Here is a 288358-nt window from a genome sequence, read left to right as displayed (position 1 = left end):
AGTGTGTTGCTGTCCCAATTCATAAGAATCTATACTTGTTCTAGGATCTTACAAGCGAACAGTAAAGGCATTCTTGTGTATTGCCACAATGAAATACAGTCACAAGCAACTACTGTAACTTCATCTATTGTAAAATCGGAGCTTGGACTCCTCCAACTTTTTTGAATATATCAAGCAACTGATTTTGTAAAAAAAAAAACATGATTCTACCCACGTGGTCAAATGGTTAATTAGGGGGCTTAGAAGTTTCAAAAAGGCTGGACCATTTTCTAGTATTGGAAAGTTTGATGCAAGTAAGTTTCTCTTTCAAATTGACATTCAAGATAGGAGGGATATTATTTCATACTCCTATTCTCCCACACTTCTATTTTAGTGACAAACCCAAAAGAATTACATTTTGGTTCAATCCCTCCCAGTTAGAAGTGGAAGTTTGTTGGGAAATGGTGGAAAACCTCTGGAGTCATTTGACACAATATGTGTCCCTTTCTTACATGAGCAGTTCATAAAAAAAATGAATTTAATAAAAAAAAAGCTCCATGTTCATGGGAAAAGAACTATTACACACAACAACAAGCAAGACTCTTAGACATTTAAGGAAGGATAAGAGATATGGTGACAATTATGGGTTTCAATATAGTCACGCCATAATAGAGGAAATATTTAAAATGCTTGGATACATAGCGCCATGCAATGCTATTGGAGGAAGAAGAGTGATGGTAGCTAAAGAGTAGAGCCATATGGATATCAGTTGGTGACAACAATACAAAATTATTTCACCAATTTTCCAATGGGAGGAAACAAGAAAACACTATGTGGAGCATCAACGACCTAGAGGAAAATTCACTATCTTCTTTTGAGGAGAATATGAAGGAAGGTTTCTCATTTAAGAGCCTCTTTTTAGTCCCTCTTGGGTGCCCTATTCGGGATTTTGCAAGAAGTAACTAAATTTCCATAGGTGATATCAAATGAAATGAACAAAATGCTCCTAGAATAAATCACTAAAATGGAACTTATGGAGGCTTTACACTCCATGTAAAAGTTGAAGAGTCTATGATCAGATGGGTTTTTGGTTGAATTTTATCTTGGTTTAATTGACACCATTAAAGATGATTGGCTTAAAGTTATTAGGGAATCTTAATCCTACAGTAATGTTATTGGCTCTTTCAAGTGTACTTTTGTATGTCTCACTCCAAAATCCCCAGATGGCTCTTCTTTTGTGGAATACATGGCCATCACATGTTGTAATCTAATCTATAAATTAATCTAAAAAATTGTTGCTATGAGAATCAAACCCATTCTAAGCTCCATCATATTGGAAGAAAATTTTGGTTTACTTATAAGGAAAAATATTCATGATGCAATGGTGGTTTCCCATGAATCCTTCCACTCATTAAAAGCCTCATCTTTGAAAGTGACGATCTTAAATATTGACCTTTCAAAGGCATATGATTGAGTAGATTGGACTTTTCTATGATTGATGCTTATTCAAATCGGTTTCACGCTTCCTTTTGTAAGCTATATTATGGGATACATGCAACATCATGTTTTGTGGTGTTAATAAATGGAAAACCTTCTTCTTTCTTTCAGTATTATAAAGGGATTCATCAAGGATTCCCCCTCTCTCCTCTCCTCTTCTTAATCATGGTGAATGTTTTTAATCAAAGATGCCGCCAATGTAACACCCTAATCCCACACTTACCCAAGCTCACCATTCCACTAGGGTAAATATGGGATGAAGAGTTACTATAATATGACTCAACCCCCTAGGTATAGTTAAGGAAGTGGAATTATCCAACCAAAACTTTATTGACCTTCCTCAGGAACTACAGGACCCCTGGAAGCTAAACTACCAATCTAGGTTCCCAGACCTTGAGCTAGATTGCTTTTTCACTGACCTAGACTCTCGGTCGGTTTCATAACAAGACAAGCCTACAGTTGCATGGTAACCTTACCTCCCATCGACTACAATCTAAATTACTCAGTTCTGTGCATGCGACCCTGAGATCTTAGCCACTTTTCAAGGCTAAGATCCAGACTTCTGCCCAGAACTTGATAGAAATTTACAAAATGATAAAATACATCAAGATAAAGATAGAATGCAAAATCAAGAACTTGACCTAACCAGGCCTAACCATGGTCGACATTTCATAAAGCAAATTTTGAACATGTAATCTACAGGTTATAAATGCAAATCTAAACATAGGGGTCTCATGCTTATCTGAAAATCGTCAGGAAGGTCTGATGCCTTCTCTCAATATTTGCATCATCTTCTATTATGTCATACATTCATTAACCATCCATTAACTAATTAGAACATGATGAGAGCCATAACTAAAGTCTTTCATAAAACCATGCTTATAACCAACATATAAACATAATAATAACAATGATAGAACAACCATCAAAGCGACATAATACGAAGTATATATACTCATGAAATACAAGGGGAAAAGAGATTTTTTTTTTTTTTTCACGACAAAGACTAATTCTATTGACTGAAAAGTAAAGTAATATTACAAGGAGTTGAGGCCTCAGAGAACATCACTCGAGAACACTCAACATAGCAAAACTGCCCTAGTATGGGGAGAACCTGGGAGAACCAGTTATAGAAAGCTAGAGAACAGATGTAGAAACCAGATATAGACCATCATGACATAAGGAGAGACCCAAAAGCAAGACAGACACTTTCCCTAGCTACCCAGAAGATCTTTATACTACCACTGCATGAGCGGAATAACAAAACCATCTGGCTGTAGATGTTAAACCAGAACTGCAGTCAAAACTGCCTGAATTTGACCATATGAGACATCAACAAAACCAAAAAAAGTTTGGGCAGGCCCAGGTGGCCTTATACAGCCATGTCCTCACTCGGAGGCTCCTCCACCACCGGAAACACAATGCCAATCCACATATCTTTGTTTCCTGCCTTCTCGCCCTCTGGGTTCGCCGTGGGGTGATGAGTGGCAATGGAATTACCATCCCCGTCCACCAGGACAAAGGCTTCAGGAGGCAGAGTAACGATGGGAGCATCGCCCCTATCGAGCATCTTTCCCTTCCGATTCTTCGGGCTTCCCTCTGTCGTGAACTGCTCACTACTCTGAGAAGGCTCAGATGCCACACGCACCATAGGATGAAGCAGGTTTTCTTCCTTAGAGAGGATAATAGTGATATGAGCGATGATCATTGGCCTATTGAGATTGCTCTGAAACTTGAAATGAGTGGTCTGAAACGCTCTGTTCGGAATTGTCCTGTGAGCAAGGTTAAGAGGAGGCAAATCCATCGGAGAGGAGGGGATATTAACAGGAGCCACGGCAGGATCCACAGAACAGTTAGCCTTTGAATGCCTTCGTCCACCTCGGCGTCCCCCGGAGCAACTCCTCATACGCTGGCGTACCATGTTGAGGTGATGAGGGGGAGGCACAATAAGACTAGGGGCGATGTCAGGAGGGCTATAAAACAGCACAGGGAACCACTTAGATCGCACAAGACAAGTCTGAGAGTATGATGAGGGCGCACAATTCTAACCTCAAGGGCAATTGAAAGCTTACCACTAATAACAGAGACTAACCTGCCATCAAGACCCTTAGCAGAACAAAACCACAGACAGGAGGGTGGGGTGCAGACAGGAAGCTTGTCTCTGTTAGCAAAGACCAGCTTTCCACCAAGACCCGCAGCTAGCCAGAGCCTGAAGCATGGAGGCTGAACACTAATAGTGGGAAGGATAGCCCAGAGCACCATGATTATAATAGTCATAGCTTCACCTTGGATGGAGCGAGCCATTAATATAGAAATCCTACCAAATCTGCCTCGCTTAATATTATCCATCTTGCGCTGGATGAATTCCTGGGATGCCACGCTGATCTGCAGCTGGCAGTACCATGCTTGTCCGTCCATCATTAAGAGCTTTAGATTTCATTAATTTCACCCGCATCTGGGTGTTCTCCTTCTTCCTGATGCATTTCATTCTTCACTAGGTTGTTGTAATCCGAGAGTTGAGATTCAGAGGCTAGACTTGAAATTGATCCAGCATGAAGATCCAACCTACAATCAACCCCCATATTAGCAAGTAAGTCTGCGACTTTATTCCCTTCTCTGCGTATGTGCTTCAGAGTGACCGCCCTGTGAGAGGAAAGCCAACATTCAATAAGTTCAAGCCTTTTTTCCATTCTCCAGCTATTACTCACTTTGCAAGAGGGGGATCCCTGCAAGATTTTTGAGACCATATTTATGATGATCTGGGAATCGCCCTCTATTATGAGCGGAAAGAAACCTTTACCTTGCGCAAGAATAAGACCCTGCCAGAGACCTTCCAATTCTGCCGAGTTATTGGTATCCCATCCCTTTGAACCTAAAAAGGTTAAAAGAGGAGCCCCCTTATGATCTCTGAAAATCCCTCCAAAGCCTGAATTTCCTGGGTTGCCTTTCGAGGCGCCATCAAAATTTAGCTGGTACATATGCATAGGGGGAGGTAACCATTTCTCAGGTGAATGGCTCCTTGGAGGCTTTGTTCCTTTGATAAGTTGTTCTTGCTTCCATTGGAGGTTCCAATTAGCCCATATGGATTGTTCTTGGGGGGTAGTTGGGAGATCCTCCTGGTACCAGGTTTTGAGAGACATGGTTTCCTCAATATTTTGGCAAATTATTTTCCAGATATCTTCCAGCGGCATAGAGTGATCCTTGAATATTCTACTGTTTCTCTCCTTCCATATGGTCCACATGAGAAAGCTCGGAATGAGCTTCCAAAGGAAATTTAAAATCTTGCTTTGATAAGGGGTTTGATCCCAATTGCGCACAATGGCGATGATGTCTCCATGAGTTCTTCCTTCCTTTTGGCAGCGGAAGCTGAACTTTTCCTAGAGCTTGCGTGCAATCTGATAGGAATGCATTAGATGCTTTATGGTTTCCTCCTCTTGTCTGCAGTTAGGGCATATTGAGGGCCCATGAAAGTTCCTCTTTCTAAGATTGTCCCATGTGAGAATCTTGTTATGACATAGGAGCCAGAGAAAGGTGGAAATTTTTGGCCATATGGAAGGGTCCCAGACTTTGCTCCAGAGAGGATCTTTCACCATATGTGCCTTGATAAGGATATTATAGGCCTCTCTCGTAGTAAAGGTGCCTCTTTCTTCATATCCCCATCGAAGAATATCCTTTTCATCAGAATGTTGAATTCTTCTTTTCATTAATTCTGTGTCTAGAATTTGTTGGACTTGTGTCGATCCCTATCTTAAGATCTGATCCGCCTTGAGCCATTCCCGGTACTCTTGGGTCGATGAATTTCTCCAGAAGTTTTTAACCCTATCATGAGATTGCATAACCTGCTCCAGGGGTTGAATATGAGGGATTTGGTCCTTTAGTTTGGGCATCTGCTGCCATGAATCTTCCCAAAACCTTGCAATGTTACCATTCTTCACTTCCCAAAAGCTGTGTTGCTGAATGAGATTCTTGTGCTGCTTGGCCGAGTTCCATATAAGGGAGCCCATGCTGACCTCTGATATTCTTATTAGTTCCTCCGCTGGGCAATTCCTTGCATACTTAGCTGTCCACAGAGAAGCCCAAGGGGTGAGAGGCGCAGTTAGCCACTTCCACCAAATTCGAGCTCCCATGACCTCCTTAACCCAATACCGCCCCCTTTCTTTGGTAGACAGGTAGTATCCCATTTGACAAGAGCCCACTTGCGCTTGTGACCATTGCTGCCCCAAAGAAAGGATCTTTGGAGAAGCTTAATTTCTTTGAGAACCCATTTGGGTGCTGCAAGGATGGAGAAGAGGTATAACGGCATAGCCTGAAGAACTGCTTTTATGAGGACTAGCCGACTCGCCATATTTAGAGATCTGTGAGTCCATGAGGAGAGCCGAGCCTCCAGATTTTCTAAGAGGATTTTCCATGAGGAGTGCTTTAGGGCCGAGGCAGTCAGAGGAGCACCTAAATATTTGGATGGAAGGTTAGCAATGGAGAATCCTAGAATACGGGCTATAGCTGCTTGAGTTATAGAAGGAGTATGGAAAAAGAAGATCTGAGATTTGGATTTATTGATAGATGCTCCTGAGGCTTCTGAGAAGTCCGACAGAAGGGATTTGAGCTGGCGAGCTTCCTGGACCGAGGGATGCCCAAAAATCATGTTGTCGTCAACAAATTGCTGGTGAGTGAAGGCTGGAGAGTTATGAAAGGATAGGCCTCTGAGACAATGGGATTGCTGAGCTGACTTAATACTTCGGCCTAATCCTTCTGCCATAATGACAAACAGGAAAGGGGAGAGAGGGTCTCCCTGCCTAATTCCCCGGGAAGGATGAAAAGGAGATGAGGGTATGCCATTGACCAAAACAGAAAAGAAGGAGGAGGAGATGAGACTCATAACCCATCTAACCCAGGGAGGAGCAAATCCAAAAGCAATTAGAACTTTTTTAATATACATCCAGCTTAGGCTATCAAAAGCCTTTGAAAGATCTAGTTTGAGGAGCATACCTGGCTTCTTGGAGATCTTCAGGGAATGAATTATTTCATGAGTTAGGATGATACCATCGGTGATCTACCTACCTTCGACGTATCCAGATTGCTCAGGCGAGATGATGAGAGGAAGCAACAATTTGAGCCTGGAGGCAATGATTTTGGAGACTATCTTGTAGATTATGTTGCACAGTGCTATAGGTCTATACTTGTCAGGTGTGCTTGGCATATCCACCTTGGGAACCAGGGCTATGAATGTGGCATTCACCCCGGAAACATCCATCTTAAGGATCACGACTCCTCAACCACTTGCCAGACTTCCATCTTGATCAAATCCCAAAAATTGTGGAAAAAGTTTGAGGTAAATCCATCCGGGCCTGGAGCCTTACCTGCTTTCAGTTGTCGTACTGCTAGTTCCACCTCTTGTAAGTCAACAGGCTTGAGAAGCAGTTGGTTATGCTCTTCTGAGATAAGTTTAGGAATGTTTCGAGTAATTTTTTCTATAGCCTGTGATCTATCTGCATTTGGCTCGCGATGCATTTGCTTGAAGTAATTTAGGAGTTCGCTTTCAATTTCTTCGTGCGTTTCCACTTTGACTCCCTGCTCATTCTGAATATGAGTTATGTTATTATTCATTCTGCGTTGGATTGTGGTACTATGAAAAAAATTTGTGTTTTTCTCTCCATCTTTAAGCCATCTGACTCTTGATTTTTGCCTCCATAACGTTTCTTCCTGCTTAGCCCTTTCTGTGAGTTGCGCTTCAAGAACTTTTTCCTGTTTTGACAGATCATCTGAACGACCATCAGTAATAATCCTCTGCTGCAGTTGCTTCATTTCTAGCTCGAGGGCTCCCTGAGCCTGGAAGATATTACCAAAAGAAGTGTGATTCCAGCGTTTGATCTTGCTTTTAAGATGCTTGAGCTTTTGCTGGAATTGGAACATTTTTGAACCTGATGGAGGGGAAAAATTGTTCCATTCTGAACTGATTAAGCCGTGGAAATCCGGATGAGACATCCAGAAAGCCTCAAAGCGGAACGGTCTACGAATCAAGTTGCCAGGACGCGACCATTGAAGGGAGATGGGCCAGTGATCAGATCCTGAAAGAGGCAGGATGGAAGCTGCAAAGTCTCCACCAAGATGAATAGCATTGTCTGAGAGCAAGAACCTGTCCAGACGAGAAGCGATCTGCTGCTTCCCTGCTCTCCTATTGTTCCATGTAAATATACCATTATTGAAGGGTAGGTCGATGAGCCAGTTATTCTGAATGAAGTCCTTTAGGGGTTTCCCTTCCTGACTTCCTCTGCATCTGCCTCCCCTTTTTTCTTCCAGCCTAGTAATCATGTTAAAGTCTCCTCCATAAATCCATAAAGGGCGCAACCTGTCATGGCTGATTGCACATAGAGTGTTAAGGATTCTAGCTTTAAGTAATGCCTCCTGTGGAAAATATACATTGGTTAAGAGCCCATGTATATTTGTCCCTATGATGTGAAAGATTGCTTGGAGGAAATTCCTATTTGCGTGGATATTGTCGAGTCTGATAGCTCGGGAGTCCCAGACAATTGCCAGGCCTCCAGAAGCCCCATCAGCATCCACTGCAACATTGAGACTCCCTGGCCATACTTTTGCTACAAATCTATCTAATGCAATTGAATTGCATTTGGTTTCTTGCAAGAAAAGGATTTGAGGTTTTTCTCGCATTATCATGTTTTTAAGAATTCAATTTTTCCTTGGGCCATTGAGCCCTCTTATATTCCAAGAGATTAACTTCATTGGGAAGGATTATGATCAGAGTTGTAGTACTTGGTTAGCTTGGAGTACCTGCTTGACTCCACTAGCATTTCTCCTATTCTGATTGTTCGTTGGAGGTCTATTTTCCTTCCTCACTTTTTGATATCTTTGGTTATGAATCTTCCGTCCCAGGGGCCGCCAGTCTGAATACCTAAAGATTTTTGTCGTTGCGCCCGAGATAGGACTTCCTCCAGATTCTCAAGTTGTCCATCTGGAATGTTGTCAAAATTGTTTGTAGTGCATGCCTGCTCTAGGCCTGGAATGTCCAGTTCCCCAATATCTATTGCTTCTGTTTCTTCCTCCATGATCTGTGAATCATTTAACTCCTCATTTGGTTCTTCTTCTAAACTGGCATTAGATTGTAGGACTTCCACCTCCATAACTTGAGTATTCCATGCTGGTACCTTTTGCTTATCTGAGGAAGAGGCTCCCTTGAATCGAGGATCTGCATGAGGCACTGTGGGATCTGCCTGCTTCGAATGTTTGTCTTTCATCAACTCCGTCTCTGGTGGAGTGGGAGAATCCGAGCTTGGATCAGTTTGGCGAGCTAAAACTTCAAAGCTGTTGCTTGTAGAGGGCTTGGAGGGGTTGGTTTGCAGCATTTTGGAATTTGAGGCTTGTTTCTTGTGGGATTTCCTGCGATTTGCTACTTTGGTAAAGCCATCTGCCTCAGATGAATCCGGTCCGGAGGCAGGAGAAGGTTTTTGAGTTAAAGGACAGTCCCTGAATAAATGTCCCAGGGCATGACATCTTCGGCATCTAAATGGCACATGTTCATAGTCAATCAGCTGAACCCATTCAATGTCATCATGAAAAACACTTACCGCATCTGGGAGAGCCTGGTTGAGGTTCATATAGACGCATATACGAGCAAAGGAGGTGTATCTGCGGATTTTTGTTTCCTCTGCAACCTTTATAAATTCGCCCAGAACATTTCCAATCGCTTGAAGGGAGTCTTCCTCCCAATATTCCACTGGAAGTGAGTATAGGCGGATCCAGACAGGAGCCCAGCTGAGATCCTCCTTGTCCGGGTTGAAGCGTTCTACCCATCCTCTGAGATACAGTCCAGCCGCGTTAAAGAAGTAAGGCCCTCCATCCAGAACTCTGTTCCGATCCTCCAGGGAGTTGAAAATGGCAGTGAAGAACCCTTTTGGTCCCAACTGCAGGGTTATATGTCCCTTTGGGTGCCATTTCGCAGCTATCCAGCCCCTTAGTGCCTTCTCAGTCAGCCACAGTCCGATGAACTTTCCTATCAAAGCATGGTCTCTCATATACTGTATCTGCACGTTGATTCTATGGCCTGGAAGTTCTACCTTCGGATGCTCAGAGGCTACAGGTTTGCATGTTGCCGAGCTGACCTTGGGTTGCTTTTTGTCCTGTTTTTTCTGTTGTGAGTTCAGATCCACATTATCCTCGCCCTGGTTTGTTGGCTTATTGCTTTCCTTATGCTGTTGCCGCCCATTGTCGTTTTGTGGGGGAGGCGCATCGCCCTCCCCCTGAGGGGGTTCCATGGAGTACTGTACGCTTTGGCAGGTGTTAAAATTTCATGATCCGTCAGTGGTTGTAGGTCTTCTGCTGTCTAAAGCGGCCTGCCATTGCAGAGAATGTCAAAACCCTAGAGCGCAGAGCTATTCCTGTTTTTCCAAAAATGTTGACGTGGAATCCTTTTTTGCATTGATACCAAGAGATATTATTAACATATACAAATCTAACAAATTTAGGGACTTCCATGTACCACCCAACCATAGATTGGGTTGAACCAAATCTTTCTTTCATCTAATCAGCCCTATGCCATATTCCAAGCATGAATGTGGGACTCACAACAAAACAACTAGGGCTTTCTCAAGCTTTACCACATATCCTGCCATTATCGATCAAGGGATCTCTAGGCCCGAAACCCTCATCTATACAACCAGGCTTTACCACAATCCTGCCATTACCGGTCTAGGGATTCCTAAGCCCAAACAAAGAAACAGACACTGCCAGGCTTTACCGCAATCCCGCCAAAACCAGTCAAGCGATCACTAGGCCCAAAAAATCTTGGATGCCTCCATATTTCTTCACCAATACCTTGAGGAAATTTTCTTGTTTCTGCCCTTAGGATTTACTGCGTATCCCTCCATTATCGGTCAAGGGATTTCTAGGCCCTTGGGAATTTTCTTGAGACCACCTCACCCTGTTCTAAAAGCATCCGGTAATCCAAAGATAAACCAAATGAAAGAACCACATCACGCCATGGCTATCCAAAAATTCCAAGGCAAAACTGAAACCACTATCACACCTGGAAAAACCCATGCCAATGACAATAAGAACCAAATACACACATGCATGTACCATGCATGCCAAACCTAGCAAGGAAATCATACATGCAACTTGACACCTGCAAGTAATCTCGTTGTAGCCACTTGATCCAACTCTTCCTTACTTTATATTTTCTTACCTTTCCTTCATTGTTCTCCCTTTGCCTTCCTTTTTTCAATGCTAGAATGATCTAAGTTTGCAAGAGTATGAGAGAGAGAATAGAGAGAGAGCTCCAAAATTGAACTGAAAAAAGGTTAAACTGACAAAAGCCATGAACTGATCCTCATAGTCCTTTTTATCAATGAGGCCTCTGTTTTCTTCAATTTCCACTAATTTCCTCCTCACATGCAACCTGTGACCTTTAAAATTCATTTTCTCCTATTTTCCATTATTTTCATAAATATATGCCAATTAATGCCTCTTTGCCTTTACCATTTCCTTTACCAATTTCCTTAGCCATAATAAACCAAATGAACATCCATTAGGATGTTTTTCCCAGCATTAAGCTTGGAATAAGTATCCCAAGACCTTGGTCTTATTTTTCCTTTATTAACTTTGTTACATGAACTTTTAACCGAGGGTTCTTACATCCAATAGGGGAGCTCTTTGCGGTGTCCAAATTTCAATGGATGTCTTGGTTTCACATATTCTCTTCGTGGATGACTTTTTAGCGTCCATATAATATGAAGCAAGATATATAAATTCTCTTAAGAAATCTCTAAATATGTTCTGTCGAGTGACAGGGATGGTGATCAATGACCAAAAGTGCTATATCGTACAACATGGATGTGAAAATGGGTCGGATGAGCAACTTTGAGCTCTACTTACTTTCCCCATAAAATTAATGGATGAAGGCCTCAAGTACTAAAGTTTTTATATCAAACCCAACAAATATTATAAATTCAATTGGTTATGGTTGGTGCGCAAAGTGGAAGCTTGTATCTCACACTGTTCAAATTGCTTCCTCTCTCATGGAGGACGTCTGATTCTTTTCATGTTTGTGATCGAGAGCATCCCTGTATACTGGAACTTTATATTCCTAAAGCGATCTTAAATACGACCAGGAAGATCAATCTTTGGTTTCTATGGATTGGTCATAGTGATCGCAAAGGCTTTCCTCTGGTAAGTTGGACTCACATTGCTCCTCCTAAAGAATTAGCTGGATGGGGTTAAAAAGAGCTACACCTGTTCACAAATGAATTGGTGGTAAATAGCCTATGGATTCTTACACTACGGCCATCCCTGTGGTACAGGGTCCTTCAAGCTAAATATTTTATTGGTTCTTTTATTGTCTATTAGTTCAGGAAGCCTAAATAAATCAACCATCGGATCGACTATGTGGAAAGCAATGGTCAAAGCTTTCCCTCTAGTGGGATAATAGATTTCATGGAAGGTCGATAATAGGCTTCGAGTACTCATTGGTACTGATTTGTGATATGGATCTGGTAATGAGTATACCTTCTCATCTCCTTCACAAAATTCCCTTGCTCAATAATTATTTTTTTTCTTCGTTGATTTTGGTTCTCAATAGTCACAGATCAGGGGTCAGCTTAGCTAGCGATCTGCAATGGATTTAGGCCTAAGGGACGGGATTGCCCTGGAATGGGATCATTTCATTAATTTTTTGTTAGATAATCATATTCTTCTCTAATATACGCCCGATACTATTATCTAGTCAAAGAATCCCCTCATAGGGACATATACTGCCAAGCCGGGATACAAATCATGGTTTGAAGATAGACACTCCAACCACAAAATTTAGTGGTGGAAGTACCTATGGACTACCAAAGCACCCTTAAATTCAATTTCATGCATCTGGATAACCCTCAATAGTAAGCTACTTTCATGGGACAAACTTCACAAATGTGGCTGACATGTCCCAACCCAACATGCCCTTTGTGTCTTCAACAAGAGGAATCCATATCACACTTATTCACAGGTTTCTCCTACATCTCTAAAGTATGCAAAATTCTTTAGAGATACTTCAAGTCAAATTCTCAATGGTGCAGTGGAATTATTTTGGACGCATGTCGATTCTGGTGGTCTAATAAGGGTGTTTCCTCTTTTAAGGCCCCCTATATTCTAATCTCAAGCATATATCATTTTAAGAAACAGACAAATTTTCATGATAAATACATACCCACAAAGGTATGTGCAGGAAAGTTGGATGCCATATCTATGGAATGAAAAGTCAATCCCCTTCCAAAAATAACTCATATTTTGGTGATGCCTAAAATGGATTTTGGCTTTCTCTAGGGCTATTGTGATGCTGCGAGTCAGGGCCATCATCTTTGTGGTATCAAGGTTTGTTATATTTCAGTCACCCTCATTTCATTTATGTGTGCTACGCAGTAGGGTAGGGATCAAATGACAAAGCAAAACTTGTTGCTCTATAGGTCCTATTGGAAATATTGCAAAATAAAGGGGTAATAAGCTTACAGGTGGTGGGATAATCAAATCTCATTATGGATTGGGAAAACCACAAAATAAATGTCAACATTATTGGCCTTAACTCTCTCCTATAAGATAACATAAACACTCAGAACTCCTTTACACACATTAGTTTCTGTCATATCCTTCGAGAACTAAGTGTTGAAGCATATGGTCTCTGAAAGTAAGCGTTAAAACTCCCTCTAGGATCGATAGGCCTCTCTGAATTTGTAGATGGCATGGAGACATAATCTATGGAAACTAATTTAAATTTCTAATGCTTTTTATGTTTAGAAAACAGTCTTTCAGATTAATCACATCATAAAGATTGGGTTAACGTTTCAACCCAACTAATGTGATTCATCCTCGGTACAAGGTATTAGATCCAATCCTTATGATGTGATTAATCCGAAAGACTGTTTTCTAAACTATGGATCACAAAAGTCTTAGACCTAGCTTTTTATGTTGTTTTATGTTTTTGCTTCTTTTTTTTAGAAACTCGTGGTCATAAGGCAATTTTGTTTTTGAAGGGTATGGGCAGTCCTCTTAAACATTTATCATTTAAGATACTGTTATTTTTCCTGAAGGATGAAGATAATCATGAACATTTTTGACTTAGACATTTTCAGTCCAAAAAGGTCTGAAATCAAGGACAAATTATGTATATATTTCCTCAATAATATATACATTTGTTTTTCTCTTGAAAAAGCAATATAATTAATATATGTAATGACTTGTCACTAAGGTGAAGGGTTGTGTCCCTTAGTTAGGTCATGTCTTTTAGTTTACTATCATTGCTTTTGTTATATTTATATTCATTATAATGGCCATCCCTTCAAGATATCTTGTCCTCAAATCATAAAAGGGTTATATCATTGTTTTTATTTGTAATGATTTCACATGATATTATGTTTTTGACATTCTCATATCCGAAGAAATATGATGGGATGATATTTGAAGAATTGAATAAAACTATCAAATTATTGAAAGGTTACTCCACCTTAGTTTAACATTTTGTGAAATTGTGTGTTATAGGGTTATTGGATATAACTTTTTGTATTATGTACTCCAAGAATGACTGTTATTTTGAGGTGAAATTGTATTAGAATCGGTCTTCTCCTAATCATAGGACAAATATTTCCTTTGTTTAGAGTGATGCTAATAATTTGATTGGTTAAAGCATCAACTCTTATGATTATGATGTCAATAAGATATCATTGCATCTTGTGTTTTTTTTTTGGAACATTTCTATGTTGATACTTCATGTTATTTATTGGTTGATAACATTATAACACAAGTGTTGTTCTGATTTATGATATCCATTGGACCTATATTGGCTCTTTTCTCCAAAGTTTGGATTTTTGCATCCAATGACTTATCTATTTCAGTAAGGTTGGTCATTGTTCCTTTATTGTTCATCGTTTCCTTAATTGTATACTGTTTTAACTTTTCTTATTGTCGCCTTTTCTCATTCTTCAACTTCTTGATTTGTGTAACCTAGCTTTGATTATGGTTTTCTAAACTAGAACATTCTTCATCTTTCTTTAATGATTTCTTGTTACTTTTCCTCTTAATATTTTTAATTTGTTGTTGTAATACTTAATCATTTTATCTATTGATTGGATTTATCTTGGATAATTGGAAGGAATTATTGTATCATCTCCCCTTAAATTTAATTATTGCAAGTGACATGATGTTGTAGCTGCTTTGAACCGTATTATTGAGTCACCATAAAATATATTCCCATAATTTTCTCATTAAAAAATTGATACTCAATCATTTTATTCATTGCGCCAAGATGCACTTTCCAGCCCAGTATGGAAGATATGTTGTAATGTCCTGTTATGTTATGTTATGTTATGACATTTTGACTCAGTCAAATTGTTTGGTCAATTTAGTGTCCTAAATTGCTTTACATAAATTATCAATCCGGGTATTGTAAACTGATGAAGTGTAGTGCACTATATGTGCTAGATGGCCCTTCCTACTTCAGTGTTTTTGAGTTTTCTGTTGTTTTGGGGGTTTGATCTTTTTAATTCCTAGTGTTCTGCAATGTACTTAACAAAATCTTTAAATCTATTGCTGCTAAGAATCTAAAGAAATGAAATGAGAGCTAAAAGTGCTTCAAGCCAGCTTTGGAAGTAAAGTTTTAAGTAAGAAACAGAGTTTCTCTTCTTGCTATTATGATTGTTTCCAAAACATGAACTAAAAGGAATTATGAGTGAAATTGCAACTATTATTTAATCAAATACAAAATCAAAGCTTAAATGAGATATTAAAACTGAAAATGAGATCGCAACTATTGAAAATGAGATTACAACTATTGCCTAATTTATTGCAGAATCAAAACTTAATGAACAATTGAAAATGGAATTGCTACTATATGAAAAACTATGATTGAAAATGAAATTGCAACTAATCTATCATAAAAACTAAATGAAGTGTTTTGTCACAATGCTATACAATTTTGAGAGAACGACCTCCTTGTGATAGCATTTGAGGGATTCAATACTTCATTGTTCTAACACTGAAAATTAAATTGAAACAAAATTAAATGAAAAATTAAGACTGAAAGTAAAATTCCAACTAATTTACTATAACAGCTAAATGAAGTGCTTTATCACTCTGCTACACAATTTTGGGAGAACTACCTTCTCGTGATAGCATTTTGAGGGACTCCATACTTCATTGTTCTAAGAAAAAGTAAACATAAAAATGCAAAGAAAGACTCATTCATAAATGAATTATTTCACCACTTAGTTTTAAGATTAACCATAAACTGAAAGGGCTTCCGGAAACATTCACTTACAACATGAGTTATTGAACTAACAACAAAATGGCATTGATCAGTTAAATTCAAAATCTAAAGACTGATGAACAGCAAATGAAAGAAACTAGAATAATGATCAGCAAATCTAAATTACTCTATGCTACTGACATCAACTTCAAGCTACTGATAAGAAACTAGAAAGTAGTGAAACAAAAGATCTATTATGTGCTAATAAGAAGATGACACAAGCTGCATTATGAACAGAGTTAGAAAATGGTTATAAACATCATGGAAAAAACACAGTGAATTTTTAGTTAACTGTGAAAGACAAAACAAAAATAAAATGTAACCTTGACCAATGCAGGGGCCCTCTGCAAAGGTCTCAGATTATCAGCACTTAATCAAAACTCCAACAATGCTTCAGGTATCCCTTGAAACGGAGTCTTTATATTAAAATAGAGAATGAGTTCTTCAAACTACAGAGCGAAAATCTGAACTTAATACATAAGAAAAAAACTAAACTTCTTCTGCGTTCTTCACACAGGTATTTATAGGGAAATTATACAACTGTTTTAAAGAGAGAAATAAGCTACAACAAAACACGTAGACAGGCAAGTATGTGGAATTCTTGTCCTTGGTTGCTTGGAAACATAAATCTTATGCTAATGGTTGTTGGATTCTGTTTGCGCATATGGCAGATGAAGTCCATGGCCTCAGGAAACTGCTTCGGATCCCATCACTGGGAAACGTGTGCAAAACAGAGCCCTGTTTGCCATAGCTATCTATGTTTTACTTCCCTCTGATCGGAGTCTTCCTCGTCGATCTAGGCCAGATGAATAGGATACGATCCATGCCTTGATGTTTTCCAAGCTACCCATGTAGTCCTTTTCCCTTCTTGACACGTGGAACTTGCAAAAGTGTGGAAGTAGCTGCGGAACAGCTGATTAACTGCAGAATGTGGCTGCGTTCCGTAGCTAAAAGACAAAAACTTATTCAAATAGAAAACATAAAAGTATAACTTGTAAATCACTGAAATATACTCCTTGAGGCAATGTGTAATGGTTTTTGATGATAAGGATGCATTTTTCATGGAAAAACAGAGAAGGAAAGATGAGAAAAGTAGCTAAGGGAAAGGCAATTTTGGAATTCAACACAAATATATATATATATATATATATATATATGCATTTTAACTTTGATCTATTAAGCACCGAGAGGGATCAAATCTCTTGAGGTGCAAACCTTTCCTCAAATTTCACACTCAAAAAATCAATTTAAACCTTGAGAGATTTGATCCCTCTCAATACTTAATACATTTGGAATTAAGATAGATATAAACTAATATATAAACACCTTGTATTTTAAATAATAAAATTAATTATTAAAATACATTTTCCTTCTTTACAATTATTTTTGCATATTTATTAAATCTTCAATTTGGTTTCAAAAGTGATTTTTTACAACTATAAAAGCGATTCCTTTTAAGTGTTTTTGTCATTAATACCACATTGAATTTGAGATGGGAGGTTGGTACAGGAGCTATGGTGGAGATAGCCCTCAATCCAATTAGAGGATTTGTGATGGACCATACGTTGCGAGTTAATCTCATTAGATATGTACCCAACCAAGGCATCTATTTCTTAAATCAAATCCAAAAGGAACCAAATCCCATTATTTCATGCCCAACCTGGTGTTGTTCCAGGGATCTTGGTTTATTCAGTGAATTGCCATTTTATTGGGATAGATACATTCATAAATTATCTATGGTTGGGATTTCCTTAAATGACATGGAGGACAATTTCTTATGGGGTGAAAAAAAACAATGGTCAAATCAAGGTCCTGTTTGCCATAGGTATCTATTTCTTATAGTCTTGTTTGCCATAGGTATCTATGTTTGATTTCCCTTTGACCGGAGTCTTCCTCGTCGATCTAGGCTAGATGAATAGGATACGATCCATGCCCTGATGTTTTCTAAGCTACCCATGTAGTCCTTTTCCCTTCTTGACACGCCGAACCTCCAAAAGCGTGGAAGTAGCTACGGAACAACCGATTAGCTGTAGAATGTGGCTGCGTTCCGTAGCTAAAAGACAAAACTTATTCAAATAGAAAACATAAAAGTATAACCTGTAAATCCCTGAAATATACTCCTTGAGGCAATGTGTAATGGTTTTTTTATGATAAGGATGTATTTTTCATGGAAAAACAGAAAAAGGAAGGATGAGAAAAATAGCTAAGGGAAAAGCAGTTTTGGAACTCAACATACCCCCACTACTAGTCTATTTGTAGTGATATGTCCCCATGCAATCAAAATTGTAAAAATCCATCCTCCTACTACATTTGTTCTGAGACTTCAGCCAAAACATCCAACCTCTTCTTGCTTTTCTTTGCACCAACTGCCATCCTAGGCTTCCTCATGAAAAATCTGTACTTGAGGTTAATGAGTGCCCTGTTTAGCTTCTTATTCTTCCTTTTTAGTTTTTTGTTCTTCTTATGCCATAAACCCAAGCGAAGCATAGTGTTATCATGGACAATCTTATCCAACTTGTTCTATTCTTTTAAGGCTTCATTTTCTCTTCGAATACGCCTATTTAGAACTTCTAGCTCATAGATTTCCTATTTAAGTGAGCTAGTCAAAGTTTCTTGTATGTGGTAGGCTGCTCAGGATTACATGAAGTCCCTGGGTCCACTGATGTACTTTTCTTCGCCAATGACTCTATGTAGTCATAAATCTGTCGTTGGATCGGATCAATGCCTGGAGAGGCTCTCCTTGGGCTGCTTTCAAAGTTTTGTTGAGGAGAGTTCTATGGGATTTGCTCATATGGAATATTGTCATGGGATTGTGTTGGAGTTTCTTCCCCCAAATATATGAATTGGGTCTCTTTTGATTTTGCTTTCTTCACTTTGCCCTGAGTCTAGAACTTCTCCTCAAACTTTGGGAGCCTATGATTTCTTCCTCTATAACTTGTTTCCTTTTTCCCTTCTCCTTCTCTTTCTTGAGCTGATGCCTAATTTTGGCTAATCTCTCGGAAAGCAGTTGTTCATCCTCCTTAGATGATGAATGTTCAGGAATATTTTTGTGGGATTCCTCAACCTTTTATTTCAAATTTCTTTTCTGCTTTGTTTGCTTTCTGATCTCTATTAATGTTTCAGAGATGGGCTCTTTTTCATTGTTTTTTATGTGCTGAAGTTTCAAGAGTGTTTTGAATGGTGAGAATGGTCTTCCTTCTCCTACTTCTTTTTGCAGGACTTCCCTCAGGCAATTCTAGGGCATCTAGGAAGAATTTTCTGACCAAAAAGTCCTCCCATGTGTCCCCTACACTCTTTATGTGATATTCAACTAAAATTTTTACTAGTCCATGGTGATAAAGAGTGGTTTCTATTGCTTCAGTTTTCTTCTGAACATTAGTGGCCATTCTTCTCAATCTATTCAACAGGAAAAATGGGAGATTGAGGGTTCCATCTTTAAGAAAATTCATTAACGGTCTTATGTGATATACATACATGGAACCAAATCTTCCCTCGCATGTAATAAACTTTTGAAAAAATTAATAATATGCTACTCCATTTTCTCTTAAGTGCAGAGACTGGAATTCCTTTCCTAAAAACTGAAGTGTCCATGCCTGGATTTTTGAGAATGACCTTCCAGGTTTCATCATAAAATTATTTGTTCTTGAACCACCTCTATCCTATCCTTGGTAGCTCAGTTGCTTTAGCAATAAAATACTCGGTCATTGCAAATTTTATGTCACCTATTTCCACATCCATTCCATCAAATGATCTGGCAAAAGATTTGGTGATTGATTTATGATAACTATTGAATTTTTCAATGAAACTCAACCACTGGCCTTATGCAACATTCCTTTCAGTTGAGGATAACCTTCCATGTACTTCACTCCTATGGGTTCAGTTCTGACGATGAACCCCATCACCTTTGTTCTCTGCAATTCTTAAAAATTCCCTTCACTGTTTGAGAAATGGAGTGACTACGTAAAGAGGACTGTGTATACGGCACTGGAACAACTGGTATATAGGAACAAAAATAACTATGGATATGGGGATGGAATGAAAGAATATATGGAAGTAAAACGACTATGAATATGGGATAAAACGATTGTACATACAGGGTTTATGAAAACAGAGTAGATGTATGCATAAAATGTGTGGAAACAGAGTGTGCCCCAGGTATATGAAAACGGAGTGGCTGTACACATAAACTGTGTGAAAAACAGAGAGACTATTATACACAGAGGATACAAAAACAGAGTGATTGTTATACACAGAGGATACGAAAACAAAGTGACTATGTGTACAAGGTAACAAAGTGTTTGTATGCACGAAATATATGAAAAACAGAGTGATTGTATGCATAAAGCGGGAGTATAAGAGAAAAACTTGGTGTAATAAATGAGAAATCAAGGTTTTGAAGAGTCGTATTCAAATAGGTTATGTCATGAATTAACCGTTTAACATGTGTGCTAGAGAAGCTCGATTAAGTACGAGTCCTTGAGTTTAAAATGGAGATTACATCATTAGACCGTTAGTATTAAAGACAGAAGATGTGGCGGAATCATCATGGAAGTCGAATCTCATAATGATAAATCAAGGAGTCATGTGATTATACGAGTTATACCAACTCATGTTTTGTATTGCTCTTTGAAATAAGGTTTTGTTTTTACCTTTTAGAACCATACCTTCCACTTGCTAATTTCTTGTTGTTTGCTTCCATGGATGCTTATATGTGATTGGTCTCCAAAAGTTATTCTCTCCTCAATTACCTGCATGTGAAATTTTATTATGAACTCGCCTCTTTATGCTTGGATTGATGATCAAACTGTTGCTGCAGAATCAGATTTGCTATAGAACATGATTAGCTACGGAATGCAAACAACTACAGAACGTGGAAATAGCTGCAAATTGTAAAACAGAAAACAAAGTATGGCTTATGGATGAATGGAATGGAAATGACTGCATGAATGAAAATATGACAAGATGGTAAATGAAAAATGGAGATGGAAGAAATGCTGAAGAGGAAAATTTTATTGGTGGAATATGATAGTGGAGTGAAGTGAAACTTTGCAAAAGTAAAACAGAGTGAAAATGAGATAAAACAATGGATTTTGCAGAATGCAAAGTGAGTCATCAATTTATTTATTTATCTTCTTCTTCTTCTTCTTTTTTCTTTTTTCATTTTTTCTTTTTCTTTTCTTCTTCTTCTTCTTCTTCTTCTTCTTCTTTTCCTAGAAAAGGAAATGGAAAATATAGGGTGTCAGAAGCTTCTGATTTTCACCCTGTATTTTTTGTATAAGCATGCCGATCAATGATTGGTTTTCAACCTTATACTTTTTTTTTTAGATAGGAAAAACAAAGACTAAGTTGGCGGAGAAGAAAGATTCTTCTTCACCAACTTCATTTCAGAATTGTTCTGAAAGATCTTGATGAACTCCTCCTTTGAGATTGGTTTTTGATAAATTTTCAATCTATGACCATTCACAAGGAGAGGAGTTTCACTTTCATCTATTGTTCTGATCCTTACTACTCCATTACTGAAAACTTTTTCAATCTCATATGGCCCAAGCCAATGAGTTTGAAACTTCCCTTGAAAATCTTTAAACTTTGAATCAAATAACAGTGCGCAATCTCCCTCTTGAAACTTCTTGTCCTTGATGTACTTTTCATGCCATTTAGCCCTCTGTTGCTGAACTAAACCAGTCCTTTGAACAACCTCTTGTCTGATTTCATCAAGTTCATTCAATTGCTCCAGTCTATGTTTTTGAGCTTTTGATAAATCCATCCCCAACCGGACTGCCATCTTGAAAGTTTTGACTTGGAACTCTATGGGGAACATGACTTGTTTCCCATAAACAAGTTCATAGGGTGTATGTCCAGTTGTGTTCCTCCATGTAGTTCTATAGGCCCATAAGGCTTCACGAAGTCTTTCTGCCCAATGTCTTCCATGTAGATGCACAGTCTTGGTGAGGATTATTTCAATCACTTTATTTGTAGACTCCACTTGACCATTTGCTTGTGGATGATAAGGAGTGGATTTCCTATGCTTGATTTTGTACTGCTCCATAAGCTTCTCTATAATGTTGGATGTGAATTGAAGTCCCTGATCTGTCACAATTTCTCTTGGAACACCAAAGCGAGTAAAAATATTCTCAAAAAGAAAACTAACTACAGAATTTTTGTTAGCAAAAAGTAATGCTTTGGCTTCTACCCATTTTGTGACATAATCAGTGCATACCAATATATAATTTTTCTGCTTGGATGGAGGATTAATAGGTCCAATAAAGTCTAAAGCCCATTTTTCAAAGGGTATGATAAGTACCTAAAGTTGTAATGGCATTTCATTTGAGGGAGTAGGTTTTCCTACACTTTGGCAGTTGTCACACCTTCTGACATATTCTTTAGCATCTTTGAAGATGGATGGCCAAAAATATCCTAAAGAAAGGATTTTATAGGTTGTCCTCTTGTCAGCAAAGTGTCCACCACATGGCTCATCATGACATGCTTTGAGAATATCAGGCATTTCATCTTCCCTAACACACCTTCTAATCATAAGATTTTTCCCTGTTTTATACAATTCGTTAGTGATCCATGAATATCTTGCACTATCTTGAATAATCTTTTTTTTCTCTCTAGGAAATAAATGTGAAGGTAACTTCCCTGTAACCAAGTAGTTAGCAACATCTGCAAACCAAGGAGGTTGAGTAGTTACTGCAAAGAGATATTCATCAGGGAACTTATCTTCAACCGAGGAGTCTTCTTTGATATTCTGAATCCTGGACAAGAAATCAGCAATTGTGTTTTGTTTTCCAGGTCTATCTAGCACAGTGATGTTGAATTCTTGCAAAAGTAAAAACATCTTGTAACTCTGCCATTAGTAATAGGTTTATTCATCAAATATCTAATTGCAGAGTGATCTGTATGAACAAAGGTTTCATAGCCTATTATAAAATGTCTAAACTTGTTGATTGCATGAACAACAACTAAGAATTTTTTCAGTCACAGTATAGTTCAACTCAGTCGGAGTCAAATTTTTACTTGTATAGTAAATGGCATAAGGAATCAAATCTTTTTGTCCCAAAATAGCTCCTAGAATTGTATCTGAAGCATCTATAGAAATATGGAAAGGAAGTTTCCAATTTGGTCCTCTTAATATAGGTGCTTCAGATATTTTTTCTTTCAAGGTTTCAAATGCTAATTGGCAATCAGGATTCCACTTGAATTCACAATCTTTTGTAAGCAATTTGAAGAGTGCAGATGCTATTTTAGTGAAGTTTTTTATAAATCTTCTATAGTAACCTGTAAATCCTAGAAAACTTCTAACATCCCTTTGGGAATTTGGAATTGATAACTTAGAGATGACTTCAACTTTAGATTTGTCAACTTTAATCCCATCTCCTGAAATATGATGTCCTAAAACAATACCTTCTGTAAACATCATAAAGCATTTCTCATGGCTTAGTGAAAGGTTTGTTTCTTTACATCTTTTAAGGATTTTTTCCAAATTTTCCGAAGCTTCTTCAAATGTGTTACCATAGACTGTAAAATCATCAATATATACCTCTACACAATCATATATTAGATCAGAAAAAATTCCTAGTACTGCTCTTTGGAATGTTGCAGGTGCATTACATAACCCAAAAGGAAGCACTTGATAGGCAAAAGTTCCCCATGGACAAGTAAATGTAGTTTTATCCTGATCCTCAGGTGCTACCTGAATTTGATTATAACCACTAAAACCATCCAAGAATGAGAAATACTTTTTACTTGCTAATGTATCTAACACTTGATCTATGAAGGACAAAGGAAAGTGATCTTTCAAGGTTTCTTTATTCAATTCTCGGTAGTCAATGCACACCCTCCATTTACTATTATTTTTAGGCACAATTACCAAAGGAGAAACCCATTGGCTATCTGAAATTGGGTAAATGAAGTTTACGCTAAGTATTTTTTTCTTTCACAATTTTCCTAAGATTTGGATTCATTCTTCTTTGAGGTTGTCTGATTGGTCTACTGTTTTCCTCAATATAGATATGATGGATACAAGTCTTAGGATCAATACCTTTCATGTCGGTGTACTCCCATGCAAATGCAGCAAAATGTTTTTTAATATTTTGGTTAGCTTTTCTTGTTGTAGTTTCTCCAAGTTTTTGTTTATGTTCAATGTTCTACCTGGAAAAATTTCAATTGTAGAGCTACTAAACTCTTCCATAGAATAGAGATACATCTGCCTAGATGAAAAGTATTCAACATTAGATTTTTCTTGGAATTGTGCATGATCATATTCTGAAGATGTTTCAAAATTTTCTAATGTGTTCAAAATTTGACTATCTTCATTAAATTCTAACATCGTAAAGAGAGGTTGAATATCATCTTCTTCATTGATCCATTCCTTGTCATCTATTTCTCTGATTTCTTTTGTTGGAGGATACAAAGTAAATTTCTTTGTTGAATTACCATAAAAAAATATACATGTCACCAGATCTACAACTAATAAAAGCATCAGTTGTGGCCAGCCAAGGTCTTTCTAATATGAGTGGGTGTCCTCCTAGATTATTCTTGGGAGTTAAAATCATGAAATCAACAGAATATTCCCAAGAATCTAAGGAGACTAAAATGTCTTCTAGCACACCATCTGGTTTGATTACTGATCTATCTGCAAGTTGCAGCAAGGTAGGTGTGTAAAGAAGATTTGGAAGTTTAAGTTGCTCCATAGTTTGTCTACTCATAATGTTTATTGTTGCCCCGAAGTCAATCAACGTGTTTGGAATTTCAATCCCATTTATATGTGTCTTGACAATTGGACTTCCTAGATCCACATATTTCTGCATGGCAATCTTTCCCATCATGATATCTGCTATCTTTCCTACCAGGTGAATTCTTTTTGTTTCTCTTGGTTTTCTTCCTGGTCTTTTGATGCTCAACTCCTTTATTGTCTTGGCTAGAATAGGAATTTCTCTAATGGCTTGTAATAAAGTAATTTTGATACAAACATTCTTCAATTCAACTAGAAAATCATAATTGGGCAACAAGATCTGTTTTTCTACACCTCTATCAATTTCTAATCTCTCAGGAAAAGGATTTGTAGAAGTAGATGTTGGTTGCTCAATGATAGGAGTTGTGTTTATTGATTCTAATTTGTTTTTCTTTTTCAATGTTTTGGTTTTGGAGGGATGTTCCCTCAAAACTTTTATTGAATTTTAGAGAGTCTTCCTTAGAGTTATCTTGTTCTTGAATGACTATAGAAGGGTTTTCCTTTTCTAATATCCTACCAGATCTGAGCTGAACATCATTAAGATCTAGAGGAGTAATCATGTAAGTTGGAAATTGTTGTCCTTCTACCATGTAAGCATTCTGAAGGTTTTTATTAATGGGGTTTGGCAATGGTTGGGTAGGTAACTGATTTGGTTTTTGTTGAAATGGAAGTAAGAATTAAGGATTTTGACTTCATTGTGGAGGTTGTTGTGGAAATGGTAATGAAAGTTGAGGGTTTTGATTTGGAAGTTGTGGTTGCTGATTTTGCTGCTGATTTTGTGTGGGAGGATAGCTCTGATAAGATGGAGGATATTGATAATATTGAGCAAATCTCCCATAAGGATTTTGTACCCCTTGTGCCCACAGTTGAGATTGATACTAAGATTGAGGTTGAGGCCAAGGTTGCTGCCAAGAATTCCAGTTTGGTGGGAACTAAAAATACATTAGATTGTTAAATCCTTGATTTTGTGGCCCCTGCAAAGGTCTTCTTGCAACAAAACAAAGAGGCTCTGCAAGATTTGGGATTGTTTCTTCTTGAAAGACAACCTCAAGACCTGGGATTGAAGGACAACCCTTGGTCTCGTGACTTTCAAAACAAATCATACAAGTTTATACAATTTTTGCATCTAAAGGACATTCCCTTAGAGCATGTTTCTTTCTGCATTTTGGAAAAAAGATGGCTAAAACATCAACCTTTGTTTTCTACTTGTTTTGAATTTTAAGGGCGTCTAGTTGCTCACTAAGGCTCCCTAAAATGTCAGTTTTAAACTCATCAAGAATATTGCCAATTTCTGCCCTACTTACAGATCTGGTTGCAGATTTGTTTGCTCTAACGAGAGAAGGATCTCTTGGTCCTTTCCCGGCTTTAGATTTCCCTCTTGAGAGATGAACACATAGTTATGCTATGTCACTCAATGGAAGTTTAGAGATATCTCCCTTCCCCATCATGTTAAGGATATCTATCCATTCATCTCTAATGGCCTTTAACAAAAAAGCTTTCGAAGTTTCTTCATCTAGATTGTTCATTTTTGCTATTTTCAAATTATAGTTGAATATCTCAAGCAAATCCTCTAAGTTTTCATCTTCCTTTTGTATCATTTTCAACACCTCATCTTTATGATTGGTAGGCAAACAATAATACAAGTATCTATCCAAAAATGCATGTTTCATGTCATTCCAAATTCTAATGGATTGAGTGACTAACCCCATAAACTATTTCAAAGCATCTCCTTTTACTGTTGAAGGGAACAATTTGAGTTTTTGAGAATCTTCTAGATAGTCATAGGTTCTGCATAAGACTTCCAACTCAAACAAAAATGTTTTAGAATCCTCACTTCTCAACCCATAAAATTTTGGGAGGATAGGTGGTGAAATGTTTTTCATTGTGGTATATGTTTCCTCATCCACTATAGGGAAGCCAAATGAGTTATTTACTTCCCTATTTCCTCTGCCTCCTCCATTATTACCTCTACCTCCTCCATTGTTTCCTCTACCTCTCCCTCTACCCCCTCCTCCAAATAGTGAGAATTCTCCATCCTGCTCTTCTTCTGCCATTATAGTTTCCTTAGAGTCAGTATAGGGCTAAACCTGCAAGGTTATTCCCTCTTCCTCTGGTTCTTCTATCAATGGATATGAGAGGGAGTTCCTACTTTTTCTTTCTCACTAGGTATTCCTAATTCTTCAACTACATTAGGCTCCCCTGTAGAGGTGAAAAAGGTCTTCTCTCCCAGGACTATTTTGGTGGATGATGTAGGAGAATCTTCTAATTGAGTTTCTGCTCCTTGAATTTTGGGAATCCTATGGCTGGGAGTATGAGTCTGGGATGGAGGTGTGTCTTTTATAATTCTTGGTGGAGTAGGTGGAGTTTTGGAAATTGAACTTCTGCCCCTAGCTATAAATCTACCCCTATAATCTCTTTCTCTATGCATGTCATTGTTGTTGTTGTTGTTTTGTTTTGTTCTATTTTTTTATGAATGTAAGAGATAAGGCTACCTAGTTACACTTCCTCGAGAATGGCGCCAAAATGTTTGGTCAATTTAGTGTCCTAAATTGCTCTACATAAATTATCAATCCGGGTATCATAAACTGATGAAGTGTAGTGCACTATATGTGCTAGATGGCCCTTCCTACTTCAGTGTTTTTGAGTTTTCTGTTGTTTTGGGGGTTTGATCTTTTTAATTCCTAGTGTTCTGCAATGTACTTAACAAAATCTTTAAATCTACTACTGCTAAGAATCTAAAGAAATGAAATGAGAGCTAAAAGTGCTTCAAGCCAGCTTTGGAAGTAAAGTTTTAACCAAGAAATAGAGTTTCTCTTCTTGCTATTATGATTGTTTCCAAAACATGAACTAAAAGGACTTATGAGTGAAATTGCAACTATTATCTAATCAATTACAAAACCAAAGCTTAAATGAGATATTAAAACTGAAAATGAGATTGCAGCTATTGAAAATGAGATTACAACTATTGTCTAATTTATTGCAGAATCAAAACTTAATGAACAACTGAAAATGGAATTGCTACTATATGAAAAACTATGATTGAAAATGAAATTGCAACTAATCTATCATAAAAACTAAATGAAGTGTTTTGTCACTCTGCTATACAATTTTGGGAGAACGACCTCCTTGTGATAGCATTTGAGGGATTCAATACTTCATTGTTCTAAAACTGAAAATGAAATTGAAACAAAATTAAATGAAAGACTAAGACTAAAAGTAAAATTGCAACTAATCTACTATAACAGCTAAATGAAGTGCTTTATCACTCTGCTACACAATTTTGGGAGAACTACCTCCTCGTGATAGCATTTTGAGGGACTCCATACTTTATTGTTCTACGAAAAAGTACACATAAAAATGCAGAGAAAGACTCATTCATAAATGAAATATTTCGCCACTTAGTTTTAAGATGAACCATCAACTGAAAGGACTTTCTAAAACATTCACTTACAACATAAGTTATTGAACTAACAACAAAATGGCATTGATCAGTTAAATTCAAAATCTAAAGACTAATGAACAACAAATGAAAGAAACTAGACTAATGATCAGCAAATCTAAATTACTCTATGCTACTGACATCAACTTCAAGCTACTGATAAGAAACTAGAAAGTAGTGAAACAAAAGAGCTATTATGTGCTAATAAGAAGATGACACAAGCTACATTATGAACAGAGTTAGAAAATGGTTATAAACATCATGGAAAAAACACAGTGAATTTACAGTTAACTATGAAAGACAAAACATAAATAAAATGTAACCTTGACCAACGCAGGGGCCCTCTGCAAAGGTCTCAGATTATCAGCACTTAATCAACACTCCAACAATGCTTCAGGTATCCATTGAAACAGAGTCTTTATATTAAAACATAGAATGATTTCTTCAAACTACAGAGTGAAAATTTGAACTTAATACATAAACAAAAAACTAAACTTCTTATGCGTTCTTCACTCAAGTATTTATAGGGAAATTATACAAATGTTTTAAAGAGAGAAATAAGCTACAACAAAACACGTAGACAGGCAAGTATGTGGAATTCTTGTCCTTGGTTGCTTGGAAACATAAATCTTATGGTAATAGCTGTTGGATTCTATTTGCGCAGGTGGCAGATGAAGTTCGTGGCCTCAGGAAACTACTTCGGATCCCATCACTGAGAAATGTGTGCAAAACAGAGTCTGGTTTGCCATAAGTATCTATGTTTGACTTCCCTTTGACCGAGTCTTCCTCGTCAATCTAGGCTAGATGAATAGGATACGATCCATGCCCTGATGTTTTCCAAGCTACCCATGTATCCTTTTCCCTTATTGATACGTGGAACCTGCAAAAGCATGGAAGTAGCTGCGGAACAGCCGATTAGTTGCAGAATGTGACTGCATTCCGTAGCTAAAAGACAAAAACTTATTCAAATAGCAAACATAAAAGTATAACCTGTAAATCACTTAAATATACTCCTTGAGGCAATGTGTAATGGTTTTTGATAATAAAGATGCATTTTTCATGGAAAAACTGAGAAGGAAAGATGAGAAAAGTAGCTAAGGGAAAGGCAGTTTTGGAACTCAACACATATATATATATATATATATATATATATATATATATATATATATATGCATTTTAACTCCGGATATATTAAGCACCGAGAGGGATCGAATCTCTTGAAGTGCAAACCTTTCCTCAAATTTCACACTCAAAAAATCAATTTAAACCTTGAGAGATTTGATCCCTCTCAATACTTAATACATTTGGAATTAAGATAGATATAAACTAACATATAAACACCTTGTATTTTAAATAATAAAATTAATTATTAAAATACATTTTTCTTCTTTACAATTATTTTTGCATATTTATTAAATATTTAATTTGGTTTCAAAAGTGATTTTTTACAACTATAAAAGTGATTCCTTTTAAGTGTTTTTGTCATTAATACCACATTGAATTTGAGATGGGAGGTTGGTACAAAAGCTATGGTGGAGATAGCCCTCGATCCAATTAGAGGATTTGTGGTGGACCATACGTTGTGAGTTAATCTCACTAGATATATGCCCAACCTAGGCATATATTTCTTAAATCAAATCCAAAAGGAATCAAATCCCATTATTTCATGCCCCACTTGGTGTTGTTCCAGGGATCTTGGTTTATTCAGTGAATTGCCATTTTATTGGGATAGATACATTCATAATTTATCTATGGCTGGGATTTACTTAAATGATATGGAGGACAATTTCTTATGGGGTGAAAAAAAAACAATGGTGAGATCAAGGTCAAGGAGGCACATAATTTTATAACACTTGCGCAATAAGGCATTATAGTGTCGGGGTGGTTTTAACATATATGGAAGTGGAAGTTTCCACTCAAATTGAAATGTTTTGGCTAGTTAACATGGAGAAATAGGATCCCAACATGGGATAACCTCTACAGGAGGGGTTTCAATGGATGGGGTATATGTGTGATGTGTATGTCAGCTAATGAGGGCGTGAAACACCCATTTTTAAGATGCTCTTTCGCTACTTCCATCCGGATTGGTGTTATGGATGTATTAAAGTTAATAATCAACTGGAATTGCTCCTCTATGGATGATTTTATTCGGGACTAGTTCACGAGATTCAAGGTATGGTACACTCTTCCATTTTATATATTCTGGGGTATTTGGCGTAGTAGGAATGCTTGCATTTTTTAGGCAGCCCCCATGGATAAGAATGCTTATATTTTTTAGGCAGTGCCCATGGACATCCATCAGACATGAACACATATTGCAACATATTTCAATGAGATCAGTCCTATAGTGGATAGAAGGAGTGATAGACATATACACCACATTCAAATTTGGGATTGATTCCCTATGGGTTATTTTGATGGGTGACTTGCAATGGAAATTGTGGGAGCATAGCATATATTGTCTTTTAGTCAGGCACTTTCTATCACTTTAGCGGGAATAGTGGGGCAAACACAAATACATGAGTAGAGACAATTGCAATATGGGTGGTACTCTTTTGTGCAAATTGGCCCCATTTGAGTCTTTAAGGGTACTAGGAGACTCAAAAGCGGTTTTAGATTAGGTACAATTACAATATACTTTTAAACCATTTAGGCTCATTAACTGGATGAAGAGAATCAAAGTGATAATGGGAAGTTTCAAGGAATTAACATTTTCACATATATTCAGGGAGCAGAACTCAGTTGTTGACTCGTTACTAAAGGTGGGCCTACACAAACCACCAAGGGAGATTTATTACTTTGCCTTATGTAATGATTCATTACACAGCTTAGGGCATTTACACATGCCATAGTCATTACAGTCATAATTAGTACAAGTACAATATTAGTAAGTTTATTTTGATACTTGTTGGAATGGCTAATGCATAATATGTATAGCTGGTTAGAACACATGATGGAATAAATGTTTTGATTTCCTTTCAAAATTTGTTTTTGATTAATATTTAGATTTGTAATACACACAAGCTATACCGTTTGGATGTAATGTCTATAATAGTAGGACGGATTAATAAAACAAATATGGGGAATATCTGAAGCTAGTGCCCTATATATGCATAATGTAACATCCTTTTTTAATAGAAAGATGTGATTTTTCTTTCCTAGACTAAAAAAAAAAAAACTAAACTCCTTTTAATAATAACCTGGCCAGTTACTCTTTGTACGTAGGCCCTTTTGAATTTCCTTAATAAATAACTTTTACACTTTTAATGTTTGTCTTGTGTGCTTTTTGGTTTTTTTGTTGTTGTTTCCTTCATAATTGATATAAATGGAATTTGTAGTTTTTTTTTTAATGATTAATATAAATATTTTTGTATTATTTTTAATGTATATTATTTTTTAGTCTTCGGAGTGTATATGAGTTGGTGATAGGGTATTTTTGTTAAGGTACTTCTTGTGTAAAAGTTACGAGTTGAAGCCTTGACTTACTTGTGTCTATAGAAGGGGAATACATAGGCACCTAGATGTTATACTGATAGCGTAAGAATTGACTTCATGTCATGCAAATATAGAATCATTATAATTATTGATTCTTCTACACACACACAAGTGGAATGACGTTCAAGCTTGTGGTGTTAACCATAATTGTTGTGTTGTATATTCTTTGGTTCTTATAGTGCACGACAATCACCAGTTTCATTCCCACAACATATAAAAATGGATAAAAATTCAAAATTTGCATCCTTTCTATTGATACCAATGTAATCGATCCTTGAATTTGTATATGTGATTAGCAATTATTCCCATCATGGTGGCATGAAGATCACTTTTGGTTTGTATGTTTGGTCGTCAGTGTTAGAACATCTTCTTGCAATACGCGTGCACACACACACACATTAAATGCATGTTTCAATGTTCCTTTCATATATTTACATGACACTTATTACCTTTGCTCTAACGAAATGATGTTTGTGGTGCTTCTATTTTCTTAAAAAAAATCATGATATTTGGTTTGTTCTTCAAATTTGTAGAAGAGAGATTTTTTTGGTATAAAATTTGAATTATAAATGACCTAAGAATGATTAGTGGTTAAATATGAAGATCGAAGTAACATTGACAAAAGGAGTGGCTATAAGCCATGTTAGATCACTATCTACTAAATAATGATGAAAGAGCCAATGTAAAGAACAATGGTTTATATACAGGAAAAACAAAGCAAAAAGCAAAAAACAAAAAACAAAACAAACAAACAAACAAAACAAAAACAAACAAACAAAAAACAAAAACAAAAACAAAAAAACAAAAAAAAACATTTACATAATTTATAAATAAATAAGCGAGGTGATGCATATAATGAGCTTTATGAGGGTATACTTGTATGCATTGACTAGTCACAAAGGTGAAGGTTTGTGTCCCTTAGTTGAGCTATGGTTGCTAGTTTATCGTTGTTACTATTATTATTATTAAATGAGAATGCTTATAAATTTGTATTAAAGTAACATTGCAACCAAACTATCTAGCAACTAGTAATAGATCCAAAGTCATTGAATAGATTCTCAAAACATCAAGACTATAATCTACTATAGCCCCTAGAATAGAAGTTCCAAAACTATTATTATCTAACAAGTATTTTAGATGTATAAACTATCCTATCAAATAACAACTTTCCAAAACATTACATAATTCAAAAACTAATGATTAGACTATTGTCAACTTCTAAATTACTATTGGAATTGGTTGACTAGATTGTAGAGGATTTTTCATAGCTTGAGTTGATGTCTACAACACAATGGCATCCTCCTTATTCATCAATATGTTTTTTTTCCATATGAGCCAATTGAAGGTGGGAGGGTGAGCCTTTAACTAGTTCCTCTCACAATTTTTTCTCCATGTAAATCTTCTCAATCCTGGAGTACAACATGTCCACTCATTCTGTTAGCTACTTAATATTTTGAGTGTTATTTTTTGTACTGATTCCAATATGCCTCTACCAATATTTTATTTTTCCCAAGAAAAAAATCCTTATATTTGATATTTCCAAGAGGAAAACATAATATACAATGCCTAGCCAAAAGTGAGTGTTGAACACATCTTTCATGGTCCTTAATTAACATCATTGCCATCTTTTAGTGTTGGACACTTGAATAACAAAATAATGTTTTTCCTTCATTAGTCTTTTAACCTCACAAACCTACAGACATAAGATAGGTGTAAGATATATAACAAGCTTTTTTCAACCACATGGACAAAGCAAATACTTTAAACATAAAAAATAGAAGCAACTACAAGATAGTCTCTATAGATATAGACAATTGAAAATTTTCCTCGAACTCTTGTTCAAGTAGTTGACCCTCTTGTAGAGATAGAACTTCTTTTGTCGACTTATCAACATGGGAGTTATTTTTCCTAATATTAACAAATTGCCTCCTAACTTCTTTGACCATATCAATAAATATCGTCAAGGATTGTCAAAATCACCTTTTATCTCTCTTAACTAGATTTTAAATTCTACAAATATTAAAGCTCAATCCAATGGGTACTTCAAAGCCCTCATCACTTGAAGCTTATCTAAACCTTTTTCCACTATCAAGATTGCAAAATATGTAGCTTTATTGTTAAATCCAAGACCACCACTATATTTAGAATAAAAGTAGTGGCTAACTTTTAGATACAAGTTGGCTCTTGTTAGCACTCCTCAGTGTCCCAAGGCTGAGAAAGGAGACCGATGAAGGTAACCTCAAACCAACCTTTTGATTTGGTAGCTAGCCCTACCAAACCAGAGAGGGCTCTCCCTATGGTCAAAACCAAGGATTTGACTTGTGAAGGAAAATATTTTAGGCTAGGTATGTTCAACTCTAGGGTTTTGAAATTTAGGCTTTTGTTGGATCACGAGTAGAGGTCAGGGAACTAGGTCAGGTTTCAAAAGATTCAGTTGCAAGGGATATAAAGGAGCGGGGTAGGTACGTTTGAATGACACTTGAGGTTTGTCAATGTAGTGTAGGGTTGAAAAGGAAAAGGTTCAAAATGAGAATGAATATCATGAATTCATTTATGGGGAGATAAATAACATAAACATGAAATTCCTAACAAAGCAGAGCTTAAGCTTAAGAATTATGTTTAAAAACTCATAGGAAGATCACTGAAATCAAAGATATGGAAAGAAGGATAATTAATCATTAATTTAAGTGATTTATAGAATAAAAACAATGTTACAAAATCATACCACAAGAATTCCTAAATAATAGTTGCAACTGGCCTGTTAATTTCTGGTAAAAAGATGATGAATACAAGCTCCAAGCCTTTCACTTTCTGATGTCCAACCCTTCCCTTCAGTTTGATTTGGGTATATATACACCAAAACAACTCTTTCCCCCTCTCAGGGGTCAAATCCCTCATGATAGGAACAATTTACATGATTATCTCTAAACAAACCTAAACCTAGAGAAGTTAAAAACAAACTCCCTGATTAAACCAACTAATTCATTTTGACTTTATAAACATAAGTAAGCATGAATCTACATGAAATTTACATTATCTACCTCATTTACATTTAATAACATCACATGATTACCTCGAAGGAGTAATTTTACCAACATATTTGACTTTGATTGGAGAAAATCCGAATTCCTATCTTTCTCAGAAAAGCGCAGCAAATTTTGGGAAAAGCGCAACGTCATCTAGGAAAAGTGCAACGTCAACTTGAAGGATAGTTTTGAGTGACTTCTAGTGATCCAAATTCTGATCTGAATGCATCCTTGGAAATATTAGTATGTACAGTTGTCCATAGAGTCCTTAAGCATGCAAAATGACCTCTCCAAGGCTGAGAAAAATGGATTCTCCCAAGGTCACTCTAAAAGCGCAGCGCCAGGGTGAAAACAGTGGCAGAAAGTGGTTTTTTGGATTTTATTCCAACCAGAAGGCTGACATGGCACACAAACTACATGGCTGATACGTTCAAGTCACAATATGTCCATTTATATAAAAAATTTGTGATTTGGAGGCCTCAGGGAAAAGCGCAGTGCCAAGGCGTTGCACTTTTGACAGTGAGAAATTTCCAAAAATTCTGTGTGTTCTACAAACATAGGGCTCAAACATGGAGCAATATCTCACTAACCATAAAACGTTTCACAAAACCGAAAGAATTTTTTGTTCTTTGGTATGTTTATTTATTATTATTATTATTATTATTTTTTTTTTTTAACAAGGTTAGGTACTAATATATTATAAAACAACATCGAAGGAACAAGGTCCCATTACATATAGAGAGGGGAAGATCAGTGAGGGAGGTGCAAAAGGGGAGCGCAATCCCATACTCCAATTCACTGGTCTTGCTTCTTAGAAATTGAAATACAAAGTTACTATATTGACAGATGAATTGTCCTAACAGTAAACAAAATTTACAGAGCATAGAGAGATTGACAAAGAGGTCACCAAAACTGATTGACCGAATCCTCAGGTGGCTTCTCCTTCTTGTTGCTGAGCTTGGTCGAGGCTTCGCCTTGCTCACTTTGATTCAAAGTCTTTATGAAGCTCACCACTTCTTCCAAGTGCTGATATTTTTCCTTGAGCCCTTCAATCTTAGCTTTCTGCTTCTCAAACTTTTTCTTTTTGGATTTGTTTTCAATTTCCATTTCAGCCCTGAGCTCGTTAAGAGTCTTGATGAAACGCCGAATCATGAAGCAGTTTGCCCGATAGAGCACGCAACTATTTTTATTCTCAATATGTTCTAGGGGATTGCCTGACATGTTGGTGACAAAGGAGATTCTCTCCTTTTCCTTGTTACTGTTCTGAAGCTGAAGACTTCTGGAAGTGATTGGGTGGGAGGCAGCAATTCTCAAGTTCGTGACCAAATGTTCTCCCTGCTTTAAAAGTCTGAAGTTGTCTGAAGAATGATTGGAGTTCGAGCCGACACTAGAAATGTGTTGAGCCTGATGCTTGTGGATGAAGGAGCTTATGGAAGATGGGATGAGACAATGGAGAATAGCCTGCAAGAGGGAGCGATCACTGTGTCTTCCGAAGCCCAAAGAAATGATGGGCATAAAGGGAGGGGAGTGTCGGGGAGACTGAGAGAAATTCAGGAAGCAAGTAAAGAAACTGAGCACTATTAAGAAATGAGACACAACTGAAGAGACTTGAGACACCTTGTTCGCTATTCTAATTGGAAACACAAGATAAGACGGGAGGTTAGCTAAAAATTTGCAGAACCATAAGAAAAACAAAAACAGATTACCTCTGCCCGCGCACAGAAGAGAAGAGGGGGAACTGATGCTACTCCCCAGAAACCTCCTTAGGCAAACGCTGCGACCAAGAGAACTTCTGTTATCGTTGCTGAGATGTGTCTTCTTGTGAGGAAGCCTGATCCCGAGCTGGATTTTAAAAACCTTGATGAGGAGCTCCTCGTGAACCATCCTGGCAGTGATATCATGACATTTCGTGACTAGATGAGAGCCCCTGCGCTTGAAGAGACATTTACCAACTATTGTCATGTCTTGAGGGAAAAAATTATACGACAATAGAATACACGGCCTGCAGTTCTGAACAGAGGAGATTTTCCGCTCTGCTCTAGGTGGATTTTCTTTGTTTTTCCTAGCAGGCAAATGAGAGAGGATCACTTTCTGAATCTACCTTGTACTGATATCCCCTTTTTTAAAATGAGTGTTGAAAAATCCCAAGTCTTGTGTAATGGGACAAATTGCCATTGAGGGCTGGTTAAGGGATTGGTTTGTCATATACATCGTGGTTCTCTCTGGCTGTCCCAACCCCTCTATCTATCGCCTTGTTGGCTAAGGCATCTACAGCTTGGTTGTGAGCTCTTAACACATGTTTGTAAACAACCTTCCCAAGCAGGTTAACATTATCAATAATTCTTTGCTTTATTTTATTCAAGGCTTGATTTTTGAAATCTCTTCCAGCTTCCATTGCTGCTATTATAATAGCAGAATCTCCAATAATGATTGGATCTTTCACCTGAAGCTTTGTGAGGATGCTGGTGCCCATAAGCAAACCATAAGCCTCAGCCCTGTTGTTTGATAGAGTCCCCAACCCCCATTCAAACGTGGAAACTGTTTCACCTTGTTGATCCAGGATAAGCCCACCTGCCCCAGCTCTTCCGGGGTTGTTCTTCGAGGCTCCATCAAAGAAGAGGATGTAGCTTTTTTGGTTTTTGATCCACCCCTCTATTTCCCTTTCATTGCCCCGAAGCTTCCAATTTTCCTGGTTGCTTCCAACCGTCTTTGGTATATGGTTCCTAACTGGGCCATCCATGGGAATTTTATTGTACCAATCCTTTTCTACTTGTGTCCAGCTGGTTTGATCCATAGGCGACATACCTTTATAGTTGATCATTTCCACAATTTGGGCCCAAGTTTTGGATAGAATAGAACCTGAGCTAGGTTTTTTTTCCCTTGAAGATACACTTGTTTCTTGCCAACCAAATGTGCCAACAAAGGGCGGAGGGGAGACATTTCCAGACACTCATGATGGTGGCCTTATTTCTCTTGGCATACGGGTAGCTATGAGTCCAGTTCTTGTGTAGAGGAGACAACTACTCAATTGAATCAATATTTTAACTGGAGAGGGCTGATAACTTGCTTCCAGCACTGTCTAGCTATGGCACAATTCAAAAAGAGGTGCTGGGTGCTCTCTTCTTCTTCTTGGCAGAGAACACACATAGAAGGCTTGTATATGCTTTTTTTCCTCAAATTCTCAGCTGTAAGAATCCTCCCTTTTAGCAGGGTCCAGGCGAAAAACTTGATTTTAGGAAGGCAAGCATTCTTCCACACAGCTGGCCAAAGGCTCCAATTGTCATAGTTGTTAAGGTTTCGGAGGAAGTTGTAACCAGATTTGACAGTGTAGATTCCTCCGCTAGGATCCCAGATGTAACTGTCCTTACTCTTTTTGTTTATCAGGGCTGAGCCATAGAGCAGAGCCTTCAACTCTTCCCACTGATCAGAAAGGCGATTTGGTAGAGGGGGCTTTTTCCAAGCAGTCCATCTATTTTGATCCCACTCCGAGATGGAGGATAAGGAAGAAAGACCCTTCTCCTCCAACCAGTCATGGATATTTCTCAAATTGTGGTTTCCTTTTAGCGAAGTTGTCCCCATAATTCTATTATTCCAAATGGAAGTGTTTTCACCATTTCCAGGATTTCTTGAGAATTGATCTTTAATGTGAGGAATGGTTTTTTTAATAAGCCTCTAGATTTATGTACAAGAACATTTCAGAATCAGCTCATTAATCAGCGAGGACCTCTACCCGTTGAGATATTTCCTGGCCAAGGCTTCTCCCCACCACTGATCCTGCCCATTTAGCATACGCCAGACTAGCTTGATACCAAGAGCCTTGTTAGTTATGTTGGGGAGGCGGATGGAGATACCTCCATATTCGAAGGGAAGAGTCACTTGATCCCACCGAACCAAGATGAACTTTTTGGAGTCCTGTCTCCCACCCGCCAAAGGAAGCCTCTGATTATAATCTCCATTTGCTTATGAATGCTAGTTGGAGCCAAAATTAAAGCAAACTGATAAATTGGCAAAGCCAAAAGGATAGCTTTGATTAAGATGGTTCTGCCAGCCAAGTTTAACCACATCATCCCCCAGCTTTGAATTTTCCCTCTCACTCTCTCGATTTGTTTATTCCAGGTTTCTTTGTCCAGCGGTAAACCCAAATATATGAAATGACTCCATTTTTGCTGAACTGGGATTTCCAGGATTTGAGAGATCCTTTGCATGATATTGTTTCGCACATTCCAGGTGTATATTCTGCATTTTTTATTGTTCAAAGACCTCCAGAGGCAGCTAAGAAGTCATCTAACACCTTTTTAAACCTTCTAGCAATGGTACTTGAGGCGCCCCCAATCAAGAGAGTTTCATCAGTGAAGAGAGAGTGATTAATTTCTTTAACCCCTCGAGAAATTCTGATACCAATAATTTCCTTTCTAATTCTCTGATTCTCCAGCTGTATGCTAAGTGTTTCTGCCATAATTATGTAAAGAAAGGTGAGAGCGGGCAACCCTGTCTCAAACCTCTAGTGCTATGAAAGTATCTGCTGGGCCTTCCATTAATCAAAGTTGCAATCCATGGATTGGAGATGCATGCTTCAATGATCCTAATAAATTTGGGTGAGATGCCAAACTTTTGAAGAGCTGCAACAAGAAAGTGATGGCAAACACGATCAAAAGCATTAGCCATGTCCAACTTTATGACCATACCTCTTTCATTGTTTTGGATGCTACTGTGGATGGCTTCTTGAATGAGGATCACATTATCAGTTATTTGCCTTTTTGGGACGAAGCCCCCTTGATTTTCCGAAATGATACAAGGCAGGATTTTTTTTATTCGGTTTGCCAAAATCTTAGTGATGATTTTATAGGAGGAGTTACATAGAGAAATTGGCCTAAATCTATCAAAGGTGGTAGGATTTGGCTCTTTGGGGATGAGGGCCAAGTGAAAAGTTTTCATGTTTTCCCCCACTTTGTGTTTATTGAAGACATTCTTAATCATACGGACCAGATCTTTTTAATTGTCTCCCAATGGCTCTTGTAGAAAGCAATGGTGAATCCATCAGGGCTTGGAGCTTTTTCTGGGTGCATGCTCCAGATAGCCTCCCTTATTTCATCTGCTATTACCTCCTTCTCAAGCTCCCTGTTTTGTTGTTCACTAACCTTGCTGCTAATTTGTCGAAGAAAATCAACACTTTCCACTTGCTGCTCCCTAGCTGTGAGGATATTTTTAAAGTAGTTATATGCTGCCTCTTTTATTTCTTCTTTTCCCTTTATTTCCTGTCCTTCCACTTGGATTTTGTCTATTTGGTTGCCCACTCGTCGAATCTTGAGGTTGTTATGGAAAAAAGTAGTGTTCTTATCCCTTGCTTGGATCCAAAGACATCTGGACTTTTTCTTGAGTTCCTCCTCTTCATTCGTATTTTGCTTGTAGAGGGCCAAAAGCATTTCTGTTTCATGGGCTTTGTCTTGTTCAGTAGCTTGTTGACTCTCGTTTTCTTTCTTCCACTTTTCCAGCTTCTCTTACAACTCTGATTTTTTTCTTGTCCTTGATCGCTTCTTCTTTGGCCCATGTTTTTATTTTTTCTCTCACGTTTTTGAGCTTGGTTTCCCATACATACTATGGGGAGCCCAACACCTCTGCGTCCCAGCTTTCTTTTATTATATTCCTGAAGCTGGCTTTGTTGTCCCAAATATTGTTGTATTTGAATGGGATCGGGCCCTGATTTTCCCACTTGTCAAGGATGAACACAACCGGCTTATGGCCGGAAGCTGAGGCATGCATGATTCTGCACTTGATGGACGAGAAACTTGCTGCTATGTCCTCTTGAATCAAGATTCTGTCAAGCCTTTCCTTTATGTTGTGAACACCCATTCTTTTGTTGATCCATGTGAATTTTCCGTTGTTGGGATGGATATCTAGCAGCTTATGCTCAACAACAATATCCTCCAAGGCTGCTCTTGACAGATCTCCAAGGTATCTACCTCCCAGCTTTTCCTCTATATTCCGTATCAAATTCAGATCCCCTCCCATGACTAGATTATCTATCTGATCATCTTGTGCCTCTTCTTTTAATGACTCCCAGCATAAAGCTTTGTCTCTGTAATGGTTTGGTGAGTAGATCTTTATGACGTATATTTGACATCTGTGTTCTTCTTTGTTAAATCTGTCCTAACCCAACTGTTGTTGAGTTTTTGACTGATCATTTTCCAGTTCCATTTATTCCACAACGTACCAATGCCTCCTGAGGCTCCGTTGGAGTCTATGGCTATTCCTTCATAATTTGTGTTGCTATCAAGCTTTGAAACTCTTGTTTACTGATTTTGGTCTCTTGGATCATTAATATATCTGACTGTTCTTGCTTTATTAGGTCTCTTGTTGTGTTGAGTTTTAAAGCAAAACCCAACACCCTGATGTTCCAAGAGACCAAGATCATTATTTACTTGGTTTGTGGTGGTTCCCAACCTTGTCCTTCTGCTACATTTTCTCCCCACTTCCTTTCTGTTTGCCGAGGAAGGTGTCCATTGGCTGTTGGGTGCCAATAGCCATGTCCTTTGTTGCGACCTCATCTCTAAGTTCCTTGTTGGATTTCCTCCTACTTTTTTTGGTTGTTCTGATGCATTGTTTGTTTCTTTGACTTTATTTCTAGTGAGGATTCTACCAAGGGAAGGGGGAGGACGTGAGAAACTAAGGGGTGGGATGAGTTGCTGACAATAGCATTTGGCTAGGAGGGGAACGAGGGGATGGGGGATCTTCATCTAGGAGCTCGAAGGGATTAGATGACAGTTCTACGGAGGAGCAGGATTTATGAGGGGGTTAGAGGAAGTAGCAGCATTTCCCTGAGCTTGAGTGAGGTTCTGAGTGGCTTGTTTATTACTTGTTTTCTTCCTTTTCACTCCCAATTGTTTTCTTAGACTTCTTCATTCTCTACCGTCTCCACTTCCTTTAGTTTGCTACACCTATTTGCAAAATGACCATACTCATGACATACCTTACATTTGAAGGGAATTTGCTCGTAGTCCAGCTGTTGGATGTGTGTCCATTGGTCCACCTTGAGTTTGATTGTCTTCAGAAGCCCTTTTCCCAGATCTACTTCCACGCAGATCCTGACACAAGCATGCATGTTGTCTTTTGGTTCACATCTATCAATATACTTGCCAACCGCGTTCCCTATTGCTTTGATTGACTCATCACCCCAGCAGTGAAGAGGGAGATGCGACAACCTGACCCAGACTGGCACTGTGTTTGGGATGTCCATCTCAGGGTCAAAGTCTAGAGACCATCTATTCAGATATAGGCCTCTCGAGTCCATGAAGTATGGTCCATTCCTGAAAATAAGGTTCCTATCTTCTTTGGATTCAAATAAAAATGTATAGTATCCCCTTCCACAGAACCTGATGGTGATTTTCCCTTGTATGTTGGCGCTCCAGTTTCTCTCCACCCATTTTTGGATTGCTCTGGGGGAGGGCCACAGACCTGTAAACTGCCCAACCAGTCCCCGTTCAGCCAAAGATATAGTTGCTTTTCGAGGGAGAGTTGGGGGTAAGGATATCTGAGGAATGTCATCTAGCTTTTTGACGAATTTGCTTGCAGTTGGCTTGGCTTTTGGAGCTCCACGATCTGCTATTAGGGAGGCAAAAGCTGGTTCGTGATTAGATTCTTCATTCACAGAAGGCGAGCCTTCCCTAGACAGGAGAGGCATTGGATAGCGGGAAGCTCAGCAGCAGGAGGCTACCAAGCCTGGAGTGGAGAAGATCAGCTCGATAAGACGAGCCAAAGGGGAGGCCAGAAGGAAGGGGGGGAGCCCAGCAACGGCAGGTTGCTAGGCAGGGCAGCTGCAGGAGGCAACGTGAGAGGCAGAGGCTAGGTCACAGGCGCGCACAACCAGCGAAAACTTTGGTATGTTATGAACAAAAACCTCCTCCATTTTTCAAAAATACTTTCTCAGTTGTTCCGAATCCAAGTTTGAAGTTGGTCACTAAAAATGAAACGAAAAGTTGTAGAAGCACAATGTGTGGTTTGGAGAGTGATTTGGAGGCCTTCCTAGATGAATTAGATTCTGAAAAAGGTATGGTTGGAAATATTATGGTGTATACTACACAATAGATTCATCAAGAAGTTCAAGAACTTGCTCCAAGACACCTAAAAATTCAATCTCCCAATACTCCTCCAGAAGTGCAGTTATAACAATTGTATTTTTTGGGCATTTCTCCAAAATAATAACACTTGTGCATAAACTGAAGGAGGTTTTTTTTCCTTGGTCTATTATTGACAAAAACCTCTTTCACGTTTGTCAAATTCATCTTCCTTACTTCAGAAACTAATTTTGAAGTAGAATTGTCCCTGTGTGCAATGTAAACCCTAGCAAATGATCACAAAACTCTAAAAATGATGCCAATCACCTTTGTTGATACCATGAAGTCTATCCCTACTATGGTGGTTTTTTCCCTCCTGAAATTAGTGGCAAAGAGGCTTTCCAACTTGGCATGGCAGCCTACCTCTTGAATCTTTCCACAAAAACCTAGACAACCAATATCCTCAAAGGCTTTCCTGATGAAAGATGAAGCCTGATTTATTGGACTGGGCTCATACCTGATTATGTGCCCTCCTTTATACTTTTTATTTTTAATGTTTTTGGTCTCTGCTTCCATGGTAAAAGCCTAGCTTACTAGGAGGAAGAATTAAGGTTCAGTTTGGGAAAACAAGGGATTTGGGACAGTCTTGTAGATGGATGGAAATGAAGGAGTTAGGGTTGTCTAAATTCTTGGGGAAATTTTGAGGGCTAGGGATAGGTGTTAGGGAGTGTAGGGAAGTGAAATTTTTGGGAATGAGTTAGGGGAAGGGGTAGAAAGCTTCAAAATACAGTCTTAGCCTAGGAAATTGTCAAGAAGTGTATCATAAGCTAGGGTTTATGGGAAAATGAGGGAGATGAGGGGAATATGCATGGGAAAATATAAGAGGATGTATATGGAGTGTAAATGAGGGTGTTTGAGCATAAAATGCAGAGTTTTACCACAACAATGAAAGAAAATGACTAAGAGATCAAAAGTGTAGCTAAAACCTAGGAGAGGGTGATTCACTGAGCTATATGAGGAAACTGAAGAAAAGGAAGGATGAAGGAGGAGTGAATGAAGTCCACTTACTTATTGATGATGTGTTGGACTTGTAATTTGTTGAAGAAAACCTCTACAATGGGTGATTTGTCTCCTTTTCCAAAAGTGCAACAAGGCTGCCTAAAACGTAGCGAGGGAAAGCGAATAACACTTTGGTGGCAAGAAATCGATCCTCTGAGGGCGAAAATTCTCTTTGCTAGTGAAGAGATGTCTCATGAGGGTGAAATGAACAAATGACATGCTTTTTTGGTCTTTTTATAGGCTGGGGATAGATTTTTCTCTTTGATGGTGATGTGGCCCCACCTTGTCTTTTTGCAAAATTATTTAAAATGCTAGTGTACTACAACTTCAAACCTTATTATGCAAAATAAAATCTTAATAAGGATTGAAATGTACTTTAGGAATAATTTTATATCATTTTCCCTAATTACTACTCCCATAATAGTGACTTAAGTGATGACAAGACTCTTTATGACCCTTTTTTGATGACTTGACCTAATAATGACACCTAATGGATTTACAAATTGATGATTTGGACCTTTATCCATTGCAGTAAGAGTGACCATGAGATGATGATCAAAACACTTTATTGATGACTCATCAGAATGAGTGATGACATGACCATTTTGACCATGAAATGAAGGGAGTAGTAACATACCTAGACATATTAAGCAGTGACCAAATTTTCATTTGAATACTTATTGAAATTATAAAAATTTGACCTAAGACCCTAACAAAAAATTTGAAAGATTACATTTGATCGCTAGTGTCTGACAGGATTGACAGACACTAACAACTCCGACGCTACATATGTTTGGATATGCTTGGCTCACACCATCAAAGAAGCCCTAGGATGCCTCTTTTGATCTTTAACCAAGTCTATCTATTATTTGATTCCAATTATTTTCCTTTGAATTACCTAGGCTTCCAATACAATCCTTTTGCCCCAATCCTTTCTTTAGCCTTCCCACTTTTTTGAGTACAAAGAGAATAATCTTATGCTTCTTTGATATGCCTCTCATACCTCTAGATGTGTCTATACAACTCTAAGTTCTCATAGATAATACATTGATTTGAATGGCCACAAGGGTTTGTCGTGTTCTCTTGATAACCTTCATGGCCAATACTAGGACGTAGAATTGTCACAATATAATGCCTTCGTTTCCTTACATGCCACTCAAGATTCCAAATAATTTACCCCAATACTTGTACACCACTTTGAGGTTTCTCAATCCAAACAATATGTGATCTTAGAGCAACGAAAACAAAATAGACGTTAATTACAAACAACCCTAGGCATGTCACTATCCCATCCCTTCATGGAATAAATTATTTGCTTCCATCATTTCAAATAGAATGAGGGAAGAATAAAGACCCTTTAATAGTATGTTACCCACTGTTGGATATGCTTGCCACATTTTGATATTACTTATGTGTCCAAACGTAGGCTTCAAGGATGACAAATATTTCATGGTAGATGGTGTATTAAAGAACCCCCCCCCAGTTTATTCGAAGAACCCCCATAGGGAAATAAGAGTTTTCATTCTCATGCTTAATAGTTGTAAAGTTGAGATGCCTCAAAATGTGAAAATATTCACATTAAGAAAATTTATTTGCCAACTCATGAGATCTAGAGGCCATTTAGCTCAATAAGGCCTCTTAAGGAGTTGACTAGAAACGCATGTGCCTAATTATTATCGTCAAATCTGCTATCACCAAAGTTGGAAAATTCATTTATATTGTATGAGTGTTAATATTTGAAACAATGCTTATGCCTCCACTTGATTGCTTGCGGTCTCTCCTAACTCCCATGCATAAGTGGTTTCTTGTTGTCCCCTAAGATTGAGAATGACCCCCCCTTACTTGTCACCCCTATTATTATCATCATGACATTTTATATTCACTATATGGAACCATGAAGAAACAAACAATGAGATTAGTACAAAAGCGAAGGTCATCATATGAATGAATGCATTTAATCTATAGCTAATTATGTAATTGATAAGAACACATAGTTTAATATTTTTTGGGGTGACATCACTTTGGTTTAGATTGGGATGTTGATTTTGGGTGGGGGAAGCCTTTTTACATGACATTAGTTGGGAGTGACATGTATTCTCTTCTTGCACTTACAAGGACAACTTGATGTTGTGAGTGTGCTTCTAGTTATACCTCAAACCATTATTGAGAAACTAAAAATGTCGAATTATAATACACTATTAATTACACCAATTAATATTTCCCATCCCTATTTATAAGATTCAACTATTGAAAAAATATTAATTCAATAAAATGTTTATTTTCATCATTAATATGAACAAGACGTGTAAAATAGTCATTTTACACACGAAAAGGGTGTCACAATTGCAATCAACTCAAACACTAATAAGAACCAAAATTGGGTTGGTTACAAACCAAAATGCCCATGACACTAAACTTATCCCCTTGTGTATAACATAGTAGAGTAAGAAGTCCATAAGAGAAAACAACATTAGACAAGTCTTGGTAAAAAAACACATGTCATTAAACAATGAGGAAGTTAGCGTTGAGTGACAACTTACGACAATTATCAAGAGTTGGCCCACATCTATCAACATTAAGGTCACGATCAATCACTATAGGTTCCCAACCATCATTATGGGGATTGGGCCCCCATTCAATAATAGAAATAGTGGTCGTGTTGCCGCAAAATCTAGTAAGCCTTGGAGAGGGAGGCTAACACTAGACCAAGTGACAACAATGGGTTGATGTCCTAATGTCACCACAGCCAAAACCCCCTACTATTTATGGATTTTCACCGATGGGAGGAGTCCCGATATGTGAGAAGGTCATCTAATGGGTATTTTAAGGTTAGGGTACAAGGTGAGACAATGAGGCATTCTACAAGAAAATCACAATTGAGGCTCAAGGCTCCAATATGACACATTTTACTTTCTTGATAGAGGCCTATTAGATGAGGCACGAGACTTAGGGCTTGGTTAGTAGGTTGAGTGTTGGGATGGCCAAAGGTCAATGCAAGGAGAAAGGATTTCCAAAAATGTACATCAACAAGATCAAGGCACATTAAACCCTTAAACAAACCCCTAAGTTGAATCAAGACTAAACCATGGTTTACCCTAGGCCAAACAACTAAGGCAAAGGAATTTATGGACAAAATTGAAGTGAATGCCCACCAAAAGAATATATTTTATGGCAAATGTAATTCTCTTAATGTTTAGGCTCTTCAATTCCAAAAATACACCTTGCCTAGGGATTCACACCAAGGCCTAGTTAGTGTGCTTGGCCTTAAAGGGATCGAATTAAGGAAATACGATTTTATGGATAAGAATTGTGTGTTATCACCAACAAAGCAGACCGATTCCTTGTCCCTTGGGAATATGGAGTCTATGAATTGATAGGACAACTAAATAGTTTCAAAGGAGGTTGAATTCTTGATGCCCTAGCACCAAAACTCAAGCAATTATCTATGTAATGGATCACTGAATCTTCATGGGAGAGCTAGTAAAATTTCACCATTAGTATATTTATTCACTTGTTATTCACGAGTAATGCATGCAATAGTGACATCTATATAACATTCATCAAATTCCAAAAAATTAGGGCACAATAACAAATCTTAGATTCAACATATTCCATACATTAGACATGTAGAAAATAAATATTCAACAATAGGTGCACTTACAAGATAAAACGCAAAGAGATTCCATTCATTTGATCCAAATAATAGCTCCAAAGATAAACAAATCAGCTCCAAAGATAAACAAATCAGCTCCAAATTTCAAAATGCATTCTTAGATTCAAATTCTCCACAAGAAAAGAAGGCCAAATTAGCTTAAGAGGCTAAAATATCTAAGTTGTGATGATGATTTACAACAAATGATCTCTCCTCTACTTATATGAGGAGTCACAAAACTAATTTTAGCCTAATCCCCCATAAAACAATAAAATAATGATGTAACAAGTTAGGTCACAAGTTTACCTAATAGGTAATGACAAAACACAAATGATTACCCCCACATGTGAGTCATAAGGAAGAATGTGCTTACGTAATCCATGCACAAGCCCTTTCGTGTATGCATTAAGAGCTAAGGGTGTCAAGTGAAGTGTAGAAGCCCTCTAAAATCAGGATGTGAAGGTTGGCCTTCACATTTATGTCAATCTCTCTTAGTGGGATCCCAAATTGCATCTTAGGGCCCAAATATGGTCTCATGGGTCTCTAGGTGGCCAAAATTCCTTTCTTTGCTCCAACGTTATTTCAAGGTGGTGCTAGCCCTCCCATGTCTCAAGGTGTGATACCATCCTCCTTTAGGCCCCAGATCAACTATCATCCCTTTAATAATGCTAAGTTGGTTGGGGTCATGTTGTGTCCAGGTGCATCATCCCACAAATTTGACAATGTAGGGAAAAGTGCTAGAACATTGTGGGTGTTGGAAGTTCCCACAAGTATGTATGATGCTCTACGGATGCTTGGAGTCCCATAGCTCTCAACGCCTAACCTATGGCTGTCAATATGCTCACTTGTAAGACCTACGACCAAGTTACGTTACCCAAGCCATGGTTGTGGAACCACTTGACAATTACACACAATATATAGTGCTAGCCATTACACCATTAGGTACATTTAATCATTTTTGCATCTAAGTGGACAAAGCTTGAAAATAATGTGGAAATTGACATTTCAAATAAGGCTCCCCTTCCACAATTTAAGGATTTGAACTCACAATGGTGTTACCTCCCTAGGTATGAGTGACTAATAGACCATCCTATTAGTGTTTCTGGTCCTCAAGGAGAAGTGGCATGTCCTTGGTCCACCCTTCAATTGATAGGTGTCATGTGAATAATGATGGAACGAAGGGGAGAAGACTTCATGGTCAAGTGCCATGATCAAAGGGACCAACAATGGTGGGCTTCTAATCCTGAGTGTACAAATGTGGAGAGGGAGCAAATGTGGATGCATGAGTTACCAACTCGACCTTTGTTTTTCCATCCCTCTTGTGCACCTTTTATTTTTCTTTATTTTTCTTTGTATTACTGCTCGTAGCTCAAAGGGTTAGAGCTTGATTTGTATGATGTATATCAGTTATTACCTTGTTAATGACGAGGCAACTCATTTCCCTGTAGGAGTTAGGACATGCAAAGGTTCAATTCCTTCTCATAATATGAAGAGCAACATGTGCTTATGAACTAAGTGATGGGCATAATGAGTGAGGTAGAGCTCATACTAGGATTTTTCCCACGTGCAAATGTGTTTGTCTTAGTCATTTTATGCATTTTTATCTTCTTTTGTTTTTGCCTATCGTCATCATATGCTTTTTCTTATTCTTTTAGCTGCATCAACCTCCCAGGGCAAAGTTTCAGGCCCTACCCTAACATGAGGATGTATGGTGCTAAATCCCAAAGAACTAATGGTCAGTTGAACCCAAATAAGGGACATGGAATATAGGGTTTATAATGTAAGATGGAAAGTGACAAGTATGGAATAAGGAAAGATGGGGCTAGACTATCTCAATCGAGGTCTCCCAAGTAGTGCCCCTCTTATACCCATTGGGCCATTAGGGGAATCCCACTGGACGAGGATGAAAGATTAACCTCCCATTGAAGGTGAGGGAATAAGATCACAGTCAAAACCCCTCTTTCTTCCAGGTTACCCCATAATCCATGTCAAATACCCAAATACAAACAAGCATATGCACCCGATTGCAAAATGAATAAAGTACATTTTCATCGAAATCCCACCTTCCAACATGCCCTCTTGCCAAATGAGTGAGGAAACATATAACTGATGCATGTGGTAGAGATATGAATGATACATCGTCATCAACTAGTAGTGGTTGTCAGGATATGTTGGTTGGAAGAGATGATGGGAGAAAAAAATTCTCTTATGGGGTCACCCACTTTTGGTGGGCAACAAACCATAATTGTGCTAAACTTATTATTTGACCATGTAGGTAAAGGGGATTGGTTGTGTTAGTTTTCCCTTTGCTTTTCAATTGCATGACCACCTTTATGGCATGAGTGATTAACTAAATTATGTATAAATCCTATATTATTCCAATTATTTTGGTAAAAAAATTAGAAGGCGTAAGTACTGATAGATTGTTGTATCCAAGATAAGTGTCCTCTCAAAAGCAATGACTTTACACTTATACTCAAAACATTTTGTTTGTGGGTATGGATCCTTAAATAAAAACCCAAACTCGAGCATTGACAAGATATCCACATCATTGATCTTTAGTTATTGTATGAAGTCATTGGAGCCCGAGGGGTTAGCAACAGTTTGTTGCCAATGTCACTAATTATCTGGGCACTTTAGTGCCAATAAGTGCCTAGTTCTAATTCCTTTGGGTGAGGTGCACTAGTCTATGCTGTCAAAGTTACTAGGGATGCCATCAATGAATGTGGGAAAGCATCCCTTGAATTTTCCTACAATATTTTCTTTCGAAAAATAAAGTTGTTGTGATATGAAAAATCTACTTCAAAACATGGAACTATAGTAACAAACCCTAATGTTTATTTAAATTAAAGAGCAAGTTACAATGAAATCAATTGACATTTGACCACATGTTTGTATAAATAGGGTCTCACTTTGCTTTACGAGGCATGGGATAATAGACACACATTTCACCCCTCTCAAATGTGTAAATAATGCAAATCTCATTATGAAATTCCCTATGACTATAAACTTCAATCTTTGCATCATAAAATCATTGTTCTAAACTATAATAAGTGTTTTGAATCTATCCATGGAATTGAAATCACCATTTCAAAAATAGATTAAGCTATAAAAATAATTTTTAATTAATCAAATATTGGATGATGACTTGCAAAAAAAAAAATAAAACTATATAAATATCCCTATACAACATCTATTATTTATAAATATGTATTAATGAATTTCATTGTAAAATTTCATACGATAAAAACTCATAATATTACATCTTAAATCATAATGAATATCTTAAATCTATCCATACAATTAAAATCATAATTCCAACAATAAATTATATTATATCAACAATTTTTAATTTATTAAATTCTAAATATACTACTCAAAATAAAACTATATAATAACCTATATTAATAAAATTTTATGAAAATAATTATATACCATACTTTTTATGTGTGAATGTATGTTAAAAAATTATTTTGAAACATGTTTTGAGTTTTAAGACATGGACATATCATTAAAAATTACATTTATAACGAACTTATTTATATATATTAATAAATTTATAAATCTCATGTTAACATGATACAACACCCACTTTGTATAGATTCAATTCTGCACCTTTTCAAAATCAAAGGAAAAACCTTATCAATTAAAAATAAATACCATGATTTTTAATAAAATTTATTTTAAAAGATTTAATAAAATAATTCTTTATTATACCATGTTTGGTTTGACATATATGTTCTACCATGTTCTCTGGCAACTTATTTCTCCAATAACACGTCAGGGAAAAAATAGACCACTTAATGCTCCAAAATTTTGTTTATTTATGATGTGAATATTGTATAATGTATTGTCGGAAAAGAGTAAAGCAAAAGCCAATGGAATTCCTTTTACCCATTACTTTTCGTGGGTAAACCTTACTGGAATTGAAGGAAGAGCTACCATACATTTTTCTTTCCTTCGTATTTGCTAAATTGGCATGTCCGTGTTTGGACATTGACGCCCGTTTCGCAAAAAATATTGTTTATGTGTAAGAAAAACTTTTTTCAATCGATCGGGTACCATTCTCTTGACTACCAGTGACGTGGGCGTCTAAGAAAATGTTTTCTTGTGGTTATCTGGACCTGGCCACTTCTCAAAAATCAATGGGATCTGATCCACGATTTGGATAGTGCAATTCTGATGCAGATTGTGCTTTCCAAGTTCTATTGTGGATTGCCCATGTGGCTTATTTGCAGGATTGGGCAGTGGCAGTAGGCCTATTTGGATTCTCTGGCGAAGATCAATGAAGGGCTTGCACGTTTCATGCCAAAAAGTACAAGGTACTTGGTGAAGATCAGTGCTTGGAATATATGTTTTAAAAAAAACTTTTGAATTTCTTGCGTTGTGATTATAATATAAGTTCTAGGACTCGGCAAGGGTACAATTTCGTGTAAAAAAATCGAATGTATTGATGGGAAAGAAACAGCACTGAGTGTCCAATTGGTGGATTTATTATTGGGGGTTGATCTCCGAGAACAACACTGACACCATATAGCAGAGTTTGATACTGAATTAGCAACACTCAGGGCTTAATATATTGGATTGTTATTTGGTTATTGGTTCAGGGCTGATTTACGAGAGTGCTTCTGTACATGAAACAACGAATCTGGAACTCGATATAGCATTGGAGTGTTGCAATTGGTTGACGGATACAAACCCATGTCCCAGATGGGTGGGAAGTTAGCAGCAATTAGTATCCAATAATCGTATTTGTTGTTAAATAGGTTTGGGATATGGTGTTAGCAGCGATAAGTACTGAATAATCGGATTTATTAATTGGGTTTGCCGTTAGGTGGATCTATTAGAGCGCAATTCCACCTCATATTGTAAAATTTTTGGAATTTAATAACAGGATTGAGGTTTTACGATCAGGTCAAGCATGCAATCTCATGTTACAAATGTCATGGATTGATGTGAACTTAGCAGCATTGAATCCCCAATATTTTGTGATTTTGGTTTTTTCTGGGATTGATCTCCTAGAGTGCTGATCACGATAATTTGAGTATTGCAGCAAGAAACCGGGGAAACTTTTGATTGTCAGGTTGATGGGTCAGGTTTAGATGGCAGAATTTTTAGAAAATCCGAGCTCTTCCTCTGGCATGTCTTCTGATAATGTCACGGGATTGATTCTTGCACTCTCGTCGAGTATTTTCATTGGTGCTAGCTTCATTGTGAAGAAGAAAGGACTGAAGAAGGCAGGATCTGTTGGAGTTAGAGCAGGTATGTATCTTCCCAATGCTTTGAGATCTGCTCATCAAGGTAGTTCATTTTGGTATTTTTCATGTTCTAAATTAGCTTTATCTGTTCCAACAATAACATCTCCTTGCATCAGAGGTCGATATTCTGAAACCATATAATTTCTAGCTTTGCTCTAGTCAATTCTAGAACTATGTTAGCAAGACTACATGTGATGAATTATCATATTTACAGCCTAATTTATCTGTAAGGCAAACTAAAAACTGTGGCATTTTAATAACCTATATTGTTGTGTAATGCCGTGTACATATATCCCTCTGTCTAATTGATTTACTTGAGCCTGCTTTTGCTATAGGCCTGCAATCATTACATTCTGTGCACCTTGACTATGGTCCTAAAATGTTCCCATGGTTAGCAAACATAGGTAGCTTGCCCAATGTCTTCTATGCTTTTGTCGCATTTATTATGTACTATTGCCACTCACTGCCTTAATTGAGCTTGTGCCCTTCCTTTGACAGGCACAGCGACTTTATGAGTAAACCTAGGTTTGCAATATAGATTGACAATTTTGTTGCTTGTTTGGGTTCATCTCCTACTATTTATCTAAGGCCTTTTTTGATTTTGGGGATAGATTTTGAAATCATATGCTGTTGCTAACTAATCATGCAAAGACCATTTATAATGACCTACATTAACCTAAACTTCGGACATGTGCAGTTATTGTGTCATGCATTGCAACTTTTGAACTTGTTTAGAGCTGTGATTAGTTGGTGGCCTCTATTATGATAGTTTCATTCATCTGTTTTAAGTCTGATTTAATGGCTATTTAATTATCTTTCACTTTCATTGCATATTTCTGTAATTTGTCACATTTGCCTATCTGTAAATTATTTCCTCTTTAAATCAAGGCAAATGACTGTTTTGTTCATTTCATGATCGACATGCTAAGAAATCCTTGTCTCCAGGTCATGGCTTCTGCTATTGATAAGTGGTTTTCTATTTATAGTTAACTATTTGGCCAAACCATCTATGCTGAAGCATGCAAGCCCATAAATTTGGCTTTTCTGTTTATCAAGGTGCGATTCCCTGAATTTGTGGACGGAGAAAAGTTTTTCACAACTAAGCACTCAAATTCTTGTTCCTGGATATTCAAAATTACTGTCATCAAGGAGACCGCATTTAACATTGGCCTTGTGCCTTAAATGCTTGTTTGGATAGTAGCTTTAAGTTTTTCGTAAAAAAATTTCTCCTGCTGAACTTTGTTAATAGGATGCTCACTCTCAAGTTGCAAGATTAAAGCACATCTCTGGTTTGCTTAGTTAAAATGCCATGAATTGTTTTGTTTTTATTTTTGTTTTTAACTTTGCATTTCCTTTATTATGCTGCCATTTACAGTCCATATGTAATCAAGGTTGATGCTGCTTATAGTAAAGAAGTGGTTTAAGTGTTCTGTTTCTAACCTCAATTATGGCTCCAATTCTCCATTTGGAGTGTTGAATAATAGGAATTCAAATGCAAACCTTGGTCTTGTTAGATTCTCAAAGCTACATACATGGTCAACACAGCTTCTTTGGAACCTTTTCTCAGCATTATATTTATTTGTCCTAGTTTATAGTTTGTGGAACGTACTGATTTTAATGAAATGACAGTCCACATGGAAATGTCCTGCAGGAGTAGGCGGCTATACATACTTATATGAGCCACTTTGGTGGGCTGGCATGATTACTAGTAAGTGCATATTTTCTGCTTGATTCTTACACTTTTCCTATGCTTTCAGTTGTGTAACTGGAGACCGGGTATGAACAATTGCTTTATTGCATGCATAACATAGCGGTTTTGTGTTTCAGACATCGATTCTTGTTCCGTCTTTTAGTGAAGTAAAAAATGCTTATCTAATTATAAACTTCTCAACATGGTTTAGTCATATGATTTGAGAATATGTGTATTGTTTTTTGATTTATTGCACCAGTAGTGTAATGATCTTTCCTTGCAAAATTCAAACTATACTTCCTGCCAAATTTTGTTTTTACATGGCAAATCTCTGTTTTCTTCGTGCTCTATACATTTGGCTCCCATTTGGTGTTTGGCATTCTTCTCTCCTAGCAATATCTAGAGACAGGACACAATTGTTTGCCTCAAATCTAATTGCCTTATGGACCATATTGATATGCACTTGCTTATCAATATTTGTAGGTTCACTGTCTATCAAATATGTGTTCAAACATCTGCAGCTTTCTTCCAATGCACAGAAATCTATATATGGGGGTCTCAACTTTGCAAATGCTGAGATTACAACTCAACTGTACTGTTTCTGAAGTTAAAGAAAAAATATGAATGTTGAGAAACGACGAAGTAGAACTTGGAACCCTGTAGAATTAAATTTATAAGTTTAACTTCTGTTATAGGTATAAAGATTTCCTTCAATAAATAAGGAAAAGCATTTTATAAGTTTGAAAAATGTAAAAAACTTTGAAGAAACAGCAAGAACAGAACCTGGCACCCATGAGATCTCAAACCCAACCTAGTTTGTCAATTGCATGACTAAGTTTTTAGATCCTGTTACCCTTTTGAGTATATTTCCATCTTGGTATGGACACTTAAGATTTCTCCCATGCAGACAGGAATTTATGCTTGTCCAATCTGAACGGGATTTTATTGTATAGTATGTAAGCTGTTTGACTCCATATGCGGCAATTATTGTGGATGCTCTGACCTTATTTTTTCTTGTGTTGATGCACATAGTTCACTGACCACATTTTAATTTATGTTTTCAAGGACATTAAACATCATATGTACTTTCAGAAGTTTATTTATATTTGACAGAGAATAAGTAGACAAACTAATTGGCCTGTGTGGTCAATTATAACAGTGATTGTTGGAGAGGTTGCCAATTTTGCAGCTTATGCGTTTGCTCCAGCTATTCTTGTCACTCCCTTAGGCGCGCTCAGCATTATTGTTAGGTATGGAGGAATATTTATCATTGATATCTGTTTATTATTTTGGTCATAGGTAAAATAGTGGAGCGGGAAAAATTGAATCTGAAAGGATAGAACTTAGAATGACTAACTTTTTTCATACTTGTGCAGTGCAATACTTGCACATATTATACTGAAGGAGAAGCTACACATATTTGGTATTCTAGGTTGTGTTCTTTGTGTTGTTGGCTCGACCACAATTGTCCTGCATGCCCCTAAGGAACAAAATATTGAGTCTGTGAAGGAAGTGTGGCACCTTGCCACTGAGCCAGGTAACATATCTTCTTTTGGGATTATGCTTCTAGTTCTCCATTCTATAAGTTTATGTGACCCCATCTAAGAACACTGATTATTAATTTATTGTTTCTTGAAATTATGCACAGACTTTTTTTCCCCTCATTCTAGGACATGTGACATGACCTTGAATTTTTATTCTCTGTTCTGACATATGTTTTAAACTGTCATTTTATGCAAACAGCTTTCTTGTTATATGCGGCGTTGGTTGTATCAGCGACTATAGTTATCATTTTCCATTTTGTTCCATATTATGGTCCCACTCATATTATGGTATACATCGGTGTTTGTTCGCTTATGGGATCTCTCTCGGTATGTCTTGATAACTTTTTCTGAAAGTTGCAAATAGGTTGTTTGTAATTCCATTTTGTGTATGTCTTAGGAATTTCTAATCCATAATTTTCTTGCTTGTATCATAAGTCCTTTTTATTTGCTTGTTCTTATGCGCATTTTCTTTTGGCAGGTCATGAGTTGTAAGGCACTAGGAATTGCTTTGAAACTTACATTTTCAGGAATGAATCAGCTTATCTACCCACAAACATGGGCTTTTGCCCTGGTTGTCATTACTTGTGTTATCACACAAATGAATTATTTAAATAAGGTAGTTAATTTTCCATGAATGTTTTGATCCATGCAGTTTTATGTTTTACTTTCCTGAAATACATTTCATGAATTCAATTGCATAATGGACCAAACTTTTAATCCTTGACATGGTGCAGGTGGTCTTTAAGATAAAGTATTCTAAGAACAATGTGTTAAGGGTGATTGTTAATGTTTTTTGTTTTGGTTGGGGGGAGTGGGAAAAGCAGTTTTAAATATACAGTATTGCATGCATTTTACGCTTCTAATGTATTTATTTGGCATAAAAATCCTTTAGTGGTATTCATAATACTGGTTCTTTGTGCAACAGGTTATATTTATGGTGATCATGCACAGATTTCTGACTTACTGTATGAAATAAAGTGTGTGTTTTAGGTTATCTTTCGATCTAGAATCTAAATATGTGGTGTTTTATACCTGGTTGACTGAGGACTGGGGAGGCTTACTGAGGTAAAAGTTCTCAAGGTCAGTTCCATTGTATAGGAAGTGACACCTGTACAATGGAAATTTTGTTCTTAATGAAAACATGGACAATAAATTGAGTACTTGCACCCCTTGATTTGCCATCAATATTGGATTGAATTCTCTTCCCTTTTGTGGTTCTGTGGCTTAGGAGTAGAATTACAGCAGCATATTACTTTCACCATGCATCGAAGTTTATTGCACCTCTAGAGTCTATACAATGGATTTTATACTTCTGAAAAGTGGAAAATGTGACAGATCAGTTTTGCATCTCTTTGAACTCTTCAGATCTTTTTTTCTGCATCTTGTCAGGGATGAGAGTGACAAAAGTTGTTTGGTCTGATACTCATATTTAGTAATTTTAAAGACCTTTGCAACATCCAAGTTCCAATGTTCTATAAAATTTAGCATGGAATTGATAGTAAGCCTTAGACAGGCATTAGGGAACTGTATTACGACTTCATAGATTGTTCAACGTTGAATTTTCAAGCACATTTAAGCATACCTATCTATTGTGTAAAGTTTAGCCACGTCTTTATGTTAATTTTAGGCAACAATGGTATGTTCTATGCTTAAGAGAAATTTTACTTCAATTTTTTTATTAGCCCAATATCAATATCCAGTTTAGCAATCACATAACATGATAGTAAAATGCAGATAGAACATAAACATAAACAATGGAAGACAAGCCAAGACAAGAGGACACAAGATGTGGCACCAGCTAGGGACAAACCCCAATGTGGGGAACCCTTGATCAAATCTTCTTTTAGTCTTCAATAGTTTAGCAGAGAGAGATAGTACAATTTACAAATTCTGATAATTTATAACAGCAGCAAAAGAGCCCTAACCAGAAAAGTCAACGCTGGTCAACAGGGCAGATTTGACCCTCAAAGATTCGGTCAACTTTAGTCAACTTTGGCCTCCAAACAGCAAGATGAAACAACCCTCAAAACAGTCAAATTCAACCCAGTCAAAGTCTGGTCAAACAGTCAACCTGCGGTCAGCCCTAACCACAGTCAATGCTGGTCAAACAGCCTCAGATTTCGTGCCCAGAACTGCGGCATGCCCAAACAGAAATTCCTCACACAAAACCGCAGTCAAAGATGGTCAATGCTTGGTCAACACAGTCGAAACAGCCTCCTGAAGTTTTTGGTCAAATCTGGTCAACACAGGGACAGCAAGAAAACAGCCTTTCCTTCGCATGTGTGAAGAGAGAGAGAAGCCGAGAAATGCGTACCCAATCAGATGAGGAGAGAGAGATTTGTGAAGTGAGTGATGTCCAAATGAGGATGAGGCATCATGTATTTATAGGCTAATGTTGAGGATGAATAGACGTGATTGTTGGGCTTCTGAGCCTACATGAGTTTGCTGGCCGACCTTGACAATTTGTCCATAACATAAATAAATTCATATCTTCATTTGTACATGTCAGAATCAGATGCTCGTTAGATCAATCCTACACTTCTCGGAGAGAGGAATCCAAGAAAAATAACAGCTGTCATAAATAAGATGACCCATGTGGAGTTTGGCCCTAGTTGCCGATTTTAACACTCCCTCTCAACTAGGGAGGACTCCACCTACTAATCCATTTGCCAATCTGTACTATCTTTGCCATCCATGCATTGCTCTACATTGCCGTGCTCTGCTCTGCTGAACAGTGAAGAAGAAGAAGTGATCGAGAATGTATCATACCAAGTGATCGACAATGTATCATACCATTCTCTATTGACCCGAAGTTAGTCCCAATCAAAAGAGAGTGTCTCATACAACTCTTACTGACCCAAAGTCAATTCTAATCAAAAGATAGTGTCTCATACCACTCTTATTGACCCAAAGTCGGTTCCAATCAAAAGAGAGTGTCTCATACTACTCTTACTGACTCAAAGTCAATTCCCATTGGTCCCACATCAATATCGGACGTTCTAGCACAGGGAGTACGACAGTACACGATGCGTCCATCGGTAGTACTATGGTCCCTATCCTCATTTCCATACTCATTGGCCAGATGAGAGGTACTTCTCATGAGTCCTAGACTGCATGGATAGAATGTCTTGGCAGGAGAAGGATGAACCACTCGTCCTGCTCACATGTCACCAAGGGGTATCATAGGGGAAGGATGAACCACTCACCCTATACACAACAAACCACTAGGAGAAGGCTGAACCACTCACCCTTTGGTTGCTCACTGCTCCAAGAAGTACCCCAAGCCCCCTCGGAGCTCCCAGAGCTCAATGTCCATCTCATACAGGACCCTCATAAGAGGGTCTCTCCACGACTCCAAGTCATTCACGGAAGGTTAAGAATTTGACCTTCCTGAGGGGCTTCGTAAGAATATCGACGACCTGCTCATCGATCCCAATATGATGGAGCCTTATTGCTCGTCGTTGTACCATATCCTGGATAAAGTGGTACTTGATATCAATATGCTTGGAGCGATCATGAAACATGAGATTCTTTGATAATCGGATCCCACTTTGGTTGTTATAGAGGTATCCAACACATGTCCAAACAACGCACTAAAGAGCTTCCTTAACCAGACAGCGTCACAGGAGGCCATACTAGCAGCTATTTATTCGGCCTTGGCGGTGCTCAAGGCAATCGATTTCTGCTTTTTGCTCATCCAGGATATCGAAGCAGAACTTAGAGAGAAGCAACATCCTGATGTGCTTTTGCGATCCACCACATTGCCAGCCTAGTTAGCATCAGAATAACCATGCAGCCTCACATTTCCGGAAGTGTATCTCAGTCCATGAGTGATTGTGCCCTGAAGATATCTCAGAAGATTCTTGGCAGCAATCCAATGCATATGATGAGGCTCAACCATGTACTGGCTCAATGTGTTAACTGCAAAACATATGTCCAGGCAGGAGTTCACCAAGAACATCAATGCTACTATGAGTTGACGATACTCAGAAGCATTTCCAAATTCAGGTCCAGCAACACTACCACATAACTTCTTAAAGTTAAGTTCTATCAGAGTAGTCACAGGCTTGCAGTCCACCATCCCAAATCTTTCCAATACCTTCACAACATATTTTCCTTGAGAGGAAAATTTCACCTGGCTTTTGCCAGACCTCCAACCCTAGGAAATAGTGCATCGGTCCTAGGTCCTTCATCTCAAATTTAGAAGCTAACTCCCTTTTACATTTGTGAATGAGAGGGTCTGCACCTGTTAGAAAGAGGCCATCCACATACAGTACCAGAATGAGAGGTTTATCATTTTCAACCTTAAAGTAAAGGTTCGGATCAGCTTCACTTCTAGTGAATCCCAACTTCATCAGATAGCTATTGATCCTGTCATACCAAGCCCGTGGTGCTTGCTTCAATCCATAAAGAGCTTTCTTCAACCTGCATACATGAAATTCTCGATCATGTACTTCAAACCCCTCGGGTTGTTCCACCTAGACTTCCTCTTTGATTGAACCATGCAAGAAGGTGGTCTTGACAACCATCTGGTGTAGATTCCATCCTTGCGAGGCAACAAGGGATATAATCGAACAGATGGTGGTGTAACGAGCAACGGGTGCAAATATCTCATCATAATCTACACCTTCCTTTTGAGAGAAGCCTCGAGCAACAAAACTGGCCTTGAACTTCTCAACACTTCCATCAACACCATGCTTGATCTTGTAGATCCATTTAGAGGTGACAACATATTTGTCCTCGGGTCTAGGGACCACATCCCAGACGTCATTCTTCATAATCGACTCATACTCTTCGTTCATAGCATCTTTCCATACTTGTTGCTTCACAACTTCTTCGAATGATGAAGGCTCATTTTGAATGATAGTGCTCATGGCGGTAAAATATCCTTGGTACTTGTTCGATTTCTTGCCTTCACGAAATGTCCCCCTCAGTGCAACATGTCTCTCGGCATCTTCTAGAGTTTGCCTCAGCCATGAGGGTCTCCTTTTGGAGGAGGAGGGCTCATGAGGAGGAGGATTAATGGGATCCATCGGTTCTTCAACATCGGGCATCGGCTCATCCTGCAAATCTCCCTGATTCCCTATGTCAGCTTCTTTCTCCTTCTTCCTGAGGGCCATATCTTCGTCGAAGGTGACATCATGACTTATCTCAACTTCCTTTTGACCAGCGACATAAATTCTATATCCCTTAGAATTTTCACTATAGCCCACAAATATTCCTTTCTTTCTTGATGCACCCAATTTGCTTCTTTTCTCTTTCGGCACATGAAAATATACAGGGCTTCCATAAATTCTAAAGTGAGAGACATCGGGTTTCTTACCAGTGAACATTTCTTCGGGAGTCTAGGAGTCCAAATTTGTTGAGGGCATTGGTTTTGAACATGCACGATGGTATTTGCAGCTTCAGCCCATAGAAACTTTGGAAGGCCTTGATCATGAAGCATGGCACATACTGCTTCTACAATAGAGCGATTCTTCCTTTCAGCCACACCATTTTGCTCGGGAGTGTATGGTGTTGTAGTCTCCCTCTTAATGCCAACTTCTCTGCAATAATCTTCGAATCCATTGGATTCATACTCGGTTCCATTATCAGTCCTCAATATCTTGATTTTCTTCTCGAATTGGTTTTCGATCAAGGCTTTGAAGTGTCGGAACCAGGTGAACACTTCATCTTTCTTCTTCAAGAAGTAGATCCAAGTCTTGCGAGAATAATCATCCACAAAGGTGAGATAATATAAGTATCCTTCCAAGGAGTTTACCGACATCATACCAGATATGTCAGAGTGGATCAATTGCAATATGTTTGTGGTCTTGCTATTACTTGAGGGGAATGGTCCCCTTGTAAGTTTTCCTCTGGCACATCCTGGACATACACCTTCATACTCTCCTTTGAATTCGGGCATACCTGTCACCATCTGTCTCACATCAGGTAGGGCCTTATAATGAAGATGGGCGAACCTCTGGTGCCCATAGTTCAGATTGTAGAGATGTGTCGCAAGACATGGCTCCCAATGGACTGCCTCCAACTTGATATGAAGTGTCAACCCTGAACCCAAGAGTAAAAGCATCCTTGAAATTTCTTTTCAAAACACGTACCTTTTCATCGATAAAAACCACCTTGAATCCTTTATATTCCATTGCTGAAATGGACACCAGGTTCTTCTTGAGATCGGGTACATATAGTACTTCTTGCAAATGAATAATGTTACCTTGATTCAATTGAAGGGTAACATTCTCTACTACCTTCACATGATAGGTGGCACCGTCTCCAAGGATGATCTCCAAGTTTGTTTCCTTTTCTATCGTATTAGAGAGGGCTTCCTTGTATCTGGTGAAGTGCCTTGAGGCACCACTATCAATCAACCAATTTCCCAAAGTGTCCGGAGGAGAGGCAGTGGAGAGGGCCGATATGAGATAATACTCTTTTTGCTTATTGTTAACAAAATGGATTCATCATATCTAGAGTTCCTTGATTTCTTGGAGGGTCGACCATTTCCTTGATGTCTCACATTCCTTTTTCATTTGCCATTGGACCTGCCATTCCTTTGATCGTTGTTGTTGAAGTTGCCCCTGGAGTTGTTATGATAGTCATCATCTCGAGGTGTATCCCTTCTATTAGGACACTCCCTTGCATATTGGCCAAACGTATTGCAAACAAAGTATCTTCCCTTCCTTCCATTTTTGAATCCTAGTCTTCCTTGACTTTGCTTCTTTGAACCTACATTGTTCTTCCTCTTCGCATGAGCGAAGAATGCAATGGGGTTGCTTCTATTAGAAGGCATTTCTTGCTCCACCATTCTTGTTTCTTCTTGAATGCATCTCGACATCAATTCTTCAAACCCTGGAATTCAATCATTGTTGAGTATAGTGGTTCTAAATACATACCACTCAGGTGGGAATCCTCCAAGGGTGGTGAGAGTAAGTTCCTTGTTAGGAATGACTTCTCCAATCGAGAGTAGATCATTCTTGATCTCAGTGATCCTCAAGAAATAGGATTGAATGTCGTCGTCCTTGCCCTTCTTAATATCCTTCAACTTATTCTTGAGAAAGAGAATTTGATTAGCATTACTAACCTTGAACATACCGATCAACCTGTCGTATATCTCCTTGGAGGTCTTCCATTCAGAGATATAGGCCACCAGATGCTTGTTAATGGAATCCCCGATAATTTTCTTCGCTTTGAGTTCAACCTTATTGTACTTGGTCTTCGCAGCGACCGGTGCATTTGAAGGAGGCTCAGGGATTTTACCTTGCACATAATCCATCACTTCCTTCTCTTCCAAGGTCAAATCAAGAGACATCTTCCATCCATGATAGTCAGATTTATCATGGAACTTGTTGTCAGGTGGGAAGTAGGATGAGGAACCCATTGAGTCTTTTATCCTTGTCCAATTGTCTTTGGTGATTACTCTTTCACTCTTGCTTGGGCTTTTTCTTCACCTCAACTTTGATACCATGTTAATTTTAGGCAACAATGGTATGTTCTATGCTTAAGAGAAATTTTACTTCAATTTCTTTATTAGCCCAATATCAATATCCAGTTTAGCGATCACATCATCATGATAGTAAAATGCAGATAGAACATAAACATAAACAGTAGAAGAGAAGCCAAGACAAGAGGACACAAGATGTGGCACCAGCCAGGGACAAACCCCAATGTGGGGAAACCCTTGATCAAATCTTCTTTTAGTCTTCAATAGTTCAAGAGAGAGAGATAGTACAATTTACAAAATATGATAATTTATAACAGTAGCAAAAGAGCCCTAACCAGAAAAGTCAATGCTGGTCAACAGGGCAGCTTTGACCCTAAAAGATTCGGTCAACTTCAGTCAACTTCGGCCTCCAAAGAACAAGATGAAACAACCCTAAAAACAATCAAATTCAGCCCAATCAACTTGCGGTCAACCTAACCACAGTCAATGCTAGTCAAAGTTTCAAACAGAGGTCAAACAACCTCGAATTTTGCGCCCAGAACTGCGACTTGCCCAAACAAAAATTACTCACGTAAAACCGCTATCAAAGATGGTCAACGCAGTCAAAACAACCTCCTGAAGTTTTCGGTCAAATCTGGTCAACACAGGGACAACAAGAAAACAACCTTTCCTTCGCACTTATGGAGAGAGAGAGAAGGCCAAAAATGCGTATCCAATCAGATGAGGAGAGAGAGATGTGTGAAGTGAGTGATGTTCAGATGAGGATGAGGCATCATGTATTTATAGGTTAATGTTGAGGATGAATAGATGTGACTGTTGGGGTTTTGAGCCTACATGAGTTCGCTGGCCGACCTTGACAATTTGTCCATAACATAAATAAATTCATATCCTCATTTGTACATGTCAGAATCGGATGATCTTTTGATCAATCCTACACCTTTTGGAGAGAGGAATCCAAGAAAAATATCAACTGTCATAAATAAGATGACCCATGTGGAGTTTGCCCTAGTTGCCAATTTCAACACTTTAAATAGGGCTTTGAAGGTTTATAGGAGTTCTAAAGATGAATTATTGGGGATCATGTATATTGCTTGTGGGATCTTGAAATTCATGGTATTCATGAGTTTATGTGGTTGAAGTCTGTTTATGACTATCTCAGCACAAATACCACATGAAATATCTAAACCTTGACAAGAAAAGGTTCCAATGCAAACTGTAGTTGTTGAGAGTCACAGATAAAGGCATGGAATCAAGTGAAGAAAAAAAAAACCCAAATTCTCCACTGTATCTCATTGGCATTATTGAGAGATAACCCTAGTACACCAGAGAGAGAAATATCCCAAATACAAGTGTGCTACATAAGAAATGCATAACCACACATAGAAGAAAGAAATACCAAAGACAACAATGCCAAAGATATAGGTGCCTTTAGGCATAAAAGAGTTTTAAGATAGATCAGCAAGATCACAAGATGGGATGATACAAATGAGAGTTTGAGTTGCAAGAAGGTAGACATCCCTTCAAGAGGGCGTTATAGGCCTGTTAACATGTTATGTAGCATGAGGTGTTTGATCTAGTTGAAGACCCTACTATGCGAGTTGTGCTTGGAGTTTTATGGATTTGGCATATTTTGTTATCAGATGCATGGGTGTCAGTAACTATTAGTTGGCATTTCCCTTTACATGAGGCATTTAGATGAAGGATGATGGATATCTATTATCATGTGTATTAAGGGGGACTTATCTTGCACACACACTTTTTTTCGATACTTCCCTTGTGATTAGGTGTCTTGAGCAGGAGTTTTTAGTAAAGCACAATGGTTTTAGTAAGAATTTTTAATTCTCTATAGATCTAATCTGATCTACTCAAGGAATGATTAGGTTTATCAATCACTTACATCAAAGACTGATACACAAGTCAATTGAGGGGAAAACATGAAAATTTATATTAATAAGAGAATAGCAACACATCAATCAATGATTATACCTTGAGTCTTGATTAAGGCTTTTCCTATTTCCTTGGCTTTATACTCCTTGGCCCACACCTACAATCCAGACAAACTCAAGAATGTAAGCAAATTGCAAGAAGGCTCTCTCTGATATTTTGGCATCATGTAATCACATGTGTGCTCTCTCTCCCTCTCCCATAAGAATGGATTCATTATTTAAACTTGGTGAGGATTTGAGGGGATGAATTTAGATTGTTAGGTCTTCGTGGATTCAGAGTCCAATACAAGTTCCTAGGCCATTGGATGAGGTAATTCAACCCTTCTTGAATCGATCTCCTTGAAAAATACCAAATCTAGAAGTTTACCAGGGTCATCGCTTACTACTAAAGGGTATCAATTGCAATCATTGCTCCTTGCTTAAAGGGAAAAAGTGACGCATCACACCTTGTTAGGAGATATGGAGCAATGAACCTCCTTATCTTTGTTTCCTAGGGACATATGACAATGTCTCAACATGATGGATGAGTAGGTCTGTTAACCTGATTTTGGAGAGGGAAATAAGTTTATAATAGATGACCCCCAATGTGTGGGGTTAAAAGAGAAACTGATGGTCAAAACACATTATAATGTTGCAAAAATCATGGTAGCACAAGGAAGGGGCTAAAGCTGTGATATTCCCTATTTTATAAAATCGTAAGTGTAGCACAATTTTACAATTTTTGTGACTTAGGAAAAGGGTGGAGTAGGCACCACGTCATTTTTGGAGGCAAAGGGACGCAATGTGCACTAGGAGAGAGAAAAATCAAATCTTTAGTGGAGTGTGGGGGCCACCAAGGCAGACCATTTGAACCACCAAGGGAGAAGGGTCGAACTAGTGGATTGTGGGGTGTTGAATTTCCACGACCTTGGCTCTAGGTTAGAGTCTTAAAATCACTGACGCTCCCAAACCAAGAATCCCAACTAGAACTACTTTGCACAACGGAAAATATAAAGCAGTAAATCACATATGCCCAAGTATACACAATTTTTAACAAAATTGTACAATAATGTACAACCTAATCTTCGTTATATTAAACCAATTTGAATAATACAACAGTCTATGGAATACAAGATACAATGACAATCTTCGCTGCAACTTCTATGTCATATCTTGTCCTGCCGGTCCTTCACTTCTGTACTGCTCACTAGTTGCCCCATTGTCCTTCGAAGGACAACATATCAAGACTCTAGGAGGGCTGCCACCTAACAATGCTACAAGTCACTTCTGTAGCATGTACACAGGTTGATCCAATTGACTCTCTGGGTTGACCAATTCCCGAGCTCCAAACTGCCAGGCTAGCAGTCACCTTTGTCCATCAAGGTATTGCACTTCGACACCAATCTTCACCCGACCTTCAGCTCCTCTTCGTCACTTCAAGATAGCTCGTCTAGGGCTACTTTGGGTAGCCAACACACTACCCTCCACCAGGTCCATGGCACCCAATACTACAATGCAAGATTTGCACCAATGAATGCTTTCGATCACCTAGTCAAGCTTCCAAATTGGCTTCCACAGGTTGACCAACAATCTGATCCAAATCTGACCCAAAAACAAGGATCCAACACACATCACACTGTTGTTTCAAGTCTACAATATTGTTGTTGTGACTGTGACTGGTTAGGGCATCTTGGGCTGCTGCAACAACCCCTAAACAGTCACCCAAACAACCCTCCTTGATTGCGGCCCACCCTTGGAGAGGTCTTCACTTGGTTTGTTGTTGTTCTAGGCATGAACAACCCTCAATATACCCTACGCTGCCCTCAAACAGTGAGGTAGGGCCTGCGGCCTACCCACAACAACCTTTGCTGCCTCTCCCAAGGTTTCTCACCCAAGAACCACCTCAAACAGCCCTAAAACAACCTTCCTCTGCCTCGACCCTCTAGGGAGGTACCTCGGCCTCCCTTCCAGCAACTCAACCCTCTAAGATGACCCCTGAAGCAGACTTCCTTGCTCACGCTATTCAGTCCTCTCCTTGCTGCGGCTAAGACAGAGCTATGTCTCTCCTCCAATGAGCTCTTGTTGGCATGCGTGTTGCACAATGGATGCTCTTTCACCTTCATATCACCTTCTATTTATACTAAAGAGAAGGGCTCCAAAACATCATAATTTAGGGGTTGCCAACTGTCATGAGCCTAAAAACATCTTAGCTCGACCTTGACACTTATGGTGTTAACCCCAAAATTAACTTCAAAAATTTATATCTCCACTTCTACAACTCAGAATCGAACAATTCTCGTTGCGTTAATTTGTCTCGCTGAGACCTATTATCCTCATCCATCACATGTAGAAATGTGCTCATGGAAATGCCCAAGACACGATTTGGTACAAAACCCCATATTTGGGTTCCTAGCCCACAAGTGACTCTTATGGCACTTTGCCCTCCAATCCCCAAACCCTAGGGCTTGGAGTACCTCCTAAGCTCCTAAAAAATCAACACTCCCTCTTAGTGAGGGAGGTACTTCCAAGACTAGGAAGTAACTCATCATCATCATCACTACTCGCAATACTTGCCCAACTCTTGGCGCCCACAATTGCAACAATCACTGTTCTGTGAACTACGCCTCTCTCGGAAGTGTCACTATCACTGTTGGAAGTACCCTGCTTCTTCTTCTTTTCTTGTAACATCTTCCACTCTCTCCATGATTCCTTCTTGTCAACTATAGGAGCACCCTTGCTCCCCACTGACCACATACTCTTCTTGGATTGCAAAGTCTCCCTCTGAATCTGTAAGCTCCCTCTCGAACTCGAATCCCTCTTCGTCTCTGGAATCTAGACCTTGTCAGGAAGGTGAACCTGTACCTGCTCCTTTGAAGCTTGCACCTGCACCTGCTTCTCTAGAACCTGCACCTGCTCCACCTGCTTCTCATGATCTAGGCTTGCCCGTCAGCCTATATAGACCATGCTCTCTAACTCCAAGTACGATATCAACAGAGCTAGAGCCTCTAGGCCTAAGTCTTGCCTTCCCATCCTAGAACAAGACCTCAAACCCCTTCTTCTCAATCATCAATACAAAAATCATGCTATATCTGAGTCTTGGTACGAACAATACATCTTGGATCCGCACCACTTGTCATGTCTCCATACTGAATAGCACAACATCTGATCCTCAGATCTCCTTCTAACTCTTCTCGCCCAACACCATGTGTAACTTTGAATCCCATTCAGCTAGAGTCTCAAAATCCTCTTGTGACGCTGTCATATGTTTCGTCACACCACTGTGCACGTACCATCCATCCTCATCGACAGTACCCTGCGAGAAATGAGAGGTCATGGGAAAATCCTCCTCCTCCAATCTCCTTGTGAGATCATCTATCTTAGCAGAAGTGGCAACAAAGACGACCTGCTTTCCTTTCTTCTTCTCGTCATCTCCCTTCTTCTTCATCAGACATCTTGATGAAAAATGACCCATCTTGCCACAGTTGAAACACTTGACCTTACTCAAGTCCTTCTTATGCTTATCCTTCATTCGTGCTGCAAGTGCCACACCATCATCAAAAGTCTTCTTCTTTAGATGTAGATCCTTGTCTCGCAACTCTTCTTGAATGAAGTCGTCCCACAGCCTATTCCAGTCTGGCAACTTCTCTCTGGCAACGATTCCTTTGATGAAGGACTTCCATTCCTCAGTGAACCTTTTCAAGGCAATCCTCACCATATCTCCCTCGGAAATAGTCACACCGACAACAGCAAGCTCATCCTTGACCTGAGATAATCTCGTCAGAGAAGAAGTTACGCCTTCACCCTTTATCATCGTGGTGGACTTTAGCTTATCCTCCAATACCAATACCTAATTCTCATTCTTATTTTAGAACAAATTCTGAAGAGCCATCCACATCTCATGTGCGGTGTTCTTGCCGGACAAATGAGGTATTAAGGCATCCTTCACACCATCTAGGATGATCAATCTCACCCTCTTATCCAAATCTTCGTACACTTTTAGCTCCTTCGGGTCAGTTGGATTGTTGATGGCTTTCTCGGCGAACTCTGATACCCTGTTGACCTGCACAACCAACTTGATCCTGTCCTTCCATAGACTATAGTTGGAGAACACCTCCAACCTGTCCTCATACCAGATACCAGCCTGCAACTTCGACATTGTCACCTACAATTTGACCAACTCCCTCTTAAGTTGTCCTTCGCTGTGCACAACTTTGATTCACTGACTTCCAAAGTAGCTTAGACACGCTCTGATACCATGTTGAATTTCCACGACCTTGGGTCTAGGTTAGAGTCTTAAAATCACTGACGCTACCAAACCAAGACTCTCAACCAGAACTACTTTGCATAGCGGAAAATATAAATCTGTAAATCAAATATGCACAAGTATACACAATTTTTAACAAAATTGTACAATAATGTACAACCCAATCTTCATTATATTAAACCAATCTAAATAATACAACAGTCTATGGAATACAAGATACAATGGCAATCTTCGCTGCAGCTTCTATGTCGTAGCTTGTCGTGTCAGTCCTTCGCTTTCGTACTGCTCGCTAGTTGCCCCTTAGTCCTTCAAAGGGCAACACATCGAGACTCTAGGAGGGCTGCCACCTAACACTATTGCAAGTCACTTCTGTAGCATGTACACGGGCTGATCCAATCTGCTCTTTGGGTTGGCCAATTCCCGAGCTCCAAATTGCTAGGCTAGTAGTCATCTTTGTCCATCAAGGTATTGCACTTCGACACCAATCTTCACCCAACCTTCAGCTCCTCTTCGTCACTTCAAGATAGACACTGCCCTCCACTAGGTCAATGGCACCCAATACTACACTGTAATATTTGCACCGATGAAGGCTTTCGATCACCCAATCAAGCCTCCAAATTGGCTCCCACAGATTGCCCAACAATCTGATCCAAATCTAACCCAAAAACAAGGATCCAACACATATCACACTGCTATTTCAAGTATGCAATACTGTTGTTGTGACTGTGACTGGTTAGGGCATCTTGGACTATTGCAACAACCCCTAAACAGTGACCCAAACAACCCTCCTTGAATGCGGCCCACCCTTGGAGAGGTCTTCACTTGGTTTGCTATTGTTCTGGGCATGAATAGCCCTCAATATACCCTACGTCGCCCTCAAACAGTGAGGTAGGGCCTGCGGCCTACCCACAACAAACTTCGCTGTCTCTCCCAAGGCTTCTCCACCCAAGAACCACCTCAAACAACCTTAAGACAACCTTCCTCTTCCTCGATCCTCTAGGGAGGTACCTCGGCCTCCCTTCTAGCAACTTGACCCTCTAAGATGACCCCTGAAACAAACTTCCTTGCCCACGCTGTTCAGTCCTCTCCTTGCTGCGGCTAAGACAAAGCTATGTCTCTCCTCCAATGAGCTCTTGTTGGCTATGTGTGTTGCACAATGGATATTTTTTCACCTTCATATCACCTTCTATTTATACCAAAGAGAAGGGCTCCAAAACATCATAAATCTAGGGGCTGCTAACTGTCATGAGCCTAAGAACATCTTAGGCCGACCTTGACACTTATGGTGTCAACCCCAAAATTAACTTCAAAAATTCATATCTCCACTTCTACAACTCGGAATCGGACTATTCTCGTTGCGTTAGATTCGTCTCGTTGAGAGCTATCATCCTCATCCATCACATGTAGAAATGTGCTCATGGAAATGCCCAAAACACGATTTCGTGCAAAACCCCATACTTGGGTTCGAAGCCCACAAGTGACTCTTATGGTGCTTTGCCCTCCAATCCCCGAACCCTAGGGCTTGGAGTACCTCCCAAGCTACTCAAAAATCAACAGGGGCCACTAAGGGAGGCTAAGAGAGCTGGACTACTTAAGGCATCAAAGAAGAATTTCTCACTATCTTTTGACTATCTCACTTATACCATTCGACCTCTCTTGGAGTTGTTTAGCGCAAAAGTTGGAGTGCTGTTTTGTTGGAAAATTCAAAGTGGCAGCTTATATTTCAGTTTTCCTTAACCTTAATGCTTGCTTGTGAACTTAGTTATTCTTCTTGTGTTCTTTATTTAGATCTTTTCATCAATCAAATATTAAGAACAAAAATAGCAACAACGAAGGACATAAAATCTAGACTCTCAGCCAGGGCAAAACCCCTCCAAGGTGAAAACCCAGAAAACTCTTCTTTTGCTTCAAGTGAGGCACAAAGACCCAAGGTCCTAAACCTTAGACCAAGTCCTTCTCCAAGTACGAAGTTAACCCTTCCAACAAGTACTTTCTTGTTTTTGCATCAACCAACTTCAAATTGCGATTTCAACCTGCCAACTTCAATACTGCAACTTACCCTGCACATTTCCTCTTGCAATTTCGACCCTTGTTGCTGTCGCTGCAGAAACCTTAGTTCAACTTCCTCATGAGACCTTCCTAGAGCAAGACAACTCCTCCCAAGGTCAACGAGGTTAAGAGAGAGTATTCTTCCTCCCAAAAACAAGACATTGCACTTCATTTTACTACAACACAGTACTACAGTTTCAACGTTTCTTGGAAGCTGCAGGAACCCTAATCCTTCACACATGTGAGAGAGATTGAGCCCCAAAACAAGGTTTCTGTCCTTCCTTTCTTCTCTAAGACCTTCGTTCTCTTCTTCTTCTGCTTCCCAGCGACAGATCGAACTTTCTTCTTGAGATCGAACTTGTGAGTGAGTGGATGCTAAATGAGGTCGAACTGCTCCTTTATATAGCCTTTCCAAGGGGTTGAATTCCCTCCTTTAGGCCGACTTGTATTTTTGGAGTTTCCAGGACTTTCTAGACTCAAAATAAATTCTTTTCCAATTACATTTTGCTCGGAAGGGTCTTATAAACATGATGTTGACTCCTTTGACTCATGACAATAAATCCTAAGACCTAACAAATCCTAGAAGCATGAAGAACATGCTTTTACCTAGAAGACCATCAATAATGAGCATGAAACCCAACCATGAATCCCATGCTTAAATAATAATAACATTTTCTTTTCTTCTTTTGTTTGTTACATAGGATACATATTGAAATGAGTACAACAATTATGAAGATCGAAACTAGTTACATTTTCAACACTCCCTCTTAACTAGGGAGGTATTCATAATTGTACAACCAGTACAACATCATTCTCAAATTGAAGAGTTCTCATAAGAAGAGTCAGATTGATAAGCCAAACTGTAAGCATCATCATTATAACCAACACTGTCATTGAGGCCTAACTTGACAAGCTCAACTTCATTTGAGAGCATTATGTTGGGAGGCTTTATGTGTGATACTACACTACCTCTACAAGGCACATACCCCATCCAGATGTTCACAAGGCATGCCACTATTCTTATCTTGGATCTCCAATCCTGAGTCCTCAAAGAATATCGGTCCTCTTCGACCACTCTTTTCTTGGATACCTGTCCTATCCTTAAAGAGTGTCGATACCTTTCCTTTCTTGGATTCTAGATCTTCAAGGAAACCACAGATGCTTATCCAATCCTCTACCATTCTCTCTGCATTACTTGAAGATGAGAATGTACATGTGATTTCCAACATCACTTCCTCAATAAGAGAGGATAACCCTATTCCTCCTTTCCCAAGGAATAGATCCTTGCTCCTATATAAGGAGACTCCTTTGCTCCCTCTCAAATCTAAAGGAGATTCCAAACTTCCCTTTTATTTGGGAAGTCAACGCCACATGCCTTAAAGCTTGTCTTCATAAGTGAATCAACTACCAATTCTCCATAGTTGTCTGACTCCCTCTTTTCTCTGCATCTCATTGTATCAAGCTTGCTTCCTTTCGAGGTATCATGGAGCCATCTTCACTCTTCAATCTTGTGACAGGATCCAGGTCATTTTTCTTGCTCATCACTTTCATCTTGTCATCATCGATGAAGGCATTATATTGAGCCTTTCCAAACTTCAAGCTGATCATAACTTCTTCATGAAAGTGATCTTCTTTGACCTTCAGGTTATCTTCTCACACTGCTACCTTTTAATCCCAAGATGGACACATCTTGACTTCACAGTTGCCAGGTACCAGATGTTGAGCTTCTCTCAACATTCTTCATACATTTCCATCCATACAGTTGAACTTGCCTCAACTGTCATCATGTATTCCTGCAACATCCTTTCAGGTAGCAAAATAATATGTTAATAAGATAACCAACAATAATGAAAATCAAAGTAACCAACAATAATGAAAATCAAACTAACCTCATCATGATGACCTTCTCATTCCATCAACATCCCCATGGTCCATCTCCATATGAATCTTCCTTCATGCATCAAAGTGCCCAAGGATCGAACTTGATTACCAAGTTACAACTTTTTCTTCCGAAGATTATAATGGATATTAATCATTATATAATCTAGAGAAAAGTCTTAATTCTTAAGTAAGTCAAATTTTCCCTTTTAAACATCATACAATCATACAAAGCATGCTACTAGATTATATTCGCATGAATCTTATCCAAGAGTCACTTTCAATGAGCATTCCTATGCTTCTAATTCCATCATCTAGCTATATATATATATATATATATATCTCACAAAGAGCTTGCAACCTGACCCATTGCATTCCTTCATCCTTTAATAGTATTGTTTCCACATTACATGCAATATATACTACCTTGTCATAAAGCGTCTCCTAAGAACCTTCCATGATGATGGTTCTTCCAAGATCATAATGATCCATTTAAGCAATATCACTGACTCTAACATAATGTTAGATAATGCTTGGATGATTAATATGCAAAACGTGTAAAAATTAATTGTAGATTCAATACTGCTCATGTAATGTTCTAAAACAGAAGACTCAAATCTACTCTACTCACATGCGGAAAACAATTCATGTTTGAGAAGCAATATCAAAAACATGCAACATGAATCAATACACATACACAAGGATATATCTAGGGGAAATCAACTGCTCAAAACCCCTTCCTATTTGTACTGCATTAATCATAAAATAAAGAAGAAATACAATGCTTGCTCAAGCCTGAGCAATCTTTGCACAAGTATAATCTATCTCACTGCCTCACAAGCTGACTCTGACCAACACTTAGCCAATTTTGCTGCTTGCCAAGCTCCTATTTCCTTACGCTGTTTCTCAAGGAATTAGCCCCTTATTAATTAGGGAAATCCCCATCCAGAACTACGCAATCCCTATAGGTCTGTCTCTGACTCATGCACCACCTGTACAACTTGGATAATTATACAATTGATATTACACTGCCCTTGAACTCCAATCTCAACTGGGTAACTCGAATTTCATGCATGCATGAGTTAATTATGGCTGATTTATCAGTTAACTGGTTGAACACTAGAGTTGCATCTCATTGCTAGACCTCCTACTAGTTCCTCCAACAGTTGGAACTAATTTAACTGACAATAACTCAATTTAACTGAATTAAATTGTTACAACTGAATTTAATTCAACCTAGGCTCCTAAAATTTAGGAATCACTCTACATAACTCAAGTTAGGCCCTCAACTCGAATTAACTGAGCCAAGTAAGTGAAACTAATTTAGTTAACTCATTCAAGTTGTCTTGTAATGTGGAATTACAATTTTCTCCTCATTTAATTCAACGAAAAATTAAATCAGGATTTTCTTGTTGCATTTTCAACAAAATGGTGTATCTATCTATTCTTAAAGACTAGATGACTTCTGCAAATCAATCTTAAGCAAGTAGACTCTACATATGCTACTATCACATGCTTCTCTCTATGATGTTATGCAAAATCAAGACTCATCTAAAATAAACAACAATGCATGCTATCCTAAAGGAAGGACCAATTTTACCAAGAACCTAACAAGCAAGATGCTTTTCTTAATAGTAAAAATCTTTCACTTCTTCCTTTTTAGGCTTCATCTCAGGTTCTCCTACTTCTTAGCTATGTGAGCCTCACTTCTTTCCTTTTTTGTTATTGTTCTATTGGCTAGGACAATCCCTCTTATAATTTCCATACTCATTGCACTTAAAGCATTGAACCTTGGACATATCTTTCTTCTTGGATTTCTCGAACTTTCCTTTCTTCAACTTCTTGACTCGAGCTAGAAAGGCTTGAGACTGCTCATTTGATCCAATGTTGTCTTTTACCTTGATCCTTGATTCTTCCAAAATGCATTGTGCCCACAACTCATCAAAGGGAGTTGAATCTTTCTTAGAGTAGATGCTTGTGGCAAAGCTGCTCCTTTCTGATGCAATGCATTTAATACATATGGTCATTTCCGAATCAGAAATTCCTTCTCCAAGCCCTTGCCAGTGATCTCTTAATTGAGTTGTCTTCATTAGAAAGGATGCCATGTCCTCATCCTTTGATTCCTTCGTCTTGTATAGTGTATTCCGCAAAGACATCTTTTGTCCTGATGTACTTACAGAGTACAAGTTCACTAGCTTGTCATACATAGCCTTGGAAGTTTTCAAATTTGCAATAAATGGAACAAGAGGATCCTTGATTGATTCAACTATGATCCTTTGTGCCCTTACTTGCCCTTTCTTGTACTTTGCTAGATCTTGAGTCCTGTCTTTGCTAGGTTTAGTGATTTCACCAGTAACATACTCCATTACCTCATGTTCAATAAGTGCTAGGTCAATCCTTTTCTTCCATGCTAGGTAATTTGATGCTCCAACAAGTTTATTGCTCTCCTTGCAGAAAGAACCCATATGACCCGCAGATTCAAACATAGAGTAATAATATGAATTTACTTGATAGCTAAGATTCTCCTTTTCCCTTGATGATGCCTTCAACCTTTCTTGATGCCCTCAAGACCATTTGAAGAAACTTCAATAATGTCCTTGAAAGATTTTCCCTAGTATTATCCCAACAACAACTTCCAAGAGTGATGAATAATACCAAGATCCTTTGATGCTTCCTTCAAAGATGCCTTTTAAATAGATCTCCTTCTTTAGGAGACGACCTTTCTTGTAGTCTTCCTTTCAGGCCTTTCTTCAAGGATAGTTTAAACTTCTTCAATGTGGAAACCTTCCTTCTAGATCAATAGGTCTTCCACAAATGATTCCCCTTGACAAGTAATTCCTTCCTTGTGTCCTCACGATGATCCTTCCAGCGTCCTTGTTTGCCTTAGCTCTGATACCATGTTGGAAAATTCAAAGTGGTAGCTTATATTTCAATTTTCCTTAACCTTAATACTTGCTTGTGAACTTAGTTATTCTTCTTGTGTTCATTATTTAGATATTTTCATCAATCAAATATCACAAACATAAATAGCAACAACAGAGGACACAGAAATTAGGCTCTCAGCCAGGGAAAAACCCCTCTAAGGGGAAAACCTAAAAATTCTTCTCTTCTTATAGAATTTGCTTCAAGTGAGACACAAAGACCCAAACCCTAGACCAAGTCCGTCTATAAGTACCAAGTTAGCCCTTCCAACAAGTACTTCCTTGTTTCTGCATCAACGAACTTCAACTTGCAATTTTGACCTGCCAACTTCAATACTGCAACTCGTCTTGCACTATTCGTCTGCAATTTCGGCCCTGCAGTTTCGACCTTTCTTGGAAGCTGCAGAAACTCTAATCCTTCGCACGTGTGAGAGAGATTGAGCCCAAAAACAAGATTTTCATCCTTCCTTTCGTCTTCTAGACCTCTCTCTTCTTCTTTTGCTTCCCAACTACAAATCAAACTTTCTTTTTGAGATCGAACTTGTTAGTGAATGGATGCTAAATGAGGTCGAATTGCTCCTTTATATAGCCTTTCCAAAGGGTCAAATTCCCTCCTTTAGGCCAACTTGAAGCTGCCAAGGCCGACTTGTACTTTTGGAGTTTCCAGGACTTTCTAGACTCAAAATAAATTCTTTTTCCATTTACATTTTGCCCAGAAAGGTCTTCTAAACATGATGTTGACTCCTTTGACCCATGACAATAAATCCTAAGACCTAACAAACCCTAGAAGGATGAACAACATGCTTTTACCTGGAAGACCATCAATAATGTGCATGGAACCCATGCTTTAATAATAACAACTTTTTCTTTTCTTCTTTTGTTTGTTACATAGGATACATATTGAAATGAGTACAACAATTATGAAGACCGAAACTAGTTACATTTTCAACATGTTTAGCATAGGTATTTCAGGCGAAATTCCACCCATCCTTCGGAGAACTTCAAGTCTCTCCCTAGTTGGGACAAAGGGGAGTCTACTTTCGGGCTCTATAGGGCTACATTGCAGCAAGACATCCAATTCTGCGCAGTTCCTGGGTGCATAGGCAGTGGTGTGACACATTTTGGGTCAACTTCGGTGACTTGGTTGAGATGGGAACTTGCAGAGGAATTTCCTACCTTGAGACTGAAGTTTTGACACCATTTTGCAGGGTCGAAGTTGAGGCAATCTTGATGGCCAAATTTCACTAATTCTTGTAGTGTGCAAGGGTTTTTGGGCAAATCATGCGCAGGTGTGGGAGAGGAGCTGATTCAAGGGAGCCAAGCGCTGGAGAAAGTTGGGATTTCGGAGAGAATTTTGCATTGAAGCTTGGGGGCATTTCCAGTGGAGCATTTGGGGCATTTAGCAGGAGAGTTCCTCCAGCAATTCGCACAATCAGCCGGGCAAGCCACTCACACCTCTTGGAGGGCTTCCTAGTCATCCAGAACTAGCCCAAACCCTTTTTGGGTTTTTGTGGGTATTTGGAGGAGAGCCTGTAGCTGAAGTTTCAATTTTTTTTGTGCAGTGTTTAGGGAAAAATCTTTAGTTTCAGTTGGCAAGCAACAACATAATTTTTGGGCAGTGCGCATTCCCAGTTTGGAGCCATTTCAGCATTTGGGTCAGCGAGATTACACTTGGGTTTTGCATAGCTTACTTAGCAATTTAAACTTCCATTGTTCCTACCCAATTCTATGTACTCAGATTCCCATAATTAATAAAATGGCTCAACTGTTTTGCCCTATTTTATTGGCGTTTTGATTTATGTTCTTTGGTTTTAATTTTGCATTGTTCTGAGTTCATAGTTTTATTATTCACTATTAATTTCCTAGTAGGAATATTACAAAAGATCAAGGAACTAGACAAGACCTGCAATTAGTGGTCAACCAATCATTTATATTATCCTCGAGGCAGGGATACCCATGCTTGGTAAGAGATAACAAAGAATTGCCACCAACAGAATACACTGCGGATCCATGACATGAAATGCAAATACATGGCCATGAAGGAATACATTATGGATCCATGCTGTCAACAAAGAGATCATAACCATGAGCAATTACAATGTGGATCTATGTAATAATATACATTAGGAAGACATCAGACAAGAATGAGAGTTGCTTAAGTGGTCTTCAAAGTACATATCATTGTGAAATACTCCATTGCAACTTGGGAGGGGTAGCATAAATGAGTGAAGTATGCCCGCTTGCACAAGGTCTTCATTCTAACCTTGATGATACAAATCTACATCATGCGAATAGATGAGTTGACGTTGGTCATGGTAGAAAACATTTGATTACCAACCTATGAGGAAAACTTTTAATAGATGTGAGGGGACACACCAATGATGAAAACATACCCCAAGGTACCTAGTACAATCTAGTGTGTTAATGGATGCGCTGAAGTTGAGCACTCCTAGAATCATTTTGTCTAGGGTCAATGAGGTAAATCCATTGTCAATCACGAGAAACTTGCCATTGATATGTGAAAGCTCCAAGGTACTAGCTGGTTTCTATATCCCTCTTCTAGATAATGAGTTGATGCTAATGGGAAGAGATCCATCAAAGGAGGGTCTTTATGTATACCCCCTATCAATTGACACGAAACAAACACTGAGAGATGTTCTGAAGAAATAGAGTCATCAAGTACAAATGTCCTAGGGATGGCTAACATAGAAAGTCAACAAAATTGCTAGTGTCTGACTAAGGCTGAAAATTTCCCTTTAGTTGGTATGATATAGGAATGTCTTGGTAGCACTGACACAAGGGCACCACAAATACAATGCAACAACACATGAGGCGTCAAAGAATTCTCCATATTGACTAAAAGAGTAACCGGTTAGAGGAGCATATGACTCATACGAATGGTATGGCTCCTAGGAAAGCTATAACTCAACCATAAGATGATGATGCAAGGAGCTCTCATGTTCAAGTGTGACACAATTGACGATTGCTACTTGATACAAATCTCAATGAAAAATCCCCGCTCTATTTTTCTTTGTTGGCATCCCCTTCATAGATTAAGGAGCACGAAAGAGAATACAAGTAAGCTTGAGAATGTCTTTTTTGTTCAGTTTTAACGAGCTCAAAAAGAGTTAAGAATATACTTGATAGGGTATCTTTTTGTAGAGTTTAGCGAGCTTGAAAAAGAGTTAAGTTTGCTTGAAAGAGTATCCTTCTCAAAGTTTAATGAGCATGAGAAATGGAGAAGAGTGAGCTCGTTGTCTCTCATTGTTTAACGAGATTGAGGAGAACAAAAAGAAAGCTTGTCTTGGAGAAATGTGTGGCACAAGGGTATTTATCTAGTTCCATGCCATTGGAACAGACCTTAAGTAAATATAAGCAAAGAGCCCGAGAATACCACTCACTACAACGATCTCTGTAGGAAGGGTAAGGGCACAAAACATAGGCAAAATTGATGCAAATGGAAGAGGTCAAGTGTGATTGCAGTGGAAATAAGTTGGATTAAGGCAAATAGCAATGTAGCAGTGGGCCGAGACTTGAGTAGTGATATGCATATAATGGCATAGAAGTGTTCGGGAAACTCCTTGGGATATGGTTGGAAGCTAGATGAAGAGAGAAGAATGCTATTCAATTTTGTGTCATCGTAGGTCTACAGGAGGATTCTCGAACCTAAGAAATGTTACAACATGGGCACCAAAATGACAAGTGGATGCTACTTTAGGATGCCCATGAAGGGTAGGCACTAACACTCAAGTTATAATGTGCATGAAGGAAAGACTAATGTTGCAACTTGGTGGGGTTGAGCCTAACGCTCATTGATGGAAACATAGATGGTCAATAATGCAAAAGAATGCAGGGAAAGACGTACCCTTATATCCGAAGATTGAAAATACACACCTTAGATTTAGTGGACGTTTCCATAAAAATGCCACCCCATTCTGTAAAAACCATCCAAAAGGACTAGACCCACATTTAAATCTTAAAGTGAAAACCATAATAAAGCATGGATCATGTAAGAACGAGATTGTGTGTTTGTTTTTCTAAAATTCTATAATTTTTTTGTATATTTGAATATGATGTACTAGCAATGTATGGTTCAGCCTTACTCATGATTTCAAAAGATTGGATTTAAAATCCATATTTTATGTACATGCATATTTGTATTAATGCTCAATTATTGTGACAAATGCCAACATAGCTAGAGGACTAATGCATGTAACCTCTTGGTCTCATCATGGGTGTGCCTATGACGAGGGCCAAGTAGATCCTATTGACACAACAAATAAGCATTGTTGCCTCAAAATCTAGCAAGTCTTGTGAGGGGAGCTCACAAGACAAGAACTAGATCAAGTGACAACGCTATGAGGTATGGCTGATTGTAACCACAACCACTACCTCCTGCTCTTTAGTCGATTTTCACCACAACGGAGGATTCCCTGTATTAGGTGACCTAATGGATATATCAAGCCTAAGGCTTGGATGTGACAAAGATAGGCTTAGGATAAGTACTTAACTTAAGGACAGGGCTCAAACTAGCTTAGACAAGGCAAAGCATACCCTCCAAAGGCCTATCTAGGACACAATGTGACCTAGGGTTTGTGAATAGGCAAGGTTAATAGGCTCTAGGTACACAAGGCTAAAAAAAGACTTGAATAGATGAATATGATCAACTTTAGGAACAACAAGTCCTCAACAAGCCCCACGTTGAAACCTAGGGCTAGATTGGGTAGAAATTGCCTAGGGATTATGACATCAGCCCTAAAATGGAAGAAATAGCCGCGTGAAAAGGATGATTTTGAGGCAATGTCTTACCAATCACGTGTTGAATCCTCCCACAAGCCAACATATGCACCCTAGTTGAATTTCGGCCCTAACCCTAGCCTAGTGGCTTACATTAAAGGGTTGAAAATATGAAATAGGAGAGAGAAATTAATATTATAGATAATTAATTGGTAGATTGTTGGGGTAGCTCGAACATGTACTTCTGCATTGGTGGTGCCTAGCATGTGGGAGTGTCCGAGCGACACTCTGTAGATGGTGACTTTATTAAGTGCTTTTTATATTAATGACTTTATAAAGTGATTTTATAAAGTGATTTTTGTAGTAATGACTAGAAAGTGTTTTTTATAAAGTCAAGTGACTTAAGTGATTTAAGTCATCTCAACAAGAGATTAAATCACAATAGTTGATCTTGGGAGGGCAAGATCTAATCTTGACCATTGAAGATCTTAGGGTTAGTTACAACCGTTTTAATGAGACATAAAAAGAGATTTTGGAGAGTGAAGAGACACATTTTGAGAGAGAGAATTTGGAGAGCTGAAGGAGAAGAGGGGGCAACAAGAGGAAGGGCGCATTTCCCAAGGCAAGAAAGGGGCACACATTCCAAGGAGAGGACAACGTTAATGGAAGATTGGACAATGAGTTTTCCACAGGCCGTGCAACTATTTTGAAGGCTGCACAATACAATATGGTACCATACAACAGATTTGGGCACATTTTTTGAGGTGCTAGAACAACAAAGTACATGTTTGTGAAAATAATTCTGGCAAAATCACATAAAAAATCATTTGTCGACGCGTTTCGAACCAACCAGTGTGGTTCATTGTCAGGACAAGTTGAAGATCCAATCTGAGCGATAAGTTAAATAGGGACAGCAGGCCATTCCAACAGCGATATTTGACCGAGCAATGGATAAACAAGACCTCTAAAGTACATGGTTTTACATGCCATACATAGTGCCGGGCACGAAAAATGAGGAAAGTACAGTGCATTTATTGCTGTTGAATTTTTCCTGTGAGCTCATTAATAAAATTTCTCTCTTTTGATTGGTTTTCCCTTCGGGCTTTTTCCTGGGGCTTTGCCCAGAAATCTAATGTGTCAAATATGTATGATAAATGTGTGTCTATTGTTCATTTCCACTATGCATTTTCAGATTTGTTAGTTCAATGTATTTCTGCTCATAAATTTCAGATTTGAATGCTAGCTAGTTTACTTGCATTAATCTGTGTTAAGTAATTTATTGAGGGTTGAAATCAAGATTTGGGTTAAGTAGAAATTTCAACATGATATCAGAGCTAGGGCCCTGAGGTTCAGTGGACAGATTTTGGCATAGGGATATTGCAGGGATTGCAAGTGTTTTGTTTGAAAAAGAGAAGGGAAGTAACTGTTGATAGTGAGACAGGGACGACCACCAGTTTGAGGTTTGAGGATAGTTTGGATGGGGCAGCTAATTCTAGTCCTTGGAAAGAGAGGATAGTTTTGTCGCTGGAGGAACAAGAGTTGTGGGACATTGTTGAGAAGTCTATAGTACAAATTATTGAATTACTACGAATGGATGTGGATCTATTGTTTTAGTCTTGAATCTTGTATTTTTTTAATTTTTTTCTTTGCATTATAAAAAAAGAATCATGAGATCTAACTTTTGGAAAGAGGATCTGAACAAGGGTGTTGGACACAATGATGTATTGTATGCAAGGTACCCCAGAGGTGCAATTGCACCCAATATGATCAATAATAAGTATTAAATTGCCTTGAATAGATCATATATATTTTTTGACTGTTGTGCATTATGTTGATTTGAAATTGGATTTTTCTTAAAGTTTGCAAGCATAGACCTGCATGGTCAGCTCATGGTATCATTGACAACAATAACATCTGTATTCGTTTTTAGCCTGGTTTTCTTGTATCAATATACCAATAGTGAGTGTGGGCAAAGATTGAGGTGTTGTTTATCTAAATAAATAGAATCAAGAGAATGGTGTAGCACTATTATTTGTGCATGTAAACACTATCTATTGTAGCCCAACATTCCATTATCAAGGTTTGAGCAAAATTGCGTTGTCTCCACATCTATCTTGATAGCCAATAAAGGGGATGTTGAAGAATGTGTTTGAGTGGGTCTAATGGTTAAGAGCATGTGTTTCCTCTTAAGAGGTCACAGTGTCAAAACTAGAGGTGGTAGAGTATTTATGCCTTCATAAACTTAGCAGTCAAATCGCTGTGTGGAGGTGGGTCCCTTGTCCCACAAACAAAAGGGGTTTGATACACCAATTTGGTGTCTCGCTTTGTCGTGACCTTAAAATTAGATAATGTAACAAGTGTCGGTCTCCATAATTGTATTTGAGCTATAATGAAATGTATTTGTCAAAAGAAAGAAATGAAAATTTATTTATAAAAGAAAAAATATTTATTAGCATGGGTTTCATGCTTTATTATTTTATTTATAAGTCAAAGCCTCCATTATAGGCTTCTAAGGTTTATGTCAAGAGTCCTTGTCCATGTTGTCATGTAATAGACCTTTCTTGGGCTTTGTCTATCAAGAAAGAATTTTTTTGTTTGATGAAAAATGAGTCATTTAGGCCTCCTCCACCAAGTCGGTCTCAAGAAAGACAAGTCGGCCTAATTGGGAGCCAAAATCCACCATATAAAGGCAGCAATTCAACCTTATTTGGAGCACAACACAAGCATGTTCGATCTGTGGTAGCTAGAGACGAAAAAGGAGAGCAAAATACCTAAGGAGAAGGAGAAAACCCTAGCGAAGGAGACACTTGTCAAGCAAAAGGAAGCTGAATTTCTTCTCTTTTGCCACATGTGCGAGTTTTTGGGTTGTTGTTGGAGTGTCGAAATTTCAGATCCGTAGTATGGATGAAATTTTGGAAGTTGAGGGCCGAAATTCTGTGTTGTAGCTGGGTTGACGCTGGTTGACAAGAAGAGACCACTGAAGTTTGCATAATCATCTTGGAAGGCTGACTTGGTGGAGTGAGGAAGGTCTTTTGGTCTAGTTAAATGTCTTGGTTTGTCTCAATTTGATTTGAATCTACTAGTTCCAGAGTTTGACTAGGTTTTCCCCTTCATAGGGGTTTTAGCCCCAGCTGAGTGCCCACTTCTGGTGTCATTGACTTCATGCTTTTGATTTGATGATTGCTTGAGGAGAAGAAGATAGAGCAGACCATAAAGAAAACTTATAAGAATATAAGAATATCACAAGTAATTGTCAACATAAACAATCTTTTTGCCTTTTTGATTTTCTAACAGGGGATGAATGGTTTTCAATCATCTTTCTTTGGAGTTTCAACAATTCCACCTCCAGAGCAATCTATAGCCAAAGGCTAGTGTTTTTGGAGGTAGTGTTGATTATGTTTATGTGTAGTTTTAGATCGAAGATCACAATTCTTGATAGATTATGTGCCCTAACAACAACACCAATCATTTGTACCCATGCACATATGCATTTGATTCATGGCAGAGGAGAGGTTGTGGATAATGTTGCTAAGGTAGCTCATTTTGTAGCAGAGAATGAAATCTTTTGTTGTAGAGGGAGTTTTTTCTGTGAGTGGATAGTTCTACTAGAATATCCTAACCTTGTTGCCAAGAATCTATTTAGATCATGTTAAGCAGAAGTGTCACGATATGCATTTGCTCAAACAATAATCAGTTATGATGGCATCTCTCAAAATGAAAACTCAAAATGGAAGGAGAGAATGCCTCAAAGTTTATTTGTTTGCATATTCCTTTAATCTCTTAAGTGCAATTGCATTCTTCACACGTACTTAATGTAAAGTGATGGTTCAATGTAATAGGTTATTGTATGCTAAAAGAGGATCTTTTGAGAGCCATGGATTATAGAGCGATTCTTCTTCATTAGTCCACATGTGTGCAAGCCAACATTCCACATTTGAGCGAACAACTGCCCACACCCTTAGTCCACGTACAATTGGAAAGGAGCTAGAAAGAGAAAAGGAACTACATGTCTATGTTTTGCCTAGATCTCTTTATGTCCCACATGCAACTGTTGTTTTGGCAATTTGTGTTTTCTATTAGACCATGTGCACCATTTATTCGTAAGAGGAGTGGCCTATGATTGTGGGCAATGGTATATGTTTGTTGCTTGTGTAAAAGCTGCAATTAATGTAAGTGAACGAACGATGCAAGTATTAATTGGAAATAAGTGGTGTTTACAACTCTATTTTGGTGAAAATCCAATACATTTCTTTTTATCAATTGAGTTTGGGGAACTCAATTGCAAATATTATAATTTGTTAGAAGTGACTTGGAAACTTTTGGCAAAAGAGGAGAAATCCAATTTTTTTCATTTCAAAGTCAAGTGTGAAAATTGTCATAAAGACTTGCTTGAAGACATGTCCTAGATTTGTAAGATTTGACAAAGAAGGATAAGACATTGTGGAATTTCATGAAATCCTTTCAATAAGATTTTTTTCATTTCAAAGTCAAGTGTGAAAATTGTCATAAAGACTTGCTTGAAGTATTAATAAGGAGGTCATGTTTTTATCAAAATCAAATCATTGTAAAAGATTGCCTTGGGGTGCATGATCAATAGTGCCCAACACCTTAAGGTTGATAACTATCAAGTGAGCGTGATATAAAAGAAACAAATGCAAGTGAGTACAAGAGAGCATGACAAATATAAAATGGGTAAAGGAGGAAAGTATTTGCAAAGTGCCAATAGAGAAATCAAATAATTACACAGTTTCTTATATGAATTGGATAATTGGGTTGTTGATCTTCACAACCAAATTGATCTAAAGGATAGATTGATTGAAGCACTTCAACTAAAATTAATAAAAAATGAACAACGTGTTACCCACCAAAAGTGGGTACTCCTAGGAGAGCTTTTGCTAGCCAAAACTAGCAGCCCCTGACAGCCACCTTGTAGCCGATGTAATGCGCCACTTTATCTCCGCCACCTGCGTTAGTTGTATGTTCCCTTGCCCATGTGTAAAGAGCACATGTTAGAAGGTGGGAAATCCAACCCAAAAGGTATGCTATTCATTGTGCAATCAAGTGCTTATGCTTGTTTTTCATTTGGGCATTTGGCATGGATTATTGGGTGACTTGGAAAAAGGAAGGGTTTTGATCGTGGTTTTGTTCCCTCATCTTAAATGGGGGGTTAATCTTCAATCCTAGTTCAGTGGGATCTCCCTAACGGTCCACTTGGGAAACTCTGATTGAATAGCGTGGTCCTATTTTCTCGTTCCATATTTATCACTTCCCTCCGTATATAACAAGCCCTATTCTCCACCTTCCCTTTCTGTGTCCACATGACCCTAGGGCCATTGGGTTCTAGCACACACCCTCCCCTTGTCCACATATTTAGCCTGAGCTTGGAAACGTTTCCTTGGAGGTTGACGCAGCTAAAAGAAAGTTAAAAGCATATCATGGCCACAAGCAAGAAACAAAGGAAAAATAAAATCATAAAATGCAAAAGATGGCCGAGACATTAAAATTAGTTAGCACGTGGGAAAAAGCCAAGCATGAGCTCTACCCATTATCATTATGGCCATCACCCTGGTTCCTAAGGCCAATGATTGCCTCATCATATCATTAGAGGAACCTATGCATGTCCCAACCAATGTTTTAAAAAATGGCCGGCTCGGAACCAACTCGGTCGAGTTGGTCCGCTAGGCCTCAATTTTGTGACTCGGCCAAGTAACGGTCGGCTCGGTATTAACCCGACCGGCTCGACCGAGTTCGTATCAACTCAACCGGGTTACGTACAACGGTCCAGGCACCAAAAAAACTGCGTTTTTTAAATTTTTTTATTGATTGCTGATTGTGGGGGACTCCAAAGCACTTTAGTATTTGTTTTGTTGGTCTTTGGGGTCCATTCCCCTCTCCCAAACCCTATTTAACCCACTCAACCCCTCTCATTCTCTCACAGCCATCTCATGCATTTGAGTGAGAATTTCAGTGAGAGTTTGTGAGAAGTTGTTGAGTTTGTTTTTGGAGCAGCAGTGAGGAGTCTTGGGCAAGCATTGTAGCTGGAGTGAAGAGCTTCTTGGGCAGCCATTTGGAGCAGCATTGAGGAGTTGGTTTCTTGGAGCAAGTTTGAGGAGACAGTTTGTACCTGGAGGTATTTTTTTTCACTTGTACAAATATGTTTTTGCTTATTACATTTTATGTGCAAATCTAGAAATCCTAAAGAGTGTTTTTTGTGAAAGAAATGAACATTGAATCAATGTTTTTTTTCTTTCATTTTCAGATTGTTTGCTTTCATTTAAAAGTCAAAAAATGGCACCTAGAGTGAAAGATGTTGCTTGGGCATATGTTGAAATGGTTGAAAGTCAAATGCATTGCAAATTTTGCCATAGGAAAATTAAGGAAGGTCCTAAGGGCATTAATAGGCTGAAACAACATTTGGCGGGGATTAGAGGCCAAATTACTCCATGTACCTCACCAGAAATTGGGGAGATTTGGAAGGAATTGTTAGCCAACTTTGAGAAGTTTAAAGAAGATAAGGCTAGGCATGGCTACCAACCCCATTTTGATTTTGAGGGTTCTTCCTCTATCCCTTGTACTGATGCATCCAACCCCTTCCGATATGTTCCTCCCTCTTTTGAGTCTATTCAAGAAAAGGGAAAGGGTAGAATGAAAAAGGGTGATATGAATATCAAAAGTTATTTCACTCCCTCCTCTCCGTCAGATGCACATGGTCCTCAAGCTAGTAGAAGTCAAATGCAACCCACTTTAGATGACCATTGGAAGAAAGAATTGAGGGAGACTGCTTGTGATTACATAGCTAGACGGTGGTATGATGCTGTTATCCCCTTCAATGCTTCCCGTTCACCATATTATGAGCCTATGTTTGATGCCATTCATGCTGCTGGAAAAGGCTTCAAAGGCCCTACTATGCATGAGCTAAAGGGGTATCATTTGCAGAAAGAAATTTTATCCATTAATGACTATTTGAAAGATTTCAAGGACTCATGGGCAAGAATAGGATGTACCATCATGTCAGATGGATGGACTGATCAAAGAAACCGTGCCATCATAAACTTTTTTATCTTCTGCCCACAGGGAACCATGTTTCTAAAATCAGTTGATGCATCTGATAAGGTAAAAGATGGGCAATTGTTGTTTCAGCTATTGGATCAGGTTGTTGAGGAGGTGGGGGTGGCTAAAGTTGTTCAAGTCATCACATATAATGCCTCTAACTATGTTCTTACTGGTAAATTGTTAGAGGAAAAACACAAAACCATCTTTTGGACTCCATGTGCTGCACATTGCATAGACCTCATGCTTGAGGATATTGGAAAATTAGATTGGGTCAAAAACACTGTAGATCATGCTAAAAGCATAACAAAATTTATCTACAATCATTCATGGATTTTGAGCCTCATGAAGAAACACACTGGGGGCAGGGATATTATTAGGCCCGCCATCACTAGATTTGCTACTCATTTTGTGACATTGCAATCTATGCTTTCACAATATAGAAACTTGCAAAAGATGTTGTTCAGTGAAGAATGGAATATAAGCCAATGGTCTCACAAACTGGAAGGCAAAGAATTGAAAAAGAAAGTTAATGAAGAAATATTTTGGAGAAAGGCAACAGAGATTGTGAAGCTTGCTGAGCCACTGGTTAAGGTGTTGCGGTTGGTGGATGAGGAAAGATTGGCTATGGGCTTCATTTATGAGGCTATGGATCAAGCAAAGGAGCAAATAAAGAGGGCATACAAGCATAAAGTGGCTAAGTATGGGCCCATTTGGGCAATCATTGATGAAAGATGGAACAATCAACTCCATCGCCCTATACATGTAGCTGGGTATTTTTTGAACCCATGGTATCATTATAATGCTAAGGAGACAGGAGCTTTGAGGGGGGAGGTTAGAGATGGACTGATTGACTGCATTGATCGCATGATCCCATTGGAGTTTGATCAGCTGGAGATACACCGACACGTCAAGACCTTCACCAATGCCTTGGGTACCTTTGGGGAGAACCTACCAAAGATTGCAAGAGAAGCAGATGAGCCAGGTAAACAAAAATTTCAATTTTCAAATTCTTAATACTTTTTTTTGTTAAATCATTTATAATTTGAAAGTTGGATATAATTTGTAATTTTGTTGAGCTAACTCATTACACTCCTATATTTTTTGCAGTGCAATGGTGGGTGGCTTTTGGTAGCCATTGTCCTGAATTGCAGAGGTTTGCAATTCGTATTTTGAGTCAAACTTGCAGTGCTACTGGGTGTGAGCGCAATTGGTCCGTCTTTGAGAGGATTCACACAAAGAAGAGAAACCGTTTGGAATCTTGGATCAAAAACGGTGAAATGATCTAGTCTATGTCCAATACAACCTCTGGCTCAGACGCAACCAATTTCTGAACAAAAGACCTGATTCAGATCCCATTGTGTTGGAAGACATTGATCCAACATCAGATTGGGTAGTGGAGAGTCATCCAACAGAGTTTGCTTCTGATGAGGATATGGATTTTGAATTACAGACGATAGCATTGCAGATCCTGATCCACTTGTACCAGCCTCAGCCTCACAGCCAGCAAGTCCTCCAGTTGCAGGTGCTTCCTCTGCTCAGCCACGACAAAAGCGCATATCTCGTCTATCTTAGCTTGCATCTGCTGCACAACCTGCTAGTGCTACCACTTCTACAGTTGCAGTTGGAGATGATGATGAGGAGGAGCCATGGGGTCCCTTGTTTGACTCTGATGATGATCCAGAGATTGATCCACATGATCTTGGCTCCTCTGGCAGGAGCTACTAACCAGTAGTACTGGTCACAGTTTACTTTTGTTGTAGAGGCCATTTCTAGCCTTCTTGGTTATGTGTTTTTGTTTTGATCTCTATATCATGATTCATGATCATGTATGTGTTGGACAGTGCATTGGGTGCCATTTTGATATAATGGATATATTCATGAGCCTACTTTGATCATATGTTGTCTTCCATCTATATTCTAATGTTGTGTGTTTGGAAACATGAATGAAAATCTTTAAATTTATGTTTTTTTATAAAAATAAATAAATATTTAATGTATTTTTTACAACGGCTGAGTCACTGAAATCGAGCCGGCCGAGTCGATACCGAGTCGAAGTCGGAGTCGGAGTCGACCCTCGGTCGAGTCAGTGTCGGAGTTGGAGTTTTAAAACATTGGTCCCAACCCATGGTGGGTGATGAACTGCCATAGCTTTAAGGGGGTAAACCACTATTATACATCATTCACAACATGCTCTCATTTCCTAGAGCTTCGAGTAGTGATACAAAGAAATAGTGTTACTTGGGAGCGGGAGTGAAAGCAGGGAGAGACCGAAAACGGGAGCGGGAGCGACATTTTCAAAAGCTCCCAGTTTGGGAGTGAATCCCGGAGCGATTTATATATATATATATATATTTGTTTGTTTGTTTGTTTATATTTTGATACATATATGTCAACAAAAACATGTAGAATGATTAATTAGATATAAAAAACATAAAAATACATAGATTGATCATTGAACCATATAACATCAATCATCTAGAAGTTATAATCTTCATCAACCATGTCCACAATTGAGTCTTGTGAATCATGATTCATCAATCTTAAAGTTTCAACTTCAAGCTTTCAAAATTGAAAATTCAATATATAACATTTATCATCATTGCTCACCAAAGTTGTACTTGTAAGCTAAGTTTAACCATTACAGGAAATAATATCTAATTGTTAACAACTTTAACATGAAATGAAATGTTATAAAATGAATTATGAAATGAAATGAAACAACTTTCACGAAGCATCATGTTCATAATTCAGAATCATTACCAATGAGTTATAATTGCCAACTTCAAACTTCAAAATTTTATTGTCACAGTCATATATTGTTTACAAAAAATATCATTATGATATGAAAGAGTCAAGACTCAAGACTCAACGTTTATGAAAACTAATAGAAACTAGAAAAGACAAGTAAACTGTAAATCTATTATTTACTACTGCATGTGGCCCTTGCCACTTGAGTCTAATGTATGAGCAGGTCGTGGTGGTCTTCTAGGAGTCTCCCGCACAGATTGACGACCAGAACTAGAAGGCACATGCCCTCCACGTGAGGGTGTAGATGGAGGTGGCGAAAAAAAAGGAACAAGACTTGGAACTCGAGCACTGCTACTGGATGGTGGAGGTGGCATGGCTGCTGCTTCATCTTCTTCCCTTATAAGTTCCTCTTCCAGTTCTTCAAGATTTATAGTGCCATCCTCCAAATTGTCATCCTCTGGCTGGTTGTCCCAAATTTTATATGTTGGATCCTCATAAGCCTGATCACAGTAATGACTCAACAATCTCAATTTGTAGTGCACACAAACCAAGCTTTTTGCCCTATTTTCATTGAGTCTATTTCTTTTCACATTATGTATGAAGCTATAGGTGCTCCAACACGTCTCTGCAGAAGAAGTATTTACAACCTGTGATAGAACTTTTTTTGCCAATTTTGGCAAAAGTCCATGGCCGCCATATGATTCCCACCATGTGAGAGCATCAAATTTGTCTTTGTCTTCCATTGCATGGAAGGTACCAAACAAACCAGTGTAACTAAAATATCTGCCTATTTCAAGGCGCACATTAGCACATTCCTCCCTGTCAGGTATCAACTTTTCTAATGCTTCCAAATATCCTTTAGATACCTCTTCTTGTAGGTGGGGTTTGGTCCTAACCCCACCCCATGGTGCAGGTTTCCCAACCAAGATGTAGGGTAGTATTTTGGTGTAAGGATATACGCCAAGCAATGTAGTGGAAGATTAAGTTTATTCCACCGTACACACACAAAATTGTGAATCAGTTTGTACAAGTTGGGATCATTGTTATGAACAATATCTTTTATTTTCCCCAACATGGTATCCATCTGCTCATGCACCTCGCCAATCACTGGTTTATCTATATTTGCAAACTGAATCATGTGATAAATGGGCTTGGTGAAATCCAATACTTGCCTCACAAGTGCCCAAAACATACCATCAAGAGTGGCCTCCTCCACCAGTTGAAAACCTTGCCTGTCAGCTGCATTTGTAGCCCTTTCCTTTAATATTTGCTAGTGTGGACTTGATACCATGCTAGCCAATGACTCTCTTACCTTCAAAAGGAGCCTGAAGGTGAGGTAATAGCTACCAAATCTAGTCCTCGCAATCTTCAACAACTCCAATCTTGAGTGACTGCGGAAAAGGCCATGGGTATTGCTATGATTTGTAATAAATTTTATCATTTTTTTGCCTTCCTTGTACAAATCACCAATCCATTTGTATTGTTCATTTTTGTTCTTAACAACATCATGCATCAAAAGGTTCAATGTGTGAACCAAACACCCAAACCAAAATATGTTGGGGTATTTATCCTCAATAATTGCTCTCGCTGCCTTACAATTAGGAGCATAATCAGTGATGACTTGGATGACACTGTATGGCCCAATACGGTCAATTGTTTCAAGTAATGCTTCTACAATGTTGATGCCGGTCTTGAACTTGTCTGAGTAATCATATGCTGAAAGAAAGATGGCACCACTAACAGACACAACAAGAACACTTATCAATGGCTTGCCTTTTACATTTGTCCATCCATCAGATACAATGGACACCCCATGGTCAGTCCAAGAACTTGTCGTTCTATTCAAAGAATGTGATATTTTTGCTTTTTCATGATCAAGTCCAACGGTTCTTGCCTTGTCATACCCATGGCTCTTGTATCTTTTAGGGGCATCATTTATGGCAGAAACCATTTCGTGCCAATAAGGTGAGCAAAGAACATTGAATGGTATCCCACATGCATAGAGAAACCTGTAAACTTTTGAATCCACATCATTCCTACACCCTTCATCAAGGAAATCTGATATGGTTCTACGCCTTAAACCTGGTGACCCTGTGCCTCCATATCCACTGCCTTGGGAGGATGCTGAAGGAGTTATTTGTGCTTGTGATTGTGAGCTTGGTTCAAAGAAACCCCTTGATTTTTTAGATTTGTATTGAGCTTCCTCCTCTTCCCTTATGTATTTGGCTCTATCTGCTGCTGACGCACCTACACAAGTTTTGATTCCTATTTGTTTATCTCCATCCCATGGCATTTTCCCGCAGAGGTGTTTTCTGGCACGGGTGTATGAACCTGTGTAATTATTGTTGCAATGAAATTTAGTGGTTCCATCCCCTTTCCCTGCTTCAGGCCTGTTAACATATTTCCACAATGGAGTTTGGTCTTGTTTAGTTTTTTGAGCTGAATCATGTTCACCCTCCTCCAGCTCCTCCTCACCAGGGTTTTCATCAAATCCACTTTTTCCCCCTTCTTCATCCCCTTCTTCATTTTGAAGTTGAACCCTCCTTTTCCTACTCTCCAGCACCATAATAACCAGAAAAGGAACCAAGAAGAAGAAAATGCAAAATTTAATAAAATGGAATGGGAATGGCCCGATGGAAATGGGAAATTGAAATAGAAAAAATTTTATTTATTTATTTAGAAATTAGGAATAATTTAATAAACATTAAAAAAATTGCCAAACATTCTATTCAACATTGTAGAGCGGCAAACCTACCTCAAATGTGTCCAATCTCCCCTTGCTCCTTGCTCCTTGCTCTTTCCTTGCTTTCTCCTTGCTCCTTGCTCCTTGCTCTTTCCTTGCTTTCTCCTTGCTCCTTGCTCTCTCCTTGGCACCTTGCTCTCTCTCAGTCTCACTCTCTCCTTGCTCCTTAGTCCTCACTCTCACACTCTCAATCTCACACTCTCAATCTCCCTCTCTCAAATCAGCCTCTCACTCAACTCTCAATGTCACAATGAAGCCCTTATGTCCCTCCCTCCCCCAATTTATAAAAAAAAATTTCGATTTTTTTTACGCCGAATTTTTTTATTTTATTTTAATATGTGTTGTTTAATTGTTCTTCCGCCGATTCGCTCCCGCCCTCTGTGCGCGTCGCTGTGGGAGCGAATTTTATAACTGGGAGCGGTCGGGAGTGTTCGCTCCTTGACCGCTCCCGGGTTATAAAATCCGTTCTCGGAGCGACGCTCCCGAAGCCGCTCTCGAAATTGGCAGGGAGCGGAAATTTTTTTACCGGGAGCGCGCTCCCGACCCGCTTCCGCTCGGAGTGCGGATTGGGAGTGGGATGGGGGGGCGAGGGGACGCTCCCCCGCAACATTGCAAAGAAAAAAAAAGAAAAAAAAAGCCAATAAGAGGGGTGAAAAAACAAAGTCTAGGGTAACTTATGCATCCACGATTGCTCTCTCCTCACATCCATATGCCCAATATGTGGACATCCTTATTATTACTACCACTTTGACCATGTCATTTGGCCTTGAGACCCTTGTATCCCCATTTCATTCCATCATTATTCACATGCCACCTATTGATTGAAGGATGTACCAGGGACCTATCTTTCCCCTTAGGGGTTGGGAACACCTAATAAGGTCATTTATTAGCCACTCCTACCTAGGGAGGTAACATTATTACGTGATCAAAGCCCAAAATTTGGAAGGAAAGCCCAATATGAAGTGTCAATTTACCCTTGATTAACAAGCTTGGTTCACTTAGATGCACTAATTATTATTGTAATTGATGGTGAAGATGCAACATTGGACATTGTGTGTGATTGGTAGGTGGTTTTCATCATGGATTGGGCAACTTCACTGGGGCCCAAACCCACTAGAGGAGCGTTATGACACCCTACAGGTAAAGCTTTGAGAGCCATGTGACACCTATCACTAGCAACACATCATTCCATTCCATGGGCACCTACAACACCCTAGTGGTCTGCACTTTGCCCCACATTATTCATGAGATGATGCACTTGGATGAACATGCCCTAATCGACTTACCAATGTACACATGGTTTGGCAGTTGATTTGAGGCCCAGACGAGGTTTGTCTCACCCCTTGAGACATGGGAGGGTTAGCACCATCCTCTGAGCCCTCAATGTTGGAGCAGAACCAGGCTATTCTATGACCAGGGTACCCATTTTGTATCTGAAATAAAAAATTGGGGTCCACAGGATGATTTGCATGGAAATGTAGGGGTCAACACATGAATCCTAATTTTTGGAGCCCTCTACACTCGACTTGGCACTTGAAGAGCCCAATGCATGCATGACATCATCCTTTCAACCTCTTTTGCGGGTTAATTGTTATGTTGCTATGAGGTTGGCTTGTAACCTCACCTAGTATTTTATGACTTGAGGAGCTTTAGGCTAAGATTATAGATCATTAGACATTTATAAATTGGAGAGAGATCATTTCATTCTCTCATCATCATCACATGGAGAATTTAGACCGCTTTAGAGAACTCACACTTGTTTCCTTCTTGGCTATTGGAGTATCTTGGATGCATTTTGATGTTTGGAAGCTATTATTTTGGATTGACTTTGGAGCTATTTCTTTGGTGAATGAATGGATATACTACATGATATCTTGGAAGTGCCTATTGTTGATGAATTTTATCTTGACATTGTCTAATGTATGGAATTGCTACTTCGAGATTATGCTTATCTGTGCCCTAATTATTGGAAATTAATTTTTGAAATGCTATCTAGTTGAGAATTGCATATGTTATTCCTTAGAAGTCAATAAATGCTAGAAGTTGATACCTAGGGCATCAATTTTTAGCCTCCTTAGAAGTGATTTGGCTTATCTATCACATCCTTGACTCCATATGCCTAAAGGACAAGGCCTTAGTCCAAGTTCTTGGTGATTGTTCTCGTTTATCATCCATAAATTTTCCCCTTAAAATTTTGGTCCTCTTAAGGCTAGGACGTCTAACTAGGGCTTAGAGCGAAATCCTTTGGGAGAGGTTTTCTGAGAACTTAAGAGTCTAAACATCAAGTGAAGGGTCTTCGCTACTTGACCTCCAAGTTTGGTGGGCATCCACTTGACCTAGGTGTTGCCCTAAGAGAGAAACCCTAGTTATTCTTCTGCAACTTGGGGGCTTCCTTGAAGGTTGCATGAATTTAGTACTTGTTGAAGTATATTATTAGAAGCCTTTTCTCTCCATTGCCTTGACCTTGGGAATACCTAAACTCAAGCAAAAGAATCAAACCCTAGGTTTTGTGCATTTTATTTCTAGGTCTCTTGTAGAAAGCATATTGCTCCTTTGTGAAGCCTCACACCTGCAATTTGAGTCTTTCTTGAGAAATTCAAGCCCATCACCTCATACTTTAACAAAAAATACCTTTCATAGGTGATTCTATCCTACTAAGATTCCTCCCATTGGGACTCCTTCCATTGGTGAAAGTTCGTAAAGCGCAGGGGGCCTTGGCTGTGGTGACAGTGGGCCATTGCCCTAACCCATTGTTAGTACTTGGTCTAGCTTTTAGCTTTGTAGGGTTTCCCTCTCCAATGCCTGCTAGATTTTGTGGTAACACAACATATTAAGAACATGGTTGATGCAACATTACCAACAAATGACCTCAAACAAAAGGTTGATATTAGTTGTGACACTCATCACTTAATGCCAATTATGGATTTTAGTTGTGACACAAATGACCTAATGTAAATAGTTGATATTACTTGCAATGCAAATGACCTGATGGTTGATATAGTTGCAACAAAAAATGTGGTTGATGATTCCTTAACTAGTCATAAGATGGAATTATACAATGAATTGATGAAAATAAGTTTGTTGAAGATGAGTCACAAGAAGAATTGAGGAGTGATATAAAAAATAGTATTAGTGAAAGGAAACTTGAATTTCAATTTAAAGTTACAAAAGAAAACTTGCATGAATGCATGGAAAAGAATCAAGTACATAATGATCTTTTCTAGCCTATTATTAGACCTTTGGAAAATATCTACAACAAACTCGAAACATGACTTGGTTATGATATTGAAGTTACCTTTCATATTCCTTCTTGATTTTTAGGGTATATTCTATATAGATAATTACTTTTGATGATTTGATTTTTCCGCACACTTATTACTTATTATTCCATCATTAAGCAATTATACCGAAGACATCAACAATTTATATGGCATTAGGATCATGAAGAGACAACCACACAAAGAACACAAGAAATTACCCTGGGAAAATGCACGATGGAGGAAAAACCCAACCAACCTTTTCCTTAGAGAATCAATGCAACAAGAGATACATCAACATCAACTAACCAACAAGATGACCGACCACCAAGGACCAAGTCAACCCTCCACAATTCTTTCGAAAGAAGCTTTGTAACATGATCAAGAAACGTCCTCCAAGTCTACCACAAAAATCCCACTATGCCATAGAGATCAACCTCAAAATGCACACTGTATCACAAAGATATACCAAAAAGATAAGGTCTCCAAGAAGAACCAAAGTGTCTTGCAACTTTGCATCAGGATGTGCACTCAACCACAAAGATATGTCATAGAGATGAGGTCTACAAAAGGGGTTGAAACATGTCCTCTGTATCAACCTCCAAATTCAGATGATGCCACAGAAATGGTGCCTCAAATCTGCGCACTTAATCCCATAACCTTCGCACTGTATCATAGAGAGAATATTCCACAAATAGATGTCTAGATTTCAACTTTCTTTGAATGCTAGAGTGAGGGAGTATCTTCTTTCTGATCTTTGTTCTTACTCCTTGTCTTCTTTGTACAAAAAACAAAGATATATATTGTGATCGAATGTGTCCTTGGAGGAGAGCGAATAAGCCTCATTTATAGTCATTCTCTCATGCGAATGTGTGTGTATCATGGGCATGCCGACTTGATCTTGAAGGGCTGACTTGGTCTCTTGTGGAGGCAAAATACAAATTCAAAATTTCATTTTTCCCGCTCTTGATGAGCCTTATAATATTTTTCTTTTTGAATATAAAATAAATATTTTCTTTCTTTTGCAAGCATGAAGAACATGCCTCAAATAAAATTTCTTTTACAAATATAATTCATAAACACAAATGAAAATAAAATGAAGACCGACCATAGCTACAAAATTCAATACTCCCTCTTAGCTAGGGAGGTATTCATAATGACTATCCAGATGTTCTCCATAGAAATGATCTCTCTAAGAAAAGGATCAACTCATCAATAACATCATCACCTAGGTCATCACCCTTGACCTACATCAACATCATCATCATTTGTACCACAAACCAGGGTAGCTCACCTAACCAATGGTACTCACTCAACTAATCACCATGATTTGGTGGGCGCCTCACCTCATGGTACTCCGACTAGTTTAGGGTTGTCATCACTCATGGTTAAACCTTAGGGAAATCTATGCCCCAAATCCAAAGGCCTCACCCTAGGCCATGATGTAGGCAAGGTACTCGCTCCGTGAGTGCTCGGGCCTCAGGGATCATTCTCTCTAGAATGTCTGTCCCTCATGCTATCACATCACTGCCCCCTCTCACTAATAGAGGGATTAAGGAAATATCAAGATTAAGATAAGCATCATCATCAATATCAGAATCACCAACATCAACATAATCACGGTTCACCATCAAACAACTATAGATATAGTCTAGGTGAAACACCAGGGGCCTCATCAATGACAAACAAGCTCACTCTAGAAGGAGATTCGAGCATGATGTTGGGAGGCTCCTGCTCACTCTAGAAAGAGATCCGAGCGGCCTCTAGGACTATTGTCCAACCAAGGCCTAACTGACACAGGGGGAAATCCTTTGCTGGACCATTCTTCAAACCAAGGTCAAAGTGACATAGGGAAAATGTCTTCTATCATACCATTCTCCAACCAAGGTCATAGTGACATAGGAAGAATGTTAGTCCATCGGACCATTCTTCAACCAAAGTCTATGTAATTGACATAGGGATAACCTCCCTAATTAGGTCAAAGTACATTACACAGGAAGAATGTCAGTCCATGATACCATCTAATCTGTCAAACCATTCTCCAACCAAGGTCATAATGACATAGGGTGAACGTCTCTAGCCAAGGTGATAATGACACAAGGAGATTATCAGACCACTCTCCAACCAAGGTCATGAAGATATAGGGAGAATATCCATTCATAGTGAACTCTCATCTGTTAAGTTATGATATGTTCTATGCGTAGAGCAATTTACTTCTTTTTATTATTATTATCCACAGATTAGCAATCACATGTACAATAAGTAAAGTGTAGATAGAACATTAAACGATCGACATAAAACAAGCCAAGACAAGACACACAAGATGTGGCGGCTAGCCAGGGACAAACCCCAATATGGGGAAACCCTTTGATCAAATTTTCCTTTATCTTCAATAATTCAGTAGAGAGAAATAGTACATAAAATCTGACTTACATCAACAACAAACCCTAGATCAAACCTAAACTAGGGCAGACAATATCTTGCAAACTGACCATCGGATCGGCTTGATTCCTTCACCAAAAAATGTGCCCTTCTGAGGAGAGTTAGTTCCACCTATAACGCAGTTCTGAGAGAGAGTCTGATGGTCAACGTTGATCAAACTTCCAATCTGCAGTTGCAGCCCTAAATTGTGCATCCTTTCTTCCACACGTGTGAGAGAAGAGTCTCTTTCTGCGCAGTAGGAGAAGAGCCTCTTTTCTGCGCAGGAGAGAGAGAGAGAGAGAGAGAGATGTGTGTCCAAATGAGGAAAAGACCTCTTGTATTTATGTACAAATGTTGATGATGAATAGATGCGTCTGTTGGGCTTTTGAGCCTACATGAGTTGCTGCTCAGCTTGATAATTATTCCATAATCAAAATAAATTCATATCTCCATAAATACTTATCGAAATTGGATGATCTTGAGATCAATCCTACACCTCTCAACGAGAGGAATCTAATAAAAATATTATCAGCCATGAATAAGATGACCCACATGGAGTTTGGCCCTAGTTGCCAATTTTAACACTCCCTCTCAACTAGGGAGAACTCCATCGCAATTCGTCTGTCGGTCGCTACTATTCATCCATCAAATGCACTGCCCTGTACAGCTTGACCCCTGCTCTTGCTCTGCTCTATTCTGCCTGCTCTGCTCTGTTCTGTTCTACCCTGTTCTGATCTGCTTTGCTTTGCTCTGTTCTGCTTTGCTTTGCTCTGCTTTGTTTGAATTATGAAGAAGAAGAAATGATCGAGGATGTATCATACCATCCTCCACTGACTCAAAGTCAGTCTCAGAGTGTGTACCATTGGTCCCAGACCAGTCTTCAACTGACCCGAAGTTAGTGTCATAGTGGGTACAACTCCTACCACTGGTCCTAGACCAGTATCATTGATCGCAGATCAATGAAGTTCATCCTAGCATAGGGAGTACGGTAGATACAACGATGCGTCCATCGGTACTACTATGGTCCCTATCCTCATTTCCCTTCTCATTAATCAGATGAGAGGTACTTCCCATGAGTCTCAGACTGCATGGGTAGGATGCTTTGATAGGAGAACTAATCAATCCCGTCCACAGGAGAGTGAATCATCCTGTCCCACAAGAGAGTGAAGCATCTTGTCCCACAAGAGAGCGAAGCATCTTGTCCACAGGAGAGCAAATCATCTTGTCCACAGGAGAGCGAATCATCTTGTCCCACAAGAGAGTGAATCATCTTGTCCACGATCACCATGGAGAACACGTCCAGACCCACAGGAGAACTAATCATCCTGTTCCACAGTCGCCACAGGGTGTCACAGGGAAAGTTTGATCCTTTTACCCACACAATGTGCACCACCAGGGGAGCTTCCTGCAGCTTCTCGATTGCACCCAGTTTTCCATGTTTCATGTTTAAAGAAGGTTATAGGCGACAAGCTCCCAGATCACCTGTTTTGAATGTAATTCAGGAGTTTGCAAAAAGACCAACTTCCTCAGATCATATCTCCGCAAATATCACACGAAAAGATCTGAAATTCGGACCCAAGGTTCATCGCGATTTCTTCTCAAATGGGTTTTTTTGTGACTTCTGAAACGTCACAGAAAAAAGGTTATAGCGAAAATGCCACGATGACCTGTTTGGAGCAGCGAAACCCTAGAATCCAAAGCTCTGATACCAAATGTTATGAAACCAGCTCAAAAAAAGATAGAAAAGATAGATCAACGCCTTAGAATTCAGGCTCTTCGAGGGGGCAACATCCTTTACATTACATAAATGAACAATTCTTGGATGATACAAATGAAAAGACCTCCTTTCGATATATAGGAGTCCAAGGGGTCATAACATAATCAGAGCCGACATAACAATAATAATGTAAGGGCACAATAATAACAATAGTGGCCTTCTATGGGGCACAATAATAGCAATATGGGCACTACATGGGTACATCGATATAATGAGTGGGTTGTACTAATAACAATAAGGGGTTACACTAGTAGTATAGGGGCCTAACATGGTGAGTCACCCTGTGGTCATATGTCGCTCCAAGAAGTACCCCGCACCCCCCTGAAGCTCCCAGAGCTTAATACATCATACAAGACCCTCATCAGAGGGTCTTTGAATGACACCAAGTCGTTCTCGGAAAGTCAAGAATTTGACCTTCCCTAGGGGCTTTGTCAGAATGTTGGCGACCTATTCATCTGTATCGATATATTGGAGCCTTATTGCTCTTCGCTGCACCATATTTTGAATATAGTGGTACCTAATATCGATATGCTTGGAGTGATCATGAAATACGGGATTTTCTGACAAACGAATCCCACTCTGGTTGTCACATAGGATCATGGTGGTATCCAATGTAAATCCAAATAGCTCACTGAAGAGCTTTCGCAACCAGACTGCCTCATAGGAGGCCATGCTAGCAACAATATACTCTGCTTTAGCGGTGATCAAAGCCACCAACTTCTGCTTCCTGCTCATCCAGGATATCGAAGCAGATCCCAAGGAGAAACAACACTCGGAAGTTCTCTTATGGTCCACCACATTGCCTGCCCAATCAACATTAGTGTATCCAAGTAGTCTCACATCTTCGACATTATATCTCAACACATAAGTAATTGTGCCACGAAGATACCTTAATAGATTCTTGGCACCAATCCAATGTATGTGGTGAGGTTCAACCATATGTTGACTGCAAAGCATATATCTGGATGAGAGTTCACTAAGAACATTAATGCTTTGACGAGTTGCTGATACTCGGTGGCATTTCGTAAAACAGGTCCAGCAGCACTACCGCTTAACTTTTTGAAGTCAAGCTCCATCGGGGTAGTTACGGGCTTGTAGTCCACCATACCGAATCTTTCTAGAATCTTCACCACATATTTTCCTTGAGATAGGAAAATTTCCCTTGGCTTCTGCCAAACTTCAAGTCCTAGGAAATAGTGCATCAGTCCTAGGTCCTTCATTTCAAATGCAGAAGCCAACTCCCTCTTACATTTGTGAATGAGAGGGTCTGTACCTATTAGGAAGAGATCGTCAACATACAACACCAGTATGAGAGGTTTGTCATCTACAACCTTAAAGTAAAGGTTAGGATCGGCTTCACTCCTAGTGAATCCTAGCTTCATCAAGTAGCTATCGATCCTCTCATACCATGCTCGGGGTGCTTGCTTCAGCCCATAGAGGGCCTTCTTCAACCTGCACACATGAGATTTTCGATCATGAATCTCAAATCCTTCGGGTTGCTCCACATAGACCTCTTCTTTGATCGAACCATGCAGGAACGCGGTCTTTACATCCATCTGATGTAGATTCCATCCTTGTGTAGCTACAAGGGCTATGATCAAGCAGATGGTGGTATATCTAGCAACAGGCGTAAATATCTCGTCATAGTCTATACCTTCTTTCTAGGAGAAGCCACGAGTGACAAAACGAGCCTTATACTTTATTGTACTTCCATCTGCTGCATGCTTTATCTTGTAAAGCCATTTAGAAGCGACAACTGCCTTATCCTGGGGTCTGGGAACTACTTCCCAGACATCATTCTTCATAATAGACTCGTATTCTTTGGTCATAGCATCCTTCCATACTTGATGCTTGACGACATCTGAGAATGATGAAGGCTCATTTTGTATGATAGTGCTCATGATGGTCAGGTATCCCTAATACCTGTTAGGTTTCTTACTTTCATGGAAGGTTCCTCGGGGTGCAGTGTGTCCTTCAGCATCATCGAGTAGCCCCCTAAGCCAAGAGGGCCTCTTCCTAGAAGAGGAAGGTTTAGGTGGATCAATAAGATCCATGGGTTCACCCACATCAAGCATTGTTACATCATCTTTTTCTTTTGGTTCCCTGGTGTCAGCTTCTTGAGAGCTCCTTAAAGTAGGAAGATTGTTCACCTTGTTGAGAGCCATATCTTCGTCAAAGGTGACATCATGACTAATCACGACTTCCCTTTGACCGGCTACATAGATTCTATAGCCCTTAGTATTTTCACCATAGCCCACAAAGATTCCTTTCTTTCTAGATGCACCCAATTTATTCCTTTTCTCTTTCGGCACATGAAAATATACAGGGCTTCCAAAAATTCTAAAATGAGATACGTCAGGTTTCTTACCGTTGAACATTTCTTTAGGAGTCTTGGAACCCAATGCTTGATGAGGGCATTGGTTTTGTACATATATGGCGGTGTTTACAGCTTCGGCCCATAGAAACTTCGAAAGTCTTTGATCATGGAGCATGGCACGGACAACTTCCACAATCGTATGGTTCTTCCTTTCCGCCACACCGTTTTGTTGAGGAGTATATGGTGTAGTAGTCTCTGTCTTAATGCCAGCCTCTTTACAAAAATCATGAAACTCGTTAGATTCATATACAGTCCCATTATCAGTCCTTAAGATCTTGATCTTCTTTTTGGTTTGATTCTTGATCAAGGCTTTGAAGTGTTGAAACCAAGAGAACACTTCATCCTTCTTTTTCAAGAAGTATATCCAAGTCTTTCGAGAATTGTCATCTGTAAAAGTAAGATAATATGAATATCCTCCCAAGGAGTTCATAGGCATCATACTAGATATGTCTGAGTGAACCAACTGTAATATATTGGAGGTATTGCTTTGGCTTGAGGGGAATGGTCCCCTTTTGAGCTTTCTTTTGACACATCCTAGACATACACCTTCTTTCTCTACTCGGAATTCGGGCATCTCTGCTACCATTTGTCTTACATCAGGTAGAGCTTTATAATGAAGGTGGGCAAATCTTTGATGCCAATGTTCGGACTGAAGAGATGTGTCACAAGACACGACACCTAGCGGACTTCCACCGACCTGATATAATGAATCAACTCGAAACCCAAGAGTAAAGGCATCTTTAACGTTGTTTTTCCATACACGTACCTTGCCATCGTTGAAGGTCACCTTGTAGCCTTTGTCTTCCATTGCCGAGATGGACACCAGGTTCTTTTTGAGGTCAGGTACATATAATACATCATGTAAGTGGATCGTATTACCTTGATTCAATTTAAGAGACATTGCCTACACCTTTCACCGGATATTTCATATTATCTCCAAGGACAATTTCGAGGTTAGTTTCTTTCTCTATTAGATTATGGAGAACTTCTTTGTAACTAGTGAAGTGCCTTGAGGCACCACTATCAATAAGCCAATTTCCCAGCGAGTCTGGATGAGCAGAGGTAGATAGAGCAGCTGGTAGATAATATTCCTCCTGTTTGTTGTCAACAATGTTAGATTCATACCTGGAATTTCCAACCTTCTTGAATGGTTGTCCTCTTCCTTGATTTCCAACGCTCCTTTTACCTCTGCTATTAGATTTGCCATTCCTTTGATTGCCATGAGAGGGATTTTGATCGTTGTCCTGGTGAGAGTTCCTTCTATCCGGGCATTCCCTTGCATAGTGACTTGCTTTATGACAAATGTAACATCGTCCTTTTCTTCCACCCTTAGGTCCAGCCTTTCTTTTTGATTTTGTCTCGGAATTATTTCTTTTCTTTGCATGAGAAGAAAAGGCAGCAGGAGGACCTTTAGGCATGGGCATTTCTTGCTCTTCTATCCTTGTTTCTTCTTGAATGCATCTTGCCATTATTTCCTCGAATCTAGGAATTATGTTATTGTTGAGAAGAGTAGTCCTGAACACGTACCATTCAGATGGTAATCCTCCAAGTGTCGTGGGTGTCATTTCCCTATCAGTAATAATCTCCCCAATAGATAGGAGCTCGTTCTTGATCTTGGTGATTCTTAGGAAGTATGCTTGCATACTGTCATCTTTGCCCTTCTTAATTTCCTTCAGCTTATTTCTAAGAAACAAGACTTGATTTGCATCATTAACTTCAAATAAACTCACCAGTCTATCGTAGATTTCCTTGGAGGTGTTCAGGTCAGAGATGTAGGCCACCAAGCGCTTGTCGATAGAGTCCCGGATGATCTTCTTTGTTTTGACTTCACCGGTTTTCCATTTGTTCCTGGCAGCAGCGGGTGCATTTGATGGAGGCTCAACAATATTGCCTCTCACATGGTCCAACACTCCTTGATCTTCTAAGGTTAGATCGAGAGACATCTTCCATCCGTGATAGTCAGAATTCTCACGGAGCTTGTCTTCGGCAGGGAAGAGTGTTGAGGACCCCATAGTTCTTTTAGGATAGCCTTGCCAATCTTCTCTTCGGTGATTGCTCTTGCTCTTACTCGGGCTTTGTCTTCACCTTAGCTCTGATACCATGTTAAGTTATGGTATGTTCTATGCTTAGAGCAGTTTACTTCTTTTTATTATTATTATCCACAGATTAACAATCACATGTACAGTAAGTAAAGTGCAGATAGAACATTAAACGATCGACAGAAAACAAGCCAAGACAAGAGACACAAGATGTGGCGGCTAGCCAGGGACAAACCCCATTATGGGGAAACCCTTTGATCAAATCTTCCTTTATCTTCAATAATTCAACATAGAGAAATAGTACATAAATCTGATTTACATCAGCAACAACAAACCCTAGATCAACCCTAAACTAGGGCAGACAATATCTTGCAAACCGACCGTCGGATTGGCTTGATTCCTTCACCAAAAAATGCGGCCTTCTGAGGAGAGTCAGTTCCACCTACAGCGCGGTTCTAAGAGAGAGTTTGATGGACAATGCTGGTCAAACTTCCGATCTGCAGTTGCAGCCCTAGATTCTGCGTCCCTCCTTCCACACGTGTGAGAGAAGAGTCCCTTTCTACGTAGTAGGAGAAGAGCCTCTTTTCTGCGTAGGAGAGAGAGAGATGTGATGAGATGTGCGTCCAAATGAGGAAAAGACCTTTTGTATTTATATACAAATGTTGATGATGAATAGATGTGTCTGTTGGGCTTCTGAGCCTACATGAGTTGCTGGTCGGCTTGATAATTATTCCATAATCAAAATAAATTCATATCTCCATAAATACTTATTGGAATTGGATGATCTTTAGATCAATCCTACACCTCTCAACGAGAGGAATCTAATAAAAATATTATCAGCCATGAGATGACCCACATGGAGTTTGGCCCTAGTTGGCAATCTCCACAAGCCCAAGTCTGTCCTGGAAGTACATAAAATTTCCGCTAGAAAGAGGCATCATAAGAATATCAACTATCTGCTTATCATTGGAGATGTACTGGAGCTTCACAACTCCCTTCAACACCATGTATCGAATGAATTAATGCATGCTTCGACTTGTTATCATGGTCACCATCAACACCTGATCAAAATAATCCAACAAGTAGCCTCATAAGTCATATTGCTTCTCAACTTGCCAATTCAACTGCAGTATACTTGGCTTCTGCCATACTAAGTGTGACAGATGATTGCTTCATGCTTATCTAAGAAATTATAACGAAGCCCAGACTGAAGCAACAAATTCTTTTTGTCTTCAACACTTTCTGCCCAAACGAAATCTGCAGTTCTACTTCTCATCCATGACCAATTGTTCTATGTTGGTAACACATGTTAAGCAACATATTCCTAGCTCAACCATAAACTGTTCCGTTCAAAAATACTTTTCGGACACCCAACTGGGTTCTCCCTCTCAGACTGAGACATATCCTTCTGTGGGAGTTCGGGTTGCTCCCTCTGCCATTGTTGTCTTTCAATATATTAGCTATTAATGATAATCCATCATCTCGAACTTAGAGGTCTGCTCCCTCTGAAGTCTTAAATGAGCTCTTCTACTCACATGCTTGAGGTAGTTCTTATGTACACTTCTTCCTTCTCAATTATTGAGGATAGCAGTCTCTGCATCGACTTGGTGCAATCTTCAAAACAGTGATAACAAAAGCGTACCTAACAACACAGACAAATGTCTTGTCATTATCCTCTTCCTCTTACTGGGAGACCCTTCTATTACTAGACCTTATATACACCGTGATCAAAGTATACTTCATGGTTGCTCCCTTTGAGTTCAAATCTCATCTAGTACAATATCTCAACACAAGTCATGATTTTGGGAAAGTCCTCGTGGTTTACTTCGTTCTTACACTCTTCCATCTACTTTTCAAAGCCTTGGCAACCTTTACTATATACTTGCAATCCTCACTAGGAGGCCATGGAAGAACAATTATGACCAAGCACAAAATATAAGGACAAAAGACTATCTACTAGTAAGATAACAATAATAGCAATAATCAGACAAGAGAGATAAAGTATTTATCTTTTGAGGAGAGTCAACACTGTCTTGATCTTTAGACTTCTTGTATCCATCTGCAACTTTGTCAGCTTCATCCACATTGTTATCATGATGGCAATCCTTTCTAGCTAGGGTTAGGGATTCCTCTTTTAGTGGGAACGTCCAATCCTAGGGTTTTGTCAATTTCTCTCCAAGCCGTTCTTGCTTGCTAAGATTTACAAACCATAGATACCCAAGTGTCCAAAACCCTTTTAGAAGCTTAGGTCTTAACAATGACAAATTTGACCAAGAATTCCAGTGTTCCAAATTCTAGACTTTGGCAAATCCATTGCAATGTGAAATCTCTCCTTTCATATTCCATTGTCCAAGCATACTTAGTAATTCAGCCAAGCATTGAAGCTTTCAACCCAAGTAGCCCATACATCGATTTCTGCATATTATTGGACTTCCAACCTTGAAATAGTATTCAGTATCAAGGTGTACAATGTATCTTTCAATGATTTGAAACAATTGTCATGTTGCTGAATCACATTGTTACAAAACCCTGTATATGCCACCTTAGCTTTTCAATCATTTTGGTAAATATTCGCTCCTCATAATGTTGGCATGCTTGAGTATATGACCTTATAATTTTATTATGAGTAAGATTTTGAGGCTTCAAATTTCTACCAGACTTTGCACAAGTCATTCACATTCCAAAGAGTTAAGGAGGCATCATACTTAGATTTCAAACATATTTTATTGTAAAAATGTTTAGTATCTTTACTCTTCTTGCAAACTAACTTCATACAAGACATTTTATAGACTTCCTTTGAGATACGTCCTTATTATAGAACTATAGTGAATTATCTGAGATTTGGCCTTGGGTTTTGGCCTTCAGTTCTTTGATAAGGGAGGATTTTCGAACTACCTTTGACTGCTCCTTCCAAACAAGCCAACTATCTGAACATATCCAACCTTCTACAAATCAATCTATTTCTTTGAGGATTCAAATATATGATCGAGTCTTAGGGCTTTGATTAGTGTATCTGAGATTTTTGGCCTGAGGATAAGTTTTGTGTTTGCTCGACCTCCTAGTCCTATCACCCAAGTTTGTCTCTGCAATGATTTTAGCCTTTTTAAGGTCTAGGGCTTCAGACCTATTATGACAGGTAGCTTGGACATAGTTCATTATGATGATGTATTTCATGAACTAGGGCTTGCTTGAAACAAGTATGTCGTCCTTTCTACGACTGCTCTTTCACCATAAGCTTTGATACCATGTTGATTTTTAGGGTGTCTTCTCACAAATAATTACTTTTGATGATTTGATTTTTCCACGCACTTATTTATTCCTTATTATTTCATCATTAAGCAATTATACAAAAGATATCAACAATATATATGGCATTAGGATCATGAAGAGACAACCACACAAAGACCACAAGAAATTACCCCAAGGAACCCACAATGGGGGAAAATCCCAACTAAGCTTTTCCTTAGAGAATCAATGCAACAAGAGATACATTAAAGTCAACTAACCATGAAGATGATGAACCACCAAGGACCAAGTCAACCGTCCACAATTATGTCCAAAGAAGCTTTGCAGCAAGATCAAGAAACGTTCTCCAAGTATGTCACAGAGCTCGCACTCTGCCACAGAGATTATCCTCAAAATGCACACTATATCATAGAGATATACCACAAAGATAAGGTCTCCAAGAGGGACAAAAGTGTCCTGCAACCTTGCCTCAGAATGCGCACTCAGCCACAGAGATATGTCACAGGGATGAGGTCTATAAAAGGGGCTGAAACACGTCCTCTATATCAGCCTCCAAGTTCGGATGATGCCCAATTTTGTATTTGATCACCCCAAAACTCATTAACTCCATGCCCAATGGACTTTCCCTGCAGTTTTCAACCAAATATTTGAAAAACCAAACTGATAACTCAATAACTAGCCTATATCAGCCTCCAAATTCGGATGATGCCACAAAAATGGTGCCTCATATCTGCGCACTAAATCACAGAACCTTCAGACTGTATCAGAGAGAGAATATGCCACAGATAGATGTCCAGATTTCGGCCTTCTTTGAAGGCTAGAGCGAGGGAGTATCTTGTTTCTGATCTTCGTCATTACTCCTTGTCTTCTTTGTACAAAAAACATAGAGATATATATTGTGATCGAGTGTGTCCTTGGAGGAAAGAGAATAGGCCTTATTTATAGTCTTTCTCTCATGCAAATGTGTGTCTCATGGGCAGGCCGACTTGGTCTCTTGTCGAGGCAAAATACAAATTCAAAATTTCATTTTCCTGCCCTTGATGAGCCTTATAATATTTTTCTTTTTGAATACAAAATAAATATTTTTCTTACTTTTGCAAGCACGAAGAACATGCCTCAAATAAATTTTCTTTTACAAATATATTTCATAAATACAAATGAAAATATTATGAAGACCGACCATAGCTACAAAATTCAACATTCCCAACTATCTAGGTCAATCCACTTCTATAGTGCAAGATTCCTTCAAGGAGATTCGGTTCCACCTATTATAATTCAACATCGGAATGCTAAGTACTAACATTGTCATCGAGTTAGTCGTTTGGACATTCAATATTTGATCTTCATGCTTGTCTTCATTGTGAGAAGACAAATCATCATTTAGATGAATGTCAAAAGAAGAAGAGGGCTAAAAAAACAAATAATTTATTTTGTTTGAATAAGTTCTTGGTGATGGAATCAACAAGTCAAGAAGTTGCATAAGTCTTAACATCTAGTTTAGACACAGGTAAAGACATATTTACATAAAGAAGCCACAAAAGAAGATGGATTTCAACTGATTATTATAGATGATACTTTTGGGCATGACTAGGGCCCATTCTAATTCAATTGAAAATTGACTCCAAATTGTACTCCCTTGTACCTTTAGGGGGGGAAGTACACAAATAAAATGAGAAAGGTATGCTCTTGCACTCAAAGGGAGGAGTACATTGATAAAGACAAAATGAAAGAGCTATTGAAGAAGAATCCAAAGCTCAAGCCTGGTACCTTTCAAATACTTATCACCTTACACCTGACAAGGGGGATTATCGATGATTATAATTAGGCTTTGAGTTTCAAAGTCCTAATTCAATTAGCATTCAGAAATTCTAGCATGGCAACTAGTCTCCTCAATAGGCTATACACAATGAAATTTACTATTCTTTGGGATGTTGATTGACACCTACATGTGATAAATTCAGAGAACATTTCGGTGATCTTATTTATTCATTAGTAGTAGAATGGTGATCCTAGTTGTTAACTAAATAGTAGAAGACACCAATTTCTTTTAGCCAAATTACTTGGAGAATGATCGAATGACCAAGTAATAAAGTAATGTTCAAATATGATAGTTGATTGCTTAAAAATTCTACTCTTTTTCAAAATTTATTTTAAATGAACTATTCAACATCCATATTGACCTTTTTTAGGTATATCTTTGTTGAAGCTCAATTTTGAAGTTTCAAATTGAAGATGATTCTAGTTTATGCACTTGTTCATGTTGCCTCATTGGTATAATTATTTAGAGTTGTGATTGAGCGAGGGAATGTTAGTCTATGAGTCTCTTGACAATCAAAAAGTTCGATATCACCTTCTTATAAGTTGTCATCCTTATCTACTAAAGTTGTGCTGTCATTATCCATTGATGTGTTGTCAATGAAATCTAGATTTAGAGGTGCTGATATACATGTACTATATATTGATATCTTTGGATAAATACATGTGTTGAATATGGCCTACTGCCTTTTTTGCCAATTTCTTGTGTTGTATTGTGCTTGTTGACTGCTCTGTGTCAATCACCCTATAAAAACATACATTTTTATTAAAGTACTCCATCATGCTCGAGCAGTCAAAGATCATCATTATCTTTCAACATTCTGTCAAGTTGTGTAAACCCAAATTTTGCAGCCATGTGGGCCTTTATTGTAAAAATGATTCTAGTATGACTATGAAGCCATGTAAGACACCTAGGTAAGCTTAGGAATTTTCATCAACGAGTTTCATCCTAGGGAGTTTTTTAACCTCAACTAATTATCTGTGTTTTTAAACAGTCAGATAATTAGCAGAGTTTTTCTCCCAGATATACCCCAAGTTTAAGGTGGGATTTGATGGTGATATCTTAAGTGAGTCCTAGTATATTGAGTCTATGTATAGTTATCATACTATATCATGTCTTGAGTGTCGCAAAATTTGGTTAAGTCTAAGTGTCTATTTTTAATTATTAAAATTTCCAACTGGTTGGAATTTTAATAATTATTTGGATGTAAATTGTAAAATCAAATGTTTGTAAAAGTTGAAGGGGGTAGAGTACTCATAATTAGAATCTCTACACCTCAACTTTGTGTTTAGACACATTTTGAGGGTTAAAATGATGTCTTTCCCCTCAAATTATTTTTATTTTTAGTTTTCTGACAAAAGACGACAAAAAATTAGCTAGAAAGTAGTCAAAAAATTAAAATTGAGAGAAAATAAAATACTCTCCAAGTGAAAAAACGAATTTTTGGAGAAAGTGAATATTCCCAAGGTGAAATAAATGTGAAAGATTCATTCCCAAGGAGAAAAATCCCTTAAGAATTCGTGGGTCCAAAATAGATTAATTTTTCAAGGGAAAATTCAATTTTTTGAGAAAAATTGAACTTATGGACCAAGGTGGTTAAGTCAAAAGGGATTTCTTGAGGAAAAGAGTTCAAAATAATATTTTTTGGACTAGGAGAAAAAATATCAAGGGTCAGGATTTAATTTTGGCATGGATCAGGCAACAACTAGCTGTTATTCTCTAGGATCAAGTCAAAATTGTGCAATTTCTTGGACCTAGCCGTTTTCCACTTGGAGAGGGATCTAGAACTCTCTATTTTTCTATAAATTGAGCCTGAGGCTCCTCATTGTAATCATCTTTGGATGTTGTAATTGGTTCTAGAAGCTCTGTAATTTTTAGATCAATAAAATAAAAAGTCTTTGGGGGCAAAGCCTGCATATGTGTATGTCTGCAACTTATCATGGTAAATTTGTTCTGGTTATGTGCTTAATTTTCTACTGAATTTTAATGTTGTTATTTTCATATGCCTTTGGGATTTATCAGTGTACAAGTATCTTGCATTGTTATTTCGGTTGAGTAAGCATTGATAATTGGGTGGATCTATTGGTTTTCAGTTAAACCCTTAGACTTCCCTTTTACTGTGTGAATCAATCCCATTTGGATTTAACAAATTTTTCGAGTGTTTGTAGAAATATCTTTTGAATTAGATCTCAAGCGGTCGAGGAAGTTTTCGGCTAAACCATCCCACTCTTGAGCATGAGGGCTAAAGAACCCATGGTGGGACATTTCAATGACTGATCATAAGAACATTGTGAAGGGGTTTTCTTGCCTTTTACTCAACCTAGATCACTCATTCAAAGCAAAAATATTTTTATCTTAATTATTAAAGAACTTCAATGATCTATCTGGCTATTCCTAGAGCTATATTTTCTGATCTATGGGTGGAGGCGTCCTCATACCCATAGATTAAATTTGTAAATTACTTGTAGATATTTGTAAATATTTTTTCTACCCTTTTCATTGTGAATTTGTAAATAAATTGTATATATTTTAAAATAACCTTGTATATAATTCCAATTTGCATTGTACATATTGTGTTTTTCTTGTTTATTTCTGCAGATCTGGAGATTCTTCACGAATCTTGAAGGGGTTTTGGTTCAGTTTCAGTAGCCCATATTGCAAGCTGCAAGCCTCTAGGGCTCTGAAAATTTGCGTTTCAATTTTTTATTGCTAACTTTGATTGGTTTTGTGGAGATCTCCAAATTTTGATGGGAGGTTTTGGGCATAAAATTGAGTTTCGAATGCTTAAGCTCATTTTTGCAAATTCTGGAAGGAAGCCGCTAACATTTTGGGCCTATTTTCAAAAGACCTTTGGCTTGAATTGATAGTCAAAATACCATCGGATGGGCGGCGAGATGAGGGATGTTTCTGCTCAAGCATTGATTGACTAAGCCAGTTTTTTCCTACAGGATTCCAATCAGGGCCAACAGGATAGATAGATTGGGCTGATTCCATCCATAGGGCCACTGGCGTATCTGCTATAGAGAAACCAAATTCTTTTGTAGTATCTTAAGCCCTGAGATATTGAGTAATCACCAGAGAAATTTTGATAAAATTTAAATAAAAAATTTGATAAATTTTTATGGGTAGCTGCTAGAGCTTTAGAGTGGTTTTCCAGGTTCAATTTGTTGATCTGTTGCCTGAGGGTTTGAGAAATTAACTTGTAAATTTTTTAGGTAGGCCTCAGGCCTCAGGCCTCAGAAGTCTCTTTCCTCAGAACCGTAAGGGTTTAAACCTCCTCGGCTGAGAGCACAAGTCCCGATCCCTCATATCAGGGTTGAGAGTTTTTGTTTTTAATTGTTTTTTAAGGCCCATCTCCACTCTTATAACCCAAATCTCCAAAGGGGCTGTGAGCATTTTTGGTTAAATTTGTTATTTGGTCATGAGACCTTTGAAGGTTTGTCTTTGTGCATTTATCTAGCTGCTAGGGCTTAGAATCATATTGTAGAAGAATTATTAAATCTGTATTTAAATTTTTCTGGAGAGCTGTCTTCCATATTTTGTGCCTGCATGAGATTTCTTCCGTCTGTCAGATTTGAGTAAAATTCCTCCTTGAATTAAACCTCTGGCAACTTGACTAAATCTTTGAAAGATTGTTGAAAAATCAAAATTCCTTTGTAGCCGTCTGCAAATTAAATCGTTTTCCTTGTTGCTGTTCTCTCTTCTAAGGAAAAATTCAAAGCGATTTTTTTTGCAAGCTAGAAATTTGAAGATTTGATCTTCTTTGAAGCCGTCAACAACTTTGAAGGCCTCTGTTTCCTCAGCCGCAGGAAAAATTTGTCATTTTCCTTGAGCAAAAAATCTGTTGTGCCATTTGAGCGAAAACCCTTTGCAAAGAAAAGCTAATAAATTTTTTATAAAGGAGAGACAATAAAGCTTGAGAATTTTACATTTAAATTTCTCCTAAACTTTTTCCCTTGCATAATTTATTTTCCCTTAAGCTTATTGCAGCTTGAACGAAGCATATTTTGGAAGGGGATGAAATTTCAATATCATTTTTGAGAGAAATATTCTCACATTAATTTTTGAAATTTTAAAGAATTTCTCTCATTACACTTTGAGGTAGGGGTATTCAAATTCTATTTATAAACCCTTTTTAAAGGTTTTAAAATCCTCTTTCCTTTGTGTAAAGGGGTTTTCTTTTGTAATATTAATAAAATCATTTTTTTCGAGGGAGCTTGGGGTCCCACCCCTTATTATCCCTATCCCCTCTTTTAGGGGAAACTTTTCTTGTCTTGCACTAACATTTTTATTTCCTTGCATTAATTAGAATAGCTCACTAACTATTTAATTTAATTATTAATAATTTGCATCAACTAAAGCACTTCATTTAATTGTCACTCTTTTGGTCTAAATAGCTTTGTTTATCATTGAATAATTTCCATTTGGCTAAGCTATATTGAAGTTGCTTATGTCTCTCATCATTTAAGTAATTACTTGTGCTTTTGTGTTTCATTCATTTTCTCTTTAAACATTGTTAAAGACATATCCTAAGTGAAGTGACATTATAACTCTAATTAATAATTCATTTCGGATTAAGAACAACTTCCATCAAGGCACTTGTGTTATTTATTTAACGCTTTGTTTCATTGAGTGACCTCTATTTGCTTCATTGTCATAAATTAATCTCACTTTGTACTTGTTGACCACTGAAGTTGCACCTAATTTTTTTTGAAAACTCCATGCTTGAGGATATGTCAGAGGCTTCATGTACCATCAAAGTTCACATATCATCAGAGTTTTTTAACTCTAATTCTTCTTCTCATCTTTTTCTGTATTGTACTAAGATTCTGCAAGCCCTACGAGGATGATGTAAAGTGTTGCTAGTGTGATGAATTGAGTCATGTATCAGGCCTAGGTAACTTGAGAGTCAAGACATTGTCATCAAGTGAGTTTACTCGGGGAGGTTTTCTTTTACTTGGTTAATTATTATGTACTTTCGAAGAATTAATAATTAATTGAGTTTTTTCCTCCAAGCATAACCCCAAAGCCGGAGTGCGGCTTGATGGCAAGGCCTTGGGTGAGTCATAGTGTCTACAGTCATTGTATATTACCATAATAGATCACTCGTGAAGTTTCGTGGAATTTGAATAGGCCTTGGAGAGAGATTTAACAAAGAGAGTTGGGAATAGGCTGTAACCCCTTCTCTTAGTTTGCCACCAAGAATCACACCTTGTGGGGTTGAGGATTTTCCCCACACTACCCTGGGTGTGCAAGACAACCGGCTAATAATACTAAAAATATTTTTAATCATAAGTGGATTGGTATTTCATTTCTTTGAAGCATATTGCTATAATTATACCTCATTGAAGCATTGTGTTAACATTGCATTGACATTTTGCATTCATTCCATCTTTCTCTCATTTGGCATGTTGCTAATTGTGAGCATTTTACTTCTCTTGCAATATTGTAGTACTACTCTTGTACTTGTCTTTAATTTCTTGCTCATTGATCATTAATATCGCTTTGTCATATTTTACTAGAGCATTTATCTTGAAGTACAAGTCATTTTCATGCTTGCAAGTTTTATTTTCAGCTCATACTTTGAATATTGTGCCATCCTTCCTGAACTAACATTCTTCTTGCAACACTACTTATCTAATAACTTGAAGCTTTTCATATTTGTAAGCAGATCCAGGGGGGATCTTGGATCAAGGATTGGTGTTGGTGACAAAGATTGATCAGGAAGCTTTGAAGATTGAGTTGGTGTCAGGGACAAAGTGTTCTAATTTAGAAGATGGACAAAAGGCCTCTTCCAGATCTACTAATTCCAGTTGGTATGAGCTAACATTGATGGATGGTTAGGAGCAAGATCCTAGGAGCATGGTTGGAAGAAATAGGTCTTTAGATCAATTTCCAAAGTAGCTAGCAAGGAAGTCTTCCAATTTAGAGGGATTAGCTACAACAATGGAGAGAGTGTTGATTTTTTGTAGTTTGGGCAAGTACTTCTAGCATTGTATGCTGACTAGAAGGACCTGCGTTTGGCCTCTTCAGGAACTTGCATGCAACAAGGCATGCATGTCAGTTACATGCAATATGCAAAGTTTGCACATTGATTGCATGCGACTTGTAGAGTGTGCAAATAAGTTGCATGCATGCGAATTAGTTGCATGTGACATGCATGCAATGCAAGCTAAATTTATGATTGGTACTTGAGTTAAAGTAAAAAAAAACCTAAAGATAAAAAATTTAACTAAAGTTAAGTAACTTATCTTCAATTAACTTGACAAGCTAATTTTGGTCATCGATATTAGCTTAGAAAGGTTATAAATTGAGCCTAAAGGTTGAGGCAAAAACACAATAGCAACATAAGGTTGAGAGAAATATCTCAGTGATTGTGCATTGGATCCGAGAGAGTGCAGAGGGGTTAGAGTCTTGATCTGCGAGAGACAACAAATCTGTTGGATTCAATCCAGAGTATTGTAATTTGTATTTTCTCAATTCGGCCATTATCCTAGGATGAGAGCCCAAGTAAGTTATGAGAATTAATTTGTTGGGCACAAATTTGTTTGTGATTCAGATTGTAATTTTCTTTTGGCAAATAATTTTGTTAGGAATCTAGTCGTGTGTTTATTCAATAATTTGTTACTTGGAATTAAATCCTGGGTACTGGGTTCTGAAAAATATAACAACCTACTATGACAAAAAGGAACAATGGATGAAGAGGGTCATTGCCATCATTGTCATTCAACAACCGCTCATCCTAGTGGAAAGTGTCGTCATTGAATCAAGTGTCACCAGATGGAGAGGCATCACTAGGCGACACATATTGGGTGGTAGTATTCTCATTTGAAGATACGGGACTAGAAGATATGTTTGTGAGAGAGGAGGGACAAGTGGAAGATGGGGTCTTGGTAGAATGTCTTGTAACTGTAGATGAAGTACCTTGAGGAGTACATAATGGTGGACTAACATTAGATGGAGATGATGAGGAAAGCTCGACCATAACTATATGGGAATCATTAATAAGTGACCCAACAAGAGGAGAAGAGACATCATCTATGAATACATGTGGAGAACCGTCACTGGAATCCTCATTGGGCAAAAGTGACAAAAGAGATCCCAACAAACCATGAGGGAAATGGCTCATCAAAGATAGCATCACGATGGTTAGTCAACCAGTGAGAGGTGGGGTCATGGAGATGATAGCTCTAAAAGGTCTCACTATAGCCAACTAGAGTCCTATGAGAAGTGTAATGGAGAGGTGAGGTGATTGGACGCGTGCACCTAATCCAAAGATCTTGAAATGCGAGATAGAGGGCCTTTTCCCATGCAACCGCTCACGAGGAGTCATTCTAGTGATTGTGTGAATAGGTGTGCAAATTGATGATAAATATTGCATAAACGACTACCTCTCCCTAGAAAGAGAGCTTCATTCTTTGAATCATACAATGAGCCTTGTCCATGATAACCCTATTCTTTTGCTCATTCACACCATTTCCTAAGGAATATAAGGAACTATATGCTACCAAGAAATGCCCTGAAGAGGACACCACTATAAAGCATTACCAATGTGTGCACCTCCCACATTAATGTGGAGACACTTGATCTTTTGTTTACTGTTTACATTGAGCTTCTGCAAGAGACTTGATGTTTTGTTTATCTTGAGAGAAGCAGTGGTCATGTGTCCACAAATGTCAAAATGAATCAATTCAAGGGACTTGGAAGCATGCCTTGATTTGTCTTTTGAAAATGAATCTTTATGATATTTACCCATCACACAGTCCTAGTAGATACCACTAGGAGGGTTGATCTCTAGAATACTCTTAGCAAGGTGAAGACAACTCATATGTCTCAAGGATGCATAATTGTTGTGCCATAAATTACCATCATCATTTGCATAAGCTACCATTGCAAAAAACATTTTGGAAGCTCGAGTTCAATAATCCTTCTCCAACTTGTACATATGTTTAAACTCATTCCAAAATCCCAAAAACAACTTCTTTGAACCGATCACTAATATCTTTGACAACCCATATGTTTGATCAAAATTCCACTTTTTTTATTGGTGTGTGGATGTGGTATATAGAGAATAAATTCAGTCCAATGCTAAGAACATGTAGAACATCTTCTGAGATGACATTCTGAATCACAACAATGCTGCAACTACAAAATGGGAGAATTGAGTCATCATTGATAGTTACCTCTTCTCTTTTGTGTTGGTCACTGTAGTTAGAGAAAGGTGTTTGAACTTTGTTATATGTCTTAGGCCCTATTGTCCTTCAGGCAACTACTGCAAATACACTTGTATGGGTGTGATTTGTAGTTTCTTTCATGAGGCTAGCTCATCACCCTGGACCTATTTCTCCTTCCCATCAATTGCATACCTGTGTTTATCAATTTTCATGCATTTAGTGGTTTATTGGTCCTTATTTGCTATGCTCCCAATCTCAGATGTGCTAGATGATGCTTCAGTCTGTAATTGGTATGGTTTTCATTGTGTGGCTTCCTTACTTAGAAGTGATGCTAAGGTTTTGACTTCTTTGTGACTCTGTTTAGCATTAGATGGATACTTTATCACTCATAGAAAAGTAAAGATGTTACATCATTACTATATCTAACCATGTCAGGACATAATTTCTTCCGGATAAGCGTACCTTGTTCTAGGCCACTAGTTACTAATAGGAAGTCAAGGTGGGTAGCATAGTCACATCACCTCCACACTTAACACTTTCTATCAATTTCCCTTACATTTTCATCTCATCCACTTAAAAAAAAAACCTTAAACATATCAAATCTCATCAAAAGTATCAAGAAAGGAAAAGTACAAACCTTAACTAAATCAACCCAAAAATAAAGGGCTAAAGAGGTGAAGAGCTGTCACCCACCAAACCACACCCCCCCCGCCCCCCTCCGCCCCCCCAATTTTCAAAGTCCTAAGAGCAGAATGCCTATCTAAAGAAAAAAACAGACTTAGAAAAAATAAAGAAAAATCCAAAAGGAAAGAAAGGGTAAGTGTGTGTAGGCTGAAGTAGAGAGGGCCCCCTTTCAAAAAGGTGTTGCTAATAAATGAAGACTCCTAGCCACAATTTAATTGACTGGTTGAACCAAACATAGACCCAACACATCATGATATGACGCTTTGAAAGTTTTTTCTGTAAGTTTTCCGTGTATCCCCATTCCATAAACTTACATCAGTTATCTACTCTAACCAAGAGGACTTAAGAAATACCTTTATGTTCTAGCCCATAGACACATGTAAAAGGGGTAAGGTTGTTCCCCATGTTTTGTTTCAAGGAAATTGGTAACATTAGCCTAGGTTATTTGTGCTAAACTGTCTTATCTATATTATTACCTAACAACTGGTTGAAGTTGGTTGTGTCATCATAGGTTGGGTGCTATGCATTGGGATTCATGTACCATGCATTGGGGTGCATGCACAATGCCTAGTGATTCTTGTACTTGCATTGGCATGCATGTTCCTATCTATAGTTATATTCATTTGCATTGGGATATGTGTTATAGTTTATTGGGATGTGTGCCCATGCCTTGGGATCCATGTCAGCTGACGTGGATTATGACATGGATGCCACTTCATCACCAGATGTATACATAAATGTTCATGTACACTCAACATTCTTTTGGAGCATCATTATTATTCACTGTGTATGTATTACTAGTACATCTCCGAGGGGCATCCCCCTTGTATCCATGTTCATACATGAGAGATATTTGTGAACTAAGTTGGTCACAACATTAATGTGAATAGAACTAGTTTCCATTAGTAGTCTTTTAGAAGTTTCTAGAGAGTGGTTGACCACTACTTTATGATGTATTTACGCCTAGATCTTCTAGAAAAGGGCACAAATATCTTTTGTCCACTTATTATCTCACACATGTGGACTTTGAGATGATTTTCCACTCCATCTACTTAGAGATAACACTCCACTTAATAATAATCTTATTTTATACATGAACATCCAAATTTATCGTGCGATGGTCAATGCCTAAACACATGTAAGCATTTTTCTCTTGGCTATCATATTTCCACATGCAATAGGAGTCTCTTTCATTGGACATCACTTTTCATGAGGTTTAAAAGTTAATGAGCTTTATTTGAAAATCTCACTAAGACACAACATTAGTAACACCATTAAATAAACCAATCTAATCTTTAATTATTTGATCCCTTTCTTCGTTTCCTTCCTTTTCTACCTCATTTGTTTAATTTAGGAAATTTGGGCTAGCATTGTGAGAAAATTGATAGATCATAAGCCCCTTTTGTGAAGTAACACATCTAGTCCTAGGCCTTTACCACAATGATACAATTCAAGACTAGCCAAGGGATTCCCTTGTTATCTTGGTTTTTCCAAGCCTAAAGTGAGTAACAAGCCACTCAGGTGACAAGTGGTGACTTGTTTAGTAGTTTCCTTAGGCATTCCCCTTTGGGACATTAGGACTTTTTGTCTAGGGACTTTTTGTAAAGATATGTCCAAGGTTCAATGCTTTAAGTGTAATGAATACAAACACTTCAAGAGGGACTGGCCTAGATTGCAAAACAACAAAAGGAAGGAAAGAGACGACACTCACATAGCTGAAGAAGTGGGAGAACTTGAGAAGAAGCCGAAGAAAGAAGATATCAAGGATCTTTACTATTAAGGAAGATATCCTCTCTGTTAGTTTCCTTTATGGATATTGGTCTTTCCTTTAGGATAGTATGCATTGTTGTTTACTCTATAAAATTTTTGATTTTGTATGACATCATAGAGAGAAGCATGTGATAGTAACATATTTAGAGTCTACTTCTTTAAAGTTGCTTTGAAGAAATCATCTAGCCTTTTATAGATAAACCATTTTGCATATTGTTCATCTAGGCATTATCTAACATTATGTTAGAAGCAGTCATCTTGCTAAGGTGGATCATCATGATCATGTAAGAACCATCATTTTGGAAGGTTCTTGGAAGAAGCATTATGACAAAGGTTAGTATACATTCCATATAGTATGGAAACAATCTCAAGGGATGAAGGAATGCAATGGGTCAGGTTGCAGGCTCATTTTAGGGCATATAGCTAGATGATTGAATGAAAGCATAGAAATGCATATTAGAAGTAAACTTTGGGTAGGATTCATGTGTACAGAATCTTGTAAAAGAAGTTGGTCATAAAATATGCTTAGTATATGGTTATATGATGCTTGAAAAAAGAATTTGACTTACTCAAGGATGAATAAAGAATTAAGACTTTCTCTAGAATATGTAAGAATAATGATTAACATCCAATATAATCTCCAGAAGAAAAGTTCTAACTTGGTAATCAAGTTCGATCCTTGGGCACTCTAATGCATGAAGGAAGATTCATACGGAGATGGACCATGAGGATGTTGATTGGACGAGAAGGTTATCATGGTGAGGTAAGTCTAATTATAGTTGGTTATCTAGTTAACATATTATTTTTGCTACGTGGAAGGATATTGTAGGAATATAAAGAATGTTGAGGCAAGCTCAACATAGATACCCGACAATTATAAAGTCAAAATACATTTATCTTGAGATTGAAAGGTAGCAGTGCAAGAAGATAACTTGAAGGTCAACAAGGGAGATCACTTTCATACAGAAGCTATGATCAACTTGAAGTTTGGAAAGGCTCAATATAATGCCTTCATCAATAATGACAAGATGAAAATGATGTGCAAGATCAATGACCTAGATCTTGTCATAAGATTGAAGAATGAAGATGACTTCTTGATACCTCGGAAGGAAGCAGGCTCAATACAATTTGATGTGAAGGAAACAGGGAGCCATGCAGCTATGATGAACCGGTAGTTGATATTCTTATGGAGACAAGTTATAGGGCTTGTGATGTTAACTTCCCAAATTGAAAGGAAGTGTGGATTCCCCTCTGGATTTGAGAGGGAGCAAAGGAGTCTCCTTAAAAGGGAGTAAGGATCTATTCTCTAATCAAAAGGGGAATAGGAATATCCTCTCTAGTTGAGAGGAAGTGATGTTGACATCACATGTGTAGTTGCTTTTCATGTGAAAATCATGAAGAAAGAATGGTGGAGGATTGGATAAGCATATGTGGTTTCCTTGAGGATAAAGAATCCAAGAAAGGAAATGTACTGACACTCTTTGAGGATAAGATAGGTGTCCAAGACAAGAGTGGTCAAAGAGGACCGATATTCTTTGAGGATTCAGGAATGGAAATCCAAGATAAGAATAGTCCTAAAAGGACATACCTTGTGAACATCCGGATGGGGTATGTGCCTTGTAGAGGTAGTGTGGTATCACACATAAAGCCTCCCAACATAATGCTCTTGAATGAAGTAGAGCTTGTCTAGTTAGGCCTCAGAGACAGTGCTGGTCATAATGATGATGCTTACAGTTGGCTTATCAATCTGACTCTTCTTATGAGAACTCTTCAATTTGAGAATGATGTTGTATTGATTGTACAATTATGAATACCTCCCTAGTTAAGAGGGAGTGTTGGAAATGTAACTAGTTTCGGTCTTCATAATTGTTGTTGTACTCATTTCAATATGTATCTTATGTAACAAACAAAAGAAAAGAAAAAGTTATTATTTTAAAGCATGGGTTTCATGCTCTTTATTGATGGTCTTCTAGGTAAAAGCATGTTCTTCATGCTTCTAGGGTTTGTTAGGTCATAGGATATATTGTCACGAGTCAAGAGAGTCAACATCGTGTTTATAGGACCCTTCCGGGCAAAATATATCTTGTAAAAATAATTATTTCGAGTCTAGAAAGTCCTGGAAACCTCCAAAGTACAAGTTGGCCCTGGCAATTTCAGGTCGGCCTAAGGGAGGGTATTCAACCCCTTGGAAAGGATATATAAAGGAGTAGATTCGACCTCATTTGGCACTCACCAATAAGTTCGATCTGAAGGAAAAAGTTCGATCTGTATTTGGGAAGCAAGAAGACATGAAGAGCGAAGGTCTAGAGGAAGAAGAAGGCTTGTTTTTTGGCTCTATCTCTCTCACACGTGCGAAGTTATAGGGCTTTTGTAGCTATAATGAAGGCCGAAATTGCAGGTTCAAGTTGTAGTAGGACGAGTTACAATATCGAGTTGTTGGGAGGGTATATTCTGTCTTGACCTCATTGACCTTGGGAGGAGCTGTCTTGCTCAAAGAAGGCTTTCTTGAAGAAGTTGTATTAGGGTTTCCGCAACAACTATATGGCTGAGGTAATAGGACGAAATTGTAGGGTCGAAGTTGCAGCAAGAAGCTGGTTGATATAGGACTAAGCAGTGATATTTGGAAGGGCTAACTTGGTACTTAGAGGAGGACTTGGTCTAGGGTTTGGGTCTTTGTTGTCTCACTTGAAGCAGATTCTATAAGAAGAGAAGATTTTTCTGGGTTTTCCCCTTGGAGGGGTTTTTCCTAGGCTTGGAGCCTAATATTTGTGTCCAATGTATTTATTGTTTTGTTCTTGATATTTGTTTGGTGAAGAAGATCTAATAATGAAACACAAGAAGAATAATAAAGTCCACAAGCAAGTATTAAGGTTCAGGAAATTGAAATTAATAATTGCCACATTGTATTTTCTAATAGCATTTACAGGAAAGAAGCTAGAAGTCGGGCACTTCAGGATTTTTGGCAACATAGCTTATTGTCACATGCCAGATGACAAGCGCACCATTTGGATTTCATTGCAGAGAAGGGCTATTTCATTGGATACAACGAAATGACCAAGGCATACATGATCTACGTTCCAGGTAGCAAGAAGATTATCGTGGGACGAGATGTGAAGTTCCAGGAGGAGAAAGCCTTAAGGAGATCTCACGAGTTGGCAACAGTTGATCAGAATGAGCCAGTGGAAGTTCCAGGGGATGAACAAGGATCTCAGGTTCAGGGCACTAGTACGAGTACAATGATTAGTACAAGCATAGGTACAAGTGCAGAGGAGAGTTCACAATAGGTGGAGCAGTAGCAGTAGGCAGAGGAGCATGAAGCTCCACCCACCACTAGTGGGAGAAGGAACAAAGAGGTGCTTCAGATGTTGAGAGATGCGTAGGAGTTTGTGGGAGCTCCTAAATCGAGCACCAGGGATAGGAGACTACGAAAAAGATATTTAGGGTACAAGGCATTGATGAGCGAGCTCATTGACATTGATCCTTCCAGTTATCAGGAGGCTACACAACATCAAGTGTGTCTTGATGCAATGGTGGAGTACAACTCCATCATGCTGAATGATGTGTGGGAGGGTTGTGCCTAGACCGTTGAATAGGCTAGTGGTTGGCTCTTGTTAGAGCTACTAGATCAAACATGCTGTAGATAGCAGTGTGGATAAGTATAAGGCAAGGTTCCTGGCTAATGGATTGGTTCATAAGGAGGGCATAGATTATGAGGAGACTTTCCCTCTAGTGGCTAGATACACCTCCATTAGGGCCGTGATCTCTCTAGCAACACAGATGGGATGGCAGATTCACCAAATGGATGTCAAGATGAATTTTTTGAATGGAATAATAGAAGAGGTGTACATCGAGGAGCTAAAGGGATTTCAGATGCATGGGAGGGATACACATGTATGCAGGTTGAAGAGAGCACTGTACGGACTCAAGCAAGCTCCTAGAGCATGGTATGGTCGTATTGACAGTTAATTGCAGCAGATGGGCTTCGTGAAAAGTGGGGCAAACTCAAACCTCTACTATTTGATGGTAGGAGGCAAGCCTCTCATTCTCGTGTTATATGTGGATGACTTATTTTTAACAGGGTCACTTGGGCCCATAAAGGATTACAAGAGGGACTTGGCAACAGAGTTCGAGATGAAGGATTTGGGGCTAATGCATTATTTTCTAGGTCTGGAGGTATGGTAGACAAATGGGGAGATCTTCCTTGGTCAAGGGAGATATGCTATGGAGGTTTTGAAGAGATTCAGGATGCTGGATTGTAGACCCATGTCTACTCCTATGATTACCAATTGGAGGAAGATAGATGCATTAAAGCAAGCAACAATGGACCCCACCTTGTATAGACAACTTATTGGCTCTCTGATGTATCTAGACAACACTAGGCTAGATATATGTTTTGTGATCAACACTCTCAGTTAGTTCATGGTTGAACCTAAGAGGGTACATTGGACAATAGCAAAGCATGTGTTGCGATATCTACGAGGTACAATCCAGTATGGTTTGAGGTTTACTTGAGGTGATGGTGTTAGGTTGATGGGGTATACAGATGTAGACTGGGCAGGTAGTGCAATGGATTGGAAAAGCACCTCAAGGTGTTGCTTTAGTATTGGATCAGGGTCGTCTCTTGGTAGAATAGGAAGTCTCTGGCATTGTTTTTTGATTAAACATAATACATGGCAATGAGCATGGCTACATGTGAGGCCGTATGGATTCAGAAGCTGCTAGTGGCACTATTTGGTCAGATGTTGGAATCGACCAATATCTACTGTGATAATCAAAGTTGCATCAAGCTTTCTGAGAATCCAGTGTTATATGATAGGTCAAAACACATCGACATAAGATACCACTTCATCAGGGATTGCGTACAATGTGGAAAAGTTCGACTACAATATGTTTCCATAAATCAGCAGGTTGTAAATATTTTGACAGGGGCTTTGGGTAAAGGAAAGCTTATTTTCTTTAGGGACAAGTTGGGAGTAGTCGAGAACACCTTCCTTTCTAAGAGGGAGTGTTAGGTTTTGTAGCTCGGATAGGTGTTCTAGTCTAAGATGGTGCCAATGAGATTAAGGAACACAATGGATTAATTATCTCCAATACCCAAAAAATGTTTCCAAGTGAAATTGTCTTAATTAAATTAATTAACCAGTTTTAACTATTTTCCTAAGTCTAACTTAGGGAAATGGGTTAATTACTTGGGATTGATTGAGGCAAATCAATTTTTCTCTAGAGACTTATAAAAAAGTTATTTTTAGAAGTCAAGATGATCTTAGCCATCGATTGGAATTAGATTGTGGTCATTTATTCATCAACTAGAGATTATAAGAGGAGATCCGTGTGGCCATTGGAGATTATTCAAAGAGTTTAGGTGAACAAATTTGCAGTGATAGCAAGGGTGCATTGATAGTGTGGGAGACACCAGCTGGAGGGACCAACAAATATTGAGATTGATTTGTCACAGAGAGATTCTTCGCAGTGATTTCTTGATTCTCAGTGACAGAGGCCAAGTTTCTCTAGCTAGTGCGAATTGTCTCTGTGAGGCTGAATTGCTGGAGCAAGTGAAATCTTGCTAGGGAGATAGATTTGCACAAGAGAAGACAGGGTTGCCAGTGAAGGTTGAAATTTTAGTGGAGGTCGAGTTATTTTCCCAATTAGTGCGAGTTTCCAAAAAGGTCGAGTTATTTATTGGGAACGCACTTGTTGAATCAATTCAGGGTCACAAAGAGAGGTTTAATCGATTTAGAGGGGTTGGGTTGCTTCTAGGAGTTCGAGTCAGCTTGCAGAGGTGAAGAAATAAATTTGCTAAAGCTTTGCCAATGAAAGGCAAGCAATTTATGTAATTCTCAATTTGCTGAAGCAATAAAATATGCCCTTATTTGCAGAACTGGTTTTCCCTTCGGGGTTTTTCTAGGGACAATTTGTCCAAAAATACTGGTGTCAGATGTTTATGTTTGTGATAGTTACAATTCTCATGATTATTTACTTGTGAAATTGTAGTAGTGTTATTTTCAAGATTTGTTGTGAATTAATTTCCAGAAGACAAATAATCTGCAAAGATAGAAGATTAACTGCAATCGAATTTTGACACCCTAGTCCAGTAGGTGCTCAAAGGCTATGATCCCTTTGATAAAGGTTTTCGAATGCTTGGAAAAACCATTGAAGGTTGTCCTCACCAACTCTAAATTTGGCACAACCTCCTCAACTGCAATGAACTTGTCTTTGACCTGAGTGATCCTAGTGAGATATGTAGTAACTGTATCCGACTTGGAAATCTTGGTGTTCCTCAACGTCCCATTTAACACCATTTTCTTGTTTGCATTATCATTATTATAAAACATAGTTTAGAGCCTCCCATAGTTCCCTGACATGTTTTTTCCTAGAAAAATGAGGGATGACATGATCTTTCACCATCCATGATGATTTTGTTGGCCTTCACATCCTTCTGATTATGCATGGCTAGTTGTCTTGCATTAGTCAGAGGGGTGGGTGTGCTACTCACAAACTCCCAAGTCATGTTCTCCATCAACACTAATGCAATTCTCTCTTTCTAGGGACTAAAGTTGGATACACCCTCCAACTGGTCTTCAAACCTTAGTCCAGTTGCAATCATCCTCCCAACTTCCAAATCAAATAAAACCCTAGAAAAAAGGTGACTGCTGGAAAATTCTTTTGCTACTGTAAACCTTTGTAACAAATCAATCTTCCTACTCCTCACAGTTTTAGTGCTTTGATACTATTGCCACCCAATCTGGCAGGGCCCTAGGAGGGGAACCTATGGGACAACTACTAGACCAAGTGACAACAATGGGACAAAGACCACTATGACCTTAGTCAATGCCCCTTGTTCTTTACAGACTTGCACCAATGGGAGGAGTCATGTGTAACAAACAAGGTTCGTTATAGTAGGTTAAACACTCCAAAAGACTTGGAATATGCATATCTCCATTGAAGATACAAGAATATATATTAAAATGTATGAATGAGAATGATGTTACAAATAAGAGTGAAGGGCTTGCTTATATACCCTAGGTAGGTGTCCCTTTATGAACGGTCGGAAATCACTTGTAATGGATGTGCCAATGATTAGGTATGGAGTAATTTCACAAGGCCTATTCAAAGGAGAGACACAATGAAGGCTCAATGCTTTAAGGAAGCTAAGGGCTCTCCAAGAGAGACCTAATATGGAAATCATGACTTAGGGCTTGAGATGTGCAATGATGAGGAGAATGCCTAAGCTCAAGGCTTCCAAGATGAGATATGACGTCTCAAGAAGCTTTGCAAGATGATTTGCTACTTCAAATAAGCTCTTTGCTCCTCTCGAGAGACCTAGTGAGGACTTATGCTAGACTTAGGGTTTTTTTGGAATAATTATGGGAGGAGTTCCTCCAAGGTATTCACTAGGTCAATGTGAGAGGGAGGAAAGGGTCTCTTGTGATTTATTCTACCGAATATAAGGTTCATATAACCCTTAAGAAGACCACCTTTCCCAAGGAAAACTAACTAGGTTCCCCTTCTAGGGCACACAAATTTATGGAGAAATAATTGTGGGAATTCCACCAAAATTTGAGATCCTCTAGAGGAGACACAAAGGAAGAGTTATATCGAAACGAAATTTAAAAATTCCTCCTCTAAAGAACTTCGCTGAATGCCCTAGATAAACGTCCAAGGAAAGAGGGGCTGAAATTTTGAAGGAGAGAAAAGGAAGAGAAGAGGAGGGATGATCACAAAACTTCTTGGATTAGTGCCTAGTCCCTAGGCTATGGAGTCTAAGATGATTCGAAATTTTCCAAATCATCTCTATGGAGACTAAAGAATGATGCCCTAGCAACCAATCTTTAACATTTACCGACTCAAGATTTATGGACTTTCATGGAAGAAAAACAAAATTTCGTCCACTAGGAACATTCATTAATTGTCATGCAATGATTAACATATGCAATTGACAACCAAATAGCCTTTAACAAAGATACAATAACATTAACTAGTTGCAACAATTCCATAAATTAGACATTATTCAAGAGAAAATCTTCATTAAAAAGCACTTATATGGACTTTAGTGAATGTACCTTTCTCTTTAAGGACTTTCATTGATTAGAGAAGTCTGAGTAGGAGGAAATCACTTGTAATGGATGTGCCAATAATTAGGTGTGGAGTGCTTACACAAGGCCCATTCAAAGGAGAGACACAATGAAGGCTCAATGCTTTAAGGAAGCTAAGGGCTCTCCAAGAAAGACCTAGGATGGAAATCAGGACTTGGGGCTCAAGATTTGCAATGATGAGCAGAATGCCTAGGGTCAAGGCTTCCAAGATGAGATAAGACCTCTCAAGAAGCTTTGCAGGATGATTTGCTACTTCAAATAGGCTGTTCGATCCTCTTGAGAGAGGACTTACGCTAGACCTAGGGGTTTTCTGGAATAATCGTGGGATGAGTTCCTCCAAGGTATTCACTAAGTCAAGGTAAGAGGGAGGAAAGGGTCTCTTGTGATTTATTTTATCGAATACAAGGTTCATATGACCTTCAAGAAGGCTACCTTACCCAAGCAAAACTAACTAGGTGCCCTTTCTAGGGCACACCAATTTCCGTAGTAATTCTACCAAACTTTGAGATCCTCTAGGGGAGACACAAAGGAAGAGTTATATCGAGATGAAATTTGAAAGTTCCTCCTCTACAGAATTTTGTTGGATGCCCTGGATAGACGTCCAAGGAAAGAGGGGTGGAAATTTTGAAGGAGAGAAAAGGAGGAGAAGAGGAGTGATGATCACCAAACTTGTTGGACCATTGCCTAGTCCTTGTGCTATGGAGTCTAAGATGATTCAAATTTAGCAAAACCATCTCTAAGGAGGCTAAAGAATGATGCCCTAGCAACCAATCCTTAACATTTACTCACTTAAGATTTATGGACTTTCATGGAAGAAAAACAAAAATCCATTCACTAGGATCACTCATCTATTGTCATACAATGAGTAACATATGCAATTGCCAACCAAATAGCCTTTAACAAAGATACAATATCATTAACTAGTTGCAACAGTTCCTTACATTAGACATTATTCAATTGAAAATCTTCAAGAAAAAGCAGTTACAAGATGACGATAAGATATATCCAACCATAAATCAACAAGTATCTCTAAAGAAGATCGAATTCTAGCTCCAAAAATATCAAAATGCATCAATAGAATCTCCACTAGCATCCAAGAGAAAAGTGCAAAGTCTTTTTACAAGAGAAAGATCTGAGTGATGATGATGAGTTCTCACAAATGAGACTCATCTCTATTTATATGAGTTTCTCCTAGTTTGATTTAGCCTAATTAGACCTACAAATTATAAAATAATGTGCTAGATACAAGTCTTGGTGACAAGTCCACCAAGAAGCTAACACAAGTTATGAAAAATCCATTCATAAGTGAGCTGAAATGATGACGCCATGATGAAGAAGGGCCATTGGAGGGCCTCGTTGAGTCCTCTAGGTGCTGTGATGAGAGAGAGGGTTCCATGAATGATGGACAAGGGTATGGCCCCTCAATATCTATGTGGGTCACCATGTGGTGCTCCAAGTTGGTCTCAGGGCACAATTGCTGGTCTCATGGGTCTCTTGATGACAGATAAGCCCGTAGACTGCTCCAAATGAGGGCTCTGAAGATGGTGCCTTCCCTCCATGTCTCAAGAGTGAGACAGATCTCCTCTGGGCCTTGGATTAACTACCCTGATCATGCTAAGCCAACTGGGTCACGCTAGTCAGAGTGCATCATCTCACGAATAATGTGGGGCAATGAACAAACTGGTGAAGGTGCCATGGCATTAAATGATGCTAATACACATGATGGAGTCCCATGGCTCTCAACGGCATCCCCTACAAATGTTAATATGATCCTGTGGTGGGCTTCGACCCCAATTATGTTGCCCATCCCATGATGAAACCACTTGCCAATTACGTCTAAGATCCAATGCGTCTCCTCGCCATCAGGTACAATAATTCATTAGTGGATCTAAGTGAACCAAGCTTCTTAATCTAGGGCACAAATGAGACTTCATAATGGGCTTTGCTTTGAAATTTGGGGCTTTAAGCATGTAAAGGTGTTACCTCCCTACGTAGGAGTGGCTAATAAACAACCCTATTAGGTGTTCCCAACCTATAAAGAGAAAGGCAGGTCCAAGGTACATCCTTCAAGTGATAGTGGTCATGTGAATAATGATGAGATGGATAGGGACACAACGGTCTCAAGGTCAAATGCCATGGGTTCAAGGGTGGTAATGATGAGATATGTCCACATATTTGGGTGTATAGATGTAGGAGGGAGCAATTGTGGTAAATGAGTTACCCCAACCTTTATTTTTCCACCCTTCTTCATTTGCGTTTGCCTTTTCTTGATTTTTCTTTATTATATTGCTAGGTGCTCTAGGAGATGAGAGCATGTTGTGTCTGATGTAAGTAGTGATTACCCCCTTAAGGTGGGGTAGTTCATCACCCACCAAGGGTTGGGACATGCATGGGTTCCATAATGATAAGGGGGGTGCTCATGGGGCCCTAGGAACCAAGATGATGGCCATAATGAAGGGGTAGATCTCATGTTTGGCTTTTGCCCATGTGCTAATATCATGTCCCGACCATCTTTTGCATTTTATGATATTTTTTGTTTGTTTGTGGCCATGATATGTTTTTAACCTTTTTTTTTAGCTACGTCAACCTTCGAGCAACATGTCCAAGCTCGACCCAAACATGTGGACAATGGGAGGGGGTGTGCTTGAGCGTTATGGACCTAGTGGTTATGTGGACCCAGAGAGGGAAGATGATGAAATAGGGCTTGTAATGCACAAAGGGGAGCGAAAAACATGAAATGGGAAAATGGGATTGTGCTACCAAAATCATGTTTTCCCAACTAGTTTTCTTCTTGAAGCTATAAGCCAATAGTAGATATCCCATAGGACTAGGATTGAGGATTAACCTTCCATTTAAGGCGAGAGAACAAAATTGTTGTTTTGGGGTAGCATCGGATGTGCTCTAGCCATGAAAATTGGTGGAGACGCTAAAGCACATGAGATCTCCAAGACCCAGAAATGGTTTGGGTAGATTCTAACCGGTTTGGAAGATATTAAAATAATTAATATTTTTATTGGAGTTCCTAAGTCTAAACCTAGGAAAAATAAAATATTAATGGTATTAATATAAAATTGGGTTAGAAGGTTCCAAAAGACATGGATCAAGCCAAATGTAATCTTATCCGTTGATTAGAGATGTAATCTCGTCCGTTGAAGGACCAACAGGGAAACTATAAGAAGAGGCTTGAGGGTCAGTTGGAGGACACACTAAGGGAGACCAGTCAGTTCAATTTCTGGAGCGGGGTTTGCTGAGAAATTTGAACTAGTGGTCTGGATTGCAGCAAGAGATAGTGGGTACGGAATAGAGAGGCATGAACAACACCAGAAGATCAGCGCAAAGGTTAGGGAGGCAGAGGCAACAAGACTGCGCAGTCATTGGAGGGCTTGCATGGGTGACGTAGAGAAGCCTAGTGCTGACACGAAGAAGCAGGAGCTGACACAGAGGGTCTGGGAGCTATGCAAAGGCCAGCAAGTCTGACGCTGATTCTGGGGGAGGGTGTTGGAGAATTTATCTCTGTTGGGTAAGCGAGTTTTGCACCTAGTTGTACTCAAGAATAACTGATTAATAAAATCCTCCTCTACTGCACCGATTTTCCCGCATTGGGTTTTCCCGGGGACAATTGTTCGAAAATATATGTGTTGATGTGCTTGATTCTTGTGCATGTATTTGTTTCTGTATTATGGTGTGATGTCTACAACATAATTTATTTTAATGTTTACTGAAGGGTTTTCGTAAATAACTTATTGGAAAATAAGTAGGTAAAATAAATCAGTTGTTGCAGTAACAGAATTTTCACAAAAACTACAATAGAAACCCTTCCTTCTTCCAAGTCACCCAATAATGCGTACCCAAAGTGCCGAAAGAAGAACAAGCATAAGTACCCAATTGAACAATGAAAAACATACCTTTAGGATTTGGAAGGCCCACCTTCAAACATATGCTCTAGACAGATGGACGAGGGGACATATATGACTGGCTCAGAGAGTAGAGATCAAGTGGCACAATATGTCAGAAACACTGGTGGCTGTCAGGGGCTGCTGGCTGCCGGTTGAAGACAAATGCAGGAGAAAAATTCTCCTATGGGGTCACCCACTTTGGTGGGTAACAAATACCATGTTAAATTTTAAGATCAGATTGGATTTGATTTTCCTAGCGATTTATTTTATAACCAAAAATATTTCACCCAATAAAATGCTTTTCTGAAAACTGTTGAAAATAAATACATTTGTATTTTAGCTTTTAAATAAACTTGCAACAGAAATGAAATGGAAAACCAGTCACATAACAGAGCATAAAAATATTCCCAACAAAATTTCCTTCATTTTCTATTACTTTGGAAAATTAGGGCCTCTTTTAACAAGGAACTCAACTCACAAAGATTACACAAAAAATACAATAATGGAACTTGGCAACTTGGCCCCTAGATATTCGATCTGCAATTATGCTCACTATCTCCACAAGTTTGGCAAACTTGAAGATGTTCGGCTCCTCCTCAAATGCACTGTCAGCCTTGCTTGCTTCCCCACATTCATTGTTTTCTTGTTGGAATTTGGCTTCAACACTCTCAACCTGCTCCTATACACAACAAACTCTTGGCATTGACCCCAAGCAAACTTGACCCTTCACCTGTGTACTCAACCTGCAAAACTCTTGCTCACTCAAGCCTCTAGCTGCACTTTCTCTTCTCTCTAGTCTTGAGTCTCTCACTCTTGAGAAAAGCACTCTCTCAACCACAATGTGTCTTTCACTTCTCCCTTAGGCCTGTTTGATAATTTCATTAGTCAAATCCCTAACCCTAGTCTCCTAAGTGATGAATGACTAGGATTAGATCCTAGGCTTCACTTGAGATCAACGTTAGAGATTAGATCTAAGTCACTTAAATAATTAAATTATTTATCCTTAGAAACTTGGTTCAATAGTCAACATTAATTAATAAATTAATTACCATACTTTTCCTAAGTTAAACTTAGTACAGAAATCATAATAATCACTTACTCCTCATGGGCAAACACTTAAAGAGGCAATCTGATATCTTCTGCATACTTGAAAGTTGATACCTAGTCTATGCAGAAGCAATTGTCTGAGTTAATAACAGCAACACATCTTTGATCTCTTTCCTTTCGTGCATTGGCCACTGTTTGTGTTTCTCTTTGTCCTTACCTGCATTACCCTTCCTTGCAGGTGAATGTATTTCATATGATGTTTGATGAATTTGAAGTAGGGTTTTAAAATTCACTGAAATTTGAACATGAAAGTCAAAATATGGTGAACTTGGCGATAGAGAGGTTAATAATTTGACATTTGTATTCCGCGGTTAAGTGGACAGAGAGCACTGATACTGACTGAGATGAGGTCTTGTATTGTTAAGGGATGATGATATCCACCAAACATCCTCTAATCAGGATGGTTGGCAGAGAAGTATCCTTAATATTGTAATATGTAACTATACTAGGAGTGAATCATAGATTATTGGGAGTTTACTTGCCAACTACATATATAAGCCAACAAAGGGTTCCATATGTCTGCAATGAATGTTTGAGCCCATGCCAAAATGCATAACCTTATAGGTTGGAGCTAAGCCATAGCCTGATCCTTAATAAACACATTCCAATGCCAACATCTTAACACTTTCACGCTGAAGATATCCGTTCAAGCTTAGGTTACATTCTGTAATAGAGAAGCTGGGTTTCCAAAATATATTCTTTCACTTCACTTTTTCAGAATCCATTCAATCACTTTTCTCGTGGAAGGCTTCTCCTATCAAGCAGTGCACAATTGCTAATAAAAAACCACAGTTAGGACATTTCAATAAGATTATTGGGCTTTGGACTATGTTGAGGTTGTGAATAGTTACTCTAAAGGGCCATGGAATTGATTTAATGCGCATTTGGTCATGGCACCTCTCAACATGCTTATGTGCATAATTGACAACCAAACTCTTTGTCATTATTCATGTCACACCTATCCTGATATGCTTAAACTCCTGTTTGAATTGATTCAAACAAGTCTCGAGACTATTTACTGAATTATTTCTTATATGCATCATATGCCAAAGTGTCAGGAAGGAGAAATCATTTCCTATATCCCGAAACACTTTGCTCCCATTTTCCTATATCATTGCCATTTCACATTTTTCCTTCCTGGTAATATAGTTTGTATTTAAGAATCATAGGTTTGTGGCCCTCTATAATGCTCACTCTTCATACACTACATCTTTTAAGTCTATTATAGACAACTTAGTGCAATTTGTCTAATCTATGTTTCCAGGACATCTATAATTAGACAATTGTTCTTTTAGAGTACAAAGTGCCCAATAATTGACCAATGTTGTTTAGTGATATAGTTCACCCCATAACCCTCAAATAGGCATGCTTATGGAACCACTGTTATAGCATGACCAATTTTAGGACTCTGAGGCATCACTTTGGTCTTTGGAATCTGCATGATAAAAAACCCATCAGTACTAGACCAAGTGCTATGTTGCTTCCTAGGGTCATGTACTGTCTATATGGATCTAAGCAATGCTTGTATAGATGTGTCATCCAACAAGTATTAGGTGATTTTATACATGTGGATTATGAACATGGAAGATAATTTTTTCTTATGACGGTGTTAGATTGATGGAAGTTTCATGGTTTTTTGGCCTATGTCACAGTTCTCTGTATTATTAATTTGTTGCTACTAGCATTAATTTCAGTTTTGACATTGATTGGAGACTAATAAGTTTTGGCCTTTTGGTATTGATTATGATCTACTTGTGAACTCTGTTAACCATTTGAGTCATCCATGCACACAAATGAAATCTCTTTTGTTTTTCTTCCACTTATAATTCTCTCAAGTTAAAACTTAACATCAACATGTCCGTGAATTTCAAAAACTTGCTCTTCTGGACTGAACCTCCTCTGATCTCCTTTTGAAGTATAAAAATTTGGAATTCTCGTATTTGACACATTTTTGTACCTGTTGACAACTTCTATGTGAATCCAAACAAATTTCTCATTTGTTGAGGCGTATATGCTTGTAATCTCTAGCCATTCACTCACAGCAGAATAGTAGCATCGACAGTGGTGAGGGAAAATTCCCTGTGCTCTTTCCTTTATCTTCTTTAAAATCAATCACAACCTCATTTACATATCAACAGAAGATTTCTACTCAGCAGATCCAGAAAGCTGCTGACTTCTCCTTACTTCTATGCTCCAGTATTAGTTTTCCTTATATCAAGAAATTAGTAGGAAAGATGGGATTAAAATTGAAATTGAACACTTCACAATCAATTAGGGGTCTTCAGAACAAATAAGACTATATCCTTCATGCTGTTCTATTTTGATTTAACTAATACTTTATTTGGATGTGATTCAAGCCATGAATTGAATGTGGATTATGATTACTTTATCTGAAATGGGAACACCATTACAAATTGGTTGTGTGGTCTTTGTTCCACAACAAGAACCCTCTTTGCTTTTCCATGGTTGATGCCAAATCATATCATCAATTGGGTGCTATCGATTTTCTTTATTAGATCTTCTTATTTGATTGAAGGGTTTCACTTAGCCATTTTGCAGTCATGGACCTGTTGAGTGGGTAATTCCAAAAGAAGTCACAGATTTAGCAGTGGGTGGATCATTATCTCCAACTATTTTGCACACACTCACACATGAAGATTTTTGATATTTAGTATATATATAAATGTTATATTATTTGATTGCTTTCTCCTTTTAAAAAACACAATTCCCAGAATCATCAAAAGCTTGAGGGAAACAATTTATATAAAGATGTGGGTGATAACCATTACTTCACTGCTTTTTTGCATTAACTATGCTGTGCATGTTTTTATGGAAAAAATGCATAGTATGATGAGATCTTTAACATAGTTGCAATTTAATGCAGGCTCTGGACACTTTTAACACGGCAGTTGTATCTCCAATCTATTATGTGATGTTCACATCGCTTACCATCCTTGCAAGTGTAATCATGTTCAAGGTAACATACGCAGAACTAGGAGATGCTATGCACAGTACATGCTTGACGTGATCGATAGTATATCTTGAGTATTTTTTTGTGCAGTTAGCTTTTAAAATTAATGGAATTCAAATGGGCAGAAGTGAAGTCTTCACGCAGCAATTCATTAAACTGTATCTAATATTTCAAATTGTTTTTCAATGTTATCTCTTTAGAATGTTATCTTTACTTCTAAATTGTGCCGACTGTCATTTGTTGTTACTTGAAATATTCTTCAAAGTTTTAGCCTTGTTTGTGCACGTGTACCAGGCAAAAGCAATACTGAAAACGTATTTGGATCCTCTATTTACAGCTAATTTACTTGAAATAAGAAACATGTAGCATCTCTATATTATGTTATTAAAGAATGTCACAAATGCGTCTTTTTCTGAGCAGTTAGGTTTGCAATTTACAGAATCAAAAAGGGGAGAAAATGAAGTTTCCATGCAGCAGTCCCTTAAACTGTATCTAATGTTTCAAATTGTTTTTCAAGGTTGTCTTTTCAAAATGTCATCTTCACTTCTAAATTATGGCAACTGTTATTTTGTTGTTAGTTAAATATTCTTAAAAATTTTAACCTTATTTGTGCACATCTGTGTACCAGGAAAAAACAATACTAAAAACTTACTCTCTGTCCTGTTGCCTCAAAATCTAACAGGTCTGGTGAGGGGACTCACCAGGCAAGGACCATACTCTATGGCAATAATGAGGAATGGTTGCCAGTGTCACCTCAGCAACCTTTCTCCTGCTGTTCAGTGGGATTTCTACCAAAAGGGATATTTCCCTATGCCACCTACAAGATATTCGAATACTATAGCTCAAGGTGATTTAGTCTGGAGGTCTAAAGATAAGTGGAGGACTTGGCACGGCCTAAGATGACCAAGATATTCAAGACTAGGATTCAAGCTCTCTACGATTTGACCTATGACAAGTCTGTTATAAATTAGGTTAGAAAACTCCTTAAAATGATCTTCAACAAGAAGGGAACTTTTTCCGCCTTGCTTACACACATAAGTTAAAGTGGGAAAAAATCCTCAACCCCACTAGGTGTGACCTTGGTGGCAAAGCTCAGAGAAGGGGCTGTCCCCTAATACCAACTCTCTCTGTCTAGGCTCTCTCTCCTAGATAAGGCCAAGGGGGGTGGACCCTAAGGAAGGTTTATAAAGAAGGCTTGTTAAACTAACAAGTTCTAGGAGATAGTTAATAAATCAATTAGAGCATCAACCATTCAATAACTTGAAATATAACTTGAAGCAATAAAACTGGAACGAACAAAGTTTGTTCTTCAAGTTAAATACTTTAGAAGACTTGGAATATAAAGATCTCCTTTGAAATACAAGAATATATATTATATGTATGAATAAGAATGATGATACTATGAGAGTGAGAGGCTTGCTTATATACCAAGCAGGTGTCTCTTCATGGAGAGTCATGTCTCATTTAGACATGCCTCTTCAACCTAATTACTAATTAACTAATCATTATTTATGATTATTATCATTTACATTACTTGTGATATATTTTATTCATAACATTGCCTTCCTCCTCAAAAAGCTTTGTCCTCAAGGCTTATTGATCAAAAGGCTTGATCTCTTTTTTCTGCTTCGAATGTCTTCTTGTATCGAAACTGTCATTTTTGTTGAAACAAGACGATATGATGCTCAGAGTGACATATAAAATTGTTGCACAGAGAATGGATCTGACCATCCTAAATTAATCTTCTGTGGAATCTTGTGGTTACTGAATACTTCGTGTGAATTGTTATCACAAGACTAAATTGTACTGACATTAGTAGTCTTTGGAACATAAGTTTTATGTTCATTATCAGAGTGATATAGATTAATAGATTGATTAAGATGTCTATTCTTGTGATTTGGATGTAGATAAGGAGTTCTTTTGGTTTGTCCTTCCTTTATCACGTGTGAGGCAAGATTCTGATTTATTTCAGGTGACGATGTTGTTGAGTTGGTTGCAAAACCTTCACTTGGGATGTTTATCGTCTGAACTGCAACATCTAAGTGTGTATTTTCTTCGACTGACTTGTCTTCTTGAGTTGTGATATTCACTGTATCGAAATTTATTCCTTTCTCTTCAACTTGGACTTCTACATTCGATGCTTCCTTCTCAATAAGTTGTTGTACCTTGTTTTCCAATGACTTCTTGTCCTTCTTAAGCTTCTTAATTTGCGTCTGTAGTTTTTCACTGTGGTCTTTAAGTCGAGAAAATTCTTCATTTTTGTTAGCAGTGATGTTTTCAACTTCTCTTTGCATATTTTGTATCGCCTTTTTACTTTTTTGAAGAATTACTTTTGAGATTTCTTGTATGTCTTCAGGCATCACTGAATCTAGCTTCAATGTAACATCTTGTAGTGTTATTTTTTTCTTTTTGTACGAAAATATCAAAAACTTCTTTTTTGTATTTAGAATGAAAGACCCTAGGGTTTCCATCCTGGGTGAACCCAAAACAATGTCACTATTGTCAAAAAATAAGGTTTTCATGGTGAATTGCGAGATAAAATTATAATCTCCAATACTTAGTTGTAGATTGTTTATGTCATATTGTTCGTCACTTGTGTTAATAAAACTTGTTTCAATGATGTTTGATTCAGGGATCACTAATTGGTTAGCACATTTAGGACTAACATAACTACCCTCTTCAGTAGGGCTGATAGATATTACTACTTCTCTTCTAGCAAGTGATCCTTTAATTTTAAATAGTGTACTACCACATTTGCTAAAGGTTCTAGGAAATCTTTCCTTACTAGTTTCCATTTTTCTTTTTCCGAATGAGCTTTGAGATTTTAAAGTGGCCTCTTTTTTTTAAAGTCTATTTCTAGCTATATTTTTCAACCTTTTGTATTTCCTTTCCTCAAATATTTTATATTTGTAAATAAAATATTTTATTTTTATTCACTTAGTAACCATTTCCATTCTTTAATTAAGACTTCAAAATCTACTATAATGCAAGTCACATGAACTGTCATACATAAAGGGTCACGACTTATAATATTGATTTCAAATCCGATTTCTACAATCCTTGTAATCTCGATTTAGGAGACTAATCTTACTGCACCATGGCGTGAGAAGAGAAGAGCCCACTCTGGCAAATTCCAGTAATAGGAGAATTTCCTTAAATTCTTCTCTATGCAACCTATTCATATATATGCCCTTCCAAATCATTGTCGTGAACTGGCTGCCCACAACTAACTGTTTTTGTGGATACCCATGGATGAAACACATGCACATTAGCGTGTTCTCTTAAAAACCGCACTTGTGTCACAATAGAGGCATGATCTTGGAGATGTTGTGACTCTTGGGTTTACAACACCACGATACGTGACTAAGATCTCAATTTTTCAGGACAATATAGGAGACTACACAAGGAAAAAAAACATCGACACTGTTGGTGTCTAACACGACCTATGGTAGAATCGCCAAACAGGCCGGAAGGAAGATGTCTGGATGGGTAGCCCGGTTCGCTGCAAGGTATTGTGATTGGCTTGTTGGGGCTGCTGGAAGCTGTGTGAGTGTGGGCGTCGGGAAGACTTGAGGGATGCGGTTTAGCAGGAGTTGGGTTCCAGCGACGATGCGGTTGGGTCACATCTACTAGAAAGGCAGAAGAATAGATGATTGACCAACTGCACCAGCTATGGTGGTGAAGCAGTGGTAGATGGGTGGATGTGTCGAGATGACAAGACAATATTCAGCAGTGGTGGCGGGAAAATGCTCGCGGAGGACTTCGCTGTTGGGGTTGGTCGATGGCCACAAGTGGCAGCACTATGGCATTTTTATCGGCTATGGTCTTTGGCAGCACTTCGCTGGTCTGTTGGGCTATGTGGCCAATCTAGCCTGTCGACTATAGGAGTTGTGGTTGTTGTGTGTGCTGGTTGACGGATAAATCACTGCAACTGCATTTGGTGTTAGACAACTTTTATGTTTTAATTTATATTTTTATTTCATTCGGTTGTTTTTTTTTAAATATTTTTTTGATTTCTTTTTTTTAAATAAATTTGTTTATTTTTGATATAATTTTTTTTTCTCTTTTATTTTTCATTTTTCTTTTTCTTTTTATACAATCAATATATATATATATATATATTTTAAATGGCCAAGGCTTGAGAAACAGAGAAACTCCAACTCTGAGCGAAACGCTTCAATTACACAAAAACAACGTTGACAAATGTGACAGTCAAGGGTCGGATCGGAGAGCATGGCTGTGTGCAGTGGTGGAGCAGCCAGAGGATCAAACTGCTCTAATACCAAATGGAACGAACAAAGCTCGTTCTTCAAGTTAAATATTCTAGAAGACTTGGAATATAAAGATCTCCATTGAAATACAAGAATATATATTATATGTATGAATAAGAATGATGATACAAGGAGAGTGAGAGGCTTGCTTATATACCAAGCAGGTGTCTCTTCATGGAGAGTCACGTCTCATTTAGACATGCCTCTTCAACCTAATTACTAATTAACTAATCTTATAAGAAATATATAAGAAGACCAATGCCAAATATATTCTTATAAGAAATGAAATATATGCTCAAATAAATAGAAGTACTTGCAACAATGGAAATGTCTTCAAGATACAACAAGATCAAATGGAATGAAAAGCTACAAGACAAGTGTTAGTGAACCAAACCAAAGCTACAATATGATGGTACAATTTTGAAAGGATAAAATTGAAAGCTTGCAAATAAATATTGCTTGTACTTGACAAAAGGAAATATGCTCACATATAACAATGACATAAAACTTTAAACTTGATCCAAATGAGCATAAACAAGGTACAAGAAAAGTACTTGCAAATGAAAAGATATAAGTGCTTTCAAAATACTTTGCATGTATTTGAGAAAGAGCTATATAATGAAATGTTCAATGAGATTCCAACTTCAAATGCATGCAAGATAAACCATCCAAAATGGCTAGGTGTTTGTGTGCTAAGGTGCCCTTGGTTGATTTTAGTTAATGTCTATTCTAGGGTGTTACTTCCCCACAATTCCTTAAACCTGGTAAGGACTTGATGTGGTTGCAAGAAGTCTAGGACGAGGAAGCAAGGACTTCATTAATGATACCCCCAAGTTCTTCAAGACAACCTACATGCCTTCATTCCTACAAGGAAATTGGCCACAAGAGAACTGCGAGGTCATGCATTTTACCTTTCCTCTAAACCTAAATTTGATGCCCATTTCCTTGATAGGAGCATCCCCCATGCATCAAGCACATCTATCACAACAATATGTATAGTCATCATTCTGTCTAGGTATGCTGCTAGTAAAACTTGTAAATCTTAAATTAACCCACACACTTCTATTCTCTTTTTGAATCCATTGAACATATGTTGTGATAGGACCTAGATACCCTTAAGTTCAGTTGTTCCATGACTTTCGTGGTCATGACATTAGATGAAGCCCCTAAATCTAGCATGTAGTTGAGTAAAAGACGATCATTCACTATCAAAGTAATGAAGAACAATTGATGATCTTCTTTCCCCACAAAACAATTCATACTCTTCAGCATAATTTCCTAATTTATTGGTACATCATTAGGCAATTCTTTCCTTTGATTAACTTCAATGGCACTTAGCAACTTTGCCCTTTGAGATGGTATCTTTAAAAATTCTGATACTAGGGTAGAAACCTTTGTGTTATTTATCCAATCGCCCAAGTTAAAGTTCAACTCTGAAGTAGGAGGAGAAAAAATTCTGTAATTGCTTCGATTTTGAATATCCCTTCTTTGATAAGTCATACCTTTATGCTTTTCCATAGCAAGAATCTGTCCATATGTAGGCTTTTCCCCAAAAATTTTAGTGACATTATCAACCCCTCAAGCACTAGGCCTATGATCAATCTCTTGATTTCTTTCAATGGTCTTAACTTGATCTTATATGGAGAACATATTGATTTGATCACTTGTTCCCACATGTTCACCTCCCATCATGCCACTTTCCATGATTCTCCTTACAATGGATCATGGCCTCTTCATGCAACTCATCACATGGCGAACAATATGGGGGAACTCGATCTACCTTGTTGGTGGACTCCAATGGATTTGGAGGCCTACAGTCTTGTCGGGGGCTCGTATTATTTTTGCCATCTATCATTTGCCGTAGGTTGAAACTTTTGCATTTGTGATCTTTCCATGGCCACCAACCTATTTTGCATGACCATAATTTCTTTTGCATGATTCATATCCATGCTCTTGATTAATTGGGTTAACTCCTTGATATGATACTTATCAACCTCCTTCAACTTAACTTTTCCTTTGTATTAATGGGACTTTGAAGGTCCTCTATTAAAACCGGGAATCTCTGACTTTCCAAAATCCTTTCTAGCCTTTTCTATTTTTAGGGCTTCCATTTGAGCTGTAGCCAAGTTTGCAAGCTCCTTTCTTCTCATCTCATAGGATGTATCAACACCAAAAGCATCAATGTAAAAGATCAAAAGAAAATTTTCAAGAGATTTAACATCTTGAGGTAAACTCTTCACAATATCATTAAATTTCTTGTTAAACTCCTCCACCGTCTCATTCTCGTTTTTCTTAATATAGCTAATGGTGTTGAGCAAATGCCTTTCTTCCTTGTTATCTCCATACTTATCATTGAAGGCATTAATAATTGAATCTAAAGAATCAAAAGAGTTAGTAGGATGCTCAGTGAACCAATCAAGAGCATCCTCATCTAAAGAGAGGACAAAGAGTCTTGTTGTTGCTCAAAATGTATAGGCACTGCGACAACGACTTAGGTCGGGGCTGTCACCCTGATCCCCAACCTCTCATTTTAAGCTGTCTCCCAACAACAGGCTATGGGGGGTAGATCCTATGGAAATGAAATGACAAAGGACAAGATGGGAGCCAACTAGTCCGGGAGACACAGTTGAGTGTCCTAGCACTTGTTTAGATTTTGCAAATATTAAGGATTCGATTGGATTTAGATATTTCAAACCAGTGCCTTATGGAGTCAACACTCTTTCTTTACAAATTTTAAGACCAAGTATTGGATGGACAACTGCTGCTTTAATGCGTAACTATCCTATATGAAATGCAATTCCTAGGACTTATGTGAAATGCAGAAATCTTGGTTGATTTTACTTAAATGCCTAGTCTAAGTATGACCTTTGATCTTTATCTATATTGAGCCTAAACTCTATAGTAAGTGGCAGAGAGAAGTCAAGGTGAAGCACACGAGGGTGTGATTAACGATCCGTCTCTTTGAAATCTGACGTACTCGGTGTTCTTCGACACTGCAGAAACTGTGGCTTTGACGACTGCAAGGTCATTGTTTTAAATACTAGAAAGGCTAGACTTCTCAAAAGAAGATGAAAAGGTGTTCCAATCAATGTTGCACTAATCGGGATTAATTCAGTGCGGAGAAAAAATCGGAAAAAATCGTAATAATCGGGAAAAAATCGGTAATAATCGGGAAAAAATCGTAACATACAAAAATATTCAATTTTTTTTTTTAATATCTAAACCATCTACAACATAAAATAAATACATTGACACATAAATATGATAAAAGAACTAATATATAAGATGTTTAATATCATTTCTAGTGCTACATCACACATAAGTTAACAGTGAATCATGTCCTAAATAGTAAGTCTCGACTCCTGAGTCCCAACTCAGCCTCAAAATATCAACAAAAAATATAATAATGTATCTCATGAGTCATAATGTCATATACAATGAAATGAAAAAAATAACTAAAGTCTAATACTATTGATTTCCTCTGCCCTTCTTGCGAGAAAATGCCATAGCTTTCCCTTTCCCTCTAGTTGTAGATGCTGGTGCTGGTGGAGTTGGCAGTGGAGTCCGCTGTGCTCTAGAAGCTGAAGAACTAGGAGTAGGAGTTATAGGAGGTAGACCACGTCCTCTACTGGTGGCAGGGGTAGCCTGGGCAGGTGGTGTCAACTCCTCCTCCTATTGCTCCAACTCCTCCTCCTCTCCCCCTTCCACTACATCCTGCACTAACCCATCATCAACAGACTCCATGAGAGGCCTCTCGGCCTCAATTCTCCATGCAACAGTGGTGTCAATCCCATCCAATGAGATGGCCTCCACATCAGGTGTCCTCTCAAGTTGCCTCACCCACAATCGAAGATTGTAGTAGACTTAGACCATGTCATTAAGTCGTTGGGACTCCAACTTGTACAAAGATCATGAAATAATAATTATAAAAAAAATATTGTTTAATGAATTCAAAAAATTATTTGGAAATTTGCAATATTTTAAATTTTCAAGTGTTAACTTGTTGTGCTTCTTCTTATGTATTTTTTCAAATACATTCCAGTTGCGCTCACATCTTGAGGAGCTACATGTTTGGCCGAGGATTCGAATGGCAAGCTTTTGCAGAAGGGGTACCTTGGCACCATACATTCTCCACCATGCATCTACAACAAAATTGGAACTAAAATTTTAAATAAACATAAGGAAAAAAATGGAATTTGAAGAGACAATGAAATTTGAAACAAACTAAAAAATACCTGGCATTTTAGTCATCCTATCAGTCACAGCCATGTCAAAGCCAAATGTGCCACCTGCCATCCTATATGTCTCAATTTCTTTAGAGATTTCTGTACGTTCTGCTGGAGATCACACCATCCTCTGGACACAGGTTAAGAATCCATCCATGATCTCAGCATCAAATACGAACCCACATGCGTAAGAAAATGCAGGGTTCAGGTAGATCCCTGCAGCATGAATGGGACAATGGAGTGTGTTGTTCCATCGTTCATCAATCACTCCCCATAGAAGGAGTTGTCTCTGAAACCCCTCATCTCTCTTATCATCATAGTAGGCCCGAATGGCTTCTTTCGCCTTGTCCATGGCCTCATATAAATAGTCCATTGCAGGCTTCTCACCATCAACTAATCGAAGAACCTTTACCAAAGGTTTAGTAACGGCGCACACCTCCTGCACTTCTGCCTAGAAGTCTTCCTGGTATGAAACTAGTTTGCATATGGCCTCTCTCATTGGTTTGCGGCTCATTGTCAAAACACACCACTCCTCTGAAAGAAACATTCTCTTCACATCCCACATAGAATTCAAGAGGGATTGAAGAGATATGAAACGGGTGGCAAACCGTGTAATGGCGGGGCACACCAACTCTTTGTTGTTGGTGAATTTTCTCATCAAGCTAAGCACAGATGTATGATTATATATAAATTTTGTAATGCTTTTGGATGACTTAACAATATCTTTGACAAAGGAAATTTTCCCTGTGTCCTCCAACATCAAATCAATACAGTGTGCAGCACAAGGTGTCTAAAATAAAGTAGGATGCCAATCCATAAGTATCCTGCTAGCAGCAACATAATTTGTAGCATTGTCTGTTACGACTTGGACAACATTTTCTGCACCCACCTCCAAAATAAACACATCCAGCAAATCACATAAAGTTCTTGCATCCTTGATTTGTGCAGATGCATCAACATATTTGATAAACATAGTCCCCTTGGGACAACTAACCAAGAAGTTTATAAGGGTTCTCCCCTTTTGGTCAGTGCAACCATCTGACATCACAGTGCATCCTGTTTGTGCCCATGATTCCCTAAAATCCTCCAATCTTTTGGTGCAGTCAAGCTTTTCATTTTGAAGAATTTGGCCTCTAATGTCATGATAAGAAGGGATTTTTTACCCTGGGCCAACAGTTGCAATAGCATCAACAACAGGCTGGAAAAATGGATTATTCCTTACAATGCCGAAAGGAATATCACTCCAAAGGAGAAACTTGGTCAGCGACTCGTGAGCTTGTTCTTTCTCAGTTTTTTTAAGCATTGAACTGATAGATGGCTGTGAACCAGGTGTGGTTAGAGGAACAAAAAATGATGAGGTAGCTACCGAGTTGGTTGATGCTGCAGTAGAACCACTGCCACTTCTTTGTTCAACTGACTTTTTTAGTTGCCTCTTCATTTCTGCTTTGGCCTCTCTAGCGTGGTCTAAATTTTCCAATGATCTCATGGCTCTTCGGATGATTTCAGGGTTTGTCTCTGTGCAAGGCCCTACATCAAATCCAGGGATTTGTGCAAGGTGATACTTCAATCTGTACAACCCCCGGGACATATGCTGCCCACACAACTTGCAAGACAAGTTCATTCTATCATTCCCTCCATCAAGTTCACTAAATTCCCACAGAGAGTCCAATTTCCTTGGCATGTTTGAGTTTGAACTTTGAAGTTGAAAACTTGAATGGTGTTTCGTTGAACCTATGGCAAAATAAGGATTACAATTTACAAGCTTTACATTGTACGAAAACTAAAAAATTACATACAATTTAAGAAACCCCATTCCAAACCCAACCAAAAAAACTAAAAAAAATACATTGGACAAATGTCAAAAACCCCATTCCAAACCCAACCAAAAAGACTAAAAAAAATTACATTGGACAAATGTCAAAAACCCCATTCCAAACCCAACCAAAAACATAGAAAAAGACAAAAACAACGTTTCAAAATAGTGAAAATACAAAACGTTGGTGCCCATATTGGTTTTATGGAGAAAATGTTTCTCCTTCTTAGCTCACACTTCGATTTTCTCCTCCAGCTAGTTGATTCAATTCCAAAATAACCAAGTCTCCAAGTCTCCAACATAGTTTTAAAATTCTGCCGATTCGAAACGGAAACGGCCAAGTTGATCCGTTTCATTGCCCAAAAATGTGACTCGGTGGAGGAAATGGTTCAGTAGGCCGAGTTAGCCATGACTCGGCTGTTTCTGTATTGACTCGGCCGAGTCATAACCAGTGGCCTGTAACCCCATCAAAACAACAATTTGACATTTTTTTAATGACATTTTGAAGTGTTTGCTGATTGGTTTGAACTCCAATGTGTTTTATGAATTAGTTAAATGTTATTTGGGGTCCATTTCCCCCTCCCAAACCCTATTTAACACACTCAAATGCTCTCTACTATTGATATGCTATTCAAATTTCATGGTAATGTTAAATTCTTAAAGTAAAAGTGACATTCTACTTAATCTTCATTTTCATCCTTTTAATTAAATTTTTAACATTACCATGAAATGACTCAGGATGTTTGAGAGTGGTTTCGGCCTCATTGGATTTCATATGGAGAAAGTAGAATTTTAGATTTCATTCAAAATCCAGCAGACTTATCAGTTTTTCAGGATTTCAGGATTGGAGGATTGCAATGTTTCTATTGAATTTTGTCATGTATTAGGGTATGGAACTCATATTTAATCAAGAGCACCAATCCCTCTATGTACCTTGATGTTAGTGACATTGGTTGTCGAACTCCTCTGGGATTCGCTCCCAAACCAGGAGCTTCTGAAAATGTCGCTCCCGCTCCCGTTTTCGCTCCTGCTCCCAAGTAACACAAAGAAGAGAAACCGTTTGGATCAAAAACGGTTAAATGATCTAGTTTATGTCCAATACAACCTCCGGATCAGACGAAACCATTTGCTAAACAAAAGACCTGATTCAGATCCCATTGTGTTGGAAGACATTGATCCAACATCAGATTGGGTAGTGGAGAGTTGTCCAACAGAGTTTGATCCTGATGAGGATCTTGATTTATATTTAGATATTGAGACATCAGTTGAAATTGAACATGCTGTTCAGTTGAATGCAGATCCCAATCCACCAGCCTTAGTCTCACAGCCAGCAAGGACTCTAGTTGTAGGTGCTTCCTCTGCTCAGCCACGACAGAAGCGCAACTGCATATCTACTCTATCTTAGCTTGCATCTGCTGCAGTTGCACAACCTGCTAGTGGTACCACTTCTACAGCTGCAGTTGGAGATGATGATGATGATGAGGAGCCATGGGGCGCCCTATCTGACTCTGATGATGATCCAGAGATTGATCGACATGATCTTGGCTCCTCTGGCAGTAGCGACTAGCCAGTAGCTGTAGTACTAGTATTGGAGTCTGGTCACAGTTTACTTTTGTTGTAGAGGCCATTTCTAGCCTCCTTGGTTATGTGTTTTTTGTTTTGAGTCTTTGGTCATGTATGACAGTTGACTATGTATTGCCATTGGGTACCATTTTGATATAATGGATTGGTTCATGAGCCTACTTTGATCATATGTTGTCTTCCATTGGGTACCATTTTGATATAATGGATTGGTTCATGAGCCTACTTTGATCATATGTTGTCTTCCATCTATATTATAATGCTGTGTGTTTGGAAACATGAATGAAAATCTTTAAAATTATGTTTAAAATCTTTAAAATTATGTTTTTATATAAAAAAAAAATATTTAATGTATTTTTTACAACGACCGAGTCATTGAAATCGAGCCGACCGAGTCATTACCGTTTCGGAGTCGGAGTCGGAGTCGGAGTCGATCCTCGGCCGAGTCGGAGTTTTAAAACTATGGTCTCCAAAGCCTAGTTTCGCGCATGTCTGCTGTCCAAATGACAAATAAAATCGTGTTTTTCCCTTTAAAACACGCGCTGCCCGACGGTCCTGCGATTTTTTGGATAAAAATCGGCTATAAAAAAAATCCGATTTTATCTTTTATTTGAAAAAATCGCGATTAAACGATTAAATCACGATTTTTTGGCGATTAGTGCAACACTGGTTCCGATCTCTATCAACCAAGCTTATGCTTGGAGGTAAGTTTTTATATGCAAGATTAGCTTAGGATGCATATGCAAGGTGAAATTAGAGAATGATTCTTAAGACGAGATTGTTAATGTTTAAGTACTTTATTTATGGTATTTCTTGTGTTATATCGACAAGTACTTGCGGACAAAATTCAAGATACAATCTCAACTCTAATAACAAATGGCAAAGCGCTGACAATAAGTGTCGCAGGAATGAAATTAACCTCTTAAGAACAATCACCAATATGATAGATATGAATCTACCCCCAAAAAATATTCCTTCCAATGGCAAGAATCACAAGATCATGGATAATCAAAACACTTTAATAGCAACGATGCCTAATTACTTAAATGTACTTCACTTAGCAATTATGGCAATTTAAAGCAACAATCTTTTCTTTTAGAGCAAAACTATAAGTAAACTAGATGAGATTGCTAACAATGAACTTGTGATTCTAATCATACATGTACGAAAATCAACAATGAAATGCAACTATGAAAGGTGAAATTCGAGAAGAGATGAGGGATAGACATAAAGGTTGCCCTCGACAGTATTTGAGTCAAGAAACAAATGGCAACCTTCTACCAATCTGCTGTCTTTATTTCTAATGATTGACTTTTTTTAAATATGCACCAGACCTTCAGTATGCCAATGTTAATGATAGGATAAGGACCCTGTGTTTATTGTCCACTTAAGACAAAATCAATTGTCAAATACAGACGAGGAAGAATTCAATGCACAATATGCAAATGTGGGATTAGGAGCGACAAATCATACCACGGAGATGCTACTTCAGAAATGAATCAGACCTCTGGCAGTTTAAGCTCCATTAAACCAATACTGCTAGATCAGAGAATTATTTGCCAAATTGAATCAGAATGTAATCAAACCTTCTTGAAAATGATAAGAAAATTCTGTAAAACAGTGAAGGTTAGATGCTCCTAGATCTAGGCTTCCAGTTATGCTTGCTTGCTTATGAAATATTATCGATCAATTTAAATCAGCCTACTGCAAATATGAAACTTCAACCCCAGATTTCAAGAAACCACTGTTAATCAAAACGATAAACTGGCTGTAGCTTGTGTAACAAGTATATCAGCCCACTAGAGACAAATCAGTTATCAAAATGTAATGAAAAAGAAAGCTGATGAACTGTAAAAAAAAAAGAAGGCTGATGTAGAGACCTTGTAAGCTCGGAAAACACCACTGGAATAGTGCAACCAGTCACTGTAATAATATTATCAGTCACCCAATGTCAAGATTTATCACTGAAGAAGCATAAGACAAGAGCCAAAACACTTAGATTTTTTATCGTGATAATAATGCAGTAATTTTTTTAGGGTGTTTTCAGACTTATTATTATGTGTTTAAACTTGAGATTAAAGCCTGTGATGAGTGTGCCGCATATCTGAAGTATGGGCAACCAAAAGGCTATGATGGAGAGAAACTAGGCCTTGAGGACCTGTGATCCAGCCTTGAGTGCTTCTATATCAAGATGGGCATCCAAATCTCAACAAACAGGGTTGAGACAAGTGCCAAACCTTCCAAATTCTCACGCTGCTTCTGCAATTAAAACAAAATTTAGCTCTAGACTAAACACAATGCAATGACACTTTCAGATCTGAACCGAACCCTTAATAAAAATCTGATTTCCAATTACTTTTAATTTATGACAGTGGATAAATAAGATAACAGTGAGGGTTTAAGGAAGCATTTCAGAGATTGGAGGCAGCTTTAAGGCCACAGGCAAGGAAGAGAGCAGGGGATGAGAGCTGGCAGAGATGCTGCAGGAAAGGGTGAATGGAAAGAGGAGTTGCGGAGGAGTGAAGAGGATGCTACAGGCAACAAAAAGGGAATATTGGGGCAGCGGATGAGGAGAAGGTAGGTAAGGATGGGCTGCTTTCAGCCTTGGAGGCAGAGCAGAGGGTTAAGGGAGGCTGTGACAGGCTGGAAGGGAGCAACGACTGAGGTGAAAGGGCTGCCGAGAAGAGGGAAGGGCTGCAGCAACAGGAGAGGAGGCAACAGAGCTCTTGGAGGGCTTAGTGGAGGAGGGAGGCAGCAGAGGAAGAGAGCTGTGGAAGGGAGAGTAGGCCACGGTAGGGAAATGAGGCTGCCAAGAGGGAGATAAGGGGCTGCGACAAGTTTATGGAGAGGGCCGAGAGGGAGATAAGGGCTGCAGTAGGCTTGTGGAAGGAGTGCTGCAGGGAAAAAGGCAAGGCTGAGGCTGGAGAGGGTAACATTAAGCCCTAATGGATTTTTAATTTTATTTTTGCTCAAATCTCACAAAAAATTGCCAAACCCCAGAGCTTCGCCTCCACTGAATAATGTTGATTTATTCGGCTGTGCAAACAAAAAATGAGACTAGATCTTGTCCTCCAGGGCCTAGATCTGTCTCAAATCCCAAAACTTTCCTTGAATAACCTCCAATTTTTACTTGCACAAGTAAAAATAAAACACCCAAGACCCAATATATACACAATTTGGAAATAAAATCCCAAAACCCCAAGAAATTAAAAAATTAAAATTTTACTACAGATTTAGACAATTAGAATACAGATCTACTGGATCTGAGGAGTATGAGTCCAACTCTGCTCCCAAATCAGTAGAAATAAACTCTTCCTAGCTAGATCTATCAATTAAATACGATATATAAAAGATAAATAATTTTAAATGAGGCACTAGCCAAGAAACCCTACAAGAGAAACTTCGTTAGATAAGTCTCGGGATTTAATCAAGAAGGCTCTTTAGTTCTTATGCCTTGGGGGTTGACTGGTCCAGCCGAAGACTTCCCCTCATGCCCAAACTTTCAAATATAAAAGATCTTTGCACACTCAAATCAAGTTGTCAGATTGATAGAGATATAAAATAACACTATAATCCTAAAAATTAGAGATACCTGCTAATTTAATTGAATTAAAATGTTATCTTAGATCTAATAACCTAAACAAGATATTTGTGCAATAAGTTATTCCACAAAGGCTAATAATGAACAACTTCTAAAATATATTTCAGCAGAGCATTAGGAACAATATTACCATAATAAATAGGAGAGAAACACCACCATCAATGAAAACCCCAAAGACTTTTGCGTTATTATTATTCCAGAAAAAATACAAGAGAGCTTCAAGAGCTAGTACACAATTCAAAGATCGGATCCTTTGTGAGACAAATGACTTCTAATTTATAGATAAATTCTCCAAACAACTTGTTGGTTTGATTCTCATTAAAGTAATCTCGACCGTTGATAAATATTTGATTATCTTTTAATGCATGATTTGAATGCTCGAACATGATGAAGTCCCTTTGTGAAAACATGTATTTCTATAGGGTAGTTGACACAGAGTGGTCAAAATCTGGGGACATGTTGTTTCACCGAAGGAATGTGAGAATCCAAAATTTGCAACCAAGCAACACACAAATTCATATAAGTAGCATCCATCCAAATATCATCCAAAAATCATCATATAACATTAAACACATGAAATAGAAGCTCTACTAACAAGAAATGAAAATAAAATTTAATCTATGAAATGGAATGCTGAAATAAAAACTACTTTAACAACAAAAATAAATAACGAGGAGTAGGGTTAGAAATATAATACAGAGGATGCCCAATGGCATTAGAGGTCATCTTTGAAGAACAACTTGAGCATTTGGCCATTCGCAGGTAAGTCAATGGATTTACCATCCAATGTGCTCAAGTGAAATGAATTTGGTCTAGCGATGCCTCTGATAATGTAAGGACCCAACCACAAACTGTCAAACTTCTTGTGATTTCCTAGTTTCTCATTTCTGCAATCCCAAAGTAGTACCATATCTCCAACCTGCAAAGATCTAGCTCAAGAAGATTTATTGATTTTTTTTTTAACATTAGATTGATTTTTGCACATATTATCAAAAGATTTTCTTCGAAGTTTCATCTAACTCCATAATTTGATCAATTTTATTTTGGACAACATCTTTATCAATGGTAAAATGTTGAAGGAGTTGATAAGTTGGCAATTTAAGGTGCACAGGTAGAGTTACATCCGAACCATAAACTAATTCAAAGGGACGTTTACCAGTAGCCTTTTTCTTTGTAATCCTATCTGCCCATAATGCATACTTGATTTTGCTATCCCAGGACTGCTTATTATCTCCTACTATCTTCTTGGTAATGGTTATAAGTTTTTTATTACTTGATTCAGCAAGGCCATTACCTTGAGAATAGTAGTTAGACGAATGAAATAATATAGTGCTATACTTAAAGAAAAAAGATGAAAACTTTGCAGAACTAATAGCTTTGGAAGTATCAGTGGTGATTTTAGCTGGGACACCAAATCTAGTAATATTGTGATTTTCAATAAAACCCATAATAACCTTTTCAGTGGCATTCTTAGCAGGAATGGCTTCAACCCATTTAGTGAAATAATCAGTTGCAATTAAAATCCATGAGTAGCCATTGCTAGAATTTTCATGAAATTTCCCAATGAAATCCAAACCCTAATGTTGAAAAGGTGCCTTAACAACCACAAGTTGTAAGGGCAGGACAGCCAACTCCTGTTTCCCAGTGAATAGTTGACAGGCTTGGCAACTTCTAACAAACTTATGCACATCAAAAAAGATTGAAGGCCAATAATAACCGGGTCTAAGAATTTTGTGGGCGATAGTTCTTGCAGCATAATGGCCACCACGAAATCCTGAATGAAATGTGAAAATTAGCTTCTTAGACTCAATTTCATTGACACATCTATAAGTACAATACCTTCGGGATTCCTCCATCCGAGGCCATCCTTTATTAGGAAATACTTAGTTGCTTTTAATCTAAAAGCCCTTCTTTATTAGCAACTAAATGGCCGAGACATGTAATATCTAACAAATAATAAATGATGTCCTTGTACCAATCATGCTCTCCTAATCTTTGTAGCTCAAGTGAAGATGAATCATTCATACAAATCAAACCAAGAGCTTTTTCATTACCTTCGGTCAACATTTCAACCAATCCCTGATCTTTGACAAGCTTGGTGGGTCTAATTTCCAAGTCATACTCTTGGATCTTAGTAGCCCACCTAGCACGAGTCCCTAAACAATCAGTCTGATTTAATATATCTTTAATAGCAGAATCCTGGACAAAAGCAATGATCTTAGAGTAACCCACATAAGTCCTAAAGTGCTTAAGAGACTTGACCAAGGCATATGGTTGCTTTTCCATGGTAGTATAATTTAACTCAGAATTTTGAAGTGCTCTACTCATGAAAGCAATAGGTTGCTCGTGACCTTATTTTTTTGTAACAAGACACCAACTATAATATCTTTTGAAGCAAAAGAAAAGATCATGAAATCCTTTGAATAACCAGGGCTAGCTAGAATAGGAGCTCTTGCAATAACACCCTTGATTTGCTGAAAAGCCTTTTTACCATCTTCTTTCCATAAAAAATTAACATCCTTCTTCAGAATACTCTGAATAGGCTTAGCTACCTCTGCATAATTTGGAATAAATCTTCTAAGAAAATTAGTTTTTCAAAGGAAAGACTGAAGTGATTTAAGATAATGAGGAAGAGGAATCTTTTAGATTGCCTCAACCTTTTAAGGGTCAATCTTAGTCCAATCTTTGGAAATGATGTGACCAGGTAACTTCCCTTCAGTTAATCCAAATACAAATTTAGCAGGATTCAAGGAGATTCCAAACTCTATACATCTCTGTTAAAAACTTGCCTTCTAAGGATGGTACCTACCTTAGATGTCATGCTCAGTCAGGTCAGGAAAAAGCAAATGGATATCAGAGAGCTTCTTGTCCGAGATTAACAAGAAGTGTATGGGAAGAGAGCTTGTGTAATTAGACTCTAAGAGTGTTGAAGAAAGTGTAACTAGGTTCGGTCTTCATAAATGTAATTTTGATCTTTGTACTTGTAAAAGAAAATAAATATTATTTTTGTAAATTGTAAAAATGAGTTTCTTGCTCATTTAATAGGTCAAGCACATGTTTGAGAGCTTCTAGAAAAGTCAATGAGTCAATGTAATTGTTGAAGACCCATGTGGGCATGTTACACTATGTAAACATATGTATTAGAGTCAAAGAAATATGTCAAAGAAGATCCTCCAAAGAAAAGACAAGTCTCCTCTTCAACTCCTCAAAAAATGAATTTTTATGCACAAATGTCAAGTTGGGCTCACTAGTTGATCAAGTCGGCCTAAAAGGAGGGACAAACTCCTATATATAGGGCAATTCGACCTCACAAAAGGATCATCACTCATCTCTGAAATCAACGAGCAAGGAAGGACGAAAAAGAGGTGCGAAAAAGGAGCATTGAAGTGATTCTAGGGCAGCCAAGAAGAGGAAAGAGAAACTGAGTTTGGGAGGACTATTTTTGTGTAGGAATTTACAGGGTAAGTTCCTCAGATAGAACACCAAAGGAAATTGCTCACAAACAGATCACAGATCAATACATCAATATTCTTGATGTGGTTAGAACCCTCAAGGAAGGAAACAGTCCACAGCTTGAGCCAACGCGGCCACTTCAGGGAATTTATTAATAAAAGAATGAAAATTTACACAAGCTTCTCTCATGAACGGTCACCCTACAAATGACCCTCCATGCTCTTTAAATAGAGATCATGGACCAATCGGGTGTTAAGCCACAGATCAAGTGTCGGTAATACCGAGGAGAGAATGAACCGTCAGACCACTTCATGTTTAGAACATATCGTGACCGTCAGATTGTAAGTTACAAAAGTACATAGTAAAGAAACACACTTTACCTAACGCTACACTAAACCAAGTTATACTTAACTATTTCCTATGTGTCGGAATATCCTAACGTCTCCCCTTAAGAACAACTTGGGATAGGATTGAAGAATGTACAAATATGACACAATAGGAGAAGGAAGGAGGCATTAGAGCCTATCCCCCCTTAGTGACAACTGTTGAAATTTGGTACCGGAGGACAGGTGGTTCCCTTAGGCTTTGATCTTTGGCCTAGGGAAAAGTGTCCAAAAGAATTTAATTTTTCTCCTAAAGTAACTTTATAATTTTTATAAAGTTAAATCTAATTTAAAAGTGACTTTAAGTGATAAAGTTACTAAGCCTAATTTTAAAGTGACTTTTATAAAGTCAATGAAAAATTAGAAAGGAAAAGTGACTTTGGAAATAAATGACTAAGTGGGTCTTTATTAAAGTGGGGTGAATTAAAAAATAAAAAGTGAGATTTAAATGAGCATTTAATCTCAGCCTTAAATCTCAATCTATTTCAGCCATTGGATTTAGGGATCACCCAAAAGTCACTTGGGGTTAGATTAAAGGAGGAAAATGAGGAAAAGGTCATTCATTCTTTCATGAGCAGATTGGGAGAAGGAGAGCAAGAGAGCAAGAGAGATTTCTGAGCAGGGAGGAGAAGGAGACAGCAGCTTGGCACACATTCCAAGGCAGCAGTTGAGCAGATTTGTACAGCTGATTCAGCACACAGTGAAAGGCAGATTTTGGCACGATTTTCGAGGAGTGGTTTGCACAAAAATCGAGGAGCAGTTTGCTGGTTTTTCTGCATGCAAAACGAGGGCCGTACAATGCATTTATTGTAGTCCGTACAATGCATTTAATGCTGTCCGTACAGTTGCATTTAATGCTGAAAGTGGGCACGAAAATCGAGGAGGCCGTACAACATTTATTGCTGTCCTGTTTGTTGTAATTTCTAGATTGCTGTGAGGCACGGGAAAAGAGATAAGTTGTAAATTTGCTTGCTGATTTTTGTTGAATATTTCTCACTGTAAAAATGCAATTTTCAGAAATAAAGAAGAGCTCTCGAACTGGTTTTCCCCAAGAGTTGTAGGGGGTTTTCCAGGGTCAAGTTGACCAAAAATCTCAGTGTTTAAATGTGTTTTAATGGCTGTTTATTACTGCTGATTTTTATTTCTGCAATTTCCAGCATTCTGTAAAATTTCCAGAATTTGTGTTTTTAGCAAATTTATTTTTTCCAGCTTGTTAAATGTATGGTTATGGGAAAGGGCATTTAACTTTATGGGAGAAATAAGGAGAAACTAAAAACCGGGGTGGGAAATGAGAAATTTCTACAACAACTTCCTGAACTCCAACCATAAATCAAAGTTTAGTAAACTTTGCCTCTATGAGAGTCTTTGTAAAGATGTTTGCAACTTGATCATTGGTTGAACAATATTGCACTTCAAGAACATGGTCATGAATGAGCTTTCTGATGAAGTGCATGTGTAATTGAATGTGTTTGCTGCGCTGATGTTGGATTGGATCTTTGTGTAGTTGAATGGTACTTTAATTATCACACCAAAGGGTAGTCGGATGCTGCTGCTGAAAGCCAAACTCTGATAGGATCTGATGAAGCCACAAGGCTTCCTTACTAGCTTCTGTTGCGCCATGATACTCTGCTTCTGTTGAAGAAAGAGAAATGGCACTTTGTTTCTTGCAAGCCCATGTAATAGGTCCAGAACCAAGAGTGTAGACATAACTTGCAGTAGACTTCCGATCATTAGGGTCACCAGCCCAATCGGGATCAGTGAAACCAACCAATAGAGAAGATGCTTCTGCACTGTAATGAATCCCAAACTGAACTGTACCTTGAACATAACGAAGTATTCTTTTAGCTGCTTTCCAATGACTTTCATGTGGGTTTTACATAAACCGAGCAATAAGGCCAACAACAAAGGAAAGGTCAGGACAGGTATGGGTCAGATACAAAAGTTTTCCTACAAGCTGACGATATAAAGTCAACTTCAAGGGAAGTACAAGTGACTGAAAGTTTGGTTCCAGACTGAAAGGGAGAAGGCGCTGGCTTACAGTCTTCCATGTGAAAATGGCGTAGAAGATCACAAACATACTTGGACTGGGAAAGAGAAATACCTTCCTTGGTTTGCAAGACTTGAAGACCAAGAAAATAATGCAAGTGTCCTAAGTTTGTCATTTCAAACTTCTTTTTAAGACTGGACCTCACATGGTTTATAAGGTTGGGATCACTACCAGTAAGGATAAGATCATCAACATAAAGAACAAGAATTGTAAGAGACTTACCCACTTTCTTGGTGTAGACAGTATTGTTAGAATGAAACTTAGAAAAGCTAGCATCTAAAAGAAAGCTATCCATTTTGGCATACCAAGCCCGAGGGGCTTGCTTGAGACCATAAAGGGATTTCTTAAGCTGACATACAAGGCTGGATTCTATTTGTATAAAGCCAGGAGGTTGTTCCATATAGATTTCTTCATGCAAGTCCCCATGCAAGAAGGCAGATTTAACATCCATTTGATGGAATTCCCATTTGAAAGAGGCATCAAGGGAAAGAACAAGGCGGATAAAGTTCATTTTGGCAACAGGGGAGAAGGTTTCAGTATAGTCAATGTCTTCAACTTGTGAAAAACCCTTAGCAACAAGACGAGCTTTATGTTTATCAACTTTTCCATCTGGTCCAAACTTGGTTCTGTAAACCCATTTGCATCTAACAAGTCTTCATCCCTTTGGAAGAGGAACAAGATCCCATGTATCATTTGTCAATAATGAACGATATTCTTCATTCATAGCTGCGTTCCAATTTGGATGGCTTGAAGTTTCTGCAAAGGTTTCAGGATCATAATTCGGTGAAGCTTGAGCCAGTAAAGAAGAGGCTCTACCGAACTGAGAACGTGTACGTCGCTGATCTGTAGGATCACCTGCAAGAGCACCTGCTGCATCCCGAATAGCACAGACCCATTTCAGAAGCTGAGGAGCTGAGGGAGGATCCTGAGAAGGTGGGGGAGGATTGTCATCCTTGTTGTAATCATCTGAAGAATAAATATTTTCAGAAGTAGAAGGGATAGAGAGAAGTGGCACATCCGCCGAACTAGGCTCATAGGCCGATATATTTTCAGCAAACTTTACATCTCTTCTAATGATAAGATTTTTGGGCTTAGGTAAAAGAAGTCTATATCCTTTGACATGTTCAGAATATCCAACAAAAATACATTTTTCACTCTTAGATTCTAAGGCTTTATGTTTCTGATCTGGAATATGGGCCCATGCTTCACTTCCAAAAACACGAAAGTGACTTACATCAGGTTTAATTGAACTTCATGCTTCTTCTGGAGTGATATTCTTTAAAACCTTAGTAGGAGTGCGATTTACTATGTAATTTGCACAGTTAATTGCTTCTGCCCAAAAATTAAGACCAAGTCCTTTAGATTGAAGCATATAATTAGCCATCTTCTTTAAGGTGCGATTCTTCCTTTTAGCTACACCATTTTGTTGTGGAGTATATGGAACAGTATGTTGCATTTGAATTCCATGCTCAGTGAAAAAGTTGATGAATTAATTGTTAGCATATTATTCGCCATTATCAGATCTTAGCTTAAGAATTTGATGTCCAGATTGTTTCTCAACAAAGGCCTTAAAGGCCAAGAACATGTTAAAGACTTCAATTTTGAGTTTTAAGAAGTATACCCAAGTGCGTCTGGAGAAATCATTAATGAAAGTTAGGAAATACTTGTAGCCAGAGAATGAAACAACTGGAAGTGGACCACATAAATCACTATGTACAAGCTGTAAAGGGGCTGAGGCGTGCCAAGAAGCACGTTTTTCAAAACCATCCCGATGATGTTTTTCGAGTACACATCTGGAACAAACACCATCTTTGCAAGATACCATAGGAAGACCTGTCACCATTTTTTCTTTACATAGATTTTGAAGGGAGCGATAGTTCAAGTGACCAAATCACTCATGCCAAAGTTTGCTCACTTCATGATTATGAACAACAAATACCGAGGGAAGAGTTGATGGCCCAAAGTTGTTAAACTTATACAACCTTGTAAAATCATCAACAATGCCAGTAGCTAAAATCTGTCTAGGGTCTCTTAGGTCCTTAATAACATCATGAGGTGAAAATTCAACGATTTTACCTTCACCTGAATGAGTTATCTGATATACAGATGGAAGGTTGCAGGATAAGGTTGGAACACATAATACATCATTAAATTGACCATTGTCTAGATGAATAGTTCTAGTCCCTACAACACTAAGAGATCTATCGGCACCAACATGGAGATTTGCGGATGGCCCAAATCTAATTTGAAAGCAAGGCAGGCTCAAATGAGCCTTCAGCCAGCCGTGAGCCTTCGGCCAACCTTCGGCCAGTCTTGATCCTTGAGCCTTGAGCCTTCGGCCAGCCTTGATGGTGCCCCATCACCCCACCTTCCAACCAAACATCCCTCAGAGCCCTCCAAGAACCTTATCTTTTTATAGATGAGAGATGTAGACTTCAACACTCAACCCAATCCTTTACCCGCCAACAACCCTAAACCCTAAACCACGCCAACAACCCTAAACCCTGCGAATAGCCATATATTTTTGGTGTTACAATCATTTAAAGAAGAAAACATGGCCTTGTTTTTGGCCATGTGATAAGAAGCTCCAGAATCAATGAGCCACTCATGAGAATGAGAAGAAGAAGATACATTTAATGCATAACCAAACCGAGATGCTTGATAACCACATGCAGAAAGTGCAATTCTTGAAGATGAAGTTGAAGTTGAAGAGTGCTCCAAATGGATGTTATGCTTCTTCATTGCTGCTTCCAAGGCTTCCATCTTCTTAAAGCATTTGGATTCTAAGTGGCCATCTTGATTACAAAAGTTGCAATGTCTCTCAGTGTTTTTCCCTTTGTTTTTATTTGCCTTATCATTTTGTTGAGTTGATTTTTGATTTTGAGACTGAAAGTGCTTAGGACCCTTGGTTGGTTTAGGACCATTCTTTTTAGGATACCACTTCTTAGGATTCTTTGAATTTGTTTGCTATTGGGCAGCTAAGGCTTTCTTAGAAGAGTGTCCAAGATTAAGAAGACCAAGATGTAAGAGTTTTTCTTGTTCTCTTATTAAAGAATCACAAGAGGCATCAAAAGAGGGAGACTTGTAGTCTTGTCCTTGAGAAATAAAGGCTTCTCTAGTAGAATGGAAGGTGGAAAAAAACACAGAGTAGGATGGTTCCAACTTAGTAAGAATGGAATAGATAAGGCTACCATCTTCTTTCGTAACTTTAACGCCTTCCAAGAAAAGTCTAAGGGTCTTGAACTTGGACAAAAAATCTTTAATGGAAGAAAAATTATTGGGGTTCAACGTAAGCAACTCATTTTCAAGTTGATGGGCTCTAATTTCATTTTTAATTCCAAAAACTTTAGTGAGCTGTTTCATTGCTTCATTAGGGGTATCAAGTTCTGTGATATGGAATCTAAGGTCTGGAGAAATAGACATCCCTATCAACCCACGTGCTTGATCTTGCCTATTTTCCCATTTGGTTGCCTTATCTTCATCTTTAGGTTTAGTTTCTTGGCCTGAGGCTATTCTGTAAAGACTTTTACTTCTAAGTAAATCCACAATGTAGGACCACCATTGGAAGTAGTTGGTGCTGTTAAGAATAACTTGGCATGGACTTTCCATTTTAATAGAAACTGAAGCTGTAGATGCTGAAACTAAGTGTTCTAATGGAAAGATCTCGAAAAATTAGGCTGATTAAAAAAACGACTCTAAAAACGGCTTCCGAATGAAGAAGTTATGGCTTTTTGAAGAAAAGTTGTTGAAGATGCCGATGAAATGCGTGAATGTGCGGAAGTGAATGATAATGTTATATTTAACCCCCGCCCCCCCTTCCAAACTTAATCTAATTAGCTCACTTTAAAAAAGATTTTATGTGACCCACTTTTATAAATAAGTGAAAGTCACTTTTACAATGGTACTTTATGAGCTACTCACTAAATTGTAACTTAAATAAAAGATAAAGAGACTTTAGAATTATAAGTGACTCACCTTTTATAATGGGTGAGAACACTTTTACATAAAGTAACTTTAAAACATAAGTTACATGTGCTTTTTGAAAAAGTAACCCAACAAAAAGAAAGACTTGAACCCAAGACCTCTATTCTCATAAAGTAACTTTGGAAAGTGAGCTAATTTAAAAGATTAGTAATTTTTGGAAAAGAGGAAGGGTGTTTTTTTAAATATTATATTAAAGTCACTGAAGCTTTGGGGTGCGTGCTTACTTGAAAAAGCTCTTTTTGCCTACAAAACAAAAAACCACACAACCCAACACAGACATGCAAAAAAAAAACAAACTTTATGGTTTGAAGTTAGCTTTTGCCGGAAACTAAATATTTTCCTCAATGTTTCTGATTTTCCGAGATCACACTAAGGCGCGACAGAAAATAGCATACGCATGAGAAAAATCATTCCTTTCTGTTTCTGATTTTCCCAGATCGCACAGAGTCATGGGGCAAAGAGCATACACAGAAATGAAAGGTATAGATCCGGTAATAAAAGACAGAGCTAAATAAACTGAAATAAATAGAGAGATGAATAACTAAAACTGCAAATAAAGACTGTATACCTCCAGATCTTAAAAATGACGTAGCTAGTGCTATCAGAAACCTTTTTGCGTGAAACGAAAGGGGTTCCTCACTGGAATAGATGCTTCTAACACAATAGAGCAGTCCTCTCGGCCTGAAAGCAGTTAGAAATAGTAGATCTAGGAAACAACAGCCGGATGCAGTTGTACCGGCTTCGGATTTGGATCACCAACGGATGCGGCCCCCAAATGACTCTAATACCATGTAGGAATTTACAGGGTAAGTTCCTCAGATAGAACACCAAAGGACGCCGCTCACAAACAGATCACAGATCAATACACCAGTATTCTTGACGTGGTTAAAAGCCTCAAAGAGGGAAACAGTCCACAACCTTAGCCAACGCGACCACTTCAGGCAATTTATTAATAAAAGAATGAAAATTTACATAAGCATCTCTCATGAACAGTCACCCTACAAATGACCCTCCATGCTCTTTAAATAGAGATCATGGACCAATTAGGTGTTAAGCCACGGATTAAGTGTCGGTAATACCGAGGAGAAAATGAACTGTTGGGTCACTTCATGTCTCGAACATATCGTGACCGTCGGATTGTAAGTTACAAAAGTACATAGTAAAGAAACACACTTTACCTAACTCTACACTAGTCCAAGTTATACTTAACTATTTCCTATGTGTTGTAATATCCTAACATTTTGGGCCTAATTCTATCACACGTGTGAGGAAAGGAGGGAAGTTCTGCAGTCACATCGGATCCACAAGGGCAACAACACAATAGAGTTCGATTGGGCCAAGAAGTGACTCCAAATAAGCCTCCATTTCAAGCGAAGGAGGTCCCACATCTAGTGAAGGAAGGGAGCAAGTAAAAGGAGCTATCTCATGCTCTAGATCAGCGACACGTGCAACGAAATAAGAGCAATAGTAAGGGCTAAGAGGATCAACCTATAACCTCAAGGACATACCTCAGAAAGGCCTCATTCTCTAAGCATCAAGGAGAAGGAAATTTACCGATAGAAAAAGGACACCAAAGAAGAGGTCTCCAAGGAGACCTGGGGTTTTTGCAGTTGTCAGAAAAAGAGATGCCAGTTGTTGGAAGAAGTGTGAAGGAAGAGATCAAGCTGCAGCCTAGAAGGCATCAATTGAAGGACAAAGAAAGAGAGACTGTGTCTTATGCTTGGAGGAGCTACTGGTCAAGGGTCTAGGGTTTAGTATTTGTCAATTAAAGCTTCAATAAGAGAAATTTGGCAAGAAGGGTTTTCCTCTCTAGGAGAGAGAGGTTTTGCCTTGGCAGAGAGTCAACATCTTGTGTTTTTGTCTCTTTTGTTTTGGTAACTGTTTGATGAAGTAAGAAGAACACACGATAATAATAATAAGAGAAGATTGTGCTAATAAGAAAAGTAAAAGTACTTCACAAATTGTTATCATCGATAGAAGAATCTCACTATAATCCAGATGCCCTAGATTCTTCAACATGGTATTAGAGCTAAGGTGACACATCAAGGAAGGGCATCTCAAGAGCACATAGAAGATTGAAGCATTAATATCAAGAAGCAAGGGCACACAAAGTTTGAAGCATCAGATCTACAAGCAAGAGTTCCAGATCCATCAAAGACAAGGAGGACATCTCCTCTCCTAGATCCATCAAGAAGGACTACCATCCTGGGAACAAAGAAAGAAGGAATCCTTCCATCTAAAGGTATCTACAATAAGGTTCATCCAAGAAGGGTTTGCATCAGAACTGATTTTTTCAAAGGAAGGAACTCAGATCTAGGTCCATCATTGAAGATCTTCAGATCTACACATTGAATTTTTTTTATCAACAAGCAAATCTATCATAAGGCACCTTGAAGGAAGCATCTTGAAGAACTCCAAGATCTAAGAAGTCAAGTCATCAAATCTTCAAGAAAGCAACGAGATCTCTTCATTACCAACACTCTCAAGTAAGTATTTTTATGTCCTCTTCTGAAAATATCAAAATGTCTTTTTGTAAGGAAAGCAACAAATTGGTTGGGACTGCTAATTTCCTTGCATGGAAAAAGAGGACTGATCTACTTCTAAAGGAGAATGAACTTTTGGACTATGTCAAAGGGAGTATCACTATTCTTGCTAAGAAACAAACTCAAGCCATAGCAAAGTATAATAAGGATAAAACAAGGGCCCAAAGGATTATGATAGAATCCATCAAGGACCCTCTCATTCTAAACTTGAAACATCTAAAGAAATCTATGATAAGCTGGTGGAGCTATTCTCAGTTAGTACAACTAGAGAAGTGATATCGTTGCATAATGAACTATATAAAATGATGATATCCAAGCAAGAAGGAATAACTCCCTACTTCATGAAGGTCTTTGAGATGAGAGAGCAGCTGCAAGAACTAGGAGAAGTTATGTCAGACAGAGAGATGACAACTGTAGTGCTCAATGCATTACCTGAGGAATGGGGTAACTTCTCATCAAGTATATATGCCAAGAAGGAAGCCACCTCATTGAATGAACTTTGGTCTCTATGCAAGATTGAGGAAATTATTCACTCATGGCATCTTTCCATTCTTGATGTTTGACAACCTCTTCAAAGCTGGATGGTTCTGCTTCTATTAAATTCATCATATAGGCTGCATACCCTGAATATCTCTTGGGCTTCTTACTTTCCTTGAATGTGCCTTCAACTTCTCCACATCTTTTTGCATTTAGGAGAGTAGACTTCAACCAATTAGGTCTCTTTTTGATTTCAAGGATAATCACAAGTTGTATGGGTTCACTGGGACCTTCATCTTCATGATTTAAGATTTCTTCTTCTCCGGTGAGTTCTTCCTCAACTATCAGAGGTTCTTCATCATCAGAGTCCATTGGGAGATCCTTTGATTTCTTGAATGTAATACTTTCATCAAAGATCACATCTCGGCTTACTTCTATTCGATGTCCTTCTTTTATGTAGATCCTATATGCCTTTGAAGTATGATTGTAGCCAACAAATATTCCCTTCATGCTTGTAGGATCTAACTTCTTCCTCTTATCTTTTGGAATGTGATTAAAGACAGGACAACCAAATATTCGAAGATGGTCTATTCTTGGTTTCTTCCTAGTGAAAGCTTCTTTGGGAGTCATGTTTTCGAATGATCTGTGAAGACTTCGATTTTGAATCTATATAACAGTCTTTGTTGCTTCACCTCACATAAATTTCGGCAAATCTTGATCCTGTAACATGGCTCTCACACTTTCTTCAATAGATCGGTTCTTTCGTTCAACAACTCCATTTTGTTCGGGATTGCATGGAACTATCGGTTCCCTCTTAATCCCAACCTCCTTACAGAAAGCTATGAGTTCCTTTGAAGTGTATTCTCCTCCATTGTCGGATCTTAATATTTTATCCTTCTTTCTGTAAGGTTTTCCACTTCAACTTTGAATTCTTGAAATTTGTTGAACACTTCATCCTTGGATTTCAACGAATAAACCCAAGTTTTCCTTGAATGGTGATCAATGAATGTCACATAATATAGATGAAATCCAAGAGACTTTGTAGACATAGGACCACAAACATCGGAATGAATGAGATCAAAAATTTCTTTTGACCTTGAAGCATTGCTTCTAAATGGTCTCTTGACATTTTTACATAATGCACATCCCTTGCATACTCCTTCATGATCTTCCTTGAGTCCAGGGATGCCATTTACCATTGAATTTAGAGTTGGTAAGATTTTGCAGTGAAGGTGACCAAACCTTCTATGCCAAGGTTCATATGGACTTACTTCAATGTGAACCAAAGCTTGAGAGAGGGGAGTCGGCAATCTGTAGAGTCTTCCTTCATGAATGCTAATGACCTTGGAATTTTCAATGCTAGAGCTTTTATCCCATACTAGAACTTTTCCATCTATAAAAGGGACTTTGTCTCCCGTATATTCTATACTTGAAATAGAAAGTAGAATTTTTTGCAAACCCAGAACAAATAGGATGTTGTTGAGATGAATATTTCCTCTAGTCTCTAGTTCTAGCGAGGTTGATCCAATTCCTCTTACATGATAGCTCTTTTTGTCACCAAGTTCAATGGAGTAAGAAGATTTTCCGCTTGACAAGGACTGTAGTTGCTTGTGTTCACCTTTCATATGTCTTGATGCTCCACTGTCGATTACCCAAATATTCTCATCTTCAAATGTGCCGGTAAGTGTTGAGATTAGTCCTTCGTCCTTTGTAGAAGTCTTGGTCATTCTATTCTTGATGGATAATAGGAGATTCCATAATGCCTTGATACTTTTCTTGAGATGACTTGCTACTATAGAACACTTCTTCAAGAATGTATTGATCTTCATCATGCCCTTAGCCAACCTTAGCTCTGATACCATGTTGAGAAATCTATAGGGCAATAGCTAGATTGATTTCTCTTTAGCTTGATAGCTGCTTGTGATGACTTTTTACTTTTTCTTACTTATTAGCTTCTTCTTGTATTATTATGTTATTCTTATCATTAAAGAACTACCAAAACAAGAAGATCAATAGTACACAAGAACACAGGATATAGGCTGCAAGCGGAAACCCTGCAAATCTCTTCGCTTCTTATAGATTCGACAATTGATGAATTCCAAGACCTCTAGACTAAGACCAATACCCTTCCAAGATCAAGTCCGACCTTCCTGATGATGTGCTTCCTCTGAAGAAGTCTAACCCAGTCAAATCTCTTCCAACAACACAACTTCGACCCCCAGCTACAAAATTTCGGCCTCTACTGCAGGTCTGAACTTTTCAGCCCTTCCAGCAACAACTGCTTCCAGACGTGTGAGCTTATTTGGAGCTTCCAAGTCTTCTTTATACCTTCGCTTGATTTCCTCCTTCTAGGGCTTGAGGATGACCTAAAGAGCCTTCCTTCGACCTTCTTTCTGCACCTTTTCCAAGTTCAATCCTACAGCGACAAGACCCTAACCCAACAACAACAACCCTAGCCTTCTTCCTTCGCACATGTGAGGAGAGAGAGAGAAAATAGCTCAAACACTTGATCTTCGTCCTTCTTCTTCCTTTGCTAGCCTCTTTCTTCTTCTCCTTCGCTTGCTTGACGAGAGAATGAATTGTCTCTACAAGGTCGAGTTCCCTCCTATATATAGGCTTCAAAGGTGGACGAGGTGCCTCAAATTAGGTTGACTTCTTAGTTGGCAAGCTGACTTGGTCTTGGAGGATATTTTGACATTTTTGAATACAATTTTTTTTTTTTACAAGTTACAATGTGCTTGATGGGGTCTTCAACATATGACAATGACTCTTTTGACTTCTTGACCTAAGACAAACCCTAGAAGCACTCAATGGGTGCTTGACCTCTAAAATAAAAGACCTTGAGCATGAAACCCATGCTTCAAAATAACAATAATAATTTTTCTTTCATTTTACAATATAAAAGAATCAAAAGTACATTTCATATTTATGAACACTGAACCTAGTTACACATTTTTCAACAAAAAGGGCCAATATTATGGTTCTTGCTTTCTTTTGCTAGAGTCTTGCTATCTCCATTAGATCCATTAGTAGCATTGTTACCTGCATTATTCAGATTTGCCAAAATTTGGGTAAAAGATTGGGCCATTTGCTACTGCCCTTGTGCCATTTGTTGAACCATTTGTTGCTCCCTCTTGCTAGCTCCCCCAAGATGTTGAAGGGGTTAATTTCTGGTGGTTGCTCTTCCTTGTCCGCCATGATTGAATTGTTGGTAACCTTCTTTTTTTGTACCGTAACATTTTCCTTATCACCCAGGAGATGTTAAATACCCTAATACCAACCCATATTTATTTTCTCACGACAATTATTTATTCCAACAATTTATTTAATTGACAAAATAAATCCTGAATTACCAAAAAGTAAAATCACTAGTCTTTTAACATCTAGAAATATATGCAGCAGAAATAAATCGAAGAGATCAATCACGCATTGCTATAGAAATAATTCACCCACAATAATTCTCCATCATTTATTAATTTGGAAATTTAGGGTTTTAACCCACAAAGAATTTACAAAGAAAACTACAGTGATTGGGACTCACAACTTGGCTCCACTAGAATAATTTGGCCTAAGGAAAAATCGACTAACTGGAAATTGACCTCTAAAGAAATTCGGCCGACCTCTCTCCAGAAAATTGGTCTCTACACCTACCTTCCACTTGGCCTTTGTGCACTCACAACTCGGCGTTGGAAAATCAGTCTCCCCAGCAACTGTGCCAACTCACTTTAGGAATTTGGCCTCTCTAATTCCCAACATATCAACATGCTTGAAACACCTCAAAATTTTTCTGTATTTATAGAAGCTTGTGGTCTGGAAAATCAACCTCCCCAGCAACTGTGCCTCCTCACTTTAGCAATTCGACCTCTCCAATTCCCAACATATCAGCCTCTTTGATACACCCCAAAATTTCCCTGTATTTATTAAAGCCTGTGGTGGCTCAGAAGGTTTTCTGCAAAGGCTTTGTGTCTTAGCTTGTGGAAGATAATTTATTGCCTCTTTAGCTGCTTTCTTGGTGAAGTGATTTATGTCCAAAATCTAACTTAGAAAAAGTTCAATAGTTAAAGTCAATTCATTATTGTAGAATATTAAGTCATTTTCTAAGGATAAATAATTTAATTATTCAAGTGACTTAGAAATAATGTCAACCATTGATCTCCAAGATCTTCTAAAAGGGAGATTAGGGTCAAGAATTTGGGCTTAATGAAGATTATGAAAGAAGCCTAGTGAAGAGGTGTAGACACAACAAGAACATAAGAGAGGGGCAACTACAACATTTTTGGTAAAGCGATTTTCTCAAGGAGAGAGAATTCTCTGGAGTGAGAGGCTCAGTTTGATTGATGAGAAGGAAGAAGAATACATGGATAATTTTGGGATGTTTCCAAGAGGCTGATTTTTTGGGAATTGGAAAAGGCCGAATTGCTAAAGTGGGAAGGAGGCTAATTTGCTAGGGAGGTTGATTTGCCAGGGCCGTTTGTGAGTGTGTAGAGGCCGAGTGAGAGCTTTGCGCAAAGGATGATTTTCTGCTGAGTAGTGGGGCCGATTTCCTTCAGGTCGAATTCCTTCAGAGGTCGATTTCCAGGTGGCCAAATTTCTTGGGCTGAATTCATCTAGTGGGGGCCGAGTTACAGGTTCCAATTGTTGAATTTTGTGCAACTATGGAACTAATTTCCCAGTGGAACCCAATTTCCCTATCAGAAGCCCCAAAGGAAAATTTATATTGGTCAAAAGACGAATTTAATTAAAACAAGGGGAAATATTATTATTAATGTGTTCAAATTGGTTTGACGCTCCTCCTACTATTATATGGAGTGTCATCATTAAAGGCATATGGAAAAATATTATTAAATGGCAAATTTGAATTTGTATTTTTCCCTCCAAGTTTTCAAGTCGGCTTGCCCCAAAGCACACACCCTTTCGCGTATTGAAACAACTATATATTGGCAGTGATCCTCCATCATTTTGGCATCCATTAGTTGGTCTTCTGAGGTAGGACATTTCGAATCTGTGGCATGAGTTCTTAAGGCAACCGAGAAGGTCACAAAGGGGCCGAATCAAGAATAGAAGTCTCTCTCTCTCCCTTGCAGAAGTCTATGGTAGGCTGTTTGAGAGGGTCGATTTACCTTGAATGAGGTTGCTTTAGTATGCTATGAGGTCTAATGGAGTCTTGAGATTAGGTCGCATCCAATAAGGGATGGTTCTGCACATTATATGTTGGTAATTATCACTTGAACAAGGGTAAAAAATTATGTGATTGCTACCTGTTGTCGCGCAGATTGGCACGACAACGCTCAGACCGGGGGCTGTCACTCTGATCCCCGATCCCTCCGTTTAAGCCTGTCTCCTGCGGCTAAGGGGGGTAGTCCCTGTGAGATGATGAGACCAACTGTCGACCAGTTGGTTGGGAGACACGAGATACGATATAAAGAGAAGCACTAAAATGGATTTGATTAATTTAGCAGACCAGTGCCTTAAGAGATTGTGGTTAAAACGATTACTTGTTAAATGATATAAAAGATGGACCATGAACAGCAATCATCTATCATCAGCGAAAACACAATGCTCTTAGAATGATGAAAACGATATCCAGCAACTGAAAATTAAAAAAAAAAAAATGAATGCTTTAAACCACCACGAATCATAAACCATTAACCAGATATCAACTTCGCATCTCGGCTTGAAAATTTAGATCTCAGCATGAAAGATGATAAATCCCAAAAATGACTGGATCTGACGAAGAAATTTTTTTTTATACTTTTTTTTTTTTTTTATAAAATAAAATCTAAAAAAAGAAAATTAAAAATCTAACTAATATCTAAAATCTAAAACATTAAAATCTAAAAATAAAACTAATCTAACAAAGCCTGAGTCTTTTTATTTTAATTTTTTTTTTTTGATTTTTCATATTATAAAAATGAAAATGTTAAAAAATCTAAAATTTATAAAATTCTAAACTTAAAATCTATCCTAAACATAAATCAAAACCTAAATCTAAAACATTAAAATAAAATCAAATCAAAATCTACGTTAATTTAAACTAAAATCTATTTTAAATATAAAACAAAGCTATAAAAAATTTTAAATCTAAATCTAATGAAACAAAGCGTAACATTTAAATTTAAAATCTAAAGTCAAAATTTACGTAACTAGAATCTAAGTAAGTGAAAATCGAAACCTGTTTTTATTTCTTTGATTTTATTTATATATATAAAAAAGAACTTAAACAAAAGAAAAAAAAAAGAATCGACGAATGCAGAGTTGCGTACCTGGCCCATGAAATTTAAACAAGAAATTTGTTAATAGCTCGGTGTATACAGGACGGCGGCGATTGAAAGGAAAACGCGTGGTGGTTTGAAAGCCGACGTTGCCAACTCAATGCGAGGGTCATCAAAATCGAATTTGCCTGCGTGATGGCCTGCGATGATGGGCTTAACACATGAAACCCCTTGCGTAACCTTTCCAGAACTCTGACGGCGAACCAAATGGAAACCCCGACCACGTAGATTGAAATCTTCGAGAGCACGTTTCGACTGTCAGTGGCCGAGAAAGAGATTGAAATCGGTTTTGAGATCACCGTTGTTTCGTTGATACACAGATTTTGCTTTGCTTGTTTGAACGAATGCAGGGATCGTTTTGAGTCGGTCTTCTTGACGTTTGCTTCTCTGACTCGATGTGCATAAATCATTGTGTCTTGAAGCCGCTGGTTTTTTTTTCTTGTGAGAGAAGACTGGGTGTGACTTTTCTTGCTGTTGATCTTATGAAGTTGATCCCACGCAACTGAGCGAAGCTTACCTGACGTGATGGAATGCTGGGCACGTTCCTGGTGAAATAGGGTACGGAAGAGGGGTTTCGGAAAACTTTAACAATCCTGCAACCTGAAACAGACTAGATCACCCCAAAAATAATATGTACATAAAACCAAAACTGAAAACCCTAATGAAAACCGCATAAGGCAAAAATTTAAAACCCTAGATCAGCTTAATAATTTACAGTGTTTTGGCCCCTGAAATGCCAGATTTGACAATAATTGCAGAAATATTTTCAGAAAACAATTTAAATATAAAATGCTTCAGAAGACCCTGCATGCATTCATAAATTTTTTTTCGAATGATAAGCCCGGGATCAAGAACTGGCTGGGCTCTTTCAGAAAACACAACTCGGGAGTTGGCTGGTTCAGCCGAGAACTTCCCCTAACGCCCAGTAATCTGAGAAAAGGATTTCCTGCACAACTTAAAATCAACCATCAACATAGAAGGAGAAAACAATAGTGAAACCCCGATCAAATGGAGATACCTGCCAATATATTTCAGGATCTAAACTATCACTCAAACCTCAAAGATCAGACAAGATACCTGTGCCTAGATCAATCTTCATTAAGCTATCATTAATGGCCGAAAATAAAATTATGCAGAACAAATAGAACAATCTTACAGCACTTTCAGAAGAGTAACACCAGCAAGATTTTTAACCCCAAAGTCTTCTTTATTGCACAAAAAAAATGAATTACAAGAGAGCTTCTTCAGTCTTAGACTCACAGATCGAATGAATCTGAAAATGACTCTTAGCACCCTATTTAAAAGGCAATGATCCAACGGCTAGTTCGATTGATCCATGTAGAAATGATCTCGACCGTTGATGAGGATCAAGATATCTCTTGATCTCATCCGTCAATTTATTCAATTAATTTTTTATTATTATTTTTTAAATTTTTTAAATTTCTTATTATTTATTATTTTATTATTATTTTTTTAAATTTTAAATTTTTTTATTTATTTTATTATTTTATTTCATTTTTTAAATGGATCATCGAACTAAACCTTTGGAAACATCACCTAGGACTTAGGACTCACGAGGGGATTTAAAACATTTTTCGACCCTCAAGACACATTTCATGATGACTTTTACAACTTACATCTCAAGGGGACAAACCCACTTAACATAGACCCTCATAAACCACCCAGTTTTGCGACACAACTATAATCTAGCGGATCAACACACTAGGATTCTCCTAAAGTTCTAAGTGACAAAATCCATCCCGGCTTTGGGGTCAGGTTTGAAGGAAAACTCTGCCGATCCATGGATCGGTGAGACAAAAAACCTTCCGGGACGTAGATTACCACTAGAAAGTTAGGTCCACCTAGGCAATTTACATACATGACTCGTCTGCTAAGATTATTTACAATTCATACATGCAGACTGGGTTTACAATCAAAAAGATCAGGTTGCTGATGATGGCAGGATGGCACGGACATGCTGATCAGGTGCTGCCCCTTTTTGCAAAGAAAAGGGGGGGGGGTACTGCATGGGTAGTTGACCAGTAGTGGTCAACATCTGGCTCTACTTGGGGACACGTTGCTGCACTGTAGGAATGTGAGAATCCAGAATCTGCATCCATGCAACACACAACAAAATATAAGTAGCGTCCGTCCAAAAATCATCATATAACATTAAGCACAGGAAAGATAAAAGCTCTTCATTTATTAACTATCTAAAGCAGAAATAAAAATGCGGAAAAACAAGGAGTAGGGTTAGAAATACGATACAAAGGATGCCCCATGGCATCAGATTTGTTCAATATAGTGCATACTGAGCATTTGCCTGCTTTCAGGCAAATCTGTCGGCTGCTTGTCGGATGTGCCATGTCCAATTTTGCATATGGTAGGACTCTTTCCTATCCGAAAATCAAGCTGCTCGCGGCCGTCTGATGCATCAAATCTTCGTCTAATCTTCTTTCTCTTACGTTTTTTCTTTCTGGCAGGTTGAATTACTGATGATCTGGTACTTTCTGTTTCAAAACTATCAGATGAAGTATGTAAGATATGCGTGACATGTCTGTCTTGCATCTGATCTTTATCATTCTTAAGTCTGTCTGGATCACCTTCAATCAACCATCTTTCAATCGAATCAATAACCTCCTCATAATAAGATGGAACTTGTTGCAGCAAATGAGAAGACTCCTGATCTGTTGATGTTTGCTGGTTTCTCTTATCCTCTGCCAATTGCTGAAACCTTTGAACTTGTATTTTAATGGCATCCATCTGACTAGAGTGTTCAACCTTTGTAGCACTGATTTGTCTGGCATGGTGTTCTTGCATGTCTTTTATTACTTTAACATTCTTTTCCTTTATGTCCATCAAGCAATGCTGCATAAAATTTATTTCTTCTTTATGATTCGCTTGCATGTCAGCCACTTGATTATTATGATTGAACATCATGATAGTCATTTCCTCATCCATAGTTAATAACTTGTTTTGCATAGAGTCAATTTCCTTATCATGATCAGCTTTCATGGTCACCATATTTTCCTCTAAGACTGACAATCTGCTTTGCATGATTCTAATTTCTGTTTCATAATTAGTTTTTATGGCCTCAATTTCTTTAGCATGGTGACTTTGCGTGACCTCAATCTCCCTGTTACGTTTTTCCAGATGGGTGCATAAAGTTTTCACATCATTGACATAATTAGTTTGATTGATTTCCATATTTCTCACCAGCATCATTAGGTCTCGTATAATTTGCTTTTGCTCTTCTTTTTCATTGTCATGAACTTGATCTGCAATATTTCCAGTTGATGACACATTCTGATTTTGAAATCTTTCTTCAACAACGGAATTACTTTCTTTCTGCTCAACAATTTTAGAGGTAGAAGGCAAGCTGTTTGGATAACCATATCTATCTTCAAAAGCATTGATAATATCAGCCAAAGAAGTGAAAGATTCCTTAGGAAAACTGTTAAACCAATTCAAAGCATCATCTTCTAAAGAAAGGACAAATAGACGCATTTTGATATCGTCATGATTAAACTGAGGGGGTCTGCAATATATGATCATGATGCGAATAAACAAGTCAATATGCCTTTTAGCAGCGATTGGATCACCATCTGAAAAAATAGGTAATTCAGGAAGGGCCTCCTCCGGAAAATCATGGAGACGGTGAGTAAAACGACACGGTTTACATGAATAATCCATGATGAATAATAAGGGATGAGACGGATGATAGAACTAGATCTATGCTCAAGAAAATCAAAAGATGAAAGAGGTGGAGTCGCCACTTGAACAATAAATCTGATTCTAAGATCCAAAAAGGTACCAGCGAGCAGATATAAGGAAGGCTTCTTGTCTGGAAAAAAATAAGAAAATGGAGTCGCCACCCAAACAAGAAAAAGACAGAAGAGAAGCTGCTGATATGTGATGAAAAGATGCCAAAAGATTGAATCTGCCAACTCAATTAAGAGATGAGAAAGATGAGAAGATGAATGTCGATGAAAATCCAGGGACAGAAAAACTCTATCCCCGGCAACGGCGCCAAAAAATGTTGTCGCGCAGATTGGCACGACAACGCTCAGACCGGGGGCTGTCACTCTGATCCCCGATCCCTCCGTTTAAGCCTGTCTCCTGCGGCTAAGGGGGGTAGTCCCTGTGAGATGATGAGACCAACTGTCGACCAGTTGGTTGGGAGACACGAGATACGATATAAAGAGAAGCACTAAAATGGATTTGATTAATTTAGCAGACCAGTGCCTTAAGAGATTGTGGTTAAAACGATTACTTGTTAAATGATATAAAAGATGGACCATGAACAACAATCATCTATCATCAGCGAAAACACAATGCTCTTAGAATGATGAAAACGATATCCAGCAACTGAAAATTAAAAAAAAAAAATGAATGCTTTAAACCACCACGAATCATAAACCATTAACCAGATATCAACTTCGCATCTCGGCTTGAAAATTTAGATCTCAGCATGAAAGATGATAAATCCCAAAAATGACTGGATCTGATGAAGAAATTTTTTTTTATACTTTTTTCGAATTTTTTTTTTTTTTTTTTTTTTAAATAAAATCTAAAAAAAGAAAATTAAAAATCTAACTAATATCTAAAATCTAAAACATTAAAATCTAAAAATAAAACTAATCTAACAAAGCCTGAGTCTTTTTATTTTAATTTTTTATTATTATTATTATTTTTTTTGATTTTTCATATTATAAAAATGAAAATGTTAAAAAATCTAAAATTTATAAAATTCTAAACTTAAAATCTATCCTAAACATAAATCAAAACCTAAATCTAAAACATTAAAATAAAATCAAATCAAAATCTACGTTAATTTAAACTAAAATCTAAAATTAAAATCTATTTTAAATATAAAACAAAGCTATAAAAAATTTTAAATCTAAATCTAATGAAACAAAGCGTAACATTTAAATTTAAAATCTAAAGTCAAAATTTACGTAACTAGAATCTAAGTAAGTGAAAATCGAAACCTGTTTTTATTTCTTTGATTTTATTTATATATAAAAAAAAGAACTTAAACAAAAGAAAAAAAAAAGAATCGATGAATGCAGAGTTGCGTACCTGGCCCATGAAATTTAAACAAGAAATTTGTTAATAGCTCGGTGTATACAGGACGGCGGCGATTGAAAGGAAAACGCGTGGTGGTTTGAAGGCCGACGTTGCCAACTCAATGCGAGGGTCATCAAAATCGAATTTGCCTGCGTGATGGCCTGCGATGATGGGCTTAACACATGAAACCTCCTACGTAATCTTTCCAGAATTCTGACGGCAAACCAAATGGAAATCCGGACCACGTAGATTGAAATCTCGAGAGCACGTTTCGACTGTCAGTGGCCGAGAAAGAAATTGAAATTGGTTTTGAGATCACCGCTGTTTCGTTGATACACAGATTTTGCTTTGCTTGTTTGAACGAATGCAGGGATCGTTTTGAGTCGGTCTTCTTGACGTTTGCTTCTCTGACTCGATGTGCATAAATCAATGTGTCTTGAAGCCGCTAGTTTTTTTTTCTTGTGAGAGAAGACTGGGTGTGACTTTTCTTGCTGTTGATCTTATGAAGTTGATCCCACGCAACTGAGCGAAGCTTACCTGACGTGATGGAATGCTGGGCACGTTCCTGGTGAAATAGGGTACGGAAGAGGGGTTTCGGAAAACTTTAACAATCCTGCAACCTGAAACAGACCAGATCACCCCAAAAATAATATGTACATAAAACCAAAACTGAAAACCCTAATGAAAACCGCATAAGGCAAAAATTTAAAACCCTAGATCAGCTTAATAATTTACAGTTTTTTGGCCCCTGAAATGCCAGATTTGACAATAATTGCAGAAATATTTTCAGAAAACAATTTAAATATAAAATGCTTCAGAAGACCCTGCATGCATTCATAAATTTTTTTTTCGAATGATAAGCCCGGATCAAGAACTGGCTGGGCTCTTTCAGAAAACACAACTCGGGAGTTGGCTGGTTCAGCCGAGAACTTCCCCTAACGCCCAGTAATTTGAGAAAAGGATTTCCTACACAACTTAAAATCAACCATCAACATAGAAGGAGAAAACAATAGTGAAACCCCGATCAAATGGAGATACTTGCCAATATATTTCAGGATCTAAACTATCACTCAAACCTCAAAGATCAGACAAGATACCTGTGCCTAGATCAATCTTCATTAAGCTATCATTAATGGCCGAAAATAAAATTATGCAGAACAAATAGAACAATCTTACAGCACTTTCAGAAGAGTAACACCAGCAAGATTTTTAACCCCAAAGTCTTCTTTATTGCACAAAAAAATGAACTACAAGAGAGCTTCTTCAGCCTTAGACTCACAGATCGAATGAATCTGAAAATGACTCCTAGCACCCTATTTAAAGGCAATGATCCAACGGCTAGTTCGATTGATCCATGTAGAAATGATCTCGACCGTTGATGAGGATCAAGATATCTCTTGATCTCATCCGTCAATTTATTCAATTAATTTTTTATTATTATTTTTTAAATTTTTTAAATTTCTTATTATTTATTATTTTATTATTATTTTTTTAAATTTTTAAATTTTTTTATTTATTTTATTATTTTATTTCATTTTTTAAATGGATCATCGAACTAAACCTTTGGAAACATCACCTAGGACCTAGGACTCACGAGGGGATTTAAAACATTTTTCGACCCTCAAGACACATTTCATGATGACTTTTACAACTTACATCTCAAGGGGACAAACCCACTTAACATAGACCCTCATAAACCACCCAGTTTTGCGACACAACTATAATCTAGCGGATCAACACACTAGGATTCTCCTAAAGTTCTAAGTGACAAAATCCATCCCGGCTTTGGGGTCAGGTTTGAAGGAAAACTCTGCCGATCCATGGATCGGTGAGACAAAAAACCTTCCGGGACGTAGATTACCACTAGAAAGTTAGGTCCACCTAGGCAATTTACATACATGACTCGTCTGCTAAGATTATTTACAATTCATACATGCAGACTGGGTTTACAATCAAAAAGATCAGGTTGCTGATGATGGCAGGATGGCACGGACATGCTGATCAGGTGCTGACCCTTTTTGCAAAGAAAAGGGGGGGGTACTGCATGGGTAGTTGACCAGTAGTGGTCAACACTACTAGAGGGGCCGAGCCATAATTTAGTTTTGTCACAAGGTCAGATCAACATGGAAGCTGTCCTATAAATGATGTGACTGAATTATTTGTTGAACTGTGCATGATGGAGGACTTGTAAGAGGAGGATAGGCCGCAAATATAGGTTAGATATGTTAGTCACAAAAATCCCTAATCAAAGGGCCGCATCTTCAGAAATGAATGCACAAGTTGTGGGTATTTTGAGGACAAAAGCAAACATCCAAGATTAGAGGGATGTTAACTTTCTACGCTTAATGTTTGTAAGGTGAGTAAGTCTTGTTGGACAATGTTGTTGGTTATACTTGTATGGCTTGTGCACAATTTGGAGGAGTGTTAAAAAGAGCCATTCTTGAGCAAGTATTTTATGTTCCCTAGCCGGTGATGTATGGGTTATGGTTCTTGTCATTATGACAATAATATATAGCATGACAGTGATGGAAATAATTCTGGTTCAATAAGATGTGACAATGATCCTTGTTCAGAAATATATCCTTGTTAAAATGAGTAACAATGGTCCTTAATATAAGTGACATTTGTGCCTATGACACTTGTTCCAATGATGGTGGTTAATGGCAGTGAGTTTAGTTCCTATGATGATGATAGCGATGTGATCTATCAATGTGATGTGACAATTATGATAATGCATTTGTGACAATTGTACCTACTACCAGTGCCTCTATGACAATGAAGTGTGACAACCGCTCTATGCAGATGTGACAGTATGTATGGCAGTGTGCTCTATGATAATATTGTGTTGTAGTTATTTTAATGCGACATATGGCAATGTATGATAGTGATTCATGGCTCATGACAAGTGTGATGTATGGCAATATTACTGATGCCCTTCTTGAAGACAAAGATTTATGCTACTTACAAAGATCTGAAGGCAGTCTAAATGCCTCCTTGTTTGTCTTGATAACTACCATCTCTTGAGGATCTTGTATGATTCAGGATTGGCCCTAGGTGGCGTAATGAGATAGATGATGAAAGACTTATGTATCATGATTATTGTACTTTGTATCTCAGCTGAACATTTGATGAATATCTAATAGAAGAAGAATTTGGTTGGGTTTTCCCCTTTGTGGGGTTTTGTGCATGCGTTTTTTTGTTGTTTACTATTTTCTGACAATGTTGATGTTATTGTTGTCTCTACTTAATTGCTAATGATGATATGATGTAATGGGGTGAATGTAATGTTTAATAATGATTTTTTTTGAAAATGCAATTATCTACAACACAGAATTATCAAGCCGTAAAAATTAACATGGTATCAAAGTTGTGCTAAAGAAAAGTCATTGAGATCACCCCCGTGAAGACACCTATGATGAAGTTCATGATCATAGTAGAGTGAACGAGATGAAGATGGCAGAGTGAAACCCTAGGAAGCCTTTGTTCTTGCCAGTTGAAGGTAGAGTTTGGGAGAAACCCTAGGAGTGGTCGTGATATGAGAAAAGGGGCTGGTATGATTCAAAATTTCTGTATATATGATCAATGAGATGTCATTAAGTTATTTGGGACAGATTTAGAGAAACCCTAGGAAAGGGTACGATGCAAGATCCTATGGTCATAATTAGTTGAGCTTCGCTGATGAGGAAGGAAATTAAGGATACAGGTGGTGTTCAGGATGGCGCATTTCGACTAAATATGACTTTGTCATATGGTTGGTGCACTGTGGTGACTCAAGGAGACAAGATTTAGAGGGAGCTGATAGGTTCCTACAATCCTCATCATAGATAAGCACTGTCAAGACTTATGTATTTCCAGTGTTGAAAATATCGGTATCGGGAAAATATCGGTGCGGGTCCATAAAATATCTTATTGGCAATATCGGCGAAAATATCGGCAAGCATAAAAAATGCATAATATTTTCATTTTATTTTATTTATTTATTTATTTATTTTTTTTTTTTTTTTTTTCAGATTTCTAAACATATAAAGCAATAACAACATGGACTAAACACATTGGCACATAAATATGAAGACAACATTGATATATATGATGTCAAATAGAAATGATACATCAAACTTCAAAGGCGATACCAAATCCTGTTGACCTTTGATAATTGTCCAATCAAGGACTCAAACAAAATAACATCACATATCCTGTTGATCCCTGATAGTGATAATTGTCCAATCAAGGACTCAAACAAAATAAAATCACATATATAAAACTTTAAAAGTATTTCATCATCATGAGTTATAAACTTACTAGGTTGCACGAAATGAGGAAACGGGTACGAGTTTCTGAAACGGGAAGCGATACAAAACGCGACCTCCCCAAATTTTGGAAACGGGGAAACACGAATATATATATATATATATATATATGTGTGCAATCATAAAGCATAAATGATACATTATAATTTATTACACTTAAACATTAAGATTTAATTTACATCACATTTACTCATGAATGATCACATAATGAAAATAAAAATATCGGAATATCCAAAAGCAACCTTTATTATATATCCAAATCTCAAAATCAGCCTTTATTTATATTAATATATGAGGCTGCAAGTACAATAAAGACTATAAGGCTGCAAGAGAGAGATCCAAATCAGGATTTTCTGCATCCACATCCCATTCTTTAGAAGGACCACTGTTGTATTGGGAGTCTCCTCCTACATAGTCGAACGACCTTAGTGCTCTTGATTAAATACAAGTTTCATGCCCTAGTACCCTACATGGTCTTGATTATTGGGAGTTTCCCCTGCATAGAGGGCTTGGTTCTCTTGATTAAATACAAGTCCCATACCCTAGTACATGATAAAATCCAATGGAAACATTGCAATTTGCCCAATCCTGAAATCCTGAAAAACAGAAAAGTTTGCTAGATTTTGAGTGAGATCTAAAATTCTACTTTCTCCATATGAAATCCAATGAGGGCGAAACCACTCTCAAACATCCTGAGTCATTTCATGGTAATGTTAAAAATATAAGTAAAAGTGATATTCTCCTTTATTCTCCTTTAAGACTTTAACATTACCATGAACTGCATGTGCCTTAAACTTCCTGATGAACTGCATATCAACACTAGGGCAAAAATTCACTTTTATAACTTTAGACACGCATCTAGAAGCAACTAGAAGTCACTAACATACCCTAAAAATAAATTAAAAAAAAATAAAAAAAAATTGAAAAAAACACAAGTTAATGAGGAAATGTGGGTCGTACGGCCATGAAACGCGTTTCTGGCCGTACTGGCCATGTTTCCGTTTCGGGAAACATGGCAGTATGGCCGGAAACGCGTTTCACGGCCGTACCAATCGTGTTTCCGCATTTCGTACCAGTTTCCGTATGGAAACGGATCTCTGTACCACGTTTCCTGCAACATAGACTTATATGTAGCAAAAGTTGCAAAACAAATAAAACTAGCAGCTATCTTTCTGAGACCATTGGCCTCTCCCTAGCAGCTTTCTTTCTGTCTTGTTCAACAATTGCTTCACGAGCTTTTTGTATAACCTCTACACTAGAAACCATACAAGGCATTACATTTGCATCATATGCAGAGAGTCTAGCCAGATGGTATTTCAATCGTGTAACACCTCCTGACATCTTGGTCCCACACAAGTTGCATGATATATATGCCTGATTTTCCCCACCAACAGCCTCCCCATACTCCTAAAATGGGTCTAAGGCTTTTGGCATATTTGACATTTGTAGTGAACTAATTCAAACCCAGGGCACAAAAAAACAAAAAATTGGCATTAAACCCCACAATACAAAATGAAAAAATAATAAGTAATAACCACCTCATTCAAAAAAAATTACTACATTATTTGCATTTTGCAACGTGAATGAAAAATGGCAATAAGAGGGTGCATAAGAAAGTTGAAAAAGAAATGAAGCTTGCTGTCCAAATATGGAGAAAACCCTTGCATTGGTTCATGGGCATGAAAATCATAGCAAATGGAAAAAAAGAAACAAAATGTTGGTAGGCAAAGAGGCAAGCAAACATAACCTTAAATCTATGAAAAAATCATTAACATAGGGGTTTTTAAGAACATACCTGTTAATGGAAGAAATGAAGTTTGTCTCACTATTCTTCAATCTTTGATCCACAAATTTTTTTTAATTGGTGGTGATAATCGTTGTTTGATCCTCAAACCCTTCTTGACAAGCACCACAAAACTCTTTCCCTTCCTTCTCCAACACTCAGAAATAGAAATGAAGAAAAAAAAACCAATTTTTCTTTTTTGTAGTCGCGGAAAAACATGCCTGGCGATATTTTGCCGAAATATCGCGATATTTTCGGGAGCCGAAAATATCGCGATATTTTCTCGGCGATATTTCGGCTCGCTGAAAATATCGTGATATTTATGCTATTCGGCGATATTTCACCGATATTATCTACACTGGTTTTTCTTTATGACACTGCTCTTGTTTGGATTTATTGTTTATTCTTCCTGCATGAATATTTGAATGATTCTCTCACCAACTTCTTGAATGAGAATGTGATCAAGGAAAGCAAATCCTTCTTAAGGATCATTATGATGTAGAGCATTGCAGGAAGAGTTGACTCTCAAAGGGAGTTAGTGCAAGAAAATGAAGAAGCCACTCTCATATCTAGAGAAGAAAGAAAGACGTGCCTCATCACCAGGTACACTTTCATTATGTTTATTTATTTTGCTATTATTGCTTTTGCTCTTGTCCTTGGGTTATCAAGTACTGCATATAGATGTAAATCGAAATTATGAAGAATGTAGAACTATCCCATGATTAGAGCGGAACTTGAAAGATGGACAAGAGCTCAGACCTTGAAGGAAGGATCCCATGTTGATATCTATGTTTGAAGAAGCTTCCTATTCAGAGGGAGTAGATTTTCAAGTTGAATGTAACAATCTAATGAGATGATAAGAGCTATATGTCCTTCATGCAAGGACCATTCTAGATGACAAGATACAATAGTGTCAAATGCTTCCGCAATATTAAATTCAACAGTGATAAGGAATATGCACTTAGAGGGAGAGGATTGTAGCTCTTGTTGTCGAATGCACTAATCAAATGTATGTGAAGCTGGTCTCCTCCATGATGTATATAAGGAAGAAGCGTACTTGGAGCTACCTCAAGGCTTTGAGGCACATGAGATGAGATTCATGATTACAGATGGAAGAAAGTCCCATATGGACTCGAGTAAGCCCTCTGGTCTTGGCATACTTGGATTGATGGTCATCTAATGCAGACACCAACCTCTCTTCAAGGTTGCAGGTATGTCTCTGATATTTGGTTATATATGCTGACAATTTATTTATGACAGGATCAAATAATCTCCGTGTTCAGTCCTAGAAGGAGCTAACCCTCGAGTCCAGATGATCAACATCTTGAAATTAGAAGAGAGGATGAGGACTTCCTTGTTAAGAAAAGTATGTTGTCAGAGGCTTGGCATGATGGATTACACTAAAGTAGTTGAGAGAGACTTCTCTTCAGATTCAAATTTGATGGGTCCTTTTATGAGCCAGATAGAGCCTAGACATGAATATTGGGTTGCTGACAAACATATGCTAAGATATCTACATGAAACTATTATTTATGGACTAAGACACACTGCTGGAAATGTGATGGATACACTAATGATGACTAAGACTGAAAAATGTTATTGACAAGAATAACACATCTGGGTGTTGCTTTAGGTTTGCCTTGATTTCTTGAACGAGCCAAAAATAGGTGTTGCTTTGAGTACATCGAAGGCTGAATATATTGCTGCTTGTATGACTAGCTTTGAGACACTGTTATTGAGAAATCTCTTTGGAGAGTTGATTGAGCATGTGTTGGATATGACTGTGAGATGCTGCAATAATAGAAGTGGGATCCGGGAAATCTCATGATCGACGGCAGGTCCAAGCATTTTGAGATTAGATATCATATATTCGAGATATGGTGCAGAGGGAGCAGTGACGCTCTGACATTGATTTGTTGTGGAATTAAAGTAGCGAGATTTCAACAAATGAGCAGATAGTTGACATTGTTACTAAGGCTTTGTCAAAAGGGAAGTTTTTGGTTTGCTAAGAGCAACTTGGACTGATGGATGTGATCGTCTCAAGAAAGGGTCATGGCTGATCGAGGACATTGAGCTATGCTCTTCCCCCCTGTTTGAGCGCCTAGGGAGAGGAATTAAGCTGGAGAGCTCTTGGGGTTGAGGGAACTCCAGAAATAGGATAGGCTGTGATCCTTGCCTTCCATGGTAAGTAGTATCATGCCTATTGCCACTGTAAGGTGTGTGTGTGTGTGTGATCCTTGTCACTTATGACAAGTGGTTATCCCCCCTTACCATCAAGTCTGGGACTTGACGGAGTATACTCCAGTATGCTTCCTACCCACAAGTTGGGCTTGTTGGGATTGCCACCCATCTGGCTAATGGGTGAGGAGACTTGAGATAGGATGTGATCCTTGCCATTTGTGGTAAGTGGCATCCTGCTCAAGTGATGGGATACAAGTGTTCTACCACCAACTCTTGAGGGTCAAAATGGGAAGATCAGCGGACAATAGGATAAACTATGATCCTTACCTCTCTTGGTAAGTCGTATCTTGCCTATTGTCGGACAATAGGATAGAGTGTGATCCTTACCATTTATGGCAAGTGGTATCCTTCTTATTGTCTAACAAATATATAGGGTGGAAGATTAATCACCCCTATTGTTCGTGGATATAGGGTGGAAGCCTGAGCTCCCCTATGATGATTCTTCTTCTTTAGATAGTGACATCATTCTTCAGCTGATGATCAAAGGAGAGACAAGCTGAGAGGAGATGTGTTGAGATGGATATCTTGTTGATGCAGTTGAGATGAAGGTCATGCAACTTGACTTGGAGACTTGTAGAGTTTGGAGGTTCTGATCGATCTCTCCTATTGTCGATTGTGTATTCTTCTTCTATGAGACAAGATGAAATGTCATAAGACGAGATGAGAGTTGATGAGACATTCAAGTTGAGACTTTTGATGTAAATGGAAATTCCTCCCTAGCTAAGAGGGAGTGTTGAAATTTGGGCAGCTATGGAACAAATTTCCCATTGGAACCCAACTATCCCATTAAAAGCCCCAAAGGAGAATTTATATTCGTCAAAAGAAGAATTCAATTAGAACAAGGGGAAATATTATTATTAATGTGATCAAATTGGTTTGACGCTACTCCTATTATATGAAGTGTCATCATTAAAGATGTGGAAAAATATTATTAAAAGGCAAATTTGAATTTGTATTTTTCCCTCCAAGTTTTCAAGCATTAGAGAAATTGAGGTCTGAAATGGGCCTCCTAAGGAATATTATAAAAGAATAGTGGAAATAATAAAATAAGGTTAGATTACATCATCAAATTTTAGAGGGAAAAGGGAAAAAACTACTTTTTTCAACTCTTATTTTCAACTTATCTCCCTACGACTTTACTAAAATATCAAGAAAAAACAGTGGTTAGATGCATAATTTAATTCCTCATCCAAGGAGTACCCATGTTGCATACTTCCTATGAACCATACTACACGAAAAATGAAAAATACATGAAAAAGCATGATTGCAATCAGTGTTTTAAAAACTTGCCGGTCTAAATTGGTAACCAGTCAAACCGGCCGATTAGCTAGCCCATCTTGTCAAACTGGCATAAAAACTAGGTTTGACCCTCCATTTTGCCAAAAAATTGAGCAAACCGGTCCTAACCAGCGAGTTTGTGGTCAAGCTGGCTAGTTCCGTCCTAAACCAGGCGGTTAGCTGCCATGATCGACAAGGACCCACGCAACGCTTTTTCCCAAATGTTTAGGGTGTTTTGGAGGGAAAGTAAGGGTTCTTTCCCTCCAAAAACACCCTCTCCAAGCCTTTAAAAGGCCCTTCTCCCTCTCATTTGTCTCACACATCTCATTTGGAGTATTTGTGAGTTTGATTGGGAGCTTGGAGAGTGTTGAGTTTTTGTTGGAGTAGTCATCTTGGAGGCTTGGAGTTGGAGTTGGAGCTATTTTGGAGATAGTTTGGAGCTGTCAGTGGAGTTGGCATCTTCAAGAGGAGGCTAAGGAAGCTAGTTTGCATTTCCAGGTAAGGATTTTCACTTGAAAATTCCTCATTTGACTGCTGTCCATGTATTAATTTTTTTTATGTGTTATAAACTTCTAACTTCTATCATCTATGCTATCAAATCTCTAGTTCTATGCTATCAAATTTTGTAGGCTACATGTGCATTTGTTTTCCTAAATTTAGCTTTGGTTTTCCATGTTTCTTAGTTGCAATTTTTTTTTAAATGGCAGATTTCTTTGCAAATTTTAATTATTTCAAGCAAACATGGCTCCAAAAGGCAAGGACAGTGCATGGGCTCATTGTGATGTGATTGATGGAAAAATGATATGCAAATTATGCCATAAACCTATTGGAGGTGGGGGTATTCTTAGATTGAAACAACACTTGGCTGGGGTAAGAGGCCAAGTAAAGCCATGTGATGCACCAAATGAAGTGTTAGGTCCTATTAGGGCAGAATACCTTTCCAAGCTTGAAAAGTTTCATGAGGATAAGGCTAGGGAGAAGGCCATCCAAGATGACATTGCAAGGAAGAGGGAATTATTAGAAGCCATGAAAGAGAGTGGGTATGATGATTATGAGATTCAAGACTCCTCTTCTATCCCTTCCACCAATGACCCCTTTCACTATGTTCATCCTTCTTTTGGCCAACTATCAAAAGGAACAAAGAGAACAAACATCCAAAGTTATTTCTCATCCTCTGCCAACATTGCCTCTTCTAATCCCACTTCCTCCCAGCCAAATCATCAACCCACTTTGGATCAACATTGGAAAAAACAATGCAAAGAAACTTCTCATCAATACATTGCTAGATGGTGGTATGATGCATATATCCCATTTAATGTTGCTCGCTCACCTTATTACCAAGCTATGTGGGACTTTGTTATAGCTGCAGGAAAGGGCTTCAAAGGCCCTAGTATGCATGACTTGAGGGGAGCTCTTTTGCAAAAAGAGATTTCTTCCATTGATGAGTATTTGGCTGAGTATAAAGATTCATGGCTCAAAACAGGTTGTTCCATCATGTCAGATGGATGGACCAATGGAAATAACCACACTATCATTAATTTCCTTATTTCTTGACCTCAAGAAACCATGTTTTTGAGATCAGTTGATGCATCTGATAAGGTGAAGGATGCAACCCCTCTATTTGAGCTTTTGGATGACATTATTCAAGAAGTTGGGGAGCATAATGTTGTGCAGGTCATCACTGATAATGCCTCAAACTATGTTCTTGCTGGAAAGATGCTTGAGTCCAAATATAGGACCATATTTTGGACTCCATGTGCTGCACATTGCATAGACCTCATGCTTGAGGACATGCCAAGTGCATTACAAAATAAATTTACAACCACTCATGGGTATTGAACCTAATGAGGAAAAACACTGGGGGCAAAGAGCTTGTTAGGCCTACAATTACGAGATTTGCAACTCACTTCCTCACGTTGCAATGTCTCAATGGTCAACATAAAAACCTGCAGAAAATGTTTTCTTCTGATGATTGGACTGAATCTCGGTGGGCTCGTAGACAAGATGGCAAAGACACCAAAAAGAAAGTGTTTGACAATTATTTTTGGAAAAGGTCTGTAGAGCTTGTGAAAATTACCGAGCCCCTTGTTAAGGTGCTAAGGATGGTGGATGGAGAAAAATTGGCCATGGGCTACATTTATGAGGCTATGGATCAAGCAAAGAAGTAGATACAGGTAGCTGACAAGGACAGGATAGCTAAATATGGCCGTGTATGGGTGATTATTGATAATAGATGGAACAATCAATTCCATCGTCTTATACATGCAAGTGGGTATTTTTTTGAACCCAAAGTATCATTATAAAGCTTGGTTAGGAGATCTGCAGGATGGGGGGGTCAGCACTGGATTGATTGATTGCTTGGAGCGCATGGGCCCTAGCCATGCAGACCAGTTGGAAATACATAGACAACTTACTCTTTTCAGTATGGCAACTAGTACCTTTGGCAAAAACTTGGCAAAGATGGCAAGAGATGTGGATCAACCAGGTAAGAAATTCCAATTTCCAATTTGTATTTCTTTTCAAGTTAAATTGTTTACAAATTTACAATTCAAATTATCTATAAATACTTATAATTTGTAAATATGTAATGAAATGAACTAAGTTACTAATTAATGTCTTTTTCTTTGCAGCACATTGGTGGGAGTCATTTTGCGGCCAATGTCCTCAATTGTAAAAGTTTGCAATTTGAGTCCTCAACCAAACTTGCAGTGCTTCAGGTTGTGAGCGTAATTGGTCTGTTTTTGAGCGCATACACACGAAGAAGAGAAACTGTTTGGAACAAAAACGATTAAATGATCTTGTCTTCGTGTAATACAACTTTCGACTAAGGAGGAACCAATTGATGAACAAAACACCTGATCTAGATGCCATTGTGTTGGACGATATTGATCCAACATCAGAATGGGTGGAGGAGACTGAAGATCTTGTGTTTGATGCTGATTTTGATATCGACATGGCAGTAGTGGGGGATGAAGCAGATTTTTTGGCGCCATCAGAACCAAGATCAGTAGTGACATCAAGGAAAGGCAAACAACCAATGGAAGGCACTAGTCATGCAGCTCGACCAACTTGTTCTTCCATTAGGTGCACTTCTATTGTTATTGGTCGCATTACTACTGAGGTTGCAGATCAGGCCAAGGCATCCTCAGACTCTGAACTAGATGATGTCTATGTGGCTCTTGATGATGATCCTTTGTCTACTAGTGGTGATGAATTTGATGATTGATCATGTGTACACTATAGACTTGTAGTAAGCCAATGGCCTCATAGCTTGCAACATTGTTTTTGGACTTTATAGGCCATTTAGAGCATCATTGCTTATGTATTTTGTCGATGATATGTATTGCACTCGGTGCCATTTTGATATATTCACCTTTACATGGTATATAAATGAGCAAACTTAGCATATTTTGTCGCTTTGGCTTGGAATCATGGTTTTAAATCTTAAAAATAGTTTTTTTCATTAAAAATTAATTATTTAATGTATTTTTCTAAAACCAGTTCGTTTAGACCTAACCAGTCCCGATTCGAAACCCGATTCATTAGGTGGACAAGTCCGGTCATTGGTTCCGATTTTTAAAACATTGACTGCAATCACATTTTCATGTATTTCTCATTTTTCATGTAGCAGGTACCATCAAAAGTATGCCACATGTGTACTCCTTGGATGAGGAACTGAATTCTGCATTCAGCGAGTGCTCCTGCTCGAAATTTGCATAAAACGGTAGGGAGATAAGTTGAAAATACTAGTTGAAAAAACAGTTTTTATTTTTATTTTTTTTATTTTTTAATCCTTTTACTTTTTTACTCCAAAATGGTGAATCATCCCCCATGGTTGACATCATCATCTTGAATCCTATTAGTTCTTATAAAGTTGATTTTGGTTGTACATTTTTGTGTTGAGGCCCATTTTAGACCTCAAAATTTCTCTAATGTTGGCATCAAGTCGATCTGCCCCAAAGGACACACCCTTTCAGATATTGAAACAACTATATATTGACAATGATCCCCCATCATTTTGGCATCCATTCGTTGGTCTTCTAAGGCAGGGCATTCGGATTTGTGGCATGAATTCCTGAGGTAGCCGCAAAGGTCACAAAGGGGTTGAATCAAGGATATAAGTCTCTCTCTCTCTCTCTCTCCCTTGCTGAACTCTGTGTTAGGCTGGCTGAGAGGTCCAAGTTACCTTGAATAAGGTTGCTTTAGTATGCTATGAGGTCTAATGGAATCTTGAGATTGGGCCACATCTAATAAGGGATAGTTCTGCGCAATATATATTGGTAATTGTCACTTGAACAAAGGCTAAAATTTTTGTGATTGCTACAGGAGGGGCCGAGTCATAATTTAGTTCTGCCCCAAGGTCAGATCAATATGGAAGTAGTCCTATAAATGGTGACCAAAATTACTTGTTGAACTGTGCATGAAGGAGGGCTTTCAAGAGGAGGATAGGACACAAATCTAGGGTAGATATGTAAGTCATAGAAATCCCTAATCAGAGGGCTACATCTTCAGAAATGGGTGCACGGGTTGTGGGTGTTTTGAGGACAGAAGCAAACTTCCAAGATCAGAGGTATGCTAACTTTCTACGCTTAATGTTTTGTAAGGTGAATAGGTCGTGTTGGACAATGCTGTTGGTCAAACTTGTATGGCTTGCGCAGAGTTTGGAGGAGTGTTAGAAAGAGCCCTTCTTGAGCAAGTATTTTATGTGCCCTAGCCAGTGATGTATGGGCTATGGTTCTTGTCATTATGATAGTAACATATAACATGATAATGATGGAAATAATTTTGGTTCAGTAAGATGTGATAGTGATCCTTGTTCATAAATATATCCTTGCTAAGATGAGTAACAATGGTCCTTAATTTAAGTGACATTAGTGCCTATGACATGTATTCCTATGATGGTGGTTAATGGCAGTCACTTTAGTCCCTGTGATGATGACAATGATGTGATCTATGATTGTGATGTGACAGTTTTGATAATGCATCTATGACAGTTTTATTAGTGCCTCTATGACAATGACGTGTGAAAATGCTTCTATGTCAGATGTGACAATATTTATGGCACTATGGTCTATGATAGTATTTTGTGGTAGTGATTTTAATGCGATGTATGGCAATTTATGATAGTGATTCATGGCTCATGACAAGTGTGATGTATGGCAGTGTTATTGGTGCTCGTCTTGAAGACAAAGATCTATTCTACTTACAAAGATTTGAAGGTAGTCTAAATGCCGCCTTGTTTCTCTCGACAGTTTCCATCTCTTGAGGATCCTGTATGATTCAGGATTGGCCCTAGGTGGCCTAATGAGATAGATGATGAAAGACTTATGTATCATGATTATTGTACTTTGTATCTTAGCTGAACATTTGATGAATATCTAATAGAAGAAGAATCTGGTTGGGTTTTCCCTTTGTGGGGTTTTTCCCTAGACTCTTACCTAAATCATGGTGTCTCTATTTGTGCATGTTTTTCTTCTGTTGTTTACTTTTTCATTGCATTGTTGATGTTATTGTTCTCTCTACTTAATTGCTAATGATGATATGATGTAATGGGTAAATGATGAAAAGTTTTGAAAATGCAATTATCTACAACAAAGAATAATCAAGCCCTATAAATTAACACCAATTATTGTAGAAGAAAGTCTTTAGGATTAATCACATTGTTAGGATTTGGTCGACGTTTCGAACCAACTAATGTGGTTCATCCTTTGGACAAGGTGAGAAATCCATTGATCAGAAGGAATAAATTAGTAAGGATGCAACATTGCTTAGAGTTATCCGTTAAAAATTAGCTACGGGAAAACACTGGAGCCAATGACGCATCCCTACATCTTTTGAGAAACGTAAGATCGGATTTCTTCTTAGCAATTTGTAGTTTGGCTCGTTCAAAATGTCGAGCCTTATCAGCGATTTCCCTTCCGTGTAGGGTAGTAAATAGTAAGGATGCAACATTGCCCTGCACGGAAGGGAAATCGCTGATAAGGCTCGACATTTTGAACGAGCTAGACTGCAAATTGCTAAGAAGAAATCTGATCTTACATTTCTCAAAAGATGTAGGGATGCGTCATGGATTCGAGTGTTTTCCCGTAGCTAATTTTTAATGGCTAACTCTGGGCAATGCTGCATCCTTACTATTTATTCCTTTTGATCAATGGATTTCTCACCTTGTCCTGAGGATGAACCACATTACTTGGTTCGAAACGTCGACCAAATCCTAACAATGTGATTAATTCAAAAGACTTTCTTCTACATTATGGATCACAAAAATCTTAGATCTAACATTATTACCCTACATGGAAGGGAAATGGCTGATAAGGCTCGACATTTTGAACGAGCCAGATTGCAAATTGCTAAGAAGAAATCTGATCTTACGTTTCTCAAAAGATGTAGGGATGTGTCATTGATTCCAGTGTTTGCCCGTAGTTAATTTTTAACAGCTAACTCTGGGAAACGCTGCATCCTTACTATTTACTCCTTTTGATCAATGGATTTCTCACCTTTTCTTGAGGATGAACCACATTAGTTGGTTCGAAACATCGACCAAATCCTAACAATGTGATTAATCCGAAAGACTTTCTTCTACATTATGGATCACAAAAGTCTTAGATCTAATACCAATTATTGTATTTTTCTTTGTAAAGTCTCTGTGGGTTGAAACCTTGATTAATACATGATGGAGAAGTGTTGTGGGTGAATTATTTCTTTTGCAATTTGTGATTGATCTCTCTGATTTGTTTCTGCTACATATATTTCTAGATGTTAAAATCCATGTGATTTTATTTTATGGTAATTCAAAATTTATTTTGTTAATTAAATAAATTGTTGGGAATAAATAATTGTTGTGATAAAATAAATCTAGACTAGTATTAGGAGATTTAACAATATTCTTTTTCCTTCTCCTCAGTTGAACTGAGCTTTAATGCTCTAGAGAATTCACTTTCTCCTTGAGAAAATCGCTATCCCAAAAATGTCGTAGCTGCCTCTCTCTCTTGTGTTCTTGTGTCTTCATGTCTTCGATAGGCCTTTTTATAATTTTCATTAAGCCCAAATCCCTAACCCTAGTCTCTCTTCTAGAAGATCTTGGAGATCAATGGTTGAGATTATTTCTCAACCATCAGAGAAAAGGGGTCTTTAAACCCTCCAAGTGCCTCAACCCAAATCAGAAAGAATAACCGTCCATAATGATCTTAATGACTCTCCTCCCTTCCTTTTATAGATTCTTTTTGGGTTTTTCCCTCCTAAATTCAATTTTGTGTGACTAGTTTCCCTCCATTTGCCCCAAATTTAATTTCTATTGTCTATTGTTACCTAAGTAACAATATGTAATAATTTCCCCCTTTTTAAATGACTATTGCCTGTGGTTAAATAGGCTACTACATCCTTCCTTGGGAAATCAATTCGAAGAGGACATTACAATGTCATGCCCAAGAGTGTCCTACGTCAACCTCACAAGAGGAAATCACATGACGTGGCATCAAATCTCTCAAGCGTTGGGGCTCCAAGGTGATGTGCAAGCTCTCCCTTGTCATATCAAGGATGACCATCATCTTCTAGGCTCTAGATCAAGTGATACCCATTAAATAATGTCGAGGCCAACCTAGGGGCATCCTAGGTTCGTTGGGTAAATCATCAATATTCCAACACTAAGCATTGTTGGCCCAATTTTTCAGCCTTTGGGGGTTCCTTTGGATGCCAAGCATCATGTGGAAGCAATAAATGCTTGATTTGGGTGGGCAGCACTGCATCATCAAAGTCAATCTCTCTATCTGCATTGGATGGTACGACTTCCTCTGCTTCACTTAGGAGGTGGGGCAATCACCTCTTGAAGCCTCTACTATTGTGATGTGGACCACCTGACGAAACTTCCTGAAGATCAAGTGTAAATCAATTAGTCATTAAGTAATGAAGACCATAGATGCATCATAGTTGACCGTACTTAAAGTTAGGGTTTCAGCCAATGCTTCATGCAAGGATCACCATCAAATATCTAATTAGACCAAGTCCCGTATAGGTGTTCCCTCTCTTATGTTTGGGATGGCTGGGTGGATAGCCCTATTAGGTGTTTCCAACCCCCAAGGGCAAGTGACAGGTCTCAGGTCAACCCATCAACCCATAGGTGCAAGTGTAGATGGTGGTAATGGAGTGGGCAAGACTTCAGGTGTAGGTTCCATAGCCAAGTGACCAACTAATGGTGGTCCAACATGCTACAGGTTCTAATGATAATTTAATGTATTTTTTAGTAAACCGGTTCTGGGCTAGTTCCAGTTCCCACTGTTAAAACTTTGGTTGAGATAGAATGGAAGAAGGAGGTGATCAATCTCATAGAGCTGGAGGGTCCCTCCAAGGTCAGTTATCTATCCTCCTATACGATATCTCAACCAGTAACTTGTGAGAGTTTGAATCAAAACTGAGTAAGTTTTTTTGTGCTACAATTTAGGATAATTTTCCTTTCCACTTTCATTACACAATTGTGCTTATTTATTGTTGATTTGTGGGATGAGCCTTACTTGGTGCAAGGGCCTTAGTGTCTCAATTCTAATTTCTAATAGCCAAATGATCATATGCATTCTTCAAATGTAGTGGAGGCTTTTGCAGAGTGTTGGTGTTGAAATCCATTCACAATTTCATCTCGTGTTACAAGGCCACTTTATATTTGAAAAGTTTCCAATAACTCTTACCTTTTATTTTTAGGATTGTGCTTTATATATTTCTAAATTTGAGGACTTAGATCCTTTTTGGAAACTTTTTCTCTAACTCAGTTGCAAAATCTCTCTTAAAAAGCGATACATGGTCCCTTCTTTCTGTATTTTACTCCATGATGGCTTGGAACATCTTACTCCATGTCAAGCCAGAGTAACACTAAATTTTTTGGCAAGACTTGCCTGCAAATACTAGAGGAGTCTGTAATTCTGAGCCCCTTTGAGTGAGGCATGTTCACTGGAGAAGTTTTGTTAACATCTTTCTGGTTTAATAAAATTTTATGTGTAACAATTGTCCCTTTTCTGGATTTAAGGCCAAGGGAATGCAATATCATCATAGAGGTTGGGATATAGCAAAATGGTCACAAGAAGCATGCATCAAACTTCAAACCATGGTTGAGGATGATAGAGGAATACAGGAAATTGAAACTCAAAACACTTTGCAGAATGATGATGGGAATGAAACCAAGATAGCTCCCAGCGGACATATGAATGTTTGGAGTGGGATAATGATGGTGAAAGGCTGTTTACACAACCCATTGAGTCATGAGTCAAGGCAATAAACTCCAACAAGCTGAAGATGAATTGGAGTTCGGTCAACCTGTGATGCAGTATAGACATAGCTAACAAGTCAACGCCAAACTGACTGAAAAATAAAACTAGCAGTATATTTTTGCAATGTAGGCTCCGTTATGTAAAACTTTTTCTGGGTTTATGTCTCTGGGCCTGCATCACACTTCTACTATTCTCAAGTCAGCCTGAAAATTTCACCAGAATATTTATTCTCTTCTATGATTTTTGGTTATCCTTCAGCTTATTAAAGATGTATAATGCTTACTCTATCCATTAGCTCCCTTGATTGGCACCATAAAATTCACAGTGCCATTAAATTCATTTTGTGAGGACAAACTCTAACCTTGCAGATCATTTCATGGTCTTTTCTACATTTCAACCATGCCAGACAGTAATATCATCTCTTATGTATAAATATTAAATGGGCTCATTCATGAACCTTCGGGGAAAATCTTAGCATTAAAACTACTGAAATAGAGAGTAGAGCAGTGAAACCAACGTTTACTTTTGGAATTGAATCCACCTTCAGGCATGCATGCATTTCTTACATTTAAATTTTCAATTTTGTCCAATAAAGATGTCAATGCAAACAGGCTCTAAATTTCATGAAGTTGCTATAAGGGTCTCGATTCTCATGTAAAACTCTTAGTTGTATATAGGTAGACACCTAGGATTGGATATTTCTTTGATGACATCAAAAGTATGTGCATGACATAGACAAACCTTGGGATGAGATGAAGCCTCTTTACAGATTTCTGCAATTAGAACATGTATATCAGAAAGCTTTTGGAAAGCTGCCAGTACCATATGGAATGCCTATAAACCTTGATCCCCAAGGGAGATTGTATGGAGATGCTTTTGTTACATACTCATTCGTTAAGTTCAGATAACTCTATTATGACGGATCCAAGGACCTGGGTTCCCAAATCAATCAAGCTTTCTCTCCTTTGTATATAGATATATTAATTAAATGTAGAATATCTAGTGGATGGACTAGTTGAAGATGCAAGAGTGACTGTAACAGAAGTCTTAAATTGGTGTTTGGAATTGCAAAGAAGTGTAGTTGCCCATGAAAGGTATAAAGCAACTTTCCTTTTGAAATTGGGGTGACTGGCAACAGAAAGAAGATCATTGCTGCTAACATGACACACTGTTTGTAATGATGTATCTGGTCTTCTTCTGGTCTTAGTATCAATTTCAACTTGCATTGATTTTTATCTATATGATTTATGAAAGGGTATTTAAAGCAGGCTTTCATAATACTCTTTAAGTTTTGCATGTTTATTAATTGCTAAAGCACAACAAATGATTAAAATTTTGCTTCTTGTTTCAGGACTGGGACAGGCAAAATCCATCTCAAATTGTTACTGAGATGTGTGGTTTTGTTACAATCCTTTCTGGCACATTTTTGCTGCATAAGACCAAAGATCTTGGGGACAGTTCATCTGGAATAAGTATTTTTCTTTTCTTTCCTCTATTTACATCGTTACCTTTTGAAGCATTATGGTACTTAGTTTCATTTCATATATTTAGTTCATTCTCACATTTGCAATAGTGTAACTTGAAGATATATTTGCAGGTCTGTCACCGTCTTTCTCTTCCCGCAACTCAAAGCATTCTTCAGAGAATGGATGTATCTCTGAGGAGATTCCACTTCGTTGCCAAGATTCTTTTCCCTAATGCTTTTCTGTTACACATAATCAACGTGGAATCTTCATGTCATGCTTTTAAAAGAGTGACCATAATGTAATAATAGAATATTGTTTGTTCTCAAGCCCTCGTCTTTATTTCAACCAATTGTTCTTATTCTTTTCAGAGTGGGAGATTATGATAACTAGTTCAACAAGTGGAAGAATTATTGCATAGTTGAGTTGTAAATGAAACTATGCAGATATTTCTATACTTATTCCACAGTCATCCACCAAATAAGCTGAAAAGAGCCTGATAGCGATTTGTGGCAACATGTCATTTGCCTCTATACATTATAAAAGTCTGAAAATCTGCGAGTCTCTTCTTATTTTTAACAGGATGGCTGATATTCAGTCATATCCTTATTGTTGATGGAACTGATGTCCAGGTGACTGCTTTTAATACATTTTCCATTTCCTTTCTCATGATGCTTTTGAGAAGTCAAAGGTCGGCGCCTTCTTTACTCGCCAACAGTGGTGGCAATTTTATTTGAGAAGCTAATGAAATGCAGCAGTGCTCATTCTAATCTTATCTATACTGAAGTATTTCAATGCATTACACTTAATTTGGATGAAATCTTGTTTATTGGAACAGTCAACATCAAGGTGAAGGACTAGTGTAAGTTCCAAATTTATGGTAACAAGAAGCTAATCCCTAATGAATTTGCCAATGGGTCCCTTGTTTTGATGTTGAAGTCAGTGGAGTATTCAGCTGTCAACCAGGGTTCCATGTTCATTGTGGTCTGCCCCACTCAAATGGGATATAAATTGGGGTGAGGCCAAGTGTAAGTACTGGATGATTTTGGTAGAATAAATACACCCCTCAGACCTGGCACCTAAGTTGGAGGAAGTCTGTGTTATATAGTGTAGTCCTTAATCTTGGGGTGTTTTTTGTGAAGCAGTTTCCCAAAAAGTCCTAATAAATATGTAATGAATGTGTTATACACACTCCAATTGGCACTAATAACATTTGTTTGTGGACCTTTTGTCTAAGCAATTTTATTTTCAAAAGACCTAATGCTAAAACTACATGTCTTGAAAATCCATTTCATGTGCACATCAATGGATAGTTTTGAGAAGAAATAATGCAGTAATCGAGTGTGGAGCCTAAAGCATAATAATTTTTCTGAATGCACTCTCAGGGTCATGGTGGACAAGTCTGGGAAAATGAAAATTTTGATGTAAATTTGTAGATTATAAAGTGCAACATTCGCAGATAAACACGTGGTAAATTAGTCAGTGAGCTAATAGGTAGGCACCCAATTCCAACCTGTCCCCTAGTTTTTTATTATCTCTGATCGACAAGTTTGGTACAAGATCAGAATGATACTGAACCTAGTTTTGGAATAGTTTTGTGTAGTGAGCTAATAGGCAGTTTGCCAATTCTAACAACAGTTGCCTAGTTTTCGATTATCACCGATCAACAAATTTAGGACAAGATCGTAACGATAGGTAACCCAGATTTTGATTGCCAATATTCAACAAGTTTACATGGTATAAGGATAGATTTCGGAACATGGGATGATCACTGTCTGATTACGCCACATGCATTTGGCCAAAAATTGCAAACCTTAAAAAGTGTATGGTATTATATTGGATGAGAAGCATTTCAATTAGTTGGAAAGGATTTGTATGAAGAAGCGGTGAAAGCCAATATATATGAAATTTATGGAGATGAAGTTTAACATTAGATTGCAAAAAAGTTGTATACTTCCAGGCAAATTATTAATTTGTTTCAAATAAGGATAACTGTTCACATAATTTAATGTAATGGTTTGTTGGGGAAATTAAAAATGAACTTGAGACAATATCTTCAATTACCGAGAAATTTTGAAATACTAGAAATAGAAATATTTGTGTGTTTTTCTTTCTTACATTGGCAAACGAAAAATGATGTCTCTTTTAGTATTAAAAGTGTTACATTAAAAAAGTGCTATATAGCTCTATGGTGTTCATTCCCAGTGAAAAGACATAATACCTCATAATATTACTATCTGGAAAAAAAAAAGTCTATGATCGTCAAACAACCTTTACATATAGTGTTCCTTTATAAAAAAACCCAACAAATTTCTAGCGTTGAACCCATTCTTCATCAAAATGAAAAAGGTAACCTATATGGGGCTAAACATATAGATTGAAAAGAATTGATGGAAAACAATTGTTTCAGGCGGTGTACAGAGATCTCAAAGTATTTGGTAGAGGTATCCCAATGGCCTTTTCATTAATCTCCTCTCGTGTGGCATTGTGGGATTTCAAAATATAGGTATCCCAATGCCCTCTTCATTAATCCCCCCTCGTGTATTTTATGATAGTTGTCGGATTGTAAATTTATTTCCATGTGAGTGTGATATTAACAAGGCTATATAGCTAGTGTTCCTTGTCCCTTAGTTTAATAAAATATTTTAATGTCATATTTTTAATGTCATATGTGTTGTATGTACTTCAAACAATAATAAAATTGTAAAATAAGTTATATGAATATTTGTTTAACCTTTTTTTATTAATTTTTTTAATATAATGAAACATTTTTTTGGTGGATAAATGCTATATATATATATATATATATATATATAATTGACATTGAAGAGAATGGTAACAAGTTAATAATTACATATTTAATATTGAATGATGACATTTTTTTTATATAATGCTCATATTATAGTACACATGTAATGTCATTATAGTATAGATTGATATAATGAGAGTTGTACAAATTGTACACATGTTATTTTTACATTTTTTTCAAATTATATTTTTGTAAATTAAAAAATTGTCTATTCAACACTTTACACCAATGAGAAAATGAAATTTTTGAATTTAATTACAAATCATTTGTGTTTATGGTACACAGTAATTTATATATAATATTATTTTTCAAATTATTTATATTTATTGTACATAGTAATTAGTGATATAGTACATAGTAATTAATAATAGAGTACACAAAAGTCAATTCTTGCCATCATTACACAATAAGAGGGGAGACATTTTAACCAATCATATTTGAGATAAATAGAAATAACTTTTATTTAAAAATAATAAATTTAATTTCATAATGTTTTTTTTTTGTCTGAATATGTCTACTCCTATATCGATACAAAAATATGGTTACAGAGAGGCAGAGGCCTCAAGAGTTCTAGCCCATGAGACGACATGCTTACAAAAATCACTTAAGAAATTGACCAGAAGACCAACATAATGACTTGCTTTGAGACTTAAGATAACTGAAAATAGTAACGGAGGACCGAGACAAAATGAAAGGAACAGCGCAGCCGCTACCAAGACAGTGACCCATAAACAGATTGAACAAAAACAGGAGATAGCCGCCCACGCAGGGGAAACTGGCAAATCCGAAATTGAAAAAGACCTGATTCTGAGAGCTAAAAACATGAAATGGCTGTGAATCCAGAAGGGATTGAGTACATTCAGCAATTGAACAAAAACCATAAGGTGCAGACCTGTTCAGTCTTCATGCGATGTTGGAGGCGATTCTTCAACAATGCGGCAGCCAAATTGGTCTGGGTCTTCACACTCAGAGGGTTGGCCCTCTTTTCCTGAAGGACCCCTGCCTGCAGGAGCGCTCGGACCGGCTTGGAAGGTCGAATCCAGAGTTGCAGAGCCGCCTTGGGTCTTTCTCTGAGTATTCACATTCTGCGAGGAATCAATCTGGTCTTCCATCCTTGGTGCCAAAGGATGTCTTGGACTGTCAGCCTCCAAACCCGCAGAATCCTCGCACAACTCTACAATAACGGATGCAATGGAGGAGGAATTGCCAAGAGTGCATGGGAAGCGGAAGCGAGCTGTATGAGAATTGGGATGGAGAGAGCGCTCTTCGGAGAAGAATTGATCTCGACCTCTGTCGCGACCGCTTCTAGTCTCAGGGTATCTTTCAAAACGGAAATCCGAAGCCTTTGACGAAGGGTCCGAGGTTGTGGAGGAAGGCTGGCGGGAGACTCAGCCTCGGGAGCTGCCTCTTCTGCTAATCATCCTTGAGCGCATTCTTGGCATCTTGAAGAATGCTGGGGGAACTGAACAAACAGCCGTGGATGGGACTGAGAGGGGGCGACCGAGGGAGATGCAATGAGGATTGTTTGAAGCATGAAAGCCCATATGAATGTCGACGCCTTGATTTTGAGACAGACAATACCCTGGACTATCTTCAACCTTGCTGAACCAACATGTGCGGAAGGGAGGAGCGGGAAGGAATAACGAGCAGAGCATCATTACCGATATACTAACACACCTGCAAGAGGGAGTGAGCTGCGTTATTGCAACATTTAAGTTGACAGACTGTGACATTAATTCAATTCTCATGCGATGCCGGCTGGCACTTGTGATGAGCCACGCGCCCTTCCTTCTCGCTGCCAACGTAATGTTCTCTTGGCTATGCACCCGCATCCGGGGTAATTTCATAATGTTAAACTTTGGATAGATTTTAAATTTTGTTAGTCGAAGAAAAACTAATAGCAAGTCAATGAAATCTGAATAGGTTATATCCTGCCAGTGACATGTATAATAAATGTAATTGGCTTCAGTAAAGGGGGTATACTAGTCACTAATTGAAGATCCATGAATGGAGGCCCAATAAGTGTTTAGGATTTTGGTCAATCAATTGCTACATGAATATTATTGTATTTGGAGTTCTGATCAGTTGGAAGTTACCCCATTCACGATGCTAGTGAGCATTACTCAGTTTTAAATATCAATAAAAGGTTTGCTTACTTTTGTTATTTTCCAATTTTGGTTTTGTTTATTTGCATTTGTGATCATAATTCCATCTATTTTCTTCTCAATATTTTGTTTCAGCTAGCAAGAAACACAAGGTTCCATATCATTTTGGCTCTTACATTTGAAATTTTTTAGTTCATAGATCACCATTTATTAAATACTCCATGCATATGTTAATGTCCTTGACTTTCAAAATCTTTTGTTGATTTTGGTTTAGAAATTTTCAAATTATTGATTTCTTTTCGAAAACTATCCAATGGTTCATTGGGCCTTCCCAAATGATCAAGTATTTTGCATCTTTGGATGGTTCGTGATGGTTTACTATCATTCAAAATATATCTTTTTATCTCTTTCATTTACCCTCAATGAACGATTGGGGTGATTCAAAATTTGTTTTAACCATCATATAATTTATTTTGAAAATTCATCAAGCTCATTTAAAAGGTGTTACTTTAACATCTTCTGAACTTTCTTGATTATTCATTAATATGTCTCAAACCTTTCGGGCATAACATATTTTACATTGCCTTGGTTCATTGGGCTTTTTTAGTATATGTTATTTGAACATCTTTCAAAGTCCCCCTATGGTACATCAAGATGATTAGTAAGTTCTTATCATTATTTTAAATCCTCCCTATGGTTCATGGGGAGAGGTCAAGATTTTGAGTGCTTCTTTTAGACATTTTCGATGGTTTTTTAGGGCTTGATTACAAATGCCTTCTTTGAAAGCCACCCAACAATTCATCTAGATGGTCTTAATCTTTCAGCGATCTTTTGTTTTGCTCCAATGGTTCTTCATTGATCTTTTGTTTTTCTCAGTGGTTCATTAAGAGGCTCTAGAAGAAGTTTCATTCCAAATTTTCAAAGCCTCCAATAGTTCACTAGGAGAAGTCGAATGTTTGAATGTCATTTCTTTTGAATCATGATGATGGGTGATGGAGATGCTTTCGAACGGGTCACTTCAAGCATCTTGCGAGATCACTTGTTGCTTCATTAAGGTGTTTCCACATATTGCTTCAATATCTTTTGAAGTTTCCTGATAGTTCATCAGAGAAGTATTAGAATTAAAACATCAATTCTTTTAACCTTTCTAATGGAAAGTAGGTTTATCCTCCAAATTTGGATGTTGATATTTATTGTTGAAATCCATTTGAAAATCTTTTGAATCAATGGAAAATCAATGCCTCATGGCTTTTGAAATAATTCAAATTTTGCATATGCTTTTAATGGTCCTTTCAAAAGGATTGAATTCAATGTTTCAAATCTGAAATCCAATTGCAACAATAGGTATTATTTCTTCTAACTGTTAATTAAATTAGCAGTTTATTGCTACGACAACACTTGTTAAATTATGCAACTAGGGTAGAATTCCACTTTGGATAGCTCATTTGATGGAGATAATTGTTGCATTAAATTCCTCTTTTTAAGAGGACCAAAATCGACCTAATGATCACCCATTTTGGACAAGCAGAAGGTGGAATTTTAATTTATTCTCACACATGTACAATTGTCAAGGTCGACTTCGACATCGTGTAGGCCCATGAAGCCATGAAGCCCCAAATGTCATCTCTTTTCACCCACAAGGGTTCATATAAATACAATATACATCACACCTCATTTGGGCATCAAGCAACACACCATATCTTCTCTCTCTCCTATTATTATTGGTTAGTACAAATTAGACTTGGGAGGACTCCTCACACTTGTGAAGGACATAAGACACCTTTGATTGGGCCAAATTGCAGGGTTGTTTCAGGGCGCTGACCTACAACAATGTAAACTTTGAAACGGGAACTATAAACTCAAAACGGGAACTCTGGCCAAAAAACCCCAAGAAAACATGAAAAATAGTGCTAAAAATGAAAAGTGTGTATACTGGAACGATGGTTTTTTTTTAGGGTCAATTTTGAACATGTTTTAAAAATGGCAGTGAAAACGATTTTTTGTGCAAAAAGCACCCTGAAAATGAAAAGTGTTGATACTGGAATGATGGCCTTTTTTTTAGGGTCAATTTTCAACATTTTTAAAAAATGTCAGTAACACCGAATTTTTATGTGCAAAAATTGTGCCAAAAACACCTTCAAAACGAAAAGTGATTATGCATTTTTTTTTATAAAAATTATTTAATATGTTATAAGGTGTGAAGATCAACAATAGTACATAGGGAGTTTTTCTTGCTTCTACTAAATGCATGATCTTGAAGGGGCATGTGACGAAGCGAAGTTGAATAAAAATTCACATTTTATATTCCCTTAACGTTCAAAAACAACTTATATTGGATTCCTTGTCTTTAAACAATACGTTTATAGACCCAAGTTAAGTTATCACGATCCTTGGAAAGTGAACTTCAATATTAATAATCATAAGAAGTCCCTTAAAAAAAACCCATTTTATAATGTGAATTTTGGTATGAACATTAGGTATTTCTCTTGTTTCTACAAAATGGATGACGTTAAAGGTAATGTAATCGCATGCAAGTTGAACTCTTGAATAAACCAATTCAAATAGAGGGTTGCAGTCAATGTAATCACATTCACATTTTATATTCCCTTAAAGTTCAAAAACAACTTATATTGGATTCCTTGTCTTTAAACAATATGTTTATAGACCCAAGTTAAGTTATCACGATCCTTGGAAAGTGAACTTCAATATTAATAATCATAAGAAGTCCCTTAAAAAAAACCCATTTTATAATGTGAATTTTGGTATGAACATTAGGTATTTCTCTTGTTTCTACAAAATGGATGACGTTAAAGGTAATGTAATCGCATGCAAGTTGAACTCTTGAATAAACCAATTCAAATATAGGGTTGCAGTCAATGTAATCACATGCACGTTGGACTATTGAAGAAACCGACGTTAAAGGTAATGTAATCACATGCGAGTTGAACTCTTGAATAAACCAAATAGACGGTTGCAGTCAATGCAATCACATGCGAGTTGGACTATTGAAGAAACCAAATAAGCTACAAAGGACCTTTGTACAATGCCCATTTTAGATTCCAGAGTGAATTTAACTCGCGCCTTTACTTGATAGACTACCAATAATTTTAACTAAAACCTAGATGTGAAATGAATAATTCAACTTTAGGAAGATGTCACATAACATCTATAGTTTATAAGACAGTCAACTAGTATCAAAAAACTTGAAAGTAGCAACTAAAAAATTCATATTAAGGATATATTATATAAAATTAATTAGATCTTCACCACATATATGCAAATTTTAAGCAAATTTCGAAATCCTTAGCTTACCAATCCTCAAAGATTGCGCAAGATTTTTATCAATTTATTCCAAAAGCCATTACTATAATTTCACTTGATGGCCAAATGTTTTGCGACCTCTATCCAATTTGCATAAACTACATGAAAAAAATATTGCAACTGTATTGCCAACCTTCAGAAGCTACATGAGGAAATTGAGATTACAATTGGGAATTCTGCCACGAGGATAACGTTGACGTTGCGCCGCTTTTAAGCATGAAAAAAAAAGGTTACTCGTATATTTTCCAAAAACCAACCAAATTTGTTGTATTGCTCACCATTGCATGTATCAGAATCCAACTCCATATTATGTACATGAAGTAGCATACACTGTAAAAACAGAAACAACGTGCAGCGTAAAAATAGAATTAAACCCCAAGTCAAAATCAAAATCATTGAGCAGTGATCTTTGACGAGTTCTTTGGAGAAATTTTGGCCGCTGGAGTTGATGAAGAGGAAATAGAGTTAGATGGGGCGATTCTCAGAATCGCCCCGCCACCGCCCCGCCGCCAGTGGTGGTGGGGCGGTGGCGGCGGGGTGGTGGTGGGGCGATTCTGAGAATTGCCCCATCTAACTCTATTTCCTCTTCATCAACTCTAGCGGCCAAAATTTCTCCAAAGAACTCGTCAAAGAGTAAAAGTGAATTAAAATTTTGGTATCATTCATTTAGCCGTGACTCTCATAAAAGTGGATCACTGACCTAATATCTTATATAATGACCTAATATCTTATTAATGTTGAGGAAAAAAAATAATCTTTGATGAGTTTGTAAAGTGTAGCATTCATTGATATAGAATAATTTGGCCCCAAACACCATATTTTAGATTTTGACATTGACTGACCAGAGTTGTCCAGTGTGAAATAACTTCTCATATGTTCAATGTTAAAATTGTTTGTGATACATACAATTGTTGGGCTCCAAAGACCAAAAGAATGTGGCACTGGAAGAAGTTTCACGTAAAATCATAATGACTGGCAGTTCTTGGGACGCGAGAAACATAGTAACAAGAATATCTTTCACAAAGCAGAGAACTGTGAAAAGGTTATCCTAATAATCAACACGACTAATATCTTTCACAAAGCAGAGAACAATGAAAAGGCTATCCTAATAACCAACACGACTTTTAAATATAACAAGCAATATAAGTGTCAGTCTTCAACCTCAACTAATAGTGTGAAATGTTTTTATAGAATATGGCAAATGTAGAGTTTATTTTTAAATAGTGTGCTTATAGCATGGAAAAACTTCTCAAATGTAGCTATGGATGTTATAATAGTTTAAAGCGCATATGATTACTGTGGACTCTCAGACCAAAAAAGAAGGTCCCATTGGAAGAAGTTTCCATAAAACTATGTTTCACTGTACGTTATTATAATGACTGCCAGCTCTTACAGCACCAGTAACATAGTGACGAGAACATATTTCACACAACAGAGAACAATGAAAAGGTATGTTAGAATCAACTCAACTTTTGTATATAGCCAGAAATATAAGCGCCAACCTTCAAATTGAACCAATAGTGTGTGTTGTTCTTATCAAATATGCCAAAGGTATAGCATATTTTAAAATTGATTGCCTATGGCATCTATAACTTCCCATATGTTATTTGGTTTGAAGCGCATATGACCATTGTGGGCTCCAAAGCCAAAATGAACGTTGTACAAGAAGAAGTTTCACATACAACTGTCCGAAGTTATTACAAAAGACCGAGAGCTCTTACAGGAAGAGAAACGTACGAATGAGAAAAATCTATCTCACAGAGCAGAGAACAATAAAAATCAGCTCAAACTTCTGTATAAAGCCAACAATATAAGTGCCGGTCTTCAAATCGAACCAGTAGTGTACATTATTATGATCAAATATGCCAGAGCTATTTCGTACTTGCAATTTCACTTTTACTCCAAATACTTTAATTTGGTGCCGTGAAGATGGTGAAATTATAGCAGGGATCTTTGACGAGTTCTTTGGAGAAATTTTGACTGCTGGAGTTGATGAAGAGGAAATAGATTTAGATGGGCCGTTGGAGTTGATGAAGAGGAAATAGAGTTAGATGGGGGCGATTCTCAGAATCGCCCTGCGACCGCCCCACCACCACTGGCGGCGGGGGCGGTGGCGGGGCGATTATGAGAATTGCCCCATCTAACTCTATTTCCTCTTCATCAACTCCAGCGGCCAAAATATTCTCTCCTGACTTTTATTTGATAATCCATATCTCCTATTTCAGGTGGAGAGCCACCTAAAAGAGAAAGGATTCGGGAACATTGAAGCGGGTTGTTTTATCGTGCACAGTCTCTGCAAATCAGATGTCTTTTCAGGCCGGAAAATGCCAAAGTAATCCCATAAAACAAATTCTCGCTCTCCCATAAAATTGATTGCTTGACACTATAAACCACAAGTTGTTACCTTGGCTCTCCTGTAACGAAACGTGCTTGTTCTGGATCAGGAATCCCATAAAACAAATTCTCGCTTTTGTTCCCTGGGCTCCAATCCTTTTGCATTGATACATCAAATCTTTACCAGGAAAATAGAATAAAAAACAGGCAAAAAGAAAAAGTAGCCAAAGCAAATTGCAGGGCATCAAGAAAAGAGACCAACGTCATATAGATGCCTGAGAAGAAAGCAACAGTGATCTTACCGAATATCGTACACTTTGAATTACAAGACTACGGTTCCTTTCAATGAATATGGCGTTCCGCTTCAATGTTCCCAAATCCTTTCTCTTTTAGGTGGCTCTCCACCTGAAATAGGAGATATGGATTATCAAATAAAAGTCAGGAGAGAATATTTTGGCCACTGGAGTTGATGAAGAGGAAATAGAGTTAGATGGGGCGATTCTCAGAATCGCCCCGCCACCACCCCACCACCACTAGCGGCGGGGCGATTCTCAGAATCGCCCCATCTAACTCTATTTCCTCTTCATCAACTCCAGCGGCCAAAATTTCTCCAAAGAACTCATCAAAGATCACTGCTCAATGATTTTGATTTTGACTTGGGGTTTAATTCTATTTTTGGTGGTGGGGCGGTGGTGGGGCGATTCTCAGAATCGCCCCACCACCCGGCGATTCTCAGAATCGCCTTCGCCGAGTCTTCCCATAGAAAACATGTTTCTTTATCGTGTTTTTAGTTTTGGTATACCATGTATGGAGATATGATAACCTGTGATTCAGCTACAGAAAAGAAAAGCAACTACCAAAATGTCACTTTCTACAATCATAACATTTTGAATTGGATCGAGATTTGATGAATGTGGAAAATCATATGATGTGGGTGATTATGAGATGGATTTTTATCATTTATTGAAATCCATTTTGCAAGAAAATAAAATTAAATTCACAATGATAAGAAATAAAACTAATAAAGACAATGTGTGTCCTCATCACAGGGGGCCTTCCTAGTTGGGTCGCAGATTATTAGAGTAAACTCAGAGATTTTAAAATGCTATAACTACAATTCTGAAATAGATCATGAATAATGCATCATACACCGAGGAATTAAAAGACCAAAAAATATTATATTAACTTCAAAGTGTTACCAAACATCTGACTTGCTTCCATAAAAGGAATCGCAAGTATTTATAAAGTTAGAAGACAATAATTGTTTGAGAGTTCCACTACTTTGATTCGGGACAAAATAAATGAATTACAAATCGTGTGGGTTACAAGGATTGAGTTGTTGATATGAGAGATTCATGACGAGAGCATGAATATCTCTGGTAGATTACATGACTCGATTTTGTGGGATCTAATTGTTCATGTTGCGTCAACAAATTTATTATTTATCACATTACTTTGCCACCACCTAGGACTATTTTACTGTGACATTGACCAAGCTTCAATGATGGCATGCATGGCTTCTAGGTGGAAAACCATAAACTTATTTTTCCACATCCCTTGGTTTTTAGTTTTGGTATACCATGTATGGAGATATGATAACCTATGATTCAACTACAGAAAAGAAAAGCAACTACAAAAGTGTCACTTTCTACAATCATAACATTTTGAATTGGAGTGAGATTTGATGAATATGGAAAATCATATGATGTGGGTGATTATGAGATGGATTGTTATCATTTATTGATATCATTTATTGGAAATTATTGGAAATGGACTTCATTGGAATACATCAACCTTGAATAAGAGTATTGAACCATGGTGGATAGGATATTTATTCAACTATTAGTTGATTTGGAACTCCATCCAAAGGACATATCCATGTAATGGGGAAAATAAATATTCAATCAACATTTGGACTAATGGAAAGTTCCTTTTAGATGATTGATATTCCATGGCACAATATTTAAGAGGTGTATTGCGAAAATAAGGAAATATGGGTATGATAAAATAAGGGGGTGGAAGCCTAAGAAAACCTAGAAGTGCTAATATCTAAGGAGAAAAAAGAGGATGGAACAAAACCAATGTTCACGATTCAAAAAGAAGGTAATGAAATAAGAATAGAGGAGGGCAGAAATTGATTACAAGGGAAACAAGTGTGTAAGCAAGTCTTAATCATATAAATTAATTTCACATGTAGACTTGAACATATATAATTTTGATTTTTTTTAATAAATATAAAATTAATTGTGTTTGGATGAATTATAGTATTTTTTTCTTCACTTGATTAACATTGGTAGTGGATGATATGTAGTGAGTTCTTTTTATATATTACAATTCACCATTATTAAATTAGTTGAGTTTGTTTTATTAATTTTGAAAATTGGTATAAAATGGATATAAAATGTTTTAAAGTGATTTCATGTTTGTGAAAATATTGAATTTTGTTAAAAATGAAAGTTGAGTAGAATGATAAATACATTCTATTTTATAAAAGTGACATGGGCATTGAGGAGGTGACATGGGGGTTGAGTATGTGCTTGCATTACCATATTTTCTTAAATGGTATTTGAAATAGTTATTCAAGAAAATTTCTAAACATTTCAGCCTTTCATTCAACAAAGAATTAATGCTCTTCAATTTCTTCTAGATGCAATGCAAGAAATTGGGTTGAAGAAAGGGGACTTTAGTGAATCACGTGTGACAAAAAAGGCAAAGGAACCCCAACCACCATTACATGGAATGTTTGGAAAGACATACATTGGGAGATTCACATACATCAAAGACCCATTAGAAGAGGAAAATGAGCAAAAGGAAACATAAAATATTGTGGAAGAAGACAATGATGAAACTCTAGAGGACGAAGAGTTTGGATTACGTAACATTGTTGATTAAATTTAAGTTATGCTTGGAAATCAAGCTTTGCAATGTTTTGACTTTGACATTTTATGAGAAGAATAAACACTCAATTAGGGTTGTTATATGTTCAATATCTGTAATGTGTGATTTTCGCATTGATTTTTAAGTTAATCATAATTTTTTGAAAAAAAAAGTGATTATTATTATTTTTTTGATGTGAAATTCATAAAAAAAGCTATTATTTAACCATTTTTAGTTAAAATTATCGTATAAAAATTGTGATTTTGACATGTCAATTCTAGCAAAAAATTATCAAAACGTGTAGTTTTTTAGTTATATTTATGTTAAAAATGGTTATTTTCATGTCCATTGTTAAAAAATAATTTTTTTAGAGACAATTATTTCATGTGGAGTGAAAAATTAATTAAGGATGTATAAATATATAGAATATCGAAAATTCTGAATATTGACCTCCTAATTTAAAAATGCAAAACAATAAAAACCTCACTAAAAAAAAAGTTAAAATTAAAATAAAAAACAAGAAAATGTGAAGAAAACGACCACTTCAAAAATGATCAAATTTACAAAATAAATATTTACATTTTATACATTAGAAAATTTAAAGCCAAAAAACAGGTCTTTTAAAAAAAGGGGGTGATGCAGAATACTCACTTTTTTAAATCAGCATGAAAATCACTACTATTCAAAAACGTAATGTACATAAAAAAATTAAAGTGCCAAAATCTATGCTCTAAAAAAAACATGTGCGTTCTGCATCACCCCTTTTCAAAATCAGGTCACTTTTTTGCTATCTCTATGAAACGGGTAACAATATCAGTTCCCGTTTCAAAGTTTACATTGTTCTACGTTGACTTGGGCACATTTGACATGCTTTGACTGCATTTTCTTTGGGATTGTTTCTGTTTCAAGAGGCCACATTGAAGGGCACAAAATCCAAGGAAATCTGGGCACTTTGACCACAAACTTATCTCAGACATTTGACTGCAGACTTCACCTATGCATTGACCAAGTTTGACTATTCAGATTGGCACTGTTTTGACAGTTTTTGACCTGCTAAGGAGGCCAAATTGAAAGCCCTTTGACCGAGCTGCTGGAGGACAATTTTGACCCTTGACCATTGACTGGTTAGGGTTGACTCTAATGTTGTTGACTGCTGTTGACCGAATCAGATTACAAAAGGTTCAGATTTGACCATTGTTGACTACATCTCTTTATTGTCTATGGTTTGGACAATAGTTTGATATTGAATATTGACATTGGATGTTGGCTAAGTCAAAGTTTGACTTTGACCCTTGGATGATGTACTCTCTATTGAAACATTTGAAGACAATCTAATAGAAGAAGATTTGCAAGGGTTCCCCCCCTAGTGGGGTTTTTCCCTAGTCATTGACCAAATATTGTCTCGTCTCTTGGTTGTCTTTCTTTATGCATTTGGTTATTTGTTTTATCTACTATTGCTCCACTGCCATTGAAAAATTGAAGAAGTGAAATTGAATGCTATTAAATATTGTTGAAGTAATAGTGGCAACATAGAACAAAGTGATGAAAAAATAACATGGTATCAGAGTTGAGGTAAAGAAAAGCCCAAGAGACAGAGCAAGAGCATCCATCTCTCAAGAAATTGATTGAAAAAGGGAATTTTTTTTGTAAAACTATCTTCCTCTTTCTTCAAGGAGCATGAGAGGCTAGGTGATTCATCCAACTTTACAGCATGGAAAGTCAGGTTGGAGATTATGGCTAACAATAATGTTGTTTTGGACTTCATTCAAGGAAAAATACCCAAGCCTTAGAAAAATTCTTCCGCTGCTGTTAAAAACAAACATAAGAAAGGTGGGTTAAAGGTAAAGAAAATTATAGTTGATGGATTTCAAGATAATCTACTTGCTTATGTTGGAAATTTGAGAAGGTCCAAGGACATGTATGACAAGATTGCTGGCATGTATGAAGTCAACACTTTGAATGAAATCATCTATTTGAAAGATCAACTCAAAGACATGAAGATGAACAAAGGAGAATCCGTGTAATCATACATTATGAGGATATCTCGTATTAGAGATCAATTGGCAAGACTTGGGGAAATCACACCTGATAGTGAATTGGTGATAGTAAATATTAGAGGCCTCCCTCCCATTTCAGAAACTTTCATTACGACTATAAGCAACAACAATAGTGTTCCGACATTTAATGAGCTTGTTCGAAAACTCACAAAAGAAGAATCAAGGATGATATATAGAGGAAGAATTCAAGGACCAAATGAAGGAGAGCCCTTTGCTTATGTTGCTCAAGGAAACAAGAAGAATGTGAAGAAAGGAAAGGGAAAGCCATCCAAATCAAGATAACATCCTCCATCCATTCAAGATCCCAAGGAATCAAGAAGGAAAAATAGAGATGTTGAGTGCTACAATTATCATAGAAAGGGTCACTATGCTTGAGATTGTCCCCAAAAGGGAGATGCTCCAAGAAGGAAATATTCAAGATCCTATAACAATAACTGTGGCTTCAACAACAACATGTCATGTGAAAGAAGATATGATAGAAGAAGGAATGAAAGAAGAAGAGGCTCCCCTGATGATCGCGAGGATAACTATTGTCCTACAAAAAGGTCAAGGAACTCCAGGTATGAAGGCAATATTACTAATCAATCTAAATATATTCATCTCCTACAAACTCTTGGGATAGTTGGCTGGTTGATAGTGGGGCTACTGATCACTTTTCTGGATATAAGGAGGTTCTCTCTAATTTGGTAGAAAGGGAGACAAATTTGAACATTGTGACAATACCACTCATCTCGTAAAGGGCTTTGGTTTTGTCAAATTTCATTTGAACTTTGGGGAATCCGTTTTCCTCCAAGATGTATTATATGTGCCGGGATTGAAGAAAAATTTGGTTTCGATATCTTCCTTGGAGGATAACGGAATAAGGGTTGTTGGAAATACTAAGAGGGGTGGTGAATCAATTTTCCTTAGCAATTAACACTTTTAATCTTTTTTTCAGAGCATTAGTTAATCTTCAATTATTATTAATGTTTATGCAGTAATAACAGTAAATAAAAGAACACAACAGACACAAGAATTTTAGGTGGAAAACCCCCTCTGGGTCAAAAACCACTGAATGCTTTTTTAATTTCTTTAATCTTCAGCCCCAACTGAAACGAAAGCAACAAATTCCTAGAATTCTAGAAAAAACATTCTTCTCTAGCTCCCACTGGAAGGATACCCCAATGCCCTGGTTTCTTCAGTAGTCAACTGAATCGATGCCCCAACATCCTAGACCAACCTACCACCCTGAAGTGTTCATAGGCTCCAACATGTAGGCAACTTCATGCACTAACCCAACGCCTCCCTGCCACCCTATAATGACTGAAATGAGACAAGAGTGTGGATTCCCATACCAAGGACAACTTTCCACAATGCAATATGATTTACAATGGTTTTGACAGAACACCCAAGCGCACTATGACCTACAACCCAACCATGACATCATCCCAACAGAGACTCCTATACCTCCCAATAATTCCTTTTCGACTCTAGGCAGATTGACTCTTTTACAATAATGACTCTTCCAATGATGACACTTTTACAAATGACTCTTTTACAACTTTACAATGATGAATCTTGGCCTTGACACTTCTTCACAATATATGGATGGATGTCATGTCTTCAAAGGATGTCCCGCTACAATGATTCCTTTGATTTGATACTTCTGCTCTTGAATTCTTGCTTGAAGTTGTACTTGAATCTTCTTCTACCTGCATGCAAAATTTTCTCGACGAAACCAATCCGGAAAAAAAAAAAAACAAAATACCCTTCAACTTACCTCTATCTGCAAAACACATGTAAGTGCATAATAATGAATAAATACAAATTAAAATTACAATGAGTACCTGTAGTGTGCTTGCCACTTTTGTTGCAGCAGTAGACAAAGACTCCCACTCTTGATATAGGCCTGGACTCTATGCAAGACTATATCCAAAACTGACCTAAAGATATATATAATAAAAACTGATGACAAACCTTAGAATTGTGATGGACCAAGTTCTAAGTACAACAATAGAGACCACTCTATAAACTATGACAAGACAAGTAACATGAACATACAACATCATATAGATTTAACAAACTTGGTGTAGCATCAAATGTGTAGTATAGAGAATATGACATCCGAAATGTGGTATCAAAACTAACTGTGACATATAGAGACATAGAGATATAACTGAGACCCTATATGTACTTACGTTGTCCTGCAAAAACATATGTCAGAGATGATACTCATATTTCAAATGTAAACACTAATCATACATACCTTTCTATAAGAGACTTACCCTTGACTGTTGATGTGTGGTCCTTATTGCAATGATCCTTGAATGCATGCTTTTTCTTAACTTCTAGGAGCTTGATATGAATTTGTTGTATCTATGTAATTTCGGATCTCCAGGGTCTCAAATTTCATCCTGTGGTATCCCTCTGATTCCTCTTTCCAACCCCATAGGTCTGATCAAGTTTGGATTCTTCAAAAAAGAGTTAGGCCCAATCTCCCACGATGACTTGATTATAGAATCGTTTAATAGAGCAAACTTGTACGAAGTGACACATTTCATTGTTGTGACCCTCGACCCTAAAAACACTACTCAAAAAAATAAAGTCTGTCCTCTTTCTGTGACTATTTACAAAATTTGAATCCAATCCTTAGAGAGAAAGTTATGACGATTTTCCCAACGTCACTTATTTGACATGGAATTCAGGAGTCTGCAAACCCTAACTTCCTCAGATAACATTTCTGCAAATATAGCGAACCAAGACCTGAAATTAGGTGATGCGTTCATCAAGATTTTTACTCAAATGGGTTTTAATTTCAGCTTTTGAAGCTTCGCATAAAAATGTTATAGCGAAAATGCCACGATGACCTATTTGAAGCCACAAAATCCCTACTAGAGGAGGAAATGAGGGTCATTATTTATATGAATGTCTTGAGTTGAGAGGGTCCTCAACAAGTGAAATTTGGAGGGATTTTATGAGAAATTTTATTATTAGTTATTATTGAATATTCAATGACCACAACCAATTATGAGTGCCATGCCACAACCCCATAGGGTTTTAGCCCACTAAATGGGGTTACTAACTTCAAACATGAATATCTCTCAAACCGTGAAGAATTACTTTGGCATGCCATATATCAAAGGAAATATCTCAACGAGGTAGAATCCATATAGAAGATCCTTGGCTCAAAATAAAGAAATTTGTCAAGTCAAAATTCCCATGCAAGTTCGGGGTAGCCCCTAGTTTTTATTGGGTTACCATCAATGACAACCACAGATCAAAAATCTCCCCCTTTGACATTGATGGAAACACAAGTACTCCCCCTGCGATCATGGCACCTCTTCCTACTGCCTTCTCTCCCCCTTTGTCATCAATGGCAAAGGGTAACTCCTCCTGAAAAACAGCCATCCTACGGACCTGTACACACCTCCACTCCCCCTTTCTATTCAAATAGATAAGAGAAAGAGTCTAAAGAAAACTTGGGAGAATCCCAATATTTTGGCGAAGATACTCAAATGCTTCATGAGGTAATGGTTTGGTAAAGATGTTAGCAATTTGTTCCTTTGTGCCAACATATTCAAGCTTGATATTATTTTTAGCGACCTGCTCTCTAACAAAATGATATTTAATCGGAATGTGCTTCGTTTTCGAATGCATCATAGGATTCTTGGAGACACTGATGGCATTGGTGTTATCACAAAACATGGGAATAGCCTCATCGAACTTGACTTGAAGATCTTGCAAAGTTTTCTTCATCCAAAGAACTTGAGTACAACAAGCTGCATCTGTGACATATTCTACTTCTGGTGTTGATAACGAGATTGAAGACTGTTTTTTACTTAACCATGAAATAAGACAACCACCTAGATATAATGCTTCTCCACTAACTTTTACGATCATTAACACTTCCTGCTTAATTTGCATATGTATAAGCTTGGGTGACCAGATCATTTCCTTTGGGATACCACAAACCATATACCGCTGTGCCCTTAAGATATCGAAGAATTCTTTTGACGACAATAATATGAGATTCATTTGGTGTTGCTTAGAATATTGCTACTTGTCCAATTGCCTACATCACATCAGCAGGGAGGCTGTCACATATAAGAGACTACCAATCATGGATCTATACAACCTTTGGTCCACATCCTTTGACGAATTTTCTAAGATTAACTTACAACATGTTACCATGGGGGTAAGGAATCGCTTGCAATCTTCCATCTAGAATTTCTTGAGCATTTATTTGATGTACTTTGTTTGATATATGAATATTCCTTTATCCCGCTGAGAAATCTAAAGCCCTATAAAGTATGTTAGTTCGCTAATCAGAGACATTTCAAACTCACTTCTCATTTTTGTGGAAAATTCTTTACTTAATCTGTCACCATTGCTTCCAAAGACTATATCATCCACATAAACTTTGATAATTGTTAGGTTATCTTGATCCACTTTCACATAAAGATTGTTGTCAGCACTTTCTTTCCTGAATCCCTGTTGATTGAGATATCCGTCAAGATGAGCATACCAAGTACTAGGAGCTTGCTTTAGACCAAATAGAGCCTTCTTTAATCTGTAGACGTAATCTTCTTTTTCAGAGAGCAGAAAACCTTCGAGTTGTTCAATGTAAACTTCTTCCTCCAATTCACCATTTAGGAAAGCTGACTTAACATCCATTTGCTAGACCTTGATTTTTCTCAAGAAAACATAAGCGAGAAAAATCTTGATAGCTTCCATTATGGAAACGGGAACAAATTTTTCTTCCAAATCGATTCCTTTAACCACTACATATGCTTTGCAGATTAATCTTTCCTTGTTCCTGGTAACCTTTAATCCTTCAACTATTTTTCTCCCCCTGACCCTGTAATGAAACTGCCATCTTGTTCAAACTACCTTCCTGTCAATCATAGACTTGTGCCATATACTGCTGCATAGACTCCTCCTCTACAAACATTAAGGAGTCAACAAGTCAGATTGTTCAAAATAGTGAATCACCTATTGGGCCATCTTGACTTGAGTCATTATCTGAAGCAACTACTAATTCCTCATGACCTTTTGCTTTTACAAATACGAAAAGCATAACTGTTGAAACCTTGTTATCTGGTTCATCTTCCTGTACCTGTTTCCTTTCCAGATCTTCTTATTCCTGCAATCTCAAGCCATGTGCCCATAGTTATGACACTTGAAGCATTCAATGTTGTCCATAGGTGATTCCATTTGATATCTACAAATGTGAGTGCTATGGCCATAGTTATGGCATTTGAAACATTCAATGTTTGGCCCATGTATCACGTATTCTCTTCTGACAAAATCATCGTGGAACCTGTCTCGTGATCCTGCAAAATTGCTTCTAGGGTTTTGCAGATAATGGTTGCACCTGTCAAATACTTCACAATCCCTAGCCATATGTGCATAGTTAGCACATAAAAATAAATAACCATTAAATAAATGTGCGTACCTGAATGGTTCATTCGGATGCGATGGTTTTGATAGTTGTACCTGTCAATAATTTACAATCCTTGGCCATATGTCCATAGTTAGCGCATGAAAAACAATAAACATTAAATAAACAAACATACTTGGAAGATTTTTCATTCTTCTTTGAGGGCGGTGTTGTAGTTTGTTGTGGTCCTTTGTTCGTGATTTCTTTGGTATTGTTCTTTGGAGTTGCAACATTCTTCTTTGATTTTCACTTTGATAGAATTCCTTCTTAGAATCATCCTGCGAAGATGTGGAGCTTGTACATTCATCAACTAGAGCTTTACCATCTTCAATTTCCTTCATTTCTTCTTCTTCATCTGTCTTATATTGTAAGTGTTCTTTTTGCGATCCCTTAAGTTTGTTGATCTCATCACAGGTTGCATCAAGTTCTTCTTTCTTTTGAGAAATATATTCTTGAAACCATCTTTTCAAGATCTTCCTTCTTTTCTCTGCCTCCTCAACATGTAGCTTGAGAAGAGTGATCTTCTCTACTTCTCTATTGAGAACATGTATCTGTTCATTCTCCTTCTCATTTTCAATCCCGAGCCTTCTTATTTTTACTAAAGATGTTTCTAATTCCTTTTTCTTTTGTTCAACAATGGAGATGTATCTTTGATTAAATTCCTTCCTTTCAATTTTTGCTTGTTGCATCTGTTGTGTGATCCTGCTAATATCTGCAAACGTTGTGCCAAGTTCATGTTGCTTACGTTGGACTTCTTTCTTGAGGTCTCATGTCACTGTATTCTTGATTTCTTCCAATTGAGTTCTAAGACTACTAATCATCTTCTCAGAATCTTCATTTTCTTTGATGAGTTCTTTTGCTGTGTTCAATTCTGCTTCGAAAAGTCTTGTCTTTTCCTTTTGAATTTTGAGTTCCTTTATCACTTTGATCACTTGATTTTGAAACTATGTGTTACTCATTTCTCCCATTTCTTCATCATAATTAGAAGGATCCTAATTTTCAATAACATCTTGACCCGATTTCTTTGTTGAATAGAGATTATGAAGCTTTTCCCAAAGAGCTTTAGCTGTTGAACATTGACCAACTTTTGTTTTCATAGAATTTGGCAAAACATTCAAAATTACATTCATGGCCTTTAAATAGTACCTTTTAGATTCATCGCTAGATGTGTCTCCAGAAACAATTGATTCCCATACTCCATGTGCCTGCAAATGTACTTCCATCCTGGATTCCCATATCCAGTAATTATCTGTATCAAAATCAGGGGTTGGTACACAATACTCACTTTCTTCAGATTTTGTTGTACCTCTACCTTACTTTGAAATCCTTGTAACATGATTTTTGAATTTCCCATCTCTATGCTCTGAAAACGGACTTCTAGTGGTTACGCTGTTACTAAAGGAACTGAGCTCTGATACCAATTATTGGAAATACTGAGAGGGGGGATGAATCCGTATTCCTTAAGAATTAGCACTTTTAAATATTTTCAGAGCATTAGTTAGTCTCCAATAATTATGAATGTTTATGTAGTAATAAAAGTAAATAAAAGAACACAATAGACACAAGAATTTTAGGTGGAAAACACCCACCAGGCCAAAAACCACCGAACGCTTTTCTAAAAAATTCTTTAATCTTCAGCCCCAATTGAAATGAAAACAACAACTACCTATAATTCTAGAAAACCATTCTTCTCTAGCTCCCACTGAAAGGATGGCCCAACGCTCTGGTTTCTTCAATAGTCAACTGAATGGATGCCCCAACATCCTAGACCAACCTACCACCTTGAAGTGTTCAGAGGCTCCAACCTGTAGGCGACTTCATGCACCAACCTAACAGCTCCTCGCCACCCTATAATGACTAAAATGAGACAAGAGTGTGGATTCCCATACTAGGGACAACGATCCACGATACAATATGATTTGCAATGATTTTTACTGAACACCTAGTCACACTATGACCTGCAACCCAACCATGATATCATCCCGACAAAGACTCCTATACCTCCCAATAATGCCTTTTCGACTCTAGGTAGATTGACTCTTTTACAATTAGTGACTCTTCCAATGATGACACTTTTACAACTTTACAATGATGACTCTTGGACTTGACACTTCTTCACAATATACAGATGACTATCATGTCTTCAAAGGATGTACCTCTGCAATGCTTCCTTTGATTTGATACTTCTACTCTTGAATTCTTACTTGAAGTTGTACTTGAATCTTCTTCTACCTGCATGCAAAATTTTCTCGACGAAACCAATCCCAGAACAAAACAAAATACCCTTCAACTTGCCTCTGCCTGCAAAACACATGTAAGTGCATAATAATGAATAAATACAAATTAAAACTACAATGCGTACCTGAAGTGTGCTTGTCACTTTTGTTGATGAATTGTTGCAGCAGTAGACAAAGACTCCCACTCTTGATATAGGCCTGTACTCTATGCAAGACTATATCCAAAACTGACGTAAAGATATATACATTAAAAACTGATGAGACCTAGACTTGTGATGGGCCAAGTTCTAAGTACAACAACAAAGACCATTCTATAAACTATGAAAATACAAGTAACATGAACTTACAACATCATATAGATTTAGTAGACTTGGTGTAGCATCAAGAATATGTAGCATCAAATTTGTAGTATCAAGAATATGACATTCGAAATGTGGTATCAAAACTAACTGTGACATATAGAGACATAGAGATATAACTGAAACCCTGTATGTACTTACGTTGTATTGAAAAAACATATGTCAGAGATGATACTCATATTTCAAATGTAAAAACTAATCATACATACCTTGCTGTAGGAGACTTACCCTTGACTGTTGATGTGTGGTCCTTACTGCAGTGATCCTTAAATGCATGCTTTTTCTTTCCTCCTAGGAGCTCGATATTAATCTGTTGTATCTATGTAATTTCGGATCTTCAAGATCTAAGCTTTCATCCTATGGTATTCCTCTAAGTCCTCTTTCCAACCCCATAGGTCTGATCAAGATTGGATTCTTCAAGAAATAGTTAGGCCCAATCCTCCATGATGACTTGATTATAGACTAGTTTAGTAGAGAAAACTTGTACGAAGTGCCACGTGTCACTGTTTCAACCTTTGGCCCTGAAAACACTACTCAACAAACTAAAGTCCATCCTATTTATTTGACTATTTACAAAATTTGAATCCCGAATGTCACCTGTTTGATATAGAATTCAGGAGCCTGCAAAAACCCTAACTTCCTCAGATCATATCTCCAGAAATATAGAGAACCAAGATTTGAAATTTGGTCATGAGGTTCATCATGATTGCGACTCAAATGGGTTTTAATTTCAGCGTCTGAAGCTTCGCAGCAAAAACATTATAGCGAAAATTCCACGATGACCTATTTGAAGCCATAAAATCCCTTCTAGAAGAGGATATGAGGGTCATTATTTATATGAATGTCTTGAGTTGAGAGGGTTCTCAACAAGTGAACATTGGAGGGATTTTATGAGCAATTTTATTATTATTATTAATTATTGACTATTCAATAACCACAACCAATTATGAGTGCCATGCCACAACCCCATAGGGTTTTAGCCCACTAACTGGGGTTACTAACTTCAAACATGACTATCTCTCAAACCGTGAAGAATTACTTGGCATGCCTGTCACACGGAATCTGTCAAGGGTGCGGACACGACTGACCTTCCTAGAAGTCTAAGACATTCTAATGACAAACAAGACAAAAAGGAGTGATCTTTCTCTAAATACACCTTTTACAACATGAAAACTACAAGTGTTTAGGCTTACCTTATTCCAAAACACTGTTGTTGAAGTCCGTTCTTGATGATCCGGATGAGCTCCTCCTTCAAGTCAATTCCTGCAACCACAAACAATCAAACAATTACCAAGCACTTGCATTTCATATAATAAAACATATATCCAACATGCAGACCAAGGAACACATGAAATAACTCATTAACACAAGCTATTGAGAAAAATAAACCAGTTTGTATTAATAACGAAACAAAGAAACTCTTACAACCTGGCCTTGGTGTTGTGCAAGTTCCTCCCAGGGTCCATCAAGGGTTTTCCTCTACTTTGACAAAGCTCACCCTCTCCCAAGTAGAATCTAGTGAAGACAATCTCTCCTCACAAAGGCTCTAATGGAAGACCTAAATCCTGCAGCATTTACCCAAAGAAAATGTATAGCTCCAACCTCCTCTCCTTCTGGCTCAATGCCTTTATTTATAGTGCTGTAAAGAGGTTATTCAGGTCCACTATCAATGGGATCATCCCCCTCTATGGGTGGGATAGCTCCCTTATTGATGGGATAAGCTCCCCCTTAATAGAGATACATGAACCAACTGGAGGCGCATCCATTTCATCAAACCGACCTCTAGAATGTTCTAGAAGTAACCACAAGTAACTTTTTCAAGATAAAACTCGCGCATTTTTTCTTTTACAGAGGGACGCACCTGTCCCTTAACATACAGAGCGTCCATGGACGCAGATTTTGTGAACAAGGTCCGCGTCCCCGCAGGTAAGACTAGAGAGAACCTGCGACCCCAGAGATAAACATAATTTTTACAAGACTTTCTCTCTTCTTTGAGTTTGAGATGGATAACAGAGGCATGAGACTTGCCTAAGAGGGTAGCATGACTGTTGATTTGAGCCATACTAACTGTAAGTAGTCAAGGTGACATTTTTTAGTGTAACAATGCCATATATCAACGGAAACATCTTGACATGTAGAATCCATCTAGAATATCCTTGACTCTGAATATAATAATTTTTCAAGTCAAAATTCCCATGAAATATTGGGGTAGCCCCTGATGTTGCTTGTGTTGACATCAATGACAATCACTGATCAAGAATCTCCCCCTTTGGCATTGATGGCAATGCAAGTACTCCCCCTGCGATCATGGCACCTCTTCGTACTACCTCCTCTCCCCCTTTGTCATCAATGGAAAAGGGTAATTCCTCCTGAAAAACAACCATCCTGCGTGCCTGTGCACACCTCCACTACCCCTTTCTACTTGATTAGATAAGAGAAAGAGTCTAATGAAAAATTGGGAGAATCCCAAAATTTTGGTGAAGATACTCAATTGCTTCACAGGGTAATGGTTTGATAAAGATGTTAGAAATTTATTCCTTTTTCAAGCCTGATATTCTTTTCAGCAACCTGCTCTCTAACAAAATGATATTTAATCGGAATGTGCTTCTTTTTGGAATGCATCACAAGATTCTTGGAGATACTGATGGCGCTGGTGTTATCACAAAATATGGGAATAGGCTCATTGAACTTGACTTGAAGATCTTGCAAAGTTTTCTTCATCCAAAGAACTTCAGTACAACAAGCTGCTATCGCGACATATTTTTCTTCTGTTGTGGATAACGAGATTGAAGACTGCTTTTTACTTAAACATGGAACAAGACAACCACCTAGATAGAATGTTGCTCCACTAGTAATCTTATGATCATCAATACTTACTGCCCAATCTGCATCTCTATAAGATCGGGTGACCATATCATTTCCTTTGGGATACCATAGGCCATATTCCACTATGTCCTTAAGATACCGAAGAATTCTTTTGACGACAATAATATGAGATTCTTTTGGTGCTGCTTGGAATCTTGCTACTTGTCGAACTGCCTACATCTCATCAGGCTAGGAGGCTGTCACATATAAGAGACTACCAATCATGGATCTATACAACCTTTGGTCCACATCCTTTGAAGAATTTTCTAAGCTTAACTTGCAACATGCTACCATGGGGGTAAGGATTGGCTTGCAATCTTCCATATATAATTTCTTGAGTGTTTCTTTGATGTACTTGTTTTGATATATCAATATTCCTTTATCCTGCTGAGAAATCTAAGCCCTATAAAGTATGTCAGTTCACCAATCATAGAATTTTCAAACTCACTTTGCATTTTTGTGGAAAAGTCTTTACTTAATCTATCATCACTGCTTCCAAAGATTATATCATCCACATATACTTTGATAATTGTTAGGTTATCTTGATCCACTTTCACATAAATATTGGTATCAACACTTCCTTTCCTGAATCCCGGTTGATGTAGATATCCATCAAGATGAGCATACCAAGGCCTAGGAGCTTGCTTGAGACCATATAGATCCTTCTTTAATCTGCAGACGTAGTCTTCTTTGTCAGAGAGCAGAAAACCTTCGGGTTGTTCAATGTAAACTTCTTCCTCCAGTTCACCATTTAGAAAAGCTGACTTAACATCCATTTGGTAGACCTTGATTTTTCTCAAGCAAGCACAAGCGAGAAACATCCTGATAGCTTCCATTCTAGCGATGGCAAAAAATGTTTCTTCAAAATCGATTCCTTCAACCTGTGCATATCCTTTTCAGACTAATATTGCCTTGTTCTTGGTAACCTGTAATCCTTCAACTATTTTTCTCCCCCTAAACCTATAATGAAACAACCATCTTGTTCAAACTACCTTCCTGTCAATCGTAGACTTGTGCCATATACTGCTGCATAAACTCCTCCATTACAAACATTAAGGAGTCAACCAGCCAGATTATTCAAAATAGCGAGTCACCTAATGAGCCATCTTGACTTGAGTCATTATCTGAAGCAACTGCTAGTTCCTCATGACCTTTTACTTTTACAAATCTTGAAAGCATAAACACTAAAACCTTGTTATTTGCTTTGTCTTCTTGTACCTGTTTCCTTTTCCAGACCTTCTTATTCCTGCAATCTTGAGCCATGTGCCCATAGTTATGACACTTGAAGCATTCAATGTTGTCCATAGGTGATTCCATCTGATATCTACAACTACAAGCACTATGTACATAGTTATGGCATTTGAAACATTCAATGTTTGGCCCATCTAGCACATATTCTCTTCTGACAAAATCATCGTGGAACTTGTCTCGTGATCTTGCAAACTTGCTTCTAGGGTTTTGCAGTTAATAATTGTACCTGTGAAAAACTTTACAATCCCTAGCCATATGTTCATAGTTAGCACATAAAAAGCAATAACCATTAAAGAAATGTGCATACCTGAGTGGTTCATTTATATGTGATGGTCCTTGATGGTTGTGCCTGTCAATAACTTTACAATCCTTGGCCATATGTCCATAGTTACCGCATGAAAAAAAATAAACATTAAATAAATAAACAGACTTGGAATATTTTTCATTCTTCTTTGGAGGCGGTGTTGTAGTTTGTTGTGGTCCTTTTCTCTTGATTGCTTTGGTCTTGTTCTTTGGAGTTGCAACATTCTTCTATGGATTTTCACTTTGATCAACTTCCTTCTTAGAATCATCTTGCAAAGATGTGGAGCTTGTACCTTCAACAACTGGAGCTTTACCATCTTTAATTGCCTTCATTTTTCTTCTTAATCTGTCTTATCTTGTAAGTGTTCTTTTTGCAATCCCTTGAGTTTGTTGATCTCATCACGGGTTGCATCAAGTTCTTCTTGGTTTTGAGCAAGATATTCTTGAAACCATATTTTCAAGATCTTCCTTCTTTTTTCTGCCTCCTCAACCTGTAGCTTGCGAAGAGTGGTCTTCTCTACTTCTCCGTTGAGAACCTGTATTTGTTCCTTCTGCTTCTCATTTTCAATTGTGATCCTTCTTATTTCTAATGAAGATGTTTCTAATTCATTTTTCTTTTGGTCAACAACAGATATGTATCTTTGATCAGATTCCTTCCTTTCAATTTCTTCTTCTTGCATCTGTTGTGTGATCCTACTAATCTCTACAAATGCTATTTTGAGTTCTTGTTGCTTTTGTTGGACTTCTCTCTTGAGGTCTCCTGTCACTGTATTCTTGATTTATTCCAATTGAGTTCTAAGACTAATAATCATCTTCTCAAACTCTTCATTTTCTTAGATATCATTTTGGGATTCAACTGCTTTAAGTAAGTCATTCATCTATGACCATTTCCATGAGAGGTAGTCGTAACTGACTAATTTCTCATGATTTTTGAATAGTTCACTTAGCATTCATTGCATCGGGTGATGCTCATAGGGTGAATAAGTAGGATTGAAACTAGTGAAATGAATCACATATCGTCAATCATCACTTCTGGGGCTTGGACCTGGTAACCAGGACTTCCCGGGAGGTTACCCATCCTAGATCGCCTTTGGCTCAAGCACGCTTAACTATGGAGTTTTACCCACAAATATGACCACTTAGCTTGCTATCCCATTTGCAAACTAGTGAAATGAATCACATAGCGTCAGTCATCACTTCCAGGGCTTGCACCCGGTAACTAGGACTTCTCGGGAGGTCACCCATCCGAGATAGCCTCTGGCTCAAGCACACTTAACTATGGAGTTTTCCCCACAAATATGACCACTTAGCTTTCTATCCCATTTGCAAATGGGGTAGCAAGCTAAGTGGGCTTGATTGTGGGGAAAACTACACATTTAAGCGCGCTTGAGCCAGAGGCTATCTAGGACGGGTGACCTCTCGGGAAGTACTAGTTATCGGGTGCAAGCCCCGGAAGTGATGATTGACGCTATGTGATTCATTTCACTAGTTTCAATCCCACTTCTTCACCCTTGTGAAAATCACCCGATGCAATGAGTGCTAAGTGAACTATCCAAAAATCATGAGAAATTAGTCAGTTACGACCACCTCCCATGGAAATGGTCATAGATGAATGACTTACTTAATGCAATTGAATCCCAAAATGATATCTAATATAATGCACTACGAAAACCCCTTAATACTTAAACTCTTCATTTTCTTTGATGAGTTCTTTTGCTGTCTTCAATTCTGCTTCCAAAAGTCTTGTCTTTTCCTTTTGACTTTTGAGTTCCTTTATCACCTTGATCACTTTATTTTGAAACTCTTTTTTACTCATTTCTCCCATTTCTTCATCATAATCAGAAGGATTTGAAGTTTCAATAACTTCTTTACCTGATTGCTTTGTTGAATAGAGATTATGAAGCTTTTCGCAAAGAGCTTTAGCTGTTGAACATTGACCAACTTTTGTTTTCACAGAATTTGGAAAAACATTCAAAATTACATTCATGGCCTTATTGTACCTTTTAGCTTCGTCGGTAGATGTGTCTCTAGAAACAATTGATTCCCATACTCCATGTGCCTGCAAATGTACTTCCATCCTGGATTCCGATATCCAGTAATTAACTGCATCAAAATCAGGGGTTGGTACACAATACTCACTTTATTCATATTTGTTGTACCTGTACTTTCCTTTTAAATCCTTGTAACCTGCTTCTTTGACTTTGCCATCTCTATACTCTAAAAACTGACTTCCATCGGTTAATATGTTAGATATCATTTTGGGATTCAACTGCGTTAAGTAAGTCATTCACGTATGACCATTTCCATGAGAGGTAGTCGTAACTGACTAATTTCTCATGATTTTTGAATAGTTCACTTAGCACTCATTGCATCAGGTGATGCTCACAGGGGTGAAGAAGTGGGATTGAAACTAGTGAAATGAATCACATAGCATCAATCATCACTTCCGGGGCTTGCACCCGGTAACCAGGACTTCCCGGGAGGTCACCCATCCCAAATCGCCTCTGGCTCAAGCGCGCTTAATTGTGGGGATTTCCCCACAATCAAGCCCACTTAGCTTGCTACCCCATTTGCAAAACCTTAGCAAGTATTGTGCCTCATGAACCATTCAATTAGAGATCCCTTCACTCTTTTTGAATTTAAGTATGGGGGTTTACGCAGTGCATTATATTAGATATCATTTTGGGATTCAACTGCGTTAAGTAAGTCATTCACGTATGACCATTTCTAATTAGCACTTTTAAATCAATATTCCTTACTAATTAGCACTTTTAAATCTTTTCAAAGCATTAGTTAATCTTCAATTATTATTAATGATTGTGCAGTAATATCAGTAAATAAAATAACACAGTAGACACAATAATTTTAGGTGGAAAACCCCCTCCGGGTAAAAAATTACCAAACACTTTTCTAATAAATTCTTTAATCTTCAGCCCAAACTGAGATGAAAGCAACAAATTCCTAGAATTCTAGAAAAGCATTCTTCTCCAGCTTCCATTGGAAGGATGCCCCAATGCCTTGGTTTCTTCAACAGTCAACTAAATGGATTCCCTAACATCCTAGACAAACCTACGACCCTGAAGTGTTCACAGGCTCCAACCTGTGGGCGACTTCATTCACCAACCTAGAACCTCCCTGCCACCCTATAAAGACTGGAATGAGACAAGAGTGTGGATTCCCGTACCAGGGACAACCATCCACGATACAATATGATTTGCTATGATTTTGACCGAACACCCAATCACACTATGACCTCAAACCCAACCATGAAATAATCCCAATAGAGACTCCTATACCTCCCAATAATTCCTTTTCAACTCTAAGCAGATTGACTCTTTTACAATAATGACTCTTCCAATGATGACAATTTTACAAATGACTCTTTTATGATTTTACATGATGACTCTTGGCCTTGACACTTCTTCATAATATACGAATGGCTATCATGTCTTCAAATGATGTCCCATTGCAATGCTTGCAAAACTAACCTAAAGATATATACGATACAAATTGATGACAAACCCAAACTTGTGATGGAACAAGTTCTAAATACAACACTAGAGACCATTCTATAAACTATTACAATACAAGTAACATGAACCTATAACATCATATAGATTTAACAGACTTGGTGTAGCATCATATGTGTAGTATCAAGAATAGGACATTCGGAATGTGGTATCAAAATTAACTGTGACATATAGAGACATAGAGATATAATCAAGACCCTATATGTACTTACATTGTACTGCAAAAAAATATGTCAGAGATGATACTCATATTTCAAATGTAAACACTAATCATACATACCTTGTTCTAGGAGACTTACCCTTGATTGTTGATGTGTGGTCCTTACTGCAGTGATCCTTGAATGCATGCTTTTTCTTGCCTTCTAGGAGCTCGATATTAAATATGTTGTATCTATGTAATTTCATATCTCCAAGGTCTGAAATTCGTTTTGTGGTAGGCCTCTGAATCCTCTTTCCAAACCCACAGGTCTGATCAATAATGGATTCTTCAAGGAGTTAGGCCCAATCTTCCATGATGACATGATTATAGACTCGTTCAGTAGAGAAAAAATGTACGAAGTGCCGCATGTCACTGTTTCAACCTTTGGCCTTGAAAACACTACTCAAAAAAATATAGTCCAACCTCATTTTGTGAATATTTACGAAATTTGAGTCCAATTCTCAGAGAGAAAGTTATGACAATTTTCCCAACGTCACCTATTTGACATCGAATTCGAGAGCCTGCAAAAACCCTAACTTCCTCATATCATATCTCCAAACATATAGCGAACCAAGATCTAAAATTCAGTCACGAGGTTTATCAAGATTTCGGCTCAAATGGGTTTTAACTTCAGCTTCTGAAGCTTCACAGAGAAAAAGTGATAGCGAAAATTACACAATGGCCTGTTTGAAGACACAAAATCCCTACTAGAGGAGGATATGAGGGTCATTATTTATATGAACGTCTTGAGTTTAGAGGGTCCTCAACAAGTGATTGTTGGGGGGATTTTAGGAGAATTTTTATTATTATTTAATTAACCATAGTTCTTTTAGGATAGCCTTGCCAATCTTCTCTTCGGTGATTGCTCTTGCTCTTGCTTGGGCTTCGTCTTCACCTTGGCTTTGATACCATATTAAGTTATGGTATGTTCTATGCTTAGAGCAGTTTACTTATTTTTCTTATTATCCACAGATTAGCAATCATATGTACATTAGGTAAAGTGCAAATAGAATGTTAAACGATCGACAAAAAACAAGCCAAGACAAGAGACACAAGATGTGGCAGCTAGGTAGGGACAAACCCCAATATGGGTAAACCCTTTGATCAAATCTTCTTTTATCTTCAATAATTCAGCAGAGAGGAATTGTACAAAGGTCTGATTTATATCAGTAGCAGCAAACCCTAGATCAACCCTAAAATAGGGAAACAAACTCTAGATCGAACTTGTCAAGTCTCCACCAATGAGTTGTTCACCATGCACGAGTCCAAGACTTCGCCGTGCACCAGCCCAAGATTTTGTTGTGCAACAGTGAAGGATTTCGCTGCGCACTAGTGCAAGATTTCGCCGCGCACCAGTGCAAGATTTCTCCGCGCACCAGTGCAAGATTTCGCCACGTACCCATGCAAGATTTTGCCGTGCACCAGTGCAAGATTTCATCGCGCACCAGTGCAAGATTTTTCCGCGCACCAGTGAAATATTTCGCCGCGCACCAGAGAGAGAGATGTGATGAGATGAGAGTATACAAATGAGGAAAAGACCTCCTGTATTTATACACAAATGTTGATGATGAATAGATGTGTCTGTTGGGCTTCTGAGCCTACATGAATTGCTGGTCGGCTTGATAATTATTCCATAATCAAAATAAAATAATATCTCCATAAATACTTATCAGAATCGGATGATATTTAGATCAATCCTACACCTCTCAACGACAGGAATCTAATAAAAATATTATCAGCCATGAATAAGATGACCCACATGGAGTTTGGCCCTAGTTTCCAATTTTAACACTTAGGGAGTTACAAAATTTGCATGTACGAATTTCTCTGCTGCAAGATCTTAAGGAAGTACCTATTTATGCTAAAACAATATGAGATTTGTGCATCAAGAAACCCGTGAGGAAGCCTAAAGACCTTGCTTTGTGCAAATTAATGTCTGTTCAGCCTCTTCTAAGCAAGTATAATGATCTAGGATACCATACGGTTACTATCTACATTAATGACCAGCCCATAACTAACACATTGATCGATCATGGGGCTACCATTAATGTGATGACAAAGGACCTCTTTACCACCCTAGGGCTACATGGGCTTAGACATACTACTACTGTACTTGAATTAGTAGACAGGTCCCGTTTTAAACTCGAGGGGGTGTTAGAGGACATAGTAATCACAATAGCCTCTTGGAGGTATCCGACTGACTTTATTATCTTATAACCCAAATCCAACTTGGGGGGACATCCTCTTATCTTAGGGAGACCTTGGCTAGCCACTATAGATGCATTTATAGGATGCAGATCTAGATATATGGTGATATTGGATGGCCAGGCTACAAAGAATCTTCATATTTACCCCCCAAAATCAAATGTGGATTTATATAACCCCTGGTGGGATGAGCTTGAGCCCAAATCAGATCTTTCCCTACTGCTCCTCACTCTAGGGAAAGACTAGTACTTCAAGGATGAAACAAAAGACGACATCATTAATGGTTTTATTAGTAACTCGCTTTCTGTCGCTTCCAATGAAAATTCAAAGGAGGAAGAGGAGGTAAAAGATATAGATTTTGAACAAATGAGAACCACTCGGAATACTGACAGCAGTCCAATTGAAATGGAACTAGGAAATTTTCTAAACATTAACCCCAACTTGACTGCTAAGAAAAACCAACTAATGTTATAACTGTTACAAAAATACAAAAAGGCATTTGCATGGGACTATGCAGATATGAAAGGGATCCACTAGAACCAGTGCACTCACCATATTTATTTGAAGGATGGTTTCAAACAAGTCAGACAACCGCAACGCCGCATGAACCCTGCAATGAAGGAGGTAGTGAAGGAAGAATTACAAAAACTCTTGAGTGCTAAATTTATTTATCTGATATCTAACAATCAGCGGGTGTCTCTGCTTGTCATCGTTCCTAAGAAGAATGACAAGTGGAGAGTCTGTGCGGATTATAGTAACTCAATAAGGCCACTCAAAAGGACCATTTTCCTTTACCATTTATAGATCAGGTCCTTGACACCCTTTCTGGAAAAAAAATTGTTCATTTCTAGATGGGTTTAGTGGCTACAACCAGATACAGATTTCCCTGAGGATCAAGATAAAACGACCTTTACTTTCTCTTGGTGAACTTTCACATACAAATTACTCCCTTTTGGACTCTGCAATGCGCCAACAACCTTTCAGAGGGAAATACTGGGATTATTTTTTTTTTTTTTTTTTTTTTTTTTTTTTTTTTTTTTTTTTTTTTTTTTTTTCCGATTTGTTGAATGACTGCCTTGAAATCTTCATAGACGATTTTGCACCTTATGAAGATGCTTTTGAAACAATATTAACTAATTTAGAAAAGGTGCTGGAATGTTGTGTACAGAATAATGTCGCTTTGAGCATAGAAAAATGTCACATGATAATGACTGAAGGGATCATGCTGGGACACTACATTTTTGCTAACGAGATCAAGGTAGACCCTGCTAAAATAGAGGTAATTATGAAAATTACAACTCCCAAGACGCAACAAGAGGTACGTATTTTCTTGGGCCATGCAGGGTATTACAGAAGATTTATAGAAAAATTTTCAAAAATTGCATCGCCATTATTTTCTTTGCTCATGAAGGATGTCGAATTTTTGTGGATAGGAAAGAGTGAGAAGACCTTTTTGAAGTTGAAATTTTGTGTATCAGCAGCTCCAATTTTATGAGGACCTAATTGGGAACTGTCGTTTCACATAGCTACATATGCATTTGATATTGTTGTAGGTGTTGTTTTGGGCCAACTGGAGGACAAGAAACCTTATGATATTTACTACATCAGCAAAAAATTGACTCCGGGTAAGCTCAATTACATAGTGACCGAGAAGGAATTCTTAGTAGTAGTACATGCCATCAATAATTTTCAACATTATATCACTAGGTATCAAGTATTTGTACACACTGACCATTTTTCCATTTGTTTTTTAATGAATAAGCCAATTACCAATGGTATAATTACGCGCTAGTTATTGCTGTTACAGGAATTTGATATCACAATTGTTGATAAGCCTGGAAAAGATAACATAGTAGCTGATTTCCTTTCTAGGTTAACTATTGATGAAAACTGCATTCCTAGTGAGGATTATTTCCTTCATGAATATCTCTTTGCTATTTCTACTTACTCACCAAGGTATGTAGATATAGCCAATTATCTTGCTACAAGGAAGTTTCCCCAGTAAAATTCCTCCAAGGAGAAGAGAAGGATCATACAGTAGAGTGCTACCTATACCTGGATATATGGGAATCTCTTTCACACTGTACCCAATTTCCAAATTAGATGTTGTATTAGAGAAGATGATATCTTTGATATCCATAAGGATTATCACGAGGAACCTTGTGGAGGGAACTTCGTAGACAAGTAGACAAGATACAAGGTCCTTTCGACATGGTATTATTGGCCAAAAATATTTCAGTATGCCAAGAAGTTTGTGAAAGGATGTGATAGTTGCCAAAGATGGGCCAACCTCTACAATCATATGAGATGTCGTTACAACCCCAAATCGTCTTAGAACCTTTTGAGAAATGGGCCTTGGATTTTGTGGGACCAATTAATCCTTCATCCAGACAAAAATGTTACATCTTGGTATGCATTGACTATGTCAGAAAATGGGTTGAGGCAAAAGCACTAACTAGAGCCACAAATAAAGTTGTTTCAGACTTTCTGTTTGAAGACATCTTTGTCCATTTTGGTATACCCAGGGAGATAGTCACAGATGGAGGGCCCCAGTTTATATCCCATATGATTTAGAATTTGGTTGAAAAACACAAAATCCATCATAGAATCACAACATCTTATCATCCACAAGCGAATGGCCAAGTGGAAAGCACTAACAAAGTCATTGAGGGGATTCTTACCAAGACCGTGGCCAGTCACCAAAGGAATTGGGCCAAGAAACTTCGAAAAGTGTTGTGGACATACAAGACTACATGGAGGAATACCGTGTGATTCTCACCATATGAACTTATGTATGGTAAAATTCCCTTATTCACTATTGAGTTCAAAATCAAGACACTGAGAGCAACATTGCAGGTAAATTTGGATTTGGCTACAACACAAAAGCAGAGGTTGAACCAACTTAATGAATTGGAGGAGAAACGACTAGCTGCTATCCAACAAACATAGATTATCCAACAGCAGAGAGCTAAGTGGCATGAAAGATTCATCAAGAAGAAGTTCCAGAAAGGAGATTGGGCTCTCTTATATGACTCAAGATTCGAGGACTTCAAGGGTAAGCTCTACACTAGATGGTTAGGTCCCTATGAGGTAGATGCAGTCTTTGACAATGTGACTGTAAAGTTGGTTACCTTTGATAGTGCGAGGACACCATTGCTTGCAAATGGGCAATGTATTTGGTTATATCACAAACCTGCTTCAAGGGATTCATTTGTCAACATTGTCATGGATTCAGATCTTCAAATTAAAGGAACAAGGGAAAGCCCCCCTGTGCTGCAAAAATTCTAATTTTTCAGTAAGTGTAACAACTTAAAAATAACCGCTATTGGTGGTTGTTACTTCTCTTAAAAAAGAAAAACATAACAAAATAATCTAACTGTGAAAACCTTTTTCAGGAGTAGACAAACAATTTCTATAGCAGTTGAAAACCACTTTGTGGCGACTGTTACACACTCTGTAACAACATTTGTTATTTCAAGCATACTCTACAATAATGTTGTTACACAACCTTTTTCTTTGTTTTTATCTTTTGTGAAAATCAATAATACATAATAGTCATCTTGGCTGTTACATCTATAACAGGCGATGACTTCTAGAAATAATCAAAGTAAATTATTTATTTTAATAGACAACATGCATCATCGTGGTTCGAAAATTAGTTTCCTTGACCGTTGGAGTTAAGTTCACGTGCCTCGCTACCAACGTCTTCTCCCCACTTTACCCAGGTATGTCCTACAAAGGCAATATCGTTATCCACTTTTATTCATTAATTATGGAATTTTAATACGATATCCCTTTTGACGGTTGAGGTTGGCTGTCACATTTAAGCCAGGGGGGAATCATATGGCGACATGACCTTTGCATGACATGTGAATATTTAAAAACCATAACTAAAGCATGGTGATCTAGTAATCATTGTCACTTAATGATCGATCATACCAAAAAAGGGAATTGTACCTCCGACTAGACCTCCCATAACCTAGCATTAATAAGGTAAACTTACTGCGCAATACGAATCATGATTGAAAATCTTAATTTGAAATTCTCGCCTGCATCACCCTACCATTTACCCCCTTATGGAGTATTGCATCCCCATTCAGAGTGCTCAGAGAAGCGGAGAAGAACAGTTGTAGGGCTGAAACAACTGAGTATTGTGTCGACTTCTCCAGAACTTCTAAAGGAGGGAAAATGAAGGGTAACAACATTGAATTGTGTAGTGATGGGTGGAGTAGAAATTTGGCATGAACCAGGGTCAACAGAGGCTTTGGAGAATTTCCCAAAGCATGTCAAATTTTTAAAGATGCAAGCTAGTTTGAGTTCTTCAGAGGTTGGAAGGATTAGACCGGGAATTGCCAAGGATTTCGTGAAGAATTTAGAGAGAAATCAGGTAGAGGTTAGGGAATTAAAGCTGGAGGTTATAGAATAGGTAATTTTTTGAGTGATGAAATTACCAGTAGAAGGAAAAAGATGGTTTAACAGGAAATTTAATGACCCCTCTTTGAAGGAGGATTTCCTCCAAGGGGAGGAATAGATGGTGAAGAAAGGGAGGGGGATTGACAGGTTTTCACTTCCCCAACCAACGATATTTCCCTTTACCTCATCAAGTATATCGCTTATGAGGGAGGGGAAAAAATCGTATTCAACTACCACTTTCCATTGCTAAACCACCTTCAGCATCGACAACTGATAAATCTTCCCTACTTTTTCTGGAAAACATCAAGCATATGGCCGCAGCCATAAAAACAACTACGCATCCAGAAACATGCATCACAATCCATGTCCTCATCAAGCTTATTGTTTTAGATGCCTTAAGTTTTGAGGGTAGGAGTTGGGAGGAATTCACGAGGAAGAAGGCCAGAACTACCCATAGGAAACAAACTAGGACATCGGAGGAATCTGTTACAACGACAACCAAGGAGCAGCCCCAACCCTCAAAATTAAGTGTCGGAAAGAGGCCAATTGACAAGCCAATTGGTGATAGGCAAAAAAAATAGAAAATAAGAGTTAGTGGGCACCCATAGTCCCATTCATGTCTAAGAAGAATGAGTAGGTAGTAGAGTAGAAGATGAAGAGAAGGTTCAATTGGAGGAACCTTCCTCACCTGGTAAGAACGAAACTCAATCCTTGCTATTAAAAATTGAAATTTTAGAAAAAGAGAATGGAAAGCTAAGGGAAAAATTAGAAGAGGAGAAGGTAGAGGCAAGAGCCCCGGGGTTAGATGCTTTGGCCGAGGCAGTAGACAGGGCCAGGAAGGGAGATGTCTTGGGGGCTGTGTGCATGACCTATGCTAAGAAGCTAGTGGCAACGGGGTATAGAGTTTGTGAAGTGGACACCATATCAAGGGAAACACAAACCAAATCACGTGAAGTTGACACACAAAAACCCTTTGAAGACACTGTTGTTACATAAGAACCAACAACCGAGACACTGCAGTCCATAGAAAGTAATTTAGTAGCTGATACACAGGAACCCTTGGTTGACACTGCTATTACATTGGAACCTGCAGTGGAGACAGAAGTCCACCAAGGGAAAGAAGAAGAAGATGATATCCATGAACCTATGGTTGACATTGCTGTTACACAAGAGCCAACAGTGGAGACAAAAGCTTACCAAGGGAAAAATGATACACAAGAAACTATGGATGACACTGTTGTTACACAAGAATCAACAATGCACATAGAAGCTGATTAGGGAGAGAAAGAATCCGCTACACAAAAATCCATTGATGATGTTGCTGTTACACAAGAACCAGTAGCCGAAATGGAGTAGTTTCACCCTCGGGAGGCTGTTACACCCTCGATTGTTAGTACATGTGGGAGAACACCGGGTGAGTGGGAGAGAGAATGGGAAGCACAAAGACATAAGGAAGCCATGAAGAAAAATGACAAACAACTGCAACTCTTACAACGACAGGTTCTCGATCTGACAAATGACAAGACAAAGCTTCGTGATCTTGCCTTGAACTTGGTAGGATGCGGACAAACTTCCCCATTGTATCCAGTGTTCCTATGGGAACATTATTATTTATTTCAGTTAAAATCATTCTTTGAGAACAGGTCTTATTTAGGTTCTTCTACCTGATATTTTCTGGAAAGTTTTCGAACTTGTGATTTTGATGAATAGAGCTTGATTTGTGAGATATTTTTGCATAACATAATATGTGAGTATGTCAGCCAAAAAAATGGTAGAAAGTGTATTCTCCTATATGGGAGATTTGCAGTTGTGGGATTTTCTTTCATTTATGAGAAACCAAATCGAATGGCATCTGGCCATGAAATCAATTGAAAATAATGAAGAAAGGACATTGTTATGGTTTAGAGTAGAACCAAGGATGGTTTATGAACTTAGGCATGAGTTTAAGCTGTTCCTAAGCACCCCAGGGAACAGGGAACAATCATCCACCTATAGGAAGAGGATTATGAAGATTTGCCTCAAATTGCATGCACATATGAAGAGTCGAGCGCTAGCAGGGTGCCTCAAGCACATCGAGGCCTGTAGCACCGAGTTGCAAGAAGTATATCCTTTTGAATACAGGAATTTTGTGGTCGTTGTTACACGGGTGCTCGAATATGCTTGGGTAGTGCAAACATTGGAGGCATTCTGGATTGGACTCATATTTAAATTTCCTTTGATTTGGTTACCAGTAGAAGAATATCAGTCGGACTACCACCTATGTGACTATGAAGAAGAATCCTCACCGCGACAGTTGATGGCTACTCAGGGGTACATAGCTCTGGGTGAAGACACTGCCGGTGCTCATAGTTTTACAGGATTTCATTGGGGGTATAACAGGAGGAGTTGAGGTTCTGCATGGGGACATGCAATTGCTTCAGTTGGGGGGAGATGTTGGGTGTGAATTTTATACTTGTTTTATACACTTTATTTCCCCAATTTTGATCCTCTTTTCTTCTAAGCACATGAAACTTTATGTGTTTATCACCATTTTTCTCATTTATATGACCTATTCCACTGTCATGTTATTTTGCTATGTTTTTCTGAATAATACGATACTATATTACTTTTTGTGGCTAACTGGAGTGAGAATTGGAGGAGTATTTTGGAAGCTCTTTTCTTTTCAAGTGTTTCTTGCAGGAACAAGGTTACGGAGTTAATAGGCCACACTGATCGATTTTAGAGCAGGGTAGAGTAGATTGTTGCTACACCTTGTATGCTGTTACAGGTTGACGTTACACATTGTATGATGTTACAGATGCTGTTACACCACGTGCTGATACAGAAGACCGCAATTACACCAAGGGTGTTGTTGCCCAGTGATTTCTGTTACTTCTCGAACTGCTATTTGACCGCAAGGTGCTATTTCATTGTAGCTGACAAAGTTGTGGGTACTATTCCACACAACAGTTGTCGGGTGATATGAATTGTTTATTTAGAAGCAACAGATCCAAGTGGTTGCAATCTTAACCAATGTATCTGAGAAGTATTTGTATTTAGAAATAGGTTATAACAACTTATATTTTATGATCAACATAAGGATCATGAGATTCCTATGAATGATCTATTCCTGATTTTGGGCATGTAATAATTATAAAAGAAACTCGATTTGTTATGTACGGGGACGACATATAGAAAAGCATTGTTACTCTGATCTTGTAACTCTGACTTATTTTTAATATTAAATACACTACAATGATGTTGTTACTACTCTTCATCTGATTCATTAACTAATCTCGTGTTATTCTTGCAGCTATGCTAGGGAGGAAGGGCCCTCCTCTTTAATAGGGACTGCAACGGTAGAAGTAGTTGTATATTACTGTTTCTTTTGTTTTCATATGGTTTTCTGCAGTTGTTGTATAAATTGTGAAATACATCCGCTTCGGTTCTAGATTATATTATATTGTTACACTGGTTTGATTAAACATAATGATAGTGACTAGATGGTGTAGTCATTAGCTTATCGTGTGGCGTGCCCTTGCTCTAGTAATTGTGAAGTGTGATTTCAATTCTATGGAGTGTTTTAATTTATACATGAATGATTTAATTTATACATGAATGCTTTAATTTATACAATTGATTCAATGACATCTTACTGTTTCTTTCTATTTTTCATTCTTGGATGTAGTGTATCGGCACAGACAGTGCAAACTCCATTGAAACAACAAGACCTACCCTTAGTTGACAATTAAATGTTGCAGTCTTAGTCGATTAGGATTGATTAAAACAACACTACAAGGTCTTAAAAATTCCTCATTTTCAACTTCCTCATAACTCTAAAGGAACATCACCATCACATCTGGTTCGTCAAGGTTGTTCCAACGATCTATTTTTTATATAAATCTGACTCCCAGATCAGAAGATATGGGCGTTAAAATTATGGACCTATAAGCTCACGCCACATCATTAGGTGTTTCCATGTGGCATCCCACTAGTTTGACCCTTAGCATTATTTGGTAATTGATGCTCATTATGAAATTTCCATCATGTATCAGTCTACCACAAAATCCCATGCACTGAGTGCTTGTGCACAATGCAAATGGCTAAGGAAAAATGAAAATCCTTCTCGACAATTGACAAGAGGATTTTCCTTCTTGGCCCCATTCCCCTTGGCGTGGTCCCTAGGATGATCACATGTACACTTTTTGTGTTGTGCAACAAACCCCCCTCCACCCGCCCTTTATTTTACATAAATGACTTAGGAGATTATTGTATAAATAAATAGGGACCCTTAAAATTTAAAAAACATAGGAATATAGTTTAGTTTAGGAATTTTATTAAGAACAAATTTGATTTTTTAATAAACAAATCCTCATTAAAGCTTGAATGACTTGAATAAGGCTTAACTTAAAGAAAACCCAACAATATCACATGTTGTAAAGTTTCAAATAAACAAAGTTTCATTTACCCTTTCGAGACTTGCAATTCCGATAAAAGATAGCCCCTAGGAACCGAAACTATCTATTCCTTAAATTTTTTTAAGTATTGATGAAATTATTCATGATGAAAATTCACTGCATCACAATATTATAAAAAAATAAATATATCATAAGATCGAGGAACATCCCTATTGCAAAATGTGACAAGCTACTAGACCCGACAAAACAATAAAATGCACTCTCTAAAAACATCGCGTTAGGATAAATCGCAAGAGTAACAACATACTCCCTGCTTGTAGCATTCCCAGTTCCCTTGATTGCAATAAAGCTATTTATTAATTAGCACGAAAAAGGAAAATCATAAAGCTAAAAAAAAATCTATGCTTCATAATAAACCCATGGGGCCGTTACACTGCTATGTCACTTCTCGCAATTTCACAATCGCTCAAAGCTTTCGGCCATATCCATTCTCCACTACTCCTAAAACCTTTGACTAATATATTGCAACTATTGAAATTGCACATCTCTCATATTTAATAAATTAATACAGTGACATCGATATCACATATCAATGGAGTACTTAAAATTAAGTTTTATTTACATTTGAAAATGTTTTTGGTATGTGATATATTAATGGATAATAAATAACCACGCGAAGCCATGATTTTAGTTATTAAAGGATTCTAATAGTATTTATGATTTCAAAGCCCAAGGAGATTTGATGGCCTATTTAGATTGATTCACATTTAAACTTCCCTTCCCGTCATTTCAAGGCCTTGTGTGTTTGGATGCTTCTGTGTTTAACTCCTATTGTTCTTCATTCCTTCGATTCTCAATTTGCAGGTTTCGCTCGAGAAAGAATTGTGTAATAGGATGACTAAGTCGAAGAAAGGAAAGAAACCCATGGAAACCACACAATCTTCTACATTTGATGTAACATAAATTCCCCCACTATTCTCAGACATGACATGCACTATCGACAACGATACTTCCTCATGGGAAACTAGGTACCAGTTGTTTGAGAGTGAGGGTCCTAAGATAATTCAAAGAGAAGTAACAACAAACACTACTACCTCTTTTGAAGCCTCCCACTTTGAAGCTGCAAGTTCTTTCCTTCACAAAATTTCTGCTAGACCCAAGATTTTACCTTACACCGATATGGTAAAATGGATAATAGAGAATATTAACATTTCCGACCAGACATTCCAGACTTCAAGGCAAACGGTTATCGGGTCCTTCACAGCAGAAGACTTGAAGAAAATATATCATATACCAGACCCACAGAAGGTGTATGATAAAGCCTTCCTCAAGAAATTTGCAGCTGAAAATGATGTGCCATCGACCCAATTAAGCAATGGAGGTCTAATTCAAACAAGCACAAACATGAGAAATCGGGTATGTATTCTATATCATATCTCACTGCTCCCTACTCTTATATCGCAACTATGATGTGTAGATTCTTTGGATATGCCAATACAACCAAGTTCTCTATTGAATGGTTTCCCCTAATTGATGTAGCAATAGATTCTTTTATAATGGACTGGGCAACTATATTTTCTAACAACCTTGCCTTCCAAATTTGGAAATTTAGACCACATCGATATGTCACCTCTAGAACAGTCCCACCATTTTTATGAGTGACTACATTATGGATGTAGTTTGCTTCACTACCAGTTCCCAACTATGGGGTGGAAATTGACTATTAAAGATCTTATCCCCATTCATTGTTGTAGATCTGATCTAAAAATATATGATAACACAAATAAACCCAAGAATAATCAGATCCAAATATAGAAATGATTCACTTTATTGATCAAAACCCTTACGGTAGGGCAACACCATACATTCACTCCTTAAGGAAGGAGAACACTCCACAAGCCATATGCCTGTTCATACAAGAATACTTCTCTTCATCTTCATGTGGAGTCTCTAGCCTTTATATAGGCCTCATACATACAATACCATGTATCATTACCATGGTTTCCTCATACCATCAACTAATACCATGGGCCCCTTACATTATTATTAACTACTTGTGGTCCCTTACATGACATGGGTTAACCACCTTATTTATTACTATGGCCCATCCCATTATTACATTATTACCTTGGGTACCTCCCTTGGTACCCCATATTATCCCCCCTAGGTACATAACATTCCACCCCCCTAAACATGTTTCGTCCCTGAAACATGGGAAGAACATAAATAATAAGATCTACTCAAGAGAGTAGTCCACTGATACCATGCACATGCATCTAACCATCCAAGAGAAAGGTGAACCCTCGATCTCATTGGTGCCTCGCTCGCTTGAGATGGAAGTTGACCGTGGCAGCTCTTCTCTGTTGATGTGTAGTAGGTGGATCGTCTCTCCTTTCTATCCATCATGTGACTACTTGGTTTCCATGATGGTTGTCGTGCGGGGTGATGTGGGTGATGATATGTTGAAGTTTTAACCCACGATGGCTTTTGCTTGATTTCATCTTGCTGTGGTGCCTGTTGTGGTGTCTTCTTTTTCAATATGACTTCAACCACTGAGCCCTTCTCTGATGTATCATCACATGTAACCTTTTCTTCTGCAGCCTCTGTTTGTGTTTGATTGTCGATCATCAAAGGCTCATCATCTAATATGTCAGTCCCTTGAACATCTTCTGCTTCCGCCTCCATATGCTCTACCTGTTTATGGAAGGAAATATCCTGTAATGTAATTTTCTTCTTTCTATACCATAGCTTCAGGAATTTTTTCTGCACATTAATATTGATAGTACCCACAGATTCCATCCAAGGATATCCCAAAACAACATCGATATTATCCATCTCTGAAGCATAAAAATCACCATGAAACACATACTTATCCATAGAAAGCTTCAAATCCTTATAGATTTGAACATCCTTATCATCAACCTGTGTATTTTCAATTTGTTTTGCTGGGACTTGCAATTTCTTTGTCAAGTTGATATTTATGAGATTTTGTTTGCAACTCGGATTTATATACACAATGATTTTCTCCTTCTGAATCAATCCATGATCTGCAATAAGGAGACACCCGTAGCAATTAAACCCTTATGTGTCTCATTCTTCTTTTTTCTAGCCCGAGACCATTTGTCCAAAAAGACTTTTTCAAATTCTGCATCTGAAATGTTGAGCATCTGCCGGTAGTCAAGTGATGAAAACCATCTGTCAGTCTCGTCTGCCAAATGATACCGTACGGACATTTTCCAACATATCCTATATTTAGACTTTATTCTTTGTATGAATTCTTCAATAGTAGGGCCATCATCTTTTCCTGTAAACTTTTCCATGAAGAGAGTTTGAGAAAAATTCACTAACTTGGCGAAAATTTGAAAATGTCACAGTTTCGTCAATATTGCTCAGAATTCTTATTATGACCTGTTTTTGGAAATGGAACAACCCTTCTGCATCTGCCCATGTGATAGAAATTTTGATCCAGACACTAGAATTCCAGATCTGCGCTGCAACTTTCCCGCCGTCACCCAAAATTTCTGAAAAAAGAGCTGATTTTAAATCAGCGATATCTTCCTCATCCGGACTCCGATTCGCCTGATTTTTTTTTTGAAATCAGGTGTTTTGTCACAAGGATTCCAGATCTATAGTTAGATCTTACAGATCTGGCACCAGGACGTCCAGATCTGCGCCGCAAATTCGCTGGCCCTAAAAATTCTCTGCAACCCCACTGATTTTTAGATCAGCGATATCTCCTTCATCCGGACTCCGATTCAACCGATTTTTTTTTTTTGAAGTCGGCTATTTTTTTACAAGGAATACAGATATGTAATTATATTTTACAGATCTTGCACCAAAATGTACAGATCTGACCTGCAAAGTCGCCGCCCCCGAAACCCTGCAAAAAATAAAAAAAAAAATCCTCCACGGTTTGCCCAAGAAAGAGCTCTGATACCAATTGTTGTAGATCTGATCTAAAACTATATGATAACACAAATAAACCCAAGAATAATAAGATCCAAATATAGAAATGATTCACTTTATTGATCAAAACCCTTACGGTAGGGCAACACCATACATTCACTCCTTAAGGAAGGAGAACACTCCACAAGCCATATGCCTGTTCATACAAGAATACTTCTCTTCATCTTCATGTGGAGTCTCTAGCCTTTATATAGGCCTCATACATACAATACCATGTATCAGTACCATGGTTTCCTCATACCATCAACTAATACCATGGGCCCCTTACATTATTATTAACTACTTGTGGTCCCTTACATGACATGGGTTAACCACCTTATTTATTACTATGGCCCATCCCATTATTACATTATTACCTTGGGTACCTCCCTTGGTACCCCATATTATCCCCCCTAGGTACATAACATTCATTTATATCACAAAATCATGTGGAAATCCATTTTTCACACCCATTTCTGCAATATCTTCCAAGGAGTTATGCTACCCATCCGCAAGCTATTTTTGACATGAGGGCCCTAAGATTATTTGATGAGGCCAAGATTGATTTTATACCAATAGGTAGGTGGTTTGGGGAAGAACTGTTTACTTATGTCCGAGTCTATGGAATCATAGCACCTCCCCATGTTCTCCCATGGTATGTACCAGATAAATTACATGCTACAAAAATTTCTTACCAAACTGTAGGGGATGGGAAAACCAAGACCCTAGGAGAATCTAAAAAGTATCTTTGGCTTTCCTTTCCCCTCCAATGCAATGTTTATGCATTACACAATTCAAAGCATGCTACGCTTGAAATCAATCACATTACATGTTTAAAACTTTCCACCAATCCTCGCAGATAGTTTGACACTAGTAAGGTTGCACAAAACTTCACTTCCCAAGTGAAAAGTAGATAGTTCAGTCACGAGGATGATGATTTTGATGACCTGTTTGAGTTTGCTGAGTTGTTTTGAAAAGTGCAACATTTGGCTACCTTGAGATTGGATCCATAAAAGCTAGCTTAATTCCACCAGTACAAGAGGAGAAAGCTACAAAAAGTCCTTTTGGATCTATTAAATATCCCTTAGCCAATTGTTTAAGAGGAGTAGGGTTCAGATCAAGATTCAGAGAAGGGATTGGAACATAGTTCCAAGTATAATTCAGAGAATAAATCAGAACAAGGTTTTGAAGAAACTTTAGAACATAAATCGACACAAATTTCAGAACATGATCATAGCAAGGCTCAGAGCATAACTTAGAGCACAACTCACAAAAGAGCCCATAGAAGAGCCCACAGAAGAGCCTAGAGAAGAGTCCGGAAAAGGATATTGTGAAGGAATCTAAAAAGGTCTCAAAGGGGAAAGAAGTGGAAGATTTTTCCACTAAAGTGCATACAGATGAATCGCCTCTAAAAAATCAACTCGATGAGGCATGGAAACAATTTGACCAACAACTAAGGGGATGAAAAGGGGAAAAATATGTTGAAATGGAAACAACATTCAACACACCCCAAAACACTGGACAAAGCTCGCTCACTGGAAGGGCTACTGAAAAAGCTGTCACCATAGAAGAAGTTGAAATCATCCTGACCTTCCCTTCAACTAAAATCGTTCTCAGAGTGGAGGAAATCCCTCCTCTTGATGTCTTTTACAGTCCCAAGCATCGGGCTATGGTAAAAAGACAGAGGAAAAGGAGGAAAACATAACATTCATCAGAAATAATTCTTGATAATGAACCTATGGATGTAGTATGGAAGGATACCCCATGGATCCTTCAGAAAATTTGACAAAACTATCATAGTTTGCAGGTGCTTATGCATCTTATACTATTGACAAAGCAGTGGAAGTCAAACAATTGGTAAGGGAGAAATAAGAAAGAATACATTAACTAGAGAAGTAGTTGACAAAAGAGAGATAAAGTTTCGACCATCTAATGAAGGCACAAATGGCCCAATTACAGCAGAGCTTTGACCAATTGAAGCTCCAGTATCAAACAGAAACAAGTGCCAAAGATATTCAAATACAACCGCTACTATTTTCTATGGATCAGTTGAAAGATAATCCTAAGGTTGAGGATTTTATAAAAGATGCATTAGAACTCAATTCTTTATTATCAAGGTAAAATGCGACATTCTGTCAGAAGCTATTTGTCATCAATCTAATGTGCATGACAAGTAATTCACTGAAAAATCAAACATCCAATCTAAGGATCACTTTTAAGGATATTGATGATAAGATTTTAGGATACATAATATGGTAGGATACTCCATAGGGAAGAGCAACATATATTCTCATGATAGAAGAATCACATAAAGAAATCCTTTTTACCGATTGGGATATTCAACTAAAGTAGGAAGAAAGAGCAGTTTGAAGTGTGATTGATGCTACAAATAATATCATTGAAACCATCAATGATAATTTGCACAATGCTAATTTGATATAGGAATTCCCACCTGGGAGTCTCCCCAATATCAGAGCCCTAGAAACATAATGGCGAGAAACTTCCAAAATAAGAGAAGAGGCAATTAAAGAGATAACAAAAATTGACTGGGAATTATATTGGAGATATATGGTGAAGCCACATAGTCAGTGGCTAATGCTACGCTACCTTGCTGACTCATCTACACAATTGCTTCCTACTCTTTCATATGCAGTGTATATAGGATAGCTATGCATGAGGATGAGTCAACCTCCTGAAGTCAATTCGATGATGGATATCTATGATATCAAACAACAAATGAAAGTGTAGACACCATTACATGTTGGAGCTCATCGTTGCAACAATTTCTATTTCTATATTTCTCCTCAAAATTTTCATATAATATCTATTTTTGTACTTTATTTTTATTATATATACCCTTTCATGTCTTTGAAGAAAGGGTCCCAAATTTTATAAAGAAACTCTTTAAAATATTGCACTTTTGTACTTTTAAAGTTGATCTTAGTAGAATGATTGGATTAGAGTCCTGAAGTTTTTGTGAAGAAGGATTTTGGAAGCTTGCACTTTTGTACTTTTGGAAACCGTCTTGATGAAAAATATTGGACTGGAACTATTTACTTCATGAGAAAATTTATATTCATCGGGTACTTCTATTGTTGTGTATTGATTTGTTTTATGAATTGATAAGCCATTTATCTTTGTATTGTTCATTATATGTATCTCTTTTAAACACAATTCTGTATCCATTCACTTTTGAAAATGCTAGAACTGTTATCTTTTAATACATTGATGAGAAACTTTTGAACAATTATTTAATGCGATATATGTTTCATAAATTATTTTGATTAACTATTTAATCAAAACAATTATCTTAATAGTCTTTCATTTCTTTCAGTGTTTGATTAATATTCATTATAATACACTAAAAGATAATCATTTTAAATCACATAAATGTTAGTAAAACCCCGGGTAAATAATAGGTAGATCAAATATAAATGTATTTCAGTTGAAAACCACCCCATCTATCACTTAGTTTTTAGTAATCAACACCCTATCCATCCTATCACATTTTTATTGGGAAACTGGTCCCATTATATCCAGTCGGAGCCACTAATCCAAACGGATAAGGGACGATATTCAAGTCCCCGACCAAGTGGTTTTCCCCCATGTTGTTGTAGCGATTTTCGAGGCTTCAACATTTTGGCACTAGAAGGAGGGCCAAGACTATGAATGGAAAAGAGAACTCAATCTAAATTAACAAGCCATTCCAAGAGTCACTCCCCCTCAAGATCACCTCCAACTTCTAGATCCTCATCTAAAACTCCTATTTCTAGATCAGAAGTTGAGAAGTCACCTCCAAAATCTCCTAGTACATTTCCTGAAGCACCTTCTTCATATTATAATCCTAAATCACCTGAGGTCCAGACTTTAATAAATAAATTAGAGGAAATCTCTATTTCAGTAGAAAATCCTATGCCATTTGAAGCATATGAAGGAAGTATCGCTTCTATTTTACAAACTACTTGAATTCTAACTCGTTCTTAAAGAGAAAAGATCCAAGTTCCTCCATTTGAATTTCCTCTTCCTTCTTTCCGAAAGAAGACTAAGAAATATGAGTCACAGACATCAACTAGTGAGGTTTTATCAAATTCCCCTCCACAAACACCTTCATTCCCTCCATTCATTCCTATTAATACTTATTCTTCTCAAGGTACTGGTGCTAGTTCATCTAGCCCAAGTACACAACCTACCTCTTCTTCCACACAAACACCCTCAATATCCACTTCCTCCCAAAACCCAATAATGGCAGGAAGACAACAACAACAACCGCAACAACCACCAGTCAGACCATGGGCCAATCCTGGAGCTGTGCAAATGGAAGCACCTATTCATGATCTACCTAAGCATCCTAAAAGATGGCTACCAAAATTTAATCTTGATGATGGATTACCTACTAAAGAGAATCTCCATAATTATATGTTAGCTAGTAATCTAAATGGAGTCATTGAAGAAGACTATGTAGTAATATTATTTCACTACACCCTTCAAGGATCAATAGGTTCATGGTATTTCTCATTACCAACAAGGTCTATTACTAATTGGTACATGTTTGAAGAGCAATTCTTAGCTAAATTTGGTGATGAGCACACAATTTCATCCCTTATCAATGATCTTTCTAATTTAAAAGCTAGGTCAAGTGAGAATATCAAAGATTTCAATTCCAGATTCAATAAATTTCTAAACAAAATCCCAGCCACATCAAGCCCTGGTGTTGATGTCTAGATCGAGTGGTATATTTCTTCTCTTCCTTCCAATATAGAATTTTTTATATATAGATCCAATAAGGCTACTTTGGTAGAGAACATGAAAGAAGCCCTGAAAAGAGAATAGTTGCATTGGAAAAGCAGATAGGAAAAGGAAAAAAGGTTACATTTAAGGATGAATCAAAGAAGAAATCCCCTAAGGATCCTTTTGATCTTGAAGGCCTACAAATTCCTTAAAACCATGTCAAATGAGATGGTAAAGATTAAGAAACAAGTAGCTGAATCCTCTTCTATGAAAAATTTTGGATCCTTCAAGAGGAATTAGGCATCTAATCCTCAACCACCAAACACAATATCCAATGTTGAATCTGATTTAGATGAATATGAAGAAGAAACTGCATTGTCTAATGAAGAGACTAAAGATGAAAAATTGGTTGAAGTACATGGAATGTGGGATTTTATCCTACCTACTTCTAATGATGAAGAGGAGAAAGAAGCTCTACCTGTTAGCACTAGGAGTAAGGACCCCACTGATTCAACACAATAAACTCAAAATCAAAATCTCTCGACCTCTACTACTAAGGATAAAGTGGCTAGTAAAAAGTCTTCTCCTAAATCCCCTCAACCAATTCCATCCTCATATAATCCTCCATCTTGGTCTAAAACCTTGTTAGTAGCCGATACCATGGAATATAACATAGTGGAGGACATGAAGAAAGCTAGAGAAAATATCTCCCTTCATGGGCTCAATAAGCTTAAACATCAACAAAAGTTATTACTAGAAGAACTGAATGCAGTTCTTGCTTCTCCTCTTCCTGATGCTGTGATATCCAAGGCTTCCAGAGGAATGGGTAAGCCTCCCAATGATTCATCAAATAAGGTCGATCTTGCTAATGTTATCGTAATTGGTGACAGATCCAATTCACATACTCTTCCTTTCCTCTTGACTTGTTGGCATTATGATACATGTTTTGTCCTTAATGGCAACTCACATAGATGGTAGTTCACAGTGCAACAAGTTAACAGCAAAGGATTATAGATCAGACTCCAGAGATTGAAGAAAGAGAGTGATTTAAAAATTATATGCTAGTTCACTTTGTCCAAGCAGTGTATACACATAGGTTAACAGAAAAAAAGGAGCGTATACGTATACATGCACTTTCAGAGAAGGAAAAGCGCCTATGGTATGGAAAATCAAGGTTTTGGTCCATGGTATTTGGTACAAGGTATTTCATTTGAGGTATTTGGTCTGAGGTATTGGTATGAGGTATTGAGAAAGGCCTAAAACTATATAAGGAGGAGAAGATAATTAGGCTAGGGTGTGAAAGTGAATGGGTTCCGAGGAATACTTCTATATGAACTATATGTTATGTTGCAAGGGCTATGATTATGAGATGATCTAAAATATTTTGTGCGCCTTGGATACAATGTTAAATCGGGGTCATAAGAATTGAAATGAATTATCATTGCATGAACTGATGTTGATTGGGTTAGATCTAATTGCTTATGCAAGCTTTATTCTATAAATGTTATGATCTGGGTATGACTGAAGTCTGGAATAGCTGTGAAGTTTTAAGTTAGTATTTGTAGATCTATACGCTGGTTCGCTCTGGTAAAAGAATGTATACACATTGGTTCAACACATATAAGTAGCATATACATCATGAAATATGATGTTTGAAGTTGCAGTTAGTTCTAGTTGTTAATCCAGAGTTCTGGGTTCTGCTATATGTTCTAGTGATTGTGTTTTGGTGATAGTGTTCTGAATGTTCAGATTGATTGATTGTGATTTGCTTCAGTGATGATAGGTTTTCAGTGATTAGTTGTATTACAATAGTGATTGATTTTGAGCTTCAATGTTGATGATGGGTCCAGTATGAAAATTTGATGAAACGTGGCCTTTAGATTGTGGTGTTGTATTCCTGAAGTATCCAGTCTGAAAATTAATGAAACATGGTCCTTGGAGGAAGAGAGAAGGTCGTAGCCTTCTGTAGGCTGGAGTATACGTATTGGTAAACATATTAGGTAGTACAAGAGCCAGGGGGTTGGAGCTCCCTTCGAGTAATAGTTGGAAAACGAGTGAAGGTCAGAGCCTTCTGTAGGCCGACGCCTACATACTAGTAAACATATCAACTAGTACAAGAGCTAGGGGGTTGTAGCTCCCTTCTAGTAGAAGCTGGAGGATGGGAGAAGGTTGTAGCCTTCAATAGGTGGGTTCCTGTATACTGGTATGAGTCTGCACCAATACAATATTGTAAACATATTTTTCTTATATTAAAATAAAACAACAGCAAGTGGCTTTTTTCTCACATTGGGTTTCCACCTTAAATCTTGGTGTTCATGTGTGTTGCTTATGTGTGATGGTTTATTCTATTATTACTAAACATGGTTATTGTTTATCTAGTTAATGAAGCATTGATGAATTGATTAAAGATCAACATATGATGAATTAACTAAATCATAAGTTTTCTGGATATATGCTGGTTACTTTAAAGACTGTCGCGTGTACACGCTAGTTACCTTCATTGAAGTAGCATATATAAATTTGAGTATGAAAAGAAAAATTTATTGATTTGATAATATTGATTCACCCCCCGTCTTAGTATTATTTCCAACAATTGGTATCAGAGTAGGTCCTTTAGAATAAGCTTGATCACTTGAAGGGAGATCTTTCAAAATGAACAATCACGAAGGCATGGGTTCTATCAGACCACCAATCTTCAATGCGAACAACTTGGTATATTGGAAAACACGAAATAGAGCTTATCTTCAATAACTTGGAGCTGATGTTTGGGCAATTGTGGAAAAGGGATATCATTACCCAATAGTAGTCCCCACGGATGCATCAAAAAGGAAAGCACATGAAATCAATTCCAAAGCTGTCAATGCCTTATTGGGAAGCCTATTAGAATCAGAATTCGTCAAAGTCATGTAGCTCAACACAACTAAGGAAATATGGGATAGAATCATTCAGAGCTACGAAGGAGACTACCAAGTAAAATGTGTTAAACTACAAATTCTCATAATCCAGTATGAAACTCTAAGGATGCACAGGGATGAAAGTATTTCTAGTTATTTATTGCAAGTAGATGGGATTGTAAATTAAATGAGAAATCTGGTGAAGAGATAAAGGAAGCTACTTTAGTTGAGAAAATTTTGAGATCTTTGTCTTCTAAATTTGAGTCAAAAGTGTCTGCCATAGAAGAAAAACAAGATATTTAAACTATTACTGTGACTCAATTCCATGGAATCCTAACTGCCTTTGAAATGAGAAAAGGAGGTCCATTAGATATGAGAGAAGCCAATTTTAAAGCTGCAACAAAGTGAAAAGAAAAGAAGAGAAAAATGAATCAAGACACATTTTAGAAGAAGAATATGAATTAAATTTTGTGAAGAATCTTCAACGGGGTTCCATAAGATTAAGAGGTAAGATACCATTCAAATGCTTTGCTTATGGCAGAGTTGGTCATTATGTTGCTAAATTCCCTAATGTCAAAGGAAAGATGTATGCAAAAGGTACTAGAAGTTATTATACTCATGATGATAGTGCTGGCTTGTCCAATAGTGATGAAGATGATCAAGAAATTAAACTACTCATGGCCTCTGAAAATGATGCCTTAGAAAAGGAATATTTCCTTAAAGAAATCAATAAACTCAAAATCAGTTTGGCAGAAAAGGATACAATCATAGACACAGTGACACATCAACTCACTGAAAAGGAAAAACATAATGAAGTTTTAGAATGTGAAGTAGTAAGTCTAAGAAAATAACTTGAGAAGACAAAGACTCTAAATCTTAGATTTGCTAAAGGATTATAAATGTTAGATGAAATCATCAAAGTTCAGCATTCGCCTATTATAAAGACTTCTCTTGGTTTTCATGAAGGTGAATCTAGCTCACAAGATGAGGAAAGGAAATTCAATGAAAAATATGAAATGCTCAACAAGGAGATAAGAAGTCAACCCCATCAACAACCATGGAAATAAAGAATTCAAATAAAAACATTTCCACCTAAGTGCTTCTTTTCACTGAAAAATAATGTTGAATTATGTAATAATTTTGGACATGTTGCAACTAGATGTAGAAGTAGAATGGTTCAAGACCGTCACACAAAAAGATCATCACTTTCTAGGTACTTTATGGGATATTGTTTTACTTGTAATATGTTTGGTCACAAAGCTATTGATTACGATAGAAGGAATATGAAACATGTGAGATGTTATACGTGTAACAAGTTTGGACATAGAGCAAAGGAATGCAGGAGCAAATTTCGGCCTCCATACCAAAAGGAGAAAACATCATGACAATTCAAGGTATTGAAGAAGAAGGAATTGTTGTCAAAAAGATGTGGCATAGCTCAGTTTACAGACATAATAGACCCAGGGGGAACTGAAAGTATAAAACTTTAGTATTCCAATTCTCATACGCATTTATTATGAAGAGAAGTCGTGTATATACAAGAGTTAGAAGCTGCACAACTGCATATATTGTGTTTTGAAGAAAAAGTAGTGGGACAGACTCAAGAAAGGGGGTCTCATATGGTTAAGTCAATTATCAATTATCTGTTTTGTTCTGATTGATGATGGTTATAGTCTGCTGATGATATGTGGAAGTATTTTTGGCCCTCATAAGTTGTTAATAAGTTGATGAATAACTGGTTGATGGTGATGCCTTGATGATTGTTACTGATATTTGCAATGATTAGATCTGATAATGAACAATTGGCACAAGTTTAGGGGGAGCATATGCTTCTAATAATGCATTGTTGGCATTATGTTAGAAGATCTTGGTACATGAAGATGCTTATATTGCTTGATCCACATAGTTGTTTTGATTCAGGTGACTCTTTTGATGATGGACATATACATGTTGTTGATTTGTATGCTACTGACAGATACTTATGGTGCAGATCATATATGGTGTATGATAGTTGCTGATGACTATCATGGTCTTGTTTAGATTGTTGGTCCTTGTTATAAATGTCATGTATATCATTTGATGTAAAGGTCATGAAAAGACCTAATTTGTAACCCCACTATGCATGGGAAGGATGATGTAATAATTTCTATTTCAGTCATGTATAAACATTTGGTATATCCCCACTTGGTTGGGTAGATGAGTCAAATTTGGTGTATCCCCACTTGGTTGGGTGATTGATGTATGTATGAGTCATTGGTCTTAGGGAAGTAATACTCACTTAGTTGAGTTATAGAGTCATGTTATTCTCTTGGAAAATCTATCTCTAGACTCCGCAATGTGCTCAGGGGGAGCATGGATGGTTTAGTGCATCTCAGAATGTACAAAGGGGGAGCTTAATCGGAGAATTCAACATGTGCTCAAGAGGAACATGGAAAACATAGTTAATATCAAAGGGGGAGAATATGTTGGCCCATCCTTTGCCCTTGATTTCAATGGGGGAGAGTGTCTTGGTGTTGTTGTTCCATCAAGTCCAAAGGGGGAGATTGTTAGCATTATGATACAAGTGCTGTCCTTGTTGAAAACTCACATAGATGAAAATTCATAGTACAACAGGTTAACAACAAAGGATTACATATTAGACTCTAGAGATTGAAGAAAGAGAGTGGTTTAATAAGTATATGCAGGTTCACTTTATCCAAGAAGAGTATACACGTGGGCTACAAAACAAAAGGAGTGTATATGTATACATGCACTTTCATAGAAGGAAATGTGCATATGGTATGGAAAATCAAGGTTTTGGTTCAAGGTATTTGTCCTAAGTGGTTTAGGTCTGAGGTATTGAGAAAGGCATAAAACTATATAAGGAGGAGAAGATCATTAGGCCAGGGTATGCAAGTGAATGGGTTTATGAGGAATACTTCTATCTGAAGTATATGTTATGTTGCAAGGGCTATGATTATGAGATGATCTGAAATATTTTGTGCACCTTGGATAAAATGTTAGATCAATGTCATAAGAACTAAAATGACTTATCATTGCATGCTATGATGTTGATTGTGCTAGATCTGATTGCTTACACATGCTTTATTATGTTAATGTTATGATCTGGGTATGGCTGAAGACTGGAATAGCTGTGAAGTTTTAAGTTAGTATTTGCAGATCTATATGCTAGTTCTCTTTGGTAACAGCACGTATACATGCTAGTTCGACACAAGTAAGTATCATATACATTATGAAATATGATGTTTGAAGTTACAGTTAGTTCTGGTTGTTAATGCAGAGTTCTAAGTTCTCCTTTGTGTTCTGGTGACAATGTTCTGAATGTTCAGATACATTGATTGTGACTTGCTTTAGTGATGATGGGTTTTCAGTGATTGGTTGTATTACAATAGTGATTGATTTTGAGCTTCAATGTTGCTGATGGGTCCAATATGAAAATTTGATGAAACATGGCCTTCAGATTGTGGTGTTGTATTCCAGGAGTATCCATTCTGAAAATTATTGAAATGTGGTCCTTGGAGGAAGAGAGAAGGTCGTAGCCTTCTATAGGCTGACACCTATGTATTAGTAAATAGATCAGCCAGTACAAGAGCCAAGGGGTTGGAGCTCCCTTCCAGTAGTAGCTGGAAAACGAGTGAAGGTTGGAGCCTTTTGTAGGCTAACACCTATGTACTAGTAAATGGATCAGCTAGTACAAGAGCTAGGGGGTTGTAGCTCCCTTCCAGTAGAAGATGGAGAATGAGAGAAGGTTGTAGCCTTGTGCAAGTGGGTACTTGCATACTAGTATGATTCTACACCAGTACAAGATTGTAAATAGGTTTTTATTATATTAAAAGAAGACATCAATAGGTGGTTTTTGTCCCGCATTAGGTTTCCACCTTAAATGTTGGTGTTCATGTCTGTTTCTTATGTGTGATGGTTTATTTTGTTATTACTAAACATGGTTACTATTTATCTGGTTAATGAAGTACTGATGCATTGATTAAAGATCAACATATGATGAATTAACTAAATCATAAGTTTGCTGGATATACGCTGGTTACTTTAAAGACAGTTGTGTGTACACAATAGTTACCTTCATTGAAGTACCCTATATAAATTTTAGTATGAAAAGAAAAAGTTATTGATTTGATAATATTGATTCAGCCCCCCTCTCAGTATTATTTCCAACAATTGGTATCAAAGAAGGTCCTTCAGAAGAAGCTTGATTGCTTGAAGGTAAATCTTTCAAAATGAAAAATCACGAATGCATGGGTTCTATCAGACCACCAATCTTCAATGGCGAAAACTTGGTATATTGGAAAACAAAAACTAGAGCTTATCTTCAGTCACTTGGAGCTAATGTTTGGGAAATTGTGGAAAAGGGATATCAATATCCAGCAGTAGTCCCCACGGATCCAGCAGAAAGGAAAGCATATGAAATCAATGCCAAAGCTGTCAACGCCTTATTGGGAAGTCTATCAGAATTAGAATTTGTCAAAGTCATGCAGCTCAACATAGCTAAGGAAATATGGGACAGAATCATTCAGAGCTATGAAGGAGACTCCCAGGTAAAATGTGCTAAACTACAAACTCTCAGAAATTAGTATGAAACTCTCAAGATGCATAGTAATGAAAGTCTTTCTATTTATCTCTTGCGAGTAGATGGGATTGTAAATCATATGAGAAATCTAGTTGAAGAGATAAAGGAAGCTACTTTAGTTGAGAAAAATTTTGAGATCTTTGTCTTCTAAATTTGATTCAAAAGTGTTTGCCATAGAAGAAAAACAAGATCTTCAAACTATGAGTGTGACTCAACTCCATGGAATCCTAACTACCTTTGAAATGAGAAAAGGAGGTCCATTAGATATGAGAGAAGTTGCTTTTAAAGCTTCAACAAAGGGAAAAGAAAAGGAAGAGCATAATGAATCAGGACACATTTAAGAAGAATAAGATGAAGTAAATTTTGTCAAGAAGCTTCAACGGGGTTCCAGAAGATTCAGAGGTAAGCTACCATTCAAATTCTTTGCTTATGGTAGAGTTGGTCATTACGCTGCTAAATGCCCTCATGTCAAAGGGCAGATGTATGTATAAGGTAATAGAAGTTATTATACTCATGATGATAGTGATGGCTTGTCCAATAGTGATGAAGATGATCAAGAATTTAAACTACTCATGGCCTATGACAATGATGGCTTAGAAAAGGAAGATTTCCTTAAAGAAATCAGTCAACTCAAAATTATTTTGGCAGAATAGGATACAATCATAGACACAATGACACATCAACTCACTAAAAAGGACAAACACAATGAAATGTTAGAATGTGATGTATTAAGTCTAAGAAAAGAACTTGAGAAGACAAAGACTCTAAATCTTAGATTTGCTAAAGGATCATAAATGTTAGATGAAATCATCAAAGTTCAGCATTCGCCTATTATAAAGACTGGTCTTGGTTTTCATGAAGGTGAATCTAGCTCACAAGATGAGGAAAGGAACTTGAATGCAAAATTTGAAATGCCCAACAAGGAGATAAGAGGTCAACCCCATCAAAAACCATGGGAAGAAATACTTCAAAGAAAAACATTTTCACCTAACTATGGAAGAGATAAATGTTTCTTTTCACTGACAAATAATGTTGAATGTTTTATATGTCATATTTTTGGATATGTTGCAGACAGATGTAGAAGTAGAATGGTTCAAGATCGTCACACAGAAAGATCATCAATTTCCAGGTACTTTAAGGGATATTGTTTTACTTGCAATATGTTTGGTCACAAAGCTATTGATTGCAATAGAAGGAATATGAAACATGTAAGATGTTGTGCGTGTAACAGGTTTGGACATAAAGCAAAGGAATGCAGGAGAAAATTTCGGCCACCATACCAAAAGGAGCAAAGATCATGACAATCTAAGGTATTGAAGAAGAAGGAATCATTGTTAGAAAGATGTGGCATAGCTCAGTTTACAGACATAACAGACCCAGGGGGAGCTGAAAGTATAAAACTTTAGTATTCCAATTCTCATAGGCAGTTATTATGAAGAGAAGTCGCGTATATACGTGAGTTAGAAGCTGCACAGTTGCGTATATTGTGTTTTGAAGAAAAATCAGTGGGACAAACTTAGGAAAAGGGATTTGATATGGTTCAATCAATTATCTGTTCTGTGCTGATTGATGACAGTTACAGTTTGTTGATGATATGTGGAAGTATTTGTGGCTCTCATAATTTTTTAATAAGTTGATGAATAACTGGTTGATGGTGATGCCTTGATGATTGTTACTGATATTTGCAATGATCATATCTAACAATGAACAGTTGGCACAAGTTAAGGGGAGCATATGCTTCTAATAATGCCTTGTTGGTATTATGTTAGAAGACCTTGGTACATGAAGATGCTTATATTGCTTGATCCACATAGTTGTTTTAATTTAGGTGACTCTTTTGATGATGGACATATACAGGTTGTTGATCTGGATGTTGCTGACAATTACTTATGGTGTAGATCATATATCATATATGATAGTTGTTGATGATGATCATGGTCTTGTTTAGATTATTTGTCCTTATTATAAATTTCATGTATATCATTTGATGTAAAGTTCATGAAAATACGTACTTTGTAACCCCACTATGCATGGGATGGATGATGTGATAATTGCTATTTCAGTCATGTATAAACATTTAGTATATCCCCACTTGGTTGGGTGGATGAGTCAAATTTGGTGTATCCCCACTAGGTTGGGTGATTTATGTATGTATGAGTCATTGGTCTTAGGGAAGTCATACTCACTTAGTTGAGTTATAGATTCATGCTATTCTTTTGGAAAATATTTCTACAGACTCTGCATGTGCTCAAGGGAAGCATGGATGGTTTATTGCATCCCAACATGTACAAAGGGGGAGCTTAATCCGAGAATTCAGCATGTGCTCAAGAGGAACATGGAAAGCATAATGAATATCAAAGGGGAAGAATATCTTGGTCCACCCTTTGCCCTTGATGTCAAAGGCGGAGAGTGTCCTTGTGTTGTTGTTGCCATCAAGTCCAAAGGGGGAGATTGTTGGCATTATGATACAAGTGTTGTCCTTGAGAGAAACTCACATAGATGATAGTTCATAGTGCAACATGATAACAGGAAAGGATTAGAGATCGACTCTAGAGATTGAAGAAAGAGAGTGGTTTAAGAAGTATATGCCGGTTCACTTTGTCCAAGCAACATATACACATGAGTTAATTGAACAAAATGAGCGTATATGTACATGCACTTTCACATAAGGAAAAGTGCGTATGGAAAATCAAGGTTTTGATTCAAGGTATTTGGTCTGAGGTATTGGTCCGAGGTATTTGGTCCAAGGTATGTCCTAAGTGGTTTTGGTTCGAGGTAGTGAGAAAGGCCTAAATATAAACAAGGAGGAGAAGATCATTAGGCCAGGGTGTGCAAGTGAATGGGTTTATGAGGAATACTTCTATCTGAAGTATATGTTATGTTGTAGGGGCTATGATTATGAGATGATCTGGAATATTTTGTGCACCTTGGATACAATGTTAGATTAGGGTCATAAGAACTGAAATGACTTATCATTGCATGATATGATGTTGATTGTGCTAGATCTGATTGCTTACACATGCTTTATTATGTAAATGTTATGATCTGGGTATGAATGATGTTTGGAATAGATGTGAAGTTTTAAGTTAGTATTTGTAGATCTATACGTTGGTTCACTTTGGTAAAAGCGTGTATACACGTTGGTTCGGCACATCTAATTAGCGTATACATTATGAAATATGATGTTTGAAGTTACAATTATTTCTGGTTGTTAATGCAAATTTCTAGGTTTTCCTTTGTGTTTTGGTGATTGTGTTCTTGTGACAATGTTCTGAATGTTTAGATTCATTGGTTGTGATTTGCTTCAGTGACGATGGGTTTTCAGTGATTGTTTGTATTGCAGTAGTGATTGATTTTGAGCTTTAGTGTTGTTGATGGGTCCAATACGAAAATTTGATGAAACGTGGCCTTCAGATTGTGGTGTTGTATTCCAGGAGTATCCAGTTTGTAAATTAATGAAATGTGGTCCTTGGAGGAAGAGACAAGGTTGTAGCCTTCTGTAAGCCAGTGCCTACATATTGGTAAACATATCAGCCAATACAAGAGCTAGGGGGTTGGATCTCCCTTCCAGTTGTAGCTAGAAAACAAGTGAAGGTTGGAGCCTTCTGTAGGCCGGTGCCTACGTACTAGTAAATGGATCAGCTAGTATAAGAGCTAGGGGGTTTTTGCTCCCTTCCAATAGAAGCTGGAGAACGAGAGAAGGTTGTAGGATTCTGCAGGTGGGTTCCTACATACTGGTATGAGTCTGCACCAGTACAATATTGTAAACATGTTTTTCTTATATTAAAAGAAGACATCAGCAGGTGGTTTTTGTCTTGCATTGGCTTTCCACCTTAAATCTTGGTGTTCATGTGTGTTTCTTATGTGTGATGGTTTATTATATTACTAATACACATGGTTACTGTTTATCTGGTTAATGAAGTGCTGATGCACTGATTAAAGATCAACATATGATGAATTAACTGAATCATAAGTTTCCTGGATATATGCTGGTTACGTTAAAGACAGTTGCGTGTACGCGTGAGTTATCTTCATTGAAGTAGTGTATATAAATTTGAGTATGAAAAGAAAAAGTTATTGATTTGATAATACTTATTCACCACCCTCTCAATATTATTTCCAACAATTGGTATCATAGCAGGTCCTTCAGAAGAAGCTTGATCACTTGAAGGGAGATATTTCAAAATGAACAATCACAAAGGCATGGTTTCTATCAAACCACTAATCTTCAATGGGGACAACTTGGTATATTAGAAAACACGAACTAGAGATTATCTTCAGTCACTTGGAGCTGATTTTGGGAAATTAGGGAAAAGGGATATCAATATCCAGTAGCAGTCCCCATGGATCCAGCAGAAATAGAAGCATATGAAATCAATGCCAAAGCTGTCAACGCCTTATTGGGAAGTCTACTAGAATTAGAATTCATCAAAGTCACGCAGCTTAATACGACCAAGGAAATATGGGACATAATCATTCAGAGCTACGAAGGAGACTCCCAGGTAAAGCGTGCTAAACTACAAACTCTCAGAATCCAGTATGAAAATCTCAAGATGCATAGTAATGAAAGTATTCCTAGTTATTTCTTGCGAGTATATGGGATTGTAAATCATATGAGAAATCTGGGTGAAGAGATAAAGGAATCTACTTTAGTTGAGAACATTTTGAGATCTTTGTCTTCTAAATTTAAGTCAAAAGTGTCAGCCATAGAAGAAAAACATGATCTTCAAACTATTACTGTGACTCAACTCCATGGAATCCTAACTGCCTTTGAAACGATAAAAGGAGGTCCATCAGATATGAGAGAAGCTGATTTTAAAGCTTCAACAAAGGGAAAAGAAAAGGAATAACACAATGAAACATGAGACATTTCAGAAGAAGAAGATGAAGTAAATTTTGTTAAGAAGCTTCAACGAGGTTCCGGAAGATTTAGAGGTAAGCTACCATTCAAATACTTTGCTTATGGTAGAGTTGGTCATTATGTTGCTAAATTCCCTCATGTCAAAGGAAATATGCCTGCAAAAGGTAATAGAAGTTATTATACTCATGATGATAGTGCTGGCTTGTCCAATAGTGATGGAGATGATCAAGAAATTAAACAATTCACGACCTATGAAAATGATGCCTTAGAAAAGGAAGATTTCCTTAAAGAAAGAAGTCAACTCAAAATTAGTTTGGCAGAAAAGGATACAATATTAGACACAATGACACATCAAATCATTGAAAAGGAAAAACACAATGAAGTGTTAGAATGTGAAGTAGTAAGTCTAAGAAAAGAACTTGAAAAGAAAAAGACTCTAAATCTTAGATTTGCTAAAGGATCAGAAACATTAGATGAAATCATCAAAGTTCAGCATTCGCCTATTATAAAGACTAGTCTTGGTTTTCATGAAGGTTAATATAGCTCACATGATGAGGAAAGGAACATGAATGGAAAATCTGAAATTCTCAACAAGGAGATAAGAGGTCAACCCCACCAACAACCATGGAAAGAAAGACTTCAAAGAAAAACATTTCCACCTAATTATGAAAGAGATAATTGTTTCTTTTCACTGACAAATAATGTTGAATTTTTTATATGTCATAATTTTGGACATGTTGCAGCCAGATGCAAAAGTAGAATGGTTCAAGACTGTCACACAGAAAGATCATCAATTTCTAGGTACTTTAAGGGATATTATTTTACTTTCAATATGTTTGGTCACAAAGATATTGATTGCGATAGAAGGAATATGAAACATGTAAGATGCTATGCATGTAACAAGTTTGGACATAGAGCAAAGGAATACAGGAGAAAATTTTGGCCACCATACCAAAAGGAGAAAACATTATCACAATCCAAGGTATTGAAGAAGAAGGAATTGTTGTCAAAAATATGTGGCATAGCTCAGTTTACGGACATAACAGACATAGGGGGAGCTAAAAGTATAAAAATTCAGTATTCCAATTCTCATACACAGTTATTAAGAAGAGGAGTCAGATATATACGCGAGTTAGAAGCTACATAACCATGTATATTGTGTTTTGAAGAAAAAGTAGTGGGATAGACTCAGGAAAAGGGGTCTCATATGGTTCAGTCAATTATCAATTATCTGTTCTGTTCTGATTGATGACGGTTACATTCTGTTGATGATATGTGGAAGTATTTTTGGCCCTCATAAGCTATTAATAAGTTGATGAATAACTGGTTGATGGTGATGCCTTGATGATTCTTACTGATATTTGTAATGATAAGATCTGACAATGAATAGTTGGCACATGTTCAGGGGGAGCATATTGTTGGCTTGATGGGGCTTGACCCAGGTTCAGAGTTAATTAGCCAAACAAATCCCTGTACTATTGGCCCTTTCGGTAATAGTCTGTGGAGCGTGGAATTAGGTAGCACTTGAAGTAGTATGCGGGGGATGCTGGAACCAGTTTTCTGCACCCTTGAGATGTCTGAGGGGTCGATTTAGTCCAACTTTGAATACCTTCGCACAGGTTACTTCACATACTTTCCTGACCTGCGAGGCATTCACGTCTTTGTTATATTTGCCTTCGCACAGCCCTAACCAGGGGTTGTGGGGCTTTTGCGCTACTAGAGCAGAGATCTGCTCTATTTCCCCAAGTCACACTGCAGATCTTACTTATCTTCTTATAATAGTTATTTATATTCACATAAATAGATACCTTATATTATATTCACTTATTCAGCACATTCATATAAGTTCATGCAACAAATAAAAAGTAAACTTGCAATTCATACTATTAGGCAGTGGATCCCCCCACAACATGGTTTTGGGGCTTAAAGCTCGAGTTTTGGTCAATGTAATGTAAAGACTCCACGAAGTACGGATGTGGAGTGCGAAAGTCTAGAATGAGTCATAGGGTTGTCCACCCTAAGAATTGTAAAATAATGTAAAGTTGTGTCAGCCTACCAATGGTCCGTGCGCCATGGGATTGTATAAATAGAGTGAGGCTCTAAGTGTAAGGAATTTTTTTTAGGAAGCAAGTAATAGATATATGGGAAGGCATGGTTAGAGGATAGAAGTGGATTTGAAGTGTATTGGGTCATAGTAGTAGGAAGAGGCTCTGCAGCTGAGTGCGTAGAGGCCTAGTAGAGTCCGCAACTGAGTGCGCGGACCCTTGCAGTTGAGTGTGCAGGGCGGAGTTGGGTCTATAATTGAACTGAACTTGAAAAGGATTATTAATAAAGATAAGTTTGATTCAGAATATTATGCATCTATGGTTCTATTTATCTTTATGCATTTATATTGGTTTTGATTATGTGCACTTACTTGAAAGTTGAATAAGTAATAAGAATATTGGGCCTGCACAAACTAAGTCAAAGCACTAATATAATAGCGCAGTAAGGATTGAGATCAGGATAGTACTATATTTGCACCCCTTACAGAGGTGCGCACAGGCTGTTGCACGGAGCAGTGCAAGCGCGTGGGTTTGGACCTCGAACCTCTAGAACCTTCATCAAGACATCCTTAGGGTGCGGAAACCTAGTTCCAACACCCTCCCATACTACTTCAGGTGAGACCTCAGTCTGCACTCCGCGGACTGTTGCCGAAAGGGCCAGTAGTACCGGGATTTGCTTGGCTAAATCACTTCTGAACCTGGGTCAGGCCCCACATAGCCAACAAATGGTTTCGTTGCCAGGACCGGGATCTGCCTAAAGGATGCTTGATGTCATGCCACTAGAACCCAACAAAAAAGGAAATTGAAGAGTGGTTGGACAAGAAGATTCATGAGTTCGCAACACAGGAAAACTGAACTCCGCAAGTATTTGAGAAAAAGTGGCTGGATCGCTACGTGTATACAGAAATCCATGAAATTTTCTTTGCATCCTTTCCTTCTGAACTATATAAGTGAATCGTGAGGTTAGCCAATAGCCAAGGAAGGTGTAGGCTTGACCAACCGATAGTGTGGAATCCAAAATTAATACATAGACTAGAGGCAATAGAAGATAAGATCGTGCGAGCTGTGGACCATTGGATCGATCGAATAATAGGGGGATTTATCACTGAGTTTGCAGTAGACACGACCATGAGCTACAACGAAGCCGAATGACACTTTCTCAAAGGACCGCAAGATAAGTATATTAAGTCTTTAAATATTTGGATTAAGATGCTATTGTGTGAAAAGAGGGTCATGCGAATACATTAATGTTTGGGATAACGTGGAGCGGAAAGATCTACAAAAGTAGCAAAGAATTAGAAAACAGTCCCTTAATTTCACCTTCGCGAGAGAGTAAGGAAGAGCTCACTAAGGTCTCTCCAAGAAGCGTGGTCAGTTTGATAAGGCAGCGTATTCCGCAGTTACCACCTCCACCCATGCCACCACCTGCTTCACCTCCCTCACCTCCATCTCCACCCACTCCACCTCCACCACCTCCATAGTTCAGTATGGCGAGTGCGATCAAACTACTAGTATTCAGAGGGGTAGGGAATGAAGATCTGGACCAATTCTGGTTTGTGGTAAGAGCAGTATGGGAAGTGCAAGGTGTCACGGATGACAATATTAAGAAGGCTACATTGGTGAGCACGCTACAAGATCGCACATTGACATGGTATATCAAGCACTCTAACGACCACCCAAACATAGGGATAGTAGAGATCCAGATTGTGTTGAACATAGAATTTAGCAAGCCAAAATCAGAGACAAAGTGAATCATCGGGTTTGAAGAGATTGTGATGCTTCTAGGCAAGACCCCCTGGATCTGGACCAAAGGCTAAAGAGTATGATCCGCGAGGCCAATATGACACTAACAGATGAACATCATCGCGCATGGTTTGTGGCATCTCTAACACTGCACTTGAGGATGGCGCTGTCACAATAGAAACTTTCCACCCAGGCCGAAGCATTGGAAATGGCGATGAGGTTGCATGAGACCCCGATACAAGAACCTGGGTTGGGAGTTCAACAAATCCACGCGCAACTATAGAATCTATGCCTAGAAATGCAAAGTTTGAAGCAGGATAGGGCACCATGGCCAGAGGCATGCGAGGAATTATGGTGCATAAAATGCAAAGGCTAGGGCCATGACAAGGATCACTATCCAGTGTTCGCGAACTACTTGGCAGGAGGGGGGCCAATGCTGTTGAGACCAGAGGCACAAGAAGGGCCAAGCACAACACCCACATTATGGTGCATGATCTATTAGATAGGAGGAAAACACACGATGGATAACTTTCATTGTTGTAGAAGTATACACCGACTCCCTAGCAGTTTTTTTGTAATTTCTGCAGGTTGGTAGGCCATGGCGAGTGCACTTGTCGTAGCTACGAGTTAATGATGGATCAGATCCTAGCCTATAGGATGCAGATAGAAATGCGAGCCCTCAACCCAACTATAGGGATGACATGCATTGGATTTCAGGGGCGCGGTCGAGGACGAGGAGGAATAGGACTAGGAAGGGGCTGCGAACAATTAATTTGTTACAATTGCAAAGGACCACGGCATTATGCCCATGATTGTACCAACTCGATGAGGATTTCCTGTTCATACTGTGCTCAGTTTGATCATGAAATAATAGATTGCTATGCCAGCCTCCTCTGACTCCGAATATATAAATGATGAGGTCTGAACCACGTAGAGAAGACCTGAATGTGAACATGATGCTTAGAAGTGATGCGACCATAGGGGAGGATAAGGGGAAGTAGCCCGAGGAAGATACATGGGTTCGCAAGCTCTTGCAAAGGAACCCGAGTTTGACTTAGAACGCGCAAAGGAGACATTCATGGAATCTAAGAAGAGCTTCGTGGAGGCCTCCACTTCTGGTAGTAAGGATCAACCAGAGCCAGGAATGGATCCTTCAATGCTTACTACCTTTCTGGAGACATGCATGAAACTGTTGCACGACAACAAGGTAGTTAAGGGACTATAAGAGCTGATCACCGCGCGTAGTTTGGAAATTGGGAAAGCATGCATTGTGCACTGGGAAGGAAATGAGATTGACTGCGCAGATTGGTTAGTATGAAATGGATTAGGTAATCCTAGATCTAGGGTCAGACGCAAATGTGTTAACGAAGAAAACATGGGAACACATGGGCAGGCCCACATTACAGTGGTCCCCTTTTCAATTATGAATGGCGAACCAACAAAAGATTTTTCCCATGGGGAGGTTGCAAGGGGTAATAGTTGATATTGAAGGCGCAAGCACACAGATGGATTTTGAAGTAATAGAGATTGTCGACGATAGTAATCCCTATCTCACACTGTTAGGAATCGACTAGGCCACTGATATGAATGGAGTCATCAATCTAAAGAAGTGAAAAATGATCTTTGAGAAAAAGTCACTACGCGTAGTAGTCCCACTAGACCCAGTCGAAGGAGTGCGCTACACTGAACCAGTGCGTGACAATGAGCTGGATTGTATTTACAAGATAGTTGCACGAGACCAAGATTGGGTGAATCCTCATGTAGTAGCTCCCATAGTTGGGACAGTTCATGAGGACCAGGATGAAGGAATTATGCAGTCGCGTGAGGACGAACATATGCAGATTCAAAAAGCCATTCGGCGGGGGAACCTTAAGCTTTGAAAACTCAAAGATTAGGTACAATTGAGGAAGGAAAGCATGTTAATGGATGAAAAGATCAAAGAACTAGAAAATGAAATCACGCAAGCCTGACGCTACAATAAACTAAGAATTATAGGACAAGATATTGGCAGCCATACTACTGCATTAGAAGATTTCCGTTGAGAATTTGTGCTCTGCTACCATGGCTGCGACTGCACCTTACCAGACAAAGTAAACATGGGAGTGCACCGTATAAGGAAGAACGCACAGTGTTGACTATCGCGAGGGTAATTGAGGAGTGCCCGCGGACTAGGCTAGAAAGTGAATTGAAGCCTCGCATAGGTGGTGTGACCACCTGACTATTCGTAGGGAGCACAGTCTCAACGCTCCAAGCAGTTGAAGTAGAGCACAGGACTATAAAAGAGTCCATATGGGAGTTGGGTGATAAGGAGGTTGCACGGAGGATCAATATGTCACAGGGGTCGCACCCGCACATAGGGGGCTACACTGCCACGCGGGTAGGTTGGGAGGTGACCGTTGGTGTCACTGTTCATGACAAGAGGTCCAATTTACAGCAAAAAGAAGCGAGCAACGGGCAATTAAGACACGAATTAAGAGCTATATTTGGGACAATCTGCCACCAAGAAGGAATTAATGACTCAGAAGTGGGGGGAATGGTCGAATTCAAATTCAAAAGATGCTATAAAATCCCTAGGGCTAGCCTCGAGGCAACACTTGGTTGTGTGAGAATTGAACAATTATAGAGTAGTGAACACTGCGTACTCTTACCACCTTTGACTATAGACATGATGACGACTTCCAGAACAAGAGTGTGATTCGCCGAAGTTACCGCGGATCCCCATATGGCCCATGAGGAGCCTGGAGAAGCGTCAGCTGCGCTAGAAGTTCCAAAATCACCACAAATGCCGCTGCCACATAAAGATAAGCATACTATGGGTCCAGTCCATGTATCCCTAAGAAAACCACGGTTTAGCAAATTGTCAATGGCAGAAAAGAGAAGAGTCATCACCATTGAATCAGACACGAGGAGGAAGACTTGAAAGCTCTAATTGTTCAAATTGAGGTGCAAGACAATGAGGCGGAGAATGTCTGTTATGAAACCAGCTCAAGAAAAGATAGAAAAGAAATATCAACGCCTTAGAATTCAGCCTCTTCGAGGGGGCAACCTCCTTTACATTACATAAATGAACAATTCTTGGATGATACAAATGAAAATACCTCCTTTCTATATATAGGAGCCTAAGGGGTCATAACATAATCAGAGCCGACATAACAATAATAATGTAAGGGCACAATAATAACAATAGTGGGCTTCTATGGGGCACAATAGTAACAATATGGGCACTACATGGGTACATCAATATAATAAGTGGGTTATACTAATAATAATAAGGGGTTACACTAGTAGTATAGGGGCCTAACATGCCCCTCTCCTTCAAAAAGCGTTGTCCTCAATGCTTGAGTAGTTCTTAATGCTTTTGTATAAAATTCTTGTCCTCCCCTGTGGAATATTCAGCGGGTAAGTTCTTCCACTTGATGAGATACTCTGAAATTGATCGATTTCGTAGCTGTCGGGTTCTTGTTTCTGTGACTGCTCCAGGTCCCAATATGATTTTTCCTTCCTCTTTAATTTCTGGCAATATTGTTTGAATTGGGATCTTTTGCAACTTTTGAATAAGTGGCCATACTTCTTCGTCCTTCTTCCATTCATCCCTTGCTTCGTTTATCCAATCTGGTTGGATAATATAAATAGCACAAAACAGTGCTTCCACATCCTCATCCTTGAAGAGTCTTCCCATTCAGTAAGGTCGCCATTTTTTAAGTGCTTGTTGTTTCGTTTGATTTTGCACCGAAGTGGCGTTATCCTTTAAAAGTTGGAGAACTTGTTGTTGATGCTCGATGTGATCTTTCACTGCTTGAACCTTTTTCTTCTTGATATGTCCTTCTATCTCTAGAGTTTGAGGAGTGGTAATTTCTTCCAATCCTTTACAAGATATGGTCGGATTTATTTCTTGATGCTCGATGTGATCTTTCACTTCTTGAACATTTTTCTTCTTTATATGTCCTTCTATCTTGATAGTTTGAGGAGTGGTAATTTCGAACAATGAATTACAAGATATGGTTGGATTCATTTCTTCTTTCTCGATGTGATCTTTCACTACTTGCACCATTTTCTTCTTGATATGTCCTTCTATCTTGAGAGTTTGACGAGTGGTAATTCTTGCCAATGCTTTACAAGATATGGTCTGATTCATTTATTCTTTCTCTGGGGTGGGGTCCTGGCGTATATCTTCTTATTTTGTTGTTTCTTGATCCTTTTCTTCCTCCTCTTCATATTCTATGTAAAATAATTTCTTCTCAGCACACATATGACCTTTAGTGCATTTTCTATCACAATTGTAACAAAGCCCTTTTTCTCTTTTTTCTTCCAATTGTTGTGGTGTAACCCTTGTAGGTTGTGGAAGGCTAGGAGAAACAACACTTCGATCTTTATAGTTGTGAGCGGTACACTTCCTGGTTTCCATAATCTTACTTTCCACTATGTCACAAAGCCCTTTTACTCTTTCCAATTGTTGTGGTGTTGCTCTAAAGAAGGTGTTGCTCTTTGTATCCTCATAATGTGCTATCATTTCCTCCGTGAAAATTGACCACGTAACAAGTTGTTTACGAGAACAAAGCCCTTTGTACCATAAAAATTGATCTGGTTCTAAATATGAAGATGCAATACATACCTTTTGTAACAGTTGTACACCACGTATATCAAAATATTGCTCCATCTGAAGTATCCAATTTACCAGATCCTTGCCATTAAACTTCCTCATCTTGGTTTTTTTTTATTTTAGGAGCTCTACCTTGAAACGACTGCAACTCTGTAATTTTGGATCTTTAAGTTCTAAAATTGTGACCTGTAGTAGCCCTCTATGTCCTCTTTCCAATGCCACCAGTTTGATCCAAATTGGATTCTCCAAGAAAGAGTTATGCACAATCTCCCAAGATGACCTGATTATAGACTAGTTCAGTAGAGCGAACTTGTACGACATGCCACGAGTCACTGTTTCAACCTTTGGATCTGAAAAATTCCTACAAGAAACTACAATCCGTCCTCTTTCTGTACCTTCTTACGAAATTTCAATCCGATCTCCATAGAGAAAGTTATGACGATTTTCCCCAAGTCACCTGTTTTGAATGTAATTTAGGAGTCTGGAAAAAGACCAACTTCCTCAGATCACATCTCCGCAAATATCATGCGAAAAGCTCTGAAATTTGGATCCAAGGTTCAGCGATATTTCTTCTCAAATGGGTTTTTTTTGCGACTTCTGAAACGTCACAGAAAAAAAGTTATAGCGAAAATTCCACGATGACCTGTTTGGAGTAGCGAAACCCTAGAATCCAAAGCTCTGATACCAAATGTTATGAAACCAGCTCAAGAAAAGATAGAAAAGATAGATCAACGCCTTAGAATTCAGCCTCTTTGAGGGGGTAACCACCTTTACATTACATAAATGAACAATTCTTGGATGATACAAATGAAAATACCTCCTTTCTATATATAGGAGTCTAAGGGGTCATAACATAATCAGAGTTGACATAACAATAATAATGTAAGGGCACAATAATAACAATAGTGGGCTTCTATGGGGCACAATAGTAACAATATGGGCACTACATGGGTACATCAATATAATAAGTGGGTTATACTAATAATAATAAGGGGTTACACTAGTAGTATAGGGGCCTAACAATGTCTTACCAATTCCTTCTACAACAAAGTTACCTACGTATGTCCCCCCCTAGAAAGGGAAAGCCAAGATATTGAAAGACCTGGAGGCCACGAAGAATGCGCTCCAGACCCCGCTCCTCCCCGACAGTATAATGTTTGAAGGTCCACCTTTGGGATGAATACCGACCATGAAGTTCGAGGATTGGGACCTTGCGGATAGCAAGAAGTTCCCACAACTAGCCATGGAAAGGTTAATGAAGAAGAAATGGTTATGCAGTGTGGAGAAGGCTGGGTTACTCTATCTGCGATGTATACCCCACTACCACCTTGCGCCCATCACCATTTTCGTCATCAGGCAGTTGCTGTGCCTGGTGCATGATGGGTATCTTTGGCTGGAGGAGCCTATTCCCATCATGGCTGATCTAATTCATAGAATTTCTCAACTACCCTTCAAAGCATGACCTCGTGGCCATAGTGGGAAAAGCAACGACTTGGCCTTTGCAGAAGCCATGAAGTCCAAGTATAGACTAGAGAAGAAAAAGTGGGGGTACGTAATAGCAAGCATTAAGGACAAAGGGGTGTGTGTAGCCACCCAACTACTAGCCTGCAAGCTAATGAGGAAATTCCACACCGATGAAGTACCGGTGTCGGTGATTGCTTTGATAGAGCAGTGTGTAGAGGGGGTACAATTCAACTGGGTGCAGTTCCTCTGTGAAGAGTTTTTGACGAACTGTAAGAAGGCCCCAGAGCAGGGTAAGACCTTCCACTATGCATGGTTGCTCTTATCCATTTTGTTGGTTGTAGGGGAACTACTGGAGGATAGCCAGTTTCCCACTATTGAGGGTGATCTGCCCAAATCCGCGAGGTACACCTCACTTTGGGTTACAAAAGACATGAAGAGGATTTGCGAGACGAAGGTGTTCTAGGTGGTCATGGAGGCGAGCATCCGAATGTGGATCAATCGAAGGCCATGCCTATCTCCTACGGTTCATAACAGCTTGCAGAGTGTAATAGAGTTCAAAGCAGATATGCATAGCCTCTATATTAGGGCGTGCAAGGATCTAGCGCAGAAATGGTTGAAGCTTCCATTCATCACAACAGATGATGCAATATTCACAGTAATGGAGTCATGGCCTCTAGAATGGCGCACCCCGAACTTGGCAGAAATGGAGAAGGTCGCAACTTAACAAAGAAAGAAGGACACCAATCTACGCATCGCATAGCTCAATGAAAATAGGCGTCAGGAAAAGGAAGCAGTTGCATAGCAGAAGACCGTTGATGTAGCAGTAGTGGCACAGATGACATAAACAACAATAAAACCAACAAGCGAGCCCGAGGAGGGCCAGGAGATGTCCACAGGGTAGCAGACCGGGGAAATGCATAGGACAAAAGAACATGCAGACCTTGGTTCAGCATCAAGCCAACTCAAGCGGCCACGCAACCCTGAGAAAACAACTCCCAGGAAGAGGGTAAAAGCAACAAAGACGTCCGTCGACCCAATCGCGCTCATAGAAAGTAATCTGTTGGACATCAATGAAATGATTCGCGAGGTGACGAAGGACGTGCTCCAGGAATTGAAGATGGAGCATAACACTGTGTTGGGGACACTCAACACAACAACCAGGCTTATAGGTACAAGCCCCCCAAATAGGTACAATGGCTGAGTACGTCGCAGCAGGAACCGCTGAGGCCAAACAGATGCTGCGCAAACCCTATGGACAACCCTTTCGTGTTTCCTGAAGGCACGCTAGCAGCGACAAGTGATGGTGACTGAGCCACGATGAGCAGCATGAAATGCATTAGCCTGAACTTGGTAGCCCTTATGCGTGAAATGCTATACCAGTTGCAATATGGGATCATTGCAGAGCTCCGCATTTGGGAAGGCCACGTGATCCAAGTCCTGAACAAGTAGAAAATCAACATGGACCAGCTCAGCCTCTAGCGTGATGAGTTGGTTGCACAGGCTCATGGACTGGAGCAGGCAGTAAAGGATGCATGTAGGAGCATCCCAGAGTTGGCCGTGCCAACAGAACTACCAGCAGCAGAGCGGGTCTATAGATTGGCGGCCAGAGTTCGTGAGGCTAGGGAGGAAATGACAAAGGTTCAGTTGGAGCTAAACCTACAGATCCTCGAGCTGCGATTGAAGGCGTAGCTCTCCACGCCCCCACAAGTAAGAGAGAAGTGCACCTACACTATCCAGAAGGGGTTGGAGCAAGTTGGCCAAGTGACACAGGATTGTATTGGGATGTTGGAGCAAGTACTAACCATGTTTACGCACCTGCAGGAAGACCCGAACCAATAGCGCCTAGAGACAGAGGCACGCGAGTTGTAACAGGAGTATGATAGTGTCTGGGGCACCATGCAGATGGTTGTCCTTAATCAATGACTCGCTAGACTATAACATGCAAGGGAACTGAAGGAAAAATTAGATGTCACATGCCAAAAAGAAGCCCTGCTTAAAGCACACATCCAACCATGGATCGATGAAGCTTTCACAATTACAGCTACCATTGAAGGGAAGCTAGCACAAATGTAGGAAATTTATGCAGTTAGACAGGAATGTGACCCTGCTCACGAAAGTTCAGAGATACGTGTGCAACAAGTACAACAGATAGCAGACCAGTGTGCTATGGACACCCAAGCTGTGCAAGACCTGCTAGATGGACTTCGCGTAAAGATTTTCGCACTAGCAGAGTGAATCAGGATGAGTCATGATTATTGTGTTGGGGGCCTGTTGGGCAGCAGATCTCCCCACAACATGGTTTTGGGGCTTAAAGCCTAAGCTTTGGTCAATGTAATGTAAAGACTCCATGAATTACGGATGTGGAGTGTGAAAGTCTAGGATGAGTCATAGGGTTGTCCGCCCTAAGAATTGTAAAATAATGTAAAGTTGTGTTGGCCTACCCATGGTCTGTGGGCCATGGGATTGTATAAATAGAGCGAGGTTATAAGTGTAAAGAATTTTTTTAGGAAGAAAGTAATAGATAGATGGGAAGGCATGGTTAGAGGATAGAAGTGGATCTGAAGTGTATTGGGTCGTAGTAGTAGGAAGAGGCTATGTAGTTGAGTGCACAAAGGCCTAGTAAAGTCCGCAGCTAAGTGCGCGGACCCCTGCAAAGTGCACAGGGCAGAGTCAGGTCTGTAATTGAACTAAACTTGAAAAGGATTATTAATAAAGATAAGTTTGATTCGAAATATTGTGCATCTATGGTTCTGTTTATATTTATGCATTTATATTGGTTTTGATTATGCGCACTTACTTGAAAGTTGAATAAGTAATAAGAATATTGGGCCCGCACAAACTAAGTCAAAGCACTAATATAATAGCACAGTAAGGATCGAGATTAGGATAGTACTGTATTTGCGCCCCTTACAGAGGTGTGCACAGGCTACTGTGCGGAGCAATGCAAGCACACAGGTTCAGACCGCGAACCTCTAAAACCTTCATCAAGACATCCCTAGGGTGCGAAAACTTTGTTCCAGCACCCTCCCATACTACTTTGGGTGAGACCTCAGTCCGCTTTCCGTGAACTATTGCTGAAAGGGCCAGTAGTACGAGGATTTGCTTGGCTAAATCACTTTTGAACCTAGGTCAGGCCCCACGTAGCCAACACATACCCAATATAATTCAATGCACAAAATAGGAAAAGATACACAGAAATATTGTAAAACTTCTATTTATTAATGCTTCAATCAGTTATAGACTCGACTTGCCCTACGCACTTAGCTACAGGGGTCCACGCACTTAGCTATGGACTACTAGGCCTCTGTGCACTCAGCTGCAGAGCCTTCTCCTACTCTACGACCCAAAGACACGACTTTACACTTCGACTCAATGCTTCTTTATTAGATCTTCCATTGATTTATTTCTTTTTACACTTCTAGCCTCTCCCTATTTATACAATCCCATGGTTCGCGGACCATGGGTAGATCTATAAAATTGATATTACATTACAAAAGTAAGGGCGGACAACCTTATGAGCCAATTACAACTTCGCGCTCCACGCCCACAAATCGCGGAGTAATTACATCAGACTTAGTAAAAACTTGGGCTTCAAGCCCCAAAACTTGCCTTGGGGGGATCCCAAGCCTAACAGGCCCCCAACACAAACATTGTGACTCGCCCTCAAGTCACTCTGTTGGTGCAAAATCTCTGCGTGGAGACCTCCCAACTCTGCTTGGACTGCTGCAAGGTCGACACTGCACTAAGCGACTATCTACTGTATCTCTTGTACGCGTTTTTCTGAGACCGCGATGTTGGAACTGCTCCCCTGTATCTGATCTTGTGTCCCCTACATCTGTTTATAGTCCGCCGCCTTCTTTAAGCTACCTGGAGCGTGAATACTGTGCTTCTGTTAGCTATTCAGATAGTTGGGCCACCCGTGTATGGCTTCAATCAACTTCCATTCACTTTGCCTGCGAAAGGTTCTCCATTTAGCTTTACCAGCTACTCCACACCTTTGTCCGTGACCTCCTTAACAATATATGATCCTAGCCGATGCATTCTGAACTTTCCTGGGAATTTATCAAACTTACTGTCATATAGTAACACCAAATCATTTACCTTGAAGGTGCACAACTTAATATGTCGATCGTGCCAGGCCGTTTCGTGCTGCTTTTGTACATGCTGATGGAATCTAGCAAAAAACCATTCCTCTTTGAGTTCCTCCAACTACATGAGCCTCTCCTCCAAGGCTCCACAGTCCGTCATACCTGTGAGCACTACTATGCGTAGACTAGGCACGATATACTCCATTGGCATTACAACTTCTACTCCATAGACCAACCGGAAAGGTGTCTGTCCTGTTAGCTTCTTGCACGTTGTCCTATAAGCCCATAATACTGCAGGTATGCACAGGTCCCAATCACTTCATTGTGCGTTGCATACTTTGGTCAGCGCAGTCTCGAGTATTTTTTTAAATGCTTCTACTGTCCTGTTGACTTGGGGGCGATACAGGGTGCTTTTCTGATGATACACCTAAAACTCTTTTATCAGTGCACCAATTGTTTTGTTCAGGAAATGTGTACCGCAATTGCTCATCAAGATCTTCAGACATCCAAATCGTGTTCAAACAGAAACTTCACCGCTGTGGCGGCCGTGCAATCTTTTACGGCTGCGCTTTTGCCCAATGAGTCAGGTACTCCGTCGCAGTGATAATGTATCTTGCACCCATTTTTCCTTGAGGTTTGATAGGTCTTACAAAGTTGATTGCCCATTTTTCAAAGGGATGCAGTGTCATTTGTAGATTCAAAGGCATCTCTTCCCTCCACAATGGTTTACCTATTCTTTGAAAAATATCACAGGCCTTGCAATGCACTTTTGAATCTCGATGAAGGGTCTGCCACCACAATCTTGCATGAAGAATCTTTTGTGCGGTCACTCTCCCTACATTTTGTCCTCCCGCAGCACCCCCATGCACGTGCACAAGGATCTGGCTTCGTTCAAATTCAGGTACATACCTTCGCAGTATCTCATCATTGCCCTTCTTATATAGGTGCCCTACACTGAGAGAAAAATTTGCTGTGCGCACCACTAGTTGCTTCTTCTGTTGGAAGAAGTACTCTTTCGGTGGATTTCCCATCATGAGAAAGTGGATTATATCTTCAAAGTGTCCAACCGCTACACGCATAGCAAAGAGATGTGCGTAAGGTAATCCTTCCTCCAAACTAGTGGTTCCTCTCCTGTCTCAATGTGCGACAAGTGATCTGGTCCCGTGTTTAGGCACCCAGGCTTCACAACGACCTCAAAACCATATTCTTGGAACAATAAAAGCCACCTGGATATGCACCCCCCCAACACAGGCTTATTGACCAAGTATTTTGGCATGGAATGATCTGTATACATCTTGAAGTGTCCCCCTAGCAAATAGTGTTGATATTTCTGGAGCACGTATACCATAGTCAATCCCTGACGTTCAATGGTGGAATAGTTCTTTTCTGATTTAGACAATCTACAAATCACGAATGCGATAGGGTGATCCAAACCCTCTCCACCATCCTGTGTTAGTATCGCTCCCAACGCTATACACAATGCGTCAACATGGACATGAAACTCCTCGTGCCATTTTGGGAAGACCAGGATCGGTGCAGAGGCCATCTTTTCTTTTAGTACATCCAGGCTTTTCTTGCAGTCATCATTCCAGTAGAACGTGACATCTTTTTTCAGTAGCTTCTCCATCAACGTGGTGATCTGGGTATAGCTTTTGATGAACTTCTTGTAGTACCCCGTATGTCCCAGGGTAGTGCATAACTGTTTCACACTTCACGGTGCTTCCAAATTCAGAATCACCACAATCTTTGTGGGGTCTACCATCAGTCCCTGTCTGCAAACCATGTGTCCCAGCAGGTTCCCAAAAGGCATGAGGAACGTACACTTCTTAAGGTTCAGCGCAATTTGGTGTCTTCGATAGGTATCCAACATCAAGCATAAGCTTGCTACATGGTGCTTAACCAGCCCAAATATAGTCCAATCATCAAGATAAACCTCCAAGAACTTGTGGATATATTCCTTGAATGTTGCAACAACTGTGCATGAAAGAATGGTTGGTGCATTATTCAACCCAAACATCATAACAATGTATTGAAAGCAGCCCCACTCAGTCGTGAAGGTGGTCTTTCTCCTATCTTCTGGTGAGATTTTGATCTGGTGGTACTCTGAGAACCCATCAGTAAAAGAATATGCTTCTTTCCCACCAACATTTTCCAATACTTCATTTGTGAATGGAGTTGAGAATGGGTCATTCACACACACGTCATTCAATTTTATGAGATCCACGCATATTCTGATCTCGCCCTTCTGCTTCTTTTCCTGCACCACCATAGGGCTTACCCAATCAGATTCTTCCATCGGCTCAATAATTCCTACTGTGAGCATTTTGTCTAGTTCTACGTGGACCTTCTCCTTGTATTTTGGATTCAAGCGGTAAGGCCTTTGCTTAACTGGCTTCACATCAGGCTTTAATGTGATTCTCATCATTCCTAAATCTCTGATGATTCCTTTTAAGTCCGTGATCTTGGTCCGGAATAAGTCCAGGTATTCACGGAGTAACTCAACGACCTTATTCACCGTCGTGTCATCCAAGTATTCATTGAGCATTGCATACTTAGGTTTGGCCTCTGTACCAATGTTCACCTACTTTGCCTTTACCTGCACGGTTATGTCAGGGTCTTCAATCAGTGGTCCTTGAACCTCGCGATGGCCTTCTATTTCTAGAATGTTAATTTTTCATGGATCCCCATTGTCTTCTTCACTATTTACATTATAACATTCCAGCACACAACTCGGCTGAGTAGCCCATTAAGGCTAAATCGATTCTATTGGCTCCTATGGTATCTTAAAGATAGCTGCTTTTACTACTTGTAGTGCATCATCAACAGTGTCCCACCAAAAATCCTCAAAAGTGAAGGTTAATAGGAACCCTTCATGCAGGATATCCCATTCACTCGTCCCATGGTAGAGCTCCATCTCTATATACTAGTTCATGGGTATAACATCTAGGGTAAGACAGAATAAGTGCACCCACTCAGATTATGACTCTTCTCCATAGACCTTTGTCCACTTGGCCAAGTGCGTGTGCAGATCATCCCATTCATCATATTTGTCTGTTAGTCACGTCTGAGGCTTCCCAAAATGCATGCACATCATTATCCTACATTCACATTAGTCCTGAAAGCTTCCTTGGTGCGTACCCCATCATCTCGCGGGCATATCGCATATTATCCATTTCAAGGCCTCGAAACATTGCTGTTCTGGCACCTCCCTTTCAAATATGTTCAAGGAAACATCTACCTCAGTTAACCCATCAGAAGTAGGCAGATCCCTCACTTCTATCGATATGTAACACATCGATCGTGTCATCATCTTACAGTTCAGCGTGGTTACCTCGTGTAACCGATTCTGCCTTCACTCTATCTCCTCATCAGAATCCGATGTACAGGATCTTTCAAGCTCCCATGAGATCTATCCATCCACGGTGGGATTTACCTAGTATTTCTCTTGCACAGCTATCTTGTAGATGTTGTCTAATTCGTCATTGCTTTCCTAGTCACACATTGGCACAGTGTAGCACGATCCCTCAGCAGGGTCCAAAGGTACGACTATGCGTAGAGACTTTTTCTCAAAAATCATCTTGTGCTTCTTTAGAGTTATCACCCCATTCATGTCAGTGGCCCAATCTATTCCTAGGAGCGCAGGGTAGGGATTGCTGTCATTAACAATCTCTATGAATTCAAAGTCTGCTAGCACGTTTGCCCCTTCAATATCCACGGAGATTCCCTGCAATTCCCCCATAGGTATGATCTTTTGCTGGTTCACCATTCACAATTGGATAGGATACCATTGTAGCATAGGACTTCCCATGCGCTCCCATGTCTGCTTCGACAGAACATTCACATATGATCATAGGTCTAGAATCACTTGGTCCATCTCATATTCTCCAATCTACGCGGTCAACCTCATTTCTCTTCCCATCCTCGTTGCATGCTTTCTAATCTTCTGGACTACGTGTGGTTTTCCTGGCGTGGTCCTAGCACATCTATTAATGAGTTCTTGCAATCCCTTTACAACCTTACTGTCATGAAGTAGCTTCATGGATTTTTCTAGGAACGTCGTGAGCATCGACGGGTCCATTTTTGGCTCCGGTCTATTTTTGCTTCCTAACATGGGCATCAGCGAAGCTTTTCCTAGCTTCCATGAAGGTTTCATTAGTGCACTCCAAATCAAACTTTGGTTCTTTCGTTAGAGCCTTGCGAACCCAAGTACTATCTTCAGGTTGATTTCGTTTATCATTTCCTATCGTAATTCCACTTTGAAGAAAAATGTTCACATTTGGGTCTTCCTCGCGCGGCTCAGACCTCATCATTTGCAGGTTCTGAGTCATGGGAGGTTGGAGTGCTCCCTTGTTGCGCAGCCTAGCTATCAGTGTGGGACAATCCTCCATTTCATGATCAAACAAGGTACAATACAGACATGATGGACGCGTTGGATTTGTACAATCACGGGAATAATGTCCTGCCCCCCTGCAATTGTAACATATCAGCTATTCGTGACCTCTTCCAGGTCCTCCTCTAGCTCGGCCTCGTCCACGCCCCTGAAATCTGGTTCGTGCCACTCTTGCATTCTAGTCAAGGGGCGCATTTTAGCCTGAACTCTATAGGTGGGAGTCCTATCCATCATCAGCTCATAGCTTCTATAGGTATGCTCATCATGTCCTACTGATCTACAGAAATACAATCGTTTCAAATTCTGCCTGTACTTCTGCAACAGATGACAGTTGTCTGTAACATGCTTTCCTCCTATTTTACAAATCACTCACCACAAATAAGGCACCGCGCTAGGTCCTTCTTGTGCCTCTAGTCGTAATGGCATCAGCCCTCCTCTCACGAGGTAATTCGTGAACACTGGGCAATGGTCCTTGTCATGTCCCTGACCCTTGCATTTTGCACACCATACTTCTTCACGCACTTCTGAGCAAGCTATCCTATCCTGTTTCAGACGTTGCATCTCAAGGCATAAGTTTTTCAATCATGCATGGATCTATTGAACCCACGTTAGGATCCTGTATCAAGGTCTCATGCAGTCTCATCACGACCTCCAAGGCCTTTTCTTGATTCGTTAACCTCTGTTGTGATAGTGCATTCCTTAAATGCGGCGTTAGCGATGCTACATAACATTCACGGTGCTGTCCATCTGTCAAAGTCATATTAGGTTCGCGAATTGTGCACTTCAGTCTCTGATCCACCTCCCAAGGAGTCTCACCTAGTAGCATTGTGATTTCTTTGAATCCAATGTTCGATTGCACCTTTGACTTCGGCCTGCTAAATTCTCTGTTCAGCGCAATTTGGATATCCGTAATCCCCATATTCAGATTGTTATTAGAATGATTAATATATCAGGTCAGTGCGTGATCTTGCAGAGCACTGACCAACATTTCTTTCTTTATATTGTCATCTGTAACTTCCTGCACTTCCCATACGACTTTTATCACAAACCAAAACTGGTCCAGATCTTCATTTCCTACTCCCTTGAACACGGGAAACTTTATCTCACTTGACATATTGCCTCGCGGTGGTGGCGGAGGTGGTACGGGCGAAGATGGGGGTGAAGTTGATGAAGTTGGTGGTGGTGTGGGTGGGGATGGTATGTGTAGAATCCTTTGTCTTATCAAATTGATTGCACTTCTCGGTGAGACCTTCGTGAGCTCTTCCTCATCCCTTCATGGAGGTGAAATCAAAGGACTATTCTCGAGTCCCTTACTTCCTTCATTTCTGTAGGTTTTTACACTTCGCATAGCTCTGGACATCAAGGTAATTGCATAACCCTTTTTTCACACAATAACATTTTAATCTAAGTATTCAGAGACTTTACTTACTTACCTTGTGGTCCTTTGGGAAAGTGTCGCTTTGCCTCGCCATAGCTGACTGAAGTATCTACCACAAACTCAGTAATGAATCCTCCTATAATCTGATTGATCCAGTGATCAATAGTGCTTGCGATATTATCCTCCGATACTTCCAATCTGCGTCCCAACTTTGGGGCCCACACAATAGGATTATTGAGTTTCTACCTTCCTTGGCTATCTGCTAGTTTCGCGATCCACTTGTACATCTTAGTAGGGAAAGATCCGAAGAAAATTTCATGGATCTTCATTTACAGGTAGTAATCTAACCACTTTTCCTTTGATAGCCAAGGATTCCTGTTCTCCTGTGCCGTGAACTCGTGAATTCTCTTGTCCAACCAATCTTAAATTTCTTTCTTATTTGGATACCAATGATACGACATCAGACATCTCTATGCAGATTCTGGTCCTGGGAACGAAACCATTTGTTGGCTTGATGGGGCCTAACCCAGGTTCGATGTTAATTAGCCAAGCAAATTCTTGTACTAATGGCCCTTTCGGCAACAGTCCACGGAGTGTGGATTGAGGTCTCACCCGAAGCAGTGTGGGGGGGATGCTAGAACCAGGTTTCCGCACCCTTGAGATGGCTGAGGGGTCGATTTAGTCCAACTATTAATACCTTCATGCACTTTCCTGACCTTTGAGGCCTTCGTGCCCTTGTTATATTCGCCTTCACACAACCCTCACCAGGGGTTGTGGGGATTTTGCACTACTAGAGCAACGATCTACGCTATTTCCCCAAGTCACACCGTGGATCTTACTTATTTTCTTATAGCAATTAGTTATCTTCACGTAAACAGATACCTTATATTATATTCACTTATTCAACACATTCATATATGTTCGCACAAAAAATAAATAGTAAACTTACAATTCATACCCAATATACTTCAATGCACAAAACAGGAAAAGATACACAGAAATATTGTAAACCTTCTCTTTATTAATGCTTCAATTGGTTACAGACTCAACATGCCTTTGGTGCTCAGCTGCAGGGGTTCGCGCACTCAACTGCAGGGGTCCGCGCACTCAGCTGCGGACTACTTGGCCTCTGCACACTCAGCTGTAGAGCCTTATCCTACTCTATGACCCAAAGACACAACTCTACACTTTGACTCAATGCTTCCTTATTAGATATTCCATTGATTTATTTCTTTTTACACTTACAGCCTGGCTTTATTTACACAATCCCATGGTCCGCAGACCATGGGTAGATCTATCAAACTGACATTACATTACAAAAGTAAGGACGACAACCCTATGACTCAATTAAAAATTTGCACTCTGCGCCCACAAATCGCAGAGTCTTTACATTAGAATTAGTCAAAACTTGGGCTTCAAGCCCCAAAACCTGCCTTGTGGGGATCCTACGCCCAATAGATATGGTTCTAATAATGCGTTGTTGGAATTATGTTAGAAAATATTGGTACATGAAGATGCTTATATTGCTTGCTCCACATAGTTTTTTTAATTCAGGTGACTCTTTTGATGATGAACATATACAGGTTGTTGATCTGGATGCTGCTGACAGATACTTATGGTGTAGATCATATATGGTGTATGATAGTTGTTGATGACTATCATGGTCTTGTTTACACTGTTTGTCCTTGTTATAAATGTCATGTATATCATTTGATGTAAAGGTCATGAATTCATGACCTAACTTGTAACCCCACTATTCATGGGAAGGATGATGTAATAATTGCTATTTCAGTCATGTATAAACATTTGGTATATCCCCACTTGGTTGGGCGGATGAGTAAAATTTGGTGTATCCCCACTTGTTTGGGTGATTGATGTATGTATGAGTCATTGGTCTTAGGGAAGTCATACTCACTTAATTGAGTTATAGAGTCATGTTATTCTTTTGGAAAATATTTCTGCAGACTCTACATGTGCTCAGGGGGAGCATGGACGGTTTAGTGCATCTCAGCATGTACAAAGGGGGAGCTTAATTGGAGAATTCAACATGTGCTCAGGAGGAACATGGACAACATAATGAATATCAAAGGGGGAGAATATATTGGCCCACCCTTTGCTCTTGATGTCAAAGGGGGAGAGTGTCTTGGTGTTGTTGTTGCCATCAAGTCCAAAGGGGGAGATTGTTGGCATTATGATATAGGTGTTGTCCTTGATGGAAACTCAAATAGATGATAGTTCACAGTGCAATAGGTTAAATGAAAAGGATTAGAGATCAGACTCTAGAGATTTAGGAAAGAGAGTGGTTTAAGAAGTATAAGCCGGTTCACTTTGTCCAAGCAGTGTATACATGCGGGTTAATAGAACAAAAGGAGCGTATATGTATACACACACTTTCACAAAAGGAAAAGCGCTTATGGTATGGAAAATCAAGGTTTTGGTCCAAGGTATTGGTCCAAAGTGGTTTTGGTCCGAGGTATTGAGAAATGCCTAAAACTATATAACGAGGAGAAGATAATTAGGCCAGGGTGTGCAAGTGAATGGGTTTCTGAGTAATACTTCTATATGAAGTATATGTTATGTTGCAGGGGCTATGATTATGAGATGATCTGAAATATTTTTTGCACCTTGGATACAATGTTAGATCAGGATCATAAGAACTGAAATGACTTATCATTGCATGATATGATGTTTATTGTGCTAGATCTGATTGCTTACGCATGCTTTACTATGTAAATGTTATGATCTGGGTATGACTGAAGACTGGAATAGCTGTGAAGTTTTAAGTTAGTATTTGCAGATCTATATGCTAGTTCTCTTTTGTAAAAGCGCGTATACATGCTAGTTCGGCACAAGTAAGTAGCGTTTACATTATGAAATACGATGTTTGAAGTTACAATTAGTTCTGGTTGTTGATTCAAATTTCTAGGTTATCCTCTGTGTTCTGGTGACAATTTTTTGAATGTTTAGATTAATTGATTGTGATTTGCTTCAGTGACAATGGGTTTCCAGTGATTGGTTGTATTGCAATAGTGATTGATTTTGGGCTTCAATGTTGCTAATGGGTCCAATATGAAAATTTGATGAAACATGGCCTTTAGATTGTGGTGTTGTATTACGAGAGTATCTAGTCTAAAAATTAATGAAATGTGGTCCTTGGAGGAAGAGAGAAGGTCGTAGCCTTCTATAGGCCAGAGCCTACGTCTTGGTAAACATATCAGCCAGTACAAGAGCTAGGGGGTTGGAGCTCCCTTCCAGTGGTAGCTGGAAAATGATTGAAAGTTGGAGCCTTCTATAGGCCGATGCCTATGTACTAGTAAATGGATCGGCTAGTACAAGAACTAGGGGGTTGTAGCTCCCTTCTAGTGGAAGCTGGAGAATGAGAGATGGCTATAGCCTTGTGCAGGTGGGTGCCTACGTACTTGTATGAGTTTGCACCAGTACAATATTGTAAACAGGCTTTTCTTATATTAAAAGAAGACATCTGCAAGTGGTTTTTCTCTCGCATTGGGTTTCCACCTTAAATCTTGGTGTTCATGTGTGTTTCTTATGTGTGATGGTTTATTTTGTTATTACTACACATGTTACTATTTATCTGGTTAATGAAGTATTGATGCAATGATTAAATATCAACATATGATGAATTAACTGAATCAAAAGTTTGTTGGATATACGCTGGTTACTTTAAAGACAATTGTGTGTACACACTAGTTACGTTCATTGAAGTAGTGTATATAAATTTGAGTATGAAAAGAAAAAGTTATTGATTTGATAATACTGATTCACCCCCCTCTCAGTATTATTTCCAACAATTGGTATCAGAGAAGGTCCTTTAGAAGAAGCTTGATCGCTAGAAGAGAGATCATTCAAAATTAACAATCACGAAGGCATGGGTTCTATCAGACCACTAATCTTCCATGGGGACAACTTGGCATATTGGAAAACATGAACTAGAGCTTATCTTCAGTCACATGGAGCTGATGTTTGGGAAATTGTGGAAAAGGGATATCAATATCCAGCAGCAGTCCCCACGGATCTAGCAGAAAGGAAAGAATATGAATTCAATGCAAAAGCTGTCAATGTCGTATTGGGAAGTCTATCAGAATTAGAATTCGTCAAAGTCATGTAGATCAACACAACCAAGGAAATATGGGACATAATCATTTAGAGCTATGAAGGAGACTCCCAGGTAAAACGTGCTAAACTAAAAACTCTTAGAAATTAGTATGAAACTCTCAAGATGCATAGTAATGAAAGTATTTCTAGCTATCTCTTGCAAGGAGATGGGATTGTAAATCATATGAGAAATTTGGGTGAAGAGATAAAGGAATCTACTTTAGTTGAGAAAATTTTGAGATCTTTGTCTTCTAAATTTGAGTCAAAAGTGTCTACAATAGAATAAAAATAGGATCTTAAAACTATTACTGTGACTGGACTCCATGGAATCCTAATTGCCTTCGAAATGAGAAAAGGAGGTCCATTAGATATGAGAGAAGTCGCTTTTAAAGCTTTAACAAAGGGAAAAGAAAAGGAAGAGCACAATGAACCAGGACACGTTTCAGAAGAAGAAGATAAGTAAATTTTGTCAAGAAGCTTCAACGGGGTTCCGGAAGATTCAAAAGTAAGATACCATTCAAATTCTTTGCTTATGGTAGAGTTGGACATTATGCTGCTAAATTCCCTCATGTCAAAGGAAAGATGTATGTAGAAGGTAATAGAAGTTATTATACTCATGATGATAGTGATGGCTTGTCTAATAGTGATGAAGATGATCAAGAAATTAAACTACTCATGGCCTATGAAAATGATGGCTTAGAAAAGGAATATTTCCTTAAAGAAATCAGTCAACTCAAAATTAGTTTGGTAGAAAAGGATACAATCATAGACATAGTGACACATCAACTCACTGAAAAGGACAGACACAATGAAGTGTTAGAATGTGAAGTAGTAAGTCTAAGAAAAGAACTTGAGAAGACAAAGACTCTGAATCTTAGATTTGCTAAATTATCAGAAACGTTAGATGAAATCATCAAAGTTCAGCATTCGCCTATTATAAAGACTGGTCTTGGTTTTCATGAAGGTTAATCTAGATCACAAGATGAGGAAAGGGACTTCAATGGTCGAATCTGACAATGAATAGTTGGCACAGGTTGAGGGGGAGCATATGGTTCTAATAATTCATTGTTGGCATTATGTCAGAAGATCTTGGTACATGAAGATTCTTATATTTCTTGATCCACATAGTTTTTTTGATTCAGTTGGCTCTTTTGATGACGGACATATATAGGTTGTTGATCTGGATGCTACTGACAGATACTTATGGTGCAGATCATATATGGTGTATGATAGTTGTTGATGACTATCATGGTCTTGTTTATATTGTTGGTCCTTGTTATAAATGTCATGTATATCATTTGATGTAAAGGTCATGAAAAGACCTAATTTGTAACCTCACTATGCATGGGAAGGATGATGTAATAATTTCTATTTCAGTCATGTATAAACATTTGGTATATCCCTACTTGATTTGGTGGATGAGTCAAATTTGGTGTATCCCCACTTGTTTGGGTGATTGATGTATTTATGAGTCATTGGTCTTAGGGAAGTCATACTCACTTAATTGAGTTATAGAGTCATGTTATTCTTTTGGAAAATATTTCTGCAGACTCTACATGTGCTCAGGGGGAGCATGGACGACTTAGTGCATCTCAGAATGTACAAAGGGGAGCTTAATCAGAGAATTCAACATGTGCTCAAAAGGAACATGGAAAACATAATGAATATCAAAGGGGGATAATATCTTGGTCCACCTTTGCCCTTGATTTCAAAGGGGGAGAGTGTCTTGGTGTTGTTGTTGCCATCAATTCCAAAGGGGGAGATTGTTGGCATTATGATACATGTATTTTCCTTGATGGAAACTCACATAGATGACAATTCACAGTGCAACAGGTTAACAACAAAGGATTACAGATTAGACTCCAAAGATTGAAGAAAGAGAGTGGCTTACAAAGTATACGCCGGTTCACTTTGTCCAAGCAGCGTATACATGCGAGTTAATAGAAAAAAATGAGCGTATATGTATACATGCACTTTCACAGAAGGAAAAGCATGTATGATATGGAAAATCAAGGTTTTGGTCCAAGGTATTGATTCAAGGTATTTGGTCCAAGGTATTGATTCAAGGTATTTGGTCTGAGGTATTTGGTCCAAGGTATTTGGTCTAAGGTATTTGGTCTAAGGTATTGGTCCTTAGTGGTCTTGGCCATTGAGAAAGGCCTAAAACTATATAAGGAGAAGAAGATCATTAGGCCAGGGTGTGCAAGTGAATCAGTTTCTAAGGAATATTTCTATCTGAAGTATATGTTATGTTGCAGGGGCTATGATTATGAGATGATCTGGAATATTTTGTGCACCTTGTATACGATGTTATATCGGGGTCATAAGAAATGAAATGAATTATCATTGAAGTTTTAAGTTAGTATTTTCATATCTATACGATGGTAAAGCACGTATACACGCTAGTTCAACACATCTACGTAGCGTATACATTATGAAATATGATGTTTGAAGTTGTAATTAGTTCTTGTTCTTAATGCAGAGTTCTGGGTTGTGCTCTGTGTTCTAGTGACAATGTTCTGAATGTTTAGATTGATTTTGAGCTTCAATGTCGTTGATGGGTCCAGTATGAAAATTTGATGAAACGTGGCCTTCATATTGTGGTTTGTATTCCGGGAGTATCCAGTCTGAAAATTAATGAAATGTGGTCCCTAGAGGACGAGAGAAGGTCGTAGCCTTCTGTAGGCTGGAGCCTATGTATTGGTAAACATATCGGCTAGTATAAGAGCCATGGGGTTGGAGCTCCCTTCCAGTAGTAGCTAGAAAACGAGTGAAGGTTGGAACCTTCTATAGGCTGACACCTATGTACTAGTAAACAGACTGGCTAGTACAAGAGCTAGGGGGTTGTAGCTCCCTTCTAGTAGAAGCTGGAGAATGAGAGAAGGTTGTAGCCTTCTGTAGGTGGGTGCCTGCATACTGGTATGAGTCTGCACTAGTACAAAATTGTAAACAAGTTTTTCTTATATTAAAAGAAGACAACAATAGGTGGTTTTTGTCTTGCATTGGGTTTCCACCTTAAATCTTGGTGTTCATGTGTGTTACTTATGTGTGATGGTTTAGTTTTTTATTACTGCACATTGTTACTTTGTATATAGTTAATGAAGTACTGATGCACTGATTAAAGATCAACATATGATGAATTAACTAAATCATAAGTTTGCTGGATATATGCTAGTTACTTTAAAGACAATTGCGTGTACACGTGAGTTACCTTCATTGAAGTAGCGTATATAAATTTGAGTATGAAAAGAAAAGGTTATTGATTATATAATACTAATTCACCCCCCCTCTCAGTATTATTTCCAATAGTCTTATGAAATCTTCAATAAAAATATGCACAACTGCTTAATAGACTTAAGGGCCCCTTCAAACATTATGCCAAGAACAATCTACACTAAATTAAATGTTTCACCCCTAAATTCTGTTGTTCAGATTGTGCAACTTGATAGAAAAAAAGTTGAGGTCTTAGGAGAAATGGATTCAGTCACCATTAGACTCTCTTCCAACCTGAAAGTTTGTCAAGTAATTGACAAACTAGTTACTGATATTCCTGAGTTCTATGGTTTAATTCTTAGTAGAGATTGGTCTGAGAAACTTCATGTCTATTTTGCTACAGATTGGTCTCACACGTGGCTCCCTTACAACAAAAAGCCAAATCAAATCAGAATTGACCGAGAAAAACAGGTTAGGCACACAATAATTGATTTTGA

At 38.2% G+C, this 288358-nt stretch overlaps 1 protein-coding gene across 2 annotated transcripts; it reads left to right on the top strand.

The window, feature by feature from the left end:
* Positions 1-51102: 51102 nt before the first annotated feature.
* LOC149212309 (putative magnesium transporter NIPA4) lies at positions 51103-197803 on the top strand. Of its 2 annotated transcripts, XM_089391815.1 has the most exons (10): positions 51103-51538; positions 51824-52478; positions 54126-54182; positions 55324-55414; positions 55541-55701; positions 55908-56035; positions 56187-56324; positions 137003-137095; positions 197025-197145; positions 197271-197803. In XM_089391815.1, the coding sequence occupies exons 2-10, from the start codon at positions 52319-52321 to the stop codon at positions 197369-197371; spliced, it is 1050 nt and encodes a 349-aa protein (XP_089247941.1). In that variant the 5' UTR covers positions 51103-51538; positions 51824-52318; the 3' UTR covers positions 197372-197803. The 2 variants fall into 2 exon arrangements, with proteins under 2 accessions (XP_089247941.1, XP_089247942.1); XM_089391816.1 differs by lacking the exon at positions 51103-51538 and having other exon boundaries at positions 52359-52478; positions 54104-54182.
* The last annotated feature ends 90555 nt before the right edge of the window (positions 197804-288358 follow it).

This window comes from Pinus tabuliformis, chromosome 1_1 (genome assembly GCF_031772625.1).
Source record: "Pinus tabuliformis cultivar Carrire ecotype Pingquan chromosome 1_1, CPIR1, whole genome shotgun sequence".
NCBI classification, from domain to species: Eukaryota; Viridiplantae; Streptophyta; class Pinopsida; order Pinales; family Pinaceae; genus Pinus; species Pinus tabuliformis.
Note: the sequence above shows the minus strand (reverse complement) of the source record. Positions and strands in the feature narration are given on the sequence as shown.

What these genes read in the sequence shown, in the direction of transcription:
- LOC149212309 (XM_089391815.1), top strand. Translation starts at nt 52,319, where the DNA reads ATGGCAGAATTTTTAGAAAATCCGAGCTCTTCCTCTGGCATGTCTTCT. An exon ending in ATCTGTTGGAGTTAGAGCAG is followed by an intron (nt 52,479 to 54,125) that starts GTATGTATCTTC and finishes AATGTCCTGCAG; the next exon opens with GAGTAGGCGGCTATACATAC. An exon ending in CGCTTATGGGATCTCTCTCG is followed by an intron (nt 56,036 to 56,186) that starts GTATGTCTTGAT and finishes TTCTTTTGGCAG; the next exon opens with GTCATGAGTTGTAAGGCACT.